General features: G+C 37.2%; 13 protein-coding genes and 1 long non-coding RNA gene across 25 annotated transcripts; 6 read left to right on the top strand and 8 right to left on the bottom strand.

The window, feature by feature from the left end:
- Nucleotides 1-427: 427 nt before the first annotated feature.
- On the bottom strand, nt 428-13145 carry ncoa5 (nuclear receptor coactivator 5). Of its 4 annotated transcripts, XM_055193729.2 has the most exons (11): nt 12986-13145; nt 10835-11103; nt 10474-10581; nt 8274-8331; nt 6861-7058; nt 6106-6218; nt 5882-6011; nt 5606-5805; nt 5309-5513; nt 5122-5207; nt 428-1299 (listed from the first exon to the last, which is right to left on the bottom strand). In XM_055193729.2, exons 2-11 carry the CDS (start codon nt 10995-10997, stop codon nt 707-709), a joined length of 1854 nt encoding a protein of 617 aa, XP_055049704.2. In that variant the 5' UTR covers nt 10998-11103; nt 12986-13145; the 3' UTR covers nt 428-706. The 4 variants fall into 4 exon arrangements, with proteins under 4 accessions (XP_055049704.2, XP_055049705.2, XP_055049707.2 ...); XM_055193730.2 differs by lacking the exon at nt 10474-10581; XM_055193732.2 differs by lacking the exon at nt 10835-11103 and having other exon boundaries at nt 12986-13139.
- A 492-nt stretch (nt 13146-13637) lies between these two features.
- ctsa (cathepsin A) lies at nt 13638-20141 on the top strand. The gene is made up of 15 exons (XM_055212629.2): nt 13638-13751; nt 14058-14218; nt 14757-14868; nt 14987-15037; nt 15120-15206; nt 15329-15484; nt 15559-15650; nt 15971-16055; nt 16152-16243; nt 16399-16477; nt 16556-16704; nt 16854-16929; nt 17334-17423; nt 19458-19559; nt 19707-20141. The coding sequence occupies exons 1-15, from the start codon at nt 13749-13751 to the stop codon at nt 19788-19790; spliced, it is 1419 nt and encodes a 472-aa protein (XP_055068604.2). The 5' UTR covers nt 13638-13748; the 3' UTR covers nt 19791-20141.
- Nucleotides 20142-20917: 776 nt separating this feature from the next.
- pltp (phospholipid transfer protein) lies at nt 20918-29498 on the bottom strand. Of its 3 annotated transcripts, none has more exons than XM_073870514.1 (16): nt 29335-29498; nt 26527-26653; nt 26262-26361; nt 26032-26157; nt 25805-25960; nt 25643-25701; nt 25415-25483; nt 25253-25344; nt 24384-24560; nt 24221-24280; nt 23611-23775; nt 23448-23515; nt 22817-22859; nt 22679-22742; nt 21795-21871; nt 20918-21503 (listed from the first exon to the last, which is right to left on the bottom strand). In XM_073870514.1, the coding sequence occupies exons 2-16, from the start codon at nt 26636-26638 to the stop codon at nt 21408-21410; spliced, it is 1464 nt and encodes a 487-aa protein (XP_073726615.1). In that variant the 5' UTR covers nt 26639-26653; nt 29335-29498; the 3' UTR covers nt 20918-21407. The 3 variants fall into 3 exon arrangements, with proteins under 3 accessions (XP_073726615.1, XP_073726616.1, XP_073726614.1); XM_073870515.1 differs by lacking the exon at nt 29335-29498 and adding an exon at nt 29173-29313; XM_073870513.1 differs by lacking the exon at nt 29335-29498 and adding an exon at nt 27703-27847.
- A 1926-nt stretch (nt 29499-31424) lies between these two features.
- On the top strand, nt 31425-48405 carry pcif1 (phosphorylated CTD interacting factor 1). 4 transcript variants are annotated; one of them, XM_073870512.1, is made up of 16 exons: nt 31425-31577; nt 35128-35270; nt 35384-35508; nt 35624-35752; nt 35900-36043; nt 37100-37250; nt 37689-37836; nt 38325-38408; nt 38468-38567; nt 38654-38816; nt 40092-40267; nt 40426-40512; nt 40601-40785; nt 43702-43795; nt 45767-45942; nt 46166-48405. In XM_073870512.1, the coding sequence occupies exons 2-16, from the start codon at nt 35147-35149 to the stop codon at nt 46431-46433; spliced, it is 2154 nt and encodes a 717-aa protein (XP_073726613.1). In that variant the 5' UTR covers nt 31425-31577; nt 35128-35146; the 3' UTR covers nt 46434-48405. The 4 variants fall into 4 exon arrangements, with proteins under 4 accessions (XP_073726613.1, XP_073726610.1, XP_073726611.1 ...); XM_073870509.1 differs by having other exon boundaries at nt 38456-38567; XM_073870510.1 differs by lacking the exon at nt 31425-31577 and adding an exon at nt 31594-32254 and having other exon boundaries at nt 38456-38567.
- A 1004-nt stretch (nt 48406-49409) lies between these two features.
- LOC129450783 (deoxynucleotidyltransferase terminal-interacting protein 1) lies at nt 49410-56516 on the top strand. The gene is made up of 13 exons (XM_055213789.2): nt 49410-49784; nt 50798-50868; nt 51487-51583; nt 51672-51770; nt 51860-51925; nt 52018-52074; nt 52194-52255; nt 52329-52374; nt 52484-52542; nt 53778-53838; nt 53916-53987; nt 55473-55528; nt 55629-56516. The coding sequence occupies exons 1-13, from the start codon at nt 49707-49709 to the stop codon at nt 55744-55746; spliced, it is 942 nt and encodes a 313-aa protein (XP_055069764.1). The 5' UTR covers nt 49410-49706; the 3' UTR covers nt 55747-56516.
- A 309-nt stretch (nt 56517-56825) lies between these two features.
- ube2c (ubiquitin-conjugating enzyme E2C) lies at nt 56826-63781 on the top strand. The gene is made up of 7 exons (XM_055193741.2): nt 56826-56856; nt 57433-57543; nt 62559-62586; nt 62667-62753; nt 62832-63036; nt 63146-63205; nt 63611-63781. Exons 2-7 carry the CDS (start codon nt 57443-57445, stop codon nt 63646-63648), a joined length of 519 nt encoding a protein of 172 aa, XP_055049716.1. The 5' UTR covers nt 56826-56856; nt 57433-57442; the 3' UTR covers nt 63649-63781.
- Nucleotides 63782-63812: 31 nt separating this feature from the next.
- LOC129450784 (regulator of G-protein signaling 9-binding protein) lies at nt 63813-65369 on the bottom strand. Its single transcript, XM_055213790.2, has 2 exons — nt 64829-65369; nt 63813-64462 (listed from the first exon to the last, which is right to left on the bottom strand). Exons 1-2 carry the CDS (start codon nt 65061-65063, stop codon nt 63927-63929), a joined length of 771 nt encoding a protein of 256 aa, XP_055069765.2. The 5' UTR covers nt 65064-65369; the 3' UTR covers nt 63813-63926.
- A 2695-nt stretch (nt 65370-68064) lies between these two features.
- Nucleotides 68065-77078, bottom strand: LOC129451172 (E3 ubiquitin-protein ligase RNF182). The gene is made up of 2 exons (XM_055214247.2): nt 76850-77078; nt 68065-70130 (listed from the first exon to the last, which is right to left on the bottom strand). The coding sequence occupies exon 2, from the start codon at nt 69420-69422 to the stop codon at nt 68670-68672; it is 753 nt and encodes a 250-aa protein (XP_055070222.1). The 5' UTR covers nt 69423-70130; nt 76850-77078; the 3' UTR covers nt 68065-68669.
- A 705-nt stretch (nt 77079-77783) lies between these two features.
- On the top strand, nt 77784-102001 carry nfatc2b (nuclear factor of activated T cells 2b). Its single transcript, XM_055214003.2, has 10 exons — nt 77784-78969; nt 79892-80765; nt 83709-83877; nt 85167-85369; nt 86361-86533; nt 86834-86977; nt 97393-97448; nt 97524-97656; nt 97734-98291; nt 101712-102001. Exons 1-10 carry the CDS (start codon nt 78867-78869, stop codon nt 101756-101758), a joined length of 2460 nt encoding a protein of 819 aa, XP_055069978.2. The 5' UTR covers nt 77784-78866; the 3' UTR covers nt 101759-102001.
- Nucleotides 102002-102352: 351 nt separating this feature from the next.
- On the bottom strand, nt 102353-103826 carry manbal (mannosidase beta like). Its single transcript, XM_055214004.2, has 3 exons — nt 103675-103826; nt 102977-103130; nt 102353-102697 (listed from the first exon to the last, which is right to left on the bottom strand). The coding sequence occupies exons 2-3, from the start codon at nt 103124-103126 to the stop codon at nt 102584-102586; spliced, it is 264 nt and encodes an 87-aa protein (XP_055069979.1). The 5' UTR covers nt 103127-103130; nt 103675-103826; the 3' UTR covers nt 102353-102583.
- A 2523-nt stretch (nt 103827-106349) lies between these two features.
- syt2b (synaptotagmin IIb) lies at nt 106350-155928 on the bottom strand. Of its 3 annotated transcripts, none has more exons than XM_055213485.2 (9): nt 155499-155928; nt 122586-122823; nt 122071-122231; nt 116501-116632; nt 114504-114671; nt 111891-112058; nt 111607-111724; nt 111388-111521; nt 106350-111066 (listed from the first exon to the last, which is right to left on the bottom strand). In XM_055213485.2, the coding sequence occupies exons 2-9, from the start codon at nt 122794-122796 to the stop codon at nt 110851-110853; spliced, it is 1308 nt and encodes a 435-aa protein (XP_055069460.1). In that variant the 5' UTR covers nt 122797-122823; nt 155499-155928; the 3' UTR covers nt 106350-110850. The 3 variants fall into 3 exon arrangements, with proteins under 3 accessions (XP_055069460.1, XP_055069462.1, XP_055069461.1); XM_055213487.2 differs by having other exon boundaries at nt 116501-116623; XM_055213486.2 differs by lacking the exon at nt 155499-155928 and adding an exon at nt 131275-131429.
- A 6089-nt stretch (nt 155929-162017) lies between these two features.
- Nucleotides 162018-178823, bottom strand: mybphb (myosin binding protein Hb). 2 transcript variants are annotated; one of them, XM_055214126.2, is made up of 13 exons: nt 178517-178823; nt 175746-175805; nt 175477-175611; nt 173283-173450; nt 170652-170740; nt 169943-170138; nt 169719-169858; nt 169449-169608; nt 168550-168686; nt 166098-166284; nt 165252-165302; nt 163793-163832; nt 162018-162790 (listed from the first exon to the last, which is right to left on the bottom strand). In XM_055214126.2, exons 1-11 carry the CDS (start codon nt 178758-178760, stop codon nt 165271-165273), a joined length of 1548 nt encoding a protein of 515 aa, XP_055070101.2. In that variant the 5' UTR covers nt 178761-178823; the 3' UTR covers nt 162018-162790; nt 163793-163832; nt 165252-165270. The 2 variants fall into 2 exon arrangements, with proteins under 2 accessions (XP_055070101.2, XP_055070100.2); XM_055214125.2 differs by lacking the exon at nt 175746-175805.
- Nucleotides 178824-182955: 4132 nt separating this feature from the next.
- Nucleotides 182956-253336, bottom strand: nav1b (neuron navigator 1b). Its single transcript, XM_073870508.1, has 29 exons — nt 252373-253336; nt 243917-244019; nt 238001-238363; nt 217814-217952; nt 213688-213991; nt 207430-208165; nt 206726-207127; nt 206163-206204; nt 205932-206080; nt 205508-205684; nt 205350-205402; nt 203753-203776; nt 202694-202771; nt 200745-200828; nt 200383-200494; nt 198814-198942; nt 195777-195939; nt 195539-195692; nt 195114-195294; nt 194914-195005; nt 193795-193890; nt 191718-191886; nt 190304-190539; nt 190060-190214; nt 189909-189980; nt 189570-189766; nt 189369-189487; nt 188978-189175; nt 182956-183364 (listed from the first exon to the last, which is right to left on the bottom strand). The coding sequence occupies exons 1-29, from the start codon at nt 253001-253003 to the stop codon at nt 183278-183280; spliced, it is 5445 nt and encodes a 1814-aa protein (XP_073726609.1). The 5' UTR covers nt 253004-253336; the 3' UTR covers nt 182956-183277.
- On the top strand, nt 209162-210238 carry LOC141365745 (uncharacterized). The gene is made up of 2 exons (XR_012370777.1): nt 209162-209440; nt 209910-210238. It is a non-coding gene; the product is annotated as an uncharacterized lncRNA (long non-coding RNA).
- Nucleotides 253337-277587: the final 24251 nt, after the last annotated feature.

Raw genomic sequence — 277587 nt, 5'->3', positions numbered from 1 at the left:
GGGATCTTATAATAATACCGCCCCTTAATCTGCACTATCCAACCACAGCACTGCCATTTAGTGCAGAGATCAGCTCATTTGCATTTAAAAGGACACACCCCAAAAACGGCACACTTTTTTTCTCACACCTACAAAGTGGCAATTTTATTTTATAATAAATTATCTATATGGTATTTTGAGCTAAAACTTTGTATACGCACTGAGGGGACAGCAAAGTTTTGTGAAATGTCCCCCTTAAATTTTTTGAAAACAACACATCTTAAATGAAATACTAATACTAGTAAACATTTGATATGGATCAAAAAAGTTAAAGTTGTCCTAAAACTATTTAAGTAGTTAAAATTTGTGGTCTAGTTTATTTTGTAGATCTGTATGCAAGCTGGTGCTCTGAATCACGTCCATTAAATAAGGGAGACAACAAATTGCATTTATTTAAAAATGAGTTTATTAAGTCAGGAGTTAGCATCTATATACATTGCGCCGATTTTATAAAACAACAAAAATATTCCTGTCTACAAGATGCAGCCTAACACAATGAATTATGCTCCTTTTTATCTAACATGACATGGAAGAGAAAAGAAAAACCAAACCGTAAAACCTGAAAATTATGACTTCAACTCTGACTTCACTGAAATCAAGGTTTTTATCACAACAAAAAATAATTTACGATACTTCAGAACAACATCGACTTATCTGTTGTGAGATTTCAGTAATGACGTGAATAGTGAGAAATTTGTGACGGGCCCTGATCCATCCCCGCGCCCATGCCCTGAGGGGCTGGTCTGGTCGACTGACCCACTCCTCCCATGCTCACCAAGTGGTTAATAGGGTTGCTCTGGATTAGCGTATCCAGGGCTTTCTGAACACTGGGGTTATCGAAGTTAATCCCGGTGCCCGCGCCGGATGTCGGCCTCGGTGGACCCGGCATACGGCTGCCTGGAGGTCTCAGGGCGGGGCGAGCGCTCATCATGCTCGGTGGCTGTACTGCGGAGATTTTAGGCATGCCTCCCGTAGACAGAGACGATTGGATCCCTGTGTTCTGAGGGCCGAGGGAGGACGTGTATCCCTGCGGTTGGGACACCGGGGCCACGCTGGGAGCTGAAGCAGAGCCTGCGCCGCTGTTGAAGATGCTGAGGATTTTGGCCTGGAGCTCCTGCTGCTGCTGCTGGCTGTTGGTGGAGGAGACTGGGGCAGATGCAGTAGGCAGGTGGGTAGCGTGCATGTATGAAGGCTGAGAAGGAGCACTTAGAGTCTGAGTCGGCTGGATGGGATCGTGAGTGACAGCCGAGGGGAGTGTTCCTAGAAAGAGATCAAACACTTTAATCATTGTAACTTAAAAGCAAAAAATTTTTTTAAGAGTTTAGCATTTTTTAAATCCCTATTAGCAATAAACCCATATACTGCAGTGCAGGTATATCAGCCGATATTTTAGTTTGTTCAATAAATCTTTCTGTTTCTTTAAAGAAGGGGGGGGGGGGGGTTAATGCCGTTTCAACCATTTTGATCTATTCAAGGGATAGTTAACCCAGTCTGAGGGAGACGCACCCTGTAAGTTTGTAAAAAAAAAACTTTGCAAACATGTCTGAGGATAACACATCATCCACGTTACTGCAGTCATGTGACTGGGTGAACTACTGCAGTAACGCGGATGATGTGTTATCCTCAGACATGTTTGCGAAGTTTTTTTTTACAAACTTGCAGTGTGCGTCCCCCTCAGACTGTAAACAAAGCCTGAGAGCACAAAAAAACAACAGCTGGGGCGTACCAGATAACACATCAGCCGCGTCACTGCAGTCACGTGACTTTAGCATGCGCTTCACAACAGACGTGGAAGAGAAGACAATGCTAAATAAAGTCGTAATTTTTGTTATTTTTGAACCAAAATGTATTTTCGATGCTTCAACACATTCTAACTGACCCACTGATGTCACATGGACTACTTTGATGATGTTTTTATTACCTTTCTGGACATGGACAGTAGGCTTGGGCGGTATCCAAATTTTGATACCATCAAACCGCCTCCCTATTTTACCCCGGTATACGGTATTACCGTGAATAATTATAAAATGATGATGTAATCAGACGGCGTCACTATAATGTTGGCTTGTGCCTAAACCTTTCAGAAACTGAATACCATACTGAAACAATAACAAAATAACATGCACAACAATATTAAAAACTTTTATAAGCAACAACTATCAGTTTAGAAAAATTTTAAATACAAAGGTCAAACATAATTAACCAGTTGTCGGTTAAAAAAGTGATCTCTAAATTAGGCTATAATAGACAGTGAACTAAACGCGACTAGGGACTACAGTTAGCCATCTCATTCCAATTTCCAGGATAATTTTGTGTGAAGTAAACAAATCCCTCACACTCAATTTTTCATAACTCGCCTGTTTGTACTTATAAACAAATAAAAACATTTGCCGCAAGGTCACGGCATTTGGGTTCTGGCGCAAGGTCACGGCGTTTGGTTTCGTGCACTCACATTGCATCAAGCTAAAATTTATTCAATGCAAGTCTCAGACTTGAAGAAAATTGCTGAACATTTAAACCTATTTTCTGCACATTCCACCATATTTTAATGAAATAAAGAAAGTCCTCTTTCTGTTAACTTATATTTCTGCATATTCCAGCATATAAAATAAAAATATTTTTGTAAAATCCAGCAATAAAATAATTAAAACGAAAGTCTTTCCTGGTTGTATTCCAAATTATTAACATTTTCGTCTTTTAACAGTAAAGTGCAGATTAAGTTTTGTTTTTGTAAATCATTAGACATTTTTACCACTTAATTAGGTTTTGCTTTGTAGAAATTTGTAGTGAATTTCGTTTTGTATAAATAGTGTCTTAATTTTAATAAATGTTTCATCAACCAATTGCACGTATTTAATAAATTAAAAGCAAATATAGTAGACAATATAATTACCGTGACATGGAGGCGCCGGCACGGCCCGTTCGCTTGCATTGCAATGTTGACTAGAACGCACGGACCTCATCATAAATGAATGAAACTCATACATTAGCATTAAATATCTTTGATGCATTCTTTCTAAAACAGACAAGGGCTTTCTCGCGGCTCGCATCAGCAAAGCATTGCATCGTCCATGTTGCACTTAACAGAAGTTGACACTTGTCTTTTTGAAAAATAAAAAAGTAATAATAATAAAGATCATAAAGATCATAAAGATATAAAGAGTTGTTCTAGTCGTTACTAGAAGGCACAGAGTGAGTTAGACCTGCCTTGGCGGTGCGTCTTTTATGCATTCTGAAGGTGCCTGTTTTATCGTGTTGCAGTCTATTAGGCAACATTCCGAATAAGATGGGTTTAGATTTGGAATTACATTACAACTACATTTTTGTTCTAACTGATAAGGTGATGGTTATGATCATCTTTCTTTATTATTTTTAGCACTACCTCAAACTTAAGCGCCGTCTCTTCGGATCTGTCTTTTTTTTAAATAAGCCGCGGCAATGTTTCAAATGAGCTTCTAATAAGACAAACGCCTTTATTTTCCACGCGATCACCTTACCCAAACCATTTTGAAACTAAGGAGTCATTTGTCCTCTGATTACATACAAGCAGCATACAAGCTCCTGGCGACGCGTTTGCGGGAATCATGTTTCGCATGAGCCGGAGGCAGAGCAGCAGAGAGATGCGACAGAGTTGCGAAATTGCAGGCGCGGCTTGAAATGGCTGTTATTTCAAACAGCGTAACTTGTTTTAAACTAATCAGTTAATGGCTCGGTTGTCGGTGAAGAAAAGGATTAGTTTTCGCCATCCCTAATTTAATATTTAATCCTTGTCTGCTATACAAGTTCATTGTTTTTTTAAATGCCGGTATGGCGGTATAGAAACTGATACCTTTGCTATTTTTAGATCCCGCGGTATACCATATTACCGTATTACCGCCCAAGCCTAATGGACAGTATACCGTACATAGATTTTCAATGAAGGGTCAACAAGCTCTCGGACTAAATATAAAACATCTTAAACTGTCTTCTGAAGATGAAGGTTTTACGAGTTTGGAACAACATGAGGGTGAGTCATTAATTACATTATTTTTATTTTTGGGTGAACTATCCCTTTAACACGGTTTAAGAGTTGTAATCTTCATGCTTAACAAATGCAAAGTATCAAAAAAGCAGTTGTGGGTGTGTGTGATCGAGTTTTTCTGGGCCAAACTTGCAAGTTATGGAAAGTTTTTTTCTAACATGGGTACTCGTTACGTATCAGTGAACCCATATTCCTTTTATGGGCACTTCCCCTGGAAAAACACTACGAGTACGCTTATTAGCATTGTTCCTTCAAATAGAAGTCACAGACATTAGTGCAAGCGACAACAATGTTGTTTTTATAACAACAAGGGCACGAAAGAATTAGTGTGTTTTTGGATGTAAGGAGAAGAAAGCCAGCATTATGGAAACAATGGATATAGTTTATTATCTGAGGTAGCAGCGGAGTTTTGCGTGTGTGTTTGATGCTGGATTTCATTGAAAAATCCCAACCGGGTCACGAGTTGCATGCGGTAAGTAAGACTTCTGTCTTATGTTGGAAATAGGCACGTGCATATTATATAAATGACACGAACATATAGTGAATCATAAGTTGCAGTGTTGTATAATAATGTTGCATGACACTCCTCCCGTGGTAGTACCTCCTCCTCCATTTTTTCGTACGTTATCGGAAAGATTCGGTAAAGCGAATCTTTCTTTTATAAATCTGATTAAACTAAAGACTCATTGGAGATATAAAGGATGAAATACTACTCTATAGGTACTCCAGATTAACATCAGAAATGCAGAAACAGCATGTTATGTGAGCTTTAAATATTATGCAGAATTAACGTTTATTTAGTTTCATCAATATTCATTTGTTTCATATTTACGTTTGTGCTATATCGGCCTCATATCAGCCAATCGGACACATCGTTTTCTCAATATCGGCCTTAAAATAAAACAATAAAAACATTGGTCGCCCACTTATCACTTTCGTGCAGTTTTTTATAATAGTGATGTAAAATTTAACTTGTATTTTTAAAATGTAGGCGACAAATTTAACAACATCAAGTGTAATTCAAATTACAAAAGTATGTCAAAAATGTTGCGGTAACTTACCCGGGTCTGTTGAGCCTCTGACAAGACGATCTCTTTTCTCTCTCAGATATTCAATCAGCCTGGTTAACTCTTCTGGAGTCATAAACCTGAGATGGGAAGATAATTCATCATATTAGTGACTGATTTATAAAAATAAAAAATAAACAAAATTCTCAGAGAAACACGAGTTTTTGATATTTTAACACACCTGCCCTCAGTTAACAAGGTGATGTGAGTCAGGAGAGCCGCTGGATGCCTCTCCCTGTCATGTTCCCTCAACAACACATCGTCCGCCATCTTTGCAGCCTTTACGGCGATCTCGTCTCTCTCTTTGGCGCGGTGCTCAACTTTAAAGGTGTCAAAGTTGTGAGCCACCAGCACCATGGCATCCTGCATTGGCATGTTCCTATGCTCTACACAAAGGAGGGTAATATAAAGTCGTTTAATTCACAGCATAGTGATGTACTAAGGCAGTACAGATTATCGAACTCAAAGAGAAACATACCTTGTGGGGTCCCGAACAGGATATTGACCGTACAGGAACGATGTACTTGATGCTGCTGGGTTATAATGATGGCGAATGGCGTACGGGCCCGACTCACATCCTCCAGCGCCTGAGTCAGGGACACTTCGGTATTGAGGAAGATGAGATCTACCACCATACCCAGATCACGGACCTTCCTGCCCACAGTCTCGGCATATTCCCTGCACGCAGATATCAACCATATTATGTACTGTTGCGTTCAGGAAAATGTCTCCAAGACACTTCTGAGGGACTCACTTTTGCAGCTTGTTGACAACTATGACAGAACAGTCCACTGGTCGTTCTGCGTCGAGGCGCCTCTGCAGTTCTTCGTAATATTGGCGGTACAGCTCATTCCTCCGGCGCTCCTCTGGACGCATCCTCTCTTCTGCAAATACACAAGAACATGTCAGGTTACTATAGGGTTGTTAAAATAACAACATTGATGGCTTCACAAAAGTTAGTAGAAACACCAAACCAACCCTCAGGATCTCTTCTGCCGTTCCACGGCTCCCTGTAGCGTTCCGGGTACGGCTCGTCTTTCTTCCGATGATAGTCATACTCTCCACGGTAATATCGATCATAACCTTCTTCTCTGTGGAAACAATGTTGTTTAGATCAGTGGTTCTCAAACTTTTTCAGCGTGCGGCCCCCTTTGTGTACGGTGCATTCCGTTGCTGCCCCCCAAAGAAAATTTATGACAAAAAACAGTTCTAAAACTTCACATTTTAATTAAACAAAACATTAAATTATACAAAGTAGTGCTGCCTTATTTTTTTAAGTTTAATTTCACAGAATTCATGATAAATTAATGTATTGTATAAAAATGTCATAAAACTGGGGCCCCCCTGGCACCATCTCGCGGCCCCCCTGGGGGCCCCGGACCCCAGTTTGAGAACCACTGGTTTAGATGATATGTTGTAAAAGGAAAACAAAGAAAAGATTTGACTGTAAAAACAACTTATGATTCAAAAACAGTGTACATGTTATCTAGAATTTTTACGATATTATCCTACACTACACAGAGAATTATATGGATTTTTTCCAGAAAACTTTTTGCATAAAATATATATTTTTTAAAGCACTTTCAATGACCTGTATCCATGTATGTATATTTTTACAAACTTCCCGGGGCCTTGAATTTTTTTCCCGAGATTCACAAACTTTCAAGGACCCGTGGGAACCCTGAGCGTAGCAATTGCAATAAATGTCATCGGTCATCAAATAAAGTTTTTACCTAAAGTGAGGGTCTTTCTCTCTGCTCTCAGAGCCCCTGTATCGCTCCTCTTCGTGTTCGCGGGAAGGACCAGTCCGAGGTTCGCGGCTGTGCTCTCTTATCTCCCGCCCATCACGGTGGTCTCGAGCATCTCGCCCGTGCATTGGGGATCGAGAGCGTGGACGGGCCTCTCGCCCTTCCCCGTAACCGCCAGCTGGTCTAAACAGACAAAGCGCACACAGTCAAAGCAGGCCAACAAAACTAACAGACAATTAGTATAAATTTAAATTAATAAATGCATAACACGCTGACAAGATGGTAAATGGTTAAGAAAGTCACCATAAAGTTGTAAACAACAACGTCTTTAGAAGATCAACACAGTTTTTGTTATTAAAAGAGGAGGCAGCAATTTTTAAGACTGTGGCATTGGATATAGCATAACGAAAAACATGTTTTGTAAGTCGACGACATTGAACCGCTTTTCTTTTACGCGCGTTTTACGTCATCCAACGCTGGAGACCATAGAAACGAGTGTGTGATGCTACAGATAAATCGTAGCATATTTTAAATACAGCGCTCTACAAAATGAATCGCAAAGGCATTGAAAATTTGCAAACAGTCACACGGTGAGCAGTTTGAAATCAATGAAGAATCCACACCGTTGGTCTTTCGCCTTTTTGATCTACCCTCGAAGGTTTTCGTGAATGGATCCAAGCAAGTGTTTCAGTTCCGCTGAGTTCCCGATTCGGCATTTGAAATACAGTACGACGAGCAGCAGGGTCCACGTGATAAGATGTGTGTTAGAGCATAGAAGTTAAATTTGTTTGTATGGCATCTCTTCATGATATTGCATTTTGTAAAAGTATTATTTTAAACTAAAATTATTTTATTTTTTAGAGGATTACATAGGATTCACCCTTTGAGATGTTGACGACGACGACGATAGTAAAGATGAACATAAAATAAACTTAAAGGTATTTATTTCCGAACCCTGTTTTACTCCAACCAAACCAGTCGAAACCTTTTTGCTTTGTATCAGATTATTATGTTTTTTGGAAATGTTTTGTTTCTATGCCTTTTAACGAAATTGTCGCCGAAGACTCCAGCAGGAAGTGCACCGATTGGCACTTCTATTTGAAGTAAACAGAATAAGTGAGACAATGTTTAGACAGAGACACACCAAAAAAAAAATTTACCCTTTCAACTTTATTTCAGACAAAATCTCACACAACTAAAAAGTGAGAACTTTTAAGAGAAAGAATAAGATACGATCGAACAGCCTCCGAGAAAATAGTTTCCACGCAACGATTCCACGCAGCCGCAGTTGTTTGCGCTTTATGCTAGCCGATTGAACGAAGTCCATTGAGGAGCGAAAACGCGTTACCAGAATGCTTATCGAAGTCTTCATTTGCAAGAATCCCAGCGATACTTTACCTGCGTGGAGGGCTCGATCTGGGTTTAGTCTGTCGTCTCTCAGCTGCCATATTTACATCTGAAAATAAACCAATCCAAACGTTCAACATGACAACAGACAGACATATTTCAGAGACAAACGAGTTTTTTTTCTTACTGAGGGGAATGAAGCAACAATTCACATTTTATGCAAAATAAAACTTGTTTATTTTAAGCATTTCTTTAACAGAGATTAAGGTAACAGTAGAAAAGTAGACGAACCAGTGCAAGTGTATTAAAATCCTCCACTATAAACACTTTCATTTAAAGTCCCCGTGAACAGGACGTCGTAATCGTAGCGTATTCCAGAGAATACAAAATGAGAAAATAGTGGGCGTGGCTTGTGTTTTCCACTGCGAATTGATTGGACTTGAAGTAGGCTTTTCTTTCAGAAAAGGAACTCGCAGCTAGGCATGGGCCGGTATAAGATTCTGGCGGTATAACCTTTAGCAAAAATACCGGAAAAAATATATTATATTTTCATAATGTATATTAAACGTTAGGGATGCACGATAGGATTTTTTTGGGGGCCGATACCGATTTAAACAGACAACTTCTGGCCGATACCGATATTGAACACTTGTATACAATACTATACAGTTGGTCTATTAGCTAGTTTATTTCTGCATCAAATTATTTTTACTGAACATGGATTGGATCTAATTAACATTCAACTGACCAACATAATAAGAGAGGCACAAATTAAGCTAAAACAAATATAATAAGACAGCATGACAACCTTCAAAGGTGGTTTAGCTATTCAGCATTTATTTTATTAACAACATTAACTCATTTTTTACATATAATGGATTTCTTTATGCAGTTAATTAATAAACAATCGGTATCGACCTTTCTCGTGCTATTGCCGATGGTTTCAAATTCATCAAAAATCGGCCGATAAACATCGGCGGCCGATACATCGGTGCATCACTATTAAACGTAAACATAAAATCAATTACATGATTTAATGAATTTTGTATAAACACAGCTCATACCTTGGAGACGGTATCACAAAACATTTTAGTGGTTTTGAAACCTTGACCGTTTAAAACCTCGGTATACCTTGAAACCGGACATGCCTACTCGCAGCAGACTGACAGTTCGAGGGACGTAGTTAACAGATACCCAGCCCAAGCAGTCTAGCTGACATGGTTATAGGTTCACCACAAGAGGGCAGAAGTGCATTTTGAGATTTTGATTAAAGTTTGTAAAGGTCGATGAATTATAAAAAAAAATGACCCACACAAATAAATTGTTTACAATGAACACTGCAATATTCCATTGAAAAATAATTTAGTTTTGATTACATGGGGACTTTAAAATCACAACTAACGACTATAATTGTCCCTTTGCTAGAATAGAGCAAAACTTAACATTTACAAAATCAACTCAAATCTGTATTTATAAATTTTTTTGCAGACATATCCTAAATTAATGCAATACACAGTAGATGTTTTTGATGATTAAAATTAGGGATGGGATGATTACCGGTTTCATGATTAACCACGATAAAATGTCCTGACGATTCGTATTATTGTTTAAAATTAAATTATCATTACAACCGTGATTTTGAAAACGCATTTAGGGGATAATGTATTGTATTCATTAACGGTAAACTTATTAGACAGATTTGTTTATTTTTACCACAGAAATAATTTCAGGGACGTAAAATATTAAATTGTGATTTTCAAAAATTAAACTTGTTCAAATGTTTTCAGTGTGTGTATCAGATCATTTTGAACATTTCCATCTCATTTTAACAAAACCATGATAATATTGATAACCGTGATAACTTTGGTCACCATATCATTATATGAAATTTTCATACAGTCCCATCCCTAATGAAAATAACCATTTCCAAATTTCCTAAAGCAAGCAAGTCAACAAAAACATAAATTCAGCTGATGGAAAAACATTAGAACTTTTTTAAAAATTTTATCCACCAAATAAACAAACAAAGACCCAAAAACAGACAAAATACTGCAGACAGAAAAAGGTCTGTCAGTGCTCTGTGCATAAACATCAGTTTGATCGTAAAGTCTGAACGAAATAGATTCCCCACATTAGTTTTTACATAAACTTCTACAATACACATAATTTATCTTTGCATATTTGAGCTGCGTAAGTTTTTTTCTCAAGTTTAATTTTAAGCCAATGTTTTAAGCACTAAATTAGACCTTACCTAGTTTATAACCTCTATAAATTCGACCTTTTTGTCCATCTCTAGCGGCCTCAGCTTCTTCCACTCGTTCAAACTGCACAAATCCATACCCACGAAACAGGGACAAAGCTGCAAAAAGGAACAATCATTTTCGTTTCATGCACGAAACACGTGCTTTTCTTGGTGGATTTCTGTCCCTTGCTTTTGAAGCGCAACAAAACTAAATCTTACACCAAACCTCGTTAAGTCCCCACTATTTCTCCGAAGACACATGAAAAATGTGTTTTACAGCGCAACCAAATTCTAAAAGAAATGTGGATAAAATAAATGATGTACCGGACGCTAAAATTTGATATTTTTTTCCGTAACATACGCTACTAACCCTGTATTTTGCCATATGGTTTGAACAGATCCTCCATGTCCTTCTTCGCCATGTGTGCGGTGGGCAAATTTCCAACAAAAATCCGTCGCTCCAGGTCACGAGGGTCATTGCTGTTGGTGGTGTACGAGGGTGGCGTACTGCTTCTGCTTCTTCTGTGCGACATGCCTGTACGAGCTTTAGGTTTGATGGCCCGTTTGAGAAGAACGCTTGCAGTTGATTTTAGATACGAGACTATTTGCTTCGCAGTTTAGCTATTTTTCCCCCAAGGTCTTGAAATTGACGATGCATCAACATGGAAGAAAAAAGAAATTCGACAGGTAAAACGGCTGGACAAATTCACTGAAGTCAAAAACTTTACAACAGACAGGTTTATTTATACAGTTTATGTGCAGTGTTTTGCTACCTGATGGCAGAAGCGGTAGAAAAACACTGAACATTTTGGTAATTTAGATGATATTTAAAAGAGGACTCGTCGTTTTTAGGAGGTCCCGATCTCATTCAAAGGTTATCTTCCAGATGCACCTGACACCAACACCATCATTTTAAGTTTTTGCAATTTTTAAGCACATGAAACGTAGCTGTTTGATGAAACGCTGTTAGTGAAGACAGAAAAACAGTTGTCAATAAAACAACCCAATAAAGTTCATCATGCCGAAGATCACGATAAAAACTCGGAAGAGTTGAAGTTTGTGGGGAAACATAAAATGCGCCCCAAAAATAATTTGATGTTTCATGTGACACCGTCCGTGTCACAAGCAATAGGCACTGAAGATACGCAGACGATGAAAACCGTTTTACAGGGAAAATTGCCATGAGAAATCAGGTGAGTCCTAGCAAGCATCCAAGTCTACCGAGACAGAAGCTTGGGTTATTTTAAGTTAAAGGGGTCATATTATGAATTTAAAAAAAAAATGTAAACCAAGTCTTTGGTGTCCCCAGAGTACATGTGTGAAGTTTAAGCTCAAAAAACCCCACATATAATTTATTATAGCACGCTAAAATTGCCACTTTGTTGGTCAGAGCACAAATATCCAGTTGTTAGGTGTGTCCTCTAAAATGCAAATTAGCTGATGAAATGCAAACACTGATCGCAATGATGGTTTGTTGAAACTGACTACACTAAATGGCAGTGTCGTGGTTGGATAGTGCAGATTAAGGGGCGGTATTATATAATTGGACTTGTTACCTAACATGCAAAATCTGAATTACCTAATTTCCCCACATGCTTGCAGAGAATGGTTTACGAAAACGAAGTTACTGTTTTTTTAACGTTTTTTTTAGTTTACCTAGAAGCACTGGGGACCCAATTATAGCACTTAAACATGGAAAAAATCTATTTCACGCTATGACCCCTTTAAATCTCTGAGACGCAGCTTTGGTGAGGTCTGAAGACACTCCAAAAAAAAAAAAAACGATGAACATATCCATTGAATAAAAACACTGGCCATCGCGACTCTTCAGTCCTGTTTGTCTTCATGACTTTTAACAGGTAACCAAACCCGTTTCCATTTTAGCACAGCAGGTTAAACAAAACTGAAACCGCAACCGACATTGTCACTGTTAGTAGTCCTTATTTTGTGTTAAATTGCTACAGTAAAATTTTTGTAAATAAGTTTACAACTGTCTATCATTTCGAAATGTCGAGGGTTTTTGTGATAAAAGAACAAAGCCACATGAATGGACAGGAAGTTGAGTCTGAGCGCCACAATGAGCTGGCGGCCATTTTGTAAGCATCAAGCGACGCCACGCCACAATCATGTCATGTTAGAAATTAAATCCGAAAATGTAACCGAAAACGACCAAAAAATACGTCTTCCTGTGGAAAAGATGCAAGCTGTGTATATTCCGTAGTCAGATGCTGTTGGGAGAACACGCGCATATTCGGTGGCTGAGGCTCCGTGAGCTGAACAGCCGCCATGTTGATCCAAACGCGAGCATTGTTTTTTGTTTCTCAGTCAATGTGCATTGCACATCGACGTATTAACCGAATGTTATACTTTTTTCTAATGGCCTTACGTGTTAAGGCAGTATGACTTCAGCTTTTGTGAATAAGCGTTTTGCGTAAAAGTTCGTTTACACATAGCAAAGAATGCTGCAGGAAATAAAATTCCCATGAAGGGTTCGGACGGATCGTTGTAGCTATATTCTTACCGTTACCATGGGAAGACAGATAAAATCCGCTGATGATCCCACAACGTCGTATTTGCCCGAATAATCGATGTGAAAGTCCCACTGCAAACACCCGCAATTTTGCTGCGCTCCTGTGACGAACTGCGAGATGCCTGTAGGCTGTGATGAATGCGACGTTTTCAAAATTGAAGTCCTAATGTACGACTGTAAAATGTCTGGTACCCACAGACAAAAGTCGTTTTGAATGCATGTATACAAAATATGTGTCTAATTTTATCTAATTATTTAATATTTATAGAGACAAAATAAAAACAGTACTTTTTATTTTAAATAAACAAAAATACTAAGCAGATTCTCCAAGCATTTTTTATTTATTTATGGAAAACACCAAATTGTATACAGACATACAAATGTTAAAGCCTATAACAACTGCCAATTTAAGCAGAATTTAAGAATTATTGTATTAAATCTTGTCATGAATCATAAAAAACAAAGACAAACCCATTTTTACGGATAATATTTAAATCTTTTATAAAATTATTTAGCTTATAAACCTTTTAGCATTTTTTAGTGCTACTTTTCGAAAGGTTTTGCTACATCAATATTTTTATCTCTCTATTTGTTTGATCTTTTTAGTGTGTCTTTTAAACTGAACTTTGATTTTGATGAGTAGACGTGATCGAATCACGTGACGTGATCACGGGAAAGTTAGAGTCACATGATTTCTTGGGGCTACTAACCAGATTTAACAACCGGTTATCGGTTGTTTTCTCTCACTCCAAGAATGGTAAGTTTATAAATTAAAATTTCTAGTGTTTTTATTCGTCTTTTTTGTAAAATATGATTAGTCAATGTTATTGTAGCATTATTCTGTTTTGCCTTAAAAGTGTAAAAGTGAGTTCATTTCCTGGATAGTGCTCTACTTTACAGTTGCATAAACATTTATTTAAATTTACCTATTTTAGTTAGTAAAACCCATAGGTGTGATCTGCGTTTGAAATGCATTTTATATTTAATTGATCTCGTAATGATCGTGAAACTTTCATATGCATTATGCTTAAGTACAAAACTGTGTTTTGTTTCTTTTGTTTAGATGCATCTTGTGACTCTGTGTTTGCTGCTGGGAGTGTTGGAGGTGTTTGGAGCTCCAGATGCAGATGAAATCAAATATCTGCCTGGACTTCAGAAACAGCCCAGCTTCAAACATTATTCTGGATACTTGCATGTGGCAGACAATAAACATCTTCACTACTGGTGAGTTGTAATGGCTTTATTTTAATACATTTGCCCTAACAGCGAAGCCCCAAAATATTATTTTTAGTCTTTGGTGGAACATTCCCACAGTTAATAATGAGAATCTACAGTTGTAGTTATACTGCTATACCATTCTCTGCAAGCATGTAAAATTTGGCTCCCCTTGTGATGTCAAAAAAACGACATATTTTTGCTCAACTACAACTACAAAGTGGCAATTTTAACATGTTATTATAAATTATCTATATGGTATTTTGAGCTAAAACTTCACACATGTACTCTGGGGACACCAAAGATTTATTTGACATCTTAAATAAAAATGTCTTCTTTAAAACATTCCAATAAATGCTCTAAATATTAAAGTTTTTGAAAGTAGCATTTGTTTATAGATGCTAAGTATATGGACATTTTAATATTTCATGCAATGTCATTTAGATATATTAAGGGACCTTTGAATTTACAAAAGTCACCGGAATGCAGTTGATGCGAGCTTACAGTGCAAAGTTCACTGTTGTGCCTTCTGTTGCTCATGATGTAGGTTTGTGGAGTCCCAGAAAGATCCAGCGAAAAGTCCGGTGGTTTTGTGGCTTAATGGAGGACCAGGATGCAGTTCATTGGACGGTCTGCTCACCGAACATGGGCCTTATCTGGTGTGAACATGACTGATTCTAGACTCTTATTTTGGAATATTTGCAAACCTTTGAAGTGATGCATTTGCATTATGGAAGCTTTTCTCTTTAAATAAAAAAAAAACGAATTTTTTTCCAGATCCAAGATGATGGTGCCACTCTAGAATATAATCCTTATTCTTGGAACAAGGTACAGATTCAACTTTTTAGCAACAATGCTGTCATGAAAGTCATTGAAATGCATGAAAATGAGGAAGTGTTTGTTATTTTAGATTGCAAATATGCTGTACCTGGAGTCACCAGCGGGTGTCGGGTTTTCCTACTCTGATGATAAAAAATATACCACCAATGATACAGAGGTATGGTTCACTTTTGTCCATAAAGCACATCGGTAAAATATATTTAATATAAGGTATTTATTTTATATAGTAGCAAACATTTACACAGTAAAAAAAGATTGTGTGCTCTAAACTGTTTGTAGGTGGCCATGAACAACTACCTGGCTGTCAAAACTTTCTTCAAGTTGTTTCCCGAGTACAGTAAGAATGAGTTTTTCCTGACTGGTGAGAGTTATGGGGGTATTTACATCCCCACGCTGGCTGAGATCGTCATGGAGGACAGTAGCATTAATTTAAAGGTATCGATTCTACTGTGTTGTCCTATTATGTGTATGCTAGTCTACAGTATCTGATTTAGTGTTTGTTTCTGTAGGGAATTGCTGTTGGAAATGGCTTGTCTAGCTATGAGCTTAATGATAACTCCTTGGTCTATTTTGCAAACTATCATGGCCTCCTCGGAGCAAGGTACAGTGTTTTCACCTAATTTAAATTTAATTCAACATCATTTTAAAAAGAAATTCACTCTTTATGCTTTTGGGTTGTGCCCAGCCCTTATTCTGTGATGTGTTCCTGTATATCTCAGTGATAGAGCATTGCAATAGCAGCACAAAAGGTCATGAGTTAAAACCCAGGAAACATGCATATAGATAAAAAAAAACACATACCTTGTAATGCATTGTAAAAGTTGCTTTGGATAAATGGGTGCCAAATGCATCAATCTATAAATGTTATGACCATAAATGATACTTTCAGCTTGTTTTTAATGTTTTTTCTCTCTCTGATAGTTTGTGGAATTCCCTTCAGACATTTTGCTGCAAAGATGGAGTTTGCAACTTCTATGATAATGAAAATGTAAACTGCACCAAAAGCGTAAGTGAAACTATTCTCATGTTTTGAAATGTGAAAGTACATTAATCTCATAGACATCTTTACTTACTACATTTCTTTCTGTATACCTGTCTTCAGCTCCAAACCGTTCAAACAATTGTCTACGCGTCCGGACTTAACATGTATAATCTGTATGCACCCTGTGCAGGAGGCGTTCCCCAAAGAGTAAGGTGAGGATAGGCCTGTTACATGGAAAGTTGTTTTAAGAAATGTCTCTTCCATGTAAATCTGTGAATGCACATTTTGTATTGTGCCTTTTATATTTCTAAGATAGGGATGCACATAGTAACAGTAAAAAATTCGATATGTTTTGTTCTTAATCCAGCATTGACAATGGACAGTTTGTAATTCGAGACATGGGCCACTACTTCATCAACTATGAGTTTTCAAAAGCATGGAACGAGGTAAACCAACTAAAATGTTTTTCATAGTCGTGTCCGTAGTTCTGAATCGTAGTGACACGAAGATTCTCATTGGCTTAGAAATACAGAGGCGTGGCCGCCCTGTTCAAATCGACGAGGCTGGATCCTCCCTGCACAAACTCCACCGCTTCCACCCTTTACCTCAACAACCCGCTGGTTAAATCTGCCCTCCACATCTCACCTGATGCTCTGAACTGGGTCATCTGCAGGTGTGTTGAGTCAACTACCCTGTTTACCCCACTATTGACATGCATGTTGGGTGCATGCATGCATATGTGTTTAACGTCCGCCTGTATGATGAGATCACTGAGTCACAAAATCTGAGAAGCTGAAATTGTTGTCATTATTTTTGTGACAGTGCTGAGGTCAATCTGAATTACAATCGTCTGTTCATGGATGTGAAGAAGCAGTACCTGAAGCTTTTAGGAGCTCTGGTGAGTAATTGTGAATTTACCCATATAAAAATCAATCATGGTTTTATTATAGTAAAAATATAGTAAGCTTGGTTATTTGGCAGATTGATTTCCATTTGTTTACTATCAGTACGTGTGCGACAATTACAAGTTTGTGGTTGCCATATGGTTTTATTACAAATAAAATGGTATTCAAACTTAATATAAGTTAGATGTTAAAACATCAAAATAAAGCCCAATGAGCAACATTGGACAATCCAGTGCTGTGAGTTTGGGGTGGGACTCTCAGCCCGACTGATGTCAGATGGGTGGCATGCCATTATTTTTAAAGATTTGGCCAATTGCTAGCACATAACCAACATTGAATCACAAATATCCAAAACTGTACGTTCCTGTAGGTGATCTTAACAACATCTTTTCAACAGAAATACCGTGTTTTGGTGTACAATGGAGATGTTGACATGGCCTGCAATTTTCTTGGAGATGAATGGTTTGTGGAATCACTGCAGCAGGAGGTGAGATGTTTCCCACTTCTGTATTTACTTATTCTGACCAGGAACTGATGACTCTAGAAACTAGAATAACAAATCATACAACCTTAAATGCCTGGAAAATAAACCTGAATAACTTCACAATAATCTTGGACTTTATCGAATTTAGAATCTAGTTCCTTCTTTGCTTTCATTGTGACTTAAAGGAAAACACCACTATTTTTCAACATTTTGCTATGTTTTTACCTCAACTTAGGTTAATTAATACCTACCTATCTTTTTTTAATGCGTGCGCTTGATCTTTGTGCAGCGCGTTGTGGGTGTGTTGGCATTTGGCCTGGCCCCGTTCATTCCTTGGGATCCAGGCAGGGATGAATTTGGAAGCCACCAGGCAGCACCATGTTTTCCCTATTTAAAGGGACACTCCACTTTTTTGGAAATGGGCTCATTTTTCAGCTCCCCTGGAGTTAAGCAATTAAGTTTTGCCAGATTGGAGTCCATTCGGCTGATCTCCGGGTCTGGTGCTACCACTTTTGGCATGGCTTGGCACAATCCATTGAATCTTATTGGACCATTGGCATTGCGCCAAAAAATAACCAAAGATATTTTTCCTGTTTGAAGCTTGACTCTTTTGTGGTTGCAGTGTGTACTGGGACCAGCGGAAAATTGGAAGTTGATTTTCCGGGCAGATATGGCTGGGGACTGTGCTCTCATGTAGGCGTAGTAATCAAGAAATGTTCTGCCGTACCATGGCTGCAGAAGGCGCAATGATATTCCGCAGCAGCCGAAAATAGTCGCCTTAGTATCTTAGTATTAGTTTTTTTTCTCCTAGGGGGTTTTTCAACCCGGGGAGGCAGCCATCTTTGGCTTAACTTAGCACCCTATTCTATATGTCTATTAGTAATACGCTCGCCTATAATGTTGATTCATAGCTGCAGCAAATTTAGCTGTTTATGCTATCGTGTATTATGTTATGCTATCTGTTGATTTTCTGTGCTTTTCACTGCTTCTATTAATGTAAAGCTGCTTTGAAACAATTACCAATTGTGAAAAGCACTATATAAATAAAATTGATATGAATTGAATAGTATCTTTTAATAGCAGGGTACTATTTTCGGGCACTGTGTAGTGTCGTTGCGCCTCCTGCAGCCATGTTGCGGCAGCAAAGTCCTTGTTTGTTGCGCCTAAATGAGAGTGTGGCTGCTGGTCATATCTGTCTGGAAAATTGCAACTTTTGATTTTCCGTCGGCCTTGGTGCACGATGTAACTACAGAAGAGTTAAGTGTTAAATAGGAACAATATCCAAACTCTGGTTGTTTTTGGGCATGATGCTAAATGGTCTGGTCGGATTCTGTGGATTGGGCTGGGCTATGCTGGGGGTGTTGGCGCCGGACCCGGAGATCAGCTGAATGGATTCCAAAATGGTAGAGATCAGGTGTTTAACTCTAGGGGAGCTGGAAATGAGCCTATTTTCCAAAAAAACCTATTACATGAGTAGTTACACAAGTAAGTATGGTGGCACAAAATAAAACGTGGCGATTTTTTTTAAGCGGATAAAAAGTGAGAGCTGTGTTGTGTGGCGGAGGAGCACTTGGTTTGCAGCACTTTGACATCAGGTGCAGTAACATCACTCCTGACTACTCCCCCTCTTGCTCAAACTTCCGTCAATATTGCTGCGCCCGAGGTCGAAGTGCTGCAGGCTGGGTGCTCTTCCGCCATGCAGTGTGGTTCTCATTTTTTATCCGCTTAAACTTCCACGTTTTATGTAACGGTCTTTAAATAGGGAAAACATGGAAGTGTTTGGTGGCTTCTGAATTCATCCATGTTTGGATCCTGGGGAATGGATGGGACTGGGCTGGATGCTGGCACATTCGCAGGACGCTGTACAGGGATAGAGCGCACGCATTGAAGAAGGATCGGCGTGTATTAATTCGTCTGAGTTGAGGTAAGAACATGGTAAAATATAAAAAACTGTGGTGTTTTCCTTTAATCCCAAACAAGCTCTTTTAAATCCTCAGACTTTGAAAAACCAAAGCTTGTGTCCGTGTGTTTTGTCAGGTTCAGGTTCAGCGTAGGACTTGGATTTATTTCAATGGAGAAACTCAGCAGGTTGGCGGGTTTGTCAAGGAATTCTCCAACCTGGCTTTCCTCACGGTGAAGGTAAGACTAGTTAACTAGTAAAATAAACATTCTTTACTATTGTGTTACTGATGGAGACCACAAGGTAGGGTTTTTAACTAAATACTTTAGCTGAAACTAGTTAACTAATAATGTAATGAATTGCTATTAATGATGTTCTCTTTACAGGGTTCGGGTCACATGGTTCCCACTGATAAACCCATAGCAGCATTCGCAATGTTCAGTCGCTTCATCACCAAGCAACCGTACTAGTTCACACTCGGGGATTTTGTTCATTTTAAAACTGAATTTGCACGGTCACACCGTTAAAGTTTTCTGTATCTGGACCACTGACTCCATTTGTTTTTCTTTGCCTTTGTATTTTATATAGCTTGCGTGGACTCTGTGTAATGGATGAATGTTTTGAAGTACAGCTTTTTATTTTAGATTTTTTTATTGATCAAAGATTTTGTCATTTTAGTTTGTCACGTCATTGACGTTTGCCATTGATCAGGTGTGCTTGTCCTCATTTAAAAATGATTTATTTTGATTTGATATTTTTCTATTAGGGAACAAATCTTTGTGCCTTATTTTTATTTTTTAAATAAAATCACATTTCTGTGATTTGTTTATTTGTGATTTTATAAATGATTTCATTTTGTTACGAATATTTTGCACGTATCTGGTTTAATCTTTGATTTTAATCAAATGAGATTTATGATAAAAATGACTTTTTAACTTGCTGTTTTGGTAACATTGCAATATTCTATTCAAATATTTTATAAACCATAATCATTATTCTTAGTTTTATATATAAAAAAAACCTGTTATTGTCAGTGTAGGAGCATATGAAAAATAGCATGAAGATAAAAATGCTGTAAGTATCTTTAATTGTTAGTTCATACTAACCAATGTTAAACTTACTTTACAATAAAGTGTTACCAGCGCAATGATTTCAGTCCCAACTAAGGATGTTTAAACTTTATAGCACAACAATCCAACCTCATATTAAATATTCATTCAATATAAGATCATACAATTGTACAAAAATCATACATTTCATCTAGAAATACATTGTTTATACATCTACGTACACATACAACATATATAATGCATTTCAGTCAATTACTGAACTTGAAATGAACACGCAACTTTTATACTCTAATGCATTTTTATGCATTGCAAAATTACTTTTTTTACTAAGTATTTTTGTCTTGTTTTCAGTACAAATATCTAAAAATATTTCAACCAAGATGCATTTTCTTTAACAAAGAAAATAAGTTTTTAGACAAAAAAAATTAAGTGAATTTGTGCTCAAATCAAGCAAATCTGTCAATGGGGTTAGAAAAAAATCGTGAACCTTTTCTTAAACACTTAATTCATGAAAAAAATCAAGAAAATTTGATTTTTTTTTGCTTGTTTTAAGCACAACTTTTTTTGTCTAAAACTAAGACTTCTTAGTTCATTTTGCTCGTCAAGAAAATACATCTTAATTTTTAAAAAATTAGATATTTGAACTTGAAACAAGACAAAAATACTAAGTAAGAAAGTCATTATTTTGCAGTGTGAAATAAATCAATTTCATATGAAAATCAATAAAATGCAGGCTTCAACATGTAAACTTGTATTGTGATCTAGAGTCATTTACTTACAATTTTGTTTTTTTTATCTATATGCATATTAAAACTGAGAATGTGCATTATTAAAGTAAATAACATTTTTTATTGATGTTTCATGTTGACTAGCAGGTCAACAAATTTGAGGACTAAATGCTTGTAAAATTTCACCAATATCATGCATTCGTTGGAAAGAAAGTCCCCAATCTATTGGCCTGTACTTTAATATCTGTTCATACGTGTCATGAATGCGTTTCTGTGCTCGTCTCCCTTCTTAAATCGAGTTGTCTGAGGAATCTGTCAGGCGTCTCTCGATTAACTCACGCAGACCTGTTCTGAAGTGTAGGTTGGCCCCCACTATGATGTAACCCTGTGAAGTCAAAGATGGAAAATACTGTAAGTGAATGGAAAATAACAACAAGTTACCGTATATTTCTGGGTGCATGAACCTGCTCCCTTAGACGATCTTTGTTTCTGAAGAGTTTTGAGAAGTCCAATCATACTAACTAACACCTGTCTGTAACTCTCAAATGAATTCATACCCAAGCTGTGAGTTGATCTGCATCATATTTGTTTTATAAAAGTTAGACCTAAACTCTGGAGGAATGCAGATCTTCAGGAGCAGAACAGAGTCTAGCTTTAGCTTAAATGTTGCACTTACATTGTGATACTCAACCACTTCTTCAATGAAGTCAATGCCGTCTGGAAGAGGAATCTGTACACCTCGCTTGGTGTAATCTTACATTAAAAAGACATAAAAGAGCATTAGGACCACACCGAAACAACACTTTTCGTACTGGACAATCTTTCATTAGATCAAAGATTTGAGGATTCAGGGATTTTCAAAAAAATTAGTTTTGAGTAGATATTGTGCTCAATAATTATGCATTCAGTTTAGCGTTTTATGTGCATCTCCATCACTGAATTGTATATCTGCACTAACATCTAGATATCAATATAAGCCATTGAAAACCCACAACAGCCAACACATATGGCAAAAAATTACATTTCTATGGCCAAAAATATATTTTAAATATATGCTAAATACATTTTGTAGAATGTAATGCTCAATTGAATATATTTTTACATTTGGAAATATGTTTAGTTTAAACCTTCATATATCAACATATATTTTTAAAAATGTATTTCAGGGGCAAGAAAATACATTACTAATTTTACATCCCATATGGCAAAAATGTATTCTGTGCAATATATGCTAAACACAAGTTAATTTATAATGTAAAGTTTTGAAGTTGAAAATATGTTTCATTTGAACCTTTTTAAAACTCTTATGTTTACAGGTTCGTAACATAAACAAAGTTTATCTTCCAATGCGATGTGAATATAGTTCCTTGGATTGAAATATTGAGGGCTATATATATATATATATATTTTGTAAAATATACAAAAATGGCCAAAAAATATATTGGTGAAAATAAATTTTTGTAATTTCAAAATGTTTTTTAGCAAATATATTTTTTGACCCTTTTTTGTATATTTCAAAATATATTTTTGTTGCTGTATGGGAATAAATGTTAGACTTACTGTTAATAAGAGGAACCACAGATATCTGTAACATAGTCTTCAGTGGACCCTGTAGTGGAATCAGCTGAAAAGAAAAAGTTTGATATATTTCCTATCCACACTTGATCAGATATATTAGTGTCATTTTAAAGTGCTTACAGCTAATGACTCCAAAGCAGATTGATTGGAGAAGATCTTGAACCTGAAAACAGATTCACATTCAATAAAATGTGTACAATTTAGTGCATGTCCATTATTGCCATCTCTGTGTAATCATTTAATATTTAATAATACATTTTTCTGGTTTCTGCTTTTTTCTTAAAAATGCTGGGTTATTTTCAACCCAGCGTTGGGTCAATAATGGATGATTCCAGCCTTTTGGGTTGTAATTTACACTGTAAAAAATTTCTGTAGAAATTACAGTATTACTGGGTATTACTGGCAACTAGCTGCCAGTAACTTACCGTAGATTTTACTTTTATGTTATTTACTGGCAACATTTTGTTCAAAGTTAAATGAACATGAAACATTTTTAGACTTTATCTTCTACAGTAAGTTACTGGCAACCAGCTGCAAAATTACAGCAAATTTTTTACAGTGTATGCTGGGTTGTTTTAATCCATTGTAGGGTCAAATATCAACATTTTCTGGGTTAATTTAACCAAACGACTGGGCTAGTCCCTTTTTGACCCAATGTTGGGTTATTTACCCAGAATTTTTTTAAGTGTATGTAAGCCATTTGAAACAATGTTTACATTTTAACTAGATTGATATATTTTCTTACATTTACCTTCTTAGATCTAGATAAATTGCCAGGCGCTTTCCCTTCATCGACACCTTCGCATTGAATTTAGCTTCCTAAAAACAAGGTTTGTTAAAACTATACAAAAAAAGCGTCCTCTTATTACCAATCTATTGTGTGACTGTGTATAACGGAGTATTATATATGTTACCATGGTCATGCTGCTAAGTTGAACTGGTGCTTTTCCAGGTGGAAGAACCAGAACTTTGACGTTTGAGTTAACAGAGACGCTCGCACCCGAGGTTTTGATTGAGGAGCGGGGAGGAGCGGTGACCTCCAACTCCAGTGACAGCGGATGATCCATCAGAGCTGGGTTCTGACAACATACATCAAATTTAAAAGACATCAGGTTTATCTTTTTAATATTTGTACTTCTTCAGATTTAAGTATCTTCTTCTTTATACTGTATGTATATTTTTATGTATTTGTGACCATATTTACTGCTATAATATTATTGATATTAAAAAAATGAGGTTGAGTTTTTTCAGATGGATGAACAAAGAAATGAGCACAAATCATGATACTGTTGTTATTTGTTTAATATTGCAATATATTAGAGTAGATTTTGACGTCATTTAATGGTTTCGAAATCGAAAGTGTTTTTGTTAGCAACAATTGTAAAATTATAGATTTTAATCCTTTTGGACATCAGTAAAAAAATAATATATTTTTTGTGATAACCAACAGCTTAACTTGTATTAAATTGTTGTAAATTATTGTAATTGTCCTTTTATGGCAAATTTTTTTTATAAATTTTTTACCAGCATCATGATTGTACCGAAGTAGGTCGTCCTGAGAAGCATCTCCAAATCCTTGGGCATCTGAAATGAGTTACACAATAATTCACTTAACCATATTTTTATATTATTTTACATTAAAAATGAATGATAAAGACACATGAGGTTAAGCTGTGCCCCATCTTACCCGTTCATTTGCTATCTGCATTTGAAAAAGTCCACCTGTGTAATAAGCAAAGAGTCCACTGTCGAAGAAATACTCGGAGAGAGACAGATAGATCATACGATCATACTCCCTTACTACTGGATTCACGGCATAATTCACTAGGGTTTGATTTTCATCCTTAAGATCATAAAACTTGCCCTGAAGAGGAAAGAAAATAACTAAAATAAGACAACATACACTTGCTCATTTAAACGTCTACAGAAAGTACCATAATATTACCTTGTTATTGAACGTGAGTTATACCATGAAAATACTTGTAATAAGTATGATGCAAATGCCCTTAGTTCTTATATGCTACTTGTAAAGTACCTTGGAAAACTTTTCTACACTTTTTGGATATGTACCATCAGACATCTTTACAGCTCTGTGTCCAAACCCATTAATAGAGAGGCGAAGGGAAGGAAAAGATGTGGTAGAAAAATCTATGGGGTATTGTGAAGAGGAAGATGCTATATGCCAGACCCAACAATGCAGAAAAGCTGAAGGCCATATCAGAGCAACCTGGGCTCTCATAACACCTGAGCAGTGCCACAGATTGATCGACTCCATGCCACGCCGCATTGCTGCAGTAATTCAGGCAAAAGGAGCCCCAACTAAGTATTGAGTGCTGTACATGCTCGTATACTAAGCTGAGATACTGAATTTGAGACTTTCCTTAATTGTAAGATAATCAGCAAAATTTAAAGAAAAGAAACATATGAAATATATTAGTCTATGTGTAAAGAATGAATATAATATACAATTTGTACTTAATAATGGAATTAGAGAAATAAATCCACTTTTTGATTATGACCAGCACCTGTATATCAAGTTTGATCTCTGTCACTCACCCTAAAATCCATATCAAGGCTTCTATCTGTGACCACAGGGTCACTCAGTAGTGAGTAGTCGATCCCAATGTAATTATCCACCTCTGTGCGCACTGCAAAACACACGTCTGTGTTATTAATCACATCACAACAATTCAGCAATGCTTTTCTTTTTTCACTAACCTGGAATTGTTTCCAATAGTTGGTTAACCAAAACCAGTGCAGCATGATCCAGTGCTGGACAAATCTGTTGAAGACATATGCAAAAATTAAATTGTTAATACATATTATGTTGTATAATAATAATCTTTAGTGTAAGGAGTTCATTCGAATCACAAAAATTGGTATTAATGATGATGCTTCATAATTATTGATACTGCTCCCCAACAAAAAAAAAGATACAAATCTGTTTATTTAAGATGAAACGCATTCCGGTAGTCAAGAAGGTTGCAATGAAGTCATAAACCCTCCTATGAAAACATTTAAGGTAAATAAAAGTGTGGCATATAAAAGAATGCGATTGCTTTCCCAGAGAATATCTAAACATTAACCAAATCATATGGAGTCAAATACCCAAGAGTCCCGCTGAATTTGGCCCTCATCTTAGTTATGGCCGCGTCACAGGTGATGTTGGAGATCTTGAGACGGCCCACCTCGTCTCTTTTGAGATGGAGGGCCGTGAAGATGTTGACGCCTTCTGCCGAGGCGTTGATATATCCCTCATCGTAACTAATGGAGAAAAACACCTAACTCAGAAAGGACAAGCTTTTGGGTTGTTATGAGAGCGAGTTTAAACTTACAAAAGCCAATATAGGATTCGCCTCTGGAAGTTCAGTGTGATGGAGGAGTTGTGCACTTCGAAGAGAAGCCCTACGTCAGGCTGGAAGCGCAGGTCAGATGTCAGGTCCAGCTCTGTTATCTTCACACTGTGGATATGTTATAGCTTACACTTTTTGTATGATCACAACGAGTTACTTGATGGGGCAACTGGAGCTTGATGGGTGCGGGTGGTGTTACCGTGCAAACATACTTTTTGATGGTGTATTGGAAACGGCCTTCTGAACCTTTCATCTCTGGCATAGTGATGTTACTGATCTCCTCTTCTACAAACTTTTTTGTCTGAGACTTTACTGTAAAAACAATAAACAGGCTGGTATTGATACTGTATTACGAAATGGCATTGTAAAAGTTAAAAATGGTTACATTGCAGATACTGATCATAGATGTACATGTTTTGTGAACAGTCATATGAAATTATATGGTTTCATTATAGATTGACAGCTTTTTCAGTCTTAACATTTCTAGTCCTCGGGCCGTGATGCGGATTTTACATCCAGGGGGTTCAGCTAATTCAGTCATTGTGATAAATGAAAGGAGAGCAATAACTGAGACTTCAAACAGTCCCATGATTCCTCAGAAGATCTGAAAGACACAATTAAAGAAGTTATAGGAATGACAATATCCCTTCAAATTCTTTCTTAAAATGCCTTTTGAGCGAACTACATCCACTAAACATTTCTGATTTGTATAAATTCATGCATCCGTCCAAAAACCAGCTCATTATAACATATCTGTGACAAATTGTGCACTGCAAAAAAAATAGCCGCAGAAATTACACTGTTACTTGCAGCTTGTTGTCGGCAACTCACCGTAGATCCAAACTGATGCTATCCACTGGCAACATTTTGTTCAAAGTCAAATGAACATTAAACATTTACAAGTCTTTGTCTTTACATAATAAAACTAAAATAAGAGCCTCATGCAAAGCATTCTGGGAACGTTTTTCTGTTTTTTTTTTGCTTCAGATTTTGTTTCCCAGAATGCCTTGCTTGATGCTGTCACCCTAGTTCTACTATGCAAAGACAAAGACTTGTTAATGTTTAATGTTCATTTAACTTTGAACAAAATTTTGCCAGTAAATAACATACATTTAAATCTATGTAAGTTACCGGCAACCAGCTGCAAGTTGTAATTTGTCATTTCTATGGAATTTTTTACAGTGGCAAAAAATATATAAATTAAAGTCATATGAAGGAAGTCACTAAATGTCCTCATATATATTGAAGTTTATTAATCTAGCACACTACATAATGTGATTTTTATATGTGTAATGATGAAACATTGTGAAATAAATGTTTAATTTGTAATAATGTGTAATTATACAATTGAACAAGAATGAATGAAAAGGAATTACGAAAAAGTAAAAAGTTAGAGAATGGATTAATATCAATAATAAAAAGTCAAGTATATAAAACAACAAAATGCAATGCAATTTAAATCTAATCTAATAGATTGATTTTTAAAGATCATATTAGAGGTCTGAACTGCTCATAAGATTCAATGAGATCACAGATCTTTCTAAACACAATCACAATCCTGCACCAAACAGTTTCTCCAGTGCGTCAGCAGTAAAATAGATGCGGACCGCTAGATGTAATGTATGTTCAAAGCATATAAAAGAACTCGCTTGCCTGAAAATAGCCGGTCGAACGAGTCCAGGTCTTTCCCCTTTGGTTTTTGCAGCATGTGTGTGTGTTGAGTCTGTGTCTGGATGTGTTTATAGTGCAGGAGAGAGACTGTGTGCTTCACGTCTGAATGAACACCAGAGACAGGGCAGAGAGAGGAGGAGGAGGAGAAGGAGGAGGAGGAGGAGGAGAAAGAGAGAGAGAGCGAGAGAGAGAGAGAGAGACAGACCCTGCATCCTAATTCACATACTATTTGTACTCAGTAAATATATTTAAATTTTTATACTTTCCAAAACAAAAAACAGTACATAATTTTAGGGCATAGTAGAGAGATGCAGAGTTGCTAACGTGTTCTAGTTTTTCTGGGTGTTTATGGTTGCATGATGGTTGTTTATCATCCTAAAACTAAAGAGTCACTTTAATAAGAAATCTCTCTCATTTATGAGTAGGAAATTTTTGTACTTTTCTGTTCAAATCTCTAACACTAAGTAATAGTGATTCACATTGGTATCACTCTTTGGAGGTCACATGTGTTTAGTGTGCTGGAGGCAGCTGTCTTCAGTCACCCAGATACAACAGGACCCAAACAAAAATTGGGTTTTATAAGGTCATTGACCCCCCGAGGCCGGCTGATTAGTCCTCTTCTAAAAAGATGATCTCAGGCAGGGGGAAAGATCTCACAAATGCTTCATTCTTTCAGCTTAATAAGCATCCTGTGGTAATTACTGAAACCACTCGTAAATGTCTTTCAACAATGGCATTGTGAGCTTCCGACAGGTGACCTTTGACACGATCACTGAACAAAACAATGCTTAATGAAGCATTTCGATATGTTCCTAAATGTTTAGGTTTGGACTGCAAATGTTTTCAGACCTGATGTGGTGTTTGCTTTCAGAAAAAAATGTGAGGTTACTATAGTTCACAAATACAAGATTCTTCTCCAGGTCAACAAAAACAAACACAAAATACACAATCTTGCCATGGTATGTGAAACAATGTGACACGATACAGCAAAAATAAACACTTTAATTCAAGTTTGGGCAAACTTGAACACAGTAAAGCAAATATGATTGCAAAAAATGTTGAAACTTCTGAACATGTTGAAGTGAATTTAATTCAATATGCTATGTTTATTAGTTAACAAACTAGTCATTTAAAAAAAACTGGGAATTATTCTTATCCTAGAAGGAAGACCACTGGACAATATATTTAGTTGTCCTCTGTAAAATCAAACATTAGCATCATTATCAGGATTATGAATCAAAAATATATGAAAATTTAATTCAGTTGCATGGACTTAATTTTATACCTATAAAGAATTTAAAGACTTTTTGACCTACCAGTAAAAGTGTCCATGAGGGATGCATACTTTTGAAGAGCCTATAATGTTAAGAGACTAAAGATCTGATGTCCCATTGAGTCTGAGCATAAATTAATATAATATTATAAGCCTATTACACATTATAGATCACATACCTCCATTTGTTCGGCTGGGAGGGCAAACATCCCCCTTTCAGTGGTGGTATGAAATGAAACTTTAAACTTTGTACACATTTTGTGCAAGCATAACAGTTTATTCTCATGCTTCCCTCCCTAAATACTTTTCCCAAATGACTTTCTCAATAATAAAACACTTACTGTGGTGTGGAAATGCAGACTGGATAATGCTTTCTTTTTTAAATGAAACTCTCTTTGAGGATTTCGATGTTTTCTTGCTGCAAGAGAAATGTTTAAATGACTCTTTTGTAATCCTCTCATTTAGTCTCTCCTCACAGTGTTCTCGCTTCTTATTCAGTCAGGATTTATAAGGGCAGGTTGTGTTCCTCTTTGACTGATGTCATAAGCTTCGTGGTTACAATGTTGTTGTGCAAAGTGAACATTTTCCAGGCACAAAGAATGAGACTAAATTAAGCTTTATTGTCGATAACTGCTTTGGATTTGCTGTTGGCAGTTGACCAAACGATATGATAATATTTACGTATTGTTTGTGTTAACACATTTTGTGTCATTTTTAATTTGTTGTTCCAATAAAAGCACAGAGATGTGAATAGTTACAATCCAATAACACAGTGTGCTGTTTTTATACAACCGGTTTTAAGAGTGTATGTGATTAGCTGTACTCAGTGTAAAAAAAAATAGTATTTGAACACCATTAGGCTTTTTATTTAATTATTATGTGTTCATCGTAAACATATTTATTATGTTAAGAGATACACTGGAATATTTGAAGAGTTTTGTTGCAAAACGAGATAAATCCATTTTTTATCATTTTTGTCAAAACATGTTTATTATTATGTTATCATGTTATTATTTTGTTTTATGGTGCTACTTAGCTGTATTTTTTTAAGTTATGAAGGTTTAAATCAAAACAAACCAACTGCAGTTGAATTGAAATAAATTGGAATGCACAACCAAAAAACAAGCTTTCTGAACAATTAAAAAAATGGTGGTTATCTCGTTTTGCAACGAAACTCTTCATTTGTAGATTCAGAAATGGCAAAAGAGAAATTGTGAGGAGTCGCATACATTCTGCCATATACATTTTACCCTTGAAAACCAAGAGAAGCTACATTAAAACCACAGTGGTCTGCCCTTTAATTTTGGAGACTTAACCTGAAATTTGTTCATGACTTCTTAGAAAGTCTTGTTGCAAGGTTTCACAATCACATGATCCAAAACAGCTGGGTTTAAAACCACAGAGAACCAAGCTGGACCTCACTTCTGAGAAACGAAATCAGCACAGGAAAAATAATGGTCAAATGTTTTTGGGCACCAATTATGGGCTGGAGACATCAAATATTTTTGGGCACCAATTATGGGCTGGGGACATCAAATATTTTTCTTTTTCCAGTACAAGATGAAAGTCATTTAAAATTAAGGGGTGTGAACATGTTCAAATCGGTAAAACATGTTTCCTTACTCCCTAATCTCATGTTCTTTGTATCTTCCCATAAACATACACCTAAAACCAAAATTTCTCCAAAAGTGACTTTAATCAGTTTAAGTTTTTCAAACCACTAGTACTGATCAGTGTCTTGACGTGGACTGTAATGTCAAAAAGGAATGATAAACACTAATCTACACAAAACATAATGTGTAGCAAATAGAAAATAATGAATTATTTTCATATAACACTATTCACAATAAAAAGTATTTATATATGACAGTATTTATATTTTTAAAAGATAAGTAAAATGTTACACAAATCAATGTTGTGTGAGTGGAATTAAACATAATAGAGGGCGCTCTCAATACAAGACAACTCAGATCGGTTGTAGCCCCCCAAAAAACAAGAAAATTGTACCTTTTAGTTTAAAATTAAATTTACGACAAACCAACGGCATTTACTTTATATACACATTAAAAATTATATTATTAAATAAACGACCAAAAAATGGGACAAAACTAAAAATACGTGTTTATTGTTGAAGTAATATTTTAAATTATTAAACAGCTTTGAGAATTTAATTTTGATTAAAATGTAGGAAAGATGATTAGGCTGTCAATTTAAAAACTTTTATTATAAAAAAATAATTATTTTACAGGATATGTCCAATTACAACGATTTACCAGATGCATACCATACAGAGATATCGCAACTCAGACAGAGATATCGTTCAAATACCGCACCCATATCGTCTTTTCGTAATAAAACTACTCTGAAAATAACAAAAGCTTCAATGTTTCAAACGCCGAGCCGCTGACCTTTTGCAAATGGCGGCGCCGATGTGACAGATCGCTTCGCGGAACCAGCGCCTGCGCATTAACCGTCTCCGAGAGGACGATACAAGATGGCGGAGTCGGTGGGGAGGGAGAGGCGGAGGCGGGTCCGGACTGAATAACGCAAAGCCTATTGAGGACTCCCAACAAACCTCTCCAAGGTAAGGGATTAAGCCGATGCCAAACAGTACCAGACCCACTGGCGTGTGGCGGAACGCACGGGGCACAATAATATCGCCCCGGTTGCTGCACAAATGCACCGCGCGCATGATAAACAGACTCAGAAATACGCAGGGCGCGCAGCGCTTGTTGTGCGAGAGCGCGCGCCATCTTGTCAACCGTTTTTGCGAAGCGCAAGTGCGCGCCTAAAATGACTGCGAATATTGACGGGGTTTAAACTGAAAACATGAGCGATTTAACCCGCTCGACTGTTGGCCCTATGTGTCCCCGTCCTTTCAGTGCCCGAATGGTGCCAGAAGAGCCGCCACTCGGGCAGATTTCGCTTGTTTTTGGCGGCGCGTCGTGTCGTGCAGCCGCAGCTCTTTGTTGGCTCTTTCGCTCTCCTCCTCCTGCGGGTTTGTTGTCGGGCGGCTCGATTCGGAGTGGGCGGTATCGCAGGCGCATGCGTGCCCTTCTTTCGCTCATTTGCGCTTTAATAACGACGACGAACGCTGTAAACGTTTATGTGATAATATAAAATACTGTTTTTGTATTACCGCGGATTTTGTACCATTGTATCATGGACGTGTAACTGGGTTTACAATCTGGGTCCAGCTCCGTACCATTGTTTTGCCAAAATCATTTCCATTTTATGCGTAATACCCTTACCAGACGTAATGTAAGTTAGTCAGTGTTTGTATGGTAACGTGTACTGAATTATTACCATATTCTCGTGTCACATTTGCATGATGTACTTGAATGAACACTATGGTAACGTTAACTTACTGCCAAAATATACTTCAGTAAGCGATGTTGTTGTTGTTAATGACACGGTATTTTTATGATAATTTGCTCCCGAATCTTGAACGTGAGTGTTCACGATGATGTACAGTAGATATAGTAGCAGCTGATGATTGTTTTGGACGTATCATGGTCATAAGTTTTCAATAAATAAAGTGAATTTGCGCAGATGAAGTTTCACTTTCATTACAAGCTTAAGTTTTATTTTTACTTTTATTTTCTTTTATGTTCCTTAATCGTTTTACTTTCAAACTCACTACTATACGTTTAACCATAGCCTCTGTTTATCTTAGTTTGCCCAAACTGAATCTTATACAGTTTATTGTTTTTGCTGATACAGGTATTTGTCACTTATTCACTTATTAAAATGTTTGTTATTTAAAATACATCATTGTTTTGATTATGTTTTAAATGATCAAACTTCAATAGCACATTTTATGGTATACAGTTAGTTTATTGTTAATTTATTGCTGCATCATCAAGTCATTTTCACTGAATGTGTATTAGATCTGTTTAACATTCAACAGGCCTTCATAAAAACACTTGCATAAAAAGTATGTTTCGTACAGATTTCATCTTGTTTTGGCAAGTGTATATACTAGAGATGCACCGAAAAAAAAAAAAATGCACCGATAGCCGATAATTCAGACGGATATCGGAAGATATCGATATTTTGGTGATTATATAAAAAATGTTCTCATTTGATTAACAGGATATATCGGCTATGACTATCGGCTGTTTTTAAACTATCGGGCTGATAGCTTTTATCTACCAATATCTGCTTTTATCTACCAATACCGATTATTGGCTGATGTATTGGTGCATCTCTAGTAGCCTATATACCCAAATTAAATGGTTTGTTTATGCAACAGCTAGTGATGCACCGATGTATCGGGCACCGATATTTATCGGCCGATTTTTGATAAATTTGAAACCATCGGCAATAGCACGAGAAAGGCCGATACCGATTGTTTATTAATTAACTGCATAAAGAAATCCATTATATGTAAAAAATGAGTTGATGTTGTTAATAAAATAAATGCTGAATAGCAAAAACCACCTTTGAAGGTTGTCATGCTGTCTTATTATATTTGTTTTAGCTTAATTTGTGCCTCTCTTATTATGTTGGTCAGTTGAATGTTAATTAGATCCAATCCATGTTCAGTAAAAATAATTTGATGCAGAAATAAACTAGCTAATAGACCAACTGTATAGTATTGTATACAAGTGTTTAATATCGGTATCGGCCAGAAGTTGTCTGTTTAAATCGGTATCGGCCCAAAAAAATCCTATCGGTGCATCCCCAAATTAAAAATAATGCAGTATACTTGGTATTTACTACAGTGAACAGTAAAATTCTTAGATGCTATATAGGGCGGTTTCCCAGATAGGGTTTAGATTAATCCAGCCTTATATTAGGACATTTTAAGTAGTTTTACAAAAAAACTTACAAAAAACAATACTGGTATGCATCTTGAGCGCTTATAAAACAATGACACTTATTTATTTAATATTTCAGTACAAGCTGTTTTCAGATAAGGCAGCTCAAACAACCATAGGGTCGGTTTCCCAGACAGGTATTAAACTAGTCATAGACTAAAATAAATGTGAGAGCTGTCCAAACTGAAAATAACTGGCACTGACATATCTTTAAAACATCAGTGCCCTTTGTTTTTCCCTTAAAATGCACAAAAGTAATGTTTTTAAGAAAGGCATGTTTGTTAAAACTAGTTATATTTCCTAATTAAACTAAGGCCTAGTCCTGGTTTAAGCCAATCCCTGTCCGAGAAACCACCCCATAGTGTTTTATACTAAATATTAAAGTATTTTTAAAGTCTTTACAACCGTTTCTCAATTTACCGTACTTCATACCACAGAATACTGTAGTATGCGCTAAAGTGTTGTTATAATTATATAGTATACTGCAGTATTCTTTTTTAGCGGTGCATCAACACAAAATGTGCCGGTAATGATATTTGATTACATAGAATGGCATCTACCGATACCGATTGTTTAGCTTTTTACTCCTTGTTTTGAAATTATTATGTCATGAAATCGTAGAAGTGCAGAGCATACAAACTGCAATTCTGTTGTCATTATTACCCAATTCAAAATAATCACACAGTATATAATATTTAGTATGCCCTGCCAATACCAATTATAGGCAGATATATCGGTTCATCTCTAGTATTTTGTTTTCATGTTAATAATCTATAATTTGCTATATCAGCATTTTTCATATAGTTAAATGCCGATTGTTTAGAAAATCAATAATTCAAAATCGTCCATTACATTGGTGCATCTATACAATAAGTGCCCAGTTATATTGTGAAGGTCATTTTAATATTAAAAAAAAGATAGATTAAAATAGCAAATAGCAAAACTTTTTTAAGATTATAATTTCTGTTGTGGGAATAAGTTTGGATGCCCCTTGTGTCAATGTTTCCTTTTTTTTCCAAAAATGCATTAAGAAAATTAAAATAACCAGCTTATGGGATTGTAATGCAACCTTGTGTGTGTACCCCAATCAACCTGAGGATGTAAAAATTCATTGCATTTATTCTTGTTTTATATGTAGTTTCAAATAATTCTTGTTTTATACGCATTTCCAAACACATGCGATCTTGCAGAAACTTGGAAGAATGTTAGCAAGTTCGAGCTCAGTTCTCATAGGACTAGGAAATGTGAAGTTGTAACCACCTGATATTATAATATTAAGTGAAAGAATAACCCGTGTTTTGTTTTCTGAAGACAGGACAAATGAGGAGCTATGACGAGTGAAAACCACGGAAGCATAAAGGCAGATCAGGCATTGGTCATGTCGCCCACCGGGTCCACATCACAGGCAACGCCCTACTCGCCCTCCACCAGCAAACCCATTCAAGAGCTGCCAGGTCTGTGAAACGCTTTTTCTGTCTACTTACATCAACATACTGCTATTTATTACTGAAGTACCTTATACGAAAGAACAGAAAGATCGAGCTCTGATCATTACTGTCACTTTCAGATGAGCTGATACAGGCTGGGTGGTCGAAATGTTGGAGTAAAAGAGAGAATCGGCCATATTACTTTAACCGGTTCACTAACCAGTCACTGTGGGAGGTCCCTGTCCTGGGACAACATGATGTTATTGTAAGTTCTTGGTCTTCTTGTTCAATTACTTTTCATCACTATTGAGGAAAAATCACTTAAACGTTGGCGGATGATTCGTTTTTTAAGATTTATTTTTTTGTATTTGCTGTTGTAGTCAGATCCTCTGGGGTTAAATGCGGCTCCTGCCTCTGGTGAGGTGACGGGAGATGCGGGACTCGGCAATGGGCAGCGTAAAAGACACCTGTCAGAAGAGACAGTCCCAAACAGTTTCAAGAAGCCAAAGGTCAGTTTTTTTTTCTTAATATGAAGAGCGGCAACAGACATCAGATGTATTTTTAATTTTAACTTGTTTGTTTTCTAAGAAATTTGGAAAAAAAAAATCAGTGACGTTTGCTTTCTTAAGGACTGATTTTAAATTTTTGTCATTCAGATTGAGACTCCTCCCACTCCGACAACACCCACAATCCCCATTTCTCCCAGCACACCAGGAGGGAAACCCTGGCTTTCCACCACAGATGATAAACCGGGTCAGCCCAGCGTGCCCGCGCCTGCTCCGTATCGACCTTCTGTTGTGAGTTGTTTGTTTGTGGAACACTGAAATATTAACTTTAATCTCCGGTTATCCGAGGAAGAAGACCAAAACAAGAGTTTTAAAGGACACCTACTATACAAAATCCACTTTTACAAGGTGTTTGGACATAAATGTGTGTTGGCAATGTGTGAACACAACAACTAAAAAATCTATCCTCTCGTTCTTTTTTAATTCCCATTAAACCAAATCACTGTTAACTCTTTCGCCGCCATTGACAAGATATCTCGTCAATCAAGAGAAAACGCTTCCCTGCCAATGACGAATATTTACGGCTTTCCGCAATACTGCTATTATCCACCGCAACTTTTTAAACTCGGAAGTATTGCCCTATGGCAAGCGGCCGTGTTTGTTTTAAAGATCGCTCTGAAAAGGATCTCTATGAAAAGTCAGTCACAAAAATTGAATTATCTCTGCTTTTTGCTCAAAATGTGGTGTTTTTGCAGAAACCTACCCATATTCAAAAGCTGATTACAAAAGAACTACTGAAGGTAGGATGAAACAGGTTTTTTTTGTTTGAAAGCAGAGGGTCTGTTCTTTCATTTGGTATATTGTATGTTTATATATTTAAAGAAAAACATTTTCTGGAAGGCATTAAACTTTTGTGAAAATCATGAAAAACGCTGGCACTGACAGGCAACTTTTTAAAAAAATGCTGGCGGCGAAAGAGTTAATGTGACATCACAAAAACAAAGCCCCACCCACGGCAACTGACTTCCTGGTTAATTTTACCCAAAATCTTTTTTAAATGTGTTTGTTAACACATTGTAGCACTAATGCGGCTAAAGATTTGTCATCTCAGACTGTTTTCACAAAAATCAGATCTATTTTTAACCAAAAGCGCTTACTGTCTGTTGGTAAGGGAGTGAGGAGCTGTAGCTCATTTGCATTTAAAGGTACAGATACGAAAACAGCCAAACATTTTGTTCCCACCCAAACATTTTTTTTTTTTTTTACACTTCAAACTCAATACTGGGATAAAATCACATTTCTTTTGCTGTGATTCTGTGGAAACTGAACTGAAGTTTATGTTCCAGTGTGTACTGGGATCTGGATATTCAGACTAACGCAGTGATTCGAGAGAGGACTCCAGCGGATCACCTGCCTCCTCACCCTGAGATCGAGCTGCAGAGAGCTCAGCTCACCACCAAACTTCGACAGCATTACCGCGAGTTGTGCTCACAGCGCGAGGGTACGTCCGCATTTAGTGCTCGCCATAACCAGTATTGAATATTCCCGGATGGAATTATTCATATTAAAAACGAATTATGCAGTGTTTAGCTTCAAGCCTTATTAAACACATCTGAACAAGCTAAAAAAGCTCTTCTGGATTACTAGAAAGTTACAGGTAGATGAGTTTGATAAAATTTGGAGCTAAACAGTGCAGGAAAGCACATGTCGAGGGTCAACATTGAGATCTCTGATGCAAAGTGAGCTGCAAAAAAAACGGTTCACTAGATGTTGTGCAACACTGCAGCGTTCATAAATCATATGAATCCATGACTGTGTTTAGAAATGTTGTCCAGTCATGGTAAGATTAATAGATAAAGTCTTGAACGTCTTGAACTTGATTGATCTTTAGCTTTTATTTTGTACTGAAATCTAAATGAGATTTTCTGATTTTTTACAGGCATAGAGCCTCCGCGGGAATCCTTCAACCGCTGGCTTTTAGAGAGGAAGGTTATAGATAAAGGTTGTGATCCATTCCTGCCCAGTGAATGCGACCCGGTCATTTCTCCATCTATGTTTCGAGAGATCATGAACGACATCCCTATCAGGTTATTAAACGTCTTTATTCACTTCACCATTAAAGGTGCAGTGTGTAATTTTTAGAAGAATTTCTTGACATAAATGCAAAATATTATACAAAACTATATGATCGGGGTGTATAAAGACCTTTCATAATGCACCGTTATGTTTTTATTACCTTAGAATGAGATGTTTTTATCTACATACACCGAGGGTCCCCTTACATGAAAGTTGCCATTTTGTGTCGCCATGTTTCTACAGAAGCTCTCAACGTACAAACTTTTTTTACTGAGTTGTCTTCGACGATGACATGTTTGTCCGGTGGCGGCTAATGTAGCTCCTCTATGCGTTTCAAAAGTGAGGGGTGAGCAGTGGACTTGGTTGCAATTCGCAACCTCACCACTAGTTGCTGCAAAAATTTAGGCACTGCACCTTTAAGTGCGATATTTAACTTAAAATAATAAAATGTTTTTTTTACAATCGTGATTATCTCAAACGTTTCTTTCTATGGCTTCAGGCTGTCTCGCATTAAATACAAGGAAGATGCCCGAAGACTCTTGTTCAAGTATGCAGAGGCGGCCAAGAAAATGATTGACTCCAGGTAATAAATTAAAAGAAATTATACCAGATTTTGAGATTTAAAATAAAATTGACCCACAGAAACGCAACTCCTGAAAGTCGAAAAGTGGTGAAGTGGAACGTTGAGGACACTATGAACTGGTTGAGAAGAGATCACTCGGCAAGCAAAGAGGACTACATGGTACGTTATCAAATTCTTGCTTACAAAACCAAGTGAAATGTCCACATCTAGTCTGCCATCTTGACCTTATTGTGATCCTTCCTCAGGATCGTCTGGAGCATTTACGAGAGCAGTGCGGCCCTCACGTGACGGCCGTGGCAAAGGACTCCGTTGAGGGCATCTGTTCGAAAATTTATCACATCTCTGCCGAGTATGTGCGCAGAATCCGACAGATTCACCTCGGTCTGCTGAAAGACTGCAACATCTCGGGTATATTTCTTTGCTGCTTTTATGTATTTTGTCAGTCTGACTGAATTTTAACCGATTGCAGGTTTACATGTACCCTAAACATTGCCATCTGATTAAAATGTCTGATTGTACATTCTATTTAATCTATTTAATCTGCACAAGCGCACAGCCAGGATAGCAGATTCGCGTATCCAAACCAGTCCAATGGACATTCAAAACTAGCCCTAAGCATCCCAAATATTCCCAATTTATATTTTACTCGTTAAAGCAGTTTTAAAGTAGCCCAAATCTGTAGTCCGCAAAAAAAACAGAGGACTTGGCAACGCAGCACACAGCATCTCTCTTCGAGTTTATGCTTTATCTCTGAATAAATGTACAAAGTCAAAGTTGATTTAAAGAGGTATTCAGATATTGCCAAAGAAAACACACTTTTCGAAAGGCACAATGCTATTTTATTGCTTTTTGTAATGTAATGAAAGAAAGACATGAACGCTTCAGAATGTAAACCCATTACCTTAATAATGCATGTTTCTGTGACGAAACGTATTGTTAAACATTTGTTCAATGCATTGATCTACACTCACCTAAAGGATTATTAGGAACACCTGTTCAATTTCTCATTAATGCAATGGTGTAATGGTGTGGGATGTTTTCTTGGCACACTTTATGCCCCTTAGTGCCAAGTGGGCATCGTTTAAATGCCACGGCCGACCTGAGCATTGTTTCTGACCATGTCCATCCCTTTATGACCACCATGTACTCATCCTCTGATGGCTACTTCCAGCAGGATAATGCACCATGTCACAAAGCTTGAATCATTTCAAAATGGTTTCTTGAACATGACAATGAGTTCAGTGTACTAAAACGGCCCCCACAGTCACCAGATCTCAACCCAATAGAGCATCTTTGGGATGTGGTGGAACGGGAGCTTCGTGCCCTGGATGTGCATCCCACAAATCTACTGGAAGATGCTATAATATCAATATGGGCCAACATTTCTTAAGAATGCTTTCTGCACGTTGTTGAATCTTTGCCACGTAGAAATAAGGCAGTTCTGAAGGCGAAAGGGGGTCAAACACAGTATTAGTATGGTGTTCCTAATAATCCTTTAGGTGAGTTTATACCAATGTATTGTTACACCCCTAGTATTTATGTACTATTATTATGACCAGCATTTGTTGTATCGTATTTGTATGGCACCCTTGAGGTCTAATTTGTGTGTATTGATGTAAGACGGTGTACAAATTGTTTTGAAAGAAATTTTTGACATCTGATTTAAAAAAAATTGTGTTAAAGTGGAAGGTGTGGAGACGCCAGAGGTTCAGGATCGTTTGGTGTATTGTTATCCTGTCAGACTATCCATTCCTTCTCCTCCTCAACCTCGCGTTGAGCTTCACTTCGAGAACGACATAGCCTGTCTGCGCTATAAAGGAGAAATGGTGAAGGTCAACCGTGGCCACTTCAGCAAACTGGTGTGTACGACTCATTCAAGCTAGTAAAAAAAGTTACTAAATGCACACAACACATTTATTTTAAAGCATTGATTTCTCATTTTGTTTATAAAAAATATTCTGTCATGAACATTTGTTGATCATTGGATGGATTTCATTTCACATTGTTACTTTTACAGGAACTCCTGTATCGATACAGCTGTATTGATGACCCAAGATTTGAAAAGTTCTTGTCTCGAGTTTGGTGCCTTAGTAAAAGATACCAGGTAATTCTCACTGTCTGTGCCTCGATCTTATCGATGAATCGCCAACTACTGGATCCTCGTATTCACACCGTGTTTCTCTGAATTACAGGTGATGTTTGGCTCAGGTGTGAACGAGGGCTCCGGCCTACAGGGGGCGTTACCCGTTCCTGTTTTTGAGGCTCTTAATAAACAGTTTGGCGTTACGTTCGAGTGCTTCGCATCTCCTCTCAACTGCTATTTTAAGCAGTACTGCTCTGCGTTTCCAGACATCGACGGCTACTTTGGGTCTCGAGGGTACACATGCTTTTATATCTTCTTTATCTGTTATGAAAACACTAAGTATTTGAGCAGTTTTAGGAGGTAATTTAAGCAGAATGATTCTTGTTTGTTTATTGAAGAAAACTATTTTACTTTGTACTATTCATGTATGTCAGCACTGCACTTGTTGAGCCCTTTTCAGAATCAAATTTAGTTTTTTTTAGGTCTATAAGAACAGGTTTTCATTCTTGATTGTTAAAAAAAAATCATCTTAAATGCTCTGTTGTAGCTCCTGTCTCTTTAAAGCACTTCTAAAACATTTGGTCTACTCTGGGGTGCGTTTCCCGAACAACAACATAACTGACTGCTGAACCTAGGGCTGTCACAATAATTAAATAATCATCTAATCGCAATTGTTTGACCTCATCGCAATGATTTCATATCACCGCAATGATTGCACATCTCTCTAAAAGACACAAGGGGGAGCTGCAGCGCCAGTATAAACGAGACAGTATCAGATTACTTTTACATATGTGTTATGTGTATTAATATTTACTCCCAGGTTAATCTTGCAAAATATTGAATTTAAATAATTACAACAAAAAAATCTTTGAAAATTATTTTATAAACAAACAAAAATTTATCAGAATTAAATGTCAAAGCAATAAAACAGACAATTAATTGTCACCATTTATCAAACAATTAACCGTCAGCCAGATTTTATAATCGTGACAGCCCTAGCTGAACCACCGTAGTACGATGCATGTTGGAGAAACTAACCACCTAGTGAAGAGTGTTTCCGAGTAACTTTGTTGCATATTCGTCATTTGAACCATGTTGGTTCAGCAACATAGTTGATGTCACGTGGGAGGTGGAGTACTAAATAATTTGTTCAAATCAGATTATTGCTGTAAATAATGTGCATTGCATCGGAAGACTGATTTTGTTAACATGATTTAGTTCCCTCTTACGTCACTTCTCCCAGGGATTCCCCAGGGTCTTAAAGCTCATAATTCTGATTACAAACTAAAAGACATAAAATAAAATTTTTATATATTTAGAATGATGGATATAGAATGCACTACATGTTTTTTGCTTATTTTCTTCAAAAGCATGATCATCGTAAGTCTGTATATCATAATAACAAGGAACTATGCCTCTAACGACAGGTCAAGAGCTGTCGTTCAAACCACACAAGTTTGCGATGCAGCTTGCGAATGTTCGTTTGAATTATGGTTTCAGGAAACAGCAAATCGTTGAACTTTGTCAGTAACAACGAAACTTACGACAGTAGTTGGCTAACGATGCTTTTGGGAAACGCACCCCTGATTGGTCAAGCTGGCCCAGTCTGTTATGCATATTTAAAAGTGTCCCACTCCTTACCATAACTCAAACTTTCAGCTTCTCGGGTGTTAACCTTGACTTATCAATTTCAAGCTTGAGTCAGATAATGAAAATGTAGCAGAACAAGCTGATCGACCAAAACCGCTTTTTCAAGCATGACTTGAACATGACCTTTCACACTGGTATGTTTTATAATTGTCTTATACATTTATAAATCTTTCAAAAACAACCCTCGCACACATTCAACATCCGTGTATTACGCACAATACGTTTTCACACTGAATTATAACATCTGCAAAGGCATAAAAAGGGCATAGGAATGATCTCTAATGGGTTTCTGTTACCCCAATTTTATGCGCATTTTGAAGTATCGCGTAAATCGTACATTAAATTTAGAATAAAAATGTCTTAATTCGCAAAAACGATGGAAACGCATTTGCCGAATAAATTCTGACGTAACGAACATTAAACCCATGAGAGTTGTTGTTGCCATAAGCTATATTTGTACTCGCCGCGTCCGCATGGGCGCGTTGGTGCGCGCGGCAAAAATGACGTTAACGCGGAGTGGGTGGTCGTGCCCGTTGGGTTTATTAAGAGATTAAGAGATTGATGTTTTATTCATGTTCTCATATTTATATATATCAAGCTCTGATGTTACAAGCACCAGGGTTGTTCCAGCGGACGATGACTTCTATCCTCTTTTTTGTGTTTGTTTTTGACTTTATTGCTCGCGTCGCCCTCTGGTGGTTAAAAAAAATAGTGCAATAGCGAGCGTGTCAACTATAAACGGCCCGTCCGTTTGGTAAGACGCGTGCGCGATCCGCGGAGGCTTGCGTTGGGGACCAAAACGCGAGTATAAACAAAGCTTTATATAAGGATCGTTGTCGTTGCAATGCTTTTACCTGCATAAAAGATTCTGCATTTTTTCTTCTGTGCAAAGCATTCAGTTTGCCAATTACACTGCTAGTAAATTAATAACTTACCCAATCGTCCTGTCTCCATTTTCAAAGCGTGCCTTGTTTTATTTACTGTTGGTTACCAGGTTATCAATACCACCGGCATTCGTTCGAACAACTTGATGGAAACAGACCCAATTCACATTTGTTTGTTTGTTCTTTTTTTGCCAATTTCATAAAGATTCACTTTACGTTTGCTAGACCCATTACAGTTAGTTTGTTGTCTTTATGTAGAATTAGCTGTATTTTTTATAGACAGGGGGTTACAAACGTAAAAATGTTAGCCTGCAGCTAAAACAAAATCAACATTTGTTCGTCTTGAAAGGGCAAAACAAAATTAGTTTAAAATTGGGGTGGAATCCACAAGAGACTACGAAAGCAGCCTGACCAGACCTTGGTGTTATTGTTGTATGTCAAATATTTTATATATACAGTTTCAATATACAGAAGAAGCATGTTGTAGTTCCAATGAGCTGTTTGTTGTAGTTTTGCAACTTTGCAGATCTTTTTAATTCTCAAGATTACACACCTAAATAAAGTTGAAAATAGAAAAGCATAATACGCCCCCTCTTTAATTCAACGCAATACTATGGTCTTGGTTTATTGGTTTACTATGGTATATCATCATAGTTCCTATATTCTGTCCACGCAGGCCGTTTCTCAGCTTCTGTCCAGCCAGCGGCTCTTTTGAGGCGAACCCTCCGTTCTCTGAGGAGCTCATGGATGCCATGGTGACACACTTTGAAGTAAGTGATCTCATCACAATTTTAACGTGTTTGTTCGAAAACACCCGGGCAATTGGAAAGTCAACTTTTCCATACTTTTTTCCATACTGGTATCTCATATGTTAATATTTAGTGGTTTAAATACTCATGCATTTAAAGCATTTTTTATTATTTTTAACATTGCCATACATTCCATAATGAAAATTTCAGAATAGTCACATTAATAACGAAGAATGCTGTTCCTTCCTAATAAAAATGTAAATAAAAATTATTTCTTCTTCTATAATATTACTTTTCTGAAGGAACGAGTAAAGTGATGCATTACTTTATAAATGTACAAATTAATATTTTAGTTACTTTTTCAAAAAGTAATGCAAGTTACTTTTCACTTTAAAGGCGGAGTCCACGATGTTTGAAAAACGCTTTGGAAAATTAGACGGGCCGACTACCAAAACACACGTATGTGTGGGGCGGGTCTGTCAACAGAAGGTCCAGATTCTATTGAGGTAGGGGCGTGTTTGTTTAGGTGATTTCAAATATCAACATTGGCTTTCAAACATCATGGACTCCGCCTTTAATTCATTTGATTTCAATATACATATTATTGTATGACCTGAACGTAGTCATGTAGAATTACACACTCTATGCGTGCGAGCCTGAACAGGAACAGTTTGAGAAACGGAGATGGCAGGCCAGAGCTTGATATTTTTGCAAAAAAATATGCAATTTCTGAATGCATATATTCAAGAAATATGAACTTGTCAGTATTAAAAAGCCCTGAAAGGGATCCAGCCTCAACCAAGTAAGAAAATGCAAATGTAATGCAAAAGAAACGTATTACTTTTCATGAAAAGTAACTAAGTAACGCAACTAGTTACTTTTTTGGGGAGTAGCTTAATACAGAGACAGAGCGCAGCGCGTCACAACCTGAAAACCACGCCCACCGGGGGGGAAAGCAATCCAACAGTCTCCATTGACTTTGTATTGCAAAAGGCCGCCTCCTTGTCATTTCTGGCTTATAACAAAAAACTGAATAAGGCCTAAAAGCTGCTTTGGGACAATATGTACAGCTAACAAGCCAAAGAACACAGAAATAAGTTTTTATAAGCTGTCGAGCCGTAAAACCCAGTCTTTAAGGAGAATAAAGTGGATCGCCGATTACGTTTCCCCCTATTGGACGCAGTTTTACTAATAGGAGTACTATGAAAAGTTGCCTGTTTCCATTTCTGTGTCTAAACGCTCGTTTTTTGAAGTCGACGGCTTATAAAAAATTATTTATTTATTTTTTTGGGTTGTTAGATGTACACCTTGTCACACAGCAGCTTTTAGGTATTATTCTGTTTTTAAGTTTAATCTGTAAATAAGTTTTTATAAGCTGTCGACCCCAAAAAACGAGCGTTTAAAGACACAAAAATGGATACAGGCAACTTTTCATAGTACTTCTATTAGTAAAACTGCGTCCAATAGGGGGAAACGTAGTCGGCGATCCACTTTATTCTCCTTAAAGGCTGGGTTTTACGGCTCGACAGCTTATAAAAACTTATTTCTGGGTTCTTTGGCTTGTTAGCTGTACATATTGTCACACAGCAGCTTTTAGGCATTATTCAGTTTTTTGTTATAAGCCAGAAATGACAAGGAGGCGGCTTCTCGCAATACAAAGTCAATGGAGACTGTTGGATTGAATTCCCCCCCGGTGGGCGTGGTTTTCAAATTTGCATAACTGCGCTCTGTCTCTATTGTAATTCATTACTTTTAAAAGTAAGACTGTTATTGAGTATTATTGCTTTTTGTGTCTTTTATTTTTTCCCCTCATCTAAAATACAAAACTTAAGTATAGACTGATATTTTTCACATGTCTGGACTCCATATCAGGGGTTAAGAAAAATATAAACCGATTCAATACATAATACAGAAATTATATTACAAGTTTTGACTGCAAATGTCACATCCATAATGCTGGAATTGCTCATCCCTCGCTTTCATATTCTTCAGGATCTTCTGGAGCGCTCTAGCGAGCCGCTATCCTTCATCGTCTTCGTGCCGGAGTGGCGCAACCCGCCGACTCCTGCCCTGACGCGGATGGAGGCGAGTCGCTTTCGCAGACATCAGCTGACCGCGCCTGCGTTCGAACACGAGTACCGCAGCGGCTCGCAGCACATTTGCAAGAAGTTAGTGATGCCCATCTTCCCCATTTTACAATAAATACAAATGGATGCTTAAAGATTGTACATGCTCTGAATTTGGAGCTGGTCTCATTGGTTTTCTTTAATGGGACACAAGAATATTTATTTATTTAAGCGTACACGTTCACTTAAAATGTTATTTTATTGTTTGTCTTGCTACCTTTGAATTGTCTGTTTATGTTCTCCGTCTTGTCTTCGTCTCTCTCAGAGATGAGATGTACTACAAGGCCGTTCATGGAACAGCGATCATTTTCCTTCAAAATAACGCCGGCTTTGCCAAATGGGAGCCGACCGCCGAGAGAATCCAAGAGCTCCAGGCGGCATATAAGGTCTCTGGTCGTTCCTTACCTTCACCCGGTCCATCCTCCGCCGGTACCGGAGACAAAGACTCAAAACCGGTCCAGGAACGCTCCGCAACGAGTCAAGACAACAGCAGTCCTGTGGACAAGACTGCTCCGGACACAACAAACATTTAACCCGCCGCTGTGCGCGTGGCTACGCTGTATGTATGTTCATGGGAAAGAGTCTGTGATTGTGTGAGAGATGTAATATTGGGCTTGGATCGGAACTGGACATTTAATTGTTCACGTGAGAAGGGGAAAGATTCATAATTGTTTACTTTCTCCCGCCTTTATTATTTAATATTGTATGTTTAAGGTTGTTATGTTAGCCTAATTGTTGGGTTTTATATTTGGTCACAGTTTTCGTTGTATTTTTAAGCGATGGTAAATGTAGTCCGTGTATATGTTTATTAATCTTTTGTTTGGCCTTTGTTGGGTGATCTCATGAAGGTTTGTGTTAGAATCCAAAATCAGAAAAAAATTACATTTTGCATAAAAAATTATTTATTCGGTACAAATTCCTGTAATGCATCCGGATGTTTCATTATTCGCTACAGGTTCTCATTACAGTAATACAGTATTGTTTTAGTGTATTACTGTAATGCAGTGATTATTCAGAGCAAAATATTATTCTTTTCATTTCTGTTTTTAAAGTGAAATATGACCCAAACATATTTTAAATAAGTTTAGTAAGATTACCCTTTAACCCTTATAGGATTATGAATCTGTTAAAAGTGCTGAACGTCTGGTGCTTGTATGTAACTTAAAATGATTCTGTGTGAGAAGATGAACGGCGATCAGGCAGCTATGTTTATGATGACATGCATAAGCTGTTCGGGCTCTTGTCGCATTTGTTGTTTTTTCATATCTGCATTAGTTTGAAGAGATACTAGAACACTTTTCATGACCTTACTTATTTCTCTTCATGTCAGGTCTTTCTTTATAACAAAATATAGGAATAGAAAAAAACTCAGTCAGTCGATCTAGTTTTCACTCAGCAAGTCAATTTCTGTTTTGTTCCCGAAATATGTATAGAAAACAAAAGCAAATGTGTTGTTTATCTGAGGATTTTTTTCAGGCCTGTACCTTAAAGTCATGATGTAGCCTTCAAGTATAGCGAGAGGAAAAAGTTAAACTTATAACTGAGATACATTTAGCCAGGTAAAATTGGTTCTAAAAGCATTAATCAACATTTTTCAGATTTTTTTTTAATCAAACTGCACCGTTTATTGTTTCTCTACCTCTTATTTCAGCTGTTTTAAGAGTCAAAGCAATGATATCTGGAAATTAAATGCAGAAAAGCAAACTAGTAGCTTAACTTTCTTTAAATGCATCGGCATCCCATTAGTAGAATTGGTTGCTCTTGCTCTTGGTATATGTAAAAAGTGCTTTTTTGTTTTTGTTTTCTAATCATAGTTTTTATTTACATGGGAACAAGATTATATTTTTATCACTGGGCAGCATTTTGAATGTACATTTTAGAAATAGGAAAAGAGAAGTTATTGATGATTCGTTAAATTTGTTGCTATAATTAGGCTTTTAATGTTGCGGTTGGTAACACTAAAATGGTGAATTTTTTTGCCATGCTAAAATGTATGTAGAAATTATTCGTATCACTTTATTGGACCCAACCCCTTCCATATGTATATAACTATAGATTTGTTTCTTTTTTCACTGGACTACATTGTTGCCATGCCAAACTTGGTAAATGACTAAGTTTAATACCCAGTAACACAAAAATCCTATTTCACTATTCGTTCGAGCATTGGGCACTTGTTGGATTTCTTAATCCCAGAGGATTTTCTGTCACCAGCAAAACTGTAGATGTTGTATAGAACATAAGTATGAAATTTGTTATTTTCCAACACAGCTGTTTATTTGAAAAGAAAAAGTGTATTTCTTCATGGCTTTTTTATTTAACGTTTGGTTCTAAATGAATTATATGAAATAGAAGTTGTTTTAACCTAAACCAAAGTGTTATTAAAAGAGGAGAAATTTATCTAAAATCTTAAATTGTGTACGACTGCATTGGTAATGCATAAGGTGTAACCAGCAAAAACATCCATTTATTTGTAAGGTTATTTTTATAATTCTCTTTAGTTCTTTAGTTTCTTACAAAAAAGTATGTTTGGGTTTTTCTTTTGCATGACCTGATATTTTTCAGTACAAAAAAAATATATGAATTGTACAGATCTGTATTGTTTAATTACCTGTAAGCTTTTAACCTGTTGCATTTATCAGTCATGTTGATTGATATACATATACATATATATATATATATTTGGTCGGCGTTGCGTTTGTTGATTATTTTTGTGTCTTAAATGCCATGAATGTCTCCCCTGTATCTTATTCTGATAAAGACATAGATTCAGTGAATGTAAATATGTCTGTTCTTATATCATTGTTTTTCTTCTACCTGTATATTATTAATGTTGTGGCATTTCTCATTACCTGAAATGGTAAAAAAGTTTTCCTCTAAATCAGAAAAGCTCTCAGTAAAATGTTAAAACCGTGGACCATTTCTGGCATGTTCTTATTCATTGTGTTTTTTATATTTTTTTACATATGCATGGGGCATTGACATCAATGTTGATAAAACATCTAAAGCTGGTTTTACTGGTGAAGCAGGCAGGTTTTAGATGGTTTTGTGTAACTTTTTAGTTGTTTAGCTTTGCAGGGCTGAGAGGACCAAATCAGCTAAGATTATAGACTGGTCAAGCTGGTTTAAGTTCCTCAGCTTGACCAGCTAAAAAGTGTCCATTTAAACCAGGCTGGGAGAGCAGCTAAATCCAGTCAACCAGTTTAGGCTGGTTTTAGCAGGATAAGTTTGCTTAATATGTTTTTAAAAAATGCTTAAGTTGCATAAACACAAATGTTCTGTAATATGCCCATGGTAATCCTACGTGATAGTCTCGTGTCAAACCAACATAAAATTCGAAGTGTGCGTAAATATTTTGACTTTAACGCAACACAAATCTGTCCGTCCGGGCAGCTGCACTGCCACAACAAAGATGGCCGTTCGACGCGTGCGTATGAGTTTGTACTGTGGCCACGCCCACAACCCCAGCGCATGCGTGCCATCTATCGCAGACCTTTATTTTGAAGTTCCCAAACATTATTTACGTCACTGCATTACTGCAATCTTGAGGAAGTAAGAATTCACCGAACTCCTCCGGAAATTTTGACAAATCGTGACATTTTCCACAATATCAGTGCATTGAAGAACGTGCAGATAAACCAGCTACTTTTCTTGCATATTTGTAGTAAAACGTAAATAGTCTGATCTACACTAGCTTTACCAGTTAACTGAGTGAGTTGCTGTCAAGTCACAGCGAACTTATCGATCAACATCAAGAATCTCGTCAAAGTGCAGATCGATCTGTATTGATAGTATATTGATCTGGAGTGATGGGGGCTCAGAGAAGTGAAGGACGCAGAGATTGGCTTCAGCAGGACTTTAGTGAACAACAGCACATACAGACTGTGGTGAGTCAAACTCGCATCATCATCTATGTGTGCAACACTCACTGCACGCATGTGCAATGCTTTTTTAAAAATATTTTTATTTAAAAAAAATGTTTTCATTGTTTGCATTATAATTAAAACATGCATGCAATCCCCACACCTCCTGTTTTATTGTAATGCTTACGTTTCTTGTTTTTGTAGTTATTACAAAAATGCAGTTGTTTTACTTATGTAAATTATTCTTATCAGAATAATACTTATTTTTGTAAATAATAAATAGTTATCAAATGTAATGGTATATAATAAATTATTTGGTAATAAGGGATGCATAGATACTTTAATTAACTTTAAGTTTAATTTATCGATACAGATATAGGGCCGGTGATAGCCTATATCATGCATCTCTTTCTTTAATACATAATACATATAACTTATATTTTACAGTATTAAAATTTGGGGTATGCTTGATTGTCATGAGAAGTAATAGATAGAGATGCACTGATATTACATTTTCCACCAATAGCCGATTTTTCAGACTGAATATTTGACGATACTGATGATACCGATAGCTGGTGCATGTTACCTTGCATTAACTAAATTCTGAAGATAATTGTTTTTATGTTATTCATGCGTTGTTTCTTTACATTTTCTGTACACATTTACATTTTCTGTAGATGTATAACAGGATATATCGTCCATGACTATCGGCTGTTTTTAGCTTTTATTGGTCGATACCGATTATTGGCTGATATATCGGTGCATATCTATAGCGTGATACAGAAAGGTTGTTTTCCTCATTTTAGAGAAAATAATTGAATAGAAATTATAAAAATATAATATATAGCCTTAGAAATTGGCAAGGCGTTTTAAATAAAAGAAAAAAAAGAAAGAATAGAAATTATGAAATGCACAAAAACTTACACAAATCATAACTTCTTTTTATTTTAGCTTTATTAAAGTAGACATATGTTTTTATAGAAGTGCAGTGATGGTATATTTTATACTTTATGTGGATGTTTTTCCTTCAATAACAGAATCCCTGGAACATTATGATCAAACACAGGCAGGTGCATCGTAGGGGCCGACGCTCGCAAATGACTGTCAGGTAGGTCTCCAAATATTTATTCTTAAGATTAAACACAATTTTATGTGTTTTTAAAGTCAAGAGCTTAAATCCAAAATGAACTGGTTTGACCAGAAGAGATTTATGCTCTGTATTGTTGGTCCCTATGGACCATTAGATATCGAAAACTCCTCCCTTTGCCTTTAAACAGCCAATAACCTTCAGTTTATGTCACATCTGGGAACCATATTTTTTGCTCCATGCAGTAGTTAGTCAGTAGGTAAAATTACGGACACGCTCATTCTAGTATAGAGTATTTAATGGAAACACATTTGTGACACCGAGTACAAGGTTAGTGACCAATATTTATGATCTGTCTTTGTCTGGTCGATTTGATCCATACAATATTAACTTAACATTTCAAAATAGAAAATATTTATTATCTATCTATGGACAATTCTGTTGGTAAATCTTAGAAATGCCATTAGAAAGACTTTTGTTAATCTGCAATTCAGACACATTTATAAATCATTATCAAAGCAATATTTCAAAATAGGCAAAATCTGAATAATCGACCTGGCCAATATATCAGGCTTAAATGTGTCCACCAATAATAAATACTACACAACCATAATGCCATGTCACTGTTATTGGATATAGTTATACAGATCCAGTCATTTCCATGGATCTTCTGCGGACGGTTCTTCAGCCAAGCTTCAATGAAGACATCCTTGCTGTGTTTAGAAAATATATGAAGGTAAATTAGTGAATTTCATTCACATTTTAACACTGGTTTTGTGATGTTTTTTGAGGTTTGCTATACTGAACTCTTATATTTTCGTCAGTTTTTTGAAAAGGCAGCCAGCAATGTAAAAGAGAACGTGGGTGGAGACGTCCAAACCGATCAGCTTATCAGAGACGTTTGCCGGAACTGCCTTGAAAATGCAACGGAGATATTTTACAAAAAATTGTGCTGAAAAATTGTGGTGAGGTAAAACACAAATTAAATATTTGAAATAAATGTCTGTTTCAGGCAAAACATCTCTTTCCTGAGACAGAAAAAACTGCTCCAAAACCGAGTTATGACCCCACAGTAAAGGTACAATTCTTTCTAGGTGCTTTAAAATACTTGCATGTAAAACTACACGTTCACTTGCTGTGTAACAGATTTTATTCGCCTTTATTCCACAGCGTTCACGGCAGCCAGACGACAGCTCTGGACAGAGAGACAGTCCCATCCCGAAAAAGGTAGACCAGGACCTTCATGAAGTGTTCGCTTGAAATTAACACAAAAACATCAACATTTATGCACATCATAAACAAATATTATAATATAAACAAAATCCAATATTTCCGTCTGTTTGTAGAGGAAAGGTCGTCCCCCTGGTCAAGTTATATCATATGATAGACCGGTACAGTACAACACAGCGTAAGTTTCATTTCATTTTGGTGTCTCCGCAAATGTGCAATTCTACTCTAAAGTTTAAATGTTTCATTTGCAGAGCTAAACCTAAAATATCTGAGCCAATAAAGCGAGATGGTCCCAAGGTAATGATTATATGCATTTGTCTTATCAAAAAAAAAGACTTCTCAATAATGAAATATTGATTTAACCGTTGTATAGAGTTTCATTGTGTATGTATCGATGTCTGTATAGTGGGACCCATCTAGGTTGAATGAGAACAGCACATTTGTTCTTGGATCCAGAGCAAATAAGTAAGTTCTCAATGTCTTTCCTCTGGGTTCCTCTATATACACTGAACAAAATTATAAATGCAACACCTTTGCCCCCATTTTTCATGAGCTGAACTTAGGGATCGGGGACTTTTCTGTGTATACAGGGGGCCTGTTTCTCTCGGGTAGTGTTCACGGATCTGTGTTGGTGATCACTTCTCCTTTGCTGAGATACCGTAAACTGCACATTTTAGAATAGCCTATTATTGTGGCCAGCCTAAGGCATACCTGTGCAATAATAATGCTGTCTAATCATCTCTTGATATGCCACATGATATGTGAGGTTGATGGATAAGCTTGGCAAAGGAGAAGTGCAGATTTGTGAACGGTGTTTGAGAGAGATATGCCTTTTGTGTACATGGAGAAGTCTTGGATCTTTGAGTTCAGCTCATGAAAAATGAGAACAAAAACAAAGGTGTTCCGTTTGTAATTTTGTTCAGTGTATAAATCTCTTTTAAAAAGTACACTTTGTGATTTCCGCTTCATTTAAAGGGCACATATTATGCAAAAGCTGCTTTTACAACGTGTTTGGACATAAATGCGTGTTGGCAGGAAAAATCCACCCTCTCCTTTTTTTAATACCTATTAAACCAAAGCAGTCTCATTAGACATGCTGTTTTGATTCTCTTGTTAATGTGATGTCACACTGATATAGCCGAACCCAAGGCCACTGACTGACTGGTTAATTGTATCCAAAAGCTTTTCTAAATGTGTTTGTTAGCCGCTAATGCGACTAAAGATGCTATTGTCTCAGACTGTATCTGATCTATTTTTAACCAAAAGTGCTCGCTGTCTGTTCCTAGGGAGTGAGGAGCTGTAGCTCAGAAAGGTAAAAACCACGCCACATTAAGTTGGCATTTTAACAACATGGGGGGTCTACCGGTATGTTAATTCACTCCCTTTTGGAGCCAGCCTCTAGTGGTCATTCAGTGAATTGCAGTTAAAGTCATTCCGTATTGGCTTCATCAGAGAGGTCGAAAGCTTTCCCTTCGCTATAACACATGATCTGTGGGATATTTTGAGCTGAAACTTCACAGATGCACAGACACACCTGATACTTATATTAAATCTTGTAAAAATGGGCATAAATATCCCCTTTAAAATGATTTAAGACTAGAACCAATACCAGCAATGAAAATATCACAGAGTGGTCCATTTGTGATTAAAAGCGTTTGGCATTTGTGTCCAATGAAAACTAAAACTGGTTATAATTTTAGAGCTTTGGGAATGGGTGGCACAAGAGGACGAATCTATATCAAACACGCAGAGCTCTTCAAGGTTTGTTTTTGAACACTGATCCTGCGCCGTCTGTGTGGAAAATGTGGAAATAAAATGATGTTATTTTTGTGTCCCAGTATGCTGCTGATGCTCAGGACAAACACTGGCTGTCGGAGAGACAGCACATGAGAGCAACAGGTGGAAAGATGGTGAGGATATTACATTTGTGCTTGAACAACAATTCACCTATAAAGAGATATCTGGTTAAGTTGTGATAAATATCATTTCTGGGTCCAATCCTCCACCCGCTTCATATGAGACTACAATTTAACAGGCGTTTATGAGGGCTATTATCACACATTTAAGATACATTCTTATAAACTAGCAGTGTACACTTCATTCTCCAGACTCACGTCATCCCAGACATCAATACTTTAACAATTCATTTAAGATTAATTACTTTCTGGCCTATTTTCATATAAGCATATTTTCCTAAACTGTTTAACACTACTTATGTTAAAGTGGACATTTTACAAAACTTTTTTAAAGAGACATTCCACTTTTTTTGAAAATATGCTCATTTTCCAGCTCCCGTAGAGTTTGATTTTTACCATTTTGGAATCCATTCAGCTGATCTCCATGTCTGGTGGTAACACTGTTAGCATAGCTTAGCATAATCCATTGAATCTGAATAGACCATTAGCATTGCGCTAAAAAATAACCATAATCAAATTACGCACTGCCCGAAAATGGTCCCCTTGGTTACTTTCAATAGCAGGGGACTATTTTCAGGCGCTGCGTAATATCATTGCGCCTCCTGCAGCCATGTTACGGCAGCAAAGTCCTTGATTATTACGCCAGAATAAGAGTATAGTTCCTATTCATATCTGCCTAGAAAATATCAACTTTTAATTTTCCATTGGTCTTAGTACTCGGTGTAACTACAGAAGAGTCAAGTTTTAAATAGGGAAAATATTGAAACTCTTATTTTTTTGCATGATGCTAATGGTCTGGTCGGATTCAATGGATTGTGCTGAGCTGTGCTGGGGGTGCTGGCGCCGGAATAGATCAGCTGAGTGGATTCCAAAATGGTAAAAATCAAATGTTTAACTCTAGAGGAGCTGGAAAATAAGCATGTGTCTCTTTAAGATGTAAAATAAATCTTTGGAGTCCCCAGAATGCTTATGTAAAGTTTTAGATCAAAATACCCCACAGATAATTTATTATAACTTGTTAAAATTGCACACAAAAATGTTCTGTTTTTGAATGTGTCCTTTTAAATGCAAATGAGCTGAATAAGTGCAAACACTGATCGCCATATTGGTGGTTTGTTGAAATTGAAACTCAATTGTGCTATTAATTATTTTCTCTCGTTTTCTCTCCCTCGCTCTATCTCTCTTTGCACTAAATGTCAGTGCCGTGGTTGGATAGTGCAGATTAAGGGGCGGTATTATTATAATAAGAACCCCCTCTGACATCACAAGATGAGCTAAATGCAAAATAACCTAATATTTACATTTACCAAAACTAAGTTACTGGGTTGTTCTTTTTCACATTTTCTATGTTGATAGAAGCACTGGGGACACAGCACATTGGGAAAAGTCAGGTTTTCATGATATGTCCCCTTTAATTGAGGATCGTCTCTATATTAATAAAGATTTATCTAATCTAATTGAATATGTTTATGCTCTCAGGCATATCTGCTTATAGAAGAGGATATTCTCGATCTTGCCCGAAGTGAAGACTACAAGTAAATGAACAGATTGCTTTACTCAAACCACATGAAAGATGATTCCTATGCCATAATGCTAAAGCGAACATGCTTCGTAATGCTTTCATTAAATTCACAGGGACTGTCCTGACTTGAAGCTGGACGAACTCAAACCATTTCAAGTGCCCATATGGATGGTGGAGAAGATGCAGAAGGCAATGGAAGGGCAGAAATCCGAAAATGACGTTGTCAATTAATGTTGACCTCGTCAGGCAAGTTGTTGGACCACAGACAAAAAGTGTTACCTGCTTAAGAGAATTAAAAAAATGTGTTGCTTGTTTGCTGTAATATGCCGAATGTGGTGTTCACAATAGATTCAGGCATTACAATCAAGTTGTCCAGATGTTGTTGATGTAGGTTTACATTCTCACATTTCATTAACTGGTATCCAGATGTCTGTATGGTACAGATTTGATGGCATTTATTTTCTTTGTTAACATGTGCTTTTTCATGAATTTTAAAGGCTTGAATATGTCGTATGAGGCACAGATAATGCTGAATGAATTTTGAATGCTTTGGTTAATGGATGTTGTGTGTGTTTTCAATGTTCTTTCATTTTTTTTAATAATATGATACTCTGTAGCCGAAAGTACTTGTTTTGCAAAATAGGAATTGTGTTTGTCATGTCTGCTTTAAAAGGGAATTTGTTTAGTCATTTTATTTTATTCTTTCTCTGTGTCTCCTTTTTAAATATATTTATGCATTATTCTTAAGAAATGACATGGGAGAAATTTCTTTGAGCAGAACTATAACATTTTTACCTTATAGTATCTTTTGAATGATTTAAAAAATATGATTTAAAAAAAGAAAACTTTAGATTAAAAGTTTTTTACATATAATAATTTTCATAGCTTGCTGAAAGTAAAGAGAGTAAAAGATTTTTTTTATTAAATGTATTTCACTGAAAATGTAGAATTGTTTATCAATGACTATATAGATGGATTACTCATTAAACAATTTTGTGCTACATTGTGTTAAATGACTCTTTCATTTCTTTTTTAAATAGTTTAATCTAATCTGTAAAATAAAACTAGTAACTTCGTGACTTCCTGCACTAAAACTAGTCAACGGTTATAGACACACCCCGTGGTTGAACCAACCAATCAAACCAAAGTGTTTTTGTAAATCTTCATTGCTTATTGGTTGCTAAGCAATACGTAATTCAAAATCTCTACTCCGATTGGTTAAACGGTCGAGTAGGCGTAGACTTATGTTCGGAAAGCTACGTTTAAACAGGGGGCGGGATATGATTTAAAAATCTACACAGGATTCGGTTAGTGTTGACAACTGCACTGAATACACAACCGGTAAAGTATTGTTTGACGTAAATGTTTAGTTGTAAATTGCATATTTAAAGATGATTAATTACTATTTATTCAAATATGTGCCTTTCGATTGGGTATTATTCGTTTATGTCCTTGATTACAAAAGATTTGATTGTTAGCACGTTCTCTGACTCGGTAGATTGACTTGGTTTCATTGTTGTCGCCGATCATTTTAAATATACATGTGGAAAAGATGTGTTTTTTATCAATCCTAGTTAATCGTTTGTTTTATAACATGTCAGCTGTTAAATATATGGTTTTGATTGTGTTTGCAAAGCCTTTGTTAAAATAACACTTTGCCATGCGCCCAACGTCTCGACATGATAAATTGCTTAACGTTACTTTGAAGTCTTCACAGATCATCAATTCAATTTTTGTTCTGATAAGTTAGTTGTTACATTATGGTTAATGTTAGAATTCTGTGCTCCTAGGTTTTGCTTCGGTTACACTGCGATTCAACGCAACCCTGTTTTTGCATGTTGTAAACCAGCTTTACCTAACGTACATTTGTTAAAATTACCTTTTGTTTCTGTTCGTTAATCTGTCAAACCATCGCAGATTTGACGCGATGGCCTCACAGAATATGGACCCCGCTGCAGCCGCGTCAAACACAGCGCTGAAGGGAAGCGAGACAAGCGGAAGTGTGTCCAAAGGATCGGTCTCAAAAAGGTATGACCACCAAATGTGACTTCATTTACTGACTCAAGTAATACGTCCGCATTAGCTGCTTTTCTATTACAGATTTGCGACTGAAAGGTACTTCGTTTTTCCTTGCGAGATAAGTCATACCAAACATCACATTGATTAGTAGGTTTACTAATATCACATCCACCGCACTAGGCATTATTTTTAAGCAAAGGAGATGTAAAAGTATTATACAAACATTAATGCCAAGGAAAGCCCCTTATACTTCGTAGCCAGGGCCGCCTTAACCTAATGTGAGGCCCTGGGGCTGAGAGGTTTTGTAGGCCCCCCATACCCTCGATTTATAGTTTTTTTAAGTGTAATATCTAGGTAATCTACATTACAAAATGCATTAGTTTCTTTCGAGACATACAACAGTGAGTTTTCCCTCTTTGACCCAGAAAACACCATAATATCATTATTAACATATCACTGAGCCTACTTGAGCATAAACACAAGACACTTTATTTAACAACCATACACAGCAACTTGTGGTGATAATAAAACCAAAATGTGTGAAAGTATATATGTTTATAAGCTTTATGTTTATATAGTTTTTGGAATATACAAATTTGCAGAAAATTCATTGCCACTCACTAAGGGTGTCACGATTTCGATTTTAAATCGAAATCGATCGAAATTAAGTCACAACCTCAAACTTCGAATTAAAAAATTGGATAGTCGATGCTGCCACGCCCCCATGTCACGTCCGGTCGGCTTGCCAAGCGGGGGAAAATAAACTCTCAGAAGTGCCTTTAAAAACATCCATCCAGCGGAACGCGATTTATATTTTAAACACGAGGGATGTATTGCTCCTTGAAATGCATATCATAAACAGGAATACTACCTAGTGATCTGCCTTCGGACAGAGCGCAGCTCTCTGCACGTGCACGAGAGAGCCGCCAAGATGCAGCGGGTTTACTTTTAAACAAAAGGTATAGTTTGCCTCAGCTCGCATGAAACGCATAAAACTGAACAAATACGTAAGGATTATTACTTTAGTTTATGTTTAGACTTTGGACAGATGCGAGATGCGCATGCACGTGAGACAGAGAGAAGCGCAGCTGCTTATGACGCACCAGTTTTAGTTCAGATAATAGGAGTCCAAGACGCGCGCATTAAGTCTATCTGCGTGCAAGAAGGAATTCTCTCTCTACAAGCTCTCTCGCGTAAAGTAAAGCCCACAAACCCCCATGCGAGGAAAAGCACGCAATGTGCATGTTAATGTGAAACTATAATAATAATAATAATAATAAAGGCATATAATTTTTTGTCTTAAAAAAAATCATTTAAAAATCGAGAATCGAATTGAATCGTGACATCAGAATCGAAAATGTAATCGAATCGAGGATTTGGAGAATCGTGACACCCCTACCACTCACTAACCAAATGCTCAGCACAGTTTTAAGCATATAATAAGTTAAAGTTAGTTTTAAAGTGAAAATGCATTAATGATAACAAAAGATAAGTCTTTATAGACAAAATCTTATTTTTTAATCAGTTATTTATTTTGTAGGCTATTGAAGATATAGTATGCATTGTATTTAGTATTTATGCATACATAAGCATGTAAAACGAACAAGCATGAATATGCACAAAACATACCTGTATAAGATCTTTAGATAGATTATAAATATGAATGGTGCTATTTGGGGATGATCATTTGAGATGGTCTTGTCCCTCTTTACTTTCTAGACTTGCACCTTTACCGTTGCATCTCTGTCGTTTTTCTAATCTAAACCAACAGATGTGTGTACTGTGAGCTAACATCGCGTCAAACTACATCGCTCCAGCTGCGCACACGTCACTGATATAAATGCGAGTAAACTATAACAACTAACAGCATTATGTGCGGGAACTCTTTTCTTTATTTAGCGGCAACGTTTCTTGCGCACGCTTGGAGAGACTTCTGCATGCCAGAGACTCAGCTGCACGTCACGAGCACAGAGAGAGCGAGCACGCGCGCGAAAAAGAGAGAGACCTGCACCTCACTAGTGCTTATTATGAAATTTCAGAAATGACTCTTTCATTTGTTGGTGGATTATTTCCCGTTTCTCTGTCACACTCAGTCTAACGTGCAGGAAGGTCAAGTTGACAACGCGCACTTAATTACATTACGCGGAATAAAAAAATCTGTTACGTCTGATATTTTATTTGACGGTAAGTTACAACGGACCAATCAGCAGACATGTAACGTGCAATTACAGTGACTGACAGAAAACCTGACAAGTTACAAAACAAAATGACATTTTCAGCTCATCGTGAACGCGAACATGGGAGGCCCTTGAACTTCGGAGGCCCCTGGGCTTCAGCCCAGGTAAGCCCGTGCATTAAAGCGGCCTTGTTCGTAGCGGCAACTTATAGTGTTTATTTGAGGTAATAGTACATTATTTTAAATCCGAAGAGATGTAGGAGTGTTATCCAGACCAGGGGTTTTCGGGCCTGTCCTGGAGGACCACTGGTACTGCACGGTTTGCATGTCTCCCTCACTAGACACACCTGGTTTAAATCTTCATCTCATTCGTAGAGACTGCAAGACCTGAACTGGATGTGTAAGGTAACTGAATGAGGTGTGTCACAAAGTGGAATCATGCAAAATGTGCAGTACTAGTGGTCCTCCCGGACAGGTTTGAAAACCCCTGATCCAGACATTATTGGCAAGGAATGCCTCCTTATAGACGGTTTCAGCAGTAACAATATAAACAAGCGGCTTTCATGGTCAACACGTAACTTCCGGTAAACTCCGCTAAGAATAAATAACAACAAAGTCTTTAACGTAGTTTATTTATCAGTCCTTCCAGAAAAACGCGGAGTTTTTTTGTGATTGTTACGGACAAAAATCCTCGATTTTGCGGCACGTTTTCTTAAAAAATGCAATGGAATATGCGGGATATTTATGCAATTTATGCGGAACTTGCAAAAGCTGCAATGATGTTCATGTTACATAATCACGTCACTTCATAACGTTCCCATGGCAATAGAGGACACGGCTGCGCTTTTGGGAAGTAAATGCAGCATTTTTCAACTTTCTGCTAATATATATGTGACTTGTTGCTACAAAAATGCGGAGATTATGAAATCATGCAAGCCCCTCATATTTTGTGCGCGGAAATATGTAATTAATGGTGCGAAAGTGCGTCGTATTTGGAAAAATGCAGCCCCGCATAAATATGCAGACTTTGGCTGATTATGCAATATATAGCGCGATCGCACAATCGTGTTTTTCTGGAGGGACTGATTTATATAACAAGCAAAATTAACAGCACGTAGATTACCTGGGAAACCAAAACATTTGTTGTATTCGACTTGTATCAGGTGACCTGAAAATGCAAATAAACTGTTTCCATTGCAGTTTTGCGAAATACACCTTTTCCAAATTGCCTGGAAAAAACAAATAAAAACGTTTTTAGTGGAATTGATGTGTTTCCATTGACCGTATTTTCAAGTTGCAATGTCAGTTTGCACAGTTTCAGTTTGCGCAGTTTAAAGAGTAAAATCCAATTTATAGTTGTGTGTAAGGTCTATGCCGTAGGTTATGCATAGCCTCTGCATAGCCTAATGTGCACCTCGCCAAATTTTTAACGGCATAATTTTGTTGCAGTTTCAACTAAATTTGCTGTTTTTTCCATCACTGCTGGTCTTCTGAAGACATGCACAACGAACCGCTGTCTATTCTTCGTTTGTGGGTTAAACTGGCCAAGCTGCTGCTTCATTGATGGTCGCACTGCTACTGTGGTTACACCAAACGTGCCTCGCAAGCCCTGAAAAGTGAAGCTAAAACGTCTCGATCGCCCCCCACAGTGACTGGTCCTAGTATAGGTCATAAACCCCGCCTCCCCATGTTATTCAATGGGACTTGAGACCAACTAAAAAATTTAATTACACTTCAATTTTCTTTTTTCCGAAGCTGGTTTCTGTCATTTATTGTAGTTTTTATCACGCTGGTGTAAATTCAAGTGTTTGTTTTTAATTATTTAATGCTATAAAAACGGTGGTGTCACATCATGATTGACAGCTGTGATATGCACATTCTGCGAATTTGGGGTCTTGATTTTGCGGCTTTACTTCCTGCTCACTACTGCGCAGGACTGGTCCCGAAGTTGCTTCTGTGCAGACTCAAGACCCAAGATGTCAGCATCATATCGGGACACTGGCTGCTTCACTTTTCACCAGTGGAAGAGAGCGAACAGGCGTCGTCCATCTTTTTTTACAGTCTATTGGTTACACGCATGGATATTGCCTAACAGTGCTCTGCATGTGTGTTTGCATGTCGACCGATAATAAGTATATGTGAAAACTGATGAGTAACCTACGACATACGCACAATTATAATGAGCCCTTAATGGAAATGCAGCTAGTGAAAAGGGTGAGGTGACAAATCCACTTCGCTCCCTGTTTTGTAAATGGGAGCAGTTTTTTTTCTCGTCGCTTTATGCAAGGAGACTAAAAGCACTTATGTATGATAAGATTGGGCATTCCTGGGAAGTAATCTGGAAATGATTACTATATTAATCGTGAGTCAAGCATTATGCAACCAGATAAAATCCTATATAATTTTTGGATTATTAAACTACACTAGTCAACATTTGAAGTGGATCAAAAACATTCATCAAAGTTGTCCTAAGACAAGAACGGGTAATGAGTATTGGTATTAAGACAACTTTTAGGAAAGGTTTTGATCCACTTCAAATGTTGACTAGTATATTTCCAAGGTGGAATTATCGCTGTACTATGTGTTAAAGGATTAGGTTTTTGTTATCATCTTTTAATCTGATTGGATTGGTTGCACAACATTTAGGTGAGATTACTTTTGACCAGAAGCAATAGTATTTCACTGGCAGAATTAAAAGAACAGTTCACCCCAAAATGAAAATTCAGTTAGTGTTTTAGTGAAAATGACAGCGTTAATGAATTTAAATTAGCTATTCCTGCGATCGGGGCTTCTGAAAGCTCTTAAAACCATTTATTAATAACCCAAAATCTCCTCTTGCCCTCCACAGACTTCAGCAGGAACTGATGACCCTAATGGTGAGCCCTTTATATCCCGCAGCTATTGTTTTTATCTTGTTGGTGTGATTTGTTGACTCTGATGCTTTGTGTCAGCGCAGATGTCAGGAGACAAAGGGATTTCAGCTTTTCCAGAATCTGACAACCTATTCAAATGGATTGGTACGATAGATGGAGCTCAGGGAACGGTAGGAGTTTTCACCATTCAAGGAACTATTAAGAAGTTTTTTTGACAACTTTGTAAGTCCACCTCTCACCCCTTCCAGGTTTATGAAGGTTTGAGGTACAAACTTTCAATGGAGTTTCCCAGCGGGTATCCCTACAACGCCCCTCGTGTGAAATTCATCACCTCCTGTTTTCACCCAAATGTCGATGAGAATGGTTTCATCTGCTTGGACATTTTGAAGGACAAGTGGTCTGCACTTTATGATGTCCGCTCAATTTTACTGTCTATTCAGAGTCTGCTAGGAGGTGGGTTGTTTATTTTTGGAGTTTTTTTGTTTGAGTCATCAGGTAAACCGTGTTTCGTTTTAAAAAAATCTGATTTGCAAACCAGGTATTTCCTTTTTGTTTTTTTCAGAACCCAACAATGATAGCCCATTGAATTCTGCTGCTGCAGCACTATGGGATGACCAGGATGGTTCGTAATCATTCTTCCTTCTGTCTTGTTAATGTAGTTTCTTAAAGTGATAGTTCACCCAAAAATTGTCATTTACTGACCCTCGAGTTGTTATAAACCTGTATATCTTTTTTGTTTTACTGAACACAAAGAAAGATATTTACAAACAAGCAGGAAACAGGAGTGCCATTGACTTTCATAGTGTTTTTCTGTCCAACTATGCAAGTCAGTGATGTCCAAAAATGGTTTGGTAACAAACATTGCTCAAAATATCTTTTGTTTAGCAGAACAATTAATTTATAGAAATCTGTAACAACTTGATGGTGAGGAAATGATGACAGAATTTTGAGTAAACTATCCCTTTAAACCTTTTGTTCAGTCATTTTCTGAATTATCCTAATGCATTTCAAATTGCTTTCTTTACAGCATTTAAAGCCCAGTTGCACGCAACTTACAAAAAATGACCATGAGGAATACAAATGTGTCTTGTTTTATGTATTTGTTTATAATAATGTAAATTAAAATGTTGGGTCTGTGTGTGTACATTATTTCTATGTTGTATTAAACTTGCCTGAATAAAACGCTAATTGAGTTTGACCATTTGTACTTGATTATTGAAAGACAAAGATTAGAATGGTTTGAATTAATTCTTTATTTACAGTATAAAGGTGGTCAGTTTTTACATGATACTAGGTGTACTTATGTTTTGAGACCAATCTAAAAGGTTATAGTTTTTTTCACCCTAGCTTAGCAGACATAGTAGACATCCAACTTTGCAATTTTGGTGATGGCAACAGCATAATGTAGTATTTTGAGACACTACTTCCACTTCCATCATCTCTTCCAAGCTCTCAACATCATCTTGCCCATTATCTTGGGCAGGACAGCCTTCCACCCAAGCTTTTGTTGTGGGTTCGACAGACCACAGTGGCACATTGACTCTCTGGAGCATTTCCTCGAGCAGAAGCTCAATCTCCTCCACGTGGCTTTTAAGGTCTGGGTTTACCGAATCATCTACCGATAACCACGGGTTCTGCACCATGGCCGCCCGAGCTGCTACTTCAGAGGTGCCACCTGCAAAACCTGTGTTGATGAGGGCCTGTCGATCTTTGCGCTGGGTGAGGGGGAAAATCTCTTGCAGTTTTCTGACCTTTCTTAGGTTTTGTTGGAAATTTTCCAAGTTAGAGAGGAAGAGCACCCAAAGTCGTTCAACCTGTTCTTTGTTTTCCTGCCCTTGATCCAGTTCTATCAGCAGAGCTAGCAACCTCTTGTGAAGACCTGAAGCACAAACAGAAACGCGCGTTACAATTTCGATGTAGTGTAACTGAATATGCCAATGTTGGTTTTTGCAGTGCAGATAAACCATGCAAGTGCCACACTTACAAAATGGCTAAAATGGTTTTCATTTGTTTAAAAATACCCAGCCGTACCCAAACTTAAACTGTTAGTTGAGCTAATGTTACCCTTTTTGTGTACTGTAAATATAGTTCCAATCTGATAAAATGGGCAAACAAACAGCAGTGTTTATAGGTAACAACTGGGTCTGGTTACTTGTCGTCTTCCATGCTCGATTCAAAATTTCTTCAAGTTCTGCAATTTGTGAAATGTAGGTCTTTTTTCATTTATTTGGTTTGCTTGTCTTACCTGTGCATATTCTATGAGCTAGTGTCCTGGTTTCTTCCAGCTCCTCTCTAAGGCAGCTACCATCTGCGTTTGTCCCCAGGGTGGTGGCCATTTGCTGGAAGCAGGCCGTCACTTTGCTCAGGGCTGCCTGTGCCTGCTCGCATTCATTCACTTGTCTTTTTCTGGATTGGATCTCCACCACGGATTGCCGCCAGCGATTCATTACCACGTGTGTGCTAAGTGACCTAAAATTCATAGAAGCTTTGATTATTAGTGTTGGTTTCTCTAACTAAGAAGTAATATGCAAAATTAAAGTGTTTAAATCTGAGCTAGTAATATCATACGGTGTTATGATCTGTAAGATGCAGTTTGATATTTCACTTTAATTTCAGTTCGTCTAATTAGGTCATAATTACAGGGCTCAACATAAAGGACTGCCCGGTGCAAGCGTGAGAGACGTTCGGGACAGTAAAAAGTATTGTCACTTGCCCGATCAGGCCAGTGCATAACCCTCACTCACTATACTATACTTTAATCAATATAATATTTAACGTCTTAAAAGCAGACATTTACTTGCGGAAAACACGACGAAAGAAACGATGCAATATTTTGCACAGTTTGCTGTCAGTTTACAGATTAAGCAGGAAAGTTGGGAGCCTTTTTTCGTTGGAACATGTCTTTTGTATATGTATACAATTATATTTTTCTTTCGAATTATTATTTTTAAATGTGACAGACACTAAAATTTTTAATTTTGGCAGGGCAAGTGAAAACCTGAGCCACTGGCACGGCCAGTAAAAAAATTATTTGCATTGAGCCCTGAACTAATTGTCAATATCCTTACAATTTCGTAAAATCTAACATTATTTAAATGCACAGTCAATGTGTAGAGGTATTCGGGTATTACTTTAACATTAAAATTCTTTTAAAACCAGAACAAAGCAAATTTGTTGCAAATGTGTGGGAGGTTATATTTAAAACCAATCTTATTTTCACTTTTTTTATTGTAACATTAAAAGAGCTGACAATTGTCTGCCGCCACAATTTTCGTAAAATAAACTGTGCATGATAAGTGTGACCCTGGTCCACAAAACCAGTCATAAGGGTTAAATGTAATCCTCTGAAAGTAATACATAAGCTTTCCATTAAAGGTGCTCTAAGCGGATTCACGCATTTAGACCACAAAACACTTTTTGTTACATACAGCAAACATCTCCTCACCATCCGCCCGCCGCCCGTCCGCCGATCAAACTGCAAAAAAACGCGATCTCTGTAGACAGCTCAGGCTCCACAAACTTCAACACAAACACAGTGGGCAAACCTACAAACAGAAACCACAACAAAGTGTTCCAGCCAACAAACAACAAGTAGGCTTGAGGGTGGGGGTTGGGCGCGTCCATGAAAGCACGGAAGGGAGGGGGAGGAGTTAGCTACGCTGCGTTTGTTTTAAAACAGTTCAAATATAAACAAAAACTTACGTCTCGCAGATTCTCTTAGAGCGCCTTTAATGTATGATTTGTTATGATTGGACAACATTTGGCGAGATACAACCTTTTGAAAATCTGGAATCTGACGATGCAACAAATCTAAATATTGTGAAAATCGCCTTTGTCCAAAAGTTGTCAGAATTAAGTCCTTATCAACACATAACACTAATGATAAATACATTTGGTAAATTTTACAGTAGGAAATTTACAAAATATCTTCATGAAAAATGATCTTTACTTAATATCCCAATGATTTTTGCCATAAAAGAAAAATCAATAATTTTGACCCATACAATGTTGCTACAAATATTCCTGTGCGACTTAAAAATATGCAGCATTTTTGTCAAATAAACATATATTTTGTTACTTTAAAAAAATTCAACTTGATTATATAAGTTATGTGAACTTTTCACAAGCAAAAACTTAAATTAGTAGGCTGAACTGACTTGTAAAACCAAGTTGTTTTAACTTCATGCTGCATCTTTTGTGGCCCAGGGTCACAAATTAAAAATATAAAACTGCACATAGAATAATCCCAAATAAGTAAATAATAATCCATTTGTTTAATGTCAAAATAAATGTATAATACAGTGTATAAATTATAATCACTAAAGTAAAAGCTACTTACTGACAACTGTGAACTTTAAAGATGCTCGTAGAGTGGCATGGCCACCTGAAACCTGCAAACTGTATTGAGAGTCCTGTTTTGTACAACCCTCTTTTACCTCTGATCTTTTTCCAAAACTTTCATAGAAGCTGGTCTTCAGGGAGACCTGTTAAAATAAGGCCCAGACCTTGCAGTCCATACTCTCAAAATCCATTTTCCTAATCATTTCAGAACAAATGCATAACATGTGTTTGTATGAAAAGATCCTTTTCTAAAGACTTTCTATGAGCAGTTGTCTTTATATATATGTGAATGTGTGATGATGTGAATGCTGTGTGCAGTGGTTTATATGAGGTTAATTGTCCTCTGGGACAGTGGTATGGTATTGTGGAGGAACAGATGGGGATCCTTTATTGAATCCCGTGTGGTTAGTTGGGCTTGTTTGAAATCTCTGTGTCGCTTGATGCAATATGTGCACTCCCATGAGTCCAATCTCCTGAGCAACACCGGTAATATTAGCTCATTCAGTTAGCAAAACAGCAAATCTGTAATAGGCACTGACAATTCCTTAGTCATTATATTTATAATCTGCTTCATACTCAAAATTTGTATCATAGCGATGCACTGTATCAGGTGCAACAGGTGTGTGGGCTTCTAAGTAATCTGAATTGAATGTTTTTAAAACATATATACACATTATAGTCTTGTTTCTAGAGCCATACACTGTTTGATTATCTTAAAAAAATACTTCAATTGCTAACCAGTCACTTTAAGTGAAATTTTAAAGTGTAAAAAGCTTTTTTAGGTGTTACCCATTGAAATATTTAAAATCTTAAATATCTTAAATTAGTCTGGTTTTAAGACAAAATCATAAAATTTAAGTGAATTTGTGCTTAAAACGTGCATTAAATCTGCCAATGGGTTAAGAAAAAAGTGTTTTTTCTTAAACAATTCATTCAAGAAAATTTTTCTTAGGTCATTTTGCTCATCAAGAAAATACATCTTGATTTAATCATTTTAAGATATTTGTACTGAAAACAAGACAAAAAAAACTAAGAAAGTATTTGCAGTGTATGATGGGATCCAAAACAAACTGGATCCAAATCTGGATTGGGCTTTAAATTATGATGGTAAAGTAAAAAAAAGCATCATTTCATTTAGAGTACTGTTAGATCTGGAAGAATCTTTATTGATTATCTAACAGGTGCTTTAAAGTATTTGTTCATTTTCATAGCAATGACAAACACAAATTCACTTTTTTTTACATATACATTACAGCTTGGCCATTGACATGCCTTACAAAGGCAACTATAGAAACTTCAACGAGAACATTGAGACATTGGTTAAAATATACCACATATAGTCATAACATAACAAAAATATTGAACAAATGATCTAGTATTATTGAACATATCCTGTGGTTTCATCATGATAAGGAAAAGTGGGGATTCATTCTCTGTTATGTGTTATTTATATCACAGTTGTTGAAGGCCCATTGGGTGAGACACAATACAAAACCACAGCGATCTGATGCAGTCCAAAATCAATACCTCCAGCTAGCATTGGTAATCAAGCCGTAACTGCTAAAATCAAGTACAGCTGGCCCAGTATACAATGTAAGGTGATTTACAAGGAGTTCACTGGTAGATGCTGGTATAATCTGGTGAAACCGAAGATGTCTTGCACAGGGAGGGATCGGCAGATGTGCGTCGGAAATTTGGCTTTCGTTCTTTACAGGTCTTGCTAGTCATTGTCCGGAGCTGAGCCGCTATGTGGCGATAGCCTCCATGATCTCGTGGCACAGACATTGGCAAAAGCCGTAGAATACACAGAGGACCAGAGTGGAGGGAACCAGGCTGACCAAGATCACTCCCATTGTAAGCTGCTGGATCATCAGCAAGTAGATCCCGAGTGGCAGCGAGCTGAAGTACACCAGACAGAGGACTCCCATCAGGAAGCGCGGAATTGAGCGAGACGTCCACGCTCGGCACTTCTGCACAGGCAGGTGGCAGGGCAAGGAGTCCAGGCTGGCCGGTCGGTACATGCGCACCATATTCAGCATGCTCATTGAATCCGAGGACTGGGACTCCCCGGGGACTTCCATGATTGTGATGACGAGGCAGTCGGAAGAACTGTGCGCTTGCTCCCCTCCGCTTCCTCCGCTCAAACTGTTGGGTGTCAAGAGGACCTCACCGCTTGGTGTGGTACCACCTTTACGTGCCCGGTCCTGGTAAGTAAGAATGGCCAGGATGTTGCTGTCATCTTGAAGCAACCAGATCTCCTCATCAGGGACGTGAGTCTCGTGGCGACAGAAGGGGCAGCTGATGATGCTCGGAGAGGAGTCCAGCTCCACCATTTTCTTCAGACATTTGGCACAAACTCGGTGCAGGCAGCTCAGCACTTTAGGTTTACGGGCGCGTGTGTCAAAGCGGTTGTAGCAGATCTTGCATTCCAGTTCCTCCACCGTGTAAAGCACGGGAGCCTGGGAGCTCTCGGTCTCGGAGTCCGACTTCTGGCTCATCCTGCGAGATGAAATGTGCTGACGGCAGGGGAACTGGAAGAGCCAGAAACCAGGTGCCAAGCAGGCCAGTTTTAGTACACCACCTGTGCAATGTCCTCGGTGGTGCTTGCTTTTTGCTTTTGTTTTTGTTTTTCGCTAAAAGGAATTGCTAGAAATCATTTCTTTCAAAAAGCTTGCATCATACAATGCTGATCAGACAACAGAGTTCTACAACATGATATTCTTTACACAAACACAGTATGTTTTTACAGAAACAAAATCTGAATGCTTAACATAGTATATAAATATATATTGATGCTATTCATTTTACAGCTCAATACAGACAATCAGTGCATGCCAAATTTGTTTTTCTGTTTACTGTCCACAATCGATGCGTGGATGCGCTTTGGTTTCTTTTCCAGATTTATTTAGTGAAAAACTAAACTGAAGAGACAAAAAATAAATGAAGATTGTTGACACCGGAGAGGTCCAAATATATCCCATCACAGCAGATTCAAGACTCTGCCGATCCCTTTGAAATCAGAGTCTGGACAAAGAGCTTGCTTTTGTGTAGTTATCCATAATTGATTCAGGAATGAAGTGGAAGAACTGCAGATTTGGAGAAAGTTAGCAAAGTCATCCTGAATACTGTCAGATATATTCATATGTTTTAGGGATGGTTTTTGACCTCCTGCTTCAAATGCATATGTTGTTCCCCGAAGTTCCACTCTGAAAAACAAAACAATAAAAAACAAAGTTAATAAAAGTGTAACAGGTTTAAAATTCCATCAACATCGTCTACTCCTATAAATCCAATAACACGTTACTCAATGTCACTTATTTGTATGTTACAGATTCACCTGCAGCTTAATGTCTCCAAGTTACCTTCACGAGTAAAAACCTTCGAATGTCATTAAGTCTGCACTGCGCTTCCCTAAAAACCCTTCGCATTTATCTTGCCCTTCCTTTCAAGAACATTAAAGTGTCAACATAGGGGTGGGTGTGGGTGACAGAAAGCATGCACACAGCCAACAATGCTATCAATGAGTGGAGGTACCAACATAGATACACTTTTTATATTCAGGTTTGTTATGGATATTTAATTACATCCTTGCATAAGGACTAGATGTGGATTCGAATAGCTGTAGCTGTAGGCGTGGCGAAGCGTCAAAGGGAAGACCAACTGGAAGATTTCTAAAGTTAATTATATATGAAATACGCTGCTGCATTTCCTGATTCCCAGTGGACTTGACTCACTCATATTCGACACCGGGAGCCAAACAAGTGATGCAAGTGGACGTTAACATAACAAGCGTGCAGCTAACATGCTAATTTAATTTCCCACAACGTTTCCCCCCTTCTCTTTCCATGTCTCAAAGCGAAGGTTGTTAGAATTTCAAGCCAGTCTATAAATAGCATGCATGCACAGCTAGAGGATACAGCGCCCCCAACCTTGATGACTGTGATAAGGACTGTCACACGCTAACACACACACACGTGTTCAACAACAGAGGACGTTGAAATGCACTGAATTCATGAGTTTGACATTGTATGGCAGGTTTTCTCTCGGCTAAGTCGGATAATTGGCAGCAGGCAGTCTGTTGTACAAAAGCCAATCGGTCAAACTTGACATCCAAGATGAAGGCAGACGACAGAAGGTTAAAAGAACGCCACAGTCATTCAGAATTTATTTCCCAGCAGGTCAATACATGCTAAGGGCACATCTACATTTAGCCGAGTAATCAATGCATTCGCAGCTGAATATGTTAACTGTGTTATACTTGTGTTATTGTTTGCGGCTTTCATAAATACTTCTTAGAATATGGATGTGCGTCACAAATGATTTAAGTGCAATTTGTAAGATGCTGAAACGACTGGATCTGAATTCATCTACGTAAAAATATTGGCATGTGCTGCTGAAAATGGCGAGCCTATTCATCTTCCTAAATTAGATATTAGCTAATGGATCTATTTATATAACACAAAACTGGCAAGAAACTGTCAAGGTTGAATCTCCTAAAAAAGCATGCCTGGAACAACTTTCAAAATCATAAATTTTTTTGCATTGTGACAATATTTGTCTTAATTTTCATTGATGTCACAATGCACACAATCTAAATATATTTTCTGTCAAGTTTAAATAAAAAAAATCCATCAGACAAAACAGTAGCTCAGTTTTACATCAGATGATGTCAAAAGCATCATGTTTTGAGAAATACTCTTGAATAGTAAATGAAATATGAAACTGTCAGTTTGTATTCGTCATTGTCGTCTTGCTTTGCTGAACTGAACTGTAGCGACGGTATCTTTAGGAGATGCTTGCGTCTGTGTGTAGGCTGTGTTTGTGTGATGGGTTGAAGTAAAGATGCAAGGGGCGTTCACAGGAAAACACCATCTGTGTCCTGGTGCTGTGGGTTACATAAATAATAGCAGCTCACTATCCCGATCCAATGTTTATGTCAGCTTGGCAAGAGCAAACAGCATTGCTGAACTGCTTCTTGTTTTAAAGCATTTGTTTGAATATGCAATTCACACTTTTTTTTACCTTTTTGAACCCTGTATGATATCTGGGCTACACAAATACTAAAATCCGGACCAATGTCTCATAATCGAATGATGAGATTAAAAGCATCAAAGTTTGATTTTAACATTAATTTCACTTTCAGTCTTTTACATGACATTACTCAATCAATGATAAAGATATCAAGATTTTCACAGAATGTTCATTTTGTAGGATGATTTTATGTAGAAACCGTAAGCAGGGTCACAAATGACCAGTGTTGGGCAGTATAATTTCCAATATTACTGTAATATTATTACTTTCCTTGGCAACAAGTAGTGTAATTTATTACTAAAAAACAAATGTTGTAATAATATTACAGTTGCCATAGAAAAAAATGTAGTTTGTACTACATCACCAAGGAAGGAAGCTGGCTCTTTTTCATTCTTCCAAAATGTTTGGATGGTTCCACCTGCTGCAGATTTTACTGCTTTATTAAATTACAGTGGTTGTTTAAAAAATAGTTTGAGCTGGTAATTTATCTGTAATTTTCATGGATTCACAGACAGCAAAAATGATGCAATCACCAATTATTTGGGGTGTAATGGAAAAGTAAAGTAACTAATATTGTAAATTATAAAAATTTATAATTTAGTAAAATATAAATTTAGTAGCTGCAAGTGACAAATCATTCAGAGCCAATGTTTATCATGACAGCAAACAATGATTAACAGGTGCTCGGTCCTGCTCATAGGGATCTACAGTTTTACATTACACAATCATGAATTAAAAAGTGTCACTTGACAATTACCTGTGGGTTTTATACATGGTTGATCGTAACTAATCTGAACAGTAAAATTACATCATAAATACTCCCGATCTGAAGTCTACACTTTCTCAGAAAAATGGCACAAAATCTGTCACTGGAATGGTACCTTTGTAAAAGATCCTAATGTACCATTTTTAAGATACCAATAAGCATCTTTGAGGTACTAAATTGCACTCTTTATGTGTACTTTTTTTAAAGGGCACTGCTGCAGTGACAGCTTTTGTTGCTTTTTTTCTGAGAGTGCAGAAGACTTTGTACCATTAGACTGAAATTAACATGAAATGGCATTCAAAATCCACTTCTGTAAGGTTGCATATTTACCGAGAGATATTCAGAGGGAAAAATGTGTAGTTTGTGGTAGTAGGTGGTATACTATATTTAATTAAGAACGACCAGTGAGAAAAGTCCTCGGGAGACAAAACCCCTTGAGAGAGAGCCAGAGATAACTGATCCTATTGAGGATATACTATATATCAAATACTATTTTATACAATTTATGTGAATTAAAACATTTAAATCCGATATTTAATTTAATTCAGAAAGTTTTCTTTACTTTTTACAAATGGAGGACCTACCCTTTCCCATTCTGAATGAAATATGGAGGAAGTTCCAGCCTGATCTCACAAGAATTCATACATATTTTACGAGTTGGCTAATTCATATAATTTATACAAGTTTATTGTAGAAAAACATACGATTCTCATGAAAAAACAACAACAATAAAACCTAACCCCAATGTCACAGGGGTCAGGGCAAATCGTACAAAAACTTACGAATGTGGTCGTATGAATTAATACGAATTAGCCAACTCGTAAAATATGTATGTATTCTTGTGAGATAGTGTTGGAGGTACAAGTTTCCTAAGTTCACTCTCAACCTTAACATATCTTAAAGTTGACACTTAATTTATAAATCTATATTATTATTTAATGCTATTGCCAACATTGTTATTACATTAACCAGCTATAAAGTTATTGCCAACAGCAGAAGCTCAAAAAACAACATATCAGCCAGTCATCCACCTATAATTGATTTCTGTGCAAAATGTATCTGAACGGCTCCACGACAGAGGTAAACTGAACTGCTATCAATTCATTTTTTCCAGAAATTTAACAGGCAATCATAGCACCCAGCAGAGCAATCCAAACATAAATGTACCTTTGGCTTGCCAACTGAATGGAAAAACATCAGATTGTCCAGCGAGACATGGTGAGTAAAGATAAAGTGCTTGACATGCAGTACTTAATGGATAAGATCTAACATTACTGATGATAAATCAGATCGAATTCATTTGTCTATTGACAAATATAATGCAACTCTCTTTTGGTAAATACAGGATTAAATTACGAATCGAATTAGTCGAATCTAATTTATAAGCAAGAAAACTGCAGATTTCTTTTTCTGAGCTTGTCCCAATGCATCTTCTCTGCAAAGGATTCACACAATACTTGTTTAGAATTTGATTTAAACATGCCGTCATAGACACTCCCCTTTGTAACAGCGCCTTATGAGCATACTAATGATGCTTTAATATGCTTGTCTTGTCTATGAAGGCAGCGCACTCGTTTTTGGAACAGAGTCTTTTTTGTAGAGTGCCCCTGCAGTAACAAAAGTACTTTTATTTTTTGTAGTTGTGCCTGATTTGATGTGACAGCTCAGTGGTGGCTTCACACACGAATAAACCATGTTATTTACTTAATCTCAAGAGTAAAACAGTCAAACTGGCACAGCTAACCAATGGGTTTGTTTTAAGTCACCCTCTTTATGTTCTGAAAACAGGGCTACACATGAGCTCACTTTGTAAAGTCTTGCTGTTTAAAAATAATATTTGCAAGTCTTAAATTATCAACCTGCTTTCGTTTAACTTCTAGGGTTTTGTCAAATCCCATACTCTATAAGCCTTTGTTAGGGATGCCCGATATAACTGGTATTTGCAAATTAACGCTTTCCTGCCCTGATGAGTTTTTATGGCAATCTATATTTCCTCTATTATCCACTAGGTGGCACTCTTACCCAATTTATAAAACACTTTAGCACCTACTGATCCAAAAACAGTAAAAAACTCTGTGTATGTTTTGATCATCTTTCTGAATCTGATCAAAAGTCCTTTACAAAAATGCAATTATCTCAGCTTTTTGCTCAAAATTTTGTATTTTGAGAACAAATGAAGATAGGATTAAACTTTTTTTGTTTGTTTCTTTGAAAGCAAAGGGTCTGTTCTTTAATTTGATATAGGCCTATTGTATCTATGTTTATATATTTATAGCAGAACATTTTTTAGAAGGCATTAAACTTTTGTGATAATCATAAAAAATGCTGGCAGGGACAAAGTTAAAGCGTTTTCCCTCACTATCAAACATCTGCTGATTGTTTAAAAACAGCCGATGATTAGGGCTGATTACATCCTGCCAATCAAAAGAGGCGCAAAAACAAACTCATACTGTGTAAAAAAAACAAGGGTAAAAAGCGAAACTCTCTGTGTATAGTGTTATCGTTAGATGCCATTCCAAGTAATCGAATATCGTATCGGCAATAAATAAAAAAAGTTTGTATTGTGCATCCCTACTTGTTAACATCCTAAGGTTGGGATGAAATGGACTTCTGGATGCTTAATTGAATTTGACTCTTTCATACAATCTTTTTACACTTTCCTCCCACAAAAACATGCAAGTTAGGTGAATTAGAGATTCCAAAATTGAACCTCCCCTAACTTGTGTATGGGTTAATTTGTGTGGATCAACTTGTGTATGGATTAACCAGTTCTTGCCATGAATATAGCCATAGATGATGGAGTGGCGTAAAGAATAAAGAAAGAACATACATGATAAACATCATAATAATAGTGTTTTTGGTCACATCTAGCATTGAAACTTGCCATTGGAAAGGCTTCTTTCAATGAGGTAATCGCAAATCATCCTTCCACATTATATAACATACTGACACGTGCTCTCCCCAATTCCCCCAATGGCTGTATTCACAGATCATTAGTGTAGACTGGAGTCAGGTGATTGAAATATCCATCAATGTGTTCAATACAATGAGCTCATCATTCAAGCTATTTCCAAATCTTGTCAATTGATTGATTTTGCATATGGCATCTGCACAGACTTAGATCAGTTAACTTATTTTGTGATGTTTCACTTGCTAGAAAGAGACAACTCTTAAACAGTGTGCAAGACAAAAAGCGAATAAAATATTTGATTGCCATTTTGTGCAATATATTTGCCGCACACAACGCCTACAGACTAAAAATGAACGACAGGAAATATATAAAGAGTTTGGTTCAGTTTTTAAAATATTTGTTTAAAACATGTCTATTATTATGTTATTATGTTTTAAGGGTGCTACTTAGCTATATTTATTATTTATTTATTTTTGTTAAGGCCCAAATCAAAACAAACCAACTGCAGTTTGATTGATATTAATTGGAATGCACAATAAAAATAAATAAATAAATAAATAACGAAGTTTTCTCGTTCTGGAACCATTAATTACACGAGCTGTCGCCTATTTTAAGCGATATTTACTGAGATGCTGTTTCATTTAAACCATATAACTGAGATTAAAAACTGATTTAATCTCCTTATGTGAATCTAGCAAGCTAGACTCGTTTAGGTTCAAAACATATTTGTTATTTAAAAAAAGCTTTCGCTGATCTAGATCCAACAGGTTATCCTAATCGTTATCGGTTTTAAGCGAATAACAGAAATACAACAAACGTATGACACTGCAAAATGATTCCAGTTTTTGCAATCAAACGGCGATTTCACGTACGAATTTTAACGATATCTATTTGCGCAATTCATTCGATGTTTGTTTATCTTTGCGTATAGCGTTCAACGTCACGTCGCTTTTCTAACTCTAAAGTCGCTTTGGTATTTAAACGACATCTCGGATAATTTTGAATGAATTATTCAAACAAATGAGACACACATGTTTGCCTCGGGAAAAAAGTCTCGTTTGCGGCATCGTCTGCTTGCATCGAATAAGCTGTCTGGATACGTGTTTTGCATTTTTTATATGCAAAAAATCATGAAATGGTCAGTTTTAATGAATATAATGCTTCATTTCACGAGCTGTAAATGTTTAAAATCCGCAGTTATAACCAATGTCACTCACCGTCAGTTCTTGATAGCGGGTCAAAAACGGACATATCCTCTCCTCCGATATAAAGACGCTTTATTACCGCCACATTTTCCTATTCAAACGGCTTTACGCCTCTCGCTGTGGTGAGTCACAGTCAATCTCGAGGTCCCATCTGTCCGACCACAACTGCTACATCCCCCTCATTGCGGTAATGCTACAGCATCACAAGCCGCACAGATTTCTCCTCAGTGGTTGCTGTGGCAACAGGAGCCAGCGCGAGCTCCGACTTCACGGTCATGATGCTGAAGATGCCGGTGTACAAGAGTTTAACTTGACTATACTGGACATAATGACAGTAATAGGATACTTACTTTTTACTTTGAGAATTTGTTTATATTTTTAAGCACTTGCAGGTGCATTTTTATATCAACACTGTAAAAAAAGGCACCATGAGTTTAAACAACTTAATTAGGCCTATAATTAAACAACGACTACATTAAACATATTCATTAAACTCAACTTTTTTAAATTCAAGTCAATTAAACCTACTTTTAAGTTTTGAAACAAGTTGACAATGTTTCACTAATTTGTTACAGTAACATAAAGATGTTGATATGATATAATTTTTTACAATGAATGCTTACTGTATGGATCAATTATGCTCTTTTTTTTGTAAATTACTGTTAAATACAAATAATAATAAATATATTGGCTGGCATGCTCATTTGACAATGGTTTACACTGGCAACTAATGCAACCATTAATAGTTACACAACTGACAAGTTTCTTCATTAAATTAGTTTCTAACAAAGATGATGACACAGGAAAAAATTTAGCACTGATCTTAATGTGATCAGATTTACACAAATATATAACATGTAACTGCTTTCTACTTTACTATGCTTAAGATAAATTTAAGTAATCTGCAGTAAGGAACGTCTGTATATATGCACAATGACGCACACATTATTTTGATAATCCCAGTAATAAATAGCAGCCATACTTAGCAACAGTTGTCATAAATCTTGGAGCCAAAGTGGCATAGCAGGAACACAAATGCAGTTGGAAACAATTTTATTTCCCATGAATAATAAGTTAGAAAAAGTCAATTTGAAAATACTCATAAATAGGTGTGTGTATAAAAGGAACCGTGGTTGGGTGTTTTCAGTATACAAAGTCTTATCTCACTGCACATTTTCATATCATTTTGGTTATTGATAGGCCTATTTAGGTCACCCAAAAAAGTTTTTTTTGGTGGGTGATGCTTATAGTTAAAATATACCATGTAGTCTTTAATATAATATGGCAAAAAACGCACGCACACTAAGTAAAGCCTACAAGGCAGAATTTTAAAAATGTCATTAAAAGATGGAGTCACTTTAGGTCTTTGCTGTCTGAAATTTTTCAACTTTTAATATTTAGTCCAGCAGATAGCGCTGTTGTGTAAATTGACATGAGATTGAGCTTGTAAACGGCAGGTGTCCCCTTCAATAAATTCATCTTAATTTAAACAGATTTCGATCTTATAAACAAACAATAAAACATTACTGTAGATCCAACCTAAATTATACAATGGATACAGGGCTATGTTATAACTTGGATGTGGACAAATAATATTCATGATGTATAGGTTAGGATTGTTGCTGAGGTTGTGTAAGGTCGTGAAACTTTTCAAGGCCAAACCCATATTAACCCTTATGGTGTCGGATCTGTGGTGCTGGTTGTACATTTATAAAAAATAAAATGTATTTTCATATATAGGCTAAGTGAAACCACCGTTGTATTTAAATTGTATATTTATTTATTTTCTGTGAATTTTTGGTCGAGTAGTGGTATAAATGTTAAAATTTTTGTTTCGGTGAGTTTCAGAGTTTTGTGAGGGAGTTTCTTTTAAAACAGGAAGCGTCTGCTGCACTTTGCGCATCTACAGCGCACGCACTCAAACCGTGAGCCGAACGCGCGCGCGACGGACGCACTCTTCTTACCATCGTCCCACGAATTACACAAACTCGTTTTTTTTTTAGCAACGTTGGCCTGAAAACATTACCCAATGGATAATATATACGAAAACATTGACGGCCAAGAAGAACTGGACTTTCCTTTACTTTTCCTGTACAACCAACCTGGCAATGATGTTCCTCCAGACGACCAAGGTTAGTGCTCTGAATTTAACATCATAAATGATTAATCATTCATTTCTATACCCATTTAAAATGCAATTATTTCACTTTTATAATTATTTATACTTTTAAATCATTCACTGAAAAAAAACGGTGTAGTTATGCAGCTGTTTAGTTGCCAGTAACTTACTGTAGATTTACTGGCAACAGTATGAACATTAAACATTAACAAGTTTTTATCTTTACAGAATAAAACTTTAATAATAAAATAGCCTTATGCAGAGCATTCATGGGAACCAAAAAATTCTCATCAACCTTTTTCAGTTTTTTTCCTTCGGATTTTGGTTCCCATGCTTTGCATGAGGCTGTCATTGTAGTTTTATTCTGTAAATATAAAAACGTATTAATGTTTAATGATTATTTACATTTGAACAAACTGTTGTTGCAAGTAAATAACATCTATTTAAATCTACAGTAAGTTACTGGCAAAGAGCTGCCAGTAATACTGTAATTTCTACAGAAAGTTTTAACAGTAAGTTTTTGGAAATAAGCATATTTTGGAAAAATAAATTGCTGTGTATAACAAGGAAACTATGGTACAGCAATTGACACTTTAAAACACTATGTACTACTGTATAATCACTATATACTATGGTATACATGGTATTTCAAAGTACTCAAAGTAATAAAAAAACATGGTATCACTTTGCTTGAGGATGCATGGAGTTCAAAAGTCAGTTGCACACATTATGAGAAACCAAAGATGTAGTGGAAACTTTCACTGCAGCATAACAGTTTTGTTTTCCATTCATTGAGGTTTTTCTTCGAGCTCTATTACTATACAGGATGAAACATCCCAAATGCAATATTTAATATCATATGATTTACATATTTCATACTCAATGCCAATTCATCTCGATGCATGTGAAATGACAATTGATGTGTTTTTACATAGCTGATGAGTTTGTTGCCTCCACCAACCACGGCACCAATCGAACTTCCCCCTGCACTCATGAAGATCTGTCTGTGTACGGCGATGACCCCGTGTCACATCTCTCTCAACATCTCCCTTCCAATGACCTTCTCACCTACCAGCAATCTGATTTCCGACAGTCTCTCGAGCATGCCGCCCATCCTGGAGCCCTCCAGGGTAACAGCCCTAGAATTGAGATCACCTGCTCTGACCTGCACCACCATCGCGACCACGTCCACACCAACCCGGTGAACATCAATCGACCCATGCTCACCGTACCTGGGTACGACATGCCATACAGGGAGACCCAGTGCCTCAGCCCTGCGAGCAGCACCTCGTCTACCAGCTGGCATTCTGACGGCTGTTCCCCGGGAACGTATTCCCCATGCGTCTCTCCGGGCGCAGGAGGAGGTATGGCTGCCGTGACGGAAGCTCTCCAGGCCATCCAAGCTTCCGGTTCTCCCAACACGTCGCCTCGCACCAGCATCACAGAAGAGACCTTTCTAGACCGCCGCTCATCTTCTCCACGTTCTCGTTCGGCGTCTCCGCAGGGCAAACGCACCTACTATCAGTACCAGACCCAGAGGTCTCCGAGTCCCTGCGGTGGCCGAGACGAACCCCCTGAATTCTGTGGTCATATCCCAAACCTGGAAGATTCTTTGAACGACCTTAGCAGCAGCCTGACGAAACCGATCCCTACGAAGATGGTCCGATCCAGTCAAGAGTATTCTGTCTACACTGAAAACCAAGCAGGCCTTTTCTCATCCATGCCTGACGTGAAGAAGGCGTTCCCAGTGGAATCTTGCTATTTCATGCCAGCCAACTGGTCCAGTCAGACACTCGCAGGGGTTTGCAGGTACGAAATAACCCACCAATTTATCCAAATTCATTATAGTTATAACCATAAATGCTAGCCAATCATCAAAAACGAAACGCACATATTGGACCGCTTTACAATCTTAATGTTTCTCTACTAGACAGCAGTGAGATTTACAATCTGACAGTGGCGGCCGGTGACTTCTTTTTTTGAGGGCGCTTGAAGTTCGTCACAACATGTATGTAGCCCGTCATGTGTGTGGTTCCTTTTTTCAAAATATGTGTTCTGCTCGTCGAGTGATCCTTTGTGCATCACGTGTCTTGTCAAAATAAGTGCCTGCTGCAGACGCGTCTAAAGGGTTTATGATAAAACAGACGCTCGCGTTTGCCAAATACTCACATAATCTCATGCGTAATCAGAGTTTAGTGTTAAGGGAGTGTCTTGCGTGTATTTTGTGAACGTGAGCGTCTCTTTTATCATAAATGGTTTTGACGAGTGTGCAGCAGGCACTTATTTTGACAAAACACGTGATGCACATAGTTCACATGACGCAACAAACACATATTTTGAAAACGCAAGCAACACACGACACCCCGAACACTTATTTTGAATTAGCGCCCCTCGGAAGAGCAGTCACGAGCCGCCACTGCAATCTGAATGTCTTAAAATGTGCTCAGATTTACCAAGAAAGTCTGCAGTAGTCAAACATCTCAATCGGGCCTGTTTTCTTTATCCAAATGATATTATTTACATCATCTGCATCAATTATATAGTCACTTACTCTTAATGTATATCAACAATTCTCAGTAGGCATATGTCTAAATTTCCCCTAAAAATGAACGTAATCTAAGACAGTGTTAAATCTTAAAGGGGACATATAATAAAAATCAGACTTTTTTCAATTTTAAAGGGGACATATCATGAAAATTAGACTTTTTAAATCTTAAAGGGGACATATCATGAAAATCAGACTTTTTAAGTCTTATTAAAGGGGACATATCATGAAAATCAGACTTTTTTAAATCTTAAAGGGGGCATATCATGAAAATCAGACTTTTTAAGTCTTATTAAAGGGGACATATCATGAAAATCAGACTTTTTAAGTCTTAAAGGGGACATATCATGAAAATCAGACTTTTAAGTCTTATTAAAGGGGACATATCATGAAAATCAGACTTTTTTAAATCTTAAAGGGGGCATATCATGAAAATCAGACTTTTTATGTCTTAAAGGGGAGATATCATGAAAATCAGACTTTTTAAGTCTTATTAAAGGGGACATATAATGAAAATCAGACTCTTTTCAATCTTAAAGGGGACATATCATGAAAATCAGACTTTTTAAGTCTTAAAGGGGACATATCATGAAAATCAGACTTTTTAAATCTTAAAGGGGACATATCATGAAAATCTGACTTTTTAAGTCTTATTAAAGGGGACGTATCATGAAAATCAGACTTTTTAAGTCTTATTAAAGGGGACATATCATGAAAATCAGACTTTTTTAAATCTTAAAGGGGACATATTATGACATTCAGACTTTTTAAGTCTTAAAGGGGACATATCATGAAAATCAGACTTTTTAAGTCTTAAAGGGGACATATCATGAAAATCAGACTTTTTAAATCTTAAAGGGGACATATCATGAAAATCAGACTTTTTAAGTCTTATTAAAGGGGACATATCATGAAAATCACACTTTTTAAGTCTTATTAAAGGGGACAAATCATGAAAATCAGACTTTTTAAGTCTTAAAGGGGACATATCATGAAAATCAGACTTTTTTAAATCTTAAAGGGGACATATCATGAAAATCAGACTTTTTAAGTCTTAAAGGGGACATATCATGAAAATCAGACTTTTTTCAATCTTAAAGGGGACATATCATGAAAATCAGACTTTTTAAATCTTAAAGGGGACATATCATGAAAATCAGACTTTTTAAGTCTTATTAAAGGGGACATATAATGAAAATCAGACTTTTTTAAATCTTAAAGGGGACATATCATGAAAATCAGACTTTTTAAGTCTTAAAGGGGACATATCATGAAAATCAGACTTTTTAAATCTTAAAGGGGGCATATCATGAAAATCTGACTTTTTAAGTCTTAAAGGGGACATATCATGAAAATCAGACTTTTTTAAATCTTAAAGGGGACATATCATGAAAATCAGACTTTTTTAAATCTTAAAGGGGACAAATCATGAAAATCAAACTTTTTTAAATCTTAAAGGGGACATATCATGAAAATCAGACATTTTGAGTCTTAAAGGGGACATATCATGAAAATCAGACTTTTTTAAATCTTAAAGGGGACATATCATGAAAATCAGACATTTTGAGTCTTAAAGGGGACATATCATGAAAATCAGACTTTTTTAAATCTTAAAGGGGACATATCATGAAAATCAGACTATTTTTAAATCTTAAAGGGGGATGTTTAAGTGCTATAATTGGGTCCCCAGTGCTTTTATAAACCTAGAAAATGTGAAAAAGATCAACTCAGTAACTTAGTTTTGGTAAACCATTCTTTGCAAGCATGTGAAAATATAGGTCATCTAAATTTGGCTCCCCTTGTGAGGGGATCTTATTATAATAATACTGCACCTTATTCTGCACTATCCAACCACAGCACTAACATTTAGTGTAGAGATCAGCTCATTTGCACTTAAAAGGACACATCCAAAAATTACACATTTTTGTCCACACGTAAAAAGTGGCAATTTTATCATGCTATAATAAATTATAATATTTTAAGCTAAAACTTTACATACTCTGGAGACACCAAAGATTTATTTTTATTATCTTTAAATAGTCTTGTGAAATGTCCCCTTTAAATGAATCATGAATGTTATAAGCTATAAAAGAATAAAATCATTTTAAAAGCAAAATAATCCAAGGTTTAATATCATGCAACAGTTACATCTTGCATGTTTAAACTTTTTAAAATGAGTAATCTGTGTTGTTTATTTCAATGGTCAGTATGCCCGTGTCTGCCCTGCCTGCGCTGGATTGGCCTCTGCCCAGCAGGATTGATCAATATGAGCTGAGAATCGAGGTTCAGCCCAGACAGCACCACCGGGCCCACTATGAGACGGAGGGGAGTCGGGGTGCGGTCAAAGCATCTTCCAGCAGTCATCCAGTCGTTCAGGTAAACTCAGGACTAAGGCACATTATTTAAAGGAAACAGAAAACGAGTGGGAGGGGGAAGAGTTTGTTTTTTGGGGTTTTGTGAGGATGTGCTGAGTGAATGTGAGATTTCTGAAGAATGTTGTGTAAAATCGATTTTCTGTTTTAGGCAAATTATGCTCCTACATTTTTTTCCCCAATACAAACTAGATCTGGTTTCTGTTTTTGGCTAATGGTCCCTAGGGTATGGTCAGAACCAGGATCATGTTTTACATGTTTTCATGATTTATTTATTTTTTTTAATAAATTTTGATGTATAAGTCATGTGCGCCCGTCTTGTCCAGTTCTCTCTGTAAGAATAGTTAGCAATATCTCAATTTTCCTGGTTAAATAAAGATAATAATAAAACTGTTTGCAGAAGATTGCGAGAACAATCGACTGACCTGAAAGTGTGTCGGCGAAACTTTTGTTGTAAAGAGATTGATAAGAAACACAGAGAGAGATGAGAGATGATTGTGGTGATGTTATTTCCCTGTCACGGCGCCATGTGCCTTGTCCACATTTAGGAAAATGAGGATCTGTGGTTTTTTGTCTGAGCAAATATGTCATATTTACAATGTGTCATCTCCCATTCTGCTATATTTTATTTCTTATATAAAGTTTTATTACTATTTGCTAAACCAAATTCTAGTAATAATATGTGATAAGTCGCACAGGTGTATTTGTAGCAGTAGTCAACAGTACATTGTATGGGTTAAAATGATAATTTTTTATGCCATAAATCATTAGGATAGCAAGTAAAGATCATGTCTTGTGAAGATATTTTGTAAATTTCCTACCCTAAATATAAATCTAACTTTATTTATCATTCGTAATATGTGTTGATAAGGACAACTTTAAAGGCGATTTTCTTAATATTTCAATTTTTGCACCCTCGGATTCTATATTTTTAAATTGTTGTTTTTCTAATAGTTGTATATTACCAAATATTATCCTATCCTAACAAACCATACATTAGTGGAAAGCTTATTTATTTGTTTAAACAAAATAAAAGTTCCAGACGAATCCAAATAGGTTTTTCATTTCTAGAACCATCTATGAGAAACTCAGTAACCAGTAACATGCTTTGACATTTGGATATCGCTGAATAAGTTCTATATATAGTTAAAATAATTATAATAGAAACATATTTGACATAAATTTACGTCTACTACCTAAATTTGACTTGTTGACAAACATGGAATAGTAATTTACTCTTGACTAAAGTCACGTTCATACTGTATATAAACTATGGTCAATGCATTGTCTCAGTTACTAGGTTATAGCGGTAGAGAGCCGCTGGTTCTTCAGGTCTTCATCGGTACGTCTGACGAAAGGAACCTCAGACCTCACGCCTTCTACCAGGTCCACCGCATCACCGGCAAAACCGTGACCACCAGCAGTCAGGAACGCATGCAGAACGGGACCAAGGTTCTAGAGATGCCCCTGGATCCCAAAGAAAACATGCGTGCCATGTAAGAGCTCAGATGATAATATATAATTTGTCCTGGTATGCAAATTTGTCAGATTTCACCATAGTATGTTAAAACGGTTACAAGTAAGTTATTTGCATGCTCGATTTCCCAGAAAGGTGTAAATACTTTGAATATTGTAGCATTAGAAAAGCTTTGGGATCGCTTTCAATAGACATATCACTGATAGATAAAAATTCAACCATTTTGGAGCTCAAAACACCCAACAGATCATTTTTATAGCATGTCCAAAATGCCCCTATTTGGGTGGGAACAAAAAAGCTCTGTTTTTATGTGTGTACCTTTAAATGCAAATGAGCTACAGCTCCTCACTCCCTTACCAACAAACAGTGAACTTTTGGTTAAAAATAGATTTGATTCCTGTGAATTCAGTCTGAGACGATAGTATCTTTACCTGCATTAGTGCTACACCATGCTAACAAACATTTTTTGGGGGTAAAATTTAGTCAGTCAGTGGCTGTGGGTGGGGCTTTATCAGTGTGACATCACATTAACAAGAGAATCAAAACAGCATGTCTAATAATTAAACGCTTTGATTATTTTCATTGTAGAGTTGTTTGGTTCACACACTGGCAACACACATTTATATCCAAAGTGGATTTGTCATAATATGAGCCCTTTAAAGCAACACTATGTAGTTTCCATGTAAAAATGACGTACAGCTCCCCCATGTGGTTGAAAAGCGCAACAGTGCCTGGTATCAGACACTCTTCTGCAGGCAGGGGGAGGGGCGGGGCTGTGTTTCCTACCCTCCACCGCCACTTTCAGAGTGTGCTTGTAGCAGCTAGGAGGCTGCTCAGGTTGCAGCAACAGTAAATTTGTCCAGTTAAAAGTTGTTCTATCACTGAAATAATTTTAGAGACATTATTTAAAGGTAAAAAAACTACAAAGTGTTGCTTTAATCAGAATATGCTCTTATATTTGAGACGTTCGTAAGTGTTTTGAGAGCTTTGTCGTGTGTTGACATCTTCAGAATTGACTGTGCTGGTATCCTAAAGCTGAGGAACGCCGACATCGAGTTAAGGAAAGGAGAAACGGATATTGGACGTAAAAACACTCGCGTGAGGCTGGTCTTCCGTGTCCATGTTCCCCAGCCTTCAGGACAGTGGCTCTCTCTCCAAGTGGCCTCACATACCATCGAATGCTGTATGCTTTACAACTTTTTTATTTTAATACAAGGCATGAGTTTGGGCACACTTGTTTTTCATGCTCTCAAAATCATCCTTCTTATAAAAAGTTTGATAGTTACAAACTTACATTCAATGATCTTACACGTAATAGTACAGAAGAATGGGAGGGTCCAAACTTTCAGTTCCTGTATATCATTTACATTTCATTTACATTTATGCATGTAGCAGATGCTTTTATCTACAAACAATGTGTCTTGTTTCACTGCACACAGCGTTACATTTTTCATGTTAAATGCATTAATGGTTTATGTTCCAGCTCAAAGGTCGGCCCATGAGCAACCCGGAGTAGAGCGTCAGGATTTGGACCACTGCTCGGTTCTGGGTGGACTGCAGATGATTCTCAGTGGTCAGAACTTCACTTCTGAATCCAGAGTCATCTTCTTTGAGAAAACACGTGGTGGTAAGTAGATTAAGGGAGCACCCTATCCAAACCAAACCGCGCTCGGGCGCGTTTGACCCCCAAAGCCAGATAGTGTGATCGATCTGTACTGCGCCTGGGCGGTAAAAAGCACAGACTTAACTTTACTTCCTGCTTTGATAAAAAAAATTGCATCCCAATGACGAAAGCGCGCCCAGGCTCGGATCGATCAAGTACGGTGTGCGTGCTTCTGCGGGAGTAGGGACAATCGCGCTGGGGCATGGTTTGGTTTGGATAATGTTTTTAGTGTGCCCTAAGCATGAGTAGAGGGGTCGGTTCACCTAAACTAAAGGCTAATTTATACTTCTCCCTTGGACCTGTGCCGTAACCTCTACGCCACAGGCTTTTGCGTTATTGCTTGCGTCGATGTCCAATTACGCATGCAGATCCCTTGGATCCATGGGCATGTTACTGGTTTATACACCGTATCAAAGCAAAAGCTGAAGCTTGTTGTGTACGTTGTAGGGATGCACTGAATCCAGGATTCGGTTTCGGATTCGGCTGAATACTGGGCTTTTTGGCAGGGTTCGGGTTCGGCTGAATCCTAGATTTTTTTTCCACCGAACCGAACCCTAGGCTTGCGCTACGCTGGTCGACGTCACGCAGCCGTTGATTACACACATCGGGTGCTGACGTGGAGATGAGCTTTTTCTTTCGGTCAGCTGGACACACCAAAACTTTTAAACACCGCTGAAAACGCCTTGAGGACCCCAAATGCCAGCTGTTGCTGCTACCAGCCGAGCGCTTGGTAGCTGTGATGCTTCAGCTGTGAGCCGGTTGGTTGCTGTGGTAATGTCCTGCCCCTCCGCCACTGTAATTGGACGGCCGTGTGAAGACTGACATTGACGAGCGGAGCTTCTCACTCAAAGTTAAATATAGTTTTCAGCGCGGAGCTGCTTGCTTATTGGAAAAACGAGCGTGTCGCAACGCATCGCTTTCATTATGCATAGGCTTATGGTTATTGTCAAAATAGTTTTTCCAACTTGTCATCCTGGCATAATGTACAGTTAAAATTAAATAAAACGAAAAATACACTGCTGTGGACGTTTTTTACTTCATTAATGTGTTTTACTGTGTTGGAATAAGGATGCGAGTAGGATTCGGTATTCGGTTTCGGATTCGGCCGAATCTTAAACGGTGGATTCGGGATTCGGCCGAACCTAAAAAATCTGGATTCGATGCATCCATAGTACGTTGTTCGAGAAGCTTCAGCAGTGATTGAGCTAAATAAGACTTGCTTTTCAACTTCTTTGTTTTTACTGTCGCAATTGGAAATGCGATACCAATTTATTTTTTATCTGAGGGAGGGGTTCTAGCAGACCAATCACAGCACTTGTGGTCCTCATAGAATGAATGCGTTGTTACAAATTCGGAAAGGTGCGCATCAGGCTACGTACAACCTACATCGTATGTCTGATGCAGAAGTATAAATCAGCCTTTTTCGAGTGCGTAATGTATTTAGCCTGTCATGTGTGTGGTTCATCATGTCAAAATATGTGTTCGGCACGTCATGTTAACCATGTGCATCATGCATCTTGTCCAAATAAGTGCCTGCTGCACACGCCACGTCTATTTATGATAAAAGAGACGCTCGCATTTGGCTTAATCTCATGTGTAATCAGAGTTTAGTGTTAAGTTGTTAAGTGCGAGTATTTTGTGAACGTGGGCATCTCTTTTATCATAAACGGTTATTTTGACAAGATGCATGATGGACATGGTTAACCTGACACTCTGAGCACATATTTTGAATTCGCGCCTCTCGAAAGAGAAGTCACCAGCCGCCACTGCTTTGTACATTCTGTCATCTTATATTCCCTCTCATGTCTTGTCAAACACATGCAAGTTTTTTTGAAAACATATGAAAATTTAAAAAATGTAAACAAAATCTCTAGAAGAATAGTCTGTATGACTTTTTCGCTGTTGTCCAAGTTTTTAAATGTAAAATTCGTTTATGGCTGAAAACAAAAACCTTACTGAACGAAATCTCATTAAATTCAAAGCCCAGGTCTGATGACAAAACATCAGTCATTATCTTATGTGAGAGTCTGGACGCATTATATTGTCATTATAATATATAAGATACTGGTGAACCGTTCATTTACTAGAAGTTGCTAAAATAAAAGCCAAATGTTATGGCTACAATTTTACCCAAAACGAATCAGTAAAGGTGTAAAATAAGTAAGTAAGACCCTTATCACACTTACATGGAAAAATGTGACCCCAATGTGTCTGTGACATTCAAGTTAAAGTCTCATAATCGAATGATCAAAGTTTGATATCAATCTTTAGAATGTTCTTTACAAGGAAATAGTAAATTACAAAAAAAAAAAACTTTGACTGATCAGTGTCACAAATAGATTCAGCAGATCTTCAAATAACAAAACATTATGTTTTTACTGTAGCATAAACTGCTCCGAACATCCGCACGTACCTTTTTTTAATATTTGACTTCTTCAGACATTATCTGTCATGTGTGGAGAACATTAGCATACGATTTGTTTGAAGTCATATTAAGGTGATTTGCATATCCTGAAAATGGAGGTCCAAGCTGGAGCAGTGAGGTGAGAGATTGCATGTTAGACTGCAGTCTGGTTTGGCCAACCCTTGCAACAGCACGAGCGAAAAAAAAGAGATAAGGCTTGCAAAACAGCTTGCACACACTACATACCCCTGTCAAACCTCAGCGACTACACCTACACACTGTATGTAATGTTACCAATCCTTGTTTCATTTAGATCTTTTAAACAGTATTAAAACTTTATTCATGCTCCAAATTATGAAACCGAGTTAATAGCTCTCTTAAGTTTACAGAATTAGATGCAAAAAATAAACAACTATTCAATGTAAAAAGAATGAGAAAAACATGCAAAATTGTGGAAAACCCCAAAAATTGCATGCAGCAAAGGTCAAATCTATTATTGCACAGGGCAAAATAAAGATGAAAGCGTTATATAAAAGCAAACAACTGCATTAAGATCCTATAGAAACGACCCACACCGTCTGACGCAGTCTTTGGCTTCACTTTCCATTGAGGTGAGCGATGGTGTGCGAGAGGATGTGGTTTTGCTCTGCAGAGATACAATCTCTTTCCTCTGCTGTATTCTTAGTGTTCATCACATAACAGCAGTAACACAGCGGGACAGTGGGAGTTACATCCACTACACATGAAACTTCTCTCACGTCACAGACCGGCAAGATGATAAATCAGACATGAAGTACTGAGCACGCACAAATTTAGTGGTGCATAATAAGTTGTGTACCATACTTAAAACGCAAATGTGAACCCAAACTGTTTGACCCTACAGTAGCAACCACACAGAACACCATAGCAAGTGCTAAACACTGACCGGACAATTTCTTTACAACCACCCATAACACCCTAGCAACCAGCTAGAACACCCTAGCAACGAGCCAGAATACCTTAGCAACCAGTCAAAATACCCTAGCAACCCATCAGAACACCCCAGCAATGAGACAAAATACTCCAGCAACCAGCAGAATAACCTTGCAACCTGTTGGAACACAATAGGAACTAGCCAGAATACCCAAGCAACCAGCTAGAATACCCCAGCAACTGCAATACCCTTGCAACCAGCCAGAATACTCTAGCAACAACCCAGAATACCCAAGCAACCACCCAGAATATGTTAGAAACCAGTGAGAACACCTAAGCAACCAGCTGGAATACTTTTGCAACCAACCAGAATACCCTAGCAACTAGTCAGAATACTGTAGCAACCTGTTATAACACCCTAGCAACCAGCCAGAAAACTCTAGCAACCAGCCAGAATTCCCCAGCAACCAACTAGAATACCCCAGCAACTACAATACCCTTGCAACCAGCTAGAATTCCCCAGCAACTAGCTAGAACACCCTTGCAACCAGCCAGAATACCCCAGCAACCAACTAGAACACCCTAGCAACCGGCCAGAATACGTTAGCCACCAGCAAGAACACCTTAGCACCCAGTGAGAATATTCTTGCAACCAGCCAGAATACCCTACCAACTAGTCAGAATACTGTAGCAACCTGTTGGAACACCAGAGCAACCAGCCAGAATACCCTAGCAACCAGCTAGAATACCCCAGCAACTGCTAGAACACCCTAGCAACCAGCCAGAATATGTTAGCCACCAGCAAGAACACCTCAGCAACCAGCCAGAATACCTTAGTAACCAGCCAGAGTACCCTAGCAGAAAAACATATCAACATGTCAGAACACCCTAGCAATCAGTCAGAAAACCCTAGCAACCAGCCAGAATATGTTAGCCACCAGCGAGAACACCTTAGCAACCAGTCAGAACACCATAGCTACCAGCCAGAATACGTTAGCCACCAGCGAGAACACCTAAGCAACCAGCCGGAAATCCCTCGCAACATGTCAGAACACCCTAGCTACCAGCCAGAAACCCCTAGCAACCAGCCAGAATACCTTAGTAACCAGCCAGAGTACCCTAGCAGAAAAACATATCAACATGTCAGAACACTCTAGCATTCAGTCAGAAAACCCTAGCAACCAGCCAGAATATCCTAGCAACCAGCCAGAAAATGTTTGTCACCAGCAAGAACACCTTAGCAACCAGTCAGAATACTCATGCAACCAGCCAGAATATGTTAGCCACCAGTGAGAACACCTTAGCAACCAGACAGAAAACCCTAGCAACATGTCAGAACACACTAGCAACCAGCCAGAACACCTTAGTAACCAGCCAGAGTACCCTAGCAGAAAAACATTATCAACCTGTCAGAACACCCTAGCAATCAGTCAGAAAACCCTAGCAACCAGCCAGAATGCGTTAGCCACAGCAAGAACACCTTAGCAACCAGTCAGAATACTCTTGCAACCAGCCCAAAAACGTTAGCCACCAGCGAGAACACCTTAGCTACCAGCCATAATACATTAGCCACCAGTGAGAACACCTTAGCAATCAGGTGGAAAACCCTGGAAACATGTCAGAACACCCTAGCAACCAGCCATAATACCTTAGTAACCAGCCAGAGTACCCTATCAGAAAACATATCAACGTGTTAGAACACCCTAGCAATCAGTCAGAAAACCCTAGCAACCAGCCAGAATACGTAAGCCACCAGCGAGAACACATTAGCAACCAGCCAGAATACCTTAGTAACCAGCCAGAGTACCCTACCAGAAAAACATATCAACATGTCAGAACACCCTAGCAATCAGTCAGAAAACCCTAGCAACCAGCCAGAATACGTTAGCCACCAGCGAGAACACCTTAGCAACCAGCCGGAAAACCCTAGCAACATGTCAGAACACCCTAGTTACCATCCAAAAAAAACCTAGCAGCCAGCCAGAATATGTTAGCCACCAGTGAGAACACCTTACCAACCAGCCGGAGTACCCTAGCAGAAAAACACATCAACATGTCAGAACACTCTAGCATTCAGTCAGAAAACCCTAGCAACCAGCCAGAATATCCTAGCAACCAGCCAGAAAATGTTTGTCACCAGCAAGAACACCTTAGCAACCAGTCAGAATACTCATGCAACCAGCCAGAATATGTTAGCCACCAGTGAGAACACCTTAGCAACCAGACGGAAAACCCTAGCAACATGTCAGAACACACTAGCAACCAGCCAGAACACCTTAGTAACCAGCCAGAGTACCCTAGCAGAAAAACATTATCAACCTGTCAGAACACCCTAGCAATCAGTCAGAAAACCCTAGCAACCAGCCAGAATGCGTTAGCCACAGCAAGAACACCTTAGCAACCAGTCAGAATACTCTTGCAACCAGCCCGAAAACGTTAGCCACCAGCGAGAACACCTTAGCTACCAGCCATAATACATTAGCCACCAGTGAGAACACCTTAGCAATCAGGTGGAAAACCCTGGAAACATGTCAGAACACCCTAGCAACCAGCCATAATACCTTAGTAACCAGCCAGAGTACCCTAGCAGAAAACATATCAACGTGTTAGAACACCCTAGCAATCAGTCAGAAAACCCTAGCAACCAGCCAGAATACGTAAGCCACCAGCGAGAACACATTAGCAACCAGCCAGAATACCTTAGTAACCAGCCAGAGTACCCTACCAGAAAAACATATCAACATGTCAGAACACCCTAGCAATCAGTCAGAAAACCCTAGCAACCAGCCAGAATACGTTAGCCACCAGCGAGAACACCTTAGCAACCAGCCGGAAAACCCTAGCAACATGTCAGAACACCCTAGTTACCATCCAAAAAAAAACAAGCAGCCAGCCAGAATATGTTAGCCACCAGTGAGAACACCTTACCAACCAGCCGGAGTACCCTAGCAGAAAAACACATCAACATGTCAGAACACTCTAGCATTCAGTCAGAAAACCCTAGCAACCAGCCAGAATATCCTAGCAACCAGCCAGAAAATGTTTGTCACCAGCAAGAACACCTTAGCAACCAGTCAGAATACTCATGCAACCAGCCAGAATATGTTAGCCACCAGTGAGAACACCTTAGCAACCAGACGGAAAACCCTAGCAACATGTCAGAACACACTAGCAACCAGCCAGAACACCTTAGTAACCAGCCAGAGTACCCTAGTAGAAAAACATTATCAACCTGTCAGAACACCCTAGCAATCAGTCAGAAAACCCTAGCAACCAGCCAGAATGCGTTAGCCACAGCAAGAACACCTTAGCAACCAGTCAGAATACTCTTGCAACCAGCCCGAAAACGTTAGCCACCAGTGAGAACACCTTAGCTACCAGCCATAATACATTAGCCACCAGTGAGAACACCTTAGCAATCAGGTGGAAAACCCTGGAAACATGTCAGAACACCCTAGCAACCAGCCATAATACCTTAGTAACCAGCCAGAGTACCCTAGCAGAAAACATATCAACGTGTTAGAACACCCTAGCAATCAGTCAGAAAACCCTAGCAACCAGCCAGAATATGTAAGCCACCAGCGAGAACACATTAGCAACCAGCCAGAATACCTTAGTAACCAGCCAGAGTACCCTACCAGAAAAACATATCAACATGTCAGAACACCCTAGCAATCAGTCAGAAAACCCTAGCAACCAGCCAGAATACGTTAGCCACCAGCGAGAACACCTTAGCAACCAGCCGGAAAACCCTAGCAACATGTCAGAACACCCTAGCAACCAGCCAGAATATGTTAGCCACCAGTGAGAACACCTTACCAACCAGCCGGAGTACCCTAGCAGAAAAACACATCAACATGTCAGAACACCCTAGCAATCAGTCAGAAAACCCTAGCAACCAGCCAGTATACCCAAGCAACCAGCCAGAATACGCTAGCCACTAGTGAGAACACCTTAGCAACCAGCTAGAATACCCTAGCAACCAGCTAGAATACCCCAGCAACTGCTAGAACACCCTAGCAACCAGCCAGAATATGTTAGCCACCAGCAAGAACACCTCAGCAACCAGCCAGAATACCTTAGTAACCAGCCAGAGTACCCTAGCAGAAAAACATATCAACATGTCAGAACACCCTAGCAATCAGTCAGAAAACCCTAGCAACCAGCCAGAATATCCTAGCAACCAGCCAGAAAATGTTTGTCACCAGCAAGAACACCTTAGCAACCAGTCAGAATACTCATGCAACCAGCCAGAATATGTTAGCCACCAGCGAGAACACCTTAGCAACCAGTCAGAACACCATAGCTACCAGCCAGAATACGTTAGCCACCAGCGAGAACACCTAAGCAACCAGCCGGAAATCCCTCGCAACATGTCAGAACACCCTAGCTACCAGCCAGAAACCCCTAGCAACCAGCCAGAATACCTTAGTAACCAGCCAGAGTACCCTAGCAGAAAAACATATCAACATGTCAGAACACTCTAGCATTCAGTCAGAAAACCCTAGCAACCAGCCAGAATATCCTAGCAACCAGCCAGAAAATGTTTGTCACCAGCAAGAACACCTTAGCAACCAGTCAGAATACTCATGCAACCAGCCAGAATATGTTAGCCACCAGTGAGAACACCTTAGCAACCAGACAGAAAACCCTAGCAACATGTCAGAACACACTAGCAACCAGCCAGAACACCTTAGTAACCAGCCAGAGTACCCTAGCAGAAAAACATTATCAACCTGTCAGAACACCCTAGCAATCAGTCAGAAAACCCTAGCAACCAGCCAGAATGCGTTAGCCACAGCAAGAACACCTTAGCAACCAGTCAGAATACTCTTGCAACCAGCCCAAAAACGTTAGCCACCAGCGAGAACACCTTAGCTACCAGCCATAATACATTAGCCACCAGTGAGAACACCTTAGCAATCAGGTGGAAAACCCTGGAAACATGTCAGAACACCCTAGCAACCAGCCATAATACCTTAGTAACCAGCCAGAGTACCCTATCAGAAAACATATCAACGTGTTAGAACACCCTAGCAATCAGTCAGAAAACCCTAGCAACCAGCCAGAATACGTAAGCCACCAGCGAGAACACATTAGCAACCAGCCAGAATACCTTAGTAACCAGCCAGAGTACCCTACCAGAAAAACATATCAACATGTCAGAACACCCTAGCAATCAGTCAGAAAACCCTAGCAACCAGCCAGAATACGTTAGCCACCAGCGAGAACACCTTAGCAACCAGCCGGAAAACCCTAGCAACATGTCAGAACACCCTAGTTACCATCCAAAAAAAACCTAGCAGCCAGCCAGAATATGTTAGCCACCAGTGAGAACACCTTACCAACCAGCCGGAGTACCCTAGCAGAAAAACACATCAACATGTCAGAACACTCTAGCATTCAGTCAGAAAACCCTAGCAACCAGCCAGAATATCCTAGCAACCAGCCAGAAAATGTTTGTCACCAGCAAGAACACCTTAGCAACCAGTCAGAATACTCATGCAACCAGCCAGAATATGTTAGCCACCAGTGAGAACACCTTAGCAACCAGACGGAAAACCCTAGCAACATGTCAGAACACACTAGCAACCAGCCAGAACACCTTAGTAACCAGCCAGAGTACCCTAGCAGAAAAACATATCAACATGTCAGAACACCCTATAGCAATCAGTCAGAAAACCTTAGCAACCAGCCAGAAAACCTTAGCAACATGTCAGAACACCCTAGCTACCAGCCAGAAAACCTTAGCAACCAGCCAGAATTTGATAGCCACCAGTGAGAACACCTTAGCAACCAGCCAGAATACCTTAGTAACCAGCGAGAACACATTAGCAACCAGCCAGAATACCTTAGTAACCAGCCAGAGTACCCTAGCAGAAAAACATATCAACATGTCAGAACACTCTAGCAATCAGTCAGAAAACCTTAGCAACCAGCCAGAAAACCCTAGCAACATGTCAGAACACCCTAGCTACCAGCCAGAAAACCTTAGCAACCAGCCAGAATTTGATAGCCACCAGTGAGAACACCTTAGCAACCAGCCAGAATACCTTAGTAACCAGCCAGAGTACCCTAGCAGAAAAACATATCAACATGTCAGAACACTCTAGCAATCAGTCAGAAAACCTTAGCAACCAGCCAGAAAACCCTAGCAACATGTCAGAATACCCTAGCTACCAGCCAGAAAACCTTAGCAACCAGCCAGAATTTGATAGCCACTAGTGAGAACACCTTAGCAACCAGCCAGAATACCTTAGTAACCAGCCAGAATACCCTTGCAGAAAAACATATCAACATGTCAGAACACTCTAGCAATCAGTCAGAAAACCTTAGCAACCAGCCAGAAAACCCTAGCAACATGTCAGAATACCCTAGCTACCAGCCAGAAAACCTTAGCAACCAGCCAGAATTTGATAGCCACTAGTGAGAACACCTTAGCAACCAGCCAGAATACCTTAGTAACCAGCCAGAATACCCTTGCAGAAAAACATATCAACATGTCAAAACACCCTAGCAATCAGTCAGAAAACCCTAGCAACCAGCCAGAATACCCTAGCAACCAGCCAGAATACCCTAGCAACCAGCCAGAATACGTTAGCCACCAGCGAGAGCACCTTAGCAACCAGCCAGAATTCCTTAGTACATATTTGCTGTATTTTTACACACACACAATTTTCAGATAACGACGTCTTCTTGAGGTCAAAGTGTTGACACACTAAACTAAACACATCTTGAACTCCTTTGAGGAGACTGAAGACCTGAAGTCATTCGATTAAAATTAGACAGGATTTCATTTCCTTCACGTTTAAGAGATGCTGCACAAATACAAGAGGAGTCCACATTAAATACTTCACACATTAGCTCATCTTTTTATTCAGTCCATTTAATACTGCACACAAATTATATGGTTAATGAAAATAATTACATATGCTTATTATACCGTTGCAAAAACATCAAATCTAATGGTGGCCTAAGAGTTTTGCACAGTACATCTATTTAAATCTTAAGTGTCTGATGTTTTTGCTGTTCTCAGATAGTAATGATCGTTTTCTTGTCTTAGCTGACTTGCAGATATGGGAGACTGAAGCCAAAGTTTATAGAGACAAAAGCACAGCTGTAAGTTTTTTCCACAATTCAGATATTTTGTAATTACGAGGTTTAAATAGTTCATACAAGTCGTCTTCTTTACAGAACTTGCTTTTCTTGGAAGTTCCTCCGTATCGGGATCCCAACATCTACCACCCAGTTAAAGTCAGCTTTCATGTGCTCAACGGCAAGAAGAAATGCAGTCAACCTCAACACTTCACCTACACACCACTGTCAGGTGAGAGATAGTTCATATATTATTATTATATATATTTCATTACTTCCTGTTCACTTTGCCGTCGACTTTCTCCTCAGTGCCACAGATTAAGGCAGAGCCTGTGGAGGAGTACCAATATGTCCAGTTCGGCTGTACTACGCGTCCTGTTATGGGTGTTTCTCCACCCTCTTGTCGTTTGGCCGATGGCTGTATGTTGTCAAGCGGGCCGTCCTATCAGCGGCCTCACTCGGGCGGGTACCCTTCCACCCATTATCAACACCCACCTGCACAATACCAGCTGGAGCGTCCGGTGCCAGTGAGTCACAGCGGCTCCCCGGGTCACGCTTCCTGTATGTCGACCACACGTGGCTCAACCTCGCTGTCTCAGTATGGCCCTAACATCTACCAGAACACCGCAGTAAGTGACGCCATCCAAGCGGCCGCCTCGATGTTTCCGACCCTTGATGTGTCAGAGCTCTGCTCGACTGTAGGCCATCAGAAGGCGTACATCTCACGGGCGTCCCCGACCACAGGGAGATCTCCACCGGTTCACAGTCATCAACGGACGTATCTGCCCATTCAACATCAGAGAACCAGCAGTCCTGTGAGACTCACTGTAAAGCAGGAAAACCTGGATCAGGCCTACCTTGATGATGGTTTGTAGACATCTCAACTCTGTTAATGTTATGATGCATTACCTTTTAAATGTGTAGGGTCACTAGACTGAATCTTGTGATGTTAAAAATCTTATTGGTGCATGCTTAGAAGTTTGTAGACATAAATATAATGTTTTTCAAATGGATGACTTGGAATAAATAATGAAGACAAATTAGTCAATATGAGTCGAGAATAAATGCGAACTTCTTCAGTAAAGTTTTAAAAGCATCTCAAGGTGAGACATCAAGAAGAAGATTTCTGCAAACTCTAGTCTACACCAAAGATGCTAAAATATAACATAGCTTTGGATTTATGTAGATAAAGTTGTTTTTTAGTCACAACATAATTTCCATAGTTACATTTGTGTTATTCACTGTTTGACCAGTTACCTATTTTTCTGAAAAAAAAAATGTGACCCTAAACTTTTAGGGGCGGTTTCCCAGGCAGGGATTAGACTAGTCCTAGACTAAAATAAATGTAATGCTGCGTTCACACCAGCCGCGGTAGAGGTGGCAAAAACACGCTATTCGCGCGTAGTTGAATGCTTGAACATTTCAGTTTACTTGCTTCATTCAAATTCTAGTCATTCGAGACATTCACACGGAAATTCGAGTCATGGGAGGGGCTTCTGGGACTCCGCTCGCTTCCTGTAATCACGTTGCTACTACAGCAAGGTCCTGATTGGTTAACACGGCACGAAAGTCTGACAAAGTTCAGATTTTTCAACTCACGCGTTTCCCGCGGCAACCCTCAGTTCCGCGCCAATCACACCACGCCTACTGTGCATACCGTGCCGCAGGATGCCTAATTGCATCTTTGCATTGATTTAACATGTAAATCACTCGCGCTTGCCGCCTCTACCGCGTCTGGTGTGAACCCTACATAAGAGCTGTCCAAACTAAAAAAAAAACCCTTGAACTGACATATCTTAAAATACATCAGTGCCCTTTATTTTGTCTCAAAATACACACCAGTAATGTTTTGAGTAAGACATGTTTGTTAAAACTAATTATATCTCCTAATTAAACTAAGGCCTAGTCCTAGTTTAAAATAATCCCTGTCAGGGAAACCACCCCTGTTAAGTCATTTCAGAGAATTGTTTCTAAACACATGACAAAGACTGTAAACTATGTAGTACTGAATTGTGGAGTTTTTCCACATTTCTGTGATTAGGATTATTTGGGCAGGGCTAAAAAGTTGGCTCAATGACGCACTGGAGCTACCGAGCATGGCTCCGCCCCTAACACATTCGCCATTCAGGATGTAGCATTATTTTTTCAAGTTGAGAGAGACCGACGCTGCGTCCCAAACCGCCTACTATACTATATAGTATGTAAAAAGCACTACTTCGTCTACTATATAGTATGGAAGTAGGCGGTTTGGGATCGACGCAGCTCGACAACTTTCCACAAGTGAGAGAGTTGAGAGAGACCGACGCTACGTTCCAAACCGCCTACTATACTATATAGTATGTAAAAAGCACTACTTCGCCTACTATATAGTATGGAAGTAGGCGGTTTGGGATCGACACAGCTCGACAACTTTCCACAAGTGAGAGAGTTGAGAGAGACTGACGCTGCGTTCCAAACCGCCTACTATACTATATAGTATGTAAAAAGCACTACTTCGCCTACTATATAGTATGGAAGTAGGCGGTTTGGGATCGATGCAGCTCGACAACTTTCCACAAGTGAGAGAGTTGAGAGAGACCGACGCTGCGTTCCAAACCGCCTACTATACTATATAGTATGTAAAAAGCACTACTTCGCCTTCTATATAGTATGGAAGTAGGCGGTTTGGGATCGACACAGCTCGACAACTTTCCACAAGTGAGAGAGTTGAGAGAGACTGACGCTGCGTTCCAAACCGCCTACTATACTATATAGTATGTAAAAAGCACTACTTCTATAGTACCATAGTACTACTTCGCCTACTATATAGTATGGAAGTAGGCGGATTGGGATCGACGCAGCTCCACAACTTTCCACAAGTGTGCGTGGTTTCGCCGACAGCGGACACCCCCCCTCCCCCCAGTGTTTGAGAGCAGTGAATCCTGTGATAACTTATTTAATTTATTTGGTGTTTTTATCATTCAGATTTGGCTGGGTGGTTAATATCACAAACTGTGAACATACACATTTAATATTGGACTTTACATGGACTACATGCAGAAATAACGTTTCTTTTATTCAGTCATGCTTGCTAAGGAAGAAATGTTAATTTAGTTTTCTTTACATTCAAATGACAAATGAGTAAATTTAACTTGTTTCAACATAAACTGTTATGCTTTTGCAAATGTACAAACAAAAGTCCAAATATTTTTAGGGAGAAATTATCAAATAGTTTAAATGCATTGTAGCGTCACATCCACTGGTCATTTATATAGATCAGTGGTCACATCACGTAATGGCTGGTATTTGCTTTATTGTTGAGGTTGTTAGTAGAGGATTGTGACGTCACTAATGTATGCCGCACTCATCCGCCTGCATTATATGGGTCACTGCCCTGGTTCTGTTAAATATTGAGCTCTTACCACATCTAAAACACAAAGTAAAAGAGGGCAGACTATTGATCTCATGAGAATGCATTCAGTTCAATCACAAAGGCACTCGTGAGTAAACTCGTTTTGTTGTTTATATCGTCCCTGCTGAAAGCAATGATAATTCGAATGGTTTCTTTTACATTAACATTATAAACTTAATATTTATAACATTACACATTTCTTTATGTTGTGTGGGTATTTTTCCAGTAAGATTTAATGGTGCTCAATTGATTCCCATGTGGCAAATAACATCCTACATGAAAAATACTTTATCTAGTGTAGTACACTGTAGTATAGTATAGTAATTAGTACACTTTGTACACGAGTACTATAGTATTACACTAAAGTTTATAAGTAAATTTATCTGCTTTTTGTGATGATTATTGTTTTTTTGGCAGGGATGTGAATGAATTTTTAGTCGATGTCATCAGTGATATTTTTATATCGTACCATCAGGCAGTTGTTTGTATTTGTGGTGGCTGATGTGGGCGTTACAAAGCATCGCGCCAACGCTTTGGTTTCTATTTAAAACTTCATTATACATGTAAAAAAGCAACCCCTTGTGTCCCCTGCTTCTAAATATAGACTGAAAGTTTCCGTTTTTAGCCCACTGATCTCGTGTCTGCAGAACAACAGGAAATTCGACCTGCATTTGAAGTTTTAATAAGCGCTGCTGTGCTGTCTCTCTGCTGCCGACTAGCGGACAGTCAGTGGCAATGACGCAGACTGCAGTGCAGCGACTACCGGTGTTCATTTCTCAAACATCTGCTTTTAGTGAACATTTAAGATTTTTTGCTTCACAGTAATATGAATCATGTTATTATATGTTAATATTAAGTTAAATAATATTTATTTATACTTTCTTTTTCCCCCACAGTGAATGCTGTTATAAGAAAGGACCTTGTTCATAAACATGATTTCTGATGCCAAGGAAGGAAACGTGATTTGATCTCTGCTGTTGGCTTTCATATCTGTTTCAAATGTTGTTTATCATATCTGTAAAGTTACTATTTGTAAAAATGAAGACATTTTCATTATGCAATCAATTTTAGGGGTAACTTTATTTGTTTTTTATTATTAACATATTGCTTTTCTATCAATCAAATAGATCTATTTATCAATGTGCATTTAAATTCTAAAATGTGCAATAAAAGCATTTTAATGTAACAGTGAGTGGTCTTATGGTGTTAACATTTGCAGTTTTGAGGACCAAGAAAATGGATCTGACTCCTAAAAAAGTTCAGATAATAATGTTTATTTCATAACATCTAACGTTATAGGGTTTTATCTACAAGAATCACAAAATTTTTGTTTCATCACTAGTCAACAAAAAATGCTCACACGTATAAATTCAAACAATATTTAGGCTTTTTCCTAACATATTTTTAAAATATAAAGCTTTGTACATCCAGCCCCAGATTTCAAAATCTGTTGCATATTTTATTTCAACACTATGATTAGATCATAGCACCAAAAAAAACCTGATAATCATCATTTATAAGGAATACAAGCAGAACAAACAGTTATCAGTTTATTTGGATCATTGTACTTAAAATAATCATTAAACAACAAAGGTATTAACAAAGATACGAATAAAAACACTGTTTTGAAGAGGCAAATGTCTGAAAAACCAAACTTGACTCATGATGTTAGAAGAGTCACAACCTAATGTGAATACACATACAATACAAAATACACAGCTGGACCAATAACACCATTAATGCTCATTCAGTCATTTATTCTGTGTGTCTATCGCTTTTTCTTGCTCTCCTTTTTCAGTTTCTGTCGGATTTGTTGAACGGGTGCCTTTGTCTTCTTGTTGTTTTCAAATCCTCGCGTATCAACCGGCTCTGGAGTCTCCACCTAGAATGCAATCAAATACGGGAACACAGCAAGTTTCCTAATTATATTCATGATTTAATATAATTGATTGCTGAAAATTTAGTGCATCTCTAAATAAAAAAAAAATTATATTCAATTTTAAAATTTTGCATTTCTGTGGATGGACCTTAAAACTTGGAGGTCCCCATATCCTAGTTTAAATACCCACTAGTTTGGTCAAAAAGTGGCGCTGGCTACTTTTAGAAAGCTTGAATATAAGTTTTGTTTTCTCACTTTTAATGACATAAAATTGGTCTCCACCTGTTCGTGACTCTTGGATGTTGGTATTATTATAGCTAAAATACAGACGAGTTGAAAAATGGCCCCTAGGAAGAGTCCATAACGCAGTAGACTCTCAAACAATGTGGGTTCAGGAACTTCAGGAGGAGACAGATCCAGATCTCCAGACATGATTCTGATACATGAAAACATGAATGTTATTCAACAAATACACAACCAGTCAAAAATATATTATAATAAAATTAATATGAATTATATAAAATTGTTAATAATAATTATTCTTATAATACTATTATTTTGTTTTTTTTTATTTAATTAATTATTATTATTTATGAATTTTTATTTATTTTTGGAAAATAATTTCCATAGTTACATTTGTGTTGAGTTTTGATGAGTTTGCTATATTTCTAAAATGTGAATAATAATACAATGAGCACGTGACCCTAAAACATTATCATAACCAACTGTATGATAAAATCAAGTCATTAACACAGAGTGTATGCGTAAAACAAAATGTATTACCATGGCATTATATTATTACTGCAGTAAAGAATGACATTCAAAACCAGTAAATGCAAATAAATGCTCAACGCATCTCGTCTGACGCGTAGACAGCTGATTTCTTTGTAAAGAGAGCGTTCGTTTTGACGCGTCGTTCGCGTGCAGTTTAATGTAAAATTACATTGACAAACCACAAACAAAGAAAACAGAGCCGTTACCTGATGAAATCAGTCGTATTGTGTTGTCGATAAAGATTTAAGAATACATGAAACAACAAACTTCATCTGTTTATTGTCAGACCGAAGATCCGCAGTTGAAACGTCACTTCCGGTGCATTCGTGTATTTGATGCATTAGTGCCACCTCGTGTACAGGGGATTGAATTGCAGAAAGAAAGAAATCATAGAAATAAATAGTTAAACATAATAAATAGACATAAAGACAGATAAAATGTGCGAGACCAAGTGATTAAATCATCTGTCCTTAACTCTGGTGAAGATGGAGCAGTTGATTAATAACAAGAATATGAAGTTTACAGACCCTACTGCTGTGCATTATTGTTTACCTTAAAATAAATAAATAAATAAATAAATAAAAATATGCGTACAAAATATAGGTACAAATATTTTCAATAAGACAAAACATCTGAAGATACTTCTGTAAAATCATTTACCTTTATTGTAATGTCTCCTTCAGGAATATTGTGCTTGTGTCCCCATACAGCAAATAAAATAAAATAAAATAAAATAAAATAAAATAAAATAAAATAAAATAAAATAAAATAAAATAAAATAAAATAAAATAAAATAATCTGGCCAAAAATATATTAAAAGACATTTAAACTATATGCTAAATAAAAATATACATTTTGAAGAAAGTAAATATATTTAGTTAAATTAAATATATTTAGTTTTAACCTTCATATATCAACATCAAAATGTATTTTAAGGACAAGCAAATACATTTCTAATTTTACATTCCATATGGCAAAAAGCTTATTCTTTGTCATAAAATATTTTAAATGTAGGGGAGAGCGGGGTAAGTTGTCACACGGGTAAGTTGTCACACTGTTAATAACTCCAACACTAGAGGCTCTATCTCAAAAATCAAATAGCCACTTTATGTGACTTCTTCTTCTATAGTGAACTTCCTGTTCACATGTGGTCAAGATCACTGTAATCTGAGGTTAGCACAATTTTCTTATTTTTCTGCTTAAAAAGTAAAAAAAATCACTTTACATTTTATGCAATACAACTTTGTTAGGTGTGAATGTTTAAAATGATTATTTTGCACAAAATAGAGGAGACCGTAAAGTGTCTTTTGATACTTTAGCTAAAGTGATATGATGAGGTAAACTTGAGATTTAGACAACATTAGCACACAAGTAAGTATGGGGCAAGTTGTCTCAATGACTTTGGGGCAAGTCGTCACATCTGACAACTTGCCCCTGTACAAACAAACACATCGAACATGCTCAGAAAACATGATATAGAAAAGAATAAGCCTCAATCTAGCAAAAAGCTGTTTCAAAAGAAAGGGAAGCAGAAATCTGGACCTATGAAAAACAAGGCAGCTAAAAGAAGAAAAATCATGCAAGAGTCATCATCAGATGATGAAGAGTGCTTCTGCCTCGTCTGTGTAGAGCCATTTTAAAAGAGTCGTCCAAAGGAGACCTGGGTAAAATGTGTAAAATGCAACAATTGGGCCCATGATGCTTGCACCTCAGGCCAGGCAATTTATGTGTGTCAGAATTGTGATTCTGGAGATGAGTCCTATTAGTCATACAGGGCATCTGTTTTGTTCAGAGGTTAAACATGTTAAGTTAAGCAAGTTATCTGCAGCGTTCCATTCAGTTATCTGGTTTTATGTTAAAGCCATATAACATTTGAACCAAAGTTCAAAGTAAAGTGGTCTTGACACTTAATTGAAATGTGCATTATTTGGATTGAAATAATTGTTTTTACAGATTCTCCAGTCACGGATTTTTATATTTCCAGTTTGGTTTGAGTTTAAAAATTAAAATCAATATTCACAATTAAGTAGTTGTGTTCTTATTTTTAGATAATCTAGTGTGACAACTTACCCGCCCTAGTGTGACAACTTACCCTCCGATGGGGCAAATTGTCACAAGTGCACAGTCACTATTCAACAGTCTACAACTCTGTAATGAGATAAGATATAAAGATGTTATGAATACAACATATGTGCCCAAGACTTCCTTCTTTCATTTGGTATGAGATTTATACCATTTTGATGTATGGTGCTCAGTAAATGTTAGACAGTGTGAAAAGTGTGACAACATACCCCGCTCTCCCCTACTTTAATTTGATAAAGAATACTTTTAAGTTTAAATATATTTTAATTGGAACCTTTTCAAACATTTTATGTTTTCATGTTTGTAAGATGAACAAGGTTTTTATTTCAAATCGATGTGAATACATTTTAATTTAAATATATTTTTTAATGCTTTACATTTTATTTATTGTTAAAATATATTTTAAAATTTACAAAAACATATATGTGAAACATTTTTTGTAAACATATTGCAAATATATTTCGGCAAATATATTTTTTGGCCATTTTTTGTATATATTTAAAAAGATAAATTTTTGCCACATGGGTCTCGGCTATATTGGAGTAGAGTTTTTTTTAAAATAAACTATACAAGTGTTTTATTTGATAGTGTACAGCCTTGTATGTCTATTTATATATAATTGTAATCACACAATACTAATATAATATTGCCATCTGATACCATCACTGGACCTCAGTTGTCTAGTAATACTTTTGGGTACTAAATGTTCACAAACCATTTTAATAAACATCATCCCAGATTTACATCCCAGAAAATTCAATATCTCTTAAAGCATTTCAAGGACCACATCACTCAGAGATATATTTAAAAGATCTTTATTTCCTATGATTAACTAATTGATAACTCATTGTTAAATCTGCATGTAGATGTTTTACCGGTTGGCTTCGTTGAGGTTTCACATGTACAGGATGACAAGAAGCTGCAAGAGTTGCCACAAGAAAGGCTTTCATTTTTTTTCTTCGCTGGCCAATGTGTTCATTTGTTCAGGGAATTTAAAGCATGCCAAAGCATCCACAAAAGGATTTGACAACATGGGAATCTCCACACAGGACAAACGAAACAAGAAGGGTTGGTTCTTTGGAAAGGTTTACACGGCGAATGAATCGAGGGGTTAGAGTATGTTAGTAAGCCGAGATGTTGGCAGTATTGCATTGGAAAGGTCTTGGTGATGATATGGTCCAATATTAGAATACAACAAATGGAAAAATCACATAGGCGGGCCAGTCGACTGGCGTCCACAGTGTCCCAGGGAAGACTGGGATTTTGTTGCTTGCTCTGCAGAGAAGAAAACCCTGCAGTTTTAATTCACGGTCACAGAAGAAACATTGAGACGTTATTCTACATTGGTCCTATCACAAAGTACAACACATAGAAGCGGACGAATATTCCTATAGGCAGCAGCACACAGTCCGAGGCTGTTGAACGTATCAGAAATAAGCACACGAATACAACAAACCTGACATTCAATAAAAAAAACTCAAAGGATTTAAGGTGGAAAGCTCATACATTCAACAACGAGACAATTGGATGCAAAATTATTCCAAACATAGAATGGCCACAAAGACAATCTTGATTCATCTGCATATCTTGCTTTTCTCTCGTAGACATTCATTAAACAGTCAATTGTGTATTAGATGTTTAACATACGGTGCAGTTACAGTGTTCAGCAAATAATCTCTCATCACAAACAAATACAAAATAACAATCAAGTACACACACATTGCATAATAAAGTCATGCCAGTGTACAACAGGATCTCCAATTCTGACCATATTTCTTTTATTATTGCAAGCAATTGTGAATATAATCAATGCATGTTTATTGTAAAATATACTGTCAATTATTTTTGTCATACTGTACTGTAAACACAAGGTCATCACCTTTATTCAATTCAATTACTGTGAATATATATATACACTCTTAAAAATAAAGGTGGTGATCGCAGTGATGTCATATAAGAACTATTTTTGGTTCCCCAAAGAACCATTTCCATTTTAAAGTCTGTAAAATCTTTTTCACTGCAAAGAACTGAAAGATTTGGTGAATGTTAAAGATTCTTTATGGAACCACACAGCCAGAAAAAATACACTTTTTTAAGAGAGTATATATATATGAACAAAAACTTCTTTACTGTCTATGAACATAAAAATAAAGGTGCTTTACGATGACACAGAAGAAACATTTTTGGCTGAATAGTTTTATGAAGAACCTTTAACATCTGAAGAACCTTTCTGTTTCACAAAAGGTTCTTTGTAGAGTTCTTTATATTATAGGAAAATTAAAGGGATAGTTCACCAAAAATGAAATTCTGTCATGATTTTCTCCTCCTCATGTTGTTATAAACCTGTATGAATTTTTTTTCTGATGAACACAAAAAAGACACTTCGATAAATGATGATAAGCACACAGCTACGGAGCCCCTAAGGGGACATGGAGAAAAAATGAAATAAAGTTGAAAGTATGTGAAACTATCGCGTGCACACGTGAAACTATTGCACATTGCAAACTCGCACCCGCATGTGAAAGTTTCGAGCGCACGTTAAACAATCGCGTGCACGCGTGAAACCAAAAGTTTCATGTACGCACACGAAAGTTTCACGTGTGCACGCGATACTTTCACGTGCGCACGCGAAACTAAACTTTAAAAAAAAATTCTGCACATGAAGGTTTCGCATGAGCACATGAAACTAAACTTTAGATTTTTTTACTCCAATGTCACCTTAGGTGCTCGGTACTACAGCTGATTGTAACCATTACAAAACAAATGAAATTCAATGGGTACCATTAACTGTGTGCTTACCATCATTCATCAAAACATCTTATTTTATGTTCATCAAAATAAAATAAAAAACTCACAGGTTTAAAACATGATGCTGAGTAAATGATGACACAATTTTCATTTTTGGGTGAACTATCCCTTTAAGTAAAAATGGTTCTTCTATGACATCACTGTGAAGAACCTTTGAAGCACCTTTGTTTTTAAGAGCGTAGGTTTTACTCTCAAACACTTTTGGCTCAAATGCATATAAATTATTATTGACTTCTGTTGAGGTGCTGTAGTGAAATCTTTGTGTCACACATATGGCTTCTGTTTTTGGATGAGATTTGCACCCGGTACATTCATCACAGAACCCGTCAGGTTTATATTTCACCTCAAAATCAAAAGAAATAAGAGATCACATATGCTTGATGGAAACTAGACCACAGTTTTGGACCACAAAGATTTAAGAATTAAGCACATATACCCCCAAAATAAAAATAAAAATCGTATTATTGCTATGCAAACAACAACAAAAGCGATACTTTATTTAAATAGTAAAGTATTTATATTATATTCTATTTACATGTTCTTTATGTTGATTAAAAGTCATTTACAATTACAATAAGAGATCAGATGACAATCTGTGAGTTTTGAAAATAAAGTAAAACATCCATGGTATGGTAACAAGTTGACATGGTGAAAAAAATGAGGTGACAAAGCTATCTTAATCTTATAATAGACTTCATTTTCTTTATTTCTTTTGATTTTGATCTGAATGTTTTCAGACATTCTTGACAATGCACAACCTGAACAGATTTTTCCTCTGAATTTTTAAATAACCATAACACATAACAAATACACGCTGACAGGACACTAGAAAGAAAATCAAAATTCAAAAGGACACCACGAGCGTAAGTCTAACACACAGCTCCTATAACTCCCTGTTGCAAATTTAAAAGTATTCTGAAAAACCCTATGAATATATTTCTTTATATCTTATACCCCTTCTGGGAAATTTCATAAAATGTGCATTCAGTGCATTTTTTCCTCTACATTTTATTATCAAAATGACAAATGTCACACACACAATATAATTATGCTCTATCTTTAAAACATGCTTCTATGTACATCGATTTATAGACACATGCTGTAGAAACAACTTTGATCAATGCATATATACACACGCATAGTTTGGGGTGTAGTCGTATGTGCTGACTGCGCGGACGATTGCTTTTTTGTAGATGTGTAACTCGATGAAGCGCAGATGAACCCGGCCTCTTACCATCTCACTGGAGTTAATACTTTGGCATCACAGAGACTTGAACTCGGTTAAGTTTCGCTCCGAACAAACAAGGCAGTGATGTAAACCAGAAACTCAGGTGTGTGAAGTGCACAGAGATGATGGAAACACAAGTTTGAGATTTGGTAGGATCTCACTGTACATTCACAGCCAGCTTCAGTCGGGATGTGGATCAACGTTGGCCCAATGGGATCGTGGTTATGAAAGTAAAAGATTTGATGCTGTAACTGTAAAATTACAGTAAATGTGTTTATATCTATATGTCTTTACACAGACTACAGTATGTGTAAACCATGCTTTATTCATTTAACATGTAATGTATATTGCCACAATCTATTACAATCATAGATCTAAATTTTGTTTCTTTTGGCCATGTAAATGTAGTGTCAGGTTTTACCAAGACTAAAAGTCTTTTTACGCAGCAGCCTAATATTTTTGACAATGTAAACAATGTCCTGCACTACTTAGTGTGACTTTATTTTAACTGTGATCCTTAATAATTGTGCATCTGAAAATCACTTAGATATATGTAACAAACTCAGGATTGTTTGTACTTTTTTAGGCACAAAATACCAACTCGCTGTCCTGTTTATGAGCTGAACTACACACTTTTTAACCAAAATGTCTATTTTAGTGCACCCTAAAAAATATGCCTGGTTATTTTTAACCCAGCGTTGGGTTTAAAAGGGACGAACCTAAACTGTTGAGTTAAAGTAACCCAGAAAATGTAGATTTTTTTTACCCAACAATTGGTTAAACCAACTCAGAACTTTGGGTGGTTCTTCCCTTTTTGACCCAACGCTGGGGTAAAAATAACCCAGCATTTTAAGTGTGCGTTACTAAATCCAAAGTTTCGACCTTTATTATTTTATTTTTTATTTGGACTATTCTTAATGCTTCATTGATTTGGCAAAACTGTGAAAAATGAATGATGTGATATATAAAAAAAAAATGCAGATTGTAACATCTATTGCCTCTGTTGTTTAGCCGCACAACATTTGAAAATGTTTCTCCAGACCAATGTTTTGCGTGTCATATTTGCCAGTTTTTCCCGCCTCGGTTTACGCTAAGTGGCAAAAAATGTGATATTGTTCATTTTTTCAAGTATATTCTTCAGAACATCAAGTGTCTGTTGGCGATTACGTGAAATGAACTGGAAGAGCGCGTACAGATGGGTGTGGGGTGTCATGCAGCGGAGGGTTGGTTAGTTAGTTGGTTAGTCGGGCCGAGATGTGAGAAGTTACTTCTTAGCCCAAAGAGCAGCGAGAGCACCATCGATATCTTCCTCGGGTTGAAGCGGGTGCCACTGAGCAATGGGTCGGCGCGGGTTCGCCAGCATATCGGACCAATGCTTCAGAGCTGTGCCTGCGGCTTTACTTCCGATGAAGATCTTTCCGATGGCGTCATTCTTGCCGATCTTATCGTAGTCAAAGACGGTCACCGCTACGATGATTTTCTAAGATAGGAGGAGCAGAGAAAATCGATCTATCTATATTTGGATTGCAGCTTTATAGTAAATACAAAGCAGTACAGGCATGACATTTATAGGATATACAGCTCAGAAAATAAGTATTTGACACATTTTTATCAGTAAGGGGAATTCTAAGTGGGCTATTGGCACAAAATTTCCACCAGATGTAGCCATCAAGCCAAATATTGAGTTCATACAAAGAAATCAGAACATTTAAGTATACAAGTTGAGTCATAATAAATAAAGTGAATAGCCCACTTAGAAATACTTATTTTCCCCGCTGTATGGTATTAATACAAAATCTACCTGCATCTGCTCCAGTGGGATCTCAAAGCTGAAGGACTCATTGTAATACGGATTCAAAGTATTCTTCTTCACCGTGGTCTTCTTCTTCTTCAGGCGCTTGCCGTTTTGCAATAGCTGGATCTTCACATATGGGTCTGCAGAAAAGTATGAAACATTATGAGTTCATTGATGGAAGTGTGTGAATGTATGGCTTTCCTGTCTGAGGTTTCATGTTCTCACCAGACAAACCACCCACATCCATCTTCTTCAGGTTCTTCGCCTCCAGGATGCAGACGGTGAGTTTTCCAGCAGTAGGAACATAACGCAGAGAGATGCAGATGTCGCCGAGTTTCTCAGGCTGTATGGATCAGAAGAGAGAGAGAGCAGGTGTGCATAAAACATTTACATGCATCAAATGTATCATTCCACACTATAGGAGAGTTGTTTTAACTCAGTTCATAGGGTGAGCTACATTAAAAACTGCTTTATTTTTTTGTGTTTAGATGTAAATGACTGATTATCACCTCCTCTTTTTCAGCGCTATCCAGATCTCTCCACTCTTCGATCGGCTGACCCAGATCGACTGTGTTCATGGGTAGTTTGATCTCACCGATGATGTCATGCTTTGAGAAACGGTCGTAGTCATACACAGACATGACCAGAGTCTTCCCACCCAGCTCCTGGTATGGGATCTAACAGAGAAACCATTGAGAAGAAATTATATGATGCTTTGATGACTGTTATGTGAAAGATATCTTTTGGTTGAGCTGCTAAATAAATCAGATAAATAGATGGATGGATGGACACACACAGACAGACGGACAGCCAGAAAGACGGACAGTCAGAAGGACGGACAGACAGACGGATGGACAAACAGACAGACAGACAGACAGAAGAAAAGACAGACGGACGGACAGACAGACGAACAGACAGACAGATAGACAGACAGACAGACGGAGGGCCAGAGAGACAGACAGATGGACAGACAGACAAATGGACAGACAGAGAGACAGACCGACAACCAAAGAGACAGACAATCAGAAGGACAGACAGACAGATCATTGAGAGACAGACAGACGGACAGACAAACAGACAGACAGACAGACATACAGAGAGACAGATGGAGACAGATATAGAGACAGACGGAGAGACAGACTGACAGACAGACAAACACACAAACAGCCAGACAGAGAGACAGACAGACAGACGGACGGACAGTCAGAGAGACAGACAGTCAGAAGGACAGACAGACGAACAGACAGACGGACAGACAGAGATAGACAGAGAGACAGAGACAGACAGACGGACAGCCAGAGAGACAGACAGTCAGAAGGAGAGACAGACAAACAGACAGACAGACAGACAGAGAGTTAGACAGAGAGACAGACCAACAGACAGACAGATAGACAGACAGAGAGACACACGGACAGACAGACAGACAGACAAACGGACAGACATAGAGACAGACAGAGAGAGAGACAGACAGAGAGACAGACAGACAGACAGATGGAGACAGACAAAGAGACAGACAGACAGACAGACAGACAGACAGACGGAGAGACAGACAGAGAGACAGACAGACTGACAGACAGACAAACACACACACAAACAGCCAGACAGCCAGACAGACAGAGAGACCGACCAACAGACAGACAGACGGACAGTCAGAGAGACAGACAGTCAGAAGGACAGACAGACGAACAGACAGACAGAGAGATAGACAGAGAGACAGAGACAGACCGACAGACAGAGAGATAGACAGACGGACAGCCAGAGAGACAGACAGTCAGAAGGACAGACAGACGGACAGACGAACAGACAGACAAAGAGATAGACAGAGAGACAGACCGACAGACAGACAGAGAGACACACGGACAGACAGACAGACAGACGGACAGACAGAGAGACAGACAGAGAGACAGACAGACAGACAGACAGACAGACAGACAGACAGACAGACAGACAGAGAGACAGACAGACAGGTGGATGGATGGACAGACAGACAGACAAGATCTTTTCCTCACTCTGTCTAGTTTACTCATATTGATGGATAAAAGGCTGGATGTATAGACAGACATATATAGAAAGACAGGCAGACAAACAGATGAGATCTTTTTCGCACTCTGTCTAGTTCACTGACTCATATGGATAGATGGAGAGACAGACAGACAGGCAGACAGACAGAAAGACATAAATAGATAAACAGGCACACAGACAGACAAACAATATAGACAGACAGACAGACAGATCTTTTCACAGACGCCGATTTGTCTGATGTATTTATAGAAACGCAGCAGTGTAAGATGTGTGATGATGTGTAGTGTATCTGTCCTACATTACTGTACTCAGTGTGACCAGCAGAGAAATCTCAGACCCTCAGGAGCTCATTACTGAAGAAACCTTTATATGATTTTACTCCAGATATCTTACAACACAACCAATGAACAGCACTAGTCACTGTGCTTTACATGCATATCAAAGTCAATAGATGCATTTCTGATCATTCTTAACTATATTCACTCATAAGTATAAGTTACATTAACAATGCCATAACAACCACAGTAACTGCAAAATCCATGCTTTAGTGACCCAGAACCCCAAAGGAACGCCCTAGAAACCATCAATAACCCCTAGCAACCACTCTGAACCCCTTAGCAACCACACAGAAACAGCCAGGCCACTATCCACAGCATCTTAGCATTGTTCTAGTGAATTTTGCAACATAAAATGCTACTTCAGAATATATATTACACTTTCTTCTTGGATTCATAATTATAACACTATTATTGTAAGATGACATATTAATGCCTTTTGGTTTCTGAATGTTGTAAAAGGGAAAACTGAATAGTTAAAAATGCACCTTTGATGGAGATTACTATAATAATCATGTTCATTTTGCGTGAAAACTAAAATATTTTACGCTGGTTTATGTTTATACTTTCTGTACGTTTCTGTACTGCTGCATAATAAACATTATGCTGTACATTATATATTCTGAATAATTTTATAGCAGATCTATAAATAGAAGATTCATTAGGCTTGTAGATATTTAATTATATACTCTATCACATTTATGCATCACAATTTATGCTATAAAATCACATTCAAGTGAACAGATGCTGACTAATCCGACTCACCTTGAAGACAAAGCTTTCATTGAACACTGGATTGAGGGTCTTTTTGTGCACTTTGGTGTCAAATTTCTTCTTCTTATCTGGCAGAATAAAGACTTTAACATATGGGTCAGACGTTCCCCCGGAGTCCATGGAGATCAGGTCAGCACACTGCAAGATTCCGACTGTCAGCTGTGAACAAGACAAAGAACGAAAAATCAAATTAAATGAATATACAAATCACCGAAGAAATCTCTTTATTGTTTCTACACAACAATGAGATATGGAAGACAATATTTTCAAAAACAAGATATTTAAAGGCCCACAGAAATGTGATATTACCACCCGGCCAAATTTGAATGATTAAAAAAATGCAAAATAAATAAAATAAGTTATCAAAATCTTGGAAAAACAGGCAGGATTCTTTGCTCTCAATCGCTGGGGGCGTGTCCACTATCAGCACTGAAACCACTCCCATAGTGTTAACGCTTCTCATTTAATTTTAATGGTTGATGTCATGCGATGTCGATGTCAACTTCGCATCACTGTTGTTGCTCACCATAGACATTATATATGTAGACTGAGCTGCCTATTGGAGCTGACGTATCGCACGGCCGCCATCTTGGATGGGTCTCCAGTGCGCTCCCTTGCATTCATTTCTAATGAGGAATAATCATAACTCCCCTAATTTTTACCAGATTTTCACACTGTTTGCGTTGTTATAAGCGGCAGAGATTTAGTTATGATACAGGACGCTGTCACACATTGAAAAATACTGCTTTCATGCTAAAATACTTTGTATTATGCTCTTTAAGTATGGCATATTGACAGAGGCAGACACTACTTAAGTATTTTAATTTCTACATAAAAGTACATTTTCAAGTATTTTATCAGTGTTTTTCTTTGGAAAACTTATATTCCAAAGCATATTATCATAATTTTTACTCCACTACATTTCATAATTGTAAGTTTTTGGTTTATATTAAATATTTAAGTACATTTAACATCTACTTTTTTACTTTTACTTAAAAAGTACTTTAGTACTTTTACTCAAGAAAAGTAGACAATTTTTATGTAATTTTTTACAAAATTAGGTATTTTATGTAATTAGGTATTACATTTAATTTTAATATGAATGAATTGGCTGTGAGAATTTTCATTCCAAATGGTGGCCGCGCTACTGAAGCGCCATCTAGTGGCTGTTTCCAAAAACGAATCAGAGTTTCCCCTCTTGTTCTTCTATACTCTTCGCTACAGAGCTTTGACGACTCTGTCACAACAAAACCCTCCGTTTTATAGCAACTTCCCATTGCCTCCTCATGCCTGTTTCACTGGGAAACCTTCAAATGTGAAGAAAAAACAGCGAGAGATCATGAGAGAGAGAGTACCAGTTCCTACTGATTGACATAATCTTATAAATAATAACGTTAAATAACCAAAATGATTGTTCAATCTTACTTGTGAAATGTAATCCCATGTGATCTGGAATCAATACTGCGCCAGTTATTGCAACCGTAAGCTGCACAAAATACGAGCATAGTTGCTTTTTTTCCGTTAACTCCGATTGGTGCTAGCGTACAGTGAGGAGACCCATCCAATATGGCGCCGATGCTTAATGCGTTCCAGCATGTCATGAGGTGTCTACGTATATAATGTCTATGTTGCTCACGACAGAAGTTGAACATTTCTCAACTTTTCAAGCGCCAACGCATGCATCAGCCAATCAGATCGCCTTATGCAAATAACTAACCAATTACGTTTATGCAACACGGAAGCATGTGTTGCGGTCACTGTGATTGGCTGTTGGCTACGCTTCAAACAAGCCTTCCATCAAGCGTTAACGCTTTCGCCATTAGGGGAGGTGCATTGCTCTCTGGCTCCATTGTGTCATCGAGCCACTGTTTTAGCCCCACCCAAATTTTATAATAAAAGTCAGAGATATAAAAATGAAGTCAAGCACTTATTTTGTGATGTTTTCTATATAATGTGGTCACCAATGTCTTTTTTACAGTCATTCTAACCTTATTGTCCTGGAAGTCGTAGTCTAAAGAGTACTGGAGTTTTCCCAGTTTCTCCTGTTCTTTCTCCTCTTCTTCCTTCTCCTCCTCCGTCAATCCCATCTCACCCTCCTCATCATCATCGTCCTGTAGTTTCTGTGGAGTGAACAGTGAGATCTGTCAGCAATCACATATCTGAATTAAGGATACGTATGATTCCTGTCTATAAGCATGCCACAAGCTCCGGGCCCTGCTCGCTTGCCGAAGGACTGGAAGATGCTTCTGTCTGCTCTCGAGTGTTTTCATCTAACACAGCACCTTTGATTGATATGTTGTCATTCAGGGCTTGATGTTGCACATGACTTGAGTTCACAATTTTTATTGGTGACACTTTGTGTGTTTGCTTGCTTTGGTGTTTCATAAGAACTGATGTGATATAAAGGTGTCTGTAAAGAAAACTGGAAAATATTTAGAATATTAAAAATTTTTTCTGTGTATTTCTGTGATTATTTATGAGCTTCAGTATGACAAATTGAACTGCTTGTGAGTGACTCTCTAGTGAATAACAAGCAAATGTTTAAAGAGACAACAGACTGCTTTGTGCTATTTTAGGTATATGTGATATGCTGACTTTGTCTGTTTTCTGTCCAAGAAGTGCAGAATTCATTTTGAGCTTCTACCGTGTAAACAAAATGGTCTCAAGCTGTCACCGGGGTAGTATCTTTTAAAAAGGTCCTAATATGTACTATTTAGGCACAGGTATACATTTGGTCCTACCAAGTATGTATACCTTTGTCGTACTAATATGAACTCTTTAGTTGCAAAAGTGTAGTTTTTGAAATGGTACTGCCCCAGTGACAGATTTTTGTGACAGTGTATAAAATGTTTCTAATTTTACTGCTACATGTATAGTAGGCCCAAAACGTATTTGTATACTTAAGATCACTTAAAAATCTCTGAATATCATTGCATTAAAAACATCAAAGCAAAGTGTCATCTACAGTACATTCAAATGACGCTTGGTGTCAAGATCAATATTGTTGGCTGCTACTATCGGATACGGATAACTTCCTAAATAATGCGATATGCGGTACAATAAAGTTTGCAAAATCAATTTGAAAAAATTATACAAATTGAAAATGACATAACAACATAATTCTCTATGGGAAAAGAAAGCATCACTTTCTCTGTTTTACCAGTTTCTCTGCTATCTGCATCTCTCCAAAACTTTGACTGTAAAAAACTTTTGTGTATTAAAATCATTCCAATATTGACACATATTTGCTCATTTGCAATATTATTATAGTTTTCGATATATCTTGCAGTCCTATTATTGACTGTACGAAATTCACACAGGTGTCCCATGCACTGTAAAAAGAATTTTCCCAATTAAATTTTTAAGTATAATGAACTTGTAACTGAATATTTATCTTGATTAGTGATGAGTTGCTGCAACTTATAAAATAAAGTTGAATTAGCTTAATTTGTTTTCAGTTGTATAAGTTATAGCAACCCATTACTATAGTCAAGATAAAAAATAGTCAGTTGAAATGACTTGTAAATCTAAGTTGATTATACTTAAAAATTTAAGTGCAAACATTTTTTTTTACAGCAGACTAACCACATGTGAAGTTCATCACATCTGGACATTTTGTACTAATGTTTGACAATCAGAAAGTGCCCAAATACACTGTAAAAAATCCATTGTTTTTACGGTAAAAAACTGAAAGCTGTGGTTGCCAGAAACCCAAAATTAAAAAAGTGGAAACATGTAAACAACTTTGCAGGAAAAAACTGTAAAAAGTTATGTCACAGGAAAGTTATGTCCATTTTACAGTTTTTAACCGTGTGTTTAATTAACTGGTTTGTCTGTTATTATAAATCTGCTTTGTATTTCATACAATTCATACATTTTACTTTAAAAAAACGTACATTTTACTTTTTTACCATAAAATTAAACATTTTTTTTGTTAAACCAATTACAGTTTTTAACCGTAAATGTCAAGGTTTTTCACAGTTAGCCAATGAATGGGTTTTTACCGTAGCATAAAAAAACATTCTATTAAAATTATGACATTTTTTATAGTGTAGAGTGTAATTTTCATTTTTAAACCTTATTGCTTTAAGACCCCCTAAAGTTTTAAAATGTGCATTTCTTCAAAATAATATGTAATTTTGTAGTCAAATGCAATCACATTCATTTTTAAGTGTGGCTTAAATGTCCAAATATATTTTAGGCCCACTGTATATGAAGATTGCAATGTTAAAACAAATTAATCTCTGTACGTGACATTTTAAAGACATTATATTGTAGGATATTGCATTACAAGGAGGACATTTATTAAATAAAGATAAAAAAAATTTGCATAAGAATGTGCCACCAAAAAAATTGTCACCCAAGTCCATTCCTAACCATAACCATATATACTGCAGCAACAAATTAAAGGGCACAGCAAATGATGTGCTAATAAAATAAAAACAAATCCTTTTTCGATTTGAATCTGATTGGATGTTAAAAATGCAAATAATAAACAGGTTTTCATTAGATTGACCTGATTATAGCAAAGCAACTTATATGCTTTATATTTTACAGCAGGTTATTTAGTCTCTAAGAAACCAGGATTTTAAGCGCAGCCATGCCCTTTAACACATGCATCTGTTGTGAGTCTTGTAGACTGCCTCTGACTAACTAAACAAACGGATTAGTGAGTTAATGATTAGTTAATCCATTCACACCGCCTAAACAATCTTAAATGCATTACTGTTAATTTACTTGAGTGGGATTTTATCTACATTGCAACTTTCCTTCGTTTTTAATTGTATTATTCTCAAGCAGCAGGAAACAAGAGGCTTATTAAAGGAAGTTACAACAGCCATTCCATCTAAACCCCCCCGCACGATGCCAGCACGCAGCGGCCAAACAGCTGTGCCATTCGCCCGTCCACCTACCGTAGCCCCGACGCCCGTGAGCGTCAACAAATGCGGCGCATTAGACACAAAGCAGGAGAGAGAGAGGAGCGCAGAGAGAGAGAGAGAAAGAGGGAGAGGTTGAACTCACGACACACCAAAAACACAACAAAACACAATCAAGACACAGTGAACAACACCAAGAGCACTATTGTGAGAAATGACACACTGCCATGTATGGCCTAATAGATTAACACTGGGACCGTATAAATGTCATTGGCTGTGTCTCAATCAGCTTCCAAGCTCTCGAGGTCGTAAATCATATTGTGTATGAAGATTCGGGCACTGGTAAGGACCCTAGCTCATTTGACATTGGGACACCGTTCACCTATTTTCCTGTGACGTGGCTGCTAAGGCGCGTTGTGATAATTCATCAACATTCGGCAAATTCAACATCTCTCTGACTTAATTTTTAAACACTTGCCAAAAAACACTTTCAATATTCTCTTTCATATCTGTGCATAAATTTGGAGGAATATTACATTGAAATATTAAGTAGATTGTGATCCCTACCTGTCTAGCAATGCGTGTTTATATTAAAACTAAACAAACGTTTGTCATTATAAAAGTTCTGTCATGTTTAATTAATTTTATTGAGTTGGCTTGCGTGATTTTGGTTGGAGAGCTTTAGAAATGGTCACGTGACTTCCGGTAGGGGAACATAGGGACCATCAATGGCCCTGTCCCAAATGGCGCACTTCATGTGGACTTTCGGTCTCATGGCCTTAAATTGCGCATGCACATGCTATGAGTCTGTAGGGTGTCCCATCTGTCATTTTTACGGACCGAAGTGTGCTCATCAGTGCCCCCTTTGCACCCTTGATGCGGTCTTTATGCACTTTACCAACCCAGAAGCCCTTGCGAAAGAGATCAGACAATGGATTCTGTCCCAAAATACGACTCCGGTGTGCCCTTGTGGACTCGCGTCAAGGGTCCCTAAGGACTATCATCAAAGTGTGGACTCTGAGGAAGTCCACAAGTCCGGAGCGTGCCATTTGGGACAGGGCCAAAGCTCACTGGCATTTGCATTGCATTTTAGGAATTTTTAGGAAACGAACGTTCCAGTGCACTAAAAGGATTTGGGGATTGAGACAGCCCTTAAAATGGGCGACTCTCTGATCAGTGCACTGACTACTGAACAAGGAGCTGATTGAGATAAAGCCATAGTTTTCATAAACTTAAAAAAATATATTTTTACTCGGAGGCCGGCATTTTGTTTACATCCCAATACATGACGTCAAAGATTGCAATCAAAACCTGTTCTTTTAACACTACAGCCAGGTAAACATGGTAAACAAGTCTTCAGTAGATTGTAAAATGATGTGAACTAGAAGATGAGTTATAAATGCACACTATGTGGTCTTGACACCTGCATGCCATTAAAAATACAGATTAAAAACAGACTATCTGAAAGGAAAGACATTAGTATTTACTATAGTAAACTGTAGTAATATTTCGCGACAACCATTACACGTCATCGACCCAAAATGCACTTTGCACAAAACATAATGGCGGCCTCTACAGGTTAAAATGAATTACATGTTGGGATTTCCTAAAGTAATAAAAATATTTCATGTGTTTCTATCAATGGATTTTAGTAGCAGAAGGCGAATATAAAGTATTAAAGCATACTCAAGTCTTCATAGTCGAATTAACCTTTAAAATTGTAAGAGTGCCTTTTAAATAAATGAAAAATAACTATATAATTTCCAGCTAAATTAATTAGTAATTAACTCTTTTCCTGCCATTGATGAGTTATATTGTCAATTAAGAGAAAATATTTACATAAAATACATGTTCCAATCCTGATGAATTTTTATGTTAATCTGCAATACCGCGATTATCACTAGATGGCCAATTTATGAAAAAACTTGTTTTGATAATCGTTCTGAATTTGATCTCTAACAAAATTCCTTCCCAAAAATTATTTCAGCTTTTTTTTTAAATATGGGTATTTTTCTTAAGAGTTTATAAGCAAAGAAAAAATAAAGATGGGATAAAAAAAATTTTTAGAGCAGAGGGTCTGTTCTTTCATTTGATATATTTGTATGTTTATTCATTTATTTTTTTCATGGAAGGCATTTTCTGAAACGTCTGTGAAAATCACAAACATTTTTGCCGACAACTTATCAAAAAATGGCTGGCGGGGAATGAGTTAAATTGGGACACACAATGAATAAATAATAATATGTTTTGAGATACAAATGTCTTTTGAAACGTAAGAGGGTTAAAAATGTATAGCCTATTTAATGTTTATATATCTATAAATGTTGTTATTTTTTATTTATTTTTTGATATGCCATTAATTTTACATTCAGTATATTGGCATTGGACATAAAGGGCACCCGTTTTATACAATAACCTCAAAAGCCTTTGTTTTTATCCTCATCAGGCGATCAAAACCGAACATCCAGTGCATCATTTCTCTTCAAGAAAAAAACAAAATGCTTACATTAATCACAAACACATCACGCTCATAACATACCCTATACTGGTGCACTTAACATAAAAGTTGTCTGACTTCAGTATGATGAAACACAATTATTCTTGTTAACGTGACCAGTTTACCAAGGTAGTTTACCCAGTTTAAGCACACTTAAACTGAGTTTTAAAACTGGGTTACATACATCTCCACCCTGCATGTTCTTCATGTTGAATCCATCTTTGCCTTTTTTGCCCTTCTTGTTCTTCTTCTTCTTACAGCAACATTTCTTAATGATGCAGAAGCAGCAGGTGAGGATGAGGAGGGCGGCTACCACGGCGATGGCGATGAGCGCCCAAGGAGGCACTGCAAGGCATCATGGGAAACGAGAGAGATTTAATCAGAGGGTTGACGGGTTTGTCACCGAGTCATTTGTTAAAGACCCGATGAAATCGACACCAGATATTGATGACGCTTTCTACACTCAATCACTTTGTCCAATAAAATCCTCTCTAAAATGAGATGTGGGTTCCTCCCCCTAATGAAATACAATTCTGACTAAAACAAATAAACAATAAAACTAAAAATACATTTGTTTCGTATTCTAAGGAGCACAAACCGTATCCAATTTGGCCGGCGCCAAAATTCATAAAACATCTTCAAAGACACATTATGATGATGACACCAACACTATTGACTTTCTTGATCTGCGGGACTTACATGGGATTTTATCGATCTCATTGAGGAACTTGCTTTTGATTTCCTCAAACATATCGTGTTTGCTGGGTCCCTCGGACTCGGTCGAGTTGTCCGCCAGCGTGGAGACGACTGGAGCGGGCGTCATGGTATGTGACGGGTGGGTGCCGCCCAATCCCGTGGGCTCCGGCCCCACCATGGCCTCTGGTTTCTTTTTAAAGAGGTTCCACTTCATGTTCTCCGGCTTGGCAGCTCACAAACCCTGAAAGATTAAGAAAAGATCAATAGCACCATGAAAGGAAGTTGTGTATTGCAGCAAATGGATATTCCTGGTATTCCTAAAGCTCTTCCTGTTAAAAAGACAAGTAAGCATTTTCATGTTTGTCTAGCCTAGTTAGTGCTGGTGTTGACTTCTCTAGCTTATTCACCAACATGGCTGGTCAACCAGCATAGTGTTTCTGGTGGATTTCTGCCATTTGTGGTTACATATTAGCTAAACTTATATATGTGACACGGGATCACAAAACTCTACATAAGTAGCACAGATATATTTGTAGCAATAGCCAACAGTATATTGTATGGGTCAAAATTATCATTTTTTAAAATGGGAAAAATCATTAGGATATTAAAGTGATACTCCAGCCAAAGAGCAAAATTACCCCAATTATCCACATTTATTCACCCTCAAGCAATCCAAGATTCACACAGCCATCATCTTTCAGACAAACACATTTGGAGTTATTTTTATAATTGTCCTTCCTCTTTCAAGCTTATAATGGGACAAAACAGGGAACAGGAAACACCTTCTGAAGCCCACAACGCACTGTTCATTCAAGGTGTTAATAAAGGTCTTTTGCGGGTAATTGATTCAATTTTGTACAAAAAATATCCACAATTTAAACTTTATAAACTATAATAACTAGCTACCCGTAACAACGCCATCTTGAACAGATCTTGGCGATTCAGAGTTTTAGTGTAGTGAGCGTTCGTTGCAAAGGGTACGTTGCGCAGTGACTCGTAAATTGAGTCCAAGATGGCGTCGTTACCCTTAGAGCCATGTGGATTACCTCTTTGAAGGATGAATGCACTTTTTGGGGTTTAAAGTCAAAAGTTGGTACTCGATCCGTTTTTCCTGTCTGGCAAAAAAACAGTTCTCTGGCCAAAAATATATTTGAAATATAACGTTGCTGTCTGATGAAAACCACGTATGTCCATTTTGCCGATTTTTAGATTTTACCACTGATTGAATGTCCAGGTTCATTTCCGTATACAGTATGCTTCACATATCTAAATGGCCAATGAAAAGTTGTGAAATCATGTCATCTGCTTTTCACGTATATCCATTTGGTGTCAAAGCTGTCAATCACGCCGGGTATCTCCCGCCCTGTGGAAGCATCTCACCAGTCTCGTAAAGCTACATTGAAGCTCAGCACTGGATAGCCGAATAAACATAGCCTGGTGAGACAATGACTTTCCTTCATCGAGGTAAACGTTTCCCCCCTGACGCACGTCTAGGAGTGACAAAGTTACGGTAGGACTGTGCAAACAAAGTATACCATGTCAGTGTATTGATTTATTGTCCCTTCATAGTTTGCAAGAAAATGTATAAAAATGTACAATTAATATTAAATAAACTAAGCGTATTTAATAAACTAAGACGTAGGCTATTTAATAAACTGAGCGTATTCATCTGTCAATATGAAATGTGACTTGGCCATTCTAATTAATGATCGGAAGAATGCGTATCAACCACCGTTATTGTAAAATATGCACATATGTCCATTTAAACTCAATTTTGGTCAAATGTGGATTATATCATTACACTGGCAAGAATATGGTTACATGGAAAGATGCCGTACCAAGTATGACAACGCTACATTCAACTGCTTTTAAAATACAGTGTTTTTTTCACTTCCTGAAAAGTAACCGTTTTGGACATACGTGAGTTTCATCGGGCAGCGACGATATGCTAAATAAGTTAATTTTATAAAGTATATTTTTTAAGATAAAAATATATTTAATTTTAACCTATTACATTACATATTTAAATGTTTATAACATAAATAAAGTGTTTTTATATGGAGGGCTAAATATATATTTATGAAGCTTTAAAATGTATTTATTTTTAATATATATTTCAAAATATACAAAAAAATCTGTGAAAAATTTATTTTTGTAAACATATTCCAAAATATATTTCATCATTTTTTGTATATTTTGAAATTAATTTAAAATATATTTAAATATATATATTTTTTTGCCATATACGTTCTCCCATTATAAAGCTTGGAAGAGCAAAGACATTTACAAAAATAACTCAAAATGTGCTCGTCTGAAAGATGATGGACGTGTATCTCCGATTGCTTGAGTCATGGGGTAATTTTGATATTTGGCTGGAGTATCCCTTTAAGTAAAGACAATTTCATGAAGATATTTTGTAAATTAGGTACCACAAATATAATGTATTTATCATTAGACATATGTGTTGCTAAGGACTTTATTTGGACTTTAAAGGCAATTTTCTCAATATTTAGATTTTTTGCACCATCAGATTCCAGATTTTCATCACAGCCAAATAGTGTCCTATCATAACAAACCATACATCAATGGAAAGCTTATTAACTTTCAGATGATGTAAACATCTCAATTTAAAAAAATGACCCTTATGGTTTTGTGGTCCAGTGTCGCATATGATTTCAGTGATCTGTGACTTCCTTTTGATCTTAAGTATGACAATAACATTGTTGATAGTGGCCTTCAAAAACAAACTATCTATGAGGATCTTCAAAAGAAGCGGTCATTACTTATATCAGCATCATACACAATTTCATGGCTGATTTATTAATACAAGACGCTTCAAACAAGTCTCTTGAACTCATTGGAAAACAAGGCTGAACCTCTCTGAACATTCGTGGTTGCATTGAGTGGCTCTTTTTAATAAGGAAATGGCCTTGCATTTAAATAATTAAAAACAGAAGAGAAGTGCAGAGTCAGAGCTTCAAATCAATCAGATGACATCAACCGGATGAAGACGCTGATCAGAAACACAGCAGATGTTCAGCTCCTTCATGCCTGAAAGACTCGGATGTGTTAAGAAAACATTTTCATGATGAGATGAAATTTTGCTTTATAGGAGGATAATACTGTTTTTCACCTACCACGTTTATTATCTGCTGTCCCTTCTCACAACCATGAATGAAAAAGCCATAAAGAATGAGTTATATGAGGTCAGATCTGTTGGCAAGTACTTTTATAATCACTTGGCCAAAAAATAAAACTACAGAGAGAATATATGTGGAAACGTATACGTAAGAGATTATAAAATAAAGACAGTAACTTAACACCGGGATTGCAATGAGTAATTTTTGTATATTTCTCATATTTGAGAGGTAGTTTATTGAGTTTTGAATTCCAGAAATGTAGTGAATGTGAAATCTGAGCTTTTGTTACTTATCATTCATCTTTACCACTAATATCTGTGAACACGAAATAAAATTCAACTAGACATGCACAGCAAGATAATATTCAAAATATTTATAGTTACTACTATAAAATCATTCTGAATTTGTATAAATAACCTCATTTGTTACAGATCTGTAGAAAAAAAAACACATTTAAGACTCACACCGAATAAATCTCAGCGATCTCTCCAGGCTATTTTTGTTATTCCCAGCTGAACAAGCCAAATTTCCCCAATAAAGCAGGTGGGCAGGATTTTACTGCTCACACTGTCAGAGAGATAAATATCGGCAGAAAAGGGAAAAATACAAGGATCTAAAACTGAGCCGTGAATGAGCTGACATCCTGCAGTCCAGAGTTTCTATGCAATTAACATTACACCAATGACCAGTTAAAACTCTCATTATGTTAATAAAGACTGAGAATTGATCGCCTTTAATAATCTTTACTGCCTTATGTAACTAAGCATACTGGGTATAAAAGAAAAGAAAAAGGGCATTTTTATAATTAAGGTCAGCAGATGTGGGGTTTCCAATGTCCAGTGCTGCTATCCACAGATTAGTGCCGATAATGCCTGACGGCAGAATATAATAGCAAATAAGCCGGTCACATTACTGAGTTTATTCAGTGTTTTACATAATATTTGCTCAAAAATAGCTGAGAAAAAATGACATACAAGCAGATTTTTAGAAAGAATACAGCTACAAAAGCAGCTAAACGTCAAGAAAAAAAATGAGATAATGACATTTACCCAATGCTCTCGGCACGCATTATTTCCTCAAGTGTAAGATCCAACTGATTCACTTATATTCGGCAATAATTTGTTGTTGCGATCATTTATAATGACCCCCTCATATTACGACAACCAAAAAAGACATCAATATTAATCTACACAAAGCAATCTATTCACTATTAAATGGGTTTCATTCACGAATGCACATCTCCCTATTTAACATTCTCCTCCATGTCAAGTTTTTAAACCTCTTACATGCTACACTATCATATGAACAAAACCAATCAGCATTGTTCAGTTGGTGAATATCGAGCAACACAGCATTTTAATGGATTTTAGTTTAGTTGTGTGAAATCTATCTGCTGTTCTCCGCTGGTGCAGGGATCACCTGCTGTGATCCACAGATATTTGGCAGGTTTATTGACTGACTACATCACTTCAACATCTCTATTTTGGAAAAGCATGAAAGTATCTTTATGAAAGTGAGTTGTGAGGGGTCTCATGATGATCAACCATGCATGTTTGTGTAGGAAACATACATATGTGCTGTATATGACTTTAGATTAAAATATCTCCTAAATAGGGCTGTCACAATGATTAAATAATCGTCTCATTGCGATTGTTTGACCTCATCGTAATGATTTCAGATCACCGCAATGATTGCACATCTCTCTAAAAAACACAAGGGGGAGCTGCAGCGCCTGTATAAACGAGACCATATCAGATCCCTTTTAAATATGTGTTATGTGTATTAATATTTACTGCCAGGTAAAACTTGCAAAATATTTCATTTAAATAATCACAACAAAGTGTGAAAATTATTTCATAAACAAGCAAAAAAGTATGAAAATTAAATGTCAAAGCAATAAAACAGTCAATTAATCGGCATAACCGTCAAAGCCCTAAAACAGCAAATTAATCGGCATAATCGACACAATTTATTAGACAATTAATGTCCGCAAAATTTCATAATCATGACAGCCCCACTCCTAAATGCATACTATAGAAAAATAATATTAAAATGTAAACAGATATTGGTACAACGGGGGCATTGCATAAGAAATGCAATCTGTCTGAATATAAGCGAGACATCGTATTACACATCTGTCTGAATGAGCAGGACAATAAGACAGAATTGGGTTTTGTGGTCAGTCTGCACATGGCGTTTCAATCTGATTATTTATGGCTGCGGTTAGGACACGATCTGGATTTACACATAGATCTGTTTAAACAATAGCTGACCTGAAGAAACTGTCTAAACTGGAAAAGAGACTGTGGAGTGAGAGAGGCGGTTTACAATCCTTAAAATAAAGGTGCTACACGATGCCATAGATTGAAGTACCTTTTAACCTAAATGGTTCCTCACCGGCATATCTACATTTAGTCCTATAGCTGTTATTTTATCCAAAGCACCTTACAAATTAGATCACTTTTAGGAGTAAACTAAAACAGGTGTAAAAATACATAAAAGTAGAGAAACAAACAACAAAATAGTTTTGTTAAAGGTGCAGTGTTTAAATCTAACGTTGAGATTGCGAATTGTAATCAACGGCTCAGTCCACAGCTCACAGTCCACAAAACACATAGAGAAGCTACCGTATACGCCACAGGAAAAACATGTTGTCATCTGAGACAACATATTGAAAAAAACATGTTAAAGGGATAGTTCGGCCAAAAATGATATTAAACCCATGATTTACTCACCCCCAAGCTGTCCGAGTTGCATATGTCCATTGTTTTTCAGACAAACACATTTTCGGATATTTTAGAAAATGTTTTAGATCTTTCAGTTGATTAAATGTGAAGTTACAGGGTCCACGACCTTCAAGTCCAAAAAAAGTGCGTCCATCCTTCACAAAATAAATCCAAACGTCTCCAGGATGATAAATAAAGATCTTCTGAGGGTAATCCGCGCGGTGTTGTTGTAGAAATATCCATATTTAAAACTTTATTAAAGTAAATAACTACCTTCCGGTAGCGCCGCCATCTTAGACTCCTCTGTATTTAGGTGAGATTATCAGCGTAGTGTACGCACTTTTCTTAGTGACGTATGACAAATTCGGAGGGCAGGGGCACAGAGTAGCCTCCGTAGGCTGCGTAAGCACTCATCCTGAATGCGGACGCGACTAAGATGGCTTTGGACTTGAAGGTCGTGGACCCCGTAACTTCACATTTAATCAACTGAAAGATCCAAAACACCCTCCAAAATATCCGAAAATGTGCCCGTCTGAAAAACGATGGACACACGCAACTCGGACAGCCTGGGGGGTGAGCAAATCATGGGTTCAATATCATTTTTGGCCGAACTATCCCTTTAAGGGCTGCTGTAGAAACATGGCGGTGCAAAATGGCGACTTCCATGTATGTAGTAGAAAATGGTTCATTCTAAGGTAATAAAAACAATACATTTCATTTTATAAGGTCTTTATACACCATTGATAAAATAGTTATGAATATTATATAGAATTTCTTTTTAATAGATCCTCCTAAAACTTACACACTTACACAACATACATCAGAGACAGATAACCAGAGTGGTTGTACCTTTGAAAAACTCACATACGATGAACCAACCTGATCTTACGAATTTCCGTGTTTTAGTCACAGAATATTTTGCTCATTTATCTGTGTCATTGTCACGGATCTCCGCATTTTTCCGTGTCCGTACCACGGACTTTCTTTGCCGTGTCAGTTTCACGTATTGGTTACTCAAATGTTTTTCCGATTTTCTTACCATTTTCACATGAGTTTGGGGTTAGAACAACTTTATGTAACATAAAATGACTAATGTCTAACCCTAATGTCAGGCGACAATTGTTTAAAAATCCGGAAAAAAGTAGTATAAACCAATAGTTAGTGACATCCTAACCCAAACCCCAAATCTAACCTCAAACCCACACAAAAATGGTTTAAAAATAGGAAAAACAATTGAGAAACCAATACGTGAAACTGACACGGAAAAGAAAGTCTGTGGTATGGACAAGGATAAATGAGCAAAATATTCTGTGACTATAACACGGAACTTTGTGAGATCATGTTGGATCTACATACAGTATAGCATCCACACCTGAGGAATTAATGACATGTGTACCTGGAGTATCTGGTTAGATCTTACAGATGTTAGATTTCTGAAGAAATCTTGTATTGACTGGGGCTTTTTATGCATCTTAACCAGCAGGACTTCTTGTTTAAACCAGTGTCACCAGTTTAAGTAATACTAAATAAAACACCCATTATAGTATAAATTCTGTCATCATGTATTCAGGTTGACTCACACCAGGTTGCACCACACCAATGTGATTTTTCTCATCTGTGGAAGGAGATGAACAAAATCTCTTTCAGACTTCCACAGAAGTTTTTTTAATGAATTATTCCAATTTGCTGCTGAATCACTCGGTTTTACTTGTCCACTACTTAGACTTCACACTTTCTACATGCATACTAGATGCTACAGAAAGGCTCTTTGCTGAGCTGTCTGGTTCCATAAAGAACCTTCACGTCCACAGAACCTCTGTTGCATAAAATGTTCTTTGTAGAAACAATGATTTTAGGTTGAAAAACATTTTACAGATTATAAAAAGGTAAGAAAAAATGACTCTTTCAGGAACCTTTGACTTAAAGCAATAGTTCAGTGAAAAATAAAAATTAAACAATTATTTACTCACCCTCAAAGCAGCATAGATACATATGTCCATCATCTTTTAGACAAACACAATTGGGTTATTTTAGTAAATGTCCTGGCTCTTCCAAGCTTTATAACGGTAGAAAACAAGGTCCATGATTTTCAAGCCCAAAAAAGTGCATCAATCCTTCACAGAAGTAATCCACACAGCTTTAGGGGGATAAATACAAGCCTTCAAGGGAAATCAATGCAATTTTGTAAGAAAAATATCCATATTTAAAACTATAATAATAACTAGCTTTAGCATAGCGTACGCTGCGTAAGATCCGATGAGAATAGACTCAAGATAACTGAAGTGGTGTTTGTCTGAAAGATGATGGACATATGAATCTCAGATAAGTTGAGGGTGAGTAAATCATGGGGTTATTTAAATTTTTTGCTAAACTACCCCTTTAAGTTCTTAGGAGAACCAACAAATAAAAAAACACATTTTTTTAGGAGTGTAGCACTAACTAAAATAACCCAAAGAGTACCCAATACAAATTCATATAGAGTTAGATCCAAACTGGACAGAGGAAAAAATTAACCCTCTCATTTCATAGTAAAGATAAATATTGATTTAATTTCTTTATGGGTTTGAAATGGTATGAAAAATCCAAACTCAAAGCAAAGATTTCACCTCTGTTTACCTCGTCCCACTCTGAACTCAAGAACGGACGCACAAAAATGGTTTACGGTGCAATTGGCAAAACTCCGATAAGGTTAAAACCACTATTCCTCTCGCTTAGGACAACATGTACTTGCCCTGATCAATGATATTGAACCACATGAAAAGTATTAGCATGCTTCGGAAAGAGTCGATTGGAGGTGGGGTCTTGCAAAAATGGGAAAACCCTTACCAGGTAACAGTTCAGTCCTCCATAATGGAGCCACCCATCCAGAACAGAACAGAAGAGCAGTAGATTACTTCACAGGCCAGAGGACATCCCACCATTTCACTTGCAGCCGAGTAAACTGCAGTACACCACTGCAGTATTGAGTGCTCTCTCTCTCTCTCTCTCTCTCTCTCTCTCTCTCTCTCTCTCGCACACATTTGTCTCTTTCAACTTCCTTTACATCACAGTTTTCACATCTCACACACTTTCATAGTGTCTCCTCTTACCTGAACACCATACAATCTCTCTTTCTTTCCCTGATTGTCTCTACCATCTCTCATCTTCCTCTCTCTCTCTCTCTCTCTCTCTCTCTCTCTCTCTCTCTCTCTCTCTCTCTCTCTCATTAGAGATTCAGCTCACACTCTGTGAATGCAGCGTGCAACGCCCTGAACCAAAAGTGCTGGACAATCTCTACTGATCAATATGTAAAGTCGCTCTCGTTCGGGGAAGCTGTGCAGAATCAGCCACTGAAATATATGGGGAAACCATTCAGGTATGGAGCAGAACTTGTGTGGGAGACAAAGCGAATGAAATTTACAAGGAATTACAGAGACAACAGTCACAAGGGATGCAATTTCTTCAGGACTCACAGTGATACTCTGTAATAAAACAGATGTACGGCATGGCAATAATAGGAAAAACAAAATGAAAAAATCTCAACTGCACCACTCAGATTTTAAAACTTCACATTATGTGTCGCATTATTATGGAGATGTTCACAAAAATAGCGAGGCATTAAGTTAGATACTAGAATCTTTGAGGAGGACAGAAAGGTTATCGGCAGATAAAGAAGTGAATGTGACCCTGGACCACAAAAACAGTCAAATTGGTGAAATGTATAATTTAAAAGTTGAATAAATAAGCTTTCCATTGATGTATGGTTTGTTAGGATAGGAAAATATTTGGCTGAGATCAGTGCTTTAAGTGGCCCAAAAGAGGTGCCGGTACTCTAATTTTTTTTTTTTTTTTTTGCTGACTCGACTAATATATTGAAGAGGGTTTATATTTAGCAGCCAACAGAATACCTTGTAAAAAAAATAATAAATCATTTTATAAGTCTGTGGATTTGCTTGAGCTAGAAATAGCTATTGAACATAAATAAAATGTACAAAAGGTAGATATGGGAGTAAAATTTTCAGCATGGTTAAATGCTAAAACTAGTTGTTCAGATAGAAGGAGCTTGAATAAAAAACTTTAAAATGACACCAAGACCATGTCTATGGGTTCAAGAATAACAAAATACTGGCCATTTCAAACTAGAAAGTCATCACTATATTTTGTCCCATTGCTTTCCATTTTGCGGGTGGTAAAACTACTGTGCGCGTCGTTTAAATTCATTAAAATTTCATTCACTTGTAGTTTAGCAATTAAGCTAAATGTCTATTACAATTTCAAGAATGTTTTTACTCTGCACATCAACTGAGGAAATCTGAAGTTGCGTCAAGGGGAACCAAACTGACAGCCGCGACAGCAAAAGGATATTGGAAAAAGCTTGCGTCTGACCTGCAGCTATCATTCTGGCTTGGTGGGATGTCAGCCAGCGAGTCCTCTGATTCTGACCTTGTTATTTTACTACTCAGAGTCTAAAACAAGGAGGGCATATTAAGTGTTCATTGTATTTTCATTTTAACCGAGCAGCTATGTTTGCGCATTTCACACACAAACACATACCTCTCCAGACTGACAGCAGCAAAAGCAATGCATGCGCTTTAAACTTGTAACCGCAAGGGTGTATGGGTAACGTAGTCTCTGCCCTCGGTGGGACGAATTAGGAAGCATACATTGTGAAGGGCGCTCTAAAAAGCGGCAGTGCAGCGAAGGATTAAATTAAACCTCTGATTTTTAAACAGATGTGCAAATGAGCGTTCCGGTACGCTAAAAGTATGTTCTGGACGCACGGAGAGGTGGTGGTACGCTTAAGAGCTATATTTGGAAGTGGCGGTACTGAGTACCGGCGCGTTCCGGCCCACTTAAAGCACTGGCTGAGATACAATATTTGAAAATCTGGAATCTGAGGGTGCAAAATTAGGGGTCATGTACACCACAGCGTTTAAACATGGCTGATAACACGGCGGACGCTGACTGTGGATGCTTGCCAGCGTTTTTTCAGCTGAGTGTTTGTTTCTATGATACTTCTGCTTTGTTTATCAGTCGTTGAACGATGCGCCGGTTGGTTGTTGCGATATTGCCCCCCCCCCCCACTGTGTTTGGACGACAGAGTGAGAAGTGACATCAACGAACTGAGCGTTTTACCCAAAGTTGAAAATGTTTCAATGTTAGGCAGGCGCTCAGTGCTGAGCATGGAAAAAAACTTTAAGAGCTGGCGCTTACCGCGAAAAAAAGTGCGGCGCTTTCATTGGAAACAAAGCCGCTGGTTGTCCAAATGAAGACCTTAGCAACACATATTACTAATGATGAATTAATTTTTGAAATATTTACGGCAGGAAATTTACAAAATACCTACATGGAACATGATCTTTACTTAATATCTAAATGATTTGGGGCATAGAAAATTGATAATTTTGACCAATACAATGCATTGTTGGCTATTGCTACAAATATACTCGTGTGACATGACTGTTTTTGTGTCCAGGGTCAAAATGAGCATTTAAATAAAATGTATTAGTGGGGCTGTCAAAAGATTAATCACTTACAAAATAAAAGTTTGTGTTTGCCTAATATTTGTGTGTGCTGTGTGTATATATAAATAATTTAAGAAAAAATAATTTAAGAAAAATGTTATTTAGGTATATTTTTATTTATATTTATAATATAAAATATATCAAAATATATGTAAATATACATGTCAATGTTTCTTAAATACAAACATTAATGTGTGTATATTTATATATTAGTGCTGGGCAAAGATTAATCGCGATTAATCGCATACAAAATAAAAGTTATTTTTTTGCATAATATTTGATTGAATGTTGTTTGTAAGTATTATGTATATATAAATACACACACATTCATGTATGTATTTAAGAAACATTTACATGTGTGTATATATATATATATATATTATTTATATTTTTATATATTATCAATAAAAATGGATATATAAATAAAATGTTCTGAAATGTATATATGTATGTGAGTGTGTTTAAATATACATAATAATTACACACAGCACACACACACATATATTATGCAAAAATAAACTTTTATTTTGTATGCGATTAATCTTTTCCCAGCACTAATATGTATGTGTGTGTGTTTAAATATACATAATAATACCACACAGTACACACACATATATTAGGCAAAAATGCACTTTAATTTTGTATGCGAATAATCATGATTAATCTTTGCCCAGCACTATATAAAATAATTACACACAGTGCACACACATAAATTATGCAAAAAACTTTTATTTTTTATGCGATTAATAGCAATTAATCTGTTGACAGCCCTATTTATTAGCATCTAAAACCTTCAGTTAATAATGTGAACTAGGAACCGGTCTGTTCTGTCAGCGATTGGTCGCATTGTACAGCGTGTCCAATCAAACTCATGGAGCACAAACTGTTCATGGATGTTTGAATGACTCTCACAGTAAACAATCCGTAAAATAGTAAAACAATACGGGATATCAACTATTATTTATAAACAACATTTTAACATTTACAGAAAAAACTGTGCATGGTAATCATCACTGATGCAAAGATGCTGTTGATGGTTTCCAGGGTGCTCTGGGAGGCTGCTCGTGTGTTGCTATGTGGTTGCTATGGGCAATTTCTAAGGCATTGCTAGGATGTTCTGTCAAAATAATCACATTCCCAAGTCTCTACACACTAAACAGAAAGACAGGTGCTACAATGGTTCTTCACAGTGATGCAACAGAAGAACCATTTTTGGTTCCCCAAAGAACCATTATGTCAAAGGTCTTAAAAGAGCCATTTCTTTCTGACCTTTTTCCACTACAAAAAAAACCCTGTCATTGTGATGTTCAAGGTTCTTCATTGAACCATAAAGACAAAATGGTTCTTCAAGTGTATGATGTTCTGATCTTTAGATGTGTCCAAGTATACTTTGCAAGTCCAATACAGTAGTTTACATCTTTACAAGGGGATTGTTTCAAACCATAACCCTAAATATATTCAGTAAATGATAGCAATAGTGATGATTGCCTTAGGAAATGGCACTAATATTCAGTTCTGGTACGACAGTGTTGTTTCCTCAGCTCATTTGAATCCAAAGTGACTGACAACAGTGAATAAAAAGCATGAATATGTATATAAATGAAGACATTCACTACCCAATGGGCTTCAATGTTCTGTGAGTGGTCACACAATAGATAGCTGACAGATAGAGCTGATGTCAATATTGATCCTCTAGAGAAATTAACTACAGCCGGGGGTGAGCGAGAAAAAATAAAGAGAGAGAGAGAGACCGCAGAGGGAACAGAGCAGCGTTAGACGTTTGACAAACCAGCGTTTTCCTTTCCTAATACTAGTCAGTACTCGGCACCAATCCACACAACTTAACCCCATGCATACTGAACAGATCATCCATTCCTGTCATTTATTTTATTTAATGTAGATTAACTCAGACAGTGATGGCTGTTATATATCAGTGAATACATGAAATATTTCATTGTTACTATAGGCTTTCAAAAACCATTATGTCAGGCTTTTAGGTCCCTGATGATCTGAATTTCCTGACAATAATAACCTACATCAAGCCAGAGTATGACCTATATAGACTACACTGTGTTTCCATCTAATTAACCCAAAATGTTCTTAATATAGCACTATACAGATACATTAGGTTTCATAATATGATTTGTCTTTATAATTAACAGTAAACTGATTTAAAGGTGCACTGTGATGTAATATAAGTCTCAGGTGTGTCCAAAATGTGAAGTTTCAACCTTAAATACCCCACAGATCGAACACTGGAATGACCTATGATGTTGGTAAACCCGTGTGGTGTGATGGTATGAACTGGTAAAAAAAGGTAAAAATGTATCATAAAGTTGAGTTTTTGATGTGGCTCTTGAAATCAAAATGTAGAATCACATTACACACTGTTGCTGGGTATTATTTGTTCTGTACCTATTACGCCCATTTTACAAGATGCCCAAAATGTGTCTGTGAAGTTTCTGCTTAAAATAATCAACAGATCATTTATTATAGCATGTCCAAAATGCCTGTATTTGGATGGGAGCAAAGTCGTGTCTGTACCTTTAAATGCAAATGAGCTTCTGCTACTCAATGAGCACTTATTATTACTATATTATCTCATTATTATGATATGGTGGACGTGTACAACTTGCTGAGGGCGGAAAATATGGTAATGCACGACTGTCAGTCAGTGGCTGTGGGCGGGGCTTTGTCAGTGTGACCTCACATTGGTAAGAGAATAAAAACATCATTACTGCTTTGGTTTAATGGGGATTAACTCTTTTCCCTGCATTGATGAGTTAACTCGTCAATTAATCGCTTTCCTGCCAATGACGAGATTTCTGGCAATCCGTATTTCCGCTATTTTCTACTAGATGGCGCTCTTAGCCAACTTATAAAACCCTAAGTAACCCCTTAGGGCAAACAGTAAGAACTCTGTGTATGTTTTGATCATCCTCTGAATCTGATCTCTCTCAAAAATGTCCTTCGAAAAAATGTAATTATTGTTTTGATCAAAATTTGGTATTTTTTTTTAAAAAACTACCCATATTTGAGAAAAAATTTTTTTGAAAGCAGAGAGGGTCTTTCTTTCATTAGATATATTGTTTGTTTATATATTTAAAGAAGAACATTTTCTGGAAGGCATTAAACTTTTGTGAAAATCATTAAAAATGCTAGCGCTGGCTGGCATAAAAAAATGCCAGTGGGGAAAGAGTTAAAAAAGTGGGTGGATTTTTTTTATCATTGCAGGATGGTTGCCAAAACGCTTTTATAATAGGTGCAAAAACTTTAAGTGAAGTGTTATATAAGATGAAGCAGCACCATCAACAAACTGAAAAGCAAAATGTTGAAAATGTTTTTAGGTTTCCCAAACAATTCCCTCTTCTGCAACTGTTAAATAAATCATAATCTCACACCAAAGTCATGCCATCAATGTTAATGTGACTACTGTCTGTTGAACAAAGAGCAATGTTTTGAGAGCTTTACAGATCCAGAGGGCTTACAAATGTTTATGAATATTAAAATAAGAAAGGTAAAAGTATCTAAATAAATTGAAAAGTGCACAGAATTTACCTTCACTATTATACATGATCAACTAGAAGAGTGAATGTTAGATAAAGGTCTTAATAACGCTGTTGTCCAGCACATTGGTCATTAAAATATGAAAATATATTCAAATTTCCAACAGGGAGAAGAACCAGGTGCATTTCTCTTCTGTAATACTGCTCACAAAGGCAATAACATTCACATGAGCTGGAGAAGCAGATATAAATGGTTTAGTTCAGAAATCCTCAGGGGTGAATTATCTGCTTCAGGAATTACATCTCACTGCAAGCATAGCACTAAAACCAAGTTCAAGTCAACCTGCGTACATGAACACCTTTTAAAACTCTGTGCCATTTTGCGTTAAACATGTTTACATTATAACTAAATTTAACTAATCATGTTTTTCACAGATTACTGCTCTGTCATGACTATCATTAACCTGGAAGGTAACCGTCCGTATAAGAAAATAGTCTATGGTAACGCCATTTGCATTATGACTGTCTGAATTATGACAATAAAAGACTCACAATGAAGACATCTAAAGAGGGTCACACACCGGACAAGAAGCTCAGCGCCACGCCGCGTCGAGTCGCGTCTAGGACAACTCGGAGGTATCGTAAACCGGAAGTGCACATTAAATAGCGCGAGCTTAGTCAGATAGCGTCTACTTCAAAATGCAGAATATACGTTAGCAGCTAATGTTAATCGTTAATGATTTGGGACAAATATGATCTTATTTAATGTTAAACTATGTGAGTGGGGCTCTGTGGCGCGACAGGGATTTGAGCAACTATGAGTCGTAGCTGGGTGGCGTGGACATACGCCACCTGTCGACGCCGGTGTGCGTATACTCATAGAAAACAATGTGTTCGTGTGTACAAGTAATGTGCATAACGTAATAAGATTACTTTTCTGAAGTAACGTGTAAAGTAACACATTCCTTTATAAATGTACACATTAATATTTTAGTTACTTTTAAAAAAAGAATGCTAATTACTTGTCAGTTTAATTCACGCGATTTAAAACAAATATTGTACTGACTTAAACTGAACGTAGTCATGTAGAATGAATAATTAACATATTAATCCTGTCAACATGTCGATATTATACATATCAGTGTGTATGAAAACATAAGTTAATGTACATGTGGTACAACCACGCTTTGTGTAAAACACGCTCATATTCTCTACTGATGTTGTCTATTTACACATACAGACACATTTATAAATCAGTAAGCAGCAGATGCCCATACATATATTAAATACTGTGAATAAAAATACATAGATTTGAATAATTAATATGCACTCAAACAAGAGCCTAAAACTACTGTGATGGTGAAACAACCTAACAAGTAAAAAATCTGGTAAAACTCTCAGTTAATAAAACTCTGCTATCCAAAACATTAGTTTAGTTGTAGCATGCAAAATAAATGAAGACACACGCTGTGTGTGGAAAAACTCTCTCTAATACAAAAAAAGATCACAGAGTTATGAGTCACTTCACGCAGAGCTTTGTCAAGCGAGTCTTTTATTCAAATTTCTGATATTTTGTTGAAACAACCCGCTGTTTGATATAAAGTTAATGTGGTGCAATGTTTTATTATTAATATGCTATTGCACATGGATCTTCAACAGAGGGTCAGGACCCATTAGGGCTCTGTGGTGCACTGTAAACAAATGCAGCATTTTTGTCAAATTAACATATATTTTTATGCTACTTTAACTTAAAAAATTAAGTTGAACCATTTTAACTTGTTTTTATAAGTTATGTGAACTATTCACTGGTCAAAACTTAAAATAGTACATTGACTTGCAAAACTACGGAGCCCCTAAGGGGACATGGAGCAAAAATTAAATGAAGGTTAGTTTCGCGTGCCCACGTGAAACTATCGCGTGCTCACATGAAACTATCGCGTGCGCACGTGAAACTATCGCGTGCGCACGTGAAACTATCGCGTGCGCACGTGAAACTATCGCGTGTGAACATGAAACTATTGCGTGCACATGTGAAAATACCGCACGTGAAACTATCGCGTGCGCACGTGAAACTATTGTGTGCGCATGTGAAACTACCGCACGTGAAACTATCGCGTGCGCACATGAAACTTTCGCACGTGAGCACGCAAAACTAAACTTTACATTTTTTACTTCAATGTCACCTTAGGGGCTCGGTACAAAACCAAGTGGTTTAACTTTATGCTGCATATTTTACAATGTGTTATTATTGGGTGTCCTCCAAATATTGTTTGAATTAAAAAAATTGTGGAAAAACAAAATTAGGCATTAAACCAAAGTGCATTAATATGCTAATAATAAACATTAAATATGTTAATATTCTTGTAACATCATAAGAAAATATGAATATGTAAATCTATTCATACGGTATGCTTCATTTGATACAACCTGTACTGGGGGTCCCTGCTCGTTCTTTCTATCCTTTCTATCCATTCTATCCAGGTTGATAAAGTCTGATACACAATATTGTTACATTAATATATGATTTTTGTGTGACTATGTGCACATAAGTACAGGGAGATCAGTAAACAGGTAAAGGATGTTTAATGTTAAAGGGACATTTCACAAGACTTTTTTAAGATGTGAAATAAATCTTTGGTGTCCCCAGAGTACGTATGTGAAGTTTTAGCTCAAAATACCATATATATAATTTATTATAACATGTTAAAATTGCCACTTTGTAGATGTGTTCAAAAGTGTGTTGTTTTTGGGTGTCCTTTAAAATGCAAATGAGCTGATCTCTGCACTTAATGGCAGTGCTGTGGTTGGATAGTGCAGATTGAGGGGCGGTATTATCCCCTTCTGACATCACAATGGGAGCCACATTTCAATGAGCCATTTTCTCACATGCTTGCAGAGAACTAAGTTACTGGGTTGATCTTATTCACATTTTCTAGGTTAAAAGAAGCACTGAGGACCCAATTATAGCACTTTCAGATTTTCATGATATGTCCCCTTTAATGTACGTCATTGTAAGAGGTTTGGTAACTTTCAAAAAATAATCCAATGATAAATCTGTATTGTGTTATTACAAATAACATTATAAACTGCACTGGAGTTTGACTTTCCCATCTTATTTCTGACTCTCTGTTTCTATGTCTCTCTCTCTCTCTCTCTCTCTCTCTCTCTCTCTCTCGGCTCCTGCATACAATGCTGCAATGCAGGGGTTTAACAGGAAAGATAAAGCTAGAGGGCGCATTGAGCAAAGTGATATACAGACTCTCTCTCTCTCTCTCTCTCTCTCTCTCTCTCTCTCTCTCTCTCTCTCTCTCTCTGTTCATTAACACTGACAGCTCCACTATGTAAGCAGAAGTCCATCCTGCTTTTTATTCAACCATGCTGTGACCGATTCTTTAAATATGAAATACATGGAAAATAAAATCAATTATGGTGATTACCATATAATATAGGAACTATGCATTTTCTTTGCATAAAGGTTCATGTTTACTGTTAACTATGTGGACATTATGCTGGGTGACACCATCTCATATCTCCATGAATTTACATGACTTTCCAAGTTTGAGCTCTGACTTGTAGCCTTGTACCAAGAAGAAAGGTGAAGTTATATATTTTTTAAGTTAAGCATTTACACAGGATAGTGGAGAGGAAACAGGAAAGTGTTGGGTGGAGATGGGGAGCCTGACTGGCAAAGGACCTCAGAGACGAGACTTGAACTCGGGCGCCATGAGCACACTGGTGCTATATATTGGCGTACTAACCAGGGTGCTTTCGGTGCAGACAAAGTTATTATATTCAGCATTCCCACTATCATAACAACCAAGCAAAATACACTATCATTAACAAGCAAAATACAACACAGCCAGACGTGGCTGCAAGCGTAGCTTCTTATTCATAGCGCAAGCTCAATATGGTGGCAACATAAATAGCACCAACGCCCTCCAAAGGAAAACCCTTGTAGAAAAGCAAGTCAAATGCAGTGCATTATGACTCAGCATCAGATTTTCTGTTGTATGACGTTTTTATTACTCGGTGAGGTAATTGAATTGCTGAAGGGCTTCATTTATTCTGGGCTGCTGAAGTTTATCAGGAGGCGTCTTGCTTCAGTATCAGACCCCAGCAGCTTTGTTTCTTAATCGAAACTATTAGAATCAATATATGCTTCATGCAAAATTCAGCCTCGGGATTTTCCTGTTGAATGCCACGGGTAACTTAATAAAGCTGCTAATATACCTTTTTTATTCATATTAGCACACATTAAAAAGTTAATTCTACCATGATGTATAAATAATGGGTAATTTAATTTGAACAGATTGTTACTCTGTCTGCATTTCCACAAAGAGAATGAGATTCCTTTAAGCAAAACATAAGTTTGTTTTCACTTTTATCTTCTCATGTCGAGGTTAAATACAAACAGCAGTTTTGTGAATATTTGTAGAATATTTGTATGCATTTCTTTTGATGGCTGTGTTTATGAACCCTTTTGGGTTGTTGGTGATGTTTTCATCCATTATTGATTTTTTTAGTCTTAATTTGGCAAGAATTGTTTCTGTGTTTTAGCAAATTGAATTATTTTTGGTGACAATTCTTATATTGACACATATTTTGGGAAAATGCTTTGATTTTTTTTCATTGCTGTAAGAATGTATCAGATTAATATTTTTTTTTCAAATTTGTTTGCATAAATCTGTTAATCAACCTCGGTACTGATCAAAACTACCAAAAAAGTTTACAAAAAATCCATGATTTTAATTCTTTAATTGCCAAGTTCATAAGTAATGTCACTGATTCAGGGAAAAAATAAAATAACTGTAAATAAAAACTGATTGTGGACTGTATTTTTACCTTTTTCAAAGTCTTGGGTTAGTAAAAACATTGGCTTTGATGCATTTTTATGCATTTTTTTCTCACTCATTTGTTGTTCGTGGCTGTTTTTGCCCCATTGACTTCCATTATAACCATTTTTTTTTTATTGCAAAGCCATGTTTCTATTAATTCTCTATTAGACACTTTTAGTGGTCATTGGTCAATCATACATCATACATTTAAAGCTGTTTTCATTTTTATGTAATAACACAAGCTTCATCACAGTGTTACTATACAGACCACAGGATCAATATCAATATCAAGCTTCTGATTCAATGACTCTTCATGCACTGACCAGCAAACCATTGAAATATCTGACCACAGCATGTAAATCTGCTTTCTAAAATAATTTCATATCTTAATTAAGAGCAAAACATGCCACTTTTAAATATTTTCAAGCATGCAATATAAGCAATGCTGAGATGAGTCCACATCTTATTGACAATGGCTCTGTCATTTGAACTTTTCACTGTGGTACTGTCAATAAAGTTGTTTTGGTACGATTTGTATCGTGTAAAGGATCTGGACAAAATATTACTGTCGTAAATTTATTTATTTTGCCTATACATATAGATTACTAATACTTTTTTCGAGGGCGCTCGATGCAAAGTTTGTCACACCATGTATTTAGCCCGTCATGTGTGTGGTTCGTAATTTCAAAATGTGTTTTGCGTGTCGAGTGATCCTGTGTGCATCACGTGTCTTGTCAAAATAAGTGCCTGCTGCAGACGCGTCTAGGTGACCAGATTTTTAAAATGAAAACCGGGGACATTTCCTAGTTCAATTGTCAAAATATCATTAAAATCTCATTAGTTGGTATCTATGAAATAAAAAATGGGGACAAAATGTTTTTTGAAGATTGTCTTCTTTTTATTGTTGTGGGTTCACTGCAAAAATGACTTACTTAATAGTATTTTGTCTTGTTTTTAGTACAAATATCTAAAAATTCTTGATAAGCAAAATCCCCTAACAAAAAATCTAGCTTTAAGACAAAAAAACAATAAATTGAAGTGAATTTGTGCTTAAAAAATCTGCCAATGGGGTAGGACATTTTTATTTAATTAAGTGTTGGCAGATTATTTTTGCTTGTTTTCAGCACAAATTGGATATTTTCAGTCTAAAAACTAGAATTTTTTGATATTTGTACTGAAAACAAGAAAAAAATACTAATAAGAAAGTCATGTTTTGCAGTGTTTCTAATTCAATTAATTGAACAATTTCTGTAGCCTAAATCATTTTTTTGAGACATACTTCATCAAACATTACTTCTAAGGTTCTACTTCAGCTTATTTCATAGCATTGTAAATGTGAAGAACAGAAGGAATAATGCAAAATGTAAACATAATAACGTTAGCCTACACAAAACAAATGTTTAGTACCATGCTGTGATCAGTTCACTTCATCGGTTTATTACTTCAATTTAACAGGAGTAGTAAGTACCTTTACCCCGATAACTTTGACAGTTTTCATATCTTATGATAACTTGATGACGCGTTCTCATGTGTCTCGTAGTAAATTCTTCTTCGCTAGAGCAGTGACGCGAAACCAAGTAGCTCGCGGCCCCCTCTGCTGGTGAAAATTATCATTACATGATTGCTCCGGTCTGGTACTACAAAGGCTACATGTTGATCGGGTTTTTCTGTGTTTTTGCTGGTTGTTTTGGACGTGCTGTAAAACGGGGAGATATCCAGGGACTGCTCCAGTTGGGGACAGAACACCAAAAAACGGGACTGTCCCCGCAAAACGGGGGCGTCTGGTCACCTTAGTCTAAAGGGTTTATGATAAAAGAGATGTCCGCGTTTGCCAGATACTCGCACAATCTCATGCGTAATCAAAGTTTACTGTTAAGGGAGTTTCTTGCGTTATTTCATGAACGTGAGCGTCTCTTTAATCAAAACGGTTTTGACAAGTGTGCGGCAGCACTTATTGTGACAAAACACGTGATGCACATGGTTCACATGACGCAACAAACACATATTTTGAAAACGCTAGCAACACACATGACACTCCCAACACTTATTTTGAATTTAGCGACCCTCGAATAAGCAGTCACAAGCCGCCACCGAACTATATTATCAGTGGTGTATGAACCGTATTGCTTTTATAATCGTAGATTGAGCTGTTTATATCTACATACATCACGTATCCACTTACATGGAAGTCACCATTTTGCCCCGCCATGTTAGCCCAAAAGGACAAACTGCTCTACACAGCGCTTTTTGCCACTACGTTGTTTTAGACGATGACAAATTTGGCCTGCGGCGGCTACCGTAGCTTCTCTTTGCGTTTCAAAAGGGAGCGGTAAGCTGTGGACTGAGCCGTTGGCTGCAATACACAATCTCACCACTAAATGCTGCTAAAAATCTACACACTTGACCTTTAATTACATTACCACATTATATAAAACTACTAAACTGTTTACTAAACCATTAATATGACATAATGGGCTAACAGATTTGGTCAATTGTGTCATTTAGACCCTGTTCGTGTCCTTCCTCTTAGCATTGTACTGTACAATTATTTAGTTACAATGACATGTATTGTATATCTGTCATCTCTGAAAAACTTTTGGGCCATTTTTGAGCATCACGATTCACCAGAAATCTCCACAAAGTCTTGGACTGAAGGGAAGGGATGTCAAAACTTATTGATCCCTTCATTAAAAGTAATGGGGTCATATTTCTCATATCTGAAGTTGACAGCTGTTGTTTCTTTATTTACTTTTCAGATTGGCCAAACTGACGTCTGAACCGGCAGGCGATGTGAGCCCGGCTGTGTTTCCCACACACTGCAGAATAAACCTGATAGATCTGATGGCCATGTCAAAATTTTGATATGTTGTGGAAAAGTAAAAATGGGTAAAATATTTCTGATGAATAGATTTGAGGAGGCAGTAACTTTTAAAACAGTCTTAGAATTGGACAGGTTTGTTTGATGCATAACTTAACATTTTAAGAAAACAAACCTAACACAGCTGGTGAGATTTCAATCATAAGGAAAAATGCTTACGCAAAAACCCTCAATCTCTGTAATTCTCCATCTCTGTACACGCCTGTGAGTTTTTCTGTCATCTCCCTGTCAAATACTGTAAGTCCAATCCTTTTGGGATTTTTCTGGAAAGTTTTAGGTGGCTGTTAGCAAGCATTACTAATTTTATCTGCACTTTTTCTGTCACCATCATCTGGGATTTAAACAATGCCGTTTACACTTTTAGTAAATATCTGACTGGCTTTCTCGTAGTCTCTGTACATTTGAGTCTTTTTAAAGACTTCAACATGCACTTAGTTTCGATGGAGCCGAACATCGGGCACCTGTGGGGCGAGTCACGGCCTCACAGTAAGAGATCGACTTTGTGTAACCAGACCGCTCTCTCTTCTGCACTGCGTTTCTTTCTCCCGTGAAGGTCGAACGAATTAGGTCAGTCAGAAACTCTGGCCCATATCCAGACTCTCTGAAGACCTTTCAAATGACTCGCATCAGGGCTTCAATGCACCTCCATCAAGAACCGCTCTGATCTCCAGGCCAGGTAGCATCATGGAGTGCTTATTTATTTGCATAAAACTAGCACTGTGATCAATATGTTAAATATGAGAGTTGAGTCTATGGTCCAGTCAACTTTGGTTGCAATAGTCTAAAGGTTGAGTGTGTGATGTACTTTAATAAATCCACACTTTTGTTTCCCCACAGGTGCCTGAAATAGTTTGATCGACTGGTGCACATTTCGGAGGGTGGATATTCTTTGCCCCAAAGCAAAGAGGATCATTAAAATGATTCAGATCTAGGCCAGTGTGAGTAAGTACCCCAAAAAAAGGCCCGACCCACAGAGAAACTAGCTTTGTGATGGATCACCTGCACCGGTGCACCGTCTCTCCTGCTTCATAACCTGTAGTAAAAAATAACTCTTTAATTCTGCTTTGATTCAGAAAAATTTGAGGAATGAAACTAAATGAATTGTTTGACTATTCTTCAGGTGTATCAAATGAGACAATTGTTGACATTTAGCAATACTATACAGCTATAAAGTTCACGTGGAAGGCAAGGCTCGCACAATTTGGTCATAAGTAACAAAACAATCTGAGCATAGTTAAGATGATATTGTTAAAATCTGTATTGTAAGACTACCGGAGTTGAACATCGACAAAAGTATCCAATGCACTGCATGCAATCACTGTGTAAATTACAAAAACTGCTTTCACACACTGGTAAAATAAAGTTAAGAGCTTATGTGCATCTCCATAACTGAGTCTGATGCGATATGCATCTCGATGCATAGCCTACAATACAATACATTAAAGAAACATGAAGCAGCTACACGATGCGCTCCTAATTTTGATTCGGTCAAACACAATTTAATTTAATGCAGTATGATGCAATGAAAAGATATGATGCTATGCAATTAAATGTAGTACAGATAGTTTACTTTTATTTCTGTGTTTTTGTGCAAATTATAAATGAACTTGAGTGTCTTCTGATTTTTAACACATGACCTTCTGACAAACAGGCCTTAAAAGTGCAAAAAACCCCACACCTTTAACAGCTCATATATTTAACAGTAAAACAATTTGTTTAGGGTTGTAACGGTACGAGATTTTCACGGTATGATAATCGTCTCACGGTTTCATGGTATATGCTATTAAACAATCATTAATTATATAATCATCAACAATGACCCTTAAATGAATAAAAACATATGAACATTTTGGGATGAACATATGGTTTATTGCAGGGCTAGTCAACTGGCGGGCCAAATGCGGCCCTCCAATCACCTTCATCCGGCACTCCGGTCTTCTTTGTATGTTTTAAAATTAGCGTGGTTACTTTTACCTTTCCACTGTACATGACAAATAACGGCAGATAAACCGGAAGGAGATTCAGAGATGGGCTGCGTGGGGTGCCAACCATATAATGTCTGTGATGCCAATCTGCGGATGCGTAATTATCAGACCCAATTTGAGGTTTGGATGCATAAAAAATTTAACTTGTGCGACTAAACCGCGTGACACGCTGACCGGAAGTGATGTATTTCAGTGTGTTCCTTCCAATCAAAACACTGTGTGCAGGGTGAAAATTATTTTTTGATTAACATTTGATTAACTAACAGTAACACTTGAATCCCTTAAAAACTATTGATTTCTGATAAAAAAATTAATAAGTATAAATCCATACGTAGATAAAAGGCTCTTGCCTTGACACAGATTTACGATTAAACTGACATTTCATTACGACTGCCACTAGGAGGCAAACTCTGATCGTTGTGTCTGAATGTAATGTACAATGGAAAGGCGGTTTATCTTATATATCTTTAAAAGATTTTAAAAAATATATATTTTAGTCATTAGGAGAAGACTGGCTATATGTTGTGAATACTTGAAAATTTTAAAATGCAGTATTTTTATTTATGACCTATAACAAATATATATATATATATATATATATATATATATATATATATTATCAAAGTAAAAAATATATAAAAGGTAAAAACAGGGGTAAAAGTTTGGCCTGCGTCATATTTACAATTTTAAATTCTTAAACATTTTTATGAAAGTATGAGTCTGCCTTTAGAATAAAATAAAACTGCACATCTCCAATTTAAACAAAATAATAAGTTCTTTCTCTGTAGATTAGACAAGAATAAACCAAACTGTCCTTCCTCGTGAACAGCATAAATGGGAGAGCAAAAAGTGCAGGGTCATGTTCGTGTATTCCCACATTGCAGATTTTAAAGAGATTAGAATTTGATTTGAGATCTGACATTTTCTCAAGACCATTTTTTGATGGTCTTGTCTTGGTCTCAACTGTCTTTAGTCTTCCCTCAAAATCTTCCTCTAGTCTTGGTCTCGGTTTAGGTGGTCTCGACTACAACACTGCCCCTAACCATTACAATAAAACAACTAACACTGATTTTAAGTCAGCAAAAAGGGCCAAATGTCTGCTGTCAGGCCACCAATGACAGATCACCACCAGGGGGCAGCAGAGAAATACAATTGAGAATACATCTCATTAAATGCTCTCTCTCTCTCTCTCTCTCTCTCTCTCTCTCTCTCTCTCTCTCTCTCTTTTATTGGCTTATGGTTCTATGTGGTAATTTGCTCATGACTGCAGTAAGCATCATCCATCATTTGTTAATTAGAAAACATAAGAATGAACGCTGAATATAAACAGAGAGCTAAACCTGCGTGCGGTTGTAACAACTTTTCATGCTTGATGTTGCTAAAATAGTTTTAAATATTTAAGAGTTTGATTCAACCTTGCAAATGAGCTCAGTGAAACAATTACTGTATTTTTTATTATAATCTCTTGTGCTAAATAATGCATGCTGTGGTTATGAAATCAGAATAATAAAGTGGTTTTCATTAAGTGTGGTATATTGTTCATGTAAAGATACCTCACTTATCATACAAACAGCTCTGGTTTCACATCTGATGGGAACTTAATTACGTTACTTAACTGAGGTTTTGCTCGTTAGTGGTTAAGCTGGTAGGTTAAGTTGAAAAGTTTTGTGTGATGTGTTTCATCCATCATGCGTCTCTCTTGTATCAGTCAGAAGTATTTGGTCTGAAATGCTTTAGTTGCATGTAATAGTTGTTATGTTTTCCTCACTGTGAGTAATTTACAGCATCCGCATGTCACTCATTGTGAAGTTGAGTGATCATGACAACAAATTTGAGTAGCAAATAAGCAGCAGCCAATAGTGGTGCATATACAGGAATCACATGATCTGCCCCCTGATACGGCTGGACAGGTGTAACTCTCTCTCTCTCTCTCTCTCTCTCTCTCTCTCTCTCTCTCTCTCTCTCTCTCTCTCTCTCACACACACACACACACACACACACACACACACACGCCCACTGTGTAATTTAATAACACGCTCTTGAGCTCAGTTTGTCTTAAAGGCAAACTTGGTCGTAAAAGGTGTGTGCGCGTGTGTGTGTGTCTGCGTGTGTGTGTGTGTGTGTGTGTGTGTGTGTGTGTTAGCCTAAGGCGCTGTGGCTCACAGTTATCCACACATTTCCTCACATTCACACCTCATTGTACAGCACTGCCGCTACACCTGACAGCTCACTGCTGCAAGATTTTCTTATTGCGATGCAACATATTACTTTTTATATAAATAAAACACGTTACATTAAACATAAAGACAGGATTTCTTCATTGATAACAGTCATTTTACTTTTAGATAAGATTTTATATGAGCAGATTTTGAATGAAAAAAAAGGGTAAACTTTTGTCCAATAGGAGTCAAGAAAACTGTATCAAAACTTAAACTACTCAACCCTGTCATAAAAACTGAATAATTGTATCTGCTTATTGCTCTTTATAGTCAGTGGCGGCTCGTGCTTATTCAAAATAAGTATTCGGAGTGTCATGCGTGGTTCGTAATTTCAAAATATGTGTTCTGCGCGTCGAGTGACCTTATGGGCATCACATGTTTTGGCAAAATAAGACTGTCACACAAACATATCAAACTCTACATTTTGACAAAACATGTGATGCACATAAGGTCACTCGACACGCAGAACACATATTTTGAAATGACGAACCACGCATGACACTCCGAACACTTATTTTGAATAAGCACGAGCCGCCACTGACTATAACCGCACAGACGCGTCAAAACCGTTTATGATAAAAGAGATGCTTACGTTCACAAAATACACGCAAGACACTCCCTTAACACTAATTCAATTCAATTTTATTTATATAGCGCTTGTCACAATTGGTAATTGTTTCAAAGCAGCTGTACATTAATAGAAGCAGTGAAAAGCACAGAAAATCGACAGATAGCATAACATAATACACGATAGCATAAGCAGCTAAATTTGCTGTGGCTATGAATCCACATAATAAGCGAGCGTATTACTAATGTAACATAAAGAATAGGGCGCTAAGTTAAGCCAAAGATGGCTGCCTCCCCGGGTTGAAAAAACCCCTAGGAGAAAAAAACCCGGACTTTTTTGCTGGGGGAAAAAAGTCCTAGGAGGGAAAAACCCTTGTAAACACATGTAAACGGATATGGAGGTTAAGCAGGTTCTGTCGGTGGTCGTTGTTAAGGTATCAGCTGGGCATCACGTTGAAGGACAGCCAGTAAACTTTGATTACACATGAGATTATCTGGCAAACGTGAGCGTCTCTTTTATCATAAACCCTTTAGATGCATCTGCATCAGGCACTTATTTTGATAAGACACGTGATGCACATAAGTTCACTCCACGCGCCGAACACATATTTTGAAAAGACGAACCACACACATGACAGGCTACATACATGTTGTGACCAACTTCGCATTGAGTGCCCTCGAAAAAAGAAGTCACAGGCCACCACTGTTTATAATGTAAATTACATATAGTAAAATATAGAATAGCAATGATGCTGGGACACTTATAATAGAGACACAAGAACAGGTTAGCTTGCAATTGCAATTTATTGAAGCATTTGCTGTTCTTTCATTCTTTTAATTGCATTTTCTTTCATTTTTTACTTCACATTTCATTCCTTCTGTAAAATTAGTCTGAATGAGCAACTGTACCCGAGGGAGGCAAATGGTCAGTTTGGTCAAATAAAATGGCTTTCTTGCTCACACAAACTGATTTAGTCAGCATGTTATAACCTGTCTCAGCTTCAGGACACTAAATCTACCAACCCAGCACCTCACTAAAATATGACATTCACTGCGACTGTCACACAAACATATCAAACTCTATTTCTGCTTCATCATCACTCCTGGAAACCCAACAGACAGGACGGACGAGCGCTGAAATGTGACCTCAAGCGTGCGAGGCCTTCACTAAAGCCTGAAGAGACAATCATATCCATTAGGACAGAAAACAAACTCAAAGCAAGCGCTTCCCTTTTGTCGTGTCACATGAATGAAAGAATGAACAGATGTAGCGATCAGAAAAATGGACGCGTCTGAGCTCCTGAATGTGGTAAGGGTGAAAAGAATTGCTTTTCTGCATTGTGTGCAGTCAGAGTTTATGAAGCTGTTACATCAAGAGTGATGGATGTGACATCTGAGATGTTGTTAAAGCAAAACTGCATTTGAGTCAGGAGAGAGAGAGAGAGAGAGAGAGAGAGAGAGAGAGAGAGAGAGAGAGAGAGAGAGAGAGAGAGAGAGAGAGAGACTACTACCACACCTGTACTACGCAGTTTAAAATGCAGATGAATTAAAAAAAAAGTGTTTAAAAAACAGCCAGCATCTACATTTCACATCATAGCAAAACATTCATCATTCCTGTAATTTGTTTCCAGAGTTGTTAAAATAATATATTGAGTTTGAGAATTATGTCCTCATTGTAGCATAATATGTTATAATATACTGTACAGTGGTCAACCAATTTGGGTTTTTAAATGTCTGTCATCAATATCTGGACAGCTAAATAATAATGTAATGTAATATAATATATTATACCACAAGGCTGTTAAATGCTTCATTATGATTGGTTGACACACGTTCTAAGGGTGTGCATTATTTTTCCGTAAACGCACACCTACACTGTAGGGATGGGACGGTATGAAATTTTCATATCATTATTATAGTGACCAAAGTTATCACGGTTATCAATATTATCATGGTTTTGTTAAAATGAAACGGAAATGTTTAAAAAGAACTGATACACACACTAAAAACATTTTTTTTTTTTTTTTTTGAAAATCACAATTTAATATTTCATGTCCCTGAAATTATTTCTGTGGTAAAAAATCTGTCTAATAAGTTTACCGTGAATAAATACATTAACCCTTAAATGCCTTCTTGTGCAAAAAAATATGTTGCATGTGAGCGCCTGCATCAAACTGATTCTGGCTGGACAGGATTTACAGCGAGTTTTCAAAATCACGGTAATCAAACACGGTTGTAATGATAATTAAATTTTACAGTAATACTAACTGTCAGGACATTTTACCGTGGTTAATCGTGAAACCGGTAATCGTCCCACCCTACTACACTGTAAAAAAAATAAATGCTTGATATACTTAAAAATATAGTGCATCATTTTTGCACCCACTTTTTAAGTAGGTTTTACTTTTATTTTTTTCAGTGTATGATGTAGTTCCAGGTCTGACGACCACATTACAGTTACATATCACTACGCCAAGTTTGTAAGGAATAATTGAGCCATTGAATTATAAGAAAATAATGCACACCCAAGGTGCAATTCGGCACGACGCGACGCGTTACACAGCGGGTGTGCATTATTTTCAAATAATTCAAAGGACCAGAGTCAATTATTCCTCTTATACCACGGTTACCACAAACATTGCTCTGGTGCCTATTTTAAGGACATTTGACAAGTTATGTGTGCGTTTATCAGAAATTAATGCATACCGACGGAATATTTCTCAGCCAATCAGAATACAGCATTCAACAGACCCGTGATATAAAACTGAAATAACAGATTTATTAAATTTCAATAAAAAGCGTTAAAAAATAAAAATAAATTGAAATTATTAAAGGTGCAGTGTGTAACTTTTAAAGGATCTCTTGACAGAAATGCAAAATAATATACAAAGCTATATTTTCAGGGGTGTATAAAGACCTTTTTACAATGAACCGTTAAGTTTTTATTGCCTTATGAGACGTTTTTATTTACGTACACCGAGGGTCCCCTTACGTGGAAGTCGCCATTTTGTGGCGCCATGTTTCTACAGAAGCCCACTTTTTTACTAAGTTGTCTCCGACGATGACATTTTCCTGATGGCGGCTACCGTAGCTTCTCTATGCGTTTCAAAAGCGATGGGTGAGCAGTGGACTGAGCCGTTGGATGCAATTCACAACCTCACCACTAGATGCATCTAAAATTTACACACTGCACCTTTAAAATATTTTTTTAATTGCATGCGTGTTCAATTTTGTTTTTGTTTAATTTCTGATAATATAAAACTAATACACATTAATGCATAAATAATGATGACATTTAATACACAATGTAACGGCCCGTCTGCATTACCACCCCGTTGTCATTTATTCATAATATAATATAATATAATATAATATAATATAATATAAGTATATTTTTAGCAATAGTCAAACAATACATTTATTTAATGGTAAAAATAATAAATTTTTCTTTAATGCCAAAAATCATTAAAGAATGTAAAGATCATGTTTAATGAAGATATTTTGTACATTTCCTACCGTAAATATATTGAAACTTTATTTTTGTGAGTGGATGCAATTGGTAAAGACATCAATTGGACAACTTTAAAGGCAATTTTTGTAATATTCTTTTTTTGGGCATCCTCAGAATGCAGAATTTTAAATAGTTGTATCTTGGCCAAATACTTAAAAAACCTCATAAAAAACACAAATCAATGGAAAGCTTATTTATTCAGCTTTCAGATGATGTATAAATAAATAAATGACCATTATGACTGGTTTTGTGGTCCATGGTCACATTTATGAAACTAATACAAATCAGATCTACCACTTTTAAACATTGGCCATGCATATGTGATTATAAATACTGTCCAGTTACTCAGCCTGGCTGATATATTAGTCTGTCTCTAATGGTATATATTCTTATAAATGCATGCTAATAGTTTTGTACTTAATTTAGTATTGTTTATACACTCTGATGGTTAAGGTTGACTAAGCAAATTCTTATCCGATGCCGCATGAGCCTTTTGAGGGTAAATACATCCTCCTGAGCTTAAAAGAAAATAAAACATTTACTGTCTATTGACTGTCATTTCAACCATGTTGATTTAAAGACACACTGGGATACTCTCATCACACTTCATATGGATGCGTACCAGAACAACACGTTTACAACAGGCAGAGACCATCCAATTTCATGAGCCATCAAACAGATATCCACCTTTAATACGTACAGCACCCCAGAGAGCAGGACATACAGAGAACAACAAGGTTAACATCAGTTCAGATCTCATCCTGGTATCACAATTAAGGCAAACCTGCAAGATTGCACGCAAAATGCAGAGAAGACCAAATTAAACATCCCCAACTTCACAACCCCCATGTGATGCTGTAATAGCGCATTATGAGATTTTTAATACAGCACCAATGTTACCAAAATCCTTTACCATGAAACAGGAAAAATAGACAATGTTTTTCCTCTGACATTACCGGCCGCTGTACAGCAGTACGGCACTAAGATTTATTACAGTAAAGGAGAAACTGTTTCTCCTCATTGCACAAACTCCTGATACAGCCCAAGCGTATGTCCGTGAGCGATGCGGCGAGCCTCCTCTGCCTCACCTCTGTTTTCAGAAGAGCGAGGTCTACCCTTCATCTAAATGAGTGCTTTTAATATCTGGAGCTCTCAAGGACCGACCCGAGCGCTGCGGCCCAGGACACCTCCCTGCTATCCATCTCCCATTTTTCTCAGACTTACACACATGAGATTACTCCTTCAGTTGCTTTTTTCTGTTATTATGCCTGCTGGGATGTCTTTAATCTCTGTTACTGTAATGGTGCATGTGGCACCAATGAAAAAAAGCACACAGCGTTCGACTTTTGTCGCTGACCTCAGTCCTTTCTTGAGGAACATAATGCAAACGCGTTAAAGTGGACACTATAAAGAATAAAAATACGGTTTACTTCAGAAATACAATCAAGGTAATGAAGTTCATAAGACGCAATTCTTTCTGAAAGCAGACGTGGCAAGTAAACCTGCAATGCTGTGGGTGAAAACAGCATCATCAGCAAAAAGGTTCAACAATCAGCAAGTCCACATCCAGTAACAAGCTCTCAGCTGGATGTCAACCATCTCTGGGTCAATACTGCTCTTAATAATTCATCAGGGCTTCCTTGGGACTATTCTGTAGTATTTCAATACACATGCACAGTATAGAAACCATCAAGGTGATATAAAAGCATTTTTGGGGAAAAAAAACTAGAAAGTAGAAGTAAATACTGTAAAATATCATCATCATCTTTTTGTCTACACACATTTAAGTTCGACTTACAAGTTCTGCGCACATTGGCCACTATTATGTAATGTGATACTGCAGCACTAGGACGCTGCACGCACTCAACTGCGCGCTGGGAAAGTTACAAAGATCTCCTCTTTACTACACACCTTTCACCATAAACCTCTTGTCAGCATCACAGCGCGAACACATTTACAATCATATCAGCGTTAGGAAGCTTGACGTGTTTAAACGCATTGCATAAACTGCACGCCTTGCTGTAAAAGATGAGTACAGTACTTACCTTTGTACCGTGCGTATCCTCCGCGGAGATGTACTGCACCAAGAGGAGAATGCTGGTGGTGGGAGGAGAAGGGAGGGGAGGGGTGCAGATGAACCAAACTTCGCAGGGCACTCGGGGAATAAAAGTGACAATAATCAGGACTTTGGCTTATCCTCTTCTGGCTTTGTTGGTAATGTCTGGACAGACGTACAGCTGTCTTCTTCTGCGCGCTCACGCGCACCCGCACACAATAGCTCGGATCGGGACAGATGCGGTGATGCTCTCATGCGCGCGCACACATTTGCCAGCTTCACACCCTGCAATCGTTGCTCAGCACCGTTTTACTGCTGTATTTCCCGGCACTGCGCCGTCATTGGCTCATACGCGGCTCAACAAAACGCCTCCCGTTTCTAATTGGCCGAAGGTGAGATATTTCATGGAATGCCCTGGACACCCATCCCCACCCCCCGGCTCTTTAAAACCCACATTGAGAATGCTGAGCTGTGAAAATCAGGAGGAGCGATAGGAAGAGAAGGGATGGAGCGGTGAAAGCGCGTGAGGGTGGAGGCGCGGTCACAAGTAAACGAGAAAAGCGGAAGGTGGGGGCGTTCACGCAGTAGCTACCTTTTCGTTTGTTTTAACTGTTGGTCTATAATGCACACATGCGGCAGACTGTGTAACGCGCAATGAACGCCGCGTTTTATACGTCAAGTTTCCAGATTCGTGCGTTCAGTTCCACTTGCTCTTTATAACCCAAGAACGCCGCTCCTTTTGAGTTTGGCAGTCAATTCCCTCCAGGCCCCGCCCACCATCCTTCTTGCGTTGGGACGTCCGGGTCATTTTGGCTCAGTGAGTCATTTCCAACAAATCGATTCACCTATTCATCAACGAGCCATAATTCAAAGACAGATGCTTACTGTATTGGGGGTTCTCTTAGACATTTTACGCGTTGTTTTGTAGGCTTAAAGAAATAGTTCACCCAAAAATGAAATTTCTGTCATAATTTGGTCATCCTCATGTTGTTTTAATCCTGTATGGAAAAAAAATATTTTGATAAATGATGGCACAGCTGATGGTAACCACCATTGACTTCCATAGTAGGAAAAACAAATATGGTGGAATTCAACTGTGTGCTTACCATCATTATTCAAAATATCTTCTTCATCATTTATCACAAATTCACAATACATCCATATTTTTTATTTTCCTACTTTTTGGGTGAACTATCCCTTCAACAGATAAATAACACTAAGAATCAAATTCAGTGTTTTGGAAACAAATCTGGCTACAATTAATGATTCCAATAGGACATAATGAAATGGTTTTCCCCAAGATAAAAGCTTTTGGATCAGTTAGACTATGTGCTTATTCAATTTATTGGATGGACATGTTTCTATCCCATAAGGCCATAATGGGTGAAGGGCTGCCAATTTTAAAAAGTGAATGATTTTAAAATACCAGGAAATTGTGAGCCAGTTTTTTTTTAAGTCTAATATCAATAAATATGTTTCACATCTCTACTGGATACGCACCAAAGCTCCGGTGCAGATCCGTTGCAGATCCGGCCTGGAGTCATCTGCTGTCTACATATAGTATGTTTACATAGTGAACCCACACATCCTATTAGACTATAAGTTACCATTTCAACTAAAAAGCAGAACTTTATCTCAATCAGTAGGTTGTCAAAGTATGCAGTTTCAGACAGAGTTGTGATGTTTGGGTCAGACAGACAGGTGATGTTTTTTTTTGATCCTGTGGCGCTCCAGTAAATATATTCAATAAGGCTCAGACTTCATCCTGCTGTGCACCAGCATCACGTATCTTAATGTGCTGTATATAAATTATTGAAGAGTGATGGGACTCGCTCTCCAACACAGCATCTCCTTCACACACTCCAGAAGTTCAGAATAAAACCAGCATTTTATGGTCACTGAAGTCTTTCCTCACATTGTCTCATGTGTTGCGCGAAGAGGTGCTGGTGGAGAGCTGTACGATACACATCAACCAAATGGTGTCACTCCTCCACCCCTTTAAATCCATCTTTACTTTCAGTCTGGTGCCTCAATACTAATTAAATGGGTTTGATCGGGTCCAATCCGTCAACATCTAAAATCAATGAAATAAAGTCAGGCAGCCATGTACGGGGCCGCTTCGCCTGGGTGCTTTTAACAGTGAATGCACACTGAGACTGGAGACTTAAATTTCCATATAGGTTTATGCTATATCAAAATATGCATTTTGATGCACATGTCAATTCATATCTAATATATAGATTCAGGTCTGATAGATGCGAGTGTACAAGCATTTAAAACAAACCTGAGCTATAGATTGTCTAAACTTGCAGAACATATTATAAAAATTTACAAATAACCTATACGGTCTTGTGTAATGTCACTGGGTTGTTGTTGTTTTTTTTGGGGGGGGGGATGTCACAGGAGCAGAATAGAAAGTGCAGGGCCCGTGATTCGATTAGATTCATTATTACTGATGCAGTAGCAGAGTCTTTCAGGCTGTGGCAGATGTCCAAGTCATCCTGTTTCTGTGCCTGCAGAGCTATGCTTGGCATAGTCGAATGCAGCTTTTGGCCAACACGATATATATGACTGGAAAAACACAGACTCCATGACAGGGCAAGAATTCTTCAGATGTTTGAAGAGAAGAGTGGCACCACTTATTTTTTTAAACATATTTATATAAAAGGTAGCTAGTGATCAGATTCAAGCTATTACAATGTCCTGCACTTAATTATGTTGGTTTATAAGGGCCCAAATCTCAATATTATGCAAACTGGGAATACACTAAAACAAATAATACGCTGGATTTACTTAAACATATAGTTAAAATTTCAAGTAAAACTTACTTAAAGTGGATGCAAAAATTATGCACTATATTTTTAAGTAAATCCAGCGTATACTTTTTTCAGGCATTTTCAAAATCCCTACCTCTAGCCCAAAACTTCAATCCTTTCATAGTGGTAACATGTGACTTAGTATACTGTGTCTTATTAAAGGTACACTCTTGACAAAAAAATGCACTGATTATATACATAACCATATTATCAGTGTTGTAAAAAGATCTCACATAAACCATTATGGTATATTTTATTACCTTAGAATGAGCCATTTTTATCTACATACACCGCGGGTCCCTTTACATCGCCATCATGTTTCTACAGTAGCCCTAATCTGACAAATCACACTCACCTAAAGGATTATTAGGAACACCTGTTTAATTTCTCATTAATGTAATGGTGTGGGGGATGTTTTTTTGGCACACTTTAGGCCCCTTAGTGCCAAAATTGGGCATCGTTTAAATGCCACGGCCTACCTGAGGATTGTTTCTGACCATGTGCATCCCTTTATGACCAACATGTACTCATCCTCTGATGGCTACTTCCAGCAGGATAATGCACCATGTCACAAAGCTCGAATCATTTCAAATTGAACATGACAATGAGTTCACTGTACTATAATGGCCCCCACAGTCACCAGATCTCAACCCAATGGAGCATCTTTGGGATGTGGTGGAACGGGAGCTTCGTGCCCTCGATGTGCATCCCACAAATCTCCATCAACTGCAAGATGCTATCCTATCAATATGGGCCAACATTTCTAAAGAATGATTTCAGCACCTTGTTGAATCAATGCCACATTAAGGCAGTTTTTAAGGCGAAAAAGGGTCAAACACAGTATTAGTATGGTGTTCCTAATAATCCTTTAGGTGAGCGTATGTTGTCACTTGTCACTATGTTGTCTCAGACAATGACATGTTTGTCCTGTGGCGGCTACCGTAGCTTCTCTTTGCGTTTCGAAAGGGAGGGGTGAGCTGAGCCGGTGTATGCAATTCACAGTCTCACCACTAGAGGCCACTAAAAACCTACACACAATTGCAGCATTTCAGTCATAAAAATCATGAAACTGTTGCAATCATCCAGAACACCCATCTAGTACACCCTATGGCCTAGTCACCATGCAGATTACCCTAGCAACTGTCTCAAAACTGCCTAGCAACCACCTATGGTACTTTAATTCTTTCTCCCAAGTACTAAAATAACAGTAGGAGCATCTAACCTTTAAACTTTAGTCTGAACCCAAGACATATTCAAATTAAACAGTATTATTATCAAGGCTGTACGTGCAGGGAATGCTTCTGAAATTCTTTCATCACTCTAAAGAACCACTAATGTCATTTCTCATTGAGTTTTCAAATGAAGTTAAGTGCTGCATGTACAGTAGTTGTGCTTCTCTATGCCATTAAACCTCACTGCAGAAGACAAAACAGACATCATTTGTTTGTCCAGCTGCCGTGTCACAATATTGAATGACAAGCACTGAAACCCTGATTCAATAAACGTTGTTTTGTTTGGGATGCTGCGTGTTATCAGATTACAGATGATCACAATAGGATTGCTATTGAAATTAGTTTTGTATTTGCAGGTTTATGCATGTGAAAGTTTTGCATGTTAAAGTTAGGAGTACATTAAGCAGAACTACATTTGTGGGATAAACATGGCCATAACTGCAAGGTATGCTTAAATGATATTAAATAATAGCACTAGAGGCTAAATAATATAGGAATGATATAAAACTGGATTCCTTTCTTCGGTAACTTTATTCCCAAAATCCGGCTTATTCATTCCATTAGGATTGGTTCCAAATGATGATTAAAAATCCACAAGTAGTTGGATTTTGTCATCAGATTTCTCTGAATTTCAGATCAGACATTTCTGTATATCAGTGCAAACAAATTTATACTCAGCAAACAGCACTGACCTCACACCTGTTCTTACGTAGCTGTAAACATCTAGAGATAAAGCTTTAGATTCAGTGTTGATCAATTCAGAGGACGCTCAGTAAACATCCAGTAAGTCAAGTGCTTGTGTGGGTTTAGAGATGCAGTGAAGGGTTTGGTGATGTTATGAATCTCGCATAAGTATTTATAACATGTTTTTCAAAGGAGTTGCAAAGGCAAATTCTTTAAAGGACGCTAAACAAAATGAAATAAAAATCGTAGCTGTCAGAAGGACTTTACATAAAATATGTCACAGTAATGACTGACCCACAGTACAAACCATACACTATAAAAAATATGCAGTATTTTTGTCAAATTAACATGGTTTTATGTTACTTTAACTTAAACAAATAAAGTTAAACAATTTCAACTTGATTGTACAAGTTATGTTAACTTTTCACAAGCCAAAACTTAAAATAGGTTCAATTCACTTGCAAAACCAAGTTGTTTTAACTTCATGCTTATGACAAGCAAAGTTTTATTTGATGTGGCCAGGTTTTACATTTGTAACATACGTGTCATTTTATACCAGGCCCAGAATGCACACCTTATACAGCAAAAAAAAAAAAAAAAATTCCCTGGCCAAAAATATATTTTAAATATATGCTAAATACATTTTGTAGAAAGTAATGCACAATTAAATATATGTTTGAATTTGACAATATATTTAATTTGAACTTTAATATATTAACATATATTTTCAAATGTATTTCAAGGGGAAGCAAATATATTTCTAATTTTACATCCCATATGGCAAAAATGTATTTTTTGACGGAATATATTTTAAATATATGCTAAATACATTTTGTAGAAAGTAATGCACAATTAAATATATGTTTGAATTTTAAAATATATTTAATTTTAATTTTAATATATTAACATATATTTTCAAATGTATTTCAAAGGGGAAGCAAATATATTTCTAATATTACATCCCATATGGCAAAAATTTTATTTTTTGACTGAATATATTTTAAATATATGCTAAATACAAGTACATTTTATAAAGTATTCTTTTGAAGTTGAAAATATATTTAATTTTTAACCTTTTTATCTTATGTTTACAGGTTCGTAACATAAACAAAGTTTTTCTTCTAATAAGATGTGAATATATTTCCTTGGATTGAAATATATGGAGGACTAAATATATTTTTAATGCTTTACAATTTATTTACTTTAACAAAATATATACGAAAAATGGCCCAAAAATATATCGGTAAAAGTATATATATATATTTAAATATATTCCAAAATATATTTCAGCAAATATATTTTTGGGCCATTTTTTGTATATTTAAAAAATATATTTTTTTGCCGTACGGGTCTGTAAAAAATAAAATTGGTTCAACTTAAATTTACCTGGTTGCCTAAAAATCTTAAGTTAATTTATCTTAAAAATATTAATTGACAACTATTTTTACAACTATATTTTAGAGTTAAAGGAACTTAGGCAACAAGGTAACTTGCTTTTTTACAATGAACCAACCAATCCTATTATTGACCATTTGAAGTAGCCTATACCACCAACCATCATATAAAAATGGCATCATCAGATGGTAATATTATTTTATTTGCTATGGTACTATGGATATGGATAATGAAAAGTCTTACTTTATACAGATAGAAATGGCCGTGTGTACAGTTATGATTGAGAATTAAACTGTTTATGGATCACTTGACTGGTAAAGAACAGTAACTTGTGTGCACGCCTCTATCCTGACTTACATGTAGTTCTACACATCACCAGCAGAGGGAACCACTATCATTTTTTATTTGCATAGCATTTTTCCAAGCAGCTTTACAGAAAGTAAAAGTCCAAGGTGAAAAGTTTAGTTTAAACATCATGTGTCATGTCAAAAAGAGATGAACCCAGCTGTTGGGTTTAATTAATGCAGGAAATTTATATATTTGACCAATCAATGAATTAAAACAACTTTTTTGGGTTGAAACAACACAGCATTGGTTAAATTACAACCGAACAAATTGGTTTCATCCCTTCTTGACCCAACACTGGATAGTAGGGTGTATAACAGTCGGTAAGACATTACAAAGTTTCTAAAGCAGTTACTTTTATGATATCTATTTCTGTATTGTGTTAATATGGTCATCATAACAGATGTATTAAATGATCATTTTACACAAACTGGATATTACCTTCATTTAAACATGTACAGTATAACGTTTAAAGACAGAGCTGAACTAAACAGCAGCATTACATTGGGTTTGTATACAGACATTGTGAAAAATGACAATGACATTATCTCAGAGAAAGACTAAAGTTTAATTTAACACACACTGGATGGATGGTCCTGTTGGTCTTGGTGAGAGTTTATCCAAGAGACACATTCAGGGACAAAAATACGCATCCATACACAGACAGACCACTATTGATGTAAACGTCTACAACCGTATGTCAAAGCATTGAATAGGAAAAAGAGGAAAATGTCTATGTTTATATATATTTTTTATTTCATATGTACAGTTCATGTATCTTCTTATCAGCAGAAGGCATCTTCACAATCCTCAGAAATGTTACAGAAAAAGAATCAAATTAGTAATAATGTACATGACAAGAAATGGCGACAAGAACTGATATCATCACGATACCACCCTAGTATTTAATTTAATACAAACGTAAACATACAGAGTGTCTTAAAGCATTTTAACCATGGTAAAATCATTGTAACCATAGCCTTAAAGGGATAGTTCACCCAAAATATGTCAATTCTGTCATCATTTTCTCATCCTCATGTTGTTCTTAACCTGTATGAGTTTTTTATTTTTATTTTGATGAACACAAAAGGAGATATTTTGATAAATGATGTTAAGCACACAGTTCACAGTACTCATTGAATTCCATCATATTTGTTTTTCCTACCATGAGAGTCAATAATTACCAACAGCTATGTGCTTACCATCATTCATCAAAATATCTTTGTGTATTTTTTAGAGAAAAAAATCATGCAAGTTTAGAACAACATGAGGATGAAATATGACAGAATGTTCATTTTTGGTTAACTATCCTCTTAAGTGGATTATTACTTGTGCAAAATGCATGCAACAGAACATATGAAGACATTTAATGTTCAGTACTCAATGGCATAATAAGACTCATTCTTTTTTAAAGTAAACAATTAATAACCTTTATTTATTTGTAACAACTTGGCATAATAATATATATTACAGCTGATGTGGTCTCATGTGTCATGTTTGTATATTGGTTATTTAACCACTTCAGATGTGGCTCATTTTGATTTTAGCTGAAAGAGACGGATCTAACGAGAATTTGTATGTATTACAAGAATGTATTTGTATGTATGAGTTATGAAGTAAATCGTACAAAAACATACGATTATCATAAAACAAAACAATAATTAATGTCACGGGGCAAAAGAAAATTGCACATAATGTACAAATGCAGTCATCCGAATTAGCCACCTCTTAAAATACATACGAATTGCCATGAGATACTGTTAAAATATTTGTTTTATAGCAAATGAAATGACACAAGTGTTTGTTCTCACCTCAGACAGGATTTTACATTCTGCTGTTCCTTATTAAAGACTACAGGACATGTAGAGAGAAAGGAATAAGAAAGAGGTGTCAGTACAGTCCTAAATAGTTTGAAACCCAAACTTGGTGATCTGCAGTTCAATGCATCTCATTGCATTTTCTCTCCACCATACAAACATTAAAGTTTAGACACGTACATTAGGGTCCAAAAGTCATGAGTGAAAATGCATAATAACCATGCCGTTTTACTTTATTCAAAATGTTCAATTCTCAGTTTTAAACATGTACAGTGGGATTAAAATGGGATTCATGAAATCGAATATAAGCAGATGTAAGTGTTGTTATTATGGTAATGTGTTTTATTGGATAGTGTGTTTTACTGGAGTAAGATCTAGTAAATGTGTACACCAGTACAGAGTCAGTGAATGTAATCTGGTACACATCAGTTTACATTTATGATGAATAGCAGTTCAGACGTCTAGCAGAGGCCACGTCTCCCAGTTTAGTGAACCCCATGTAAGGTCAGAGCTCATGGAGAAGACAGATGCCTTGTCAAGACCCAAATAGAAAAACTAAACAGATTTTTGGGTCATGATTAAATGCTCTTCAGTGTTAAAAAATGAAGTGACAAAAAGGGCTTTGTTGTAAATATAAAAGTATACTTGCATTAAATTATGAATATACATACTTTAAAATAATAGTCATTCAAATTCAATTATACTGAAGTCTTTTTTTTATTAAATTGATAATGAGACCATAGATATTTTCCAATTGATGTGCACAAACATTGCTCTCAGACATTGTTAAACTGATACCAAAATGAAATTATTTAACTTAAAATCTGCAGCAGCTGAAGAGCGACTGGATGAATGATGACCTGTCATATATACTCATACTTTAAAGATCTTTATCAAACTGCAAAACTAAAACAAGATTTCTGCTTTACCAATATTTTAAGTTCAGTTCAAACAATCAGTTTTTAATATGACTATTCTAATATAATAAGGGGACATATAATGAAAATCTGACTTTTTCCATGTATAATTGGGTCCCCAGTGCTTCTATCAACCTAGAAAATGTGAAAAAGATCAACCCAGTAACTTAGTTTTGGGAAACCATTCTCTGCAAGCATGTGAAAAATTTGGCTCCCCTTGTGATGTCAGAAGGGGATAATACCGCCCCTTAATCTGCTCTATCCAACCACAGCACAGCCATTTAGTGCAGAGATCAGCTCATTTGCATTTAAATCCACACACACAAAAAACACACATTTTTGCTCACACTTACAAAAACGTTATAATATATTATCCGTGGGGTATTTTGAGCTAAAACTTCACATACGTACTCTGGGGACACCAAAGATTTATTTGACATCTTTAAAAAAGTCTTGTGACATGTCTCCTTTAACAATAGTCAAACAGTATTGTTTTACAATCACCCCTGAACATAAGTACATTGACAAAAACTGACCTGTATGAATGTGATTGTCTTATTTCTTCTCAGCGTCATGGACCACAGGCTCTGTTGACAAAAACAAAATCTAGTTCAGATAAAATGCATGCAATAAAATGATACATTATTTACAGTGACCCAGTTATATCTGACATGTTTATAAAGCAATAATGACATTGCAATGACTTAACACATCTTTACACTGATATTAGACCTCCATAAACTCGCATGTCCAATCATAAACGTCTCTCTCTCTTATAACTTGACACGGCAATGATCCAAACACAAACCTGTTAACATTTTATGACCGCATCATCGGGAGAATATTTTCAGGCTTGGATGATATGTACTGTATTTTTAAAACGTATTCATCTTTCATTAAAACACAATAAATTATTCAAATGTGTGCATTAGCTTCCAGCTACAAATATGCAGATGCTTTTACGTCTAAAGTAAGTTCATTCGTTGTATTCATTTTATTATTTTATGTCTGCGAATCGAACCTATAATACTGGTGTTGCTAGCATCATGCTCTACCAAAGAGTTTACAAGGTAAACAAGGACTTGGTTGAATTTAAACATACAAATAACCGATTTGTTTTTCCCCTTTTTTGTGACTACCGTACAGAACAAAACCTTAAGCGAAATATTTTCTCTCTTTTTTGATCTATAAGCTATAATATGCTTTACATCTATTTTCAGGCTTGCAAATCACAGGAATCCCTGGAAGAACCAAGAGAAAGTCCAGTAAGTTGTGCCAAAACTTCTCTAGCAATTAATATGTGGTACGGTCACCAACACATTTTACTCATACATAGTTCATATGTAGGACAGAAGAAACATCTGGAGATTGGGATGACTTACGTTTGACTTCCAGTTTGCAGCTCACCAGAGCTTCTCCGTGCTCATTTCTGGCCCGGCAGATGTAGACGCCTCCGTCAAAGTTACCGGGCTTGCGGATCTCTAGGGAGCAGATGCCCTGGTTGCTGATTTGCCTGAATTTGGGGTCATCACCAATAATCATTTGGTTCTTCAACCACTCGATCTTAGGCTGCAAAGAGATGGGATAGAAAGCGGATGGTTAGTTTCAGTATATCTATTGTGAAATGATTACAGTGTGTGAATGAAGTGAAAGATTTTCCCACGCAGATCAACGCTAAAAACACTCTGGCTTCATTCTGTGCCAGTGTCATGGCCTCCACATATCAGTGTCTGGACATTCATCTGGTCATAGTGATGTAGGAATCTCACTTATTCAGTTTACGCTGTGAGCTCCCTTCTAAGTTCATTAGTAGGACGTCCACTAAATCTGGTGTTACTGTCACTACAAGATTTTTGCACCCTTTGACAGATTAAGTGTTGATTATGGGACAGACTTCATTGCAAAATACCTATCAGCACTTTCTTTGCAATAATGTATCCCAATAGAGAATCACATACATATATTCAGTAATCACATAGGTTCGTAAGTCACATACGTTTCGTGAGTTACATACGTTTGGAGGTCACATACGTTCGGGAGTCACATACGTTCATGAGTCACATACGTTCAGGAGTCACATATGTTAGTGAATCACATACGTTAGTGAATCACATACGTGAGTGAATCACATATCTTAGTGAATCACATACGTTAGTGAATCACCTAAGCTAGTGAATAACATACGTTAGTGAATCACATACGTTAGTAAATCACATACATTAGTGAATCACATACGTTAGTGAATCACCTAAGCTAGTAAATAACATACGTTAGTGAATCACATACGTTAGTGAATCATATATGTTAGTGAATCACATCCATTACTGAATCACCTAAGCTAGTAAATAACATACATAAGTGAATCATATACGTTAGTAAATCACATACATTAGTGAATCACATACGTTAGTGAATCATATACGTTAAGGATTCACATATGTTAAGAATTCCCATACGTTTGGGGTTTACATATGTTTGGGAGTCACATACGTTACTGAAACATATACATTAAGGATTCATACACGTTAAGGATTCACATACTTTTGGGAGTCACATACATTTGGGGGTCACATACGTGAAGTGAATCACATACGTTAGTGAATCATATACGTTAAGGATTCATATACGTTAAGGATTCACATATGTTAAGGATTCACATATGTTAAGGATTCACATATGTTAAGAATTCACATATGTTCGGGATTCACATACGTTTGGGAGTTACATACGTTAATGAATCATATACGTTAAGGATTCACATATGTTAAGGATTCACATATGTTAAGGATTCACATATGTTAAGAATTCACATATGTTCGGGATTCACATACGTTTGGGAGTTACATACGTTAGTGAATCATATACGTTAAGGATTCACATATGTTAAGGATTTACATACGTTTGGGAGTCACATACGTTTGGGAGTCACATACATTAGTGAATCACATACATAAGTGAATCATATACGTTAGTAAATCACATACATTAGTGAATCACATACGTTAGTGAATCATATACGTTAAGGATTCACATATGTTAAGAATTCCCATACGTTTGGGGTTTACATACGTTTGGGAGTCACATACGTTACTGAAACATATACATTAAGGATTCATATACGTTAAGGATTCACATACTTTTGGGAGTCACAATACATTTGGGGGTCACATACGTGAAGTGAATCACATACGTTAGTGAATCATATACGTTAAGGATTCATATACGTTAAGGATTCACATATGTTAAGGATTCACATATGTTGAGAATTCACATATGTTCGGGATTCACATATGTGTGGGAGTAACATACGTTAGTGAATCATATACGTTAGTCAATAATATACGTTAAGGAATCACATACGTTAAGGATTCACATATGTTAAGGATTTACATGCGATTGGGAGTCACATAAGTTTGGGAGTCACATACATTAGTGAATCACATACATAAGTGAATCATATACATTAAGGATTTACAAATGTTAAGGATTCACATATGTTAAGGATTCACATACTTTCGGGATTCACATATGTTCGAGATTCACATACGTTTGGGAGTCACATACGTTAGTGAATCACATACGCTAGTGAATCATATATGTTAAGAATTCACATACGTTAAGGATTCACATGTGTTAGTGAATCACATACGTTAAGGATTCACACATTAAGGATTCACATATGTTAGTGAATCACATACATTAAGAATTCACATACGTTAGTGAATCACTTACATTAATTATTCACATATGTTAGTGAATCACATACATTAAGGATTCACATACATTAGTGAATCACTTACATTAATTATTCACATATGTTAGTGAATCACAGACCTTTGGGAATCCCCTGACGGAGCAGAGCAGTTTGGCGTTGTAGCCGACGGTGGTGCTGCGGTCTGCTAGCTGGGTGGTGAATTTTGGGGCCTCACTGAAGTCACGCTCTTTATAGTCTGGAGGTTTATAGTTAATACCTAAAGTGAGAAGAACAAACTTTGTCAGATTACAGAGAAACAATTCCTGGCAGGGGAAATAATGGAAATGATCTAAATTCAAGTGAAAAATGTTTTTAATATGAGTAAAACTGAAACCCCACATGTCCAACACGCTCTGACCTCCACATGAACGATCCATCCTTATACTGAAAAATGGTCTAAATGTGCCATTTTTGAAATGGGCCATGAATAATAATGATGAGCTCTGCTCTGATTGGCTCTTTCACAGAGCAGCTCCTTCAGTAGCTCTGTGTGTGTGTGTAAACAGATCTTGCGTTTGAGTCTGTATCAGATGAAGATACAAAATTTAAGGAATAATCAATTGTTTGGAGATTGTTAATGGACGTTTCCGAGTGAAAATTTGTTTTTTTAGTATGGACCTGCAAAACTTCAGTCTAAACGCTAGCATATAGCATTAATAAGTATATAGCGCTAACTCAGTCACAACTTAGTTTTTAGCATTGTAACAACTTTGTAATTAATTTAATGTTGTGGCGTACATCGCGACTGTCTTTGTTATGTTGAGATTGGTGGTCTTTTGCATGCACAAGGTTTACATAAGGAGGTGGACACAATCATGTTTAACATTCACGATATGTCATTAACATGTACAAAACTCGAATTATTCATCTATGCTTAGATAAATACAGTTTTACATTAATGCAATGTTTCCATGAACCTTTAAGTAATGTCAAGGAAACGTAACATTCATTTGTTAAATGAATGAAAAATCTTTTTCACCCGTCTTCTGGATTGTGGCTGAGGTCTTTGTAACGGTGGCCTCTTCACTTCTTCCACATTTGTTCTCAGTGAAGACCCTGAAGATGTAGGTGTTGCCCATGATAAGGTCTGAAACGGTGGCATTCAGTCTGTGATAATGTTCCAGTACCGTAAACCAGTCCTGCAAAGACATGCAGATAATGACATCCTTGTTTGGTTCATGTTATTCAAACGCTATAATTCTAAAAGATTTGTAATTGTTGTAGTTATTAAAGAAGCCCTGTCTTGTACCCCTGTCTTTTTGTCGGCCTTCTGGACGGTGTATCCGGTGATTGTTGTGTTGCCGTTGTCTCTGGGCTCGGTCCATTCCAGAGCAACATTGAAGCCCCAGGTGTCCACGATCTTGACACTGGCTGGAGGTCCAGGCAACTCTGGTAAACAGGTTAACAAAAATCTGGATGAAACAGTATATTCTTCCAATGTCCGACTTTGTGAACGACGTTTACAACACTTACCGACAATCTGCAGAGTTATCTGGGCTTTGTCCTCAAAGCTGTCCACTTTAACACACATCTCATACACACCAGAGTCAGCGCGCTCAGCGGCACGGATGAAGAAGATGCTGTCTTTATCGCTGTTACGGACGTTCACCTTTTTAGTGTCAATAGGCTGACCATCCTTCGTCCATGAAACAACTGGTTGTGGTTTGCCCTACAGGTAAGTAAAGATGATGAGTGTGAACATTCAATTACGTACCCCAATGTGCAGAACTGACCCGTTTAATGAAAGCAACTTCTCGAATGAACAATAAAAACAATGTGCAGCAGCAAGAGACTACTAGAGAGTACTAGAGAATTAAGTTAAACCGTTTACTTATTAATGTCTTATATTTTGTTTGATTCAACCACTACAATGCAGAATATAATAGGCAGGTGTTTAGTAACCAAACATTTAAATGAAACTTCCCAGCAAGCAATTAAAAGACATCTAAAGGCAAAATTTGGGCTGTCAGTGAAAATTTAATAAACATCTAACCAAAATAAATAAAAGCAAACACCTTGTAAACAATGTTGACTTTGCTTACATGATGGAAATCTCAAAAGTTATTTTGGGCAAAAACCACATTCAAGTTTATTTTGGACTAGTTAACCTAGACGGTAAAATGACAGTTATTGTTAGCTGGGTAGCATTAGCATTAAGCATTTTTATGAACAGATGACATACACTGAAGGGAATAAGAAGGTTGATCTTCTCTCCAACATTCTTCACATAACGCTGCCTCAGGGAACGTGGCAGACGGATCTTGGGGCGATCTGAAGAGGAAAAACAAAACTTTTTAAAGAACTGAAACAGCTAATCTTACAATTAAATAATAGTTATTTAAATTTTAGAGTTTGGAGGTCAAACTTCACTGAATATTTCTTTTGATAACAATAGGTGTGAACTAGTTACAGTTCAAGCCCTGGCTAGGGCAGGTGGTCTTTCTGTTTGAAGTTTGCATGTTCTCCCGGTGTCAGCTTGGGTTTACTCCGAGTACTCCTGTTTCCTCCCACAGGCCAAAAACATGCAACCCCCCAACCTGTGTATGGATCAACTTGTCTGAATAAAACTTGTTAAATGGTTCTCGCCATGAATATAGCCGTAGATGCTGGAATGGTGTAAAGAAATAAAGGAAGAGGAACTAGTTTGCTAACCTTAATATGATCCCATTTTTCTATCTGAGACCAACTGGATGCAAGCTAGCCGTAATTTCATCCTCCACTGTAGCTAACACCACACTTAACTTGCTATGGTTATAGAGTTTAACTTTCAAAACATTTCAGAAACTAACTAGCAGGTAAAACATTATCTACAGAAGTAGAAGCTAAAATTATATGAATGTTTACTGTAAAACATCACATTGGAGGGATACACTTGCTAACATGCTAACGTACATGCTAATGACAGTTCTGTCAGACTCAACATAACTTAAAATAGATCAGTCCTATTTTTAAGTGTCAGATTTTGTTTCTACTTTAAACAACAAACCATACGGCAAAAATATTTTCAAATATAGTTTTAAATGTATGTTTACATAAATGTATTATTAATTTATTATTTATACACACTTTAGCCTATAAACTTATTTTTGGTCAGGAAAATATATTTTTATGCTGTATGGGTTGTAAAATGAAAAATGTATTTGTTCACTGCAAAAAAATCCTTTCTTACTAAGTATTTTTGTCTTGTTTTCAGTAAAATATCTAAAAATTTTTAAATTAAGATGTATTTTCTTAATGAGCAGAATGACCTAGAAAAATAAGTCTAGTTTTTAGACCAAAAATATAAACTTTAAGTAAATTACTTAAAACAAGTCAAAAAAAATCTGCCAATGGAATAAGAAATATTTTCTTGAAATAAGTTTAATTTTTTATAAACACTTAATTTAATAATTTTTTTATTCCATTGGCACATTTTTTTTTTTGCTTGTTTTAAGCACAAATTCGCTTAAATTGTATATTTTTTGTCTAAAAACCAAACTTATTTTTCTAGGTCACTCTGCTCATCAAGAAAATACATCTCAATCAAAAAAAATTGATATTTCTACTGAAAACAAAACACAAAATTCTATAAGTAAGAAAGTTATTTTTTTGCAGTGTTGCCCCATTTTACATTTTGAAATACTTGTTGATATATGAAGGTTAAAACAATATATTTTCCAATAAAAAAATCTATTTAATTAAGCTTTTCTTTCTACAAAATCTATTTAGCATTTATTGAAAAGATATTTTTTTTTGGCCAGAGAAATGTATTTTTTTGCTGTATGGGAAGAGAGTTGCACTTATCCGCATTGGATTGTAAAATGATTAATTGAAACCGGAAAGACTCCCTTTCCTAAGCTGCAAACTGGAAAGCTGTTTCATTGCTTTTTGAAGTATCAACCCCTCTCATAAACCCTACAGCATGCCTCTAAATAAACATAGCATCTCCAGAAGGCTAAAAAGCCTCATTGGAAACCTTAGATGCCACTTGACTCCTTGTGCGGTGCGAGAACATATGGGAATGCATCCCACCCCAAACCCTTCACACTTGTTGCCGTCGCTCTTAAAGGAAGTAGCTTGATACCAATCCAGGCGGTTGGCTGTCAATGACTTTGAAGCTATGCAAAACCTTCTTCAACTAATCCTTGTTAATCGAAGTCACTTACCAATGATTTTCTAAGGATCTATAAACAGAAATTCTTCTTATTAGAAAAGACATTTCAACACGGACACAGGACTTCCGGCCAATGGCATCGATGGAAGCAGAGTCCTTTAATTGGCATTTGGCCAAAAGTCCCCTCCTTTCATGTAGCCTGGATTCATGTTACATTCCATGACCGCTAGACTTTCCGTCCTTCATTTACAATTTCTTTCTTTAGGACACTTGGAAAATATACGGCTTTACTTAACGATCTACCATATTGCGGTTGAATGCGCTACACCTTTGTAATACTTAAAAATTCAATGCCAAACTTTTTAGTATAGTAGTTTAATATCAGCAATATTTAGAACATCTCACAGCAACGGATAAGATGTGATAACGTGTTTTAAATTGAATGCAGTGTGGTGGTATCACACAGTTTGACCTGTTCTGGTTGTAACGCTACACTTCAAACTCGTGTCAGGTAGATTTATTTTTGCCCAACTGCCAAGTCCTCAGATCTAATTGTAGGGCACTTTAGACGAGCATGAGAGGTGAAGTCCTCGTTTAGATAGCACTGAGGTCCAGGACACATGAGACGTCAGGGGTGGCCCCTAATCTTTGGAGAAGTTACACAACCAGGCAAGACGTTCGGACAAAAGCACACATTTTCCTAAATTTGGTCAATCTTACCCGCAACCTCTCTGACCTGGACAGCATCGGGCAGAGTGGCAGGAGGACTGCGCCCGGCAGGGTTCACCGCCACCACCCGAATGTTCAGACGGTCACCGGTGGTCTGATTCTTGATGATATAGCGGCAGGAGACAGAGAGCTCCTCGTTCACTGCTTTCCACTCACCAGCTGATGAAAATGAGAGTAGATTTAGTGTTAAAAGCAGTGCATTACCAGCAGAAAAGATCATGGGTTTGAACTCAGGGAACACACAAACATTACAAAAAATGATACCTTGCAATGCACTAAAGTGTCTGACAAATGCATTAAGGTAAATGTAAATGTGCAATGAAACATTTTTCTACAAATCTTAGTTGAGCGCTTAGTCAAAAAAACTGTATTGACATATCACTGCAATGCACTGCTTTTATATCATCTACTATAACAAAATAAATTCTTTGCTGCCTTATACATTTTTTTGTTTAATCAAGTCATTTTAACTTACTATTATTTATCTTGACTAGAGATTACACTGTAAAAAATGTACAAATTACAGCTGTTTATTAGTAACTTACTGTAGCTTTTATATTTATTTACAAGCAACAGTTTGTTCAAAGTTAAATGAACAAGAAACATTTTCAGTCTTTTCTTCTACAGTAAATTACTGGCAACCAGCTGCATAATAACAGCAATTTTTTTACAGTGTTGTTATAACTTATAGTTGTTATAACTAAGTTGTAGCAACTCATCTCTGGCCAGGATAAATAATAGTAGGCTGAAATTGTAAAACTTGTAAATCTGAGTTGAATAAACACAAAAAGTAAGGCAGCAAAAAAAATGGTTACAGTGTGTGTGAAAAATAAAATCCTAACTATTCATTGTTGATTATTTTACAGTGATTGCAAATAGATCTTAAATCGCTAGACACGTGCTATAAACATAAAATACGGTAGTGCACTGTAAAAATGATATCAAATCAACTATTATATTTACTGTAACTTATAAAATCAAGTTGAAATAGTTTAACTTAATTCGCTAAGTTATGCCAACGTATCACAAGTCAAAACTTAAAATAGTTGGTTGCATACTAAATTGTATAAATTGACTTGAAATTTTAAATTCATTTCAACTTTCTTTACTATTAAGGAGTTGAATTAAATTTAAAAAATAAAGTAGAATTAGCTTAAGTTATTACAACTTCCTTTTTTATAATTTATAGCAACTCCTAACTAGTTAAGAAAGTTGAAATTAATTGTAATTTATACACTTAAAAATTAAAGTGTACACAACTACACGGTAAAAAGTGAAAAGTTGGATTAACTTAAATTAATTCAATTGGTAACTCTTACATTTTTCTCCTAAAGTGACACAACTAATTTTTTTTTTTAATTTGAAACAACTTAAATTTTATAGGTGTTACCAATTAAAGTTATTTTTAAAGTTGATATAACTTTTCACTTTTTACATTTTATTAAAAGGTTTAAACAGCTCATTCTTATACTTTATAATTACTTATTAAAATAATAATAATAAAGTAGTATTCATTATATAAAATAGAAACACGATGAAGTGAATGATAATATTTTGGTGTCATGTTTTATCTTATATTTATAGGCACTGAGTAAATCACATCTCTGCACATTCTTGGCATTTTCTAAACCAACTTCATAAACAATTTTATTAAAGAGAGATTGCAATTTTTGTGAATTTCGAAGTTTGTGTATTTGAAGCATTTACTTCTAATGACCAAAAGGTTTTCTTGATCACAATAAAATGTAATTTTGCCATAATGATTGTGCATGCGAGTGAACGTAGTTTATTTTGCAGTCTTATTTTACACCATTTTAAAAGCTGCATCAGCAGGTTCAACTGTATTTACGTCTGGAAGTGAACACTCAGCTCTTCTCTGTACAGACACGTCGGTGGCAGTAGAAATGCCTCAGCCCATATAGGGACAGAAGTTAGGTGGGGTGTAAATGTTGCATTGACATATTTAGGACAGGTGCAACTGATGGTTTACCCAGACTATTGAACACTAATCCCGCGTCTCATTTAAGATAAAATATTGTGAGGTGGTATATTTAAGAAGTAAATGCTAGAGTAAACCAAGTCTACCTTAATCAAATGATTTTAAGATTAATTGATCAATCAATAGATATGTTGACTACATTCGAAACCAAAGTACGTCACCATTTATGTTTCAAATCAAACTTACTTCCTTCTTTGCAGACTTCCACAGTGTAGCCGTCCAAACCAGAGTTTCCAATGTTGGCTGGTGGTCTCCATGAGATGGTGATTGAAGTATCATTGACGTCCTCAACGCTGAGCTCCAGAGGCTCGCTGGTGGGCTCTTCAGACAAAACAGTCATTTAATATGACATGTATATACTGTATTGGCTCCCTCTAAAGTTTGATTGTAAACAGACAAACAGACACAAATGAATATGTAAAATGAAGGACTTTGTATTCTTCTGGTAGGTTTACCTGCGGGTGGAGGTGGTGTAGGTGCTTTGATTTCCTCAGCAGGTTGAGCTTCAGGAGCAGCTGGTGTTAAATAAGCAGGAGTACATTAATAAAGCAGCATATAAAAGCTCAAAGCATTAGTGTTGTCTATCCAGGTCTAATCTGTTATAAAGTGTCGCAGGGATGATGTCTTTTGTAGGCTAACCTGCCTACAAAAGCTTATGAATTTTTCTCATAAACTTCAGGATTTTCGCAAAAAAATAACAAAAGTTTAAAACACTTACATGTTTGTCCAACAAGTTAATACAAATTTTATGAATTTTGAAATGTAGAAATAAAAAGCCAAATTTTGACGTCAAAATTCATAAAAGTTGTGTTCATCTGTGAAGACTAACTAAGTGAACAAAACGTGTAAGTTTCTTTAACTTTTGTTAAATACAAAGCTTATTTTTGCAATAATCCAAAAGCTTTTTAGTGAGGGAACCAGCGTCGCGCTAATTTACGAGTTAGCCAACAAAGAAAGCATTATCCCTGTGGCAATTTATACTTAGAGAGATCATTTTCTCGTTCTTTTTTCGTGTCACTTTTCACACAACTTTCAATTAAATGTTTGTCTCTATTGATTTTTCAATTTCTTACAAATCTTTTTTAACCATTGTCACTTCGAATGTTAGGATTGGAGTTTAGTTTACAAAGTCTGATATCTAACAGTAAACAGAACACATAAGGTTTAAAAGTGGTGTGTGTAAATTTTAGGGTCCCCTAGTGGTGAGATTGTGAATTGCAACCAACAGCTCACCCCTTAATTTCAAAACGCATATGGTAGACGACACAAGACAAACATGTCATCGTCTGAGACAATGTAGGGACGAAGCGCGCTCCATAGATCAGTTTGTCCGTTTAGGGCTACTGTAGAAACATGCCGGCGACTTCCATGTAAGGAGACGCGCAGTGTATGTAGATTAAAAGCAATACAGTTCATTATATAAGGTCTTTATACACTACTAATTATGTATATTATATTACATTTCTGTCAAGAGATCCTCCTAAAAGTTACACACTGCACCTTTAACTATCGTGCCAGGTGACACACACAAAACAACGATATTCGTGTACACGAAATGCCGTGAGACTTGGTTGTGAACAATCTGTTCATGTTTTGTCATTTAGATTATATCAGCATACACTGAAAACTGTCTCAATCCTAAAATTTACTAATTAATAGCAAAAACGATGTGCATAAATTGTTAACAAACACAATATTTACTTAAAGCTACAAGTACTAAAACTTTATTGTGCAATGTTTTCATGCATTTGTATACTAATAGCAGCAAGGCTAAATAATAGTTTTCTCATACACATTAAATATAAGAATGATTTAAGATCAAAATTAGATTTAAAATGGTTAACATTATTATGAAGCTTTAATGGATGTGTTTAGTTTATGTTAAAAATAAGCAGGAGTTAGAGACTGATATGCAAATTTTGACTAAACACATTTTCAAAAGTCATTTTCTGAATGTTAATTTGATAAAAAGTCAGACTAATGTTGATATATTTGTATTAGATGAATGTGCTGCATGTTGTACTGGGTTAAATCTCTGGATGTGTCTGTAAGTGGAATGGTTGAGATGTGTTGTCTGCGTTATCTACAGGCTCTAAATTCCTTCGGCTTATAAGGTCTCAGTAGATATGCTTGGTGTTAAATAGTAATTTCATAGCTGTCGAAAACCATTAGGATACTTTGCCATTGTTAGAGCGACAAAATAAACAGATTAACAGTTAAGGATCTCTGATTTTATAAACACATTTTCAGCCTGCTGTTCACACTGCATTAAACAATATCAAAGCATGGCAAAGCTAAACACAAATATTTTGGATTCATGCCCGGTGCCACCAATGTGAGCAAAACGTTCCCTATAAAACCAAATTTAAATGATTGAGTAAATTAGGTTGAAAGTAGCAAAGCATGCGTGGGGTAGGTCAGTATGAACAGCTGCTATGATCACTAATAGTGAAGAGAGGTGAACAGGTGTAAATACTCACTGTGTTTTTTTTAACCCATCAGCTGTGATCTGTACTGAGTTAGTACCAGCCAAACTTGGCTGGCAGCAATGCACATTAAGTTTTCAAGCATTAGGAGTTATGTGTTAGGTGGGATACTTCTGTAATTGTGTTAAACTGGTATGTTGGTTGTTTAAGAGTTGACCTTAAACAAATAATTAACCTTACAACCCAAAATCAAGCATTTACATTAAGATAATTCTATGAAAACTCAGGGTACATTTATTCAGACCATGAAGATTTGCATTGTAACACTTTTCTATACTGTAAAATGAGTTAAACAAATGAAACATGATTACAACAACTAAACAAACAAGCAAAATGCTTTTGAAATAAATTTAGCTTGTGATAATTATTGTTATTGTATTTATACGCACACACACTACAGTTCAAAAGGTCAGAATCCCCCTGAGATGTTTTGAAACATTATGGATTTCCTATCTATTCTGATCTTTTAATGCCATTATTCAGTGTAAGTAATCTAAAAATACATTTTTAAAATAAAAAAGTAGTTTTCTAAAAAAGCATACACCATAAGGTGCATTTAAATGATCTTCTACTTTTGAGCTGTAGTAGCCTATACATAAACATTCCAGATTTTATTTTATTTATATTTTGGGTATATTATGTCCCCGTGACACTCATCCAATATTAACAACAAAATCTATTCTAGCCCTGTATTTGCACGCGCGCGCGTTTGGGTATCCCCGTTGCGCATTTGACAGTACCTTCAGCTGGAGGTTTGGGTTCCTCCGCTGGCGCGGCTTCGGCAGGAGGAGCTTCAACCTCAGCAGGGGCAGCTTCGGTAGGGGCAGCAGGTTCAGCGGGGGCAGCAGGTTCTGCTGGTGCTGGTTCTGCAGGTGCCGGCTCAGGTGCCGGTTCAGGCGCAGGCGCGGGCGCTGGTGCCGGGGCGGGTTCCTCCTTCTTGGCGGCCTTAGCCGACTTCTTTATTGGGGCTGGTTTTGCCGGCATGCTTCTCCGCTTTAGGGATCCCTTTGACCTCGTAAGTCCTTCGGCTCAGTCTGACGGTCGATCACACCGGTTTTATAGCTTAAGACACGTGGCGGCGACCAACTCCTCCCCTTTACGCGTTTGGTGCTCTCAGCATCAGGATCTCTTCAACTGTATTTACATAAAGTAACAGCACATACATAGCAGTCTACGTGAAAAATGTAGTTCAGAAGTTCTTAACTCTGGCCTTCAAGATCCTATTTCCTACAAAGTTTAGTTACAGCCCTGATCAAACACACCGGAACAATGACTAGTTTATTGTACTGTTGCATGTTATATTAAAGTCATTACTAGTATTATGTGGTATTTACTACTGTGCAGTACTCAATACAATATTTTAATATCTGTGGCAAGGTTCAAAACATTATAGTATGTTTGAGACTGAGTTTCATCATAGTTCAATATAGTAAATACAAAAGTATACAGCATTTTTTCATGTGGGAATTAACATAAGTACAAATGAAATTGGGGGAGCTCTACAAATAGGCTACATCATTTTAATCCTACATATTACACAAATAAATATTTCAGGAGTGTTGATTTCATTAATTTTTTGCAATGACGATAAACTTTGTAACTTCAATCATGGCTAAAATTACTAATAAAAATGCTCATTCACATAAAACGCATACAAATCCTTCGTAAATGTATTCTTATGTTGTATAGAACTGAAATATATTTTAAGAAATGCAATAATTACCTTTCAAAATGAAATGATTTCTTTTAAATATGACGCACACACACGGCAGCGTTTAAGGAACTTTGTGGTTTTATTATGACAGATGGACACGTCTTTATGGTTGTGTTACAAACATCAGAATCATGCCAGCTCTCACGTGGACCGGGCCACTCCGTCGGTAACAAAAGCAAAATCTCCCATACAAATCATATCTCTGAATGATTGTTGTTGCAAATGCAGGGCCACGCTATTTACAATGTATACATTTATAACATTCTGTACAAAATGGAGCCTACGGTTTACAAACAATCATTTGGGGGGAAATTACAAACCGGAAAAGTCATATCATTCATTCTTTTTATACCACCCCAAACTAGGTAGAATACATCCGTAAGATGACATGCGTTTACAACATTTATAAACCCATTGCACATTATTACATCATCTACCATCATGGTACCTTTAATGGAACAGTATTGGACTTTTGAATCGATATCAAGCATTGCATGAAGTGAAGCGACTAGTCAGCAACTTCTCACCCCTTTGTTTCATTCAGAGAACTTGAAAATTGTTAGCTTATATGAAGACCCATCACTAGATTCACTCACGAGTTGCTCAGATTTACCCTGTTTCATTTGAAGACATCACCATCGAACCCTAACCCCCTGGACATTCGTGAACTTTAACACACAATGAATTATTGCAATGCATGCTAAAAGGCGAAAAGAAAGGCACATAAATGACAGAAATCAAAGCTAAACTACAAACAATGCAAAGTTTCAGCATTCACTTTCCATGTATCGTCTTTATAAACCAAAGACCAACAAAGTAAACGGTAAAAAGTTGCTGAATGGTCGAGTTCAATGAGACTTGTAGCACAACACAGCACGGCTATCACACGATTACAGGCACGATAAGCAGGACAGTGTACATCGGCTTTAGTCACACCAGTAACAAGTGTTGTATTCATTATCTCCACCTGCTTGCATAAAACCAAGGTAAGAAATGACATTTACTCAGCATTTAATCATTTACCAACAAAATATCTGACTTCAATACTATTCATTGGTAAATAACAAAAGCCAATGTCACACTGTCAGATGTCTGGAATGTCATCAAATATAATTCTCACATCTTAAAAGCAGCCAAGGCTAAAAATAAAAGAAATAATTGTCCATCTTGAATATTATGTACAGAGCCACTAAGGGGACATGGAGCAAAAATTAAATAAAGATTAGTTTCGCGTGCGCATGCGAAACCATCAAGTTTAGTTTCGCATGTGCACGCGAAACTATCGCGTGCCCACATGAAACTATCGAGTTTAGTTTCGCATGCGCACGTGAAACTATCGAGTTTAGTTTCGAATGTTCACGTTAAACTATCGCGTGCCCACGTGAAACTATCGCGTGCCCACGTGAAACTATCGAGTTTAGTTTCGCATGCGCACGTGAAACTATCGCATGCTCACGTGAATTTATCAAGTTTAGTTTCGCATGCGCACGTGAAACTATCGTGTGCGCACGAGAAACTATCGAGTTTAGTTTTGCATGCGCACGTCAAACTATCGCATGCGCACGTGAAACTATCGAGTTTAGTTTCGCATGCGCACGTGAAACTATCTTGTGCACACGTGAAACTATCCAGTTTAGTTTCGCATGCGCACATGAAACTATCGCTTGCGCACGTGAAACTATCCAGTTTAGTTTTGCATGCGCACGTGACTATCGCGTGCGCACGTAAAACTATCGAGTTTATTTTCGCATGCGAAATGTGAAACTACTGCGTGCTCACGTGAAACTTTCACGTATGCGCGCTATAGTTTCACGTGCACGCACGAAAGTTTCACGTGAGCACGCAAAACAAAACGTTACATTTTTTTACTCCAATTTCACCTTAGGGGCTCGGTAATTATGCATCTTTATTCAGCTTAAAAACTCATCTTTTCTTTGGAAAGGAACCCATATTTATATAGCAGAGTAATGAATACTGTAGGATATAAGATGAATAGACAGGAATGGATTGAGTTCATATTTTTACTTCCACCCCAAGTTCTTACCTACATGCATGTTTTAATAGTATCCATAATATTTTTAGGTATAAAGATGAGAAATTACTGATCCACTGCTTACTGTATGTACAGTAAATCCTCCTGTCCTGTCATTTACATGAGTTATCTTATCTGGGAACATTTAACGTACATTAATTCTCTAAATAAGTCTTATAGTTCTTGTAAGGAATGATGTGCATTGTGATATGTTTTAAAACAAAAAAATCTGTCTTTTTGAATGTTTAATATACATGGAATAACTACTATACTACTATAAAGGACCATACAAAAAACGTATCGCCATTGATCTGACAAGAAACGTCTGTTACTTGTATCTGAAGATCCTCTTAAATGCCATAAAGTGTAAGGCTATTGGATGTCAAGTGAGATTTTTGCAAAATCAAGATGTTTTCCTATAGTGACATCAGATAGCACCAAATAATCTTCGCACCCATATGCATTTTGTCGGGGTAATCGCCTCCTAAAATGATCAAAAGCAGATAATGCACCAAGTATTTGGTTATCATTAAATAAGCTATAGTCGCACCATTTGCTACAAAGAGAGCAGTTAACTGAGATGAGAGCTGTATTAAATGATTATAATTAGAGGCCTGAGATGACCAAACCCCTGAGCTGAGATCAGTTTCAAGCAAGTAAAACTTCTCGACAGTACTGTTATGGTAAAACAAAGTGCATCAAACTGTATGATGTGGATGCGCAAAAAGTAAAGGTGCAGACGGTTTTAACTTTAGTGGGAATAGAGGTTTGGATTTTGAGAGCAGCGCCCCCTATAGAGCAAAGGCGCCAAGTACACTTTGCATCTGTTATAATAAGGCATTTACTGTGTTTGGAAAAATGGTTTCAAAGGAATGGAGTACTTACTCATTTTTTTAAAATATATATAAATAATATTAGTTTCCTTACATCACAAAGTAAATGTAGGGGTGCATTTTAAATAATGTTATATTTAAAGCTCATTTTTGCTTTGGTTACTATGCAATAACCAAAAACCTGTCAATTTCCCCTTTTTTCTGGTTTATATGGCTGTGCAAATTTCTGAAAGCCTGCACGCATATAGCACACAAATATTTTTTTAAAGATGCTGGATAACAGGAATGATCCCGGCCATACAAAAATGTGAAGCTAAATAAATGAAGAAATGTTTGTCATGTTATTCTTAACTGTAAGATGAAGTTCAAGTGCACACTAGTGAGTAAAGATTAGCACCTGATTCCTTGAGTTGTCAATGTGGGCAGCAGTGGAACAGTAAAGGCTCCCTTACACACTTACTACAATAAAACTAAAACTTTATGTAAATGCATACTGTATATATGCAGACAGAAGAGCTATAAAAGTATTATGTGTTTTATCTGACATATTTTTTTACTTTCACTAACAAAATTATGTTTCCTAACTTTGTTTTTGCACCCTTTCACATATAAGTGCCATACAATACAATGGAGATCATGTTTTCTTGGACGATACCATCTTTTAAGTATTTAAGAGTACCATGGTGTAGGAATATAGTCATCAAAGTGTAGCATGTTACATATTAAAGTACCACGGTATTACCATTGCTTAACCATGGTACTGCGAAAGTCTAGTATTGTGAGGGCATGCTGCTGTGATTTGCACGATTTAAATAAAAGAAGATGTGATGTATTTCTGTGAAATGCGCTCATAGCATTTCATGTAACAGTACAGAGTCATCTGCAGGTGTGTGGAGGTTCAAAGGAGAAATCATACAGGTGTTTAAAGAGGAGGGAGTTTGAGATCCGTCTCTTTCTCTGGTGACTCAATGTAATTGGCAGCCTCTTGTAGTTTTAACAGCATGGCCATCTGAAAAAAAAAAGAAGTGATAAAAATATAATATTGAGATATTTACCCAGTTCACTGCTGATATGCAGATGCATGGCATTAAATAAACAGTATTTATTTTATTAAATGTTTATTTACAGACAAATTCAAAAAGGTACAAATTAATATATATATATAATTATCATATGTGACCCTGGACACCAAAGTAATAGCCAAAAAAAAAAAACCATTATATTGGTCAAAATGATATTTTTTTTTGCCAAAAGTCATATTGTTTGTTTGTTTGTTCTTTTTATTTATTTATAATGGGACTATGCACAATTTTTAACATAAAATCTCCTTTTTATGTATTGTACCGGATTTAGCCAAGGGCTAATTTTCATCTGTAGTCCCCCAGACAGGTCAACGCTAACATAACATTACACAGACAATACCTATGTTCACATACAATAATGCATTTTATTAAGTAAAGATATTGTTCCATGAAGACACTTTGTAAATTTTCTACCGTAAATATATAAATATTAATTTATCATTAGTAATATGTGTTGCTAATGACTTTATTTGAACAACTTTAAAGGCGATTTTCTCAATATTTGCACCCTCAGATTTTCAAATAGTTGTATCTCAGCCAAATGTTGTCCTAACAAACCATAAATCAATGGAAAGCTTATTATAAAGCCCTATGCATTAATCTCAATTTTTTTTTAAACTGACCCTTATGACTGGTTTTGTGGTCCAAGGTAGAGGTCTTTTTGGGTCCAAAGAAATGTACTCGACCTGAAATGACTCGAAGCACTTTTTACCCGAACCCAAGGTGCATGAATAATTTTTCTAAAAAGAAAGACCCGACCCAAGACAAACTCAAGAAAATTAGACCCGAGTCCGACTCAACCCATTGGCAATTTGTTTTAACCCGACTGGACCTGAAGGTAAATGGCACTGACGTGCATCCCCGTACGCACCAGTCAGACAGTAAGAAACCTCGGTGGCCTTGCAACCAATTTGGCCGCTGCTTCATTTATTTTCATTTGTTGTTTTTTCAACTAAAATGTGCATTCAAAATTGATTGACAGGTCTGTATTGTTAATTAACCTACCGCCAACCACATGATTTCGCAAGCACTCTTGGAAAACAGAGGTGAGGGGTTGGAAAAGTACTCGATGTACACACGCGAGATAGTTTGGGTTTTCTCTGGTCCGTTCGGCAAAATTCATTCACATTCATTTTAAATGACCAAAGACCCGATGCCGCTAATATTATACCCGACCCATGTCGAAAACAATTATTTATCGTTAGTAACATGTATTGCTAAGGACTTCATTTGGACGACTTTACAAGTGATTTTATCAGTATTTGGATGGAAAAAAAGGGGTTGGAAAAGGACCTGATGCACACACACAAGATAGTTGGGTTTTCTCAGGTTTGTTCAGCAAAAACACATTCATTTTAAAGAACCGGAGACCTGATGCCGCTAAAATTATACCCAAACTGTGTCGAAAAATCATTAGGATATTAAGTTCTTGTTCCATGCAGATATTTAGTAAATTTTCTACCATAAATATATCAATAGTTATCATTAGTAATATGTGTTGCTTAGGACTTCATTTGGACGACTTTAAAGCCGATTTTCGCAATATTTGGATGAAATAGAGGAGGGGTTGGAAAAGGACTCGATGCACACACGTGAGATAGTTGGGTTTCTTTGGTCCGTTCGGCAAATACACATTCATTTTAAAGACCCGATGCCGCTAATATTATACCCGACCCGTGTCAAAAAATCATTCGGATATTAAGTTAAGATATTGTTCCATGAAGATACTTTGTAAATTTTCTATCATAAATATTTCAAAAATGTATTTATCATTAGTAATATGTGTTGCTAAGGACTTCATTTGGATGACTTTAAAGGCGATTTTCGCAATATTTTGATAAAATGAAGGAGGGGTTGGAAATGGACTTGATGCACACACACACAAGATAGTTGGGCTTTCTAGGGGCCGTTCACAGCAAAAACACATTCATTTTAAATTACCAAAGACCCGATGCCGCTAATATTATGCCCGACTCGTGTCGAAAATTTTTTATTTATCGTTAGTAACATGTGTTGCTAAGGACTTCATTTGGACGACTTTAAAAGCGATTTTATCAGTATTTGGATGGAAAAAAAAGGGGTTGGAAAAGGACCTGGTGCACACACGAGATAGTTGGGTTTTCTCAGGTTTGTTCAGCAAAAACACATTAATTTTAAAGTACCAGAGACCTGATGCCACTAAAATAGTTATCATTAGTAATATGTGTTGCTTAGGACTTCATTTGGACGACTTTAACTCTTTCCCCGCCATTGACGAGATATCTCGTCAATTAAGAGAAAACGCTTCCCCGCCAATGACGAGATTTTCCGTCTTTCCGCAATACCGCTTTTATCCACCAGGTGGCACACTTCCGCAACTTATACAACCCGGAAGTATTGCCCTCTGACAAGCTGCTGCATGTCCGTGTCTGTTTTAAAGATCGCTCTGAATGGGATCTCTATGAAAAGTCCGTCACAAAAATGGAATTATCTCAGCTTTTTGCTCAAAATGTGTTTTTGCAGAAACCTACTCATATTCAAAAGCTGATTACAAAAGAACTACTCAAGGTAGGATGAAACGTTTTTTTTTTGTTTGAAAGCAGAGGGTCTGTTCTTTCATTTGGTATATTGTATGTTTATATATCTGAAGAAGAAAATTTTCTGGAAGGCATTTAACTTTGGTGAAAATTAGGGATGCTCCGATCAGGATTTTTGCAGCCGATACCGATCACCGATTTGTAATCTTCGTGATCGGCCGATACCGATTCCGATACCGATTTTTTTAAAGCTGATATGCTTTGATGGGGATGTGAAGACGCCTCGCGCTGTTTACCGGAGCGCGTCCTCATACGCATATCTCTGTAAACTCTGCAAAGAGAGACATACAAATCTGCACGCTGCACATGAGCAACAGGTTGTAAAAATGCTCGCGCTACGTAAAAAATGTCTTTAATTGCAACCGCATTCAGGATCCTTTTGATGACAAAAGTAAACAGAAAGATCGGTTTATGAGATCGGCAGATTTAGCGAGCACCGATCGAGTCATTTAATGCCATTATCGGCCGATACCGATCGGTGGCCGATCAATCGGAGCCAGAAGTGGGTAGTAACGAATTACATTTACTTCGTTACATTAACTTGAGTACATTTTTCGGGTAACTAGTACTTTTAGAGTAAATTTAAGGATGGGTACTTTTACTCTTACTCAAGTACATTTCTAGTGAAAAAACTGTACTTTTACTTCCCTACATTCGGCGGCGTTACTGCGCTACTGTCAAATGGTAATAATTAATGAATATATATATATTTTTAAAAGTTTATAGGGCGTGTTCGAAAGTTGCGCGAAACAGGCTGCGTCACCCTTTAGCGCGCGCAACCGCGCAGCCGCGTAGATGATAAGAGAAGCAGATGAGGGCGCGTGTGCGAGATATCGGAGGCAGATCATGCGTGGGGGCTTCAAGTTCGGTCTATGTTTTCACCACAGGAGGTCAAAAAGAATAGTTTCATAATGCGATGCATGCTTTGTTCAATAAACGAGCTGACATCTCAGCGTACAGGAATTCAAGATCCAGCCTGAAGTAAGTGTCACAGTATTGTCTATTTGAATACTATTAATGGTCATTTCACACACTGTCCGAGTTTTTTTGCCATATGCACTCTTGTGCAAGCGATTACAAATCCTAATGTAAGTTAAACCATACAAACAGCACGTTCACATCTGCACATTTCCATATCATTTCCCCACAACTAAACAAACTTAACAGCATAATGTAATGACTGCATTTATACACAAATCCGGACACCTCACTAATGTGTAGAAAATACATTCAAATAAAAACGGGATTGTATTTTATTTAAATCTTTCCTAAAGAATGAATGAATAAAAATAAAAGAACAAAGATTGATTTGAAAGAAACATGTATTATAAATTATAATAAATGTAGAGATGATTAGCAAAAACAGATCAGTTCCATATGAAATTCTAAAATGATCATTTTTATTAAGCTCCTGTTTATGTTCAGTAATTGCACTTTAAATGGCAATGAAAATAACCTATTCATATAAAAACATGATAACAAACAGACACACACGTTCTTATTTGTTAACTGTTTGCATGTTTAAAGGCAGACGCTGACAAGTTTGTGTTGTGAACATCAAAATAAATATAGAGTTAACCGTCAGAAAAACATCTGTATGTGTGTGTGTTTGAGATTTTTTCTCAAATGACACGTTATGTGATGTTAATGTACCCATTGCAGGACTGAGATAGGCTGCTTTACTTGTATATAAGCCGAACAATGAGAGTTTTACGGAAAGGTTTGTGAAAACCCTCCAAGTAATCTGAAATTCAGTGCTTTTGCGCTACTTCTCTATCAGATCGGAAGTAACGAGTAACTAACTACTTGAGTAGTTTTTTCATCTAATACTTTTTTCCTCTTACTCAAGTAAATAATTAGATTGATACTTTTACTTTTACTTGAGTACATTTTTGTATAAGTACTTGTACTTTTACTTGAGTACAGATTTTGGGTACTCTACCCACCTCTGATCGGAGCATCCCTAGTGAAAATCATGAAAAACGCTGGCGCTGGCTGGCAACTTTTTTAAAAAATGCTGGCGGTGAAAGAGTTAAAGGTGATTTTCTCAATATTTGGATGAAATAGAGGAGGGGTTGGAAAAGGACTCGATGCACACACGTGAGATAGTTTGGTTTCTTTGGTCCGTTCGGCAAAAACACATTCATTTTAAAGACCCGATGCCGCTAATATTATACCCGACCCGTGTCAAAAAATCATTAGGATATTAAGTTAAGATATTGTTCCATGAAGATACTTTGTACATTTTCTCAAATAAATATATCAAAAATGTTTTTATCATTAGTAATATGTGTTGCTAAGGACTTCATTTGGATGACTTTAAAGGCGATTTTCACAATATTTTGATAAAATAGAGGAGGGGTTGGAAAAGGACTTGATGCACACACACACAAGATAGTTGGGCTTTCTAGGGGCCGTTCACAGCAAAAACACATTCATTTTAAATTACCAAAGACCCGATGCCACTAATATTATGCCCGACCCGTGTCTAAGGCACACGTGAAACTTTTAGACTCGAACCTGCTCAGGTTTTCGAATCTAAGTGGCCCTGTGAAGACCTCTAGTCCAGGGTCACATATCATTTTCATAAAGCATTTATGCCTGTGACAATAAATAAAAATAAACGCATTTGCAAATCTATCATGTGTGAAATGTGCACTAAATGCGCATTGCTGTTTGTCAAGTAGGAATAATCAAATCTGTCTTTTTTCAGACAATACATATGAAAGCATTATTTAATCATGGTACTGCAACAGCCTGTCAACAGTAATTCACATCTAATTTTGTCTTTTTCAGGAACCGAATATGCTCATCCTGATCGAAATTTAATAAAAAACCTTTACAAGTATAAAAACAACAATTTCTACTTTAAAGCTGAATCATTTTAACTACAATAGGTCACGTATAAACCTACAGATGACTGTAATAAACACACGGTGTGATGTACTGTAACATGGCACTAACCAGTGGATCTGACTCCACAGAGCTGGGCGGAGTCTCCTTGTGCGGCCGATCGTCTCCTGGTTGGCTGGGGCTTCCAGGTCCGGTGCTGGGTGGAGGCAGGTGAAAAAGTTTGGCCTGGTCTTGTTGAGCTGAGGGCCATGGCAGAGATCCTCGGACCCACTCCACAGGGTCTTCCCAAACGGACTTCTGACCATGAACCTTAAATCATTCAGCACCACAGAATATCTCTTACTAATAAAGTATTTGCTTAATGTTACTACAAGTCAGCCAATCAGATTAAAGCATTCTGTTTTGAAAAGAATCTACTACAAATCTTAATCCTAAAGCAGTACATATGATGTACCTTTAGTTTAAACAAAGTCTGAATAATAAAGAAATGACTGTGACGCACCTTAATGCCATCTTTGGCACCTTCCTGCAGGTATGGAATGATGGAATGATTCCAAAGATCAATAAACCACGTCCGAAATTCGTCGACCGTAACTGGACACGAGAGGAAGAAGCAGGGGCCTACGGCGACAAAGATTAGACAAACATATAGTTGCCTCTTCATTCTAATTCATTTTAATGGCAATATAATACTGAACATTACCGATGAGAAAATCTGAGGTGCTGTGCTTTTCCAGAAAGGTGTGCAGGTGGTACCAGAGTCTGGGAACCCAGTCCAGTACCCGGAGGAGATCTTCATTGGTTACACTTTTGGGATTTTCTGCTTCCATTAGTTTTCTGTGCAGGTAACGCACCAGGAACCCATTGGCTGGCTCGACGTTATTGGAAAACGTCACCATTCTAAAGGACGATGCACGTCAAAATCAAAATAAATATTGCACTTTTGACGTCCTACTTTTAGATAATGTGTACTTACAAATATATAGCATATGCTTTTTAGGACATTAATAGTATGAATTTTTTACATTACGGTAGCTCTAACCTGAAGCTGAGATGCAGGCCATGGTTTGGGGTCATTTTCACAGGCTGATTGGTTGTTCCTATTATGTATGGACTAAAAAAAAGACAAAATATCTCATTAGACACCTTGTAAATTCACCACTGTATAATTTATACACAAAATGTGCACTTACCATTTATGATATTTACAGGTTAAAGCACCATTGACAAGTTCACTGGTGGATACCACATCACTGACATCATCCAGGATGATGACCAATGGGATTTCAGTAGGGCTGCTCTCACGATCAATCTGATTGGCCAGATTGGACAGATAAAGCTGAAGGTCCTACAGAAACAAAAAGTATAAATCAGCTATATCCATATATGTGTGACAATTTGATTGACGGGTCGTCCTATGGCCTTTACCCATCATACCTTGCAGGACTGGCGGTGCATATTGAAGGTGACTGTGATGGCAGGCGTGATCTCACGAGCGCTGCGCTCCACCAGGTACTCTGCGAGGCGGTAGGTGAGGTAGGTCTTTCCTGTACCACTCGGGCCCGATAACATCAAGCGCCTGTGCTTTAATAACAGACTGATGTAATGTTGCATCATGGGTTTGGGGATGAGCGTCTCAAACACGAGAACGTCTACACACTTCTCCTTCAGACCTGCAAAATGAGGAGAAGCTGGTATTAAACTCTACGACAATGTAAGAGTTAAAGGCACAATATGTCATTTTCACCACTAGAGGTCGCTAAACAAAAACAGCCGCTGCTCGATGATGCCGTTAAAGGGGTCATAGCGTAAAAGATGTACGTGTTCCATGTTATTGAAAGCACAATTGTGTTTTAATTTCAGTAAACCATCAACCATCATCATTTGTGTTTTTATTTCATCAGCTCATTTGCATATTTAAGGACACACTCAACAATGGCACATTTTTGCTTGGACCTACACAATTTAAACATGCTATAATAAATTATCTGCGGGGTATTTTGAGCTAAAACTTCACATAGGTACTCTGGGGACACCAAAGACTTATTTTACATCTTAAAAAAAATCTCATAATATGACCCCTTTAATAAGCATGAAACGATGGGAGTTGTAGTCTTCAACTTCAATGTCAATGGGAATTGATCTGACAGGACTCATGAACATGATTTATCAAAATAAAGTTTTATAACAGTTACATTATAATGTAAAACCACAGTACAGTATGACAATATCAATAAAAATACTGTCACATACTGTCAATTCATCAGACGCACGTGCGTCTCGTCAGAACTTTACTTTCGGTTTCTATTTGTTTAATGGTCTGACTAGTTGCTAAACTCGTATACCTCGTTGAAAATAACGAATGTTTTGGTTTCCTAGGTAAACTACGTAAATAAACTACTTTAAAAGGACTTTTTTGTTATTTATTCTTAGCAGAGTTTACCGAAAGTTACGTGTTGACCACGATAGCCGCTTGTTTATGTTGTTACTGCTGAAACCGTCTATACATATATGAGACAGAAAAGGCAAATGGCTTTTGTTGTCTTTATTTCTGGGTGGTTTATGACATCACATGGTGTCAATAACCAACATACAGAAGGATCTGTTCTAAAAATAACCTTTAAACCAGACCCAATAAGATGACGGGATTGGGGGCAGAAAGAAGTGTTTGTCTGTGTTTTTGCCTCTATATACCATAAACTTTGGGTGGCCCATCACATGCATGCAGACTACTGTTAAAAGTGTGAAACATTTGCTTAATGCATTTTTCCCCACAGCTATGCTTGTGATAATAGGAATGAACCTTACAAAATATTAAGTCATTGTTATCTTTGAACCTCAATGCACTGACCTTTAAGGGCTACTATGATACAAGAAGATCCTTTGGTGTAGAGGCGCACCGGTGGGGTTTCGGGCGGCTGGGCACCCAATACTCTCTTGAGATGACTCAGACTGTAGCTGTAGATGGAGTCCTGAGAGAGGCCAAGACTCGAGCTGGGATCCACCGTTGATAAATAATCCTATAAACACATCACAATCACATTTATATTAATAGATCTCATATTTTCTTTTGTGGCTTCAAAGGGTACCCAGAATACACCAAAGTCATCATTTTATTAAACTTTGGGGGAAAAAAAGATTGCAGGGGTTACAGCAAAAAATTAAAAAAATCTTTTGACTGAATTTTTTTCCTCGGCCAAAACCCTTTCAATATAAAATAAGACTGCATAGTCTTTACTGTTTTAAAGTAATCTTTGTTACTGCAGTAAGTTACGGTATTCAGTGATTTTCTCTTCTTTTGACAAAGACTTAAACCGGTACTGTTAATAGGCTTTAAGACATAACCAATAGTGATGGGAGAAACGAAGCTTTTCGAAGCTTCGAATCAATTGAACCAATTGCTTCCAAAATTGATTCAGTTTTTCGAAGCAGTTCGAAACACCACACACGCTGGCGACCCCTGCTGGTCAAAATAGTGTAAAGCAGATATGGCCAAACATTTTACACTTTTTTTCTTTACAAAAAATAGCAAGATTTTTATTAAAATATGTTTTTAAAATTATTTAACTTAATTAAGACATAGTTAAAAGTGTATTATGTGTTTTTAGTTTTATTTAGGGCAAACAAATCATTAAAACTAACTACCCTTTTAATTATGCACATTTTTGTCATTAAATCTGTCTATAAACAATGAATAGACAAAATGGCAGTGTTATTAGTCAGAAGGATAAATGTTTTTGGAACTTTTATAATAAAACTGACCCGAGTTCACCGAAACATATTAGACACTGGTCATGTGATCAACTCCCCCTAGTGGTGAACCATCGGATTTTCGAAACGTTTCGAAACAGTTATGACGTAATGAAGCCTCGTTTGCTAAAATCACGTGACTTGGACCAGTTTGAAACACGCTCCGAACCACTGATTCGAAACAAAAGATTCGTAAATGATTCGAAGCCTCATGAAGCAGTGCTTCGAAAACGACCATCACTAATAACCAATACTTTGACATATGTGTATTGCATAAAGACGCAAACATAAACTTATTTAAGTATTAATGCACGCTATCGGTGGGTATGAAGCAAACCATACGCGTCGGATTTTTTAAGTTCAAGGTGGCATTCCAGTTAAACCCAGTGAATCAAATCATCATACAGTAAAAAGATAAAAATGGCGCTGGGGTTTGTTGTAAAAACTGTGCAAAAAGAAAAAGAACGGCCAATCTATATTACACTGTATATAAGCACAGACTTTATTTAGTCCACAGAAAGACAAATACTATACACACTTTTCCAGCATATTCTCCTAATATTTGCTATTAATAATGTTCCATCACATGTCAAAATAAACCATTAATTTGTCATTTACCAGACTTAAGAATGTACGTAGAACATCATATATTTTTCGTAAAATTAAATCACGTTTTAATAAATTATCAACTCCAGAAACAATACCAGAAATATAGAAATATTTGTACCGCTGAGTACGAGCAGCCATCTTGATAACAGCATATCGTTTTGACATCTCACATGTTTCTATGTGATATGGACAATTTAGAAATTTAGAAAGAAATTTAGAAAGTGCGCTCCTATCGCTAGCCAACGACTTGATTAGCTCCACTTCTTTTTAAAGTAATGAAATTATTCATAGTCAAGGTACCCTTTAATGGGGCATACACACCAAACGCGAGTTCAACGATTTGCGCAAGTAGATTATAAAGTCAATGCAAAGACGCAAATTGGGTGGCGCAATTGCCACGAAAACACGCGCTATTCGCCTCAAACGCGCCTTTGCGCATGTTGAAAATATTCAACTCAAGCAAAAAATTAGCATGACACAAAGTTAAATCGAGTAATCTAGAGCGATTAATACGATGCAACACGTTTGGTGTGTACGTAGCATACGACTGTACAGGTAGTAAGACTCACTTTAAAAGCCTGACTAACTGCAGAGTCCAGAGCAAACCAGTCCGTGCGTCCGCTGATCTTAACCGTGCCGATGAAAAACTCCAACTGCTTGACCTCCTGTGGATGGGAGAATGAGAGTTATATTATTTTAACTCAATAAACCTTGAGAGTCTGTGCTTTATAGTGCTTGTATCATGATTAAGGGGTAAAACCGGTCTAAACAACACACAAGGAATAGTCCACTTTTATAAAAAATCTAAATAATTTCTTCACTCCCGTGTCATCAATTATGTCTTTTTTGTTCAGTCGATAAAAAAGTTTTTTGAGGAAAACATTCCAGGATTTTTCTCCATGTTGTGAACTTTAGTGGACCTCAGCAGTTTTAATGCAGCTTTAAAGGGCTCTAAACAATCCCAACCGAGGCATAAGAGTCTTATCTAGCAAAACCATCATTACTTTTAAACCACAACTTCTCGTCTTCCACTAGCCGTGTGACGCGCCAGCATGACCTTATATATTACACAATCACATGGAAAGGGCACGCGTTACATATGTGAAACGCACACGTGCGGACCATTTTAAACAATAAAACAAAAAGACATTAATTACTATCATTACACACACAACAACGTCTGGTAGTTTTGCATGTCATGTGTGACCATTCAACGTGATTACGTAATATGTAAGGTCACGCTGGCGCCTCACACGGCTAGTGCAAGATGAGAAGTTGTGGTTTAAAGTTAGTTTTTTTTTGGCAAAAATTATGTAAACTGTTGAGGTCCAATAAAGTCCACTACATGGAGAAAAATCCTGGAATGTTTTCCTCAAAAAAAAAAAAAAAAAAAATGAAAGTGGAGTAATCCTTTAACTGTGGTGAAATGACTCTAACACAGGATCTCAAGTGGCTTTTTGCTTTAATAACACAATAGAAACATCAATATGATATCAAAGTAGGACATTTAAAGTTGCCAAGCAACACTGGCTCTTATAATCTTAATATGAATTCAGCAGATGTGCAGTCGTAGGTGTATGTGTACTGTATATGGGTTATTTGTCTCTGTATGTGGCTCAGCAAATCTAATTGTAGATCTGAATGATGAGTAATATAATGAAGAGTGACGGCTTATATATCGGACTCACATCTTTAAACATGTGCTGGTTTGGTATTCGAACCATCACTCGGACCAAACTCTCGTCTTTCTGCAAAGTGGCGGTGGGGCTTTGAAAAACATCTGTGAAAAATCCAACATAATAGAAAATAAATGAGAGAATATAGGAAGTTCAAATAAAAAAAATTGTGTTGTAGATGCTGGTCTGGTGTTTCCTGTTATGAAAGTCACCTGGGTAAAGTTCATTTTGTCCCATGCCGAAGGTTTTGGTGAGAGAAGACACTGATTGGCGTGGTGATGCAACGCCCATTGAACTCAGACCAGAGGACTGGGAGGTGGAGCTTGGAGGTCGGGAGGAGGGGCCTCCGGTCTTCAGCTGGTCATTCTCCGCCTTCAGGTTCTCTACTGTCATCTGCAATTTTATTCATTGGGGTATTTACATGACAGGGTAAGAAATGTAACTTATGTAGTAAAATAAAATAAATGCAGCAGTCATACATGTGGAGCAACATGAGATTGTGTGACCTCATTTCCATTTTTGGTCATCTTTTCCTTGTAACGTAAATTTCGTTTTACTACGGCCTATTCATATACCTAATTTCTTTTCTGTATAGCCATAAAACCTGAGGTTGTGTCACACAAATAGTATCACAAACCTGCATGTTGGTCATCGCTTCCTGTAGTTGCTCCAGCTGGTGGGCGGAGCTAAGAGCCTCTAAACGGATATCCGTCAGTTTCCGTTCTTTTTCCCATAGTTCGGAACGTAAATTTGACACCACTTTCTCGTCGTGCTCCGTGCCGTCACACGATCTGGCAAAAATAAAGACATCATACATGTAACAGTTATAGTTAAAAAACAAATTATGAACAAATTTATACTTTTTAACTTATTACTCTGATGTAGAGGTGGAGGTCTTGTCAGGAGCGTTGTCCACTTCATTGTGGATTTTAGGAGATGAGGGGGTGGAGCAGGCCGGTGTTGCGATCTCCTCGATATCTGCGTATGATGACTTTGAACCCTTTTTGCTGAAAGCTTTGTTGAAGGAGCTTCTCAACTACGGGACAACAGAGATACGAGAGCTCACAGTTCACCCAAAACATCTACTCTGTATAGTTTAAATCAATTTTGCTCTTTAAAAATAAGCATGGACACGCAGATTGTTAGTACAAAGGCCTAGATTCATAACGACAGCAACAATTAGAGGAAGTTTAGCATTAATGATGCTTTCATGACCATATTTGCATCTGGCCATTCGAATAAATCTTTACGAAAATTAGGATGAAATATTTAGGATGATTGTGTTTTTAGACACACAAGCGCTGTAATCCATGCAGTTATGGAGCATCACTAATGGAGCATACACAACAAATGGTAATTCAACGATTTGCGCGAGTAGATTACATACAAAGTCAATGTACACTTAAAACAATTATTCATTCAATTTACTCAATATCTTTAAGGTAAGTGGTTGCAATCAACCCATTCATGCTACATTTAAACAAAAGTTTTTTATTTTATTTTACTTTATCTTTTTTTGTGTAAATGTAGCTTAAATAAATTGATTGCAACCACTTACCTTAAAAAAATTGGGTAAATTAAATGAATATTTTTTTCAGTGTAAAGACGAGAATATTATGCGAACTCGCACGGGGCAATGCGAATGAAGCAAATTTTTTTGCAATGACACAAAGTTAAATCCCGCAAGTAATCTGCGAGGAACGCAATGCTTCACTTTCAAGAAAAAAAATTCGTAGTATTTTTGTCTTGTTTTCAGAAAAATATCAAAAAATTCTTAAATTAAGATGCTTTTTCTTGATGAGCAAAACGACCCAAGAAAATAAGTCTAGATTTAAGACCAAATATATCAAATTTAAGTGATTTTGTGCATAAAACAAGCAAAAAAATCCGCCAATGGGGTAAGCAAAAAAATCTTGAACATTTTTCTTGAACACTAAATTCAAGAAAAATTTGCTTATCCCATTGGCAAATTTTTTTGCTTGTTTTATGCAAGACATAAATACTAAGAACTTTTTTTCTTGAAAATCATTTTTTGCGGTGTACTTAGTATTTTTCTGTCAGTAAAAATCTAAAAAAATCTAAAATTAAGATGTATTTTCTTGATGAGCAAAATGATCTAGGAAAATAAGTCTAGTGTCTAATCAAAAATATTAATTTTATGTAAATTAGTGCTCAAAACAAGCAAAAAAATCTGCCAATGAAATAAGAACATTTTCCTGAAATAATTTTACTTTTTTCATAAACATTTAATTCAAGAAAATGTTTCTTATTCCATTGTCAGATTTTTTTGGCTTGTTTTAAGCACAAATTAAATTGTATATTTTTTCTAAAACTACACTGCAAAGAAATTCATAAAATAAGCAAAAAAAAATAATCTGCCTATGGGGTAAGCAAAAAAATCTTGAATATTTCTCTTAAACACTAAATTCAGGAAAAATGTTATATTTTTGACCTTTTTCTTGAAAATCTTTTTTTTGCAGTATAGACCCATTTTCCTAGGCCACTTTGCTCATCAAGAAAATACATCCCAATTCAAGAATTTTTAGATATTTTCACTGAAAACAAGACAAAATACTAAGTAAGAAAGTCATTTTTTGCAGTGTTCGCACTTGGTGTGTACGCAGCAAAGGTTTACAGTAACATTACAGTAACTATACTGTATGTATGAAAGTATATTCACATATCAAAAATGAAGATGACAAACAAACCCATTATGTGTTAGGAACAAAATTTCAGTCAATATGTCAAAAGTCAGGGTCACATTTTACCCCAAAATCAATTATTATTATTTTTTTATATTTTCATAAGATTCAGAATCCCATTAATGTTTCCTCATATGATTGTTATTACTGTAATACCCTCTTATATCTGGCCAGACTTATTGACTGACTGATTTTGAAGGACTGTATGATAAATAAATGATGAACATATTGTTTTCACCATATAGATGTTTGCTATATGACATGTTTGTGATAACTGGATGAGGATATAATGGGTTTGGGTGGAGTATCTTACCTCATAGACCTGTTAATAGAGAACAGGGAAGCATGAGAAAAAACCAAAGTCATTCTTAATGTAATGCAATGTTAAACCTGTCCCAACAGTAAACTTTAACACAAACAAAACTAAACAGACATGATCTTTAAAATCTTGCTTGTCTATCATGATCCCTTCTCACACACAGATTACGGAAACTACATAGAAAATGTGTCTGGGATTTGTCTGGGGATCGTTTGATTTTGGTTCATTCACACTGCAAATGCGATCACCCACATCCCGTAAAGATGCATGACATGATTTGTATTTGAAATCGTGCACTTGGTGGATTTTCTCTGCAGAGTCTTAAGTTTGCTTTTTCGAGAAACCACACGCATGCATTTTTTTTATGATTGAATCATAAACCAGTGCATGACGCGCTGTAAGCTATTAAGCTGGTGAATGATTCAGCACGGATAGTGAGGTGCTCCCTGATCTGCAGATATTTCTCGTTGGGAATGTCTTGACGTTACTACGACACGCCACTTGCGACCTCGTTTCTGCCTTTTGTTCACACAGGACGCCTTCCGGAAATGTTACGGCAATGTTGCTAGGTCCCTTTTTACGGGCGTGATCCCAGAATCAATTACGGGACGTGTTTGCGTTCACACTGGCAATTTTATGGGACTTTTCTGGGAATGGGGTTGCATGCAAACAGTAGAGGCATTTCTGTGTTATTTAGCTTATACCATGTCAAAGTCTCTCAATACAACATTACACTTTAAACTAAACAAAGAATCAAGTTTATTGACTACACAATGACCTACATAATTAAAATGGTGATTTTGTGGCGTTTCATCCATGCCTGTCAGTTTCAGTCCATGCTAATATACTTTTAAACTATCAGATTGTCCAGCAGGGATTTCTATATTTATATTCTCAACCAGCTTTTCTTTTTCTTCTTCTTGGCTTCTTGTTCTTTCAGGCTGCCGGCGCTGGAGTGACTGGTGATGCTGTTAAGACTGGAGATGCTCTCTGAAGAGTTTTGTCTGTCCATCTGTAACTCTGAGGAAAACACATAGCCAACATTCATCAGAAATATCACCTAAAGCAGTGCTTCTCAAACTTTTCGGCATGTAGGGTGCATCCCTTCGTCCTCCCCAAAGAAAATTAATGACATAAAATAATCTTATGGGGCATACAAACCAAACGCAAATTCAACGATTTGCATGGGTAGATAACATACAAAGTCAATGTAAAGAAGCAATTAAACGCAAACTTGTGAATGACAAAATTTGTGCAGGGCAATTGCCGCAAAAACACTCGCTATTCGCCGAAAATAAGTTGAAAATATTGAACTCAAGTGAAAATTAGCATGACACAAAGTTAAATCCCGCGAGTAATCTAAAGCAAGGAACGGAATGCTTTGCGTTTATTGTGTACGCAACATTAGACTTGTTTAACTTTAACTCTTTCCCCGCCATCAATGAGTTATCTCGTCAATTAAGAGAAAACATTTCCATTGAAATGAGTTATGTGTAATACCGCGATTATTATGCACTTACCCAATTTATAAAAAAACTGAAGCAAAAAATATTTATTAAGTTTAAACTCTGTGTATGTTTTGATAATCATTCTGAATCTGATCTCTAACAAAATTCCTTCACAAAAATGCAATTATTTCAGTTTTTTTTTAAATACCCATTTTTAAGAGTTTAAAAGCAGAGAAAACATTTTTTCCCCGTTCTGTTTGTTTTGTTTGTTTGAAAGCAGAGGGTTTGTTCTTTCATTTGATATATTTGTATGTTTATATACAGCAGGGAAAATAAGTATTTGACACATTTGTGTGGAAGAATGGGCCAGAATCACTCCTGAGCAATGCAGACGACTGATCTCTCCATGCAAGAGGCGTCTAGAAGCTGTAATCACCAACAAATGCTTTTCTACAAAGTATTAAATAAAGTGTGTTTAATACTCATTCTCTGTGTCATTTCACTTTATTTATTATGACTCAACTTGTATACTTAAATGTTCTGATTTCTTTGTATGAATTCAATATTTGGCTTGATGGCTATATCTGGTGGAAATTTTGTGTCAATAGCCCACTTAGAAATCCCCTTACTGATGAAAATGTTTATGTGTCAAATACTTGTTTTCCCCGCTTATTTCTAGAAGATTTTTTTCCTGGAAGGCATTTTGTGAAAATCACAAAAATGGTGGTGGGCAACTTTTCAAAAAAAGTCTTGTGGGGAATGAGTTAATTAAACAAAACATATTGATACAATGTAATGCTGTTTTTAGTAGCCTTATTTTTTTTAGGTTTAACTGCACTGAATTTATGATGAATTAATGTATTAATGAGATGGAGCCCCCGGCACCATCTCACGCCCCACAGTTTGAGAACACTGACCTAAAGTGACTAAGGAAAGCAAAAATCACATATGCACAAAAACAGCTAAATTAATCCATTGTCAAAATGTTTCAATAGCTGTCTAAAGTTCAAACCTTTAGGTGTGGTCTCAGGAATATCCAGGGCTCCTTGAATAATGACCTGTGTCTCTGTGTTTTTGCACTTCAGGTTGTCTATGGTTTGCCTCAGGTCCTGTAACTCAGAATCCTAAAATATAAATCATAGCATAACTGTGTATTTACTTTGGAAACACAGATTTACAATAAAAACACAAAAAAACGTCTGTTTAATGTCCAACACCAAAAATGCAATCACAATACTACACTTTATTTTACTACCTACTAAACTGTTATGGTTCTTTCGTATATCATCAACACACATATTATTTAAAATTGAAAACATTGAGCATATGATAGCATGGCCATTAATAAAATAAGCATTGTGTATGTACACTGACCTTCTGTTCAGATGTGACCGACAGACTTTGCAGTCGTGCAGTCATGAGGGCCAAACTCTGTTCGAACGCTGCAACCAGGTTAGCCTGCGGACGAGTAACTGTTAGTTATTTGACAATCGGTAAAAAACTTTATTTACAACACATCAGACACACACAAACACACACACACACAAGTTGTGCGCGTCTCCAACTGGGCCGGGAAATGGACGGGAATCAAAAACATCCGTTGTAATGGATGGATGGAGGAGACCACGACATGAGGTTGCCATGTGAATGTTTGCCACATAGGACATCGCTTCGAACTAAATAAAAAAAAATAATTTAAAGATACATCCATCATGCTACCTGACTCTGATTCTTGTACTGCATGCTAACATTTACCGAAAAAAAAATATGAGTGCAGCTTGCACATGATGCTTTGGTTGCCTGAGTATTTTTTAAGGATGCTAAGATGCTGAATATTGTGTAGTGTGTTGCTATGCTTTGCTAGGGTGTTCTGGGTGGTTTTTAGGGCATTGCCAGGCCCAAGTCTAATTCAGAGTCCCCATCAGCATCCCTGAATAAACAATGACATCATAAAATGTGTCCAGGTGACATCATCAGTCAGCGCCAGACTGAGGGTACATGCAACAGTGACGAACGGGGCTGACAGTCCAACAAACCTGGCCTGCCTGTTAGAGCCACCGGCACGAAGGAAGCATCGGTCATCAGGGGCCGGTAGGAGACATCAGTCGAGGAGAGAGGGACAGTGCTGTTAGGACTATAGGGCTATGAGCCATTCCTCACACAGACCACACACATTCATACAGGAACCCCAAAAAACTATTTGGGCACTCATAGAGCCATTTTGGCAGGGACTTTAAGTCAGATCCCTTCGATCTAACACAGGTGTCCTAGCAGAGTAACCAAAGAGACTTGTTTTCCACTATCCCATTTTGTTTAATGTTTAGTTATTTAATGTAAAGTCATTCAAATGTTTCAAAGGGGGCCTTAAGTGCCCAAATACATTTGGAGTCCTGGGACCAGCGTGTTCACAGATGTGTAAATGCATGTTAGAAAAACTTAAATAGCATGTTGAATCTCATACGGTAGTAATGTCAGATCTGTGCAGTGTTAAAGCAGGATGGGTTAGTGGGCACACAGTGATACATTCATGACATTAGAGACAGCTGGATTATTCACACTATACTGTAAATACTGTAATTAAAACAAATCAACATGGCAACGCTCACTGGCATTATCATTAATCCTGCTTTAGCGTTTGAGAAAATAATGAAACAAATGAGAATCAACAACATATTTAGAGAATAAAATTATTATAAGTTTATAAAAGTCTGACAATGTTGGTGATGTAATTTACATGACATTGTGTCTGAAAAACAAACAGATATGAAAATGTATTAATATAAAGGTAAAACTTTTTGCTACGGTATTAATCAACGCTATAGTACGACAACATGTGACCCTAAAAACCGGTCATTAGGGTCAATTTTTTATTTATTTATACATCACCTGAAAGCTGAATAAATAAGCTTTCCATTGATGTATGGTTTTGGCCTTTAAAGTTATCCAAATAAAATCCTTAGCAATACATTTATGATATATTTACTATCTTATATCTTAATTGAAAATGATCTTAATATCCTAATAATTTTGGCATAAAAATCTATAATTTTCATTATTGGCTATTGCTACAAATATACCCTGCCCAGGGTCACATATGTGATTTGCATAATATGATATGATATAAAGCATATAAAATAAATATTGTTTTGAATCATTTGAAATATAAATTAAATCTCATAACCAAGAAATAGTGAAATGTGATGAGAATTTCTAATTTAACCATCACTATAAAATGCAATAGTTTCAAATAGTAAACTACGTACGAAAGATTACATTAACTGTAGGGTTAAAAACTCTGTATTGTCACGTGTGTTTGTACATACGTTTGCAGACAGCTGTGTGCTCAGACTGGCCACTTTATCTTGTGATGACTCCAGCTCACGCTTCAGTATCCGGATTTGCTGAGGTTAAAAAGCAAATCACAAACGTAAAACTATAAGTCTTAATACACTGTAAGGTTATAAAAAAACACAATTTAAAGACAATTAAAAAGTACGCTTTTTGGGTCAGTGACAAAAATGGTTTGGCAAGATGAGAAATTCAAAAATCGTTTTTAAAAACTTGTTTTAAAAGCACGCATCAGGTTTATTTCAATGCACATACAATGCATATATTTATGTTAATTTTATGCAATAAGAAATTACATTTGCACTATTTTTATGACAGTTAAGACTGAATGGACCTGAAAATGTCAAATAGTGTAATCGCCAATTGCGCCAAAGAAAGAGAAATATTAAATATTTTATCCACCTTAATGGCATGTAAGCATAATCATAAAAAAATCATTTTAAAATATCATTTTATTAGTTATTTCTAAATGTTAATTTTAATGCGTTTTTGTAATATTTGTCCTGACATATGCTGAAAACAGATTTGTTTTCTAAATAATCTTTGACAAATGATGTAAAATTATGTAAATATTTTATTCCACATTTTTTATGATATATGAATATATATTTATATTTTCATTTAAAAAATACTAGTTATACCAATTGACACAGCCCGGGTAAACCACATTGACATTTTTGCAATTATCCCCCAAATATTCTTTCAAAATTAAATAAAACCAGAAACTTAGACTTGGTCCTCAAAAAAGAAAATGTATGCAAGTAATCTGCAAATTTACTTTGAAATTGTAACCCTTTTACATTTAATTGAATCATACAGATGCAAAATAATTAACGTCACGTCATTGACCCTTTTACATTATGAAAGAATTTCAGGCAGTACTGTAGTCAAGAGCGATGTTTTACACATCGATTTTTCACACACCATCTCTCAATGATAGTATTTTTGTTTTTTTAAATAATAAAATGTAAATCCTTCTTTAAACAACAACAAAGAAAGAGGAAAGACAGGATAAGAAGAGCAGATGTTCATACCTCTCCTTGCATTCTCTCTTCAGTCTGAGAGCATGTGATGAAGAGATGAAGATAAAGAGAAGGAAAGAGTGAAGAAATATAGAGAAAAGTAGTGTAAAGGACACTTCAGGAATTAAACAATAAGGTTTTGTGAAAGTCTGTGTGTACAGTAATGCCACTTTAGACTGCACAGTATTTCAGCAGGGGTCTCCAACCTTTTTGTGAGCACAAATGGCTAAAACAAGTCTACTCAAAAACCTTTAAAGTGTTGATTTTATTTTACTTGTTGATATGTTTTAAATGTTAACATACATAAAAGAAGCCAAGCTAATATAAAAATATGTAATAAAATAAGTATTAAAAATGAGAATGTGCTTTGGCGGGCAACTCACAGACTCCATGCAGGCAACCTGCTGGGCACCATGTTGGAGACCACTGATATACAATAATACTTTCTAAAGTCTATTCTGCCTTTTTTCTCCTGATAAGGTGATATTAAACGTCACACCAGACAGTGTTTCATTAACACATTCATATACAAGCACGTGTTGATTTTCGGTTTAAGTTTAAACTACAGTTTTATAAGTTTTAATTTGCAAATAGTAAACAGATAAATGCTCAAAAGAATACAAATGTCACATGAAAAGATGATTCGTAAGGTTTGCAGTGCTTGTATTTTGAAAATATTATTATTCATGATTAATAATTTAGGGTTCCCACACCTTAGCTATCTTCAAATTCAAGGACCTTTCAAGGTTTTTCAGGTCCAATACTCTCAAATTCAAGGACTAAATGTGGGGACACACTTCAAGTGAGAGCAAGGTTACATAATGTTACCTTTAAAGATACACTTTTGAGGGAACCCGCGCTGCATCACTGCGGTGACACTTTGGGGACGCCTCCAGGGGTAAGTGCGTCTGAATGTGTATATCAAATTCAACCAATGGTGAGGCTTAACGACAAAGACAGGGTGACGCGGGATCCAGGAAGTATATCGCTATCTGAAATATTGCCAAAGATGGCGTTACAGGGACGCAGGAAGTATGTCAAGAGAGACGCAGCGTCTCGTTCCCTTCTCAGAGAGCAGTTACATACATAACATAACCCGACACGTTTTAACGTGTCAAACTCTGCAAAAAAGCATTTTGTGGAACATTCGCATACAGAAGATTTAAGTTTATAAAGGGAACAGTTTAGCATGTGTGCTTAAAAAGTCTAGAATTTTATGATATTATCCTACACTACACAGGGAATAATATGGATTTTTTTCCCAAAAATCTTCTTGCATAAAATAGATTCAAGCACTTTCAATGACCTGTATCTATGTATGTATATTTTCAAAAACTTTCCAGGGCATTGAATTGTTTTTCCCAGATTCACAAACTTTCAAGGATTTTAAGGACCCGTGGGAACCCTGTAATTATTAAATGCAGAAGACCAAGAGCAAGGCACCACATCTTACTGCCGACATTCAGTGTGGGATGAAAAATAATTTTGCATATTACAAGACAACATTTTTCATTCTCAGCCTGCTACATGAGATGAATCCAAATGTACTAATTTGACTTATATCATTATATATTATTCATTAAATGTAAGATGTAAAGTTTTTACTCACTGATGAATAGTTGGATGATGCATTAGAGGCCAGAGACAGAACAGAGCCATGAACTGTCAGAGAAACATAACATAAATGTAAGCGATTTACACAATTTAAAGTCAGTAATGTATCTCTGGTGTATTTCATTATATCAAGATAATCATGCATGCGCGTACCATCTTCGACAGGCTCTCTGAACGATCCAGATCTCATCATGCTCTTAGGTCGCTCGGCCAGAGAGAGAGAGCTGCCCAGAGGAGATGTGCCATACAGCTCATAGCCCATATCATTAGCCGGGATGCTGCTGGAGCGAGTGATCTGAGATCCGGAGCCAGAATTCGGGATAGGCGCCACTGTGGAGAGAATCGATTAATTTCTCATAATAAACTTATAGCTTTGTTAATTATTTACACTACTTTTAAAACTTTAAGATACTACTTTGTTTGCTTCAATTTGTCATTTTGAAGTGAATCAAAAGTTTATCAAAGTTGTCCTTAGACCAGAATACTGATTTTATGAAAGGGTTTGATCCACTTCAAATGTTGATTAGTGTATAATAATACTTATGCCGCTATGATATAACCTGAACACACAACTTACCCACATTGGTAGTTTTCCCGGGAAAGGACCCTGTGACGTGCGTAGGAGACGGCAGCAGGGGCGGGCTGTCTGATTCGGTCATGCTTGATATCGTGTGCGAATGACGTCGTTCCCGCACTTCTACCTCAGTTTTGCCGCTGCCACAGTGACTACAAAAGACAGCGATGCATATGTCAGAGCGATCTTAGCAAGGATTACTTTACTAGTTAAGGTTAGTGTTAATAAATGTACCTTAATCCTTTCTTGGGTAAGGTGTTCCTATCAGTTTCTAAACTGGGAGGGGTAGAAAGCGGCACATATAAATATCTCACCTGTGCTTTTGGCGTCACATTACTACCCATCTGAATTGCTTAACTAATTTACTTTCATCTACAGCAGTGCTTCCCAATTCTGGTACCCTTCCAAAAAGTTTTAAATGTTTCCCAATTGATTTAACTAATCAGCCCACTTCCAAAATGGTGAACATGTCTCCCTAACAAGCTGATGAGTTAAATCAAGTGTGTTAAATGAGGACATCTAAAGCTTTTTGGAAGGGGGTCCTCGAGGACCAAGATTGTGAAGCACTGATCTACAGTATATCTAACTCCGTTGTGTTACACAGTTGTGCCAGCAGATGGCGTCTCTCTCACAGCAGAGAGTTTCAAACAGTGTTAGACTTAAAAGATAACATATGAACCCCTCCTCTTTCTAAAGATCTAAAGATTAGTTGGTGCTGGTTAGGCAATTAACCAGTTTAGCATTCCATTAACTTTTCTAAACCCACACCCAAAAAACAGTTACAGGACCAAACTTACCCGTCACCCAGGGTGATGGATGTCCTACTGCCAGCACCCCAAGTCCCAGTGTTCCTGTTCACCTCACGGTTGCCCAGATCCATTTTGGGAACGCTCATGTTCAGCGGCAGCGACTCCATGCTGCGGTGCAGCCCGGACATCTTCGGGTACAGAATGGGAGAGCTGCTCACAGACAACGCCTGGCCGGAGAAACATCTCGGGGAATCGATGTGAAGCACCGGGGCAGGACTCGGGGTGAGACGCGGGGACACGCGGGAACCGGCCAGGTCCTGGAGCTTGGAGTAGGGAGGAATCTTGGGTGGAAGGTCTTGAATGGTGATGCAGGAGTCCAGACTGTTGCAGTTGACCTTGTCTAGGTGAGCCAGGCTTGGAGGGTGAGCTAGAGACTTACTACTGAGCAACCTGAAAGAGCAAAATCATATCAAAGACCTTGTGTAGTCAGGTTGTACTGCATGAAACCAAGGGATTTAAGTATAGACAATGTTCTGAAGATTATAAATAAAGAAGAACATTCAGCTACCCATTAAAAAGGCCTCGGAGGATGTTCGCTTCAAGGAAGAGCTTTAAATAATTGATTTGGTTGCGTTATATAAACAAAATAGGAAGCTGCAGAATATACTGCAAAGTATAAAAACTCATGGGTTCTCAAACTGAAAGTTTTTTCGCATAAATGCATATATTTTAACAAACTACATATATCGTACCTCGGCGTGCCGGTCGGAGAGCTCAGTTCAGGATATTTACTCGTGCTTGTTCTCCGTACCCTATGGATCTTCTCGACAGCCTCTCCACAGCTGTCTTGGTTCTCGCCCTTTAGACAGCTGATCTCAAGGTCTGCTTTAGCTTTGGCTCTCTCCTTTTCCTTCTCACGGTCCGTCTGGTTAACCGGCCCTGTCACGCTCGACCGACCGGATCCCTTCAAGCTGCCGCCCTCCTTTCCTCTGGTGGGCATTGTGTTGGGTAAGGCCGGTACAGGTTTGAGGGTGAGGAGACTAGGGTCAATGGTACCGCTAACGGGGCGTGAAGGAGGTCGCCCGGTTAGGCTCATAGCACTGGATTTTGCTGGCCGTGGCAGGCTGCGGTACTGAATGCTACCGCGTGCGTTGGGCGCAAGGAAGCCCTGTTCGGAGCCGCTGGCATCAAAGCTGTTTTTACGCCCCCCTCCACCTGGGACGGGTTTGATGGGGATGGCTGAAGACTTTGGGGTTTTTCCCACAGTAGCTGAGCCGCTCGTAATAGTGGCGCCCCCTGCTGTCATAACCGCTGCGGTACCAGTAGTAGAAGGTTTCTTGTAGCCGTAAGAGGAGGGTTTGACCAGACCGGATGGAGGCTTGCGATGCTCTGCGTTGTCGCGTCCGGCATCTGAACGTGAGCGCTGAAGACCTGTTGCCTTCACGGTCATTTTCACCTTATCAACAGCCTTGGGGTCTCCTTTGGGGACTGTAGAAAAAAAACAGGCGTTAACAAACATTATGAACACACAGAGCTTAGTCACTATTCAAGATCAAAACCAAAATGACACAAGCTCTCCGTGTGGTCAGAAACACATTAAAAGGTAAGTAATAAGGCTTGGGGGTATGTAATCACTCCAAGTCCGATTGAAGCCATGATTAAGTCCCTGTGGCTAAATCTGATCCATCAGACCTAAATATAAAGTATCTGAGTCATTGAGTTTGGAGGCAGAGAGCATGCAACCATCTGCATTTAATTACAGACCCGTCAAAGATAAAGACCACTGCAACCCACTGCAAGATCAAAACTTAACTTCGCATTAAACTGACACAGCAAACACATAAAACAATACAAACAATGACCAAGTATATGTTAAAAAAGGTTAATGAAAAGTAAATTATAAAGCATTTTAAAAATACAATAAAGTGCAATAAAATGATCAGTGTAGGTTATGTGTATCTATAATACAATATAATAGAAACAACACATTAATAAAGGCAATCTGTTACACTTAAAGGCGGGGTGCATGATCTCTGAAAGCCAATGTTGACATTTAAAATCACCTAAACATACACGCCCCTACCCCAACAGAATCTGGACCTTCTTTTGATAGACCTGCCCCACACATACTGTGTTGGTTAGTAGACACGCCCCTTACTGCTGATTGGCTACAAGTGTGTTTTGGTAGTCGGCCCGACTCCCTTTTCCAGAGTGTTTTTCAAGAACCACACACACCCCGCCTTTAATGCATAAAGTATTTTAGAAATACAGTACACTGCTTTGGCTAACGTGTTTCTTGTAGGTACTCTGGATTAGTGATGCACGGGTCGTCTCGTAACCCACGGGTAACCTGCGGTTCGGGTTGGAGCGGGTAAAGAAATTGACACTTTTTGCATGTAGATTGGTGCGGGTCATTACATGCGTGCAATTCCCTATAGCCTATACTAAATATTTGGAAATATATATTTTCATATTTTATTAGGATCTTTTATTCACCTTATTTTTCACGACAACAAGGGCGGCGCCATTTCGTTCATTTTGTCAACGTTCTTCCGGCCGCATACATGATGAGCAGCTGAGGCAGTGGCTGAAGGCGACGCGTTAAACTTAAAAAGCTCACTCAAGCGCCTTTATGTTTGTTTCTTACCAATTTTAACGAACGGGAAGCCGACTGAGGAACACCCTTATCCCAAGTAAAGGTTCGACTACGATGTTCCGGTAAATTTAAACCACGGCTGGTGTTGCAAAGGTGGCCCGTTTCAGGTAAGCTATCTAAGCTAACTATGTGCTCGTTCGCCTAAAGTTAGATTTGTGAACTCCGTTCTACAAATACACTTAAGATCAGTAACGTTAGTTTCTCAAATGCAACTATTTTGAATGATTTTAATTGTCCACATACTGTATGTTTATATTTACGATAGTACAACGAGATATTATAGTACATACATTACATTATTACAGTAGCCCACGTGATTCCTACAAGTTACAGAGATTTCAGATGCTAGAATGTCAGTTCATTTCTCATTCAGATATTGATAATGACCTATTAAACAACGTATTATTTAACACTGAAGTTAAAGGTTGTGTGTATAATGTTACTGTCTCTATTTAATGCATCTCTCTTACACACTGTTCTGTTTAAGTATGGGTGCCATTTAGATATTAATTCTCATGATGCAACTTTACTTTAAATACTAACATAAAAATGTTTATGGTTATATTGTTTTCACAGATGCATTGATGTGTAGTGAAGCAGAGGACAACTGTGAGGATGATACAATCAACATGTTCCTAAACTGTGATGCAGAAACACAATGGGAGGATCCATCCGTCTCTGACCACAACTACACTTTAAAATCACAACTCAACCTGAAGCAACCTACATCTGATATGGGAAAACAATGGTGCGGTTTCCCTGACAGGGCTTATCCTGGTCCCAGGCTAAAATGCATATTTGAGCTACAATAATTTAAAAACACCTTGTACTGACATACCTCAACATATATGAGTGCCATTGTTTTGTCACAAGATGCGCACCAGTCTTGTTTTTTTGTAGGGTTTGTTTGTAAAAACTAAAATGTCCTAATATAATTAAGGCCTAGTCCTGCAAACCCTGTCCGAGAAACTGCTTCAATGTGTTGAGCTGGCACAAATGTACAGAAACAACCAACCTAGTCAGCTTTACACAGGGTTGATATTGCATCCATAACACAGTCGCCAAGCACTTTACCAGTACATACACCAACAGATACCATATATACACTTGTGATGAGCTCCTGATTACTCCGATAAAGCTTCATATTTATTTATTGCAGGGTGGTCTTGCTGAAAAGTTATCTGTTTCTTAGTCAATAGTTATTTTTATAAACCTTTACAATGTGACCTGATTTTACCTGTTGTAAAGTTACATTAAACCTTCATATGTGATCAGATGTCATGCAGTGATATTAAACATTTACAATGTGAGCTGTTGTGCATTTATATTAAACCTTTACAATGTGATCAGATGTTGTGCATTTATATTAAACCTTCACAATGTGATCAGATGTTACCTGCCATGCAGTTATATTAAACCTTTACAATGTGATCAGATGTTACCTGTCATGCAGTTATATACACCTTTAGCCTACAATGTGATCAGATATTATCTGTAAGGAATTTCTTAAACCATATGTGAGCTTTAGATTCCACTTAAAAGGATTTAAGTCTCCTGATTTGAAGGAATAAGTGTTGGCAAGTTTGCAAATGAATTCTATCATGGTACATTACCACATAAAAACGAAGTAGTTATTGGACTGACTAAGGTGCACATTTGCCTTAAAAAAGACGAAATCACTGTGTAGGCATAAGTACTTTAATAATTTTCAATGCTGCTCCATCAACTCCTGACAGGACGAGGTAATTAAATATGCCAGGTTACTTGCCGCGGCCGCTTCATATCGTCTAACCACGAGACGATTGATGGGACAATATAAGACTATCCGAGCGTCATATGAAGTTTTAACCGTCCTCCTAATTTAAAACATTTACAGCAGTAGCGATATTTGTCATTTCGCCTAAGTTATAGTGAACTACAAACAATCTTCTAACCACCAAACTAACTACCGAATGCACTGTGCCATATTAGCAGCGGAAGTCTGTTGACAAAATGCGGAAGAGCGAAGAATTAAAAAGGGGCGTGGCGGAATAAGGTGAATAAGGTTACAATAAGTTGGCCAACGTAGCAACGTAACTTGCATGATGTCCCCAAACCTTTGGCCCTCTTAGCGCCAACCCCAACATCAAAACAAATGAGAAATTAAAATGAAGTTGGAAGACGAGGTTGGGAATTTACATCATTTAAAGAAACGGAGGTCACGCTGCTAGATCTAATGTTTGGGACCGTTTCTCAAAAAATAGTTGCAGCAGGAGACAACAGCAGTATCTGCTACGTGAAGTGCAACTCTTGTAAAAAAATATACAAACACAACAAACATATACAGGGCGGGTCAAATAATTTCATAAAAGCGGGACCCGGGGTTGAAAAAAAACCCTGACTTGTGCATCACTACTACTGTCTGGCATTTAAATGTCATTCGAAACCAGCCAATAGAGGTTACAATGCCTACCTCACGGGCTTCTCTCCAAACAAATACGTTTAGGTATTTATATACAGGACAATATATACTTATATAAAGTCAAATATATACAGGAATGAGGGCAAGTTCAAAGAAAATGGCAGCGTTTTTACATAAAAAATAAATGTAACCCTGGAGCACAAAACCAGTCATGAGGGTATTTTTGCTAAATAAATAAGCTTTCCATTGTTAGGATATGACAATATTTGGCTGAGATTCAACTATTTTAAAATCTGGAATCTAAGGGTGCAAAAAATCAAAATAATCACCTTTAAAGTTGACCAAATAATAATAATACAGCACGTATAATTTTTGATATATTTACGGTAAAAAATTGACTAAATATGTTGTTGGAACATTATCTTTACTTAAAGGGATAGTTCACCCAAAAATGAAAATAATGACTCAACCTCATGTTGTTCCAAACTCGTAAGACCTCCGTTCATCTTTGGAAACACAGTTTAAGATGTTTTATATTTAGTCCAAGAGCTTGTTGACCCTTCATTGAAAATCTACATACGGTATACTGTCCATGTTCAGAAAGGTAATAAAAACATCATCAAAGTAGTCCATGTGACATCAGTGGGTCAGTTAAAATGTGTTGAAGCATCAAAAATACATTTTGGTCCAAAAATAACAAAAATGACGACTTTATTCAGCATTATCTTCTCTTCCGCATCTGTTGTGAAGCGCATGCCCGAGACTAAAGTCATGTGACTGCAGTAACGCGGATGACGTGTTATCATCAAACATGTTTCAAAGTTTTTTTTTTCAAACTTACAGCGTGCGTCTCCCTCAGACTCTAAATGAAGCCCGGGCACACGGAAAAAAATAGCTGGGGCGCACCAAATAACACGTCAGCCGCGTCACGTGACTTTAGTCTCGCTTATGCGCTTCACAACTGAGGCAGAAGAGAAGACAATGCTGTCGTAATTTTTTTATTTTTGGACAGAAATGTATTTTGGATGCTTCGGCAGGTTCTGGCTGACCCACTGATGTCACATGGACTACTTTGATGATGTTTTTGTTGGCTTTCTGGACATGGACAGTATACCGCACGTAGATTTTCAATGAAGGGTCAACAAGCTCTCGGACTAAATATAAAACATCTTAAACTGTGTTTCCAAAGATGAACGGAGGTCTTACGAGTTTGGAACAAAATAAGGGGGAGTCATTAATGACATTATTTTCATTTTTGGGTGTACTATCCCTTTAATATCCCAATGATCTTTGGCATAAAAATTTTGACCCATACAATCTATTGTTGCCTATTGCTACAAATATACCCGTGACTTGTGGCTGGTTTTGTGGTCCATTTGTGATTGTCAAGCTGTATCACTTTTATTGTGTTAAGAGAAACAGATGAACGAGGGTAAATACATAATGACAAAATTGTTTTTGTGAACTCAGTTTTTGGCACATTTAAAGGTTTACACTGATCAAACTAATGTGCCATCACATGAGTCTGATATCTACTAAAGAGACAACAAACTCTGGATCACATCTGGCCTTCATTTATACAAGGTTACAAATGAATCGTAGTACAGAAAATGACCTCTTATTAGTCCAACTGATTTATTTCCAACTCACAGTACTGTACCCTTCATATCTAATCTGTTTGGAGACAGATGCATGTTGGATTACATAAAAGCTGCATCTATAGAGAAGAAAAGCTCTTTGTGTTGCTGTCCAAAAGTGGGACCTCATAAGAAATGCATGTCTTTTATATATCCAAAATATGAAACATATCCAAATGAAAAAAAATATGTTTATGTTTTACAATTCTGGGCTGTATTAACTTTTGTTATATTCAACAAAATTATAGCAATATAGGCTTTGTGACAACTACCGCCCAGTCTAATACACAGACACACACAACAACAACATACATACCTGCTACTTTCAGCATGCTTTGTGATGTATGTGTGATGGGCGAGGTGACGCCCACAGGAGGATTGCGGGTCTTTCTGAAGCTGCCTGGCTGTCCGATGCTTTGAGGTTTCTTTACTTCACATTTTGCCGTTTTCTCGTGCGTGGAAGCGTCCGGCGTCCGAGTCTTCCTCCACTTGCTGGAGGGCTCTGATTTTAGACTGCCCGTGTCATAAAGCCCATCTGACTTCTGTAAAGACTTACAGTCCTCGCTGTACCACGCTAGGCCGCTCTCCACCAGAGAACGCTTCTCAGCATCGGTGCGTAACTGCAGAAACACACAATCACACACAAAGTACAAAACTGTTACAAGAGTAAATATACAAGAGAAATCAGGTACTTTTACATATTTTGGATTGATACAGATTAATACAGTAAAAGTATACAATAATGGTAATATGAGTCTCTCTGAAGATTTTATGGCCTACACTTAGTACATAAAATCCATGAAACGTGTCAAGTTTTAATGAAATCAACAATATTTCATCTAAAAATCCAGAATCAACACAGTTACCTTATTTTCCAGACTATAAGTCACAGTCTTTTCATTGTTTGGCGGGTGCGACCTATACATCAAAATTATTTCATATGAATCAAGAGAAACAATTTTTTGAGAATGGCTTTCTGCAATACCGCTATTATCCACCAGGTGCACTTCCACAACTTTTACAACCCAGAAGTAGCGCCTCACATGAAAGAGAAAAAACTCTGTGTATGTTTTAAAGACCGCTTTGCATAATCTCTAACAAAAGTCCTTCGCAAAAATGGCAGCTTTTTGATCAAAATTTTGTGTTTTTGAAGAAACCTACCCATATTTGAGAGGTGATAAAAAATAATAAAAAAAATTCTGGAAGGCATTAAACTTGTATAAATCATGAAAAATGCTGGCGCTGGCTAGCAACTTTTTTTTAAAACGCTGGCGAGGAAAGATAAGATAAAATTCAGAAAATAGCCAAAAAAGCATCTTTTATTTTAAATAGTTTGAAATGTTTAAAATTAGAGATGCACTGATATATAGGCCAATAATCGGTATCTGGCGATAAAAACACTTTTTCCACACTATCAGCCGATATTTTAAAAACATGTATAATGAATTTGAACCCTAAATTGTAAAGAAACATCACTATTTTAATGTTAAATATAGTGGTCATTATGTGAATGAAATGTCTTATGTCATCAAAAACGTTATTGAAAAAATTCGGTCTTTGCACTTGTTCTGCCAAAACCCCCGAAAATGCTTTTATTACTATTTTCGCCTATTTTGGTTGGCGAACATTCAATCCATTTCTGCTTTTATAATAGTTGCATTAAAAAATCTGTTGAAAGACAATGTTAGTTAATATGTTGTACACCTGCAAAATCTTAAATTAAGTGGGATTAAATTTGTTTTAAACATGACATGCCATTTTTAAAGGGTAACCTGACTATAAATACATGTACGGCATGACAGATTATAAATGGGCTTGGCAATATGAATGTGAAATAAAAAGTAATGGAGTAAAATTTTCACACACAAAATACTACAGTACATACCATAGTATGTTTAGTATATTTTATGACAACCGTTACACGTAACCAACCCAGAACGCACAATGTGCGAAACATAAAGGTGTCCTCTATAGGTTAAAATGAGTATTACATGTTGGGATTTTTTAAAGTAATGAAGAAGTTTTATGTGTTTATATCATTGGATTTTAGTAGTATTAAAGCATACAAGTCTTTATAGTCGAGAAACCCTTTAAACTGCCAAGTAAATTTTTCTTGCATACAGTATCACATGCACAATTTTTAACAGATGGCACATTCAATCAATCTTGCAACCGTGGTATAATAGTTGTTACTATAGTAACCAAGAGTCTATCAAATCATTATGTTCCTCTTTTGTCGGATTTAATCTTGAAAATCAACATTCACAGCTGCAATGGTGAGCAAAACAAAGGGAAGATTTCATCGAGAGCGTTTCACGCGGGTAAATGACGTGCTGAATGGGATACAGCTGGTCTTTATTCACGCAAAGAAATCAAAGCCAGACATCTGAGGTGAATAAAACTAATTCTGGTCTCTCCCAGCTCGATTTTGACTTTAGGGGGTAAATATAATACATGTGTGTCATACTTTGGTTATGTTACATGATTTGTCATCAGGATTTGTGGTGGCCTGGGGGATGAGGGTGACATATATGTGAACTAAAGCACAGATGCATTTCTGAATAAAATAAACATATGCACACATAAACACCCATCACATACTTTCTCAACATTGCCATATGGAAAAGATATTAAAAGTAAACTAGATACATACACTGCATGCTCTTTTAGAAAATGCATTAATAACGTTAAACACTATACTGTATTGATAAATGTGCTGACAAAGCAACATTGAATATTCAGAGAACTTCCTCTGAGGTTTGGGAAACTCTATCCCGACTGTTGTATGAATATGTATGTTTCCTATAGGCGTGTGTGACTACTGGTGCTCACTTATAAATTGGTAACAAACGAGAAAATAAAAAACACGTCAAAGCTAAATTCTTTCAACAAGGCTTAAAACATTTTAATGAAAACTTTAAAGGGCCGTTTACATTATAATGATAATTCTAACTAAAAAAAGTTGTTTTAAAAATCTTTTTATTTTAAAGAGAATAACGGAGTTCACAGTACAACTATAATGAAAAAGATACAAGGAACGATATCGTTGGGATCCTTTGCTGAGCGATTTTTTACCAACTGATAAACGATAAACTAATGACGACAATAAAATCTACTTGAATCACGCTTTTTTGAAATGGCACTGTGGAGAAGCTCATTGCTGAGGTCCATTACATAAAATAACTTCAGGTGTCCCGCGTTGTTGCAGTTTTTATTAAAGGAAATATGCAAATATTACATAATGCCATTAAAGATAAACGATATGTGCGAATACTGCACATCATGAGCGAATTAGCATAAAGTTATCGTTATCGTCTGGTGGTGTGGACGCTAATATAATTATCATCATAGTTAATGGTATAGTCATCATTATAATGTTAACAGTCCTTCTAACTCTAAAAAAACTTTTTTAACTTCATAACATGAATGCTTTTTTTAAAACCTCCATATTGTACAACCATATTGTGTAACCATATTACCACATACGGATTTCATATGCAAGACAAAGACTGAGGACTGTTTAATGTACAGAAACTTCTCCTTCATCCAGCTCTCTGGTGGAAAAAGTCCAGACTACCACACAAAAAACAGACATAAAATTAAAGCCATAGTCTCAAAGTAGACCCAGATAATATCTAGGCGTTGTTTCTTTAGTCTTTCTTGACACAAAACAAATCCTCAGTAGTTATTTTATATAAATGTTTAGCAGAGGAAGAACAAGAAAGCAATGGTAAAAGCTTTGTCCATACATCCTTTTTTATCTTTAACCTTACGGTTTACTGTTCACATTTCATTTTAGAACAAATATTTGTGATGATACTTTAAGTTGACTACATTTTATTTATATATCATTAACGAAGCATAAAAATCAAACTCTGTTTTTTTTACTATTTTACGAATGAGTATGAACTTGTATGATGTGAAAAATAATGAAGCCCCACCGTCAGTGTCAGTACCCGATCCGTGCCGCCTGCACAATCCGTTCTGCACATGCGCATCTAAAGCCCTGTCCCAAATGGCACACTCCGGACTTTGATGACATCATGTAGTGCAGACCTTAGGCACCCTTGAAGCGAGTCCATGAGGGAGCACCGGTGTCGTATTTTGGGACAGACTTGAGAGTCATGTCGGAAATAGGAAGAGAAGTTACCGAAGACCGCATCAAGGGTGCGAAGGGGGCGCTGATAAGCACACTTCAAAGCGTAAAAATGACAGATGGGACACCCTACGAACTCATAGTAAGCGCGCATGTGCAATTTAAGGCCACGAGACCGAAAGTATACATATCAGAGGGCTTGAAGGTGAGTAAATAAACAGCAAATTTTCATTTTTGGGTGAACTATCCCTTTAAACTACAGCCTCAAAATGCTTGTAAAACATGTTTGAAAAGCCAAATTGTTTATCAGTATCACGGCTGTCCTGTTCTCCACTGGGCTTCTTACCATGACTGAGGAGTTGCGTCGTGAGCCAAGAGGCGTAGTGGGGAGAGAGTTGAGCGATGAGCTGGCGTTCAGATCTTCTGAGCTGAGGTTATCTGAGCCATCACTTAACCCACTACTGATGGAGCTGCTCTCATCCCAACTGCAAAGACAGAGAGAAAAACGAAGATAAAGAGACAACAAAAGATCAAATGATGCAGAACGTATCAAGCTTTTAAATGCCACAGTGCATCTCATTAAATAACGCTGGGGAACATTTCAGTCGAGAAAAAGCGCTCGTGACATTGTTGAGATCAGTGCATAAACTCAGGGACCAGTTGTTCAAAATCCATTTGGATTTCGGGTATCAGATTAGATCAAAATTTCGAAATGGGTTGTTCAAAACAAAAAATGGATTCTGAATTTGGATTGGATCACAAAATCCAATCTAGGTTTTGATCTGAACTTTGTGTTGGTCAAAACATTTTAGTATGATTGGACTGTACAGTTAGTCTACAATACAACATTTCTATTATGTAATATTTATACATTTATCATTTGTTTGTTGAAATTTTGTTCAGTTCGATCCTTATAATGATAAAGTATTCAAAGTATAAGATTCAGGGTTCCCACAACTTGGCTAACTTCAAATTCAAGGACTTTCAAGGACTTTCAAGGTCCAATACCCACAAATTCAAGGACTAAATGTGGGGACACATGTCAAGTGAGAGCAAGGTTACATTGTGTTATCTTTAACATGCATTTTTACAGTTTCCTTTTGAGGGAACTTGCGCTGCGTCACTGCGGTGACACTTTGGGGACGCCTCCAGGGGTAACTGCGTCTGAATGTGTATATCAAATTCAATCAATGGTGAGGCTTAATGACAAAGACAGGGTGACGCGTTACAGGGAGGCAGGACGTATAGCAAGGGAGACGCAGCGTCTCGTTCCCTTCTCAGGAACAACAGTTACATACGTAACCCGAGACGTTTTCATGTGTCAAACACAACTATGCAAAAAAGCATTTTGGTATGAATCAACATTCGCATACCGAAGATATAAGCATTTAAAGGGAACAGTTTAGCATGTGTGCTTAAAAAGTCTAGAATTTGTATGATATTATCCTACACTACACAGGGATTTTTTTTCCAGAAAACCTCTTTCATAAAATAGATTTTAAGCACTTTCAATGACCTTTTATTTTGAGGGCCAGAAGAACAGACTGAATGTTAAATTGAAATAAAAAGTAAGGGAAAGTTATTAGTATTGTTTTATTTGTTATTAGTATTGTTTTATTGTCGCTTTCTTGTAAAAACACTAAGTGACCCCATACCGACCAAACTACCTGCTGTTTCTTACATAGCTAATAGTCAACATTGACATGTGATCCCATTTAATCCAGATTTGCTAATCTGACAAAGTGTGTATCTGGATCAGGGGGATCCAATCCAATTTTGCTTTGAAAAACTAGGACAAAAATTAGATGGTTTACCTGATCCTGAATAGCAAAACACGGGATTTCCAAATCTGTATCATTTTGATCCAGATTAAACTTTTTGAACAACTGGCCCCAGTAGATCTCCATTTAATCTCATTACAGTCTGGGAGAAACAAATGAGTTATAGAGAGCTCATTTGCGATGTTTCTTTCCTACGGGAAGCTTTTCTGCTCCATTACCCGACACCAGAACAGACAGTATGACAGACCTACTAGTTCTCAATGGGAGTATCATAATCGGACAGATGTCTTCGCCATATGACCGGTATGGTGCTCAATCTATTTTACAGATCTTTCATTGACTTCCCAAACAAAACAAACGCTGGAGGAAAAGGAGATTTAAAACAGGACAACCAAGAATCAACAAAAGCCTGATTGAAGATGAAACATTTTTTTTAGACTATATGCAAGTTCACTGTATTTGAGAATGGCAGTTCTCTTAACCGTGAACAGGTTTTTCTGGCAAACGTCGGCTCAAGGTTTCTCCATCTGTTCTGTAAGACAGGGAGCTCACAGTAGGAGGGTAATGATCTAGTTTTAATCTTGCATGATAAAAGACACGATGTAGCCCTAAAACTTTACTTATGTAAGCATGTGAATGCAAACGCATTTCAATTGTATCTTCTAGAGAGCAATGAGATGAAATTGAGCTTTCTGCCTCACAAGAGAAAATGTACCAGGGACATCACATGTCATCTATACTGTCCAAGCAATATTAACTTTTTCCCCACCAGCGTTTAAATTTTCAATTGTTATCTTTTATCACATCTCAAATATGAGTCGGTTTCTTCAGAAACACAAAATTTTGAGCAAAAAGATGAGATAATTGCATTTTTGTAAAGGACTTTTGTAAAGGAGCGATCCTCAAAACATACTCCGAGTTTTAACTTTTTTGGATCAGTGGATGCTTCAGTGTTTTATAAGTTGGGTAAGAGCACCACCTAGTGGATAATAGCGAAAATATGGATTGCCGTAAAAACTTGTCATTTGTATGGAAGCGTTTTCTCTTAATTGATGAGATAACTTAAAGAGTTAAACTCAATATGCCTAACTGTGGGTTCACACCAGACGCGTTTGAGGCGTCAAATTCGCGTCTACCGCACGTAGTAGGACGCTTGAACATTTTGAGTGTACTCGCTTCATTCGCGCGTGAAACTCTAGTCATCAAGACATTACAGTGGAAATTTGTGTCATGGGAGGGCTTCTGCGACTCTGCTGGCATCCTGTAATCACGTCACTACTAGAGCAAGCTCCTGATTGGTTAACATGGTAAGTTTTTCTGCCAAAGTTCAGATTTTTAAACTCGCGCGTTTCCTGTACACCTCATTCACGCCGCGAGACCTCCAGACGCGCGTCAACGCGTCTTTACATTGACTTAACATTGAAATCACTTGCGCTTGACGCCTCTAATGCGGCTAGTGTGAATGCAGCATTAAAGGAATATCTGGGGCACCACTGACTTCCATAGTATAGTTTTTTCCTACCTTAGAAGTAAGAGGCTGTTTACACCTGGTATTAATAGATGCATTTTTGTTGATCGGATCACAATGAAGAGAGACACATTCCGGTTACACCTGGTATTTTAATCCATCTCTTTTTCCACTTTCAACCGCTTCTGTCCTGATTGCTTTGAAGGGATGTGGGTGAATCCCTTTGCTGTCGTTTAATCACAAGTGGGAGAAATGACGAGTTTAAATTGACCCCAACTAATATAATGTCAGAGTCTGTTGTTTGTGTTGTTAGTAAACGTGCTGAACAGTGTTTTGTAAGTGTATACGTAAGAGCTTTCAGAGCAATTGATGAAATACGCTCGCACAACTTTCACATGCTCGCATAATGAAACTAATGAACGACGCAGAGAGCAGGTGCTTTAGTTTTATCAATTAAAGCCTAAAGATAGCGCTGTACACTGTGTGATCATGCTAGAAAGCATTGTGTTCGATAAATCACATTAGATAAATAGGCGGAGAGTAGCCAGTCTTTTGTGGCTGCTCGAACACATGCACGTTTACACCACAAAAGCAATCCGGTCGTATGTGTTTTTGACTACCTCTACACTCACCTAAAGGATTACTAGGAACACCATACTTATACTGTGTTAACCCCCTTTCGCCTTCAGAACTGCCTTAATTTTACGTGGCATTGATTCAACAAGGTGCTGAAAGTATTCTTTAGAAAATCTTTAGAAATGTTGGCCCATATTGATTGGATAGCACAAAGCTCCCGTTCCACCACATCCAAAAGATGCTCTACATGGTGGTCATAAAGGAATGGATATGGTCAGAAACAATGCTCAGGTAGGCCATGGCATTTAAACGATGCCCAATTGGCACTAAGAGGCCTAAAGTGTGACAAGAAAACATCCCTCACACCATTACACCATTGCATTAATGAGAAATTGAACAGGTGTTCCTAATAATCCTTTAGGTACGTGTAAATGTGGTCGAAAGTGGACGATCTCAAAACGTTTCGAACATTGTTTACACCTGTCTTTAGTGTCGTCCACATCGACGATCTTAATTCCAGGTGTAAACAGCCCCTAAATGGTGCCCCAGATCTGCTTGGCTACAAACATTTTTCTAAATATCTTCATTTATGTTGAGCATAACAAAAAAACCTATACAGGTTTAAAACAACATGAGGATGAGAAAACGATGACAGAATTTTTATTTTTGGGTGAACTATCCCTTTAACGTATTTGCTGACGCTTTAAAATAAAAGTTTCAATTAGATCGAAAAGGGTTTTGGTTCACAGGGCAACTATCATTGAGATAAACTGGAATACTCTGTGACATTTATATTAAACCTTTATGGGTCCTACTAAAAAGCAGTGAAAATGTTAAAGATGACCCTGAATCGCCCGTCTCTCTCTTTGCCATCGTGCTGAGTCTAAATTACTCTGTGGTTTCAGACTCAGCAAAGTCTACAAAGATGGAAAAGAGAATTATGGTTGCCAAAGATTCAGAGGACAAAAATGGCTTGTTGGTGTTCGGAAGCACAACTTAAGCAGCAGCAATTAGTTTTAATTACAGGTTGTGTGGACACAGAGCGAGCGAGTGAGCGAGAGAGAGAGAGCGAGAGAGAGAGAGAGAGAGAGAGAGAACGGACTGCATGCGTGTCTGAAGGACTGGGCAGACATTTCTTATAACTTTTCCACATCAGTTTCTATTTCCCCTCAATGTCACCGTGGTATTCAAGATCCAAAGTCTGTGTCAGCTGGTTTTGTGTGGAATTGTTATTATCATACTGAGAAGTTATTGCTAAAAAAGCAAAGAATTTGCCCGGTGAGCATCGTTTAGCGGTGATGGAATAGGTTAATAGTACTTCATATGAGAGTAAATAAAATTACGCACATTTATAGTCCACAATTTTGGTTGATTTGAAGTACAGGCAAGTCTATAAAATTTAACCTCTACATAGCCACAGCTTAAGAAAGGGAACCCTCGGATGACCATATGGTGGTGTAAGACATCGTTCTCTGTAATAAAAGCCCTGTTCTGTTCACACTCTCATGAGACTCTGGCTGTCTCCACATTGAACCGGGGGACGTATTGCGAACAACCGCTAGTCAGTTTCATCAATCTCATTTAAAGTTCGGTGGCCACGGCCAAATAACTCAGGAAATCGTTCATCACATCTGTTGTGAAAACGAAGCTCACAAGGTATACGAGTAAAAAGAAGAGTGTGGTTAGGAGAGAGAGGAAGGCAATATAATAAATACACTCAGTATTCTTTAGTGGGTTTGAAGTGCCTGTTATTCATTTCTTTTACAAGCCGTTCTGTGTTATTTATGTAATTAGCCAATGTGGAGAAAATTTACGAGGTTTTCATTAGAAATAATAATATATAGCTTATATTTTATTACATACTATACCTATATATTATTTATTTTGCATGAGCACCTCAAGACTGTAAATAACTGAGTCTTAACTCTCACTAAAACCTCGTGTCCATAGTTTAGCAGCTGTCTGTTGGTGCAGTGGGGCCAATGTCTTCAAACGGGTCCTCTGGGGGGATATGAAAAATGAGACCGTGTTGGAGAGATCTAGTCAGCTCTGACTAACTGACCTATACCCAGGATTGTTTTTCTGGATATAGTTCAGTTTGGCTGGTTGATATTATTAAAAAAATGAGAAATGACTGGGTGGGGAGGTTTTGTTGGTCTTGAAATATAAACAAATAAAAACATGTTCTCCACCTATTTTCAGTCTCTATACGTGAAGCATCTGGGGTTTCTGTGACAACTCCCACATTTTGGTGATTATATCAGCTGGGACTGCATTTACAGTTACACCCATGTTGGGATCGAATCCATTGGTGACAACATATATGCAAGGGAAAAATGAACAAGTTAAACAAGAAAAATACTGTGAGCTATTTACCAGGTGTCCAAGTCCAGCAGACAACAGCAGTAAACTGTGTGAGTAATAAAACGTGTCCACTTCAAAACAAAGAAAATGCTTTGCAGACCCTTTAAAGCCCTAATTAGTTACCAAAACTTCACCTTGAACTCTTGAACATGGACTTTGAAGGTAAGTGTTGCAGCCTCTGTTTTGTTTCTAACTAATAAGATCCATCCCCCTGCCTCTGAAAAAAACATAAAAGTGCGCTAGAAAAGGATATTGCATCATCAAAGAAAGACCAACAAGTTTAAAATCTAGCCTAGCTTTTATTCTAGGTTGCCTACTGTACACACAGAGAAAGCTGCAAATCCAGGTATGCATTGCAAAGTAACTTTATAACTTTTACATAATTATGTTGACCAATGAGTCTTTCAGTGGGTTCAGGTGCCTTTGAAAATCAAAATGTGCAATATTCCTGCACTCTCTGAAAATGCATCTTAGGTCCCCGTCTTTTCAATCTGCCAAACAATCTTGTATACAGTGTTGGGTAAGTTACTCAAAAAAGTAATTAATTACTAGTTACTAATTACATCGTCAATCATGTAATTAGATTACTTTACAAATTACTCTCTCCAAAAAGTATTTAATTATTTATTACTAATTACTTTCTAAATCCTATTTAGTACATGATACAAGGATAGGCTTGAAATGGCTGGAAGAAATAATATATAAAAGTACATCAATTATTCTGGTCCCACTTTAGGGTCCAATTCTCTCTATTAACTAACCATTAACTACTTTTGCTTCAATATACTCCAACTACTACTTATTAATACTAAAGAAGTTGTTAAGTTTAAGTATAGGTAGAAATGGGGAGGGTTAAGGATGTAGAATAAAGTTTTGCAAAATCAGGCATTAATATGCTATTAAGTATTAATAAACAGCCAACATCTCATTAATATTAATGCTATAATAATAAACAGTTAATAGTGAGTATTGTAAACTAAAACCATGTTAAATCCACTATTGTATTATAGTATACATAATTGTTTTACAGTCCATACACAGTATTTAGTTACATCAGAAGTAACTGTAATTAGATTACAAGAAAATAAGAGTAATCCCTTACTTTACTTTTTCAAGGGAAAGTAATTAAATTACAGTAACTAATTACTTAGTAACTAGTTACACCAAACACTGCTTGTATATACACGGTTCCAGCAGTAACAACATAAAAAATGACTTTTTAGTGGAACAAACGTAACTTCCGGTAAACTTCCACAAAGAATCAATAACAATAGACTCCTTTTAGAGTAGCTTTCTGATAACAAGCAAAATAAATAACAAGTAGATTACCTTAGTTTAAATCACAGCAAAAGCGTATCAAAAACTACGATGAGCTAACGTTACTTTGTAAAATGAATGTATACAATCTTAACTACAGATCGGCTGCCAAACATTTCTCACACAGAGGTGATCCATGATCGCCCTCTCCCCTCGTCTTTAGGAAAACTTTTGTTATTTTTGAGGTATTTGTTCCAGAGTCAAGTTTAGCCACTAGCCAGACCACCAAAAAAAAGAGACCGGAAGTTAAGTTCTGTCCAGACGCGTAACTACAACGCGGGTGCGTCTGATGAAGTCAATACATTAAGCATGCATTTTAAATATTTATTCAACGACTTGCTGTATGCACAACTATTATTGCATTAATTAATTCAAAAGACCCAAAATACTAAAGCAAAACGTGATTTTAAGGAGTGTTTTGAATTTTATTATCATGATAAAAACACCACAACACAGTTTCAAGTGTTTTTGCTCGTGAAGCCGGCAACAGTAATATAATAAAAGGTCAACCATCAATTCATAAAATAACCATAAAAATAAACAAATCGTCCGCAACATGTAGCCTAGATTACATTGCGCCGGCTGCCAAGCAACATAAAGATGCGTATAGCCTACTATATTTACGTCACGCAGGTGTGCGTATGATTTACCACACATCAAAAGCGATGCATCCAATCAGATTTTACAGCCACAACATCCCGTTATACAAAATAAATACATTATAATTCGTCAAAGTTGACATAAACATAAGCTGAACATACATGCAAATAAATTCTTTGATGTTACTCACGTTGTCCGGTTCAGAATCGGTCGAATCTCTCTGCGCGTGAAACGTTCATTCATCGTGGATCTGTCTTTCACAGTGATGAGTCAAGCGCAGTAACACGCAGTCACCGTTTGTTCAAGCTTATTCCATCTCACCTCCATTCAAACTATCTGACTGAGAGGAGTTTTCCCCTCTCGCGTGCACGCGGGCAACGCCCCCCATCCGCACCTCCCGGGCAGCCGGTAATCATCTCCAGATGTACAACACCGACCGACGCGTGTACAAACACTGATACATAATCGGACTGCATCCTGTCCAGTACATTTCATATTTCAGTCAATTCATAAATATAAACATTTAACCTGACTAAAAACTGATTGTAATAGTGGTATAATGTGGGACTTTTTTAATTTCAAACTTCTGTGGCATATTGCAATATGTAGTCAAAACATTAAATCCACACCTAAAAACCTTTTTTTAAAAGCCCCAGGATTTGATTATATGACACCACAGCTTTGTTAAATCATAGTTTCTCTGGCATTCATGTATTTATGGGGGACCTACAAACACTAGGTCAGTAGTTTTCAAACTTTTCCGACATGCAGCCCCCATTGCTGCATCCCTTCATGGCCCCCAAAAGAAAATGACATAAAACTTAAACATATTAAATTATACAATGTAGTGCTGTCGGTTAGTAGCCTTATTTTTCTGAGGTTTAATTACACAGAATTTATGATAAATTAATGTATTTGATAAAATATAATTAAACTGGAGCCCCCAGGTTGAGAACCACTGCACTAGGTGTCCCCCTTTAGGGCAATTCACACTTGCACTGTATCAATTAATAATGCATAAATGAATTACAATCATGCGTATTATATGATATTTTGACAAAAACAACACCAAAAGTACTCTGGTTTTCCATAATGCTGGGCATGATATCATGGATTTATCCAAGCATGCTCAATTATGTAAATTTTCAGTACCGTCGCACGTCTACATTTTGGCAGACTGGGAATGGTTGCAACACATTGGATTTCTCTCTGAGATTATCTTGATTTGAGATTATCTAATTGTGTTAAACTTAAATCTGTCTGCTGATTACCCACAACAGTTTCACATGGAAAGACATCAAAAGTAAGGTTTGAGCAATTTAAACAAAAGGTCAGGGCAGTATGACAAAAACATAGCACACTGTTCTTTAAGTACAACAATGAAATGTTCACTTTTCTTTTAGTGAGCAGAGAGTCCAACACGCAGAGGGTCTGAACATGTTTCTGATTTAAGAAATAAAAGTCTCCTGTCTTCCCGATTTTTCAAAAGAGACTATTCTTAAACAAATGACTTGGCCTCTTTCTCACGCAAAGAGTTACAAGTCACATGAACCCTTCCTGTGATGCCGTCATGGTATTTTAAAGCTAGCATGTTCACTGACTTGTGGAAGAAATGAGGGAGAATAAATAAGATAAATAATAAATTCATTCTGGGAGATCTTTTTCTTTAAAAACATAATAAATTATAATGCACCATTTATTTAAGCAAGCTCTGTGAAATGCATTGCCGAAGTATGTTTTGAGATTTACAGCACCCTCCATCAACTGAAATACATCAGTGAGATAAACGCTATGCATGAGTAAAAAACATCTCATGATAATCATCTTGATGGGTTTCCACACCAGTATATACTTGCATAAATGCTGAGAATGTCTACACATTTATCACTTGGTGCCAAGAGCCAACAGGAGATCTCAATGAAGACAAATGAAATATTTACCTGTGAATGAGTTTCTGATCTTCAGCGTGTTCGTCTCATTTCTGCCATGTGCTTCTAATGCGATACTGAACCACTCACATATATCCACAAGCACAGATGTATACACCAAACACACTGCGTGTGGGCTGCCTTGCCTAAACCACGAGGTTATGTACACAGTACATCTCTAAACATGAGCCATGCTGGATAATCACAACATATAAACAACACATATCTGCAAATAAATACAACAGATACTTCTTTACTGCCCTAAAGGGACATTTTTCAAAAATATTCTGAATAAAACTTTAAAATAATCTTTAAAAAAAGGATTGTGGAGTCAACGTAACCATATACCACTTTTCCAGGTCTTACTGTAAATTATATATATCACTCCAAAAGCCTTCATACCCCATGATCAAAATATAATAACTGGTCCACTAACATAAGTCAGTTTTCCTCATCAAATATCCCGTTTCACTCAGACATACACCACTTTATGGTAAGTAAGTAAATCGGGTTGAGAACGCTGCATTGCACTCATTTAAAAGTTCAATGTAAATAATCTGTGAAAACTCAATGCATGCATGTTATTATAAATGATCCTGACTAGTTCAGCTGTTTGAAGTTTCGACAAACACATGAACATCTGGACTTACGCCACCCAACCCAGCCCGACCTGAAGGCATCAACCTACAGTAATGCTTTCCACAAGCTCCTAACACATTCACTGCTGATATGATTTCACAGCACCTTAGTAGTCTACCTGTGTCATGAATGCAAATTTCTGCAATGATTGTCATGCAGATGCTTTGTGGGACAATATCAGAGTCAAATTGTCATCCCATGGCTTCAGTCCAAACCATCAAAGCTGTGTGGTATAAACAACAAAGCTGTATTCAGTCTAAACAACAGTTCAGCAAGCAAGCAACTTATCCACAACAAAGTACTTCAGAACATTTCGCCTGTGAGATTTTTTTTTTTTAAAGCAGTGAAGAAATTAAAGCATCTATCAGATCAAAGTTAAAGATGGCGAGTTATTTTAACGAAACTGGAAGCAATTATATGCAAAAATCCCTCAATACAGTGGCTGTGTAAACAATTAAACACTTTTTTTACAGCTACACGATATGCCGTAACTTTAGGAATAATGCAGTATACATTTTACAATACGGTAATGCTTTAAGCTTGTAAAATCTATTTCAATTATATTATAATTATTTATAGCACGGGCCTGTTGAATGCTTTATTCTGATTGGTTGAAAAATTGTCCACAGGTCAAAAAGACTTCGGCCTTTTAAATTATGTAAAAATAATGCACAACGTCGGAGCCGATGTTGTAGTGGGCAGTGCTCCGACATATGGTGCAGACGCACTTTCGGCGACCCGAGCTGGAATGGCGACCGGCTCGAGGTCCTTTGCCGATCCCGTACCCCTTTCTCCACCCTATACTTTCCTGTCCTCTCCTATCATACTTTCTATCTAATAAAGGCAAAAAATGGTCCAAAAACATAACTTATGCACACCAAACCAATGCTTCACGGCATGCCGCATTACCACCTTGGGTGTGCATTGTTTTCAAATAATTCAACGCCCGTCATCAATTATTCTTTACATAACCAACATATATGTTTCACATTTTTTCTGGATAAAAAAGCATCACTCCTTTTGTCTCGCTGGTCTCTCTTCTATCTTATACATAACTTTGTGAAGTATTAAAATCATTTAGCTGTCATTCAACAATATGCACATTTCACGAATCGACTTTGATATACAGTATACACTAAGAGGATAATTTTATTTCTTTATTGCTCTTTCATAGCTCTGGAAAATTAATATAGTTATATTTGGATTACGTTCAACTTTTTTTCCTAAAATATCTTCAGAAAAACTCAAACAAATTAGACAGATATTGACATGCAATAGGAGTTTAAAGCATTTGCATATCAGTCAAGTCATTTGGTTTGGTCTTGGTCTGAATGAGAAATATTTGGGTTCACATTGAAATCGTATTGCAGATTTAGGTTTCAAGGCAAATCTGAGCCGTGTCATCTGAGATCTCTTCTGAAACGCTAATGGCAGACATGAATCTGAATAGTTATGCATTTAATCTGCATTAAAGCTGTCATATTTTATATTGACCACACACGCATTTAAAGATCTTATTCTTCTGCAAAGAGTCGCAGCACTAAAGAATATCAGAATACAGAGAGAATGATGAAACCCAAGGAACCTAATGAAATAATCCACCAACACCCAGACCAGTCAAAGCTAATGTTTCATCACGGGTGTGTCCTGCACTACGTACATGCTTTTCAGATCACTCTGTGGTTTGCCATGTTTTAAGTCATTTTAAGGCACGTGGACCAGGAATGACATCATCTCGTGATCAGTCGACTTTAGCACTCCACCTCTTGATCACATCAAAAGCACCCAGTCGCCACTAAAGACTTTTGCAGTTACAGTATTTTTCCAGCAGAGGTCATAAAAAGTGATGTCAGACAGGTTCTGCTTCATCACAAACAGAGAATTCATGTCAAAAACACAAACCTTGTCTTAAAGGAACAGCTCAAACCAAAATGAAAACCCAGATGCTGTTCAAACCATTTCACTTTTTTCTGTACAACAAATAATAAGAAAAAAAGGTTACAGGGCCCATGCATTATATGCAGTATAGCCATAATCTGATTTATTCTTCTGAAAACATGAAGATGAGTAAATTATCACAATGTTATGCATTAATTTAATTACAGTGTTGTATCGCTTTTGTTCTAGCTTCATTAACCTCTCATGAAGTCATTAGTCTGGATGAAAATTACTAAGTAATGCAACTAAGTCTTGCAAGCTGATTGAGAGAGATGCAGAGATTCATTGCCGCAGGAACCTGCAGCATCAGCATCAATTTATGAAAAAAAAATCACTTTAAACAGCACTGTGACTATAATGATACGTTTACAATACAGACAATACAAATGAACATCACTGACATTCCACCGACATGTCCGGTGTTCGGTCTGACCACACATAGAGATGTGTTAACATTTAAGGTTGTGTAATGGGAGTCTTAGAATAACATCCTTCAAGACCCAAGAGTTTCTACAGACACCTCACCAGATGTTCTTACGCACTGTGTTTGTGTGTGTTTGTAGGACATCTGATGTCCACATGGATTAAGATCTGGCTGGTCACTCTTCCTCTTGCGGTTAATGGGGTATATCCTGTCTAATTTCATACTAGATATAGCGTTATACGTCTTGTGTCTGACCATAAGATCTCATAGAAAAGAATAAGAATAAATACACTGAAATCTTTCTCCAAGACCACAAACCATAGCGTAAAATTCACAACTTAAAAAAACCCTGCTACAGTAAGTGGCTGCACTGTAAAAATGTTTTGAACAAACCCACAACCTCAAGTATTCAACTTTTTTTAACTTTTCCCACATGTTGCGGTACAAACATGAATAACATCTCGGCTTGTTGAGGAGAAGTGTGCCGCTGCTTTTCTAAACTACTGTATCAGATTTTCTAAAACTCTAAGTGATTTTTAAAAAATTAAACCTTATAAAAGAATGCTAAAAATACACTACAACTGCAAGTGGTACTTGACCAAAATTACAGATCAGATTATCACAGAGAAACCGAAAACCATAACAAGTGCATAGCAATGTCCTAGCAACCTCCCAGGAAATACGGAACTGCAGGGGAACACCCTAGCAACCTCCCGAGAAACAAGGAACTGCATATCAACACCCTACCAAACTCCCGAGAAACAAGGAACTGCATATCAACACCCTAGCAACCTCCCGAGAAACAAGGAACTGCATATCAACACCCTAGCAACCTCCCGAGAAACAAGGAACTGCATATCAACACCCGAGCAACCTGCCGAGAAACAAGGAACTGCATATCAACACCCTAGCAAGCTCCCGAGAAACAAGGAACTGCATATCAACACCCTAGCAAGCTCCCGAGAAACAAGGAACTGCATATCAACACCCTAGCAACCTCCCGAGAAACAAGGAACTGCATATCAACACCTTAGCAAGCTTCCGAGAAACAAGGAACTGCATATTAACACCCTAGCAACCACCCAGGATACAAGGAATCGCATAGCAACATCCTGGCAACCACCCATGAAACACAGACCTGCATAGCAACACCCTAGCAACCACCCAGGAATCATGGAACCACAAAAGCAACACTCTTGGAGCCACTGAGTAAACAAGGAACAGCATAGCAACACTCTGGCAACCACCCAAGAATCAAGGAACCATAAAGCAACACCCTGGCAACCACCCAGGAAACAAAGAACCGCATAGCAACACCCTGGCAATTACCCAGAAATCAAGGAAGCACAAAGCAACACGCTAGCAACCGCCCTGAAAACAAGGAACCGCTTAGCAACACCCTGGCGACCACCCAGAAATCAAGGAGCCGCATAGAAACACCCTGGCAACCACGCTGGAAACAAGGAACTGCATAGCAACACCCTGGCAACCACCCAGAAAACAAGGAACCACATAGCAACACCCTGTCAACCACACATGAAACACAGACCTGCATAGCGACACCCTAGCAACCACCCAGAAATCAAAGAACCACAAAGCAACACCTTGTCAACCACCCAGGAAACAAGGAACCAAAAAGCAACACCCTTGCAACCACCCAGGAATGAAAGAACCACAAAGCAATGCGTTGGCAACCACCCAAAACACCATAGCATCATTGTGATGAGTTTTGCACAAAAAAGCACCACTCACATTTCTCCAGGAAATGTAAAAATCTAGTTTGAAGTGTACGCCCACTAAATCACAAAACCCTGTGGTGAAAAAGCAGAAGGAAAGATAGCAGGAAGACATTATATAAATGATTACTAACACATATGAAATCAATGGCACACAGCCCATCATTAGCTCTCCTTTAAGCCTTACACTGTTATATGCAGCCATTTTCCATCTCACACACACATGCGCTAATACACTGACACACCATGTTTCAGAGTCAAAGAGAGTCGGGCTCATGGGGGTTACTATGGCAACACATCCCAGCCCATGCTCTGCATGCTCGGAGATTAAGGGTGGAAACCCGCCATTGCTATCCAACCATGTTTTGCATTATAAGACAAAGATGTTTCAGCCATTAGTTCTTACACCTTACAGTAAACGTAAAATCCAATATGATGTTTGTCTGAAGATCACAGATATAATATCACAGTATTCCTAAAGATCAATTGGCTTGCATTAGCGATGCAAAGGTTCTCATGAAATGACTTTGTATAATTGAACATGGTTACGTTTGACCTGGCCAATAAGCAGACACCTTACAAAAACCGAGGAAACCCAAACAACCGTCCAAGACACCATATTAGCAATATGGGACTTAAAACCCATTTCCAACCCATTTCTAATTGTCTGTTGTTTGGCTTCGCTCTGTCGTAGCTTTCCATGTTTCATAAACAGAGAGGATTCTGGGTGGGCTATTGTTGTAAATCATTCGCTCGTTCTTTCAATCAATCAACTGACAAAACAAGCAAACAGATCATTCGCTCTCTGTCTTTGAAAATGTGAAAGGCAAACAGCAGAGAGACGTACTCAGGTCAAAACTGCTTGCCCCGCGATGGCTTCATGTCCCAAAGGATTGACCGTAATTGTAACCAAATCATGTTTCTTTAGGAGACAGAAATCTGAGCGCCGTTGTGACGGTTTATCTTTTCTTTCCGAGACAGAATTTAAGATAAAACATTAGATCTTTCCATTCTTCCCATAGGGACGTATGACAGCGAGAACAAGGAAATGCACTTAGACCCCTACAGATGACCTTACCAACAAACTCTCATTTATGCATTTGGCAGATGGTTTTATCCAAAGCGACTTACAGGTATATGTTTGATCAGTATGTGTGTCCTCTGGGATCGAATGCACAAACTTTTGCACTATATCAGAGCTACAGGAACACAAGTCAGTCACTGTTGGAAAGCTTTATCACTCTTTTATGTCTAATTTATATAAAAATTATTTAAATATATAAAAGGTTATTTTGGATAAAGAAAAATCAAGACAACCCCCACCGCACAATTCTTTAAATTATGACCCCTACTTATGCATACGATAGACTTTGTAAGCTAACATTTTCAATCAAACAGCTACTTAAAGTACAGTAACATAAATCATTTCTTCACATTTCCATTAGCAGAGGTTCAGCATGGGCTTGACTAAGAACAGATTGGTCTCTATCCAATAATAGTCTCAGGGGAACGCAATATATGAAGCTCATAGCAACGAAAGACCCTACGTATGGCCTCAGGCCAGACACAATCAATAGACATTATCCGTCTTATTTGGGACTATTTTGCTTTTGTCTTTGTTCTCGTACTGTTTTGTGCTGAGGGACACACAAACATCAGCAGTTTGCTTCAAAAACATTCATTAAACCTAATACGTGCATTTAACGGGAAGATGCTAAAATACAGCACAGCTCAGCTTGAATGCACTTCAGACATAATTTTTTGTAATAGTGGCTATAACAAGTCTCTTCACATCCCAATAGCAATCAATAAGTGGACGTCCCAGGACCATATTGGGGCAGTTTAGATTTCGCTTTATTCAGGATTAGGCCTTAGTTATATTAAAAGTCGTTTTTCCAAACAAACCTTACAAAAAACAATGCCGGTGTGCATCTTAAGCAGTGTTGGGGGTAACGCATTACAAGTAATGTGCATTATGTAATAATATTACTTTTCTGAAGTAACGAGTAAAGTAACGCATTACTTTATAAATGTACACATTAAAATTTGAATTACTTTTTAAAAAAAAGTAATGCGAGTTAACCTTCAGTTTAATTAATTCGATGAAAAAAACAATGTACTGCATTAAACTGAACGTATTAACATAGATTTACGAACTCTACGCGTGAGTGCCTGAGCAGGAACAGTTTTAATCAGAAACGGAGATGGGCGGCCAGAGCTTTACATTTTTGTGATGGAAATATGCAATTTCTGAATGCAGAACTTCTCAGTCCTGCAAGGCCTGAAAGAGATCAAGCCTCAGGCAAGTAAGAAAAAGTAACTTAAAAGTAACTTAAAAGTAAAGTAAGCATTACTTTCCATGAAAAGTAACTAAGTAACACAATTAGTTACTTTTTGGAAAGTAACTTAATATTGTAATGCATTACTTTTAAAAGTAACTTTCCCCAACACTGATCTTAAGACAAAACAATGGCACTGATAAGAAAGGAATAATTGACGACGGGCCATTGAATTATAAGAAAATAATGCACACCCAAGGTGCAATGCGTGCCTTTACACGGCGGGTGTGCATTATTTTCAAATAATTCATAGGACCAGAGTCAATTATTTATCTTATACCACGGTTACCACAAACATTGCACTGGTGCCAATTTTTAAGACATTTGACAAGTAAGGTGTGCGGTTATCAGAAATTAATGCAAACCCATGGAACATTTCTCAGCCAATCAGAATACAGCACTCAACAGACCCGTGGTATAAATATTAAGATATGTCAGTACAAGTTTTTTTTATTTTTTTAGTTAAGGCAGCTCAAACATGCATTTTAGTCTGGGACTAGGTTAAGTCCTGTCCGGGAAACCACCCCAAAAAATTCCTTCAATCATAACATTGCGGCCATTTTGAATGTTTTAAGTAACATAAATTTGATGTCACACAACATGCTAAATACAATAAGTGTACATATAGGGGCGTTTTCCCAGCCTGATCTCACGAGAATTCATACATATTTTACGAGTTGGCTATTTCGTAATACATAGTTAATTGTGCAAAAACGTATGATTCTCATGAAAAAAACAACAACGAAACCCAACTCCTAACCTCGCACCTAACCCCAACATCACAGGGGTCAAGGCAAGTCGTACAAAAACTTACAAATGTGGTCGTATGAATTAATACGAATTAGCCAACTCGTAAAATATGTACGAATTCACGTGAGAGCAGTCTGGGGAAACACCACTATATGTACACTTATTGTGAGATAGCATTGGTTTTCCTGGACGGGGCTTATCCTAATCCCAGACTAAAAAGCATGTTTGAGCTGCCTTATTTAAAAACACCTCAAGATGCACACACATATTGTTTTTTGTAAGGTTTGTTTGTAAAAACACCTTAAAAGTCCTACTACAACCAAAGCATGGCTCTGAAATATGTTAGTATATGTCAGTACAAGTTTTTTTAAGTTAAGGCAGCTTAACTTAAAACATGCATTTTATTCTGGGACTAGGATAAGCTCTGTCCGGGAAACCACCCCATAGTGGTCCTGTATAGCTCGGTGGTAGAAAATTGCATTAACAGCACAAAAGGTTATAGGTTTGATTCCCAGGGAACACACATATTGATCGAATATAAACCTTGAATGCACTACAAGTCGTTTTGGATAAAAGCATCTGCCAAATGCATAAAATTAAAAATCAAAGTAAACATCTGATAAATCATTGTACCATGGTTAAGAAAGTCAATGTGGAGCTTCCATACACACAGACAAGGCTACAGGATCGATCATGGAAGACTGAAGCATCTGCGTGGGAACCTCACCTTTTCCCTTCATCTCCTCACCGTCTCCATGGTTACCACTGAGACTTTCACAAATGCAATTCTACATCACATATGACCGATACGCCACAAACCATGAAACGTTATATAATACTGAAACAATAAAAGCACAGTATTATTAATAATAACATGAGCATGATACTGTAGTAAAGCATGCTAATCTGTTGGAGAACATCCCAGACTGAATTTAAGGATTATTTTTTTATTTATATCATGGATAACTTGTCCTTATTAAAAACACAAGTACGTGTATGTGAAGAACCAATCCTGTCTCTCGACTCTTAAACCGCAACCCATAAAAAGCAACCCACATTTTTTAGGTAAGCCAATCAGAAAACCTGACATAAACTAGCAATTTATCTTTTCATTGGTTCTTGAGATACATGTAGAGCTGCATGTCCATATGAAAACACATTTACTGTACAGGCTAACAAAAGCACCGGAGCCAGAAGACAGCGACATATTAGATTTCATCAAAATGTAACCATATCAAATCTGATGCTCTCAAACAGATCATGTTCTTCACGTGTTCGTTTTATAAGCGATGTCATTTTGATGTTAAACATGTTTGCGCCATGCAAGCCAGTTCACAAATATCAGCAGCAGCAAATGCAAAAGTAAATGTTTTTATGGTAATACCAAGATTCTTTACTGTAAGGAAATAGAAAGTGCTTTATCATCTTTATTGATTTTGTTTTTATGTTCCTCTTGACCTTTTTTGCACAAATTACTGTACAAGATTCATACTATATTTCTGTAGTAAGTGTTTTACTTTTACCTTACGTACGTCTCTCCTCAGTAGAAAATGAAAACGAGGTCTGGCTCTGATCGGGTGCCGTCATGCGGCACTTTCTAAATCCCTCAGCATGAGCTTCCCAGATAAAGCCCCATTCCTACCCGGGAGAACTGTCCTGGATTTCATCATACCAATATGCGTACGTCTATGCATTTGGGTGTGTGACCGAGCTTCGCTGATAATTACGCTTTTAAACAAGCGAGAGATAGGAACCAGAAAGCAAGACAGTTGAGGTCAAAAAAGGAGTGGCTATCCTTAAAAACCAGTCCAATGAAACGTGACGGGCGAGGATATGCAGGTTTGCATACTGAGATCAGACACCTGCTGTCAAGGGAAACACATGTTCACTCCTCTGGTATGCAAATAATGGTGGGAATAGGGTATGGTTGGGTAAGCTGAATAATTGGAGACCTAGCAAATGGCTCGACCTTGCAGAAAGACATAAACCAGATGACTGGGTGATTAGAAATTCAGTAGGTCCGCTACTATGACTAAACAGAAAAGTTCAGAGGACATTTGCATGATACATATAAACTTTCAGGGAGATCTTAAGCCCGGTACACACCTGCTGAAAAAAACAGCATCAAACCAGCATGGGAATTATGCTGGTTTAATGCTGGTTTAGTTGGTGGTCACCAGAATACCAGCACCAAAACACAACATATGCTGGTCTTGCTGGTATGACCAGCATGGGATGCTGGTGCTAATGCTGGTTTGGTGCTGGTTAAGATGGTGCTAATGCTGGTGCTGATGCTGGTTTAGCTGTTGCTCACTAGCAAACCAGCACCAAAACAAAACATATGCTGGTCTTGCTGGTATGACCAGCATGGGATGCTGGTGCTAATTCTGGTTTGGTGCTGGTTTAGGTGGTGCTAATGCTGGTGCTGATGCTGGTTTAGCTGTTGCTCACTAGCAAACCAGCACCAAAACTCAACAGTCTTGCTGTTATGCTGTTTTTTTCAGCAGGGCACCAAGCCGATGGTTAGCGATGAGCATTATTGATAAACTCGCTAAAGTCCATTTTTTTGTTGATTCACCCTGCATGACTGCTTTTCTCTCGTGACAAATTTTAAAGTATTAAGCGAACAAACATAAACCTACCAAAGCCACACCCACACATGAAAACACTCACCCATTGGCCAGATTATCATCATCATCTTCATCATGCAAGCTTTTGCCAAGCAAGTCAGAGTCGCTCAGATAGCCACACTTGAGGTCACCATCTCCAGCGTCCAGGCTTTCGATGAACTCGCTGTGAGACGCGCGGCCCAGATTGCCGGTGCAGCGCGCGGGCATCGTGTGAGATGTGTACTGAGACGAGGTCTTCGTGCCTGCCAAATAGCTGCTTCCGGTTGAGGAAGGGGCATCGCCGGCCTGCAGGCGGGGACTGGACTGCCCGTAACGCCAGGAGAGAGGCGAGGAGCGGTTGGAGAGGCTGGAGATGCTACGGGCGTTGGTTTCGTCGCTGTCGTAGCAGATGCTGCTCTCCAGACAGCTGAAAGTGGACAGAGAAATATAATTAATGCACTGAAATGACTAAAGTCTATCAATTTGAGCTGTCACGCTGGTTCATAAACGTTTGACTGTCTGAGCTACTTAAAAATCAGGTGAGGACACCGACATTTTACGCTGAATAAATTGTTGAATCCGATCAAGACCAAAGGACCTCATGCATGATTCATGATTTGAGTATTCAGTAACATTCTTCTATAGAGGTTAAACCAGATGTACCAGCATAATATATACAGTACACAACCACATGAGCATCCAAGCAGCTATTTTTAACTTCTTCTCCCAGTATAATTTATCAGACAGCTCTGAAGTCCCTCTAAAGTGGTTTTAACCATGATCTTAAATATGATCCGAATGTACGCAAGGTGTAACATACAAAGCACATTGTCCTTTAGCAAGTGGGTTACACTAACAAATGCATCCTCTGGCTTTGTGTTTGTGTGCATTATACTCGTGGTAATACTGTAGATTACTTGGTCAATGTTATTTCTGTCCTTTGATTTGTTAATAATTGATTTATATATTTGGGTGATTCTCACGAAATCCGTGTCCAGCATCAGAATAAAAAAAAACCTTGAAGCCAATTTTGTTTTGCACATATAAGATTAAGTTCTGAACTTACTACCATTATTTTTAGAGGATTTAAAACATATTTTCTATAAAATTATTTACATTTTTGTTATAATAAATTACCGCAACATGATATTACATTAAATCTTTGCATTTACAAACTCATGTTTATGGTAATGAGAACTAAAAAGTTGTCTAGGTACTATGACAAACAAAATAAAAAATTTTATCTGGAGAGAAAAAATAAGAACTGCTTACCTGGTAGCCATCTTGTGTGTCACAGTTAATTATGTCCCTTCCAACAATTTTTTTTGAAAATATTAGTTCCTTGAGGGCTTAAACAATAATTGAAAATTGTTGCGGAGGATGAGAAATTTTTTCTTGGACACATTTATATTCCTGATTCAATGATCACCAAATACCACATGTTTCTTTACTGTAAATGTTTATAGTATAGCATGCACTGAAGCTTTTTATTTTTTAGATTTTTTAATAATAAATATTTCCATGTCAAAGAACCCAAATCCAGTCATGGACACGTTGTGGTAATGAAAACGTTCCCCTTAAATGTAGAAAAAACAACAAAATTGGTTTGTATGATGTCATTTAAAATCATGTGTAAAATAGTATGTGAAGAGATGTAACTGTATGCTTCTTATTTTGATACTCTTACCTTGCATTTACTTTTTTATCAAAATGTTTCATGACACCTCATAATTTCACAAGAATCACCCACGATTTTCCTTTTTTTTCCCCCGTGTCAATGAGCACGAATGTTCTTTTGTGTCACACAGCACATTTCTATATATTGTTTTTTATGTCCCCCGAGCAAGACTTTCTTTTTTGTGTCATTTTATTTATTGGTTTGTCTTTTTTTCTTTTTTTACCATTGTCGTTTGGGGTTAAAGCGACTTTCTGTTACATTTCAGACATCCTAACCCAAACACCAAATCTAACCCCAAGCGGCAATGGTTTAAAAAAAATGAGAAACATTTACATAAAATGACATCCTTCCTAACCCAAGCCCAAAATCTAACCTCAACCCCAAGCGACAGGGTGGCTAATACCAAATAATTGTTCCCCTGCCAGTTGTGTAATTTATTCTGCTATCGTGTCAGTTTTACACATCTAGTCAATTATTTGCTTGATATAGCTCTGCAACTTAGTTCTCAGAAAACTTAGAAAAACTATTTGCTGAAAGGTTGCAATTCACATTTAATTAAAAGGAGCACATTGTCTCAGATGCTACTCCTGAAATGCATTACATACAGAAACAAATGGGGCAATGCATGAAATACAGTAAGAGAACAAAGCTTTCAAAGGATTGTGGATGGCATAGCTCATATAATTGATTGCAAATCTGAGCATAGTCCAGGCCATTGAGATCTCTTCTGAAATTCTAGAAGAGACACGCCTGACATTATTGGGGTCTTATGCTAAGGGGAAACATCTGGAGATGTTCAAGCAACTCTTCATTTGTTCACAATGTTGTCTAAGAGAGACACATATGATATTTGCATTTGTGATTTTTCTTTCCTTTGCTTTTCTTTCCTTTGCATTTGTCTTTTTTGTTTGTTTCACACAGCAGAGATCTTGGCATTGTTAGCTGAAGATCATAAAGCTGGAGAACAAAATTGCAGAAGAAATGTTTCATGCTGTGCGCCTTCAAACAACTTTACAACTATATTTTACAGACTCTGTATCCCAAACCCGTGATTTGCTTTCTATTCTCTCTTGATGCCACATCACATGCTACTAAAGCCAAAGCAAAGTTTCTGCCCTCTCCGTGGCCAGGTTTTCCCATTACAAACTTCAGGACAGAGAGGATGGACCTAAAAACAAACTGTGAGTGCTGTTCGACTAAAAGAAAGCTGATGGCATGATGCTTAGATGATTCAGGTGGTTACAAGTTAAAGACGAAGTACCGTATGTTCAATTTTTTTAGGCGTACGTGAGGGTCCGTAAACAGTGAGCAGACTAGCAAAACCAAGTTGTTTTAACTTAATGCTGCATTTTTTTACAGTGATATGTATAATGTAGTATGTAGCCCAGGAGATGCATTGCATTTGGTCGCAATGTGCATGCGTTGAATGCCTGTGTACACGTACGAGTCAAATAAAGTATAGTTTGTGCATTCAACCGTTCGAATACAGAAACCAAGTCAAAAACCAACCTTAACATTTCTATGATACTGTGGTGCACAGATCGGGTTTATGAAAGCATAAAGAAATAATTGCCTGTTTTGTTAAAAAAAAGTCTAAAGCATAATGCCTGCAAAACAGTTTCCTCAACAAAACCAGCATGTAAAAAAGCTTCCATGTGGTTTAGTAATTATTTACAATTACAGAAACCTTTCATGCGAGCACACATTCAGCCATTAACACAAATGTAGCATGTACAGCCGGTCTGAACTAAAACATTTTAAAAATATAACTACAATCACAACCCTGTGAGCCACACATTTACTTCAATAATACCAGAAATCTCACATTACAGTCAAGCTCATGATATGCAGAGTAGAGTCTGTGTTCATCTGGGGTTTGAGCGCGGATGCTCTAGTATGAATCATATTTAAGCCGCTCCATCACATTTCATAAAACCTACATTCAAAATGGAGGAACATTAGCCGCACGATCAATACCGCTGATGTGTAACGTTTCTCACATTATCAAAAAAATATTAGGATTGATGTGAGTGACCCATATAAAGCCATATGCATATCCATTGCTGTGGTTTAGAGATGGAGAAATTGTTATTCACTCTTATTGTATTTAAAACATGTGTATGCTGGAATGTTGAATAGCAACCAACCAGACAGAGATTTTTACCTGTTTAAGCGCACTTATCACCACAATAAATATAGGTATTCTGGAACTGTGGTAGTACTGCACTATAGCGAATGGTTTCCCTGCAGGTAAATGTTTGATGTGTGGATGAAAGATAGGTTAAGGTCTTCAGGGCTCAGAATAGATGAACGTAGAGAGATGAAAGCAAGCATGGATGCCACTTTTGCTGTGTAAGCACATCCTTTATAAAAAATAATTACTTGAGATGAAGAACATATTTGAGCTTTTTGATATATTAAACTCATTCATTTTCATGCACACTCTCATTCTCCATGTGTAAAAGCTTTAAAGGGGTCATATGATGCGCGTTCATGTTTTTCATTGTCTTTGGAGTGTTAAAAGCTGTTTGTGCATATAGAAGATCAGTAAAGTCACAAAGATTAAAGTCTCAAACCCAAAAAGATATTCTTTATAAAAGTGAAGGCTCATCCACACCTTCATAAAACACCTCATTCAAACACACACCCACATATCTACGCCACTGTGTGGAAAGATTTGCATAACACCAGTCAAATGTATACGCAAAGAAAGAAGGCATGCTTTGGGAGCTGATATTCCAAATATGGTAAGGGTTTAACATTTCCATAACACAGTTGAGGTATTCGGCCAATCACAACGCACTGGATAGCTTTGTTAAATCGATGCATTTCAGAAAGGCAGGGCATAGTGGAGCAACAATAATGCACAGTTGAAAATAATGTGTTTTTTACCTTAAAGGCGGAGTGCACAATGTTTGAAAGCCAATGTTGATATTTGAAATCACCTAAACAAACACGCCCCTACCCCAGTAGAATCTGGACCTTCTTTTAATAGACCCGCCCCACACACACGCAACCCCGGCAAGGATGTCGGTTAGTAGACACGCCCCTTACTGCTGATTGGCTATAAGTGTGTTTTGGTAGTCGGCCTGACTCCCTTTTCCAAAACGTTTTTCAAACATTGTGCACTCCGCCTTTAAACCACGTAAACACATCGTTTACGTGGTTTAAAGTTTGTTTCGGTCTATAATTAATTTTATATTTAAAAATCAAATGAATCGTGATTATATAACGAATACGATGGATAATTAAAAGAAATAAATACCGTATAAATCTTAAATTATTTGCATCTGCGACATAAAGTGGCACAGTGGATTACGTCACTAATCTTCAATTTGCAGCGCGCCTATTTGCTGTCATTTAAATAAACGCAGCAGACAGTGCACAAATGGAGGGACACCAAGGAGAAATTTGCAAAGCACCAGCCAAAATGAGATCAAAGGTTTGGGATTACTTCGGTTTTCACAAAGTAAATGGAAAGATTGACAAGTCTGTTGCAGTTTGCAGACATTGTAAATCTAAGTTAAAATACTTTGTATTTTGAGTCCTAAGAAGTTAAGCTATTAAATCAAGTTATTGAAAATCTATTAAATGGTCATGAATAGGGATGCACCGATAGGATTTTTTTGGGCCGATACCGATTTAAACAGACAACTTCTGGACGATACCGATATTACAGTTGGTCTATTAGCTAGTTTATTTCTGCATCAAATAATTTTTAACTGAACATGGATTGGATCTAATTAACATTCAACTGACCAACATAATAAGAGAGGCACAAATTAAGCTAAAACAAATATAATAAGACAGCATGACAACCTTCAAAGGTGGTTTTTGCTATTCAGCATTTATTTTATTAACAACATTAACTCATTTTTTACATATAATGGATTTCTTTATGCAGTTAATTAATAAACAATCGGTATTGGCCTTTCTTGTGCTATTGCCGATATTCCCATGGTTTCAAATTCATTAAAAATCGGCCGATAAAATTCAGCCGATAAATATCGGCGGCCGATACATCGATGCATCACTAGTCATGAATTTCCCAAATATTTTTTTTATTTTCTCAGATGCAGATGTATACTAAAATTTACAGAACAGAATTGTTAATAATCGAATCAAATCAAATTTAATTGTTATCGAATCGATTCATTTGAATCGAATCGGAAACATCTGAATCGTGAATCGAATCGATTCGCTGTCTACCCAAAGATTCACAGCCCTATTAAAGACTCATATGAATCAGTTTGGCTGTGATGGTTTATAACATAAACATGTTATGTCCTCATTCACTCTCACCTTTGGCTCAGCTGGGTTCCTCGTAGACTGGACATGGTTTCCTCCAGGTTCTGTCGGAGATCCAGAACATTCTGAACTGTTCGTTTCCTTTGTGATTCTGGATCTACCAACACAAAAATTTGTAATAATTTGTATCAGAATAGGTATGTAAAACATTAAATGCACATGTGTGTACATTGTAACATACAGTACAGTTTTAAAACGCGTTTATGCATTTATGCATATACATTAGCATAAAAATAGTTCCCTTTCGAGGGAACTCGCGCTGCGTCGCTGTAGTGACGCTTTGGAAACACCTCCAGACGTGAGTGCGTCTGAAAGTGTATATCAAATTCAACCAATGGTGAGGCATAATGTCACCTGCGTGCTGATGTGGGAGCCAGGAAGTGTAAAAGGTTACCTGAAAAACGCCCTAGCTATCTGAAATATTGCCGAAGACGGGGTAACAGGTACGCAGGAAGTATGGCAAGGGAGACGCAGCGTCTCGTTCATTTCTTATATATTTCTTATATTTCTTATATCAATAGTTTTTAATAACACTTTTTTGTTTTATAACATCTTATTATTTTCTGCAATGACTGAAATCTGTCAAAATGTATGCATTTATTTAGACACATTTCCATCATTTATCCAGATGGTTCATTTGACTGTAAACTAGAAAAACTGCAAAGCAGGTGAACAACTGGAGGCAAAGCAGAAATCCCCAACAGTCTCTTCTACAAAGATCTCAGACCTTCAAGCCAAATACTGATAATGAGATCACCAGATGGCCATATATCACTCAATAAAAAATAACAATAATTCGCCCTCTTATTTAAAAAAAACAAAACACTACACTTCATCTCTTCATCTCTTGCTTGGCTCATAGGAGTACATTGTTGGCGTCCATGGGCAGCCGGTCAGCATGTCAACAGCATGGCCAATCAATCCCATGGTGCAGTTAGGCATGGCGCCCGCACTGACATCATTAATGACCCGACTGCTTTACAGAAAGAGAGGGCGGTTGAGAAGACTCTTACAAGCATTACTGGACACCACAAATCTCATGTCAATCAAATTCATTCCCATGAGAGAATAACCATGTCTTCTAGTTAATAAAATCACTTCAGGCTTACATGGTGGAATTAGTTAATGAAGTGACTGGATGACAATAATTCATGGCATGCATTTTTATTGCACAGCATGTCGCATGTTACTGTAAACACATCAACAGTGACCAATTGAATGCAGCATTCAGAAAGCGCAAACAGGTGGTACTACAAAGACAGCTGTTAAAGTCTGTGACCCTGTCTGAGAAACCCCACCTTAAGTTGTTGGGTTTTTGTACATGAAATCATCCTACATAATGTAAAGAACGTTCTATTAAAATATTATTATGATATCTTTAATATTGACTGAGTAAGGTCAATGTCAAAGATTCAAATCAATGTCAAATCAATTTAAGAAATGTACCTTTAATGCTCCTAATCTCATTTCCAAAATGATGTTCTTATTAATTACATTGTATTAAAAAACAAAAATTATTATATATATATATACAGAATTCCAGCAAAAGCAAACCTCATGAGCGTAAAGTCACCCAACAGAAATGTAAAAGACTGAGTGGATACAAAGACACATTAAAGATGTGATTAAAAATTGAAAAGGTTATTCCATCAAGTATTCATTTTAATTGTTCCAATACATGCAAAAACATTAGCATTGGGCTGTTTTCAAAATAAATATAAAACTTGTTTTCTTTGCAGTATTCAAGATGAAAACACTGCGTCTTTTTGTTATTTTGACAATTTTTTCACTATTTACATTTTTCAGTAAATAAATGCAAATAAAAACATAATTTTTATTAGGAACTTTGCAAAAAATGTTGTCAACATGAAACAAAAGTAGAAAAACTGAAAGTGGTCTCTTATATATCCACTCACCTAAAGGATTATTAGGAAAACCTGTTCAATTTCTCATTAATGCAATTATCTAATGCAGTGGTTCTCAAACTTTTTCAGCGTGCGGCCCCCCTTGTGTACAGTGCATTTCTTCGCGGCCCCCCAAAGAAAATGTATGACAAATTTATGCTAAAATGTGACATTTTAATCATACAAAACATATAAAATAATTCAAAGTAGTGCTGTTGGTTAGTAGCCTTATTTTTTTGTTTAATTACAAAGAATTCATGATAAATTAATGTTTTTATAAAATGTCATAAAACTGGGGCCCTCCTGGCACCATCTCGCGAACCCCCTGAGGGCCCCGGACCCCAGTTTGAGAACCACTGATCTAATCAACCAATCACATGGCAGTTGCTTCAATGCATTTAGGGGTTTGGTCCTGGTCAAGACAATCTCCTATATATAGGGGCAGTTTCTCAGACAGGGATTACCTGTATCTTAAGCCAGGACTAAGCCATAGTTTAATTAGGAAATATAATTAGTTTTAACAAACATGCCTTACTAAAAACATTACTGGTGTGCATTTTGAGGCAAAACAAATGGAACTCATTTAAAGTTATGTCAGTGCAAGTTGTTTTCAGTTTGGAAAGCTCTTTAAAAATGTTTAGTCTAGGACTAATCTAATCCCTGTCTGGGAAACCGCCCCATGATGGTAACATGTTTAATACTAATGGCAGCACTGATGTGTTTCAGTGACATGATGGACCACTGATAGGATTTGATAAGTTTTGAAGCTGTGCCAGAGTTTGACCTAAAATATTTTAAAAAGAGCATCTGAATTTGCATTAAATCAGCGTTTCTCAAAGTGTGGGGCGGGCCCCACTGGTGGGGAATAGGAACATTACAAGAGGGGCGTGACAAAAGGGAGGACATTTTGTCATTTTTGTGATCTCTATTAGGTGGTATAGGTTGTAGTGTGTATAAAGTAAACAATGGATACATTTGTGACACAGAATGAAAAGAAAACTGGATATTCGGCAGCAGCAAAGAAAACCAAGATAGACAGTGGACCTAATCAACCAAAAAGTTATTATTTTTTACTAATTATTAATTATTATTTTATTTACTTTGGAACAAAGACTTATTTAAAGGCGGAGTCCACGATGTTTGAAAAACGCTTTGGAAAAGGAGACGGGCCGACTACCGAAACACACTTATAGCCAATCAGCAGTAAGGAGCGTGTCTACTAACCGACATCCTTGCCGACATCGCGGACTCTGCCTTTAATGCAAAGTGATAATACATTTGCACGTTTATGTTCTCTATTGAAAGTGTTTAATGGGGTTATGTTTTACAATATGATGTGATTAAATACATTTCAACAGTTAGACTTAAAGCCTACTTGATTACCATTTTGTAGCAGGGTGATTGGGGACAGCTGGGGCTCGAAACCCTCCCCTAACTCCAAAGTGGGGAATGGCAGAAAAAGTTTGAGAATCGCTGCATTAAATCATGCAAATAAATGAGTTTGTCATCATGTGCAATTAATCAAACTTCCAGAAAAAGAAGTTATAAGAATCAAGAAACAAGAAAAGGTACAACATATCAGCAACATGTCTTATAAACTATCCATAGAGATTCCCTATGCTGATCTAAGGTCAGCAGCTAGTCAATACAATTATTATAATATATATATATATATATATATATATATATATTATTATAATAATTGTATTGACTAGCTGTACAGTTATATAAATACAATAAGTTAATTACCATAGTCAGATTACTTATATATATAATATAGTATATATACATATTTATTACACGGCTCTCTGGAATGCTTGATTCTGATTGGTCAGTTGAGACATTTGCAGGTTCGTTCTTTTCGAATAATAACCGCTCCAAAATAATAACGCATAGCCGGACTACTTGCACGAGTAAAATCGCTCCGCGCCAATAAAGATCAATAAAGATTACTGTCTGTTTGGCGCCATCTTGTGACAAACACTATGGACAACCACGACAAGACACAGACAGCTTACTGAGACTGAACTTGACACACAAAAAAATACAGAATGGGCATTAAAACTTCTCAAAGACTGGCTAAAAGAGAAAAAATGGAGACAAGTATGAAGCAGAGGATCTTAATAAGGTATTGCGATCATTTTATGCATCTGTGCAAAGTTTCGCGGAAGGATAAAAATGTTAATTTAAAACAAATATGCCAATAAAATGTTTCAAATTCATATTCATGTCCAGTTTTTTTTCTTATGTGGCAAGTAGCCGTGTAATAAGCGGGATAATGTAGAGGCAGCCAGTAGTTATTGGGAAATAAGCCCCTTCAGTGTGATACAAGACCCTCCGCTTCGCGTCGGGTCCTGATCACACTGTCGGGGCTTATTTCCCAATAACTACCGGCTGCCTCTACATTATCCCTTACATAAAATAGAGCATACTTCTGCATAAGTGGCATGCCGTGCAGCTGACTGCAGCAGAATAATTAAATTTTAATATATGCTCTTTTCTCTATACAGTCACATTGAGCACATCGCCCTGTTTAGGGTATGTGGGTCATCAGGTTTGACTTACAACTGAGTACTGCTTTTCTAAGTCTATTTCTGGCTCAATAAGGTGTTTGTTTTACGTATCATGCAACGGTCATCATGCTCTTTCGATATTGTTATCACAATCAGCTATTACAAATCACATTTCATTCAACCACTGCTAAACAAGGCCAATATGATCACAGCAATCTCACAAATGTAATAAATCTCCCATATCTCCATCACACCGGTCTGCTTCTGCTGGGAATCAGTATACTTCCTCTCATATTCAGACTTATTTCCAGTCTGAAACAAAACAGTCATATATGTCCGGAGATTTGAGTTTTCATATGATCTCCTTCCTGAATTCAATCTATTGTCTCTCATAGATATTTTAAGGCTATATGTTGAGAAGCTCGTCCAGCTGTATAGTACATAAGCAGCTGTGAATGCACAGAGGAAAGCCATGTTTTATTATGAGATCTGATTCAATCTTCTCTAGCATCAGATTCTGCAGATGTCTTACATACTGAACGGCTCATAAGCATGTCTGCTATGCATGCAGTGGTTTAGATTATTAGGAGACAGAAGATGCTTTGATAGAGAATCAATGGATAATAGAGAGCTTGTGATAAAATGTTTTTATACTTCCATAAGTTGCCCTGTGGCTCATCATGTTCTCTCCAAATTTAGCAAGTTAAGGACTTAATGTGATCATGTTTTACATTCATCACTTAGCCTATACAATGCTAAAAGACAGAAACCAAAATATAGATGCTGTAACTATATATACATATATATATATATATATATATATATATATATATATATATATATATATATATATATATATATATATATATATATATATATATATATATGAATGGATAGTAAAAATACTTCAACAACATTCCTAATGGAATTTCAATGCTTTGTAACCAATGTTAGAGAATCCTTATTGGATTCCTATTGAATTTCCAGAACACACTAACAGACTAACACAGACTTATCGTGAGTTTTGGAGTCTTATTTGATTTTATTGGACATTATGTAATCTTAATCAAACTACTTGCATTGGATCAGTGGCAGGCGGTGACTTCTATTTCGAGGGCGCAGGATGCGAAGCTCATCACAACATGTATGTACTGTAGCCCGTCATGTGTGTGGCCAGTAGCGGAGTGGCCATCGGGAGAGTCGGGACATTTCCCGGTGGGCCGGTAGTGTTTTGAGGCTGCGAGGGCCGGTCTGATAATGGATAATACATTGCAAGTTATATAGCAACCCCGTCTGGCGGCCTGATGTGCGGCCGCTTCCCGCTGGTCAAACTGTGCAGCCTCTTTGCTCAACACAGTAGACTATATAAAAGTGCTCCACCTGTTCGCCAGGATTTTTAAAAAATATAGGGGGATTATTGAACGGCCCCTCTCCAAATTACATAGCCTGTCGGCCTTTGATGTGAAAATCCGCGTCGCCGAATACCTGTTTATTTCAGTACATATGCGGTCGGATTGATCCATCAAGCGGAGACTATTTGATAGAAAGTGTGGATTAAGGATGTTTAAAATCTCTAGCCTGGTGGTCAGAATTTGAATGGATGAAATCATCACATTTGCAAAGGTTTATCTCAATATGGCTATATATAATAAATAAAATTTAGAAGGGTAACTTTGCAGTATCACATTTTATATTTCCTACTATTAGATTTCTATTAGATTTCCATATTAATAGACTAGAGTATTCAACTGAAATATATAAATATCCTCACAACATTATTATTTCTCAAAACTTTGACAAAAATTATTTTCAAATGAACTGTATTCTTACAGTTATTCAAAGAAGCACACATTATTCCGGATATGATTTGAATATAAGACGAGATAATATAATGGCAATGAACGTCTCATATGCCATTAAATATCCACATATAAATTAACATAACAGCATAATGAAATTAATAAAAATACAAGGAAGCAGGATTGGCTTAAATTGTATTATTATTAGCGGGAAAAAAAGCAATATTACTGAAATAAACTCTGAGGTAATGCGCCAAACAATAAGCAATAACCGTGGAAAAAACATTATTATCTCTCAAAACTTTATATGACAAAAATTATATTTAAAAGAAATATTCTTACAGTTATTCAAAGATGCTCAAATTATTCCGTATTACTCCGTTTATGAGCACGTTCATCTCTGGTCTCGCTCTGTTATGTAATAGCTGATTGAGGTGCGCATCTCCGTCTTTCAACCAGGTATCATTTTGTATAGTTACTCATTTAGGAAATTAGCCATGATTTAATGATTTTATTAATATTATGAAAATGTTTTTTTTTTTTTGGGCAAATTGATTACGATTTGTATTAGACTAGTTTAACTACAAATAGGCTACGAGACATTTTTTTTTACCACGGAGGGCCGGTGGTATACGAAATTTCCCGGTAGATTTTTTGGTCCCACTCCGCCCCTGTGTGTGGCTCAACATGTTAAAATATGTGTCCGGCATGTTATGTGAACCTATGCTCATCACGCGTCATGTCAAAATATGTGCCAGCTGCAGACACTTCAAAGGATTTTATGATAAAAGAGACGCTCACGTTTGCCAAATACTAGCTTAATCTCATATATAATCAGAGTTCAGTGTTAAGTTTGTGTCTGGGAAAATACAGTATGTGAACGTTTCTTTTATCATAAACAGTTTTGGCGCGTGTGCAGTAGGCGCGTATTTTGACATGACGCATGATGCACATGGTTCACATGACACAAATATTTTGAATTTGCACACCTCGGAAGAGTCCCCGGCCGCAACTACATTGGATTGGCAATTATAATAGGTTGTACTGCAAACTATGTGTTGTAAATCATCTATGTTGTGTTTGTAGAGATATTATCAAAATTAGAATAATTCTGTATGGTTATAAGAGAAATCCAGTACTCAATCCTTTGACAAGGGCTAAGAAGAGATGACTAATACATTATAATAAGAAATTTGATCCAGGTCATTGATTTACCATCGGCAGTCCTACCATGTCTTACTGTAGATACACAAACCATTAAAATAATTCAAGAATTGGTCGTTCAACAGATGAAACCTGGATACAATTGAAATAGGGGTCACCTATTTGAGAGCAGATACACAAATATACGTATGTTGTTTAAAGAGAATAGAAAAACTAAATGAGATGCACCCTTTTAGACAAAACACCCAATATGCTTTAGTACATTATGCCATACACATGTAGTCTAATATTTGGTCATCATCAAATATTGTTTCAAATCAACAATCCCATAGAATACAACGATATCCCAGTTGTTTTCACTCCCACATCCCAGCAAATAAATCTCCAGTCTCTGTTTGTGTATCCGACAGCATCATTTACCATCACGGATCACTAAAGCAGCAATCGAAAGAGGTTGATGACAAACACACCATAAAGCCAACTCGGACCGTATGAGGCATTGTTGTATTCTAGTTCTCCTCTTACTATCCGGCCGCTTCCATGATAGCAGCCATTACCTCATTACCGATGAGCGGTAACACTACCAGAGACAACCAGCACACACAAACGGAAAGACACACAACAACAGGCAGGCGTCGAAAGCAAATCAGTGTGGCAAGCGTCACCCCCGAGCATTTGTAGCTCAATCGTCGAACGATATTGGATAAATGCCATGGGGGATAATCTATGGTTGCTATTTTTTCCCACGTGTGAGAGAGACTGTCAGATGCAAAAAGGATGCACATGTTACCCGGGACAAAGCCCTGCATTGTCCCACTGCTCACCTTTAGAATCACAATTTTATTCATGGCTACAACGAAGAGCTCTCCAAGGGCGAACAAGCATGAATACTGTAGTGTGATTATAGCCCTTTCACACCACACTGCGCCTGCCACGTTCAGCAGCCATGCTGCCAACAGCAGCTGGTCGTAGATGGCCGTAAAAGACAGTCAAGTTGGGTTTGCTCGTGACACAGGGGTAGGTTTGTGCAATCAGACCATTTGATTGTAGATAAGGAAAGCCATACTCACCAAGAATTTGGCTGAAGAGCAACTGCTCTAAGTCCCCAAGAACGGTGACAACCAACTCTGGGTCCACCTTGAGGAAAGGTTTATCGCCACCCTCCTCACCTTGACCCTTGGCATCCGGGTCACCAGAACACGCAGCCGCTACCTTCTTACCGCTCGCTTTGGCTTTGCAGGAAAGAATATCGTCATCAGACTTGCAATCGTCTGTTGTCTTGCTAAGGGGTTTTACTTCCGCATAAGGCCCTCGTGGAATCCGACTTTGGCTCTTTCCCAAGCCGCCAGGTGCCGCCAATGGGGTTAACGTCTTGGGCTTGCCCTGAAACAGGGAGTGGTCTGATTTGGAAAGGTTGCGAGAGAGCTGCGCGCCACCTGCCCCTCCTCCGGACGCCGGTTTGGGCTTGCCCATCTTCAGGTGACCCGAGGCAGCCCGGCTCATGTCGTCGCACCATTTTGGCTCATAGAGTTGCATCTTTTTCTCAGCATCCGTCAGCACGGCCAGGTTAGTGAGGGACCTCTGCTTGCGGAGGTTGGATGGCACGGGTATGCGCCCCTCTGTGCTGCCAACACGGTACACCTTCAGCTCACTCCTCGCCGCGCTCTGTGGCACGCCGGATTTGCCCCTCTTGGCAGCCATGCCCACACCTTTGACTGTGTGCGTTGGCGCTTCCTGCTCTGCCTGCTTTTATTCGACCCCCAAGCTCCTTCCTTTATAGAAACACATTTAGCACCAGTGAAGAGCAAAAGGGGAGGACAATTCTGCAGCTCTTCCTTTGTTCCTAAGGGAGAACAGGCTAAATCCGAGTCCTGTTTTCCTTCCTCCCCGAGTCTTTCTGTTGGCCTGCAGCATCTGCCACCCTGGATCTCCTTCTCTCTGTCTCACTCACTCTTTCCTCTCCTCCCTTCAACAGACCGCCTTGCCGCTGAGCTGTGCAGCAGCCAAATGACAGCAGCACTGAATGCAACAACAGTCCCTCCCCCCTTTCTCTCTCTCTCTCTCTCTCTGTCTCTCTCTCTCTCTCTCTCTCTCAGTTGCATTTTCCGGTGCGTCTCTCTGCCTCAGCAGAAAGTGAGAGATGTTAGGGGGAGATGTCAAATTGCAAGTGATAAATGTAAACTGAACATCTACATTTTCATACTATTTTTCTCCATCCCCATTGTTCCTCCCTCCCCCAATGATGAAGACTCATTAATATCATAGTTATGCATTCACTTGTCAGATCTTGCCTTTAGGAGAAATGTATTGCATATGCAATTACATCAATACATAATTGCATTATAGCAATACAATAGTTTGCAGAAGTACAACACAGTTTACACAGAAGTATAATACAGTGCAATATTAAAAATGGTTTAAAACACAAGATCTTTATTAGTAGAGAGATTAGAGAAAAGGTAGTATACTAAAGTATTACAGCAATAAAATACAGCAGTATTCATCTAAATGTTCTAAATCTGCAAAATAAAGGTTTAATAACATAATAATAATAACGATAATAATAACAATAATAGGTATAACGATAATAATAATAATAATAATACAAATAATAAAGATGATGATGATAATAATAATAATAATAATAATAATAATAATAGCAAAGACGACAATAATAATAATAATAATAATAATAATAATAATAGGAATAACGATAATAATAATAATAATAATAACGACAAAAACAACAATAATAATAACGACAACAACCACAATAATAATAATAAAATAATAATATTATAACGATAATAATAATAATAATAATAATAATAATAATAATAATAATAATAATAATAATAATGATAATGATAATGATAATACTAATAAGAAGAATAAGAATAATAATAATAATATTAACAATAATAATAACGATACTACTACTACTAATAATAATAATAATAATAGGAACAACGATATAATAATATTAATAATACAAATAATAATGATGATGATGATAATAATAATAATAATAATAATAGGAACAACCATATAATAATATTAATAATACAAATAATAATGATGATGATGATAATAATGATAATGATAATAAAAATAATAATAATAATAATAAAAATAATAACAATGATGATAATGATAATAATAATAATAATAATGACAACAACAACAATAATATAATAACAATATCAATAATAATAATAAAAAATAGTAATAACGATAATAATAATAATAACAATACTAATACTACTAAGAAGAAGAAGAATAATAATGATAATAATAATAATAATAATAACAATAATAATACTAATATTAATAATAATAATGTTTATAAAAATTGCATCATTATATGAATTATTAATAAAAATTATAATGTAATGTAATTTTGCTTCTTCCAAACAAAAACATGCCTCCACAGGACAGCACAACAGCACAATATTAATATAATCTGTTTGATCAATCAGCTCCAGATGTTCGCCTCTTACAGCCCTACAGTATCTTGCATCATCAAGCTACGTTTCATACAAGGGGTGTGTTGTTTTTAGATGATCCCTAACATCTCATTGCTTATGATATTCCATACACACTTCTCTGTGGAGTACTCCGCAATGCTCCACTGAAGAAGCGGTCACCATAGCAACGCTTCTACCTACATCACATCACAACATGCATTTAGACGGCTATGTCCCCGCCACACTGCAATGCACAAAGCACCTTTCCATTGTCAATAAGCTAACAGCATGCTACAAATTCAGTTCTGCCTGCTTTTATTTCTTCATAAACGACTTCTGTTTGCAACAATACAGCCTCAAAAGAGTTGAGCGCAGGCTTAAATGAACCGCCCATAACCGTCCAGATGCAACTGAGCAGTTTGGTACAATGTCTACATCAAACCTCAATGCTCTCCTGCAGGGAGTCCACACACACTTGATCAAGCTCATTCTGCTCTCGGGCATCTGTGGTTATTCTGACGCCAAACAAGTTATTTGATGTTACTGAAGGGGAAAAGAGGTTTGAGAAGAATTAAGTCTTTTGTTTGACGAGTGGCCGTGCCATCCACGGGGGCTTTTCCCAATGACATCATTAAATGCTGAACACACTTCCTTTGGACTGCACAGTTGTCACATTTAGGCTGAAAAGTCATTAATTTTAGTTATGTCAATGAGATGCAGGCCACAGATTCAAAAACAACACTGAGAAATGTCAGGTCTTTGACAAAAAGGACAGAGGAGAATTAATTGCTCGAAGCTTTCAGAACTCAGAAGACTGAATGCAGCACTCGGTTTTTATTTAAATATCAACTGCTTAGACATTTCTCTTAAAATAGTTGAAGACTAGTGAAGAAAGGACCCAGATGAGACATTTGTTGACACATACAGTAAAAGTATAGAGTTATTAAGTTAAAAAAGTTAAAACCCTTTACAGTCATCGTAAAGCGTATGGAGGACGAAAAATGACTTAAGTGTATATAAATAAATAAATATAGAAATGCATTAATAAATAAATGAATAAAGACATTAATGCAGAAATAAGTAAGTAATTAATTCAATGTAGAAATAAATTAATTAATTAGTGTAGAAATACATAAATAAATTTATAAATACATAAATGCATAAATAAATAAATGTAGAAATACAGAAATAAATAAATGAATAAATGTAGAAATACAGAAATAAATAAATGTAGGAATACAGAAATAAATAAATGAGTAAATACATAAATGCAGAAATAAATAAATAATGAATGAAAAGCAGAAATAAATAAATGCAGACATAAATAAATAAATATATTGTTTTGTCAAAAGTATCAACTTTTAATTTAATTATTTTTCCACCATTTCTGTTATACTTCATTTATTTATACATTTATGTATTTTTATATATTTTTTATTTTATTTCTGCATTCATGTATTTATTTATTTCAGTATTTCAACATTAATGTATTTAATCATTTATGCATTTATTTATTAATATACCTTAAAGTACATGTTATTCAAGTTATTTTAAGAAAACCGTCCAAGAAGTTGATATTTATATGAAAACTGAGCATCATGTTGAGTTTCCATAACTCAGATAATTTGTATTATGGTTAAGATTATATTGAAATTGATGAGCTCTAAAGTTTATAACAACAATATAAAACACGTTAAAATATCCAACACTATCTCACGAGAATTCGTACGTATTTTACGGGATGGCTAATGCGTATTAACTTATACGATCACATTTGTAGATTGTAGATTTTTGTAGGTTTTGTCTTGACCCGTGTGACGTTGGGGTTAGGAGTTGTTGTTTTTTTATGATAATCGTATGTTTTTTCACGATTAACTTTGTATAATTTCATATGAATTAACCAACTTGTAAGATCAGGCTAAAATATCTTGTAAACACGACAGCTTTCTTCTTACTGTAGATCAGACGGCTTTGTGTTGTTTCTGGGCAGACTGTTAAAGATAGCGATGCAAACGTCTCCTAGAAATCCTACGTAATTCAACCAATCAGAGGACGACTTTAAATCTGCTGAAGTGTTTCATGTGCCGAGAGAAACACTTGAAATATAAAAAAAATCTCTATAATTTAACTTATAATTGGTCCTTCCAATGGGAAGATTGGAAGAAAAGTATTTAGCATTGTATTACTATGATCGTTGCAACCTGGTCCGATCCAAGACACTGCACTGGGTGACAGATCTTGACAGATTTTCCTTTCATAAAGTTCAAAACACACAAGCTCATGTGACTAACACCCTCCCTCTACAGGTTTTCCAGACATCTGGAGCTCATCCTGAGGCTGTGGTCGGCCAGGAGAGCAGATGTTTGGCGACATGTGAACATCTGAAGGGTTACTGGCATCTGTAATCGGTCAGCTGCTATCATCACACCATAGTGAAATATTAACCTGAAACTGTGCTTACAATGCATTCAGTGTTTATAAAATCATTACAGGCCATGTGTGTGTTTGTGTGAGTATATGGGTGAAGGCATGTTTAGTTGTTCAAAAACCAAAATCACAGGAGAATCGAGCGAGAGATGTGGATTATAAATCTAAACCCATAAAGCATTTTCCTCACCGCACATATGTTGTTGGTTAAGGTAATAATGTGTAAATCATTCAACAGTAAATATAACCTGTAAAAACTGATTGTTATTCATTGTTAGGAAAATATTTGTCATAAGAATCTGTTCACCTGTTTCTCAGAATATAAACCGCATGAACTGCTAAACCTGTTTATCTGACAGGCCAACACACCACGATGATCTCAGAAACAATTCAGGATGAGTTTAGCTAAATTCTGTCTTTATAACTTATAAAACTATAATCCTGAACTATTAGTGATTTGGCACATACCAAAATACTCACAGCAAACTTCCATCGAGTCTGAGGAACATTCACTCAGATCCTCCAGAGAAGACCCATCTACATCCTCTTGAACCTGCATCCTGACATGAACAGAGAAAGATGTCCAAAGTTAACACGGCATCATAAGAAAATAAAAACTGCAGCTCAAAAGAAAGCTAAAAAAATGTAATGGAGTTCTTACTGTGCGTTCACACCAGCCGCGGTAGAGGCAGCAAAAACACGTTATTCACGCGTAGTTGGATGCTTGAACATTTTGAGTGTACTCGGTTCATTCGCGGGTGAAAGCCGAGCGTGAAATTCTATTCATTCGAGATTCGAGACATTCACACGGATATTCGCGTCATGGCAGAGGTTTCTGCGACTCCGCTCGCTCCCTGTAATCACGTGACTACTAGAGCAAACTCCTGATTGGTACTCCCCGCCAGCGTTTTTAAAAACAAAAGTTCCCAGCCAGCACCAGCATTTTTCATGATTTTCACAAAAGTTTAATGCCTTCCAGAAAATGTTCTTCTTTAAATATATAAACATACATCATATATCAAATGACCCTTTGCTTTCAAACAAAAAAAAAACGTTTCATCCTACCTTCATTAGTTAGATAATTGCATTTTTGCAAAGGACTTTTAATAGAGATCAGATTCAGAGCGATCTTTAAAACATACTCAGAGTTCTTTCTCTTTCACGTGAGGCGTGACTTCCGGGTTGTAAAAGTTGCAGAACTTGGTGGATTAAAGCGGTATTGCGGAAAGCCGGTAATTCTCGTCATTGGCAGGGAAGTGTTTACTCTTAATTGACGAGATAACTCATCAATGGCGGGGAAATAGTTAACAGCGCACGAATATCCGCCAAAGTTCAGATTTTTTAACTTGCGTGTTTCCCACGCAATCACTGGCACTGCGCCATTCGCGCGTACCACGCCGTATTCGCATATTTGCATTGACTTAACCTGTAAATCACTTGCGCTTGCCGCCTCTTCCGCATCTGGTGTGAATGCCACATTAGCGATGCTTCAATTCAGTATCACGTTTATCCTACACTCTTAGAAGAAAAGGTACAAAAGTTATCACTGGACAGTACCTTTTAAAAAGGTCCTAATATGTACCATTTTCTTACCTTTGAGGTACCAGTATCTAACTTTTAGGGCGGTTTCCCAGACAGAGCTAATCCTAGTCCCAGGCTAAAATGCATGTTTAAACTGACTTAATTTGAAAACATCTTGTACTGATATATCTTAACATACATATATCAGTGCCATTTGTTTTGTTTCCAGATGCACACCAGTATTGTTTTTTGTAAGGTATGTTTGTAAACCACTAATCTGTCCTAAATATAACTTAAGCCTAGTCCTGGATTAATTTAAACCCTGTCCAGGAAAACCACCCCTAAAAGTGTACTTTTTGGGAAGGTACTGCCCCAGTGACAACTTTTGTACGTTCTTGTACCTTTTATCTGAGAATGTAGATTTGCCTTAGAGAACATTAAAGAAATGTGACCCTGGACCACAAAACTAGTCACAAGTGTCAATTTTTTTATTTGAGATTTAAACATCATCTGAAATTGAATACATAAGCTTTCCAGTGATGCATGATTGTTAGGATAGGACAATATTTGGCGAGATATAACTATTTGAAAATCTATAATCTGAGGGTGCAAAAAATCTAAATATCGAGAAAGTGATGCGCCGATGTATCGGCCGATTTTTTATAAACTTGAAACCATCGGCACATCAGCAATAGCCCAAGAAAGGCAGATTACGATTGTTTATTAATTAACTGCGTAAAGGCAATAAGTTGCATGCCTGTTGCAAAATCCAGAATAAAAAATAATTAGCAAAATAATTAAATACTTCCCAAAACAAAATCGGTACAAATTATAGGTTGTCAGATGTACGACTGAGAACATTTTTTTAAATAACGTAGTTCATCAAGTGAGAGATTACTCATTCACGTGAGCCATGTGGTCAGAGTATTTCGGAAAATAGCGGCCTCAGAAAAAGAAAAAAAAATATTTTTTTTACTTTGTGTCTCTCTTATTATGTTGGTCAGTTAAATGTTAAATAGATACAATCCATGATCAGTAAAAACTATTTAATGCAGAAATAAACTAGCTCTTAAGCCAACTGTATAGTATTGTATAAGTGTTTAGTATCGGCCAATAGTTGTCTGTTTAAATCGTATCCCCCCCAAAAAATCATATTGGTGCAATACTAAAAATCGAACCTTTAAATTTGTTCAAATAAAGTCCTTAGCAGCACATATTGCAAATGATAAATACATTTTTGATCTATTTATAATAGGAAATTGACTAAACATCTTCATGGAAGTGTCACGGTTAATCCGTGTCATGTCTTGTCTCTGTTCCGATTGTTATCACCTGGACATTCATTGATTAATTACCTGCCTCATCACACCTGTTTGTCATTTAGTCTGTGTGTATATATACCTCTGTCTTCTGTTTGCTCACTGCTGGATCATTGTCATTACCCTGTCTGTTCCCTGTGTTGGATGTTCCTGTTTTCCTGTGTTCCTGTGTTCCTGCCTTCACCATGTCTGCCCTCGTGTGTTTATTATTAAATGTTATTTATTTTTGAACCTTGCATTTGCGTCCTGTCTCTCCAACCCTGTCGTGACAGAATGATCCAGCCAAACTGGACGCAGCAGGTTCACGGAGGGCGGCTCCCCCAGGAGTTTCGTCGAGGGGGAGTAGTGACATCGGGGTTCATTCCCCATCAGCCCCGATGTCTCTTGGGGACCACCGTGAGCGATCGCTCGCTCCTGCGGGTCTGCGGGAGGAGGATCGGCCCAGGCGGTCCCCTAACGGTTGAGTCGTCGTCGACGGTCCCTCGGAGGACCACCATCCTGCTCGGAGGGGGATCCGGAACGGACCACGCCCGATCATTTCCCCGGGGTGGCTACCGAGGGTCTCCGGTTCCGCGAGGGGATGGGAGATGATTTCCGGGGGCATCTGATCGTCGACGATTCCCAGGAGGGGGGTAATTCGTCTGCCTCGGTTCTCGGAGCGATCGCTCCGGTTCTCCTGGCGCAGTCCGGCCAACCGTCCTGTTGGTCTCATCCCGGCAGCTGCCGGCTTCGCCAGGGTCCCCAAGCCCTCCACCCCTCCCTTGGACTCTCGCTACCAGACTTTGTTTTTGTTGTGTTTTATGTGAGTGTCTGGTAGCCACTCGTAGAGGGGAGGGTAATGTCACGGTTAATCCGTGTCATGTCTTGTCTCTGTTCCGATTGTTATCACCTGGACATTCATTGATTAATTACCTGCCTCATCACACCTGTTTGTCATTTAGTCTGTGTGTATATATACCTCTGTCTTCTGTTTGCTCACTGCTGGATCATTGTCATTACAACCCTGTCTGTTCCCTGTGTTGGATGTTCCTGTTTTCCTGTGTTCCTGTGTTCCTGCCTTCACCATGTCTGCCCTCGTGTGTTTATTATTAAATGTTATTTATTTTTGAACCTTGCATTTGCGTCCTGTCTCTCCAACCCTGTCGTGACAGGAAGATGACCTTTACTTAAATATCCTAATAATTTTTGGCATAAAAATCTTATCATTTTGACCCAGGATTTTGTCCAGGATCACAAATAATTGTAATATTAAAAAGATATTTGCGATTTTCATGTTATGGACTGACAAAGTCAAATCTCACCTGAATCTGAAAGGCGCCACTTTGGCCATGCGTGGAGACTCGTTCCCTGTGGGACGTCTGTTTGGGACACCGACCTGGGATTTATATGGAATTTCCTTATCACCCATTCCTATCCGTTGCTTTTGTAAGCCTCTTTGCATTCCTGTTGATGTTTCCAGTATGACATTTCCATTGGTTGGCTTGTGATGCATCTCTTTAGATATCCCTGTACCTGAAGATTCAGCAACATCATTGTCTAGACTCCTAAAATGATGATGTCCAGATCTAAAGTTTTTGTTTGAATGTCTATCCAGGTCTCTAAAGCCTACTTGGGGCAACGAGCCCCTTCGAAGTGTGTTTTTTAATTGGTAAATCTCTCTTTTGGGCACATGCGGGCTGCTATGGGCTGAGCGGGAAGCAAATGAAGACCTATTTATGCCACTGGACGACTCCTGAGCTCCTTGTGAAGGCTGTATCCTCTGTTTAGACCTTCTGAGTGAAGATGTGGATGATTTGGGGGTGGTAAACGATTGAACCCGTCCACCCGCCGGTCCCGGTAAACTACTGCTTAGGAATGTGGTGTCAGCTTTGGAGTGGTTGGTCAGGCTCTTCGGCAGAGGAATCCCAGAGTTGCTCTGAGACATCGTCTTCAAGTTTACTCCAGAGTACATGGTCGAAGATGGTCACAGGATGCAGATCTAAGATCAGACAAATCATGATCAGATTTGATTGGTGCAATACAAAAATATGCATTGGGCAATGACTGAAGGAAGCTTTTATCAAAAGCTCCGTTCTTTGAACCTGAGGCCAAAAACCTCCATGTGTACAAGAACTGACTGTGCCAAGGCATTGGCTTATTTTATGATAAAAATAAAATGCAATTGTGATATTGCAAGTAAGATGTTAGATATAATAAATAATGAAGCGGTTTAAGTACCAATAACAGCCAATAGGTCACAGAAACTAAAGCCACTGTCTAGAGGACGATCTTTCCCGAGTCAATAGACGTAGAAAAGCCAAACTGTCAGATTGAATAAACTGTTTTTATGGATTTCTTGTTCTTGTAAAGCAGGGTCATGACATTTACCTGACGTTCCCCTCTCTGAATCCCATGCTCAAAACAAGGTTAACTACATAAAAACACCAACAAATGGCATTGAAAGTTTAGATCTATTTGTAATGTTTAAACATTAACTATTGATCCGGATTAAATTACTCGGTTCATTTACATATATGATAATAATTAGGAATAGCATACTGTAGATCATTTGGCAAACCAGCTGCTGTTCACCGAAGTGGTCAGATCAAAGGACTGGTGACAGACTGGCACCAATTGGCACTCCAGGCAGGTGACATCAGATCTGTATGCCATGTCTCAAGCTCTTCTAGTGACTGGCACAAAACTGTCCACTTTTGAAATAACAGGACCTCTATTGTGCCTGTAGTCTCACTTTTTCCACAAAAAGTAATTTTTTAGCCTCTATAACTGTGGGTTCACACCAAACACGATTTGCGCGAGTAGATTACATACAAAGTCAATGCAAAGACACGATCAGATGTGTCCTCACGTGGGGCGATGTGAATGACGCGATATGGGTGGTGCGTTTGCTGCAAAAACATGCGCTATTTGCCTCAAATGCGTCTTCGCCCATATTGCGTCATTGACATCGCCCCACGCGAGGACGCGTCTGATCGCACGCTGTAAAAAATCCAACTTTAAAATGTTCATTCAACAGAGAAAATTAAGTAACTTGAACAAAGATTTCTTTGTTGAAGGGCATCAATTCATTATTTTGTGTTCACTGAATGAAAAAAATCATAATCATTCAGCTAACAAATATTATTTTGTTGACTAGACATTGATATATAAGTTTTTGTCCAGTTCATTCACCCAACTTGCCAAAATGAGTAAACTGAACAAGCAATTAAAAAAAACAATGGTCGGAATGGTTCCCAGCATGCATTGCGACATGTTCACTTCTTTGGTTAATATTTACTAAAAATGATTACTGTTTTATTGTTTGGTGACTTTATTGTTGTTATGTTGTAAATGTTAGTTATATGTTGTATTTAGAGTAATTTTGAAAGAATGATGTTTGTTCACTGTTACCATCATTAAGAACTGTGTGTTCAGTGTAGAGGGCAGCACAGTGAGTTATTACCCAATCAGTTTAAGTTGGTTCAACTTGTTGGTTTAAGTTGACATTACTCAGTAAATTGAGTTAGGTGAACTACATCGTCCAAGAGTTGAGTAAACTCAAAAAAAGCTGTGCAGCAAGTTGCCTTGAAAATTTAAGTTAAGTCAACTTTTCATTTTTTACAGTGCGTCTTTGCATTGACTTTGTATGTAATCTACTCGGGCAAATCGTTGAACTCGCATCTGGTGTGAACCCACAGTAACATCTGTGTATTGATGGGCCAAATACATTCAAGATTTCATGCCCTGATTCCAGATCAGTAGAAAGTTCTATAAGGACTAATGAAAGAGATTCTGATGATGAGACCCTCAGGGTATTGACATGGCCTGACAAAGATGTCATGTTTCATTACAGACCTCACTATTCACAGTATCTAATTTTGGAATAATGACTCCACAGTACCAAATGTGTTGTATACATTGTAGATTATATTGTCTCCACTTCAAACACTTTTGTTTTCAAAAAGGACATTTCACAAGACTTTTTGAAGATGTGAAATAAATCTTAGGTGTATCCAGAGTACATATGTGAAGTTTTAGCTCAAAATACCATATAGATAATTTATTATAACATGTTAAAATTGTCACTTTGTAGGTGTGAGCAAAAATTTGCCGTTTTGGGTGTGTCCTTTAAAATGCAAATTAGCTGATCTGCACTAAATGGCAGTGCTATGGTTGGATAGTGCAGATTAAGGGGCGGTATTATCCCCTTCTTACATCACAAGGGGAGAAAAATTTTAATGACCTGTTTTTTCACATGATTGCAGAGAATGGTTTACCAAAATTAAGTTACTGGGTTGTTCTTTTTCACATCTTCTAGGTTGATAGAAGCACTGGGGAGTCAATTATAGCACTAAACATGAAAAAAGTCAGATTTTCATGATATGTCCCCTTTAAACACTTAGATAGAAAAAAAATTATTTCCCATATTTTTAATGTTTCAATAATGCTGAAAAGCCATCAATGGACCTACAACTCATTCTATACAAAGATGTTGTAAAATATGGTTTTTAAACTTATTTAAAATGTCAAAGAAACACGTTTTAATCAATTCAATGTTGATAAGCAGGACATTCCTATTGTGACAACTTACCCCACTATTTACTGTACCCCCCTTATCTCAGAGCAACAACACTTAAGTAGCAAAAAAGTTTTATGAGCTTTATGATATGTGTGAAATTCATGCATGAAACAGCACATAAAAATATACATGGAGTATAAACAAGTGTGACAAGTAGTCCCAGTCTCCACTTTAAGCAAGCTAATGACCAAACAAGCATACATATATATTAGATCACATAAAAGCAAAGCACACACAGAAAATGGCATCACTATCCCAAAAAAGCATCATTACAAATCAAAATAAACAAACACATGGGCATCGGTGCAGACAACAGCAGTAATGATGACACAGCAGTTCGGCCCATAAATTCTGACTCGCTTTCAAACACAGATACAGAGAGGGAGTTACAAATGCACACATATCTGTAATGTTTGCTAACCAAATTATCCAGACTTTATCATTTTATATAAGCTAATAAAACTCACCATAAATCAATGCTTACATGTCTTTGGAGAGCAGCAGTAAACTCCTACAGCATCTCTGGTACATTCGAGTATCCCACTGTCTGTGCTATCCGAGAGATAACCTTTAACGTCTAACAGAATCTCAGGGGAAGGCGGAGACATCTGGACATCCGTCGAGGACGCGACATGAGCCAATGAGAACGACTAAGAGAAAACAGAGAGTGCAGTCCGCCCCCCTCCCTTCATGACTTTACAAAGAGACACGCCAACACAATCTCCTTCTAAACCAGACGCACACGTGCAGATCAGTGATTGATATTTCTACTTATCATGACATCATGCCAAAAGCTGTTTCCTGAGGTCGTGACCTTGATAACGATGCGTGGCCTCTATCATCCGAAAACCATCAATTTGGATTTGCGTGACACAACCCAGATGAACCTCTTCATGTCACAGACTTACAGCTTTATCTCTGGAAGAACACTGATAGTCCACCATATTAACATTACAAGTGATCGATTTATACCTGATGGTTGATAAAATGGGCAAAACATTTTGGGTCGTATCTGAGGACAACAACCTGATGACCTCTCGGAAAAGTCTTAAGAAAATAATTTCAGCACATATTTAATAAGATTGTCTGTAAGGCATGATGTGATATGATATCTGAATCTACATTTACATCCTATTGCAGTTTCTGTCCTTATGTGGCTGGTCATGGATTTATATAACAGGCCTGGTTATGTTTGTTAAATTTAGACCCGAGACCCAGATTCAGTCATTTTTTATTTTTTTCACCATGTCTACAAGGCCAATCCCGTATGTCAGATACAGTCTTGTCAGGAATAGAGAGAAAGAGAGAAAGAGAGAGAGAAAGTGAGAGAGAGAGAGACCATGTCTTTATTATGTTTCATTAGGTATCAGCTTTGTCGCAGACAGATCTGCCAAAATCTTAACTAAAAAGAACTAACAATCTTTTTCCTTTTTTAATCTCATTGCATTCTAGTAGAAATATTAAAGAGATCTAATTTTTCCAACGCTATATCATGGCAATTAGTACGTATTTTATGAGGTGGCTAATTCGTATTAATTCATACAACCACATTTGTAGATTTTTGTATAATTTGCCTTGACCCCATTGACTTTGGGGTTAGGGGTTGGGTTTCGTTATTGTTTTTTTTTATGATAATCGTACATTTTTGCGCTATTCATTACATATGAATTCATACGAATTAGCCAACTCGTAAAATATGTACGAATTCTCGTGAGATCAGGCTGATTTTTCTCTCACATTGACATGTATAAATCTAACATGTGGCATTCAAAGATACTAAATGCTATGTAGTCAAAAAATTAACCTTAGATGTCTATAGCTGCATTTTTATTACCCTTTAAATTGCGCAAATTGACATTGAAAACATGCAATATGTCGGAACCCCACCATATATCGCAAAAAAGTTTATATGCTCGCATGAGGTGATTTTTCAGTTAATTCGGAAAAGGTATATTTCGCAAAACCGCAATGAAAACAGTTTATTCGCATCTTCAGGTCACCTGATGCAAGTAAGTCACATAATTATTATTACTAAACCTCCCAGAAACCTCTCAATACATGTTTGCTCCTAAGTATAAGATGTTTTCCTTGGTAATAATGTTTGGATAACTCTCCTAGGGCTGTGACGATACATCGCGTTCCCCATTAAAAAGACCTGCCTGAAATTGATTCTGAATCGCAAGGCTCCGATTCTGTGTTTCATGCACAGCTTGTGCGTGTTATACGGCTCTGTGATCAGAAGGAAGTCCTTATCAATCTAAAATCACTACGAGTTTGAGTCGTTTATAATGTGAATTTAAAAAAGCAACATTTGTCAAACACAATCATTTTAAATATTATTTGATAAAATGAAAATACCTGAAACAATCTGAAGAACAGCGATATAAATATTCCTTTAGACATTTCCTGGAATAGCGTTTGTAATGCTACTTCTTCTGTGGCACAAATGGAGTTTCTACACGAGAGCGCCCTCTAGCTTTTGGATGTGGCGGCATTTAACCATAATTCATTCAAATTCATAAATTGAAGAAAACGCGCATTTGCACGATCGTCACAGCCCTAAACACTCCTACTTCTCTTTTGATTTAAAATAATCTACTATTACCTCCAAGAAACACATATACGTTGCCGCTCCTAACTATAAGGGGCTTTCCTTGGCATTATGTTTGTATAATACTCCTTCGGTTCAAAATAATGCCTAGTGCGGTGGATGTGATATTGGTAAACGTACCAATACAGTCAGCGTGGTGTTTGGAATGACTTATCGTGAGATGAGAAACTATGTTTTAGTCGCATATCATTGATTAATAGAACATTGTTATTTCGCAGTCTTTTGTTGACGTTTAGAAAATAACGCTAAAGTTTTGCGCAAATCTGCAATTCAGCTTATCACATCAGTATAACAACATCAGTATTATCAGTATATTTGTAAGGTATGACAAGCACAGAGATCTTTAACTGTCCTACTTTAACATTTCCTAGAGCTCAGACACTCTCAATGTAATCTACTTCAGCCCACACCCATGCCTGTCACAAAACTAACTTCATTTACACAGCCGATCCTGTTTCCCATGGGAATGTTAATGATCCATTCAACTGCATGTCCTGAACCAATTGAATTACACATTAACTCCCAAACACTAGCAAGCCTTATTATTGACTACTGTCTTACACAGGCAGCTGCAGTCTAACTGAAACAGAACCTTATATTGTAAATGACTGATTTACTATAGAAAGCTGTAAATAGGCAAATGTAAACAAACACTGTTGCTCACGTAAAAAGCACAAGAGAATCGAGATGGCCGGCCGCCATGTTGGCTCTGAGTGATGGACGTCCAGAGCGTGCGCTTTAAACCTATTGTTTTGTATCAGGATGCTGCTCATTCAGCCATCAAAACACAGAAAATACATAAGTTTACAAATTTTCACAGGACAAAAAAACTCAAAAAAACATATGAGCTAATTTTTAGATAAGAGCAGCACAATGTGTACATAAAATCTGTTTTGTTACTGTATTAGCCGATTGGCTAATCACTCATTTCTAACGCTATTTCATACATTCTGACTTATTTACACTATTAAAGAGTTGGATTCTCATGCAAAACATGGGCAAAGTAAAAAAACTGTATTTCTGTGCCGAATAGTTTTTTGTGTATGGCTTTTTGTTCACAAAGGGTGGAAGTACAGTGGAAGTCCTTGTATGGGCAATTCTCACGGAAAAGCAAGAGAACGCCCATCAATGCGCTTCTTTCGGGTTACAAAAGCTAATAAACCTGTAAATACACATCCCATGATTCAATGGGGCATTTAAGGAGAAATATAATACCTTTGACGTAAACAAAAGACTGAAAATGAGTTATATAAACAGACAAAACGTGATCTACAATCCAGACACAAGATTACCTACTGTAGGAATAGATGAATTATAAGAGTTGTGTACATGGTAATGACATATCATGAGCCTCAAACACGATTGTTTCCTAATTCTTATGTAAACCATGTGCATGCAAAAAAAACGCTGGAAAACAGACCAATCACAACATAACACCAACTGTGACATTATAAAAGTATGCCCCAACATTAGATTACACATTAAATTAATTACAATGTCGTTACAATGCTAAAAACAAAAATGTGACAAACAACTCTGTCTGTTAGACTCTGAAAAACAGAGTTAGCGCTATATGCTAGTTAATGCTATATGCTAACGTTTAGGCTGAAGTTTTACTATTGACATTACAGAAAAAAACACAATCTTACCACTCAGGAAAGTCCATTTACAATCTCTTAACAATGGATTATTCCTCAAAATCTGTATCTTCATCTGATACAGACTCAAACATAAGATCTGTTTACACACACACAGAGCTACTGAAGGAGCTGCTCTCAGAAACAGCCAATCAGAGCAGAGCTCAACATTATTATTCATGACCCTTTAAAATAAGGTAATAATAGACCATTTAATTCTAAAGGCAAATACTTGGGTTGTATATGGACATGTAAACTGTCTCTGGATCATTTTTGCACTTAATAAAGCCACAAACCTTCTATGTAGATATCACAGAACAATTCAACATATTATTTCAATGCATTCTTCTTTGGCACCTTTAAGGTCCTGATCAACATCAAAACCTTTTATTGTTATTTGCCAAAGAATAATTAGGGTAACTTTAACTTTTACTCTTCTGGATATATGATGTGGATTTATCAGTGGCCCTGATCAAAAGTTTAAAAAAGTCCATCATTTACTCACCCTAATTTTGTTCCAGACCAATTAAAAAACTCATTCTTCTTTTAAATACAAGACAAAAAATAATGATATTCAAGTACTACTTTTGTAAATGTACTGGTTTGGTCCTGTCAAATCCAACTACAATAAATGAGGCCTTAAAACAGTAAACCACGGGATCACACTCCAACACACACACAAAGAAAATATAGTTTATTAAAATGAATAATAAAAAGAGAAAGATTTGATATCAGTATTGTGGACAGCAGTAAAATAAAACTCCTACAGATATACTGTAACTGGCAAAGGCAGCAGAGCCTGGTGGGCATTTACAAGTGAAAATTCATTTTGGTAATCATATCAATCTAGTGGACTTGGTGTGAGAGTTGAGCCGAGGGATGCGGTTCTTTGGATTCGACTGCAATATGTTAAAATCCTGCCCAGCCTGGCACCACTGACCCAGTTTCCACTGAGCCCGTCTGTCTGAGGGTTTGTTTCTCATCAGTACCTGGCACAGAGCGATATACTGCATCAATAACCGGCCTACGCAACTAATTAACTTTGTTTTACTTGCTTGTTTTTAGATTGTCTGGTTTACTTAAGATGTTAAAGATCCAAATGGGCTTAAAATATTGCCTTCACATTAATAACAACCCAAAAGGGTAGTTGATATTTTTCAAGAAACAAACCTCTAACCAACTCTTAAGGGACATTTTCCAGCTCCAGACAGGAATGATCCTCAAAACACACGGGTTGTTGTGGAATTTATATGAAAATGTACAAACGTGTACAAGTTTCCTGAGATCTGCTCATGATATAATCCAAAACTACTTAACTTTTCCCTACAGTGACTCATCTGACAGCTGGGGTGGGCTGGGATATAAAAAGCAAATGTTTCCTAAGACGAATTTTTCAAAGTATTGCACAGATGGTAATAAAATGGACATCACTGTAGTCCAGATGAGTTTCCTCAGAATCAACAATGTTGTGAAATCGAGGATGTAGTTTCATATTCTTTCCAAGAAAAGAAGTGTCAACATCACGGTGTAACACATGTGTTTGTGAGTATAATACAACAAGTCTTATAATGCTCAGAAGTTATTCAACTTTGTAATCTGGACCAGTGAATTTTACACTGTAAGTTTGCTTCTTATGCATATGACTATTGTCAGGACTCTGCCTTGAAGTCTTGTTATATTTGTATTTTGTCATGGTGGCAGAGTTCTGGCAGTCCCTGGCCTTGTGTGGAGGTTCATGCCTTGTTTTTGTGTTTGGCATGTCCCTCCGGTGTCTTGTCTTTTGTCCCCGCCCCCTCGTTCTCCTGCTTATTGGTAATCATTAGTTTATTCCCATCACCTGTTCCCGCTCGTTATCTTGTTGGTTCCTTCTATTTAATGTCAGTGTATCTTTTGTTCTGTGCAGGTTCATTGTGTTCTGTTCCCATGTTTGGTGTTCGTGTCTAGTCAAGATACCAAGTTTAGTGTTTCATGTTTCATGTCGTGAACCCCCTCGTGGGTCTTTGTTTTGTTAATTGTAAAAATAAAAGTGTTTTCTGTTTTTCCCCGACATCGTCTGCATTTGGGTTCATCTGTCCTGCAAATCCTCACAACTATATGTGACCCTGCCTGTGAAAACCCAGCTAAAGCCATTGTTTGGTCATTTACGTGTTTTACATTACATCTTTCTATTTAAAGTGAAGAACATTTGGTAAAAAGATCACCTTGAAATCTTTAATAGTGACTGATAAGGCCATTTTTAAGAAAGTCCAATTTAAAAAGAAGCTTGTATTTAAAGGTCCAGTGTGTACATTTTAACTCTTTCACCGCCATTGACGAGATATCTCGTCAATTAAGAGAAAACGCTTCCCAGCCAATGACGAGATTTTCCGTCTTTCCGCAATACCGCTATTATCCACCAAGTGGCGCACTTCCGCAACTTCTACAACCCGGAAGTAGCGCCTCACCTGAAAGAGAAAGAACTCCGTGTATGTTTTAAAGATCGCTTTGCATCTGATCTCTATCAAAAGTCCTTCGCAAAAATGGAATTATCTTAGCTTTTTGCTTAAAATTGGGTGTTTTTAAAGAAACCTACCCATGTTTGAGAGGTGATTACAAGAGAACTAATGAAGGTAGGATGAAACAGTTTTTTTTTTGTTTGAAAGCAGAGGGTCTGTTCTTTCATCTGATATATTGTTTGTTTAAATATTTAAAGAAGAAAATTTTCTGGAAGGCATTAAACTTTTGTGAAAATCATGAAAAATGCTGGCGCTGACTGGCAACTTTTTTTAAAAACGCTGGCGGGGAAAGAGTTAAGAGGATCTATTGAGAGAAATGCAATATACACAACTTTATCATCAGTGGTGTATAAAGACCTTACATAATGAACCATTATGTTTTTATTATCTCAGAATGAGACGTTTTTATTTACATACACATTGGGTCCCCTTACATGGAAGTCGACATTTTGTTTCTACAGTAGCCATAAAAGAACAATCTGCTCTACAGAGAGCATTTCTTCACAAAGTACAGTAACCTCAGACGATGACATGATTGTCCTGTGGTGGTTACCGTAGCTTCTCTATGTATTTTCGAAAGAAAGGGGTAAGTTGTGGACTGAGCCGTTGGTTGCAATTCACGATCTCACCACTAGATGCCGCTTAAATCTACACATTGCACCTTTAACGCTGCATCACACTTAAACTTTAATTTGCTTGTCTACGGGTCATACACCAAAGCATACACTAGTTTTTTTTTTGTGTTGCACAGAATAAAATAATTAATTTCAGGATTTTTCATGTTATAAGTAAAAGTTATAGTATCGTACTGTATATTGAAGGCTTAGTTCTGTCATTTACAGCAATGATTTACATTCTATGGTCATGACTACTTTGATGCTCTTAATCTCATAATTAGATTACGCAACTTTAGCCAGGGTTTTACAGGCGGGGTCACATATTGCGAAAACTGGTTAATTCACACAAAAGCTATGGGAAGGTCAATTTGGCATTTCTAATTCACATAACCTGTATGTCTTTACACTGTGTTAGGAAACCAGAGTACCCGGAGTAATCCCATGCGAACAAAGGGAAAACATCACAGAAAGACTTGGTGAACCAGCCTAAGGCAACAGGGCAGCACGAGTTTAAATCTGGATTGCGAGGTTTTCTAGTCCTGTTCACTTCATTGTTTCCAGTAATCTATATTGCTAAAAAGTAAATAAGTGAAGCATCTAGCAGAAGACTCATGCTGTATTTCACTAAATTAAATAATATTCATAAACCACATAGCTTTGATGTGTAGCTTATATTAAGCTTACAAAGTGCGCCTGAATGAGAAAACCTACAGTAAAATGACCATGCATGGCATAATTCACTCATATAGCACTAGGGCTGCATAACAATTAATTGCAACTAATCGTTTGCAGAATAAAAGTTTTTGATAACATCATATATGTGTGTGTAATAATTATATATATATATATATATATATATATATATATATATATATATATATATATATATATATATATATATATATATATATACATGTATATGCATGTACATATTTAAGAAATATTTACAATTGTATATACATTTTATTAAATTATTATAATAATTTATATTATATATTAATAAGAATACTTAATATATCTTTAAATAATACGTGCATGTGTGTGTGTTTATATGTACATAATTATTATACACAGTACGCACACATATATGATGTAATCAAAAACTTTTTTTCTGCAAACGATTAGTTGCGATTAATCGTTATGCAGCACTAATAACTTACTACTATTAGAGAAAAACTATTGTGTTAAAACAATTAATGATAAGCCTATAAATCGCCTTATGCCAGCTATAAAATCTGACCGTTTGATAGGAGGAGCATGCCCTACTTGGTCTTAACAAGCCTAACTTAAACAAGCTAGAGCTTTCCTACTACATCAGATGTTTTACCACAATGATAAATATGGTGTTTATGAAGATGGTGATGATGAAAACTAGTACTAAACACAGATGTGCTGTAGTCTGTGTGTCTGATTATGCAGTCTCTCTCTCTCTCTTTCTAGAAAATATGAATCTTGCATTTAATTACAAAACAAATAAACAAACATGATTGCCAACTAGCTCATTCTTCTCAAACAGTAATGCAACCCCCCCAAAAAAACAAAACAAAAACAAAGTAATACTGTATTCTCTAAGCTATGTTAACAAATCCTCCAAAACCCTTGTGATTTATCTAAAGCCCTTTACTCGCTGCTGGAGTCGCAGTCAATAACTCAGCATGCAGACCAGAAACCGGACTTACAGGTCAAAAGAAGCCAAGATTCAGATGAAAGCGCTCAATCTTTATCCAGCATCATGGTTTGAACCTTCTCATGACTTTAGCTTCAGATAACAGTGGCTCTGCTCGGAGACTAAACAGAAAAGAAAACATTTTCCCTTCTTAAATATTCACCTGACTTCGTCATTGCGGCCACGTCTCTCAACTAGCAAATGGATAAGCTGGCACGGCTCCAGGATATTTTTACTGAAGCCGGGAACGGACGCATAAACCTGAACTGAGGGCCATTAGTTGTGGAGACGGATCGCACCTGACATAAAGCTCTTATAGGCCACGAAGGGTCTGATTTAAATGCATCACAATGGATATTTAGGATAATTATGTACTCACCGTACTTTGAGTCAACAGGGCTCTTTTCTTATCAGCTCGGGTTGTTAAGTGCATTATGCATTTGCAATATCTTAACATATACACTGTCTGGCAAACGGCAGTGGTGTTAAACTAAAGTATGAGTTGATCCAGTGAGCTTGAACCTTTTCCAATAAACTTGAGTTTGACCTTTTAATGAGGATGCATGAATTTTTTTTTATTCACCTGTAAAACTGGTAGAGCCGGTGACCAACACTGGTCAGGCTGGTCTATCAGCAACCATAACTAGTTCACCCAAGTGTGCCAGTATAGACCAGCACTGGACATCCACCAGTCAGACAACCTCAACATTTCAGCTGGTGTTTCAATAACAAGGCCATCTATACAAGTATCTAGTGAGGAAGATGATGGTGATGATAAAGATGATATGCATTTATGCATTTGGCAAACACTTTCATCCAAAGTGACTTACAGTGCATTACATTTTTATCTGCATGTGTGTTCAAATCTATGATCTTTTGCACTGCTACATTAACACAATGCTTTACCACTGAGCAATACAGGAGTTAATGACGACAGAAATAATGTTAATGATGAAGATGGGAAAAGAAACTAGATTTGAAGGTGGGATTATTGATGATGAAGGGGCAAGAAGATGATTTATGGCGTGTGGATGTGTAGAGCTGAAAGGCGTCAGTATCTCTGCAGACAGGCTCATGTTTCAGTCACATTAAGAGAGAGATGGAGCTGTATATGCTCATTTATCTGCCCTCAATGCACTGAATCTAATCTGAGCATCTGATTCATCCATCCACACACACACACACGAGCATGCGCATTTGCTTTATTGCGGGCTGCATTTACTGAGGTAATCCTCCTTTAACACAGCTTTTTTCATTTATTCCAGATTCACAAGTTAAATGGTGGACTCACAGAAAAAAACTTAATTTAATGAAGTATAAAGCTTATATTAATGTAAGGGACACATCATAACTACCCAATGAACCAAGAGCAAGTGCTTTGAGAGCAGCTAAGGGACGGAGGGTGTGTCCTGCTATGATGATTAAAGTGTAAGATCGCCCTCTACTGGCTCTATAATCATAGTTGCCCTTACCTATGAACCACTGATAAACTGCAGTCCCCTATTGGTCCCCTAGAACGTTGAATCTATGATAAATTAATAGATTTTTAAAATTGTGATATTGCTGGGGGCCTCCTGGCACCATCTCACGGCCCCCAGTTTGGGAACCACTGACCTAGAAGGTTCTAAGGGTCTATATATATGAATATATGTTTTAGGGGTCCCTTACTAAAGGTTCATCATACAGCATGTTGGGGTCTCTGCCAGGGACTCAATGAACAAGGGGGGTATGCAACACAGAATTTTGGGCCCCTTTCTTTAGATGATTTTTTGACTTGAGAGCTGTATTCATAGCATGTGTAGTTACATAAAAATGACTCAGTTGAGTGCGTTTATTTAATTTTAAAGGGCTCGACAGAGCATTTTACTCGCATCTGCGGCTAAAAAAAATTGCATGCGAATTGAGAAGCTAAAAAGGATTTATTCGAAAAAATATGATACGAGAAAACATTCCTGTGACTCATTTTAAGGAGGTCACTAAAAGAAGAATAATGCATGGAGACGCATTTCTGAATCTATGGACATTATGTACATCTCATCGTTGCACAGCGACGCTGTCGGATGCCCCTGGTCCCTGCCAGGCTGCCACCATAAAGTTTTAAACCCCTGAACTACCATGGTACCAGTAAAGTTATGGTGTCGTAAGGAACATTAAAAACAGGTGTTTATTAATTTATTACTTATTTATTACTTACTTATTACATACTTATCAAAGTATTACATACTTGTTTATTTGTTGTCGAGACATTCACGCAGAAATTCGCGTCATGGGAGGGGCTTCTGCGACTCTGCTCGCTTCCTGTAACCACGTCACTACTAGACCAAGCTCCTGATTGGTTAATGCGGCGTGTTTATCCACCAAAGTTTACATTTTTCAACTCGTACGTTTGCCGCCGCAACACTCAATTCGAGCCATTAAATGAGGCGGAATCGCATGTACCGTGCCGCGCTAAACGCCTCATTCACGCCGCGAGACCTCCAGAAACGTGTCAACGCATCTTTGCATTGACTTAAAGGCGGAGTCCACGATGTTTGAAAGCCAATGTTGATATTTGAAATCACCCAAACAAACATGCCCCTACCCCAATAGAATCTGGACCTTCTGTTGATAGACCCGCCCCACACATACGCAACCCGGCATTTGATTTGATTGGCTATAAGTGTGTTTTGGTATTCGGCCCGTCTCCATTTCCAACGCGTTTTTCAAACATCGTGGACTCCGCCTTTAACATTGAAATCACTCGCACTAGACGCCTCTACCGCCGCTGGTCTAAACGAAGCCTTAGAAACCCATAATGACAAAGTGAAAACAGAATTTTAGAAAGTATGTAAGGAATAATTGACGACGGGCCATTGAATTATAAGAAAATAATGCACACCAAGGTGGTAATGCGGCACGACGCGAAGCAGGTGTGCATTATTTTCAAATAATTCAAAAGACCGGAGTCAATTATTCCGCTTATACCACGGTTACCACAAACATTGCTCTGGTGCCTATTTTTAAGACATTTGAAAAGTTAGGTGTGCGGTTTACAGAAAAATAATCAACACCCATAGAACATTTCTCAGCCAATCAGAATGCAGCATTCAACAGGCCCGTGGTATAAAGTCTACATAAACTACTATACTATAGGCTTAGGGCCACAAACTGATCACCTATTGAAGGGTTACACTGAGATTGCAGGGACAATGACTAAAAACTAGAGATGCACCGATATTACATTTTTCCACCGATGCGACAGCCGATTATTCAGACTGATATCTGCTGATACCGATAGTTTGGTAACTTGCATTAAAGGCGGAGTGCACAATTTTTGAAAAACGCTTTGGAAAAGTGAGTCAGGCCAACTACCAAAACACACTTGTAGCCAATCAGCAGTAAGGGGCGTGTCTACTAATCGACATCGTTGCCTGGGTTGTGTATGTGTGGGGCGGGTCTATCAAAAGAAGGTCCAGATTCTATTGGGGTAGGGATGTGTTTATTTAGGTGATTTCAAATATCAACATTGGCTTTTAGAGATCATATACCCCGCCTTTAACTAAATTCTAAAGATTCAATTTTCTTAATGTTATTCATTCATATAATGACCATTAATATTGACCAATACCGATTATTGGCTAATATATCAGTGCATCTTTACTTAAAACATAAATAAAATTGGATACAATTAGATTAATTAACATTATAATTCAATGCTTGGTCTTTTAAGGGGCATAGCTTGAAAAGTGCAATAATTGTGTCCCCAGTGCTTTTATCAACCTAGAAAGCGTGAAAAAGATCAACCTAGAAACTGAGTTTTAAACCATTCTCTGCAAGCATGTGAAAATCAGGTTGTTCAGATTGCGCCTGTTTTGTGAGTTTCAATTGCAACACACCACCACTATTGCGATCAGTGTTTGCATTTCATCAGCTCATTTGCATTTTAAAGGACACACCCAAAAACGGCACACTTTTGTAAGGCCTACAA

This window comes from Misgurnus anguillicaudatus, chromosome 8, assembly GCF_027580225.2.
Source record: "Misgurnus anguillicaudatus chromosome 8, ASM2758022v2, whole genome shotgun sequence".
Classification (NCBI taxonomy): domain Eukaryota; kingdom Metazoa; phylum Chordata; class Actinopteri; order Cypriniformes; family Cobitidae; genus Misgurnus; species Misgurnus anguillicaudatus.
This window is presented reverse-complemented; position numbering and strand designations above follow the sequence as displayed.

Excerpts from the sequence above, each read along its gene's own strand:
- LOC129451172 (XM_055214247.2), bottom strand. The coding sequence starts at position 69,422 with ATGAGCCAGAAGTCGGACTCCGAGACCGAGAGCTCCCAGGCTCCCGTG.
- mybphb (XM_055214126.2), bottom strand. The coding sequence starts at position 178,760 with ATGCCGGCAAAACCAGCCCCAATAAAGAAGTCGGCTAAGGCCGCCAAG. Across the intron at positions 170,741-173,282 it reads CCAGGTCAGAGAGGTTGCGG|ATCGCCCCAAGATCCGTCTG; the intron begins GTAAGATTGACC and ends TTTCCTCTTCAG. Across the intron at positions 169,609-169,718 it reads AGGCCGACAAAAAGACAGGG|GACTGGTTTACGGTACTGGA; the intron begins GTACAAGACAGG and ends ATGTCTTTGCAG.
- LOC129450784 (XM_055213790.2), bottom strand. The coding sequence starts at position 65,063 with ATGAATTTTAGGTCACTTAGCACACACGTGGTAATGAATCGCTGGCGG. Across the intron at positions 64,463-64,828 it reads AGCTCATAGAATATGCACAG|GTCTTCACAAGAGGTTGCTA; the intron begins GTAAGACAAGCA and ends TTTGTGCTTCAG.
- ncoa5 (XM_055193729.2), bottom strand. The coding sequence starts at position 10,997 with ATGTCGCACAGAAGAAGCAGAAGCAGTACGCCACCCTCGTACACCACC. Across the intron at positions 8,332-10,473 it reads TTATAGAGGTTATAAACTAG|ATGTAAATATGGCAGCTGAG; the intron begins GTAAGGTCTAAT and ends GTTTATTTTCAG. Across the intron at positions 7,059-8,273 it reads AGATCGAGCCCTCCACGCAG|ACCAGCTGGCGGTTACGGGG; the intron begins GTAAAGTATCGC and ends TTGTCTGTTTAG.
- pcif1 (XM_073870509.1), top strand. The coding sequence starts at position 35,147 with ATGACGAGTGAAAACCACGGAAGCATAAAGGCAGATCAGGCATTGGTC. Across the intron at positions 35,509-35,623 it reads TGGGACAACATGATGTTATT|TCAGATCCTCTGGGGTTAAA; the intron begins GTAAGTTCTTGG and ends TTGCTGTTGTAG. Across the intron at positions 38,817-40,091 it reads GAAAGACTGCAACATCTCGG|TGGAAGGTGTGGAGACGCCA; the intron begins GTATATTTCTTT and ends ATTGTGTTAAAG.
- syt2b (XM_055213485.2), bottom strand. The coding sequence starts at position 122,796 with ATGAAGTGGAACCTCTTTAAAAAGAAACCAGAGGCCATGGTGGGGCCG. Across the intron at positions 114,672-116,500 it reads ACGACTTCCAGGACAATAAG|CTGACAGTCGGAATCTTGCA; the intron begins GTTAGAATGACT and ends TCTTGTTCACAG. Across the intron at positions 112,059-114,503 it reads ATGAAAGCTTTGTCTTCAAG|ATCCCATACCAGGAGCTGGG; the intron begins GTGAGTCGGATT and ends TTTCTCTGTTAG.
- nav1b (XM_073870508.1), bottom strand. The coding sequence starts at position 253,003 with ATGGCTGCCAAGAGGGGCAAATCCGGCGTGCCACAGAGCGCGGCGAGG. Across the intron at positions 193,891-194,913 it reads ACCAGCACATGTTTAAAGAT|GAGGTCAAGCAGTTGGAGTT; the intron begins GTGAGTCCGATA and ends TCCCATCCACAG. Across the intron at positions 189,488-189,569 it reads CACCTCAGATTTTCTCATCG|GCCCCTGCTTCTTCCTCTCG; the intron begins GTAATGTTCAGT and ends TTGTCGCCGTAG.
- nfatc2b (XM_055214003.2), top strand. The coding sequence starts at position 78,867 with ATGGATAATATATACGAAAACATTGACGGCCAAGAAGAACTGGACTTT. Across the intron at positions 85,370-86,360 it reads AAAGAAAACATGCGTGCCAT|AATTGACTGTGCTGGTATCC; the intron begins GTAAGAGCTCAG and ends TGACATCTTCAG. Across the intron at positions 97,449-97,523 it reads ATAGAGACAAAAGCACAGCT|AACTTGCTTTTCTTGGAAGT; the intron begins GTAAGTTTTTTC and ends TCTTCTTTACAG.
- pltp (XM_073870514.1), bottom strand. The coding sequence starts at position 26,638 with ATGGGACTGTTTGAAGTCTCAGTTATTGCTCTCCTTTCATTTATCACA. Across the intron at positions 26,362-26,526 it reads GGCCCGAGGACTAGAAATGT|TAAAGTCTCAGACAAAAAAG; the intron begins TAAGACTGAAAA and ends TTGTTTTTACAG. Across the intron at positions 21,504-21,794 it reads AAGTGGTTGAGTATCACAAT|GGTTACATCATAGTGGGGGC; the intron begins GTAAGTGCAACA and ends TTGACTTCACAG.
- ube2c (XM_055193741.2), top strand. The coding sequence starts at position 57,443 with ATGGCCTCACAGAATATGGACCCCGCTGCAGCCGCGTCAAACACAGCG. Across the intron at positions 57,544-62,558 it reads AAAGGATCGGTCTCAAAAAG|ACTTCAGCAGGAACTGATGA; the intron begins GTATGACCACCA and ends TGCCCTCCACAG. Across the intron at positions 62,754-62,831 it reads TAGATGGAGCTCAGGGAACG|GTTTATGAAGGTTTGAGGTA; the intron begins GTAGGAGTTTTC and ends CACCCCTTCCAG.
- ctsa (XM_055212629.2), top strand. Across the intron at positions 15,485-15,558 it reads ACAGTAGCATTAATTTAAAG|GGAATTGCTGTTGGAAATGG; the intron begins GTATCGATTCTA and ends TTGTTTCTGTAG. Across the intron at positions 16,478-16,555 it reads TTTCAAAAGCATGGAACGAG|AAATACAGAGGCGTGGCCGC; the intron begins GTAAACCAACTA and ends TCATTGGCTTAG.
- LOC129450783 (XM_055213789.2), top strand. The coding sequence starts at position 49,707 with ATGGGGGCTCAGAGAAGTGAAGGACGCAGAGATTGGCTTCAGCAGGAC. Across the intron at positions 52,375-52,483 it reads TAAAGCGAGATGGTCCCAAG|TGGGACCCATCTAGGTTGAA; the intron begins GTAATGATTATA and ends ATGTCTGTATAG. Across the intron at positions 53,839-53,915 it reads AACACGCAGAGCTCTTCAAG|TATGCTGCTGATGCTCAGGA; the intron begins GTTTGTTTTTGA and ends TTTGTGTCCCAG.
- manbal (XM_055214004.2), bottom strand. The coding sequence starts at position 103,126 with ATGTCTGGAGATCTGGATCTGTCTCCTCCTGAAGTTCCTGAACCCACA. Across the intron at positions 102,698-102,976 it reads CATCCAAGAGTCACGAACAG|GTGGAGACTCCAGAGCCGGT; the intron begins GTGGAGACCAAT and ends ATTGCATTCTAG.